The sequence below is a fragment of the Aythya fuligula genome, chromosome 2, assembly GCF_009819795.1.
Source record: "Aythya fuligula isolate bAytFul2 chromosome 2, bAytFul2.pri, whole genome shotgun sequence".
Lineage (NCBI taxonomy): Eukaryota > Metazoa > Chordata > Aves > Anseriformes > Anatidae > Aythya > Aythya fuligula.
The window spans coordinates 16066676-16355033 of NC_045560.1; the positions used below are offsets into that span (position 1 = coordinate 16066676).

The 288358-nt window shown below is 42.2% G+C and overlaps 2 protein-coding genes across 12 annotated transcripts; one reads left to right on the forward strand and one right to left on the reverse strand.

Moving 5' to 3' along the window:
- Nucleotides 1-1592: 1592 nt before the first annotated feature.
- Nucleotides 1593-48005, forward strand: ZNF438 (zinc finger protein 438). 3 transcript variants are annotated; one of them, XM_032182645.1, is made up of 6 exons: nucleotides 1593-1643; nucleotides 2640-2721; nucleotides 3238-3291; nucleotides 29670-29726; nucleotides 42897-44763; nucleotides 46503-48005. In XM_032182645.1, the coding sequence occupies exons 4-6, from the start codon at nucleotides 29699-29701 to the stop codon at nucleotides 47107-47109; spliced, it is 2502 nt and encodes an 833-aa protein (XP_032038536.1). In that variant the 5' UTR covers nucleotides 1593-1643; nucleotides 2640-2721; nucleotides 3238-3291; nucleotides 29670-29698; the 3' UTR covers nucleotides 47110-48005. The 3 variants fall into 3 exon arrangements, with proteins under 3 accessions (XP_032038536.1, XP_032038537.1, XP_032038538.1); XM_032182646.1 differs by lacking the exon at nucleotides 1593-1643 and adding an exon at nucleotides 1875-1961; XM_032182647.1 differs by lacking the exon at nucleotides 1593-1643 and adding an exon at nucleotides 1875-1956.
- A 53861-nt stretch (nucleotides 48006-101866) lies between these two features.
- SVIL (supervillin) lies at nucleotides 101867-237935 on the reverse strand. Of its 9 annotated transcripts, none has more exons than XM_032182246.1 (38): nucleotides 237889-237935; nucleotides 209753-209841; nucleotides 170489-170555; nucleotides 159509-159566; nucleotides 159231-159382; nucleotides 158151-158832; nucleotides 149816-150706; nucleotides 149315-149485; nucleotides 148635-148669; nucleotides 147436-147497; nucleotides 146901-147040; nucleotides 146054-146149; nucleotides 144586-144838; nucleotides 143102-143125; nucleotides 141559-142045; nucleotides 139886-140105; nucleotides 134125-134254; nucleotides 124817-124964; nucleotides 122151-122240; nucleotides 121982-122068; nucleotides 120780-120957; nucleotides 120328-120500; nucleotides 118915-119070; nucleotides 118032-118168; nucleotides 117358-117505; nucleotides 117089-117234; nucleotides 115913-116088; nucleotides 115670-115814; nucleotides 115049-115325; nucleotides 113030-113181; nucleotides 111699-111804; nucleotides 110681-110888; nucleotides 109892-110025; nucleotides 109028-109183; nucleotides 108481-108624; nucleotides 104257-104378; nucleotides 103273-103428; nucleotides 101867-103147 (listed from the first exon to the last, which is right to left on the reverse strand). In XM_032182246.1, exons 4-38 carry the CDS (start codon nucleotides 159514-159516, stop codon nucleotides 103061-103063), a joined length of 6477 nt encoding a protein of 2158 aa, XP_032038137.1. In that variant the 5' UTR covers nucleotides 159517-159566; nucleotides 170489-170555; nucleotides 209753-209841; nucleotides 237889-237935; the 3' UTR covers nucleotides 101867-103060. The 9 variants fall into 9 exon arrangements, with proteins under 9 accessions (XP_032038137.1, XP_032038131.1, XP_032038132.1 ...); XM_032182240.1 differs by lacking the exons at nucleotides 209753-209841; nucleotides 237889-237935 and adding exons at nucleotides 165233-165324; nucleotides 205946-206153; XM_032182241.1 differs by lacking the exons at nucleotides 209753-209841; nucleotides 237889-237935 and adding exons at nucleotides 165233-165324; nucleotides 173530-173750.
- Between the last annotated feature and the right edge of the window lie 50423 nt (nucleotides 237936-288358).

Here is a 288358-nt window from a genome sequence, read left to right on the forward strand (position 1 = left end):
CTTCCTTGTATCCTCTCCTACCCTGGCCCCTATTTTTGCCATTTCTGATGCTCTTGGACTTAAACACCACAGCAGCGGTGTAATTCTAAGCACATGATAGCAAAAGACAGCAGAATTAAATGTTTAGCCCAACCCCATATGCCCCGCTCCCACTTCCCAGGAGCTGTGCCAGTGCAAATTCCCATCCTCGTTGTCCCAGCAGTGGCTGGGGTGCCCTTGTCACCCCCCTTTTCAGCAACCACTACGGCACGACGGAGCAGCTGTGCTAGGTGTGGGCTCACAGGAGGTCAGGGCATCCTGGCAGAGCACATCCAAGAGAGCAGGCTGTGGCGATGGGGACAGCCCTGTATCACAGGATGGTACTGGGAAAGCAGGTGGCTCTATTAATCTTCAAAATCCTGCAGGTAGAAGTCATTTATTTCCCCTCACGAGCACCAGCTTTGTTCAAGAACAGAAGGTTAGAGGAATAACAACAGTAAGAAGAAAATCCCTTTTATTTTTCCTGAGGGTTTTTTGCTCATCTACATATCGAACACTTCCTCCGTTTGCACTTTGTGATCTCCCTCCTGCCTAACTCGTTCCTCCTTTCAGTGTGTGGGAAGGCAAGGTGCCACGTGAGGTGTGAGGAAGGTGAGGTGCCATGTCAGATATGTGGGAAGATGAGGCAGCATGTCAGGTATGTGGGAAGGTGAGGTGCCATGTCAGGTGTGTGGGAAGGCGAGGCACTGTTTCAGGTGTGTGGCCGTGTCAGGAGTGAAAAAGGTGAGGTGCCATGGCAGGTATGTGGAAAGGTGAGGAGCCATGTCAGGTGTGGGGATGAGGATCGCCATGTCAGGTGTGTGTCGGGGGTGAGGGGTCAGGTATGTGGGAAGACAAGGTGCCATGTCAGGTGTGTGGGAAGGTGAAGCACCATGTCAGGTATGTGGGATGGCAAGGCACCACCTCAGGCATGGAGAAGGTGAGGCACCATGTCAGGTGTGTTGGAAGGCAAGGTGCCATGTCAGGTGTGGGGATGAGGATCGCCATGTCAGGTGTGTGTGTGTGGGGCGAGGCACCGTGTCAGGCGTGTGGGGGAAGCGAGGTGGTATGTCAGGTATGTGGGACAACGAGGTGCCATGTCAGGCATGAGGAAGGTGAGGCGCCATGTCAGGTGTGTGGAAGGACAAGGTGCCATGTCAGGCGTGAGGAAGGTGAGGCGCCACGTAAGGTATGCAGGAGGACAAGGTGCCATCTCAGGTATGTGGGAAGGCGAGGTGCCATGTCATGTATGTGGGGAAGGCAAGACACCATGTCAGGTACAAGGAAGGCGAGGCACCATGTCGCCATGTCAGCTATGTATTTAGTTGAGGCACTGTGTCAGACGGATGCATGCAGCCCTCAGACTCCCCATGAGCGATGTCTGATGTGAAAAGGGAACCACGAACACCCGCCATGTCCCTCCGGGGCAAGCGGCACCCAACCCCTCCCCCCCTCCCCGCCGTCCCCTCAGCGCCTTTCCCGCCAACCCCCCCCCACCCAGCCGCGAGGCGCCATCACCGCGCCTGCGCCGCGCCGCGCCGGGACTCCCTCAGCGGGTGACGCCACCGCGCGCCGCCGCCGTGACGTGACGGGGCCGTGACGCAGCAGGCGGAGGGGGCGCGAGCGTGAGTTCCCTGCCCCCCGCGGCGGGACCGGACGGGGCGGGACGGGGGGGGGGGGGGGCAGCGCCTCAGGGGGGGAGCGGGGCCGGGAGGGGCGGCGGGGCCGGGCCGGGCCGGGCCGAGGGAGCTCGGCCCCAAAAGCCGGAGCTTGGCCCCAAAAGCCGGAGCTTGGCCCGGTTCCGCGCCTGGGTCGCGGTCTGGGGGCCGGGTCCTTCGCTGCTGTGTCGTCAGCCCGGTGCAGTCATTTGAACCCGTCCCGAGCCGTTAATAACGGCCGTGCCTGTCGTTATTCCGTGATAAACGGCCAAATAGCAGGGTGAGGTGAGGTAAAGGCGCTGCTCCATCAAGCCTCAGCAGCTCCTGTGCACACCTTTTTCTTCACAAGGCCGTTCAGCAACCAAGGAGCCGAGCTGCCACTTTTTCAGTCTTATCTTACCATACCAACATATTTCTAGTGCTAATTTTATGTATAATCAGTTTTTTAAGCTATTTTTCTGCAAAACAAAGTGTACATTTAAGGGATAAGGGCATATCTTTTTTCTTTTTTTCCCTGCCTCACTTGTTAAAAGAATCAGGCTTTTTTCAAAGTTAACGTTCCTTAAAAATCAGAAAGGAAAAGGAAGGAAAAATCTTACAGTAGTTATGGTCCAAATTTAAATTATTATTATTATTTTTTTTTTTTTGCAATGGATCCAGCATAATGTTTTCTTGAAACATAGCTGGGGCATCAGAATAAAACTAACGCTGTATGCAAATGTTTTTAACCTTTGCCCCAGCTGCTAAAGTAATAAACTTTGAGGTAACCAGATAGTCTGTAACTAAGCTGTTTTTCAAAGAGTTCAAGAAGGAAACAATAGTTTCCTATGCATCAGTTTCTCATTTCTGAGGATGTTGGAAATAGCTAAGACAGTGTATGATGAAGTATTTTTGACTTTCTCATACAAAACCTCAGATATACTTAGTAACTGACACATATATGTATGTGTTTTTAATGTACAGGTGCAATGATTACGCTGCGTTAGACCAACAGAATGTTCTTCATCGGTGACTTGGGGTGTTTTGAGGATTGTTATGTGAAGAGGTAATATTTTTTATGGAAGTAGTGTAATGTTTTTAATTTTTTAAATCTTTATATGAAAATGGTGATAGTTGCATGCGTTTGTTTTTTTTTTTTTTTTTGTACCTAATGAGTTGGATGTTGTCAGGTCAAAAAGAAACGTGTGGTCAAATGACAGAAATGCAACTTCAATCTGAAGCTTGCTGAAAACTTTGGTACAGTTACAATTACAGAGTTTTAAAAAAAATAAGTGGTCAAATCAAGAATGTTTTAACTTCATCAGTTACTTTAACAACATTGATTGAAGTATTTATTACTGTAACTTCTAATTCAAATCACTGTAAACATATGGTAAGCCTCAAAGAAGATGTCACTCTATTTGATCTATTGAGAACAAATATGTTTTAGTAGAATTCTTGTTTATTTACTGCTCTCTAAAATTTATGCCTCTGTTTTCTTATTTAATATGATTTTCTGTCCTTTGCTAAATACATTTCCTGAGATACTGGGACTTCCTGTTTTTTGTTTTCTTTAAAACAGGGATTGAGATGGATGAAATATCTTATTGGCCATAGCAGGAACAGGATGTGAAAGGTGGGTACTTTGAAAGAATACAGTTAACATCCTTGCAGAATATTCTACATTTTTTTTAAATCTGTATTTGTCTGAGCATAAAGAGATTGCATATTGTAAGGTACAGTTTGTATTCAGATACTTCATAAGAAGCACCTCTTTCTAATGGTAGATCTAGCTACCTTACCTCCTTTCAATTCTAGCAACATTTTTGTTCTGCATTCTTTGAATGGAAATTTTAGAATGTGTCCTGTTCCTATGGTTTGTATGTTCTATAATACTGTAAAACTGGGCTGAGGAAATGCCACAAAGTGTTTTGCAATCTTGTGTTGTACATTCTGTTTAAATGGGGTCAAAGAAAGATTCACTCAATTTATGCAATTTCCTCCTTACATAGACAGTTTTTGTTTCCGTGCTTGACATGTTGGGTATCTTTGAATCATTTCTATAATGTCATCAAGGTATATTGGCATACTCCAATGGAACTGTGTTCAAAATTTCCATAGAAAATATTGGTTCAGCAGCAGTAAAAGATTTTGTAATGCTTATCCTTATCTGCAGTCAATTTAAGATTTTGTCCTTACTTGCTTAGACTTAATTATAATGATAAAAAGGAAGCATTGACTTATGGAGAACCAGAACACGTTTTAAACTTTAAAAAAAATAAGATAAAATATGAGCATATGTTTTTACAAGACAAATACTGCCAAATAACAGAACAGTTATGCTTGGATAATACTTGAACACTTATGAAGTATATTTGCATATTGTTATTATCAGAGTTGAATGAAGCGTAAACTTCTGTACAATGTAAATATTAAAACTACTTATTGTGTACATCCTTAATGATTTTTTTTTTTAGTTTTGAGAATAAAAACTTACAGTCACTTTTTGCTTCCTTGCTTTCTCTTGCTGGCGTAGCAAACAGGTTCTTACTGTTAACTTAAGATGGTGTTTCAAGAATCATGTCATCTTCTCTTTTCTCTGTATGACTTCATGAAAACACACAGAACAGCTGGGTAGAAACCATCCTACTCCTCACATGATGTTTGCTGATTGTGTCTTTGACTTCCTATAGCACAATGTTTGCAGGTATTGGTTTGTCCTTAATAAGCTGATTAAACTCAGTGGGAGGGGTATTCAAGCATTTTTTATTTATTAAAGGACTGATTTCCTGGGCATTTATAAACATAATTAAATGTTTTAGGAAACGTTATCACAGTTAGTGTAGCGATACATCGTAATTTGATAATTCTTACTAATTAATATGAAAAGCGTAATCAAAACGCCATCCATCTAACAGTGGTACAACTGTGCTGTGCATTCAGCAAGGAAAGACTATCTTTGGTTTGGTACTTCACTCTTTTTACTACTTTAGGAAAGAACCATTTCCTCACAAAAGCTTGTGAAATATTCTTTCTATTCTTGGTCCTTTTTTGCCTTTTTATTGAAGGGTTTACTGTACTGAAAGTCCTGCCAGAGGGCAGGCTGGCCAGAGTCCTGATGCTGAAACAGGCTTAGCATTGAGCTGTCAATATGCTTACAGGCAGTGCACAAATGGAAAGGAAATAATATATAGCTCAGTGCATCTTTCAGAGCTGTGATGCATTGTGGTCACTTCATTTGTGGTTAAGCTTTTTTCATGGGATTATGTAAAGTGTAAAATTCTGCAGTATTGAGTACTGGGAGCAATGGTTATATGTCTATTTACTTTTTTTTTTTATTCCCCTAAGTGTAACTTTTAGCAGATGCGATAGGATGTAAATGTCTCTGTATGTGTCCTGTAGTTTCATTCTGTGGCTCAGTCCTTCAATATTTTTCAGAAAGGCAGAGAACAAGATTGATTTAGAAAACATAATCATGTTTAATGCTAGAGAGGGGTCACGTGCTGAGACGAGCTTTTGAGTACCCCAGTCTTGCTAAAATGCCCCTGTCACAGTAAGTCTCTGTGAAGGCAGGAAGGTGGAAAGAACAGGAATGTTCTTGTGTCCTGCTTGGCTTCTTGCTGAGAAAGGCAGGTGCGTTGAGGTGGAAAAGCAACACAGAAAACGTTTGATGCAAGTAGGTACAAGGGCTGTCGGGAGAATGACACTACACATGAAAAGCTTACCTGGACCTCAGTGCAATTGGTTTGGGATGTTAGGTAGCTTCTAAGTTCGTCGAGGATTTTTGCTGTTTGGTTGAATTTGGAAGATTTCCCTACTCAGTCTCCTATACAAAGTCAGATATTATCAGTAAATGAAGGTTGGAATATCTGTAGGAATTATTTAATGATTTCACTTGCCCTCTTTAAAACAGGAGAAACCAAACCAAACAAAGCCTTAAGGGTGCATCTTCTGACTACTCGGTTTGTAATTTGACCATTAGAAGTTACAAGTGAAAGGAACTCTGCTCTTCTAAGGGCTGTTGTTTAGGAAGAACACTTTAATAAATTATGTATGGTGACAGATTACAGCTTAAATTGATGTGAGTTCTGCTGTAGTCATGTTTCTTTGCCACTTTTCTTATGTGTACATTTGTGATTCTTTTGGATGAAAAATAGAAAGCAGAGTTTTTCCTGTTACTGATTTGTAACTTGTTTCAGTATTCTACGTGTCATTGATTTTAAATAGCAACAGTACAAAACTTAATCTCAGGCTTTTTTTGGCCTTCCCTGAGTGGTTTTACCTCCTTAAGTGAGGTTACAGCCTGTCAGTTTTCTGCAAGTGCCTGTAATCTCATGTTTGTATCAGGCTGCTGTTTCAGTGAATTGCCACTACATACAGGAAGACATGAGATTCTAACAGCTTTTGGTCTTTGTCGGCTCAATCAAAACAGAGCAGGTGGTGAAGAAATAAGGTAGATCCATATTTTTAGGAAGTGAGACGGTTATTTAAATATCAGTGTTCAATCCAACATCAGTCTCTGTTAATGCCATGCACTGTCTTAAAGGTAAATGTTGGTGAACCCCCCAAAATACTGTTAGAGAATCCAAAAGGATCAGTCTAAAAAGCTGCATAGCTCGTTATGCAGATGTGCTCAGTGTAGGATGAATCAAGCACTTTAAAGTTACCAATCTGTCAGTAAAATCTCCCAAATTAATAATATGGATATTTAGTGGGATTTACTGCTGTGGTCATAAGCAATTTTGGAGGCTTTACTGAAGAAGGAAAACGAATTGTAACTGGATTTGGAAAGGAAGCACTGTTTTGTATTTCAGGACTGACATTGGGACCACCCAAATGTCTTCAGCTGTCTTTTGTTATTTTCCAAAAAGGGTTTGTTCTTTCTAGAAAAGTGTTTAGGAACAGAGAGTTGGGTCAATCTCTGTTATGTTTTTCCCTAAATGGCAATATTAAACAAACTTCACAATGATGTTCCTGTTGGAGGAAAAACAATTGAGAAGTTTGATTCTCTCTCTCTTTTGCCATAGGCAGTTGTGACTTCACAGCTTCAGATGTGCCTTTTTCTTGGAAAGTTTTGAACAGTTTTAACTGGATATTTTCCCTTTAATGGTCAATATAGTATCTATGATGTTTTATTAAGTTAATTCAGGGTTGTTTTCTTGTAAGTTCTTGTAAGGTAGTGGGATGTGGAATGTTTTCTTTCATATGCACGTGCTATGTTGTCTACTGAAGTCTTTTTCAAAGGGCAAGTCTGTTGTATCGCATTATGGAGGAGTTCTTATGCAGAAGCACAGTTACTGCTTTATGGAAGTCCTGATGGTGAAGAGTCTGCAGTTCTGCCGTTACCTTTGCTTATTCTGTCTTGTCTTCTCATAAATCAGCAGTTTTCTTTCTGGGAGTGTATCCTAATAAGCAGATAACAGATTTGGAGACTGTAATAGGTGAGAAAGGAGCAAGGAATTACACTGAAGAAGAGGGGAGCAAAGCTACCTGGCCTGAAATAATGTCTTCAAATGTTCATGATAGCACATTCTCAAGGCAGGGGACTGCGAGTTAAGAATCTTGTTCCTGAGAGTTTGGTTAACTTCTGATATGTGTTTGTACTTACAGTCAGAGTAAACAAACGTTAGCTTAGGGAAAATGTGTGATGGAGAATAGTATAGAAAATGAAAAACTGTGGTAAAAATCAGTATTGTGCTGTCATATGGCATGTCATCACACTGCGTGGTGCTGGATACCTCCTGAAAAAGGGAGGTGTGGAGGAGAGGAGATTGAGAGAAAAGACTGAAGGAGTGGTGTGTATGGGGGTGGAAAATTGCTTGTATGAAGAGAAATTGAAAAAAGTTAGATTGTTTAACCTTTCAAAGGTGAAAAAAAAAGATGAAATGTAACACAAATACACAGAATGATGAATGGCTTGAAAAAAGTAATTCAGGAGCTTTTATTCTGTTGGGTCATGATACAAGAGTACGGGAACGTTTTGGGAAATCAGGTTGGCAAATGGAGAAAGGATATACTAATGTTGATGAAACAGTGAGCTCTGCGTTCCAGGGATGATTTTAATTTAGGAGTTTTCTTATAGAAATGGGATAATCTAGAGTGCAAGAACATTTAGTGACACAGGTTCAGGTTATTTTTTTTTCCCTGGGAGAATGTAAGCCTTCTTTTTTTTTTTTTATTATTTGAGACAATTTTTTTTCATTGGGATCTTTTCTGCTAAAGCTCCCCCCAGAACTATGTATTGATGGTGGGAGTCAAGGAATTCGGATTGCCCCTAGTTTGCCTACAGAAGGAAAGGTTGTAGCATCTCAGTGATTTGTTTGTTCTCTTCCCCCGTGTTAGGTCACAGGGGTGTTCTCTTGGGAGTATCTGCTGGTTTGCTTTCACCTTCTTGTCAGTGGAGACATTTGGGAAGAACTTCCAGCAGTAACACTGGGGTCCTCATCAATTTGGACAGACGTTATTTAGGGCAGTTGTTCTCGTCGCTTGCCACTAGTGAGACTAGTTAGGCATTAGAGCGGGTTGCCCAGGGAGGTGGTGGCGTCACCGTCCCTGGGGGTGTTCAAGGAGAGGTTGGATGTGGAGCTTAGGGACATGGTGTAGTGGTGACATTGGTGGTAGGGGGATGGTTGGACCAGATGATCCTGGAGGTCTTTTCCAACCGTAACAATTCTGTGAGACATTGTTCTATTCAGCATTGATTTTTCTGTCGCCTGGACTCATGCCTTGAGTAGGTGTTCCTGAAGTGCTTTAATCCAAGTGAGTTCATAAGTTTATTCTGTACCTGGAGTGATGGAGGTTTTAGGGAGGGTGAGATGAGCTAACACTGGCTTTTGGTGTCATCCAGCCAACTTCTAGCAACTATGTAAAAAATCATAAAAGATAGCAGTGGGGGTATCTTTATCAAATAAATGTCCTTGTCTCTGTGCCAGTTTTCTCTCTTGGTATGGTTCAAGTCCTAGAAACTGCATTTGCTTTCAGTCTCTATCAAGCTCAAATGCAAACCCGAGTGATAAACAAAAGCTTCAAAAGCAGTGTTCAGCAGGAAAGGACTACGGGATCAGCATTTACTCATTCCCACTGCAATGTCCTTTTCAATCCATTTAGTGGAGGCTGCAGTTCTAACTTTTTTGGGTGTATTTAGCAACAGCCTGACTTACATTTGTTGTATTTGGCTCTAGAGCAGCAAAGAGCAGATGTCAGGGAGGTGCTGTGACAGGAATAAAACGATTCAGCAAGCTTGTGGGAATCTGGGGGGGAAGGCTGTAAGGGGGAAGACTTCCTCCTATTTTTTTTCTGTGCTAGAATCCATACTATACCATCCAGAGTTGGCATTCAGTTCAAACCTTGCCATGTTGCAAGGGTTGTTGCATTGACACAGGCATTCTTTCCTACATTTCATGTTGTGGAGTTTATTTATAAAACAGCTTATGCCTGTGAAATTATAATTGATACCTTAATTATGGGGAACTCGCCTTAGAGAGGGTAGTTTAGTGACCTGTGGGATTATTTTTTCTTGTTTTGAGTAGCCAAGATTTATACTGCAACATTTTCTCTGTGTGATTCTTAAACACAGAATTCCCCTGTCAAGACAGAAAAAACTTCAGTAATTAAGAGGTACTCTGTCAGGATGATAAGCCTAAAATAATGGTCAACTTTAACTGTTACTTATGGTTGGAACATCTAAATAGTAAGTTTTACTTTTCAGGGATCATCACATTTTTCAAAAATACACATTTAAAAGCCACTGCTACGTGTTGCCAGTCTTTTCATAAGCAAGTGGGTGCCAGATGTATGTGGGATCCTGGGGAAGGTTGTTGTGTTGGTTTCTTTTTGCTTTTGTAATGAGAACGCTTCAAAAGTTCTTGCCTTTTTTATTTATTTTTGGACTGGAAGTATTTTATCTTTCTCTTGATAGAGACAATTCTGAAAACACTCTGTGCAACTTGTTAGTGGAATGGTTGCTTGTTTATCTTTCTCTTATCTTTTTTTTTGCTTATAACCTACAAGCACTTCAAGAATATCTGTTGCAGCAGTACAGTTTGTAGACTGAGAACATAAGCACAGACTAATTTGCAGTGGTTTTGATCACAGGGTGCTGTATTTGAGAGTTGTGCCAACTCTGTTGTCTTACATGGATAATGATGTACTTAATACTTTGTGGAGCCTGAGGGATATTTTTTTTCCTGTGATGAAAACACGTTGCTTATACAGTAATCTGAAGAGGAGGATAGTAATAAATCTTCTGATTTTCCTTGAGATAACGCTCCTTAATCTTGTGCTTTATAAAAACCATGCTGCCTCCTGCTTTGGATCTTTTGGTTCTAATGGGGTAATTGTAGCAACTCTTACCATTTTCAGGAGAGATGAGATTTGAAATAGAAAGAATTTTTGATATTGTGTGCTTAATCAGAATATAATGAAAAAGTCTGACTTTTTTTTTTTTTAAAGGCAAATAGTGCAATGGAATGAGTTGTCAGAAGCTTCATATCTGTAGGATATGTAGTGTACTTACTCTGTTCTCCTCAGGGCTTGTAAGGTCATGACTGGAATATGCAGTTTGCATTTAGGAAGAAGTCTTTTCTTATTTTTTGCTGATGAACAATGTAGATGTCATGCTAAAAGGAAACAGGACAACCCAGCTTGCTTTTTAGCTCCAGCATTTTGAGTTTCTTGGCTAGGTTGTCAATTTCAGTGACAAAGTGACAAGCCCTTAAATAATTGTGGTCACATCTGGTCCAAGAGGATTGAGTGAACTCTTTTTGCTTCCCTCAAAGGAAGCCAAGTTTTTGTCAACAACTGCTGTGATGTTTATTCAGGCTGCAGGTAAATCCTGTCGAGAGCACGATTTTACAGTTCTGACCAGTTGAGGGAATGCTCTTCTGCTTAAGATGAGATGCTGAAACTAAGACAATTTGATTAGCATCATTTATGTCTGTCCTGTACCTAATTTCTGCTTGGTATTTTTCACCTGGTTGTCAAATCCCTTTGTTTACTGCAAATACTGCAGTAAACAAAACATGTTAGAACAACTATAAATTACAGATTCTGTATTTAAAGGCTTTATTGTTGATCATTTAATCCAATTTTTTAAAGGCTTCTACTACCTGATGAATTTCACTGTAAAAGAAGCATGAAACCGTAAATTCCTTTTAGGCTAGATCAAGACCTGCAGGGATCACATGCGTGTTTCTTTTTAGAATGTTATGTAAGTGTTAAACTTGCCTTTATATACTAGTGTACTGTGAAGACAGCTGCCTATTGCAAGGGAAGCTGGCTTCTCTATCTTCTCTGTCAGCTGAAGCTAAGTGGAGGCTAGGTACAGCTACTGAGGGGCTTCTTATTACTCATGGAACAAGTGCTGAGCAGCTGAGGGTTTTTTCAGTAGCCAGAGATCTTACTAAGCAACTGAAATTATTTTATAAACCATAACTTTCATAGTCTCTTATGACATGCTTAGGTACCTGTGATAATGCTTTTATATACTGTTAATTATTCAGAGCAGTTGTCATGTTCTTTCTAGAACAATAATAATTATTCCATTTGGAACGCATTAATTTATAATTTCTGCTCAAACGTGGTGGTATGTTGGGAGAGCAAAATGCAACTTTTCTGAGACCTTTTGAAGAGTTGACAATTGTAGGGTAAAAATACCTTAAATTTACAGGAATAGGTAAATGTAATACATTTACACATATGTCACGATGTAAGGTCTGGGTGCTTGTGTACGGTTTTGAGGTCTGATTTTGGTCCTTGCAAATAGTGTAAGGATAAAATAGTAAGACCTCCTAGAATGTTAAGAGCAACCCCTTTATAGTTCTGTGGTCCTGCTTCAGGCAAGCAGAGAAGCACATAATGCACACTGTACCACTAGCTGTAGCCTTTGGCTTAAAATTAAGCTAGTTTTCAGGCACGCTCTACTTCTCATAAGAAAAAACTTTGGTTAGTAATATTATTCAGGTGTAATCAATCTAGTGGTAATAACTTTAAAACCCTTTTGGAGTTATTTTGTGTATAAAAATTATGTAATATTGATGCTCATTGGAATGTGACTCTTTTTTCAGATTTCAGTACAGTAAGTTTACTTGCCTCTGCAAGACAAAAACAGAACAACTACTTTTATTTTTTATTTTTTTACTTTTTATTTTTAAATCAAACTGCATTTATAGAATTTAGGAATCTTTGAGAGATCTTTTGATCAACTTTTGAGAAGCAGAAGAATTCTTTAGACTAAGAAGACTGCTAACTATGTTGATGGAAAATCTTCGCTATACAGTTGTTTGTTCTGTATACATCTATTCCAGTTTCAGGAAGCTGTTAACTTCAGAAAACAGGAGAAAGAAAAACAAAACAACAACAAAAATAAAACACACAGATTGATCTACAGAAGTTGTGGAGTAATGGGCTTTGATTGGAGCATGGAAAATGCATGAAATCAGAATAATGTCATAACGGTGACAGCTACGTACTGTTGGAACTGCCCTGCTTTGTCAAGGAAATAGAGCTGGCTAAGTGTCCTGGGTCCTTCTTAACCCTGGGACACTTCAGTAATGGCAGAAACACATGTAGTTATTCCGGGCAGTGTAAGCCTTTTTTCATGTAACTAGAGATATATTTTGGAAAATGAGTGCTGCTCATTAATGAAAACAATTTACTTGAATTGTGACCTTATAACATTCAGACATCAAACACGAGAGAGACCATTTCCAACATACTTATTAGGAATTAACTGTTAATAGATAATACTCACCTACGCAACCTTTTGAGACTTGATTGGCCCCGAATAACCATACATACTTTCTTGGAGGGTGTTTGCAAATAACAGTTTCGGGTTTTCTTCAGCGGTCTCTATCTGCTACTTATATATGGTGCAGATGTCTGAGGGAACTAATTCAGTCCTTGGTAATTATATTTAGCAAACTGTTTCATACCAAGATAGAGAAATTGTTCAGTGTTTTGACTTGCAGTATGGACCAGACTACATGGGAAGGCTTACACGTGGAGTAGACTGTCTGTAGGTGCCCCAAAAAGTGAAAGTTTTAAACACGTTGAAATCTCTAAGCAAATTTAGAAGCCTAATAAATTTCAAAACCTGTATCTTTGGAATTCACTTTTTTCATTATAAACTGGGTTCACAGGCCCAGAATAGGACATTCCTTACTGTCCTCACTTAAAATCAGCTGTATTTCTTTCTGGAAATAAAATGAATGCCAGTAACCTCTCCAATTTACAGTGGTAAATTACCGCTTTTCAGATAAATTCTAAAGAGGTCCTGTAAAGAGGTCAGGAGGAGAATTGGGTTGATTTGCAGAACAATTTCCTGTTAGCAGTGCACACTGGTGAGCCACAACGCAGCTTCAGAGTCCATCAGAAGAGCCAGTTGAAGATGTGTGTATTGAAGGGAATCCTCAGCTTCTGCTGTGTTGCCTGCACGGGGGAGGTCCAGGAAACGTTTCCTAGTGCTGTCGCCATCAGTTCATCCCACGGTAAGAGGCCTAGAAGTTGTCTCTTGGCTTCCAGCACTCCTTCAGCCTGGTCAGCTAACCTTGCTGAACTACCAAAAGGTTTTATCCACGTTGGCACTGTCATAATTCAACTGAAACAGTGATGGCAGCATCGCTGGAAATATTTGTGCGTGACGTGCACAAGTCCTTTTGGAGACAGAACATCCTGCCACAATACGGAAATGCCTTTCTGACTGATGTGCAGCGCAATCTGTTGTGGATAGATTTGGATCGAGTTTGTAGCCGTGGAAAATTTACTGTAGCTGCATCTACAGTTGCGCTTTTTTGGATAATATATTGTACAGACATTGTACTGCTGACAAATTAATCTACTGTGGAGGCAGACGTTTAGGAGCAACGACTGTAATCTCAGAAGAACGTGTATTGACTGGGGAGAGCTTGGCTTGGTTTTGCAAGTCACCAACCCTTAGAAGTGGGATTAGGTTTTGCGCAGGAGAAAGTGGAACTTTATTGTAGTATCCTTTGCCTGCAAAATGAGGCCATGGTGCTTGCTGCTTTTTCAGCCCCCATCTCAGTAAAAGAGGAAATAATTGTTTCTCATTTCAGTTTTGTCTCGTAAAAAATGGCAGTTAGTTACCTGTGCAACCCATGATGGGCAATGACTTTTTGGCCTTGATTTAGTTCTTCTTTACACCATATCTGTCCTGTTTGCATGCCCACAATTCAAAATTCTCATGTACTTGTGTATTTATTTTTAACATTTTGGTGTTTCCATAACCTGTGTTTGTTTAGTTAGTGGTTCCATGGAATGGGCAGCTGAAGGTACATGTAGGTAGCAGTCATGCAGAAGTTGGTTCTTCATGAGCTTTGTGATGACAGTCACATCTTAGACTTGAAGGCAAGGAAAATGAAACAAAATGAGAATCAAGTAGAACAGATGAGAAAAGGAAAACTTCTGTAATAAATAGCAAAACTTCTGTAATAAATAGTCTGGGTGACAAGAGGGAGGAAAAGCTAAAGAGCTGGTATGGAGATACACTGCTAATGTAATGTGTGATCACAGTGGTAGTGCTGCTCTGATTCATAACTGAAATGACAATTAAAGAAGCATGTTGTGTAAATAAGAGAAATTGATTTATTATTTTTAAATCAGAAGTGTTATTATATCCAATTTTGGGGGATATCTGTTATACTTTCATGCTATACGGGAGCCTTATTTTTGTTTAGTATAATGAGAATATATTCATAATTTTTGATCAGCAAATTCATTAAAGAAACGACTGATGCTTGGATGATTTATTGCTTGTCTCTTATCTGATCGGGGTTATTTGCTGATACTTTGTAGCATTATCTATTAATAGACCCAAAGTAGTGCAATATTCTTTAGTGGAGAACTTAAAAAAAAAAAAAAAAAAAAAAAAGTCTCTTCCCTAATAAAAATGTTTTGCAGGTCTGTTTGAAGAGCTCATATACATGATCTTGTTTGGTTTCCAAACTGGCACTTGAAGGCTTTGTAAGTGGATTGCGTTACACTCAGAATACTCAAATTCCATTTGTGTCTCCAGAGAATAGAAATCCCTCTACCATCAAATGCATAGGATAAGTTGAACATTGAGCTCTGGAGTGTATTTCAGAATTTGGGAGATGGATTTTTACGAAATAGATAACCGAGAGAGTTAGCATTCTTGCTTGGATAATGTGCTATTTGTTTTGGAAGGCAGTTTCCCATGACTAAATAAGAACAAGATGTTTGACCACCTTCTAGGGAGGAGACCGTTTGGTCAGCATCAAATTAAAAGAAAAAATTTAGAAGAGGCAACGTACCATTCTCACGTGGTGTTGGAAATGTTTTCATGTTTCTTCTGAGCTTTAATTACAGAGCATGTGCATGGCAACAGGAAAGGCCAGAGGTTTTCTTCTGTTCTTGGAAGTATAGCTTTATCACATCGTTGGGAATTTATAGCCTAGTAATATGTAGTGTTTTTTCCATTCCTGCATTTTGCAATGGGTTTGTACAGCCTTGTAGTTTGGCAGCAGAGAGCTCCGTTTTTCATGATTTTTTTTTTTTTGGCATGAAAGGGTTACTGTTCACATTTCCTGTGTAATTCCTTCTGATCTTGCTGGGCTGTAATTACTTTCTTGATGTTAAACATTCCCAGGCTCCTATAACCTCCTAGCCTGCTTGCACTGGCCAAGTCTGTCCCAGGTGATCATGTGGGCGAACCTCCTGTTTTTAAGGATAAAAATCTCTCCTTCCTGTGTAAGATAGGCTACACACTCATTCCTTTGCTGTGCAATCCCAAGAGAAATCCTTTTAAAAAATAATAATAAGGTAACACATCAGTCTTTCAGAGTCAGATTTAGCAGCCAAATAGATGACAAATGAAGTGTGTGGGTTTAGAATTTGCTGAATCTTCGTTGAATGACTTCTAGTTCACATTAAATATTCTTTTCTTAATTCATTTGGAAAATAGGTTATGATATTAAAAAGACAGATTTTGACTGTAGCGTCTCACTTCTGACCATGTAATTGGCAAATCATTTTAAGCTTGCTTGAATGTAGAACTACTTAGTAGAGCTTTCAGGATTATGTTTTGCTTTTGATTTCTTTGCTGTAGTTGCATATCTTATTTAAAAAAAAAAAAAAAAAGCAAACTAGAGGATATTACTCAGTTCTGTCTTTTGACATGTAGTTCAATTATCCCGTATTTCTTCCGATTTTCTTTCTGATTTTCAGTTAGAGGTATATAAGCAGTAAACACAAGGTTTTCTTTTTAATAAAGTAACTGCATACTGCTGAAAAATGGTGGCTTCAGAGGTATGGGGTCTGAAGTGATCTGTTCTGCAAAGGCACTGAAAGTTTGTGTGCTACATTCAAGCTTTCACCTTCAGCTTTCACCTGGAGGAGCCACCTGTCAGAATGCGAGTGAAGCTTGCTGTCCATCACCTTTATGCCATTTTCTCACAGTGTTCATCAAAATGCAAGTGGTGTTTTAGGGTGTGAGGAGTTGTATTGTGCTGATAGAGAAACTTTTTTAATAACAATGCCAGGGATGGTAGCTGGAGGTACTGTGCACCGTGGGGTTGATGATAAGCCCAAGTTCTGATACTTCATTCAAGAACACTAGCTTAATTACCCTGCTACAGGCAAATTTTTGTTATAATCCTTGTTGTATCATTTCATGCTTTTAATTGGCTGCTGTGTGAAATTCTCAGGCTGCAAGTAATTCTGCTTTATTTGGATGCAATATTATGCGTGTTACTCAGATAATCAGAAGTTTTCCCAGTAGCAGAGTGACTGACAAGTATGGTGAATGCATAACTGGGTTTGAGCTCAGTGCAGTTATACTTGGAAGAAAAAAATAAAGGTAATAAATGCTAGCAGTTCCAGCCCTTTTCTTATTTTTTCTCATACATACCAAAGCCTGTGCATTTCTACAGAAATAGAAGTTAGACCAGTTGGTGTTTGTGTTAACTGTGCTGCTAAGCCGGTGAAGTTTAAGATGAGTGTATTTTAATGGAAATGTCTCCTTAATTGTTATTGGGAAGTGTTCTTGAGCATGATGGTGTAGTTATAACTGGAATGCAGTCAGTATGCTGCCCAGTTCTTAACTGCTTTGTCATTTAATGAATTTGTCATGTAATGAATTTGCTGATCTAAAATCTGATGGCTATCAGATACTCATATTTTTGTTGTGGAGCTCAGAGGTTCTTACCCATGTATTACTTAAATACAGATTCTGGCATAAAGTATTGATACAGCAGTCACATATATGAGTGCTGTATTTTGCAGGGGTGGGGACCATGGAGCGCCAAGTGAGTATAACTAAACAGGCCAAAGATACTGCTGATACCTTGAAATTCAACCATTTCCCATTTATCACTGCCTTTATTTGATCTTCAGGTACCTGAGATTTCATAGGAAACTTCATCTGAAGAGTGCTCGCTTAACATGTGCTCTTGGGTATGTGTTAAACACATGGCAGGAGTTCTGGGCATCCTGTGCAGCAAGGTGGTGCTTTTGGTTAAAGCCTTTTTCAAAACAGCTTGCTTTTGACTTTGTTATGAAAACACAGGTGGACTCAGCTGAAAGTGAGTACAACTGCACTGAGGCAAGCTTGCTTGCTGTCTAATAGGATGTAGAGACCTTCTTTCCTTTTTCCTGTTTAATTTCACTCCTACTCAGATGAAGACAGTGAGGAATTGCATGTTGTATTGTAATTAAAGGTAACCTATTTTGAATTTACTTTGTGAAGTGCTTAGATTGTACTGGATGTGGCTCTCTATTAGAAATTTCACGTTTGCAGTAGAAAATTCCCTCAGTAGTGATGAATTTTCTTTGAAAAGAATGTGGTTTCAGAGTCCTATGCAAATTACATCCTGCTTTTTGTGCAGAAGACAAGCTAAAGGACGTACGCTCGTGATGTTGATCTTGTGTGGTCCTCTCTGTGTGTGCATGTTGATCTTCTAGTGGTTAAACTTAAAGAAAACTTTGATTTAGATGTCTCCAGTGTGCTGGAGGCCAAGTGATGCACGTGGTTGTGCTGCAGGGAGGAACTGGGCCTAATCTGAGTGTGTTTAGTGAGGAGAAAAGGTGTGTTTGGTTTTAACAAGCTATAATAAAATTAAGGAATAATTTACCACTGATGCTCAAAATGAGTGACAGACTCTGCCAGTTCCCTTGGATTTACCCTAGTTCAGCAGGTTCAGAAGATGCCATGTCCATTGATGGGAGAATCTCAGAACACGCACTGTTTGTCACTGGAAAAAAACAAAACATAACTGTCTTTCAAAGACTCATGGAATGGTTTGGGTTGGAAGGGAGGGACCTTAAAGATCACGTAATTCTAAAGCCTCTGCCCTGGCAAGGACTCTTCCCACCAGAGCAGGTTGCTCGAAGCCACATCCAGCCTGGCCTTGAACACCTCCAGGGATGACAGGGGGAAGGGTGGAATTGGATGATCTTTAAGGTCCCTTCCAACCCACCCCTTTCTATGATCTATATGATCTATATGATCTATGATCTATAAAGTATCTGTACAATACTTTAAACTCTGATGAAACTTAGAGACACTGAACATCACTATCTTAGTTTGAATTTGGCCATAACATGGAAGTTAGTCCCACTATCCAAAAATAAAAAATTACCCTAAGCAGGTAGAAGTTCATTTTCATAACTTGAAATGATTTAGGTAGTGTAGGTGTTCCACAGATAGCATGATTTTTGTGAGAAATGGTTGAAAATGTACTGGTTGTCACACCACAAAAGCCTAGTTGCTTTAAAATCTTGGTCATACTTAATTGTTTTTCTCTTGAAGTACTAATTCAGCTTGGTCTTGCTTAGTTTGAGATTAAACTGAGTGAGTTAGGAATACAAATATCCTCAGGAACAGAAGGCAGAGCTGGAGGCCCGTAGAGAAAGAAGAATGTTCCCAGGGTTAGCACAGTCTGAGCACCACAGCTGGTTGTTGGACAGTGGCCAGGAATAATTTTGACATGTTTATTTCCTTTTTTTTTTTCCTCTATGAGCATGTTTGGGGGACACTTCATTAAGGACGTCCCATAGCCTTTGAAGCTTTGTGCCTTTAATGTTTTTCAATCAACAACCAGGGCGACAGATACAGAAATGAAAATGATATTGGCGAGGACTATTTGCACAATAAAATCAACATAAGATAAGTGAATGAAGGCAGTGAAGCAGGGCAGGTTAGAATTCAATTTATTCTTTTGCGTGTTTATCTGCGTGAAGGTTTTTTGTAATGAGCAGGCATGTTTCATCAGTAAGTAACGTGCTGACAGACGGCTATAAATCCTACAAAAAAAGATATTTAAGTAATTCATAGAACATGCTTATGCTTTGTCTGCAAAGCTTGTCCTGCACGCTACATGGCAAGTGGCTCACCAGTTTGAACAACAGATGCTGTTCCGTGCTGCTCCTGGATGCTAATCAATCATGCAATATCACCAAATCTGGATAAGCCCGTGGAAAATTTTTGTCTCTCTATATTTTCCAGTTGGTATTAGGAAATGTGTTTATACCAGGTTGTCTAAAATATATACTGTTTCATGCTCTAAAAATAAATACCAATACCCTTTGGCCCAGCAGTTGCTTTGTCAGTCAGATCAGACCTTTGGGAGCTTGAAACGAGGGAATTGGGGTGTTCCAGGCAGGAGAATCCTTCAAAGTGATGCGTCCGTTCCCAGAAGAGGAGATGGATGTGACTGTTTGAGCAAAGAATGCAGGCAGAACAGCTGAACTTCGCTGCTGGGGTCTGTATGTAGCAGTTTGGGTACAGCAGCAGGGAGGGAGGATGCTGCTGCCTCTGCTGTGCTCAGCACGCAGCTGGGAGGTTGCTTCTCTTGCTGCGATCTTCACCAGGGTTCTGCAGCTGTATCCAGTTCTTCAGCTGTGGAAGTTGAACCGGCCCTTAAATTTGCACAATAACTTTGAATAAATCGATTGTGTGTTGGGAATTCTTTTTTCGACAACAACGAATTACGCAGTGCTCTTTAATGCTATACTGGACCCAGCTGGGATGGAGTTAAGTTTCTTCAGAGCAGCCTGTACGGGGCTGTGGTTAGATCTGTGACCAAAACAACGCTGCCAACACAGCCGTGCTTTCGCATCAAGGCCTTCTCTGTTTCTCACACTGCCCTCCCAGTGAGTTGAGCGGAGAGGACACAACGGGGCAGATGACCCAAACTGGGCAGAGAGATGCTCCATGCCATGTAACATCATACTGAGCAATGAAAAGGGGGAAAAAGGGGAGCTTAGGGAGGCTGCCATCTGCTCAGGAACTGGCTGGGTGTCAATCTACCCATAGGAGGTGGCGAGTGATTGCTTTTGCATCACTTGTGTTGCTCTGTATCCTTCTCATTCCACTTCTTCACTTATTAAACGTTTTTTATCCCAACCCAGAAGTTTTCTTGCTTTTATTCTTCCTTTCCTCTTACTCGGTCCTACCAGCTGAGGAGGAAGTGAGTGCCTACTGGGATTAACCCACAACAGGTGCTTATCACAGAATTTATATACAACAGAACCTTTTAATTTTGCATTAAATTTGGAACTGTGAGTTTTGAGAGGGTGTCTCACTGAGCTTGTTCTAACTTGCAAAATTAATGTTGGATTCTTCCAATGCAGAATAGCTTATTATATGCTGAGGAAACAGAAAAGGGGGAATTCACATAGCATTAAGTTGCTTGTGCCAGTCATCAAGTGTGGTCTGTTAAGTTCTTCTTTCTGGTGAATGGCTTTTGGGAAACATAGGTTATAATTCCTGTTTGGACAGCATTTTTAATGTTCTGCATCATTAAGAAAATCCAGCGATTATAGTTGCATCTCTGGTTTTGGAAGTGTGTGGTGTTAAAGTCTAGGAGGCACTCAGCTCTCCAGAAAAAAGGTCCTTAACCCCAAAGCACCGTCTAGGTTAGCAATGCTGTAGACAAAGTTTGGGGGTGGAATCAGCATAGCATGAAAGCAGATGAAGCAGTTCTTAGTACAACCCCTGATCAGTTACCTGGGTTATTTTTCAGTGCAGTGCAATCTGCAAGGACCAGCTGTGCCTCCTTCAAAATAAGAAAACAAAATTTCCAGTACATAATTTTTACTAAGAGCTTTTTTGTTGAGTAAGACTATAAGACCTAGAAGTGTGTAGAATGTAGCCTGCTTCAGTGATAAGGTGATACCTCTTTTTGTGGAATCTAAAACAACCAAACCTCTTAAAAGTGATTAGCTGCTAGGCAATTTGAATTTTACCATACTGAGGATATGTACATACCACCTTGGCTTAGGTAATCTGTTGCCTGATCAGACACAGGTTTGCCTTCTCCGTTTGTCGTCTTTTCCACATAATGGCATGCTCCTTTTATTTTTCTTTTTTTTTTCCTGGCTCTGGAATGCTTGTTTTATGCAAGTCTGCAAATGAGACACACTGAAGTTGCTCTTAAAAAATGCACTGTATTTTCTGTGTGAGGGATGTTGCATAAACGTTATAAATGATTTTGTCAGGTAGGGAAGGTAGCTCTCTGAATGAAGCTGTCTAGCTGACTTTTTTTTAAGAAACTCCATAATGAGAATTCTTACAGAAACAACTGTAAATGAGGCTCACTTTATATACACGTAACACCATGGCAGAAGTTAGTACTATTCAGTGCTATTCAGCTCCGGAGCTGTCAAGTCAGAAATAACTCCATTATTTGAGTCAGGATTGCAAAGGCATTTCACCTTGCAAAGTTAGGAGTGGTGTTTTGCTTGCTGAATTTTTGTCAGCTATAGGTTATCTGTCCTCTAAGGAGAGCACTGACAACATCTCCAGACTGTAACTAACAAACCCCCTGTACAGAATCCTTCCTGAATGGCACAACAAGTTATATTCAGGATTCAGGGCAGTGTCCAAAGGACCCAAAATACCACAGTCAAAATAGAAGTGATCAAGGATTGATCGTTTCTCATTGAGTCTTGCCTAATTTGAGGGCCAGCTGTGATTCTGCTAAGACTTTCACGACATGTTTCAAGCTCCAGTCAGTCAGATTGTGCAGGTGATCGTGCTACGCTCAGGTCTTAATCCGTGAGCTATTAATGGCATTTTATGGCTTTGCTATCCGAGACATTCAAATACGTTTTGACTGCGCGAGTCCATTCTGAGGTATCAAATATCTCCAAAACATGTCAGGACTTCCAAATTAAGGAAACACAACACTTGCTCTCCTTGCTCTGTAATGCTGAAAGTTACAGCCCTGGTTGGTTATTTCTGTAATCTAAATTGATAATTAACAACATCCTAAAACTGAAGTTTCACCAGAGAAGTGTTACTAAGCTACCAGTAATAGTTTATTCCTCCACTGTCAAAACTGAGGGGGGGGGGTGGGGGGGGATGTCAAGAAAGTAGTATGTGGTTCAGTTTTCTTTTTCTTGCCTTTAGTAATCTTTACTTATTTTTGTTAGTACTTTCGTCCCACATTAACCTCGTTCTGCTCTTGGAAATAACCTGTTTATCTTTAGTGTACCAGTAAATAAAAAAAAAAGTGTACGTGGCACTATTACGAAGTTTCTTTTCTCTTTGCCACTCGTAAAGTCAAATTCTATTTAATCCTTCAACATAGAGTGAAATGCAGGAATTTTTGAGTACCTTTACAGCTAATTCTGAAGCGTGGTGAAAGCCTTGGAGCAGGAATTGCTGGAACAATCTGCCTTACATACATAGGCTCAGTGTTAACATAATTTTCAGGTCATCCTTTTTGTGGTCAAGTGGTAAATGTCATTTAATTTCTGAAAGGCATCTGTTGAGCTGGAGGTTTGCAAGACTCATCGTGACAAAGCCCTAAGCTCGGCGCTGACCCTGCCTTGAGCAGGGAGCCGGACTGGGTGACCTGCCAGGTCCCTGCCAGCCCGGATCATCCTGTGAGTACCGCTGTGCACAATGACACCTGTTTGTCTGGCCCTACATAAGCTGTGCTCCGACTGTAACACAGTCCCTGTTTAGCAGTTGTCATATTGTTTATCTGAAAAGAAAGCACAGGTACTGCAACAAATGCATAGTGGAAAATAAATGATGTGTTCTGTGCTTATTTGGCCAAAACAGTCGTTAATTGTGAACATCAATAAAGTCAAAAAGTCTCACAGTTTAATCAGTCATTGCAAGCTTGTGTTGTGGCTGAAAAATCATAATGGTGTACTGCAGTTCCACCATGAGTGATGTTACAAATTAATAACAGAACAGTAAGATACATAGATTCTGTCTCAGGAAACTGCATTATTGAGAACTGTGGCAAAACATCTTTGAGATTTGGACCAAAACAATAAATGGATACTTAGTTAAGGGCTAGGATACCACAGGGGGAAGCAGTAGAAGAAGGAATTGCTCAGTTTGAATTTTAAAGTAAACTCTGGAGTACTCATGGCCAAGTAAGAGTGCTAGATGTTTGTCTCTCTTGATTAAAAATAATAATAATAATAATTTGAATGTAAATTGTTAGAAATACTGACAATGTAGATTTCATGTACTAGCTTGCAAAAATGAGTTTTTCCAAGACTATTGTTTCCAGCTGCCCTCAGAATCAAGAACAAAGTGTACTGGGTTTTACTGATTCATCACTTCATATTTAGTTTCATAACAGTAAGATCCGGGGCTACTTTAAAATCAGAAGCCTTAACTTTATAATACACCATTATAGCAAAGGTGTCTCTCTACATACAGACTGCAGTTCGCAGTGTCCAAAGCAATACTACTGAGAAGTTATTTACTAATGAAAATATAAAATGGCAATCTGTGGAAATTTAGAGGAAAACAAAGCGTTATTTCTTGATGTTCTATGAATTGTCTCATGCTAGGCATAATAGCAACCTTGCTGTTCTTTGCTCTTTTTAATTTTTCACAATGCTGTTTTTTCAAATGGAAAATTGGGTAATTTGCAGTCGTAAAGACTGTTCATCTACGATTTATCCTGTCCACATTTCATAAAATGATCAACCGATATTGCTCCTTCGTTCAATTGATATTGCTATCTTCTCCCATGCACACTTTTGAAAAACTTTTGTAATAATTTTTCTCAGGTCCTTGAGCTTGCTCTCTTGGAAATGGTTATCATTGTAAAATAAGAATTACTGTGACTGCTGAGCTGTGTACAACAGTAAAAAAAATAAAAAATAAGAAATTAAATAAAATCATGGAGTGTCCTTGTTGCTAGCAGTGTATGCGCTAGTCTTTATTCGTGCAACTGAATAAGAAGTTGGTTTGAAAAGATTTCTTTCCTCAAGGAAAACAGTCACCTTCCTTTGCTTTTTCTCTTAAGCCAAAAGATGTAGCTGAAAGCTGAAGATGCGCTATATTGTTTTTTAAGTAAGCTTTTATTATCAACATGATACTATTGAAAGTAGCATGGAACCTGTTGTGTAGGCACGGTTCCACCCTGACAGATGGGCATAATGCAGGCGTGCCAGAAAACCATTATATAGACCACGTAACAGGGTATGAAGGGAAGAATTTTTGTCCAGGCATTCGGTGCATGTAAGGCTTGAAGTTGCGGAAACGTGCTCAGACTGGCCCATCACACAGGATGATCACAATTTTAAAAATAGCCTGGGATTAAGTTCTGATGGGTTCGTACTGGGAAAAATGACCAGTTGCAGCGAGGCTTCTGTTTCTTTTTGGCTGTCTGCTGAAGTCACCGAATGGTCCCAGCCAAAAGAATTCTGCTACAGACACACATTTCTCCCTGATTAATTACCTAGGTATGGAAACATAAGCAGTGTGTAATTTCTCTTGTAAGAAAGCTGCTGGTTTAGTGTGCGTAGATCTCTTTGGATATATAGTCGTAGGATGAGGAGCTACTGATATAGGATGAAATCCAGTTGTGAAAACACAATTAAAATAGAAAATTTTGAATAAGAACAGGTAAGACTTCTGTGACTGAAGACTTGGATAGTGAAATGCAGAATATTTTTGCAGGTTTTCAGAAATGCAAATAACCTATTGCCTAGCTATTGTCATTTTGGCCTTTTTTCTCTTTTAAACAAATTGGCTTAATGCCTTGCATTTGATTTATAAAGTAGCCAAGCACTGTAGGCTTTTGGCAAAAACAGTTGCTTGAACAAATGCCTTTGTGTGTTACACCAGTCAAGTGTTGTGTGTGTCATTTTTATTTCCTCAGTGTTTTTGTCATATTTCATAGCTTCAATGGTTTAATCTTACTTCAGGTCTAACTCAACCTTTAAATACTTACAGATGTTGCTAGATTTCCTGGAAGCTATTACTAATTCATACTTTCTGGGGAACTTGGTTTTTAAAAAGTTTCAAAATTTTGGGAAATAATGATTGAATGGAACTGTCATTTACAAGATGGCACAGTATGGGAAAGAACAGGTGTGAAAAATGAAGTGAATGAAATTGCTTTTTAAATATAATTTGACATTTCATGGGCTTCTGTTAGGAGAACATGTTTTCTAAACTGTGTTAAATATTTAATTCTTTCTTTTTGGCTAAGTGTTTTCCTTCTGCAATGAAATTACATAATATTATTTAACTAATGCTTCTTTACAAATTTTAATTTAAAAACTAGGCATGTAATTAAGCTTAATATGAAATTATAAGATTTGAGTTAATGCTTTCTTCTGGTACCTGAACTAATGTTCAGTGCATCAGAAGGTATAGTCATCATCGAGAAGCTTTGTTCTTTTAACAAAAGGTACCAAAAATAAATTCAGTTAGGGTCACAGCGGTTTAGTTTAATACTGTTATGATAATAAGTACTGTAATTACTTTCAGATAGTTCTCCCTTCCCAGAGGATGAGATTTTTAGTTTTGATGCCTGCTTAAAGCATGAGAATGACAGTAAAATTAATGTCATAACCTTTACAGCCTATTTATCATTTTCTCTCTAGTATCCTAAAGGATTTTGTGTAACATCTAAAATAAATGTCCCAGTATGGACAAGCATCAAATTAGGTTAATTGGGTTCACCTGATATTCAGAGCCAGCGTGTCTATCAGGACACCAATTTCATATAAAAGACCTGTGGGTATCTTTCTGTGAAGATTACTTTTAAATTACTACACGCTCTGTTTCCTTTGATTGTTAAAGACCAATTTACAGGGTAGTTCTAAGATTTTTTTTTTCAGTTTATTTGATATTTTTGTTTCTTCTGGTATCTATCTTTTCTTTCTATGGTAACGTAAGGAGTAGTAAGTAGCTTGATAGCTTATTTTGTGGCATTAAATTTTTCAATTCTGTTCAACTTTAACTCCGCTTGCTTGAAAATCTTGGTAGTAGATTTTTATCTCTGACCCATCAACAGCAGATTCCAAAGGAACAATGTTGAGCTCTGGAGTGCTGCAGTTAGATTATTTTTATATTGTCCTATTGTAGGGTTACAAGCTGAACAAAACAGATTTTAAGATTATATAGAATTTTTAAGTTTTATCATGGGGTTAGGTGGGGTAAAATTGATGGTAATGCCATATAGAAATACTCAATATCATCTTCCGTATTTGAAAAGAACTGGTATTGGAATCATATGAGTGCTACAAAGTCCATTAATAAACAAGGAAGACTGTAAGAATGATTTTAATTTCATTATTCCCTAAAAGCAATGGGATATCCTGAAGCAGTGGCCAACATACAACCTGTTTGGGACGTACAAGTGTAAAATAGATACAAAATTCAGTTAATAAGTTTGTTTTTAAAGGTTAGCTCTTTTTTGAACATCAACATGTTTTGTAGGGGAGGTAGGCGTTGCAAGGTAGACTTGTAAGCAAATGAAAAAAAGTTCTGCTGAGGCCAGGTATCGGTAGCTGTACAGATGTCGTACCCTGAAATTTCTGAACTGTTCATTCAGAATTCCAGAGCATTTTGATACAGCAGGACACATGTAGGGCACCGCCAAATGTGTTTAGACATTGAGTAGCTGTTAAACATTTCGCAACCTGACTGAAAAATGTCAGAATCTGTCAATGAGAGAGGAACACTTATTGCTGTATTTATAGTACACCTCTGGTGGGATTGGTTGCCAGGCTAGCGTTAGTTGGTGATCAGAAAGACGGCATCCCTGCTGGTTCAAAAAATAAAAAATAATGTAATCATGTAAAATCCATGCTGGTCCCTGGAAGTGTTTTCCCATTCCCAGTTTCCATCGGTGCGGCCTGTCCATTCCTGCAGGTTCAGAGGAGCTTGTGCCGGTGGTAGCAGGGCACCAAACTGCCTCCAGCTGAGCCGAACCCTTCGTGTGCTGCATCTGCCCGACGAGAGGCTGGCGGCTTAAGCACCACGGACAGAGGCCCGCTGAGCCTCCTGCTCCTGCACAGCAGCAGAGCCGCTGCCAGGAGATGCTGGCCGATGGGCAGGAGCTTCTTTGCATGTGCCTCAGCACAGAGGATGTGGGCACCAAAAAGCATCGCCTGTTTGCTGTGTGAGAGGTCTCCCCGGAGCAGCCACACTCAGTTTTCTTTCATGCTTTGGTATTGGGCTTCCTAGAAACAGCCTTGGTTTCGCCTCTTCTGTACTTCACTGTTGCCTACAGAGCCATCGTCTACGGCTGGGAACCTCAACGTTTGCATGGTAGTAAGGAAACATCATCAAGTCTTATTTTTGTTTGGTAATTGCTTCAGAATTGGTATTTACTCTTGTACTTAACCCAAAACAACCTTTTTGTACTTACGCTCAGAAGGGGGCTCTTGAGTGCGCATCTGGGAAGTCCTTTGTGTAGGATCATGCTGGCTGTTAGATTGGCCAGGAAAATAAGCAAACGCCACGGCCTCACAGCTGGGTCTGCTCATGGGGAATGGTGGGGATGTGTGCTGGTAGGAAGTCCTTGATCCAAACAAACCCCAAAGCTTTTTGAGCTCCATCTGTGTCAGTGGACTTGTCTGCTAACTTTCCAAAGCCTCCGAGTGCACCAGGAGGACTGGAGTTGTGTACTCTGTGACTCCTGTCTCTAACATGCTTGTCATGTTCAGTCAAACCAAACCATGACACAGCCGTTCCAAAAGCCAGAACATTTTATGACAAAGAAAATCTTAGTAGATAATAACATAATTTTACATTGTAATTATATTACCTTACGTCTTTCATTCTTGACTGTTAAATCACACTGGAAAGAAATAGCCAACTCTTAAGTGACTGAGTGGTCGCTTGATCTAATGCTCTATTATGTTACAAACTGTGTATCAATTACCGTGATAAGAACCAATGTCAGCCTCAAGAGAGGTGGCAGCGTAATGTTTGCTTCACGAATGCAAGCTAACATTCATTGTAGCATCCATGGAAGATTCTGCTTATCAGTCTGATACAGGGAATCCTTGCAGTCAGATGTTACTCAGAGGGTGGTGAGGCCCTGGCCCAGGCTGCCCAGAGAAGCTGTGGATGCCCCATCCCTGGAGGTGTTCAGCGCCAGGCTGGATGGGGCTTTGGGCAACCTGGGCTGGTGGGAGGTGTCCCTGCCCATGGCTTGCAACTGGATGGGCTTTAATGTCCCTTCCAACCCAAGCCACTCTGATATTTGAAGAAAAATAGTTGGTTAGTCCTATGTTGTCTGTGCATCTTCAGAATGTGTTTTAATGTTAGAATTCGTGGCGTCTCCTCTTCTGCTTTAACAGGGATGTTGAGTTACAAGAAACCTCAGTTAGCTGTACCCAGGCTTAAAATATGGAGAGTGCATGTAAACAGTTCAGAGAAACACTTGGTTTAAAATTCAGGTGTGGTTTGCATGAGGTATAGGCATAATGGGATCCATACTGACACATAATTTTTGAAAACTGATTCCATTGTCCTATTTTTACAGGAACCCAGCCTTTCTCAAGGGGTACAAAATGCTGATTTCTTTTAATGGAACTTTTTGTTTTTGCTTTCCAGTTTTATGAATGAACCAGTTTAGCATCTGAAAATGTATTATTATTATTATATAGCAGTAGTTGGCTATTTCCTTTTTGAGAGTACAGGACAGAATTGTTGAAGAAAAAGGTATTAGTGGCACATAAATGCAGTCTTAGTATGTGTATTGACTTAAATATATTTTGAAAATTAAACTGAAGGCTGAATTAGTACAGAACTGCTGAACACGCGGGTTCCAAGTTTACTTTGTTCAGTTGGATAATCAAAAGATTAGTGTGGAAATGAGTCATTGCTCGTGATCCCTGCGCTTCAGCAGAAGCTGCTAATACCCAGAAATTACCACCATTTGAATAAAGTTTGATCGCTCTAAGATATTTGATCTGCAAGGTAAACATGTAGCATTATTGCTTGAAATATCATATGTGGTGACATTACATTTGCATTGTGTATTACAGGATGCTAACAGTAACTAAAAAATTGTCAATCTTCATGAAAAAAAGAGAGCAGTCAGAAAAAACTGTATACTAAATTAATCAAATTACTTTTCAGCGTTGTTATGCAATGGATTTGTGTTTTCTTCTCTGTTGTCTCTGATTATGCTGTGTAAGGCTTGGATGTCACACACCTGGTATAATGTTGAACATTTCATTGGATAAATGAACGAAATGAAAGTAAGCTAAATTATCGCCTGCAAATATTGGCGTTTCACACCAAGTTCAAAACATATTTGCTAGGGCATTCAAGGAGGTTTTTTTGTTGTTGTTTTTTATTGATCCAGAAATGTACTTTCTGTGTCAGAATTAATTTGAGTTGTTGACGCCTTCCTCAAGCACTAAATTGAGTTAAGAAAAAGTATGAAAATGCAAAAGAAAACGTTACATTAAAAGTTTTCCTTACAGTGGTAAGTTTTCTTTTTTCTGCAGTGCTTTTAAAACTAGTTTGAGACCTCAAAGTAAGAATGCAAGGTTTTCTTTATTTATCACTATAGTAAAGTTCTCTAAATAACATTTAAATAAACCCCAAAACTTATATATATGAAAATAAATAACCTCCTTGCATGTGATTTGTTCTCTCTATATTCAAACTGGAGCATGACCCCCCAAAAAAAAAGTTTTCTCCAAAATTTATTACTTTTTGCGAGTTTGTTCATACTTTAATATTAGTAATTTTCTTTAGTTTCTAAAAATGTATCAAAACTTCTAATTATCTCTGTTTCTTCTTTCCAGGAAAGCTGTCATATCTAGTAGAGGGCATAATGCAGAATCCGTTAACTTTTTCTGCAGGTATAGTATACTTCCTATTCCTTTTGAGAAATTAGACATTTGTCATTCAAAATATGGAAGAATAATATCATCATTAATAAATGCCTAAATAATAGGCATAAGTGATGCCTACTGTTCTAGCCTTATTTGGGTTTTAAGAAACCAAAGCTCTTATGACTAAGCTGTTATAAGTAATACTTACCACTTTAAACAATTTCAGTAGCTAAGATTGTTTTGTTCTTTGCTAATTGTTGTTACTACCTCTAGTTGAAACTTTAACTATATAACTCTGGTTCTTGTTTGAGCAGAATTAATTATTCAGGTTTTATTACAATTTTTTATCCTTATATGTTTGAAAGTCATTACATTTCACCGTCATACAGTGGGGGTTAGATCTGCGTGCAAATTATGCTTTAAAACTAACACATACAAGAAATGATTAACTTATTTTTAGATTCTAAATGTATTTTCTCCAGCATTCCTATCCTTATTTCTTGTTTTCAACTACGTTTCTTCTGTTTTGTCTCTTCAGAAGTCACCTTCTGTTGATGCACATTTCAGTAGAGTTAGTGTCTGGAATTTTTCCCATGTTACTAATGAGGATATTTGCACTGCAATATACAAGCCTCTAAATAAATGTTTGGCCATAACTATAATTTCCTTTCCCTGTTGTTCTTTGTTGCGGTGCTGATGTTTAAGTATGATTTTTAACTTGATGTCATTTTTATGATAATTCTTAAATGTAAGTTAATGTTTGGTGTTTACGACGTCAGCTCTAATGGACCCTTCAGAACCATTTTAGGCTGTCAGTTAGGTTTCCATTGTTAGTACTTACGTTAATGAAGACAAGCACTCTATATTACTTATCTGGAAGCTTGAGCTTTTGCTGCCATGCATGCTAATACTTTACCTGTTTCGCAAAGGCTGAGCGTTTTTCTGATAATGCAATAATTCTGAGGAAGCTACTCCAGGAGGATGCCATGTGAATTGATCTCTGATGTAGTCCTGTGCCTAATGGGACCATTCGTTCAAGAGAAGCAGTACGTACTGTCGTGTAAAGCCATCCAGCCTGCGGTGCAGGGTCTACAACCACGTGCTTGTGACTGAAATCCTTGATTCTAATACTTAAAAGCTTTATTCTTCCCATAAATAAAAGGAATTTGACCCATGTAGTCAATCTGAAAGCTATCTATATGTTGAAGTAATTTCTAAAAACAGGAGAATTATAGACTGTGAAGCTGTTGGCATACTTGAAACTGATGAATCATATGCTCCAAGGTTTTTAAAGAAAAATGTATCCTTTTTTAAAGAAAAACCCACTCCAGTTACTATCCTGTTACCCACTTTCACCCAGAGTGAATGATAAGAGCCATGTTCTAAACTTTGGAAGTGGAGGGTTGTGTTGGAAATTGTAACCAGATCCTAACCAAGAGCTATATCACTGTGAAATTATTATATTTACAAATATATTAGTATATTTCTTGTATTCTGTGACTATCACTCTTTTTGTCCTTGTATGAAGCATAACCCTTGCTTCTTTAAATGTTATGACACTGAAAATATTGAGGCTATTAACAATTTATAATGATTTATGTGCAACAATAACATCGGTACATTTCTTACAAATAAAAGGTTTGAAAATGAATGGCATTGGAAGTAGAACCTATCCATCAGCTAGTTACATTCAGGATAGCGTTTTTGTCAGCCTTTCTGTACCGTGAGTGCTTGTTATTTTTCAGTTGAGTGTGGAAGTAATGGTTAGTGCAAGTTCTTTGAGTGACAACATAAACCCTTCGCTGCTGCCATTTGTCATGTAATAGCAGGAGTTCTGTCATTTGATACGCACCCCTTCAGGACATGGATTTTCCTCCACTTAAAATAATTGTATAAGGTGATGATCATGTACACAATGATCAAGTGAAACACTGCAAAGAGATGCACTTTTCTGAGTAATGATAAATATTTAACTTCTGAGATCTCATAATTGCTAGGAAAAAATTTCAATCATCATGGAAATGTATCCTGTCATTCACACCCATGTTGATATTTGCTTTTGAGCAAGTGCTGGGGTTTTTTATCTTGCTCTGTAATGACACAAAATACTATTGAGCCTTAGAGGACTAAAATACCTTTGGATGAATGGCTCTGTCAGATTTATAAAACGCTTCTAAATGATTCTAATGTGAAATAATTGTGTATATTGTACAATTATGCAAAATGAAGGCTGTCCTGGTTTATCTAGGAACTGATTTAATACTTTTTTTTTTTTTAGTATACATTGAAAGAGTGTGCTAACAGGCTGATGGAGTTTTGCTCCTTATATATATTTATTTTAATAAAAAAATCATTATATTAAGAAGTCATTGTATAGGTTAATACACCATATATCAGTGTTAGTATGGTCTTTTGGTGCTAGAAGATCTCAAACTTCAATTAACCATGTAAATGTGTTTTCTTAGCATCAACTCTCACTTTGCTGGAACCCCTGCTGCCTTTTTATCATTAACATAAATGCAGGTGCAAATAGCATTTATGCACTTTGATAGAAAGCAGTTGGAGACATTTCACTGTGGGACACGACACTTTCAGATTGTGTACATCTGTTCAAATAATGTATCCAAGCCAGTGACATGAATGCAAGGATAAAAACATCTGCCCCTGAGACCATTTGCCATACAGCAGATGCTTACATCTTTTATGCAGATGGTTTGTGTGATGAGCTGAGTAATGATGAAAGCAAGGAAGTTTGACAAAGATTTCAGGGTATTGCTTGGGATGAGAAATATGTTGGTAACAGTGGTTTATTTTCAGATGTTTGTGGAAAAAAAAGCATCTGTTATATTTACTGGTGTGTTTAGTAACACAGACATATTTAGGGTATTAACTAGATTAAAACAATCACTAAACTATTAAAAAAAAACAATTTTGCAGAAGAATTATGCCACAGCTACAGAAGATAGTTTAATTTTAACAGGAAGCCTTAAAGCTTTGCGTTAAGATTTTCACACGTTCTCAAGGTTATACAAAACATTGGGTGAAAGGTTCGCACAGTAGAATATTTTGCCATGCTAATAGCGCTTTGGAAGGTTGTATAAAGGCTGTGTCTTAAGATTTCGTGACATTTGGGATTTTCAGTAGAAGCCATATTTAGTGTCACAAAATAATTAGATCTGTAGGCTAGCCTACAGGTTTGAAAATTACCCTAGGCTACTTGACATGAGTTGCACACCTAAATAAATAAATAAATGAAACCCCACTGGCTCAAATAAACTTCAGTGCTTACCACAGACTTGCCCAGCTCTAGGGATGGATGGAGGCAGCTTTGTGTTAAGTCCGACTCCCTCTGCTGGACTCGTGCAACCAGGGTCTCCTTTTGTTCACAAGAGCCGTCTCGTTGCTTTCAGCACAGTGAGCGCTCCAGCTAAGCATGAATTCAGTTTGGAATTTAATCTGAAATTTCTGCACACAGCAAACGAAGGATGTCGTCTTTGGCCCACCTGCCTAGTGACTACGCTCCTGTTTTAATTCCATTGCGTGGTGGCACCCATCAGAAGTGCTTGCTGATGCAGTATCACTTAGCAATGTATTCAGTCAATTCCTTTACAGCACGGCCAGTGTGGGCTGTTGAGAACCAGTGCTGCCTTACGGAACACAGGAGCTAGGATGGGCAAGCATAGTAATGTCAAAAAGCATTGCAATTTGAATTACTCACGTAGGGATTAAAAAAAAAAAAGCATTCAGGTGCTGTAATTTAAATATTTTCTGCTACATCCTACTGCCAGAAAGACCACATTCAGCTTCTGCAGCAAGTGATAATGTTGCGTCATGGAAAGTAATGTCTTAGTCAGGAGGACCATTGTCTTCCTGAAGATGTTTGTTTCATTTGCTTTACAGGGCTTGTTTGTCTTTGGGGAAAAAAAACAAAACACCAACAATCCATATCTGTTTAAAGGATCCTGGAGATCCTCTAAAGATTAAAACAAAAATAAAGATTAGTGGAATTGATGACAGGTGGCAATGTTTTTTTGCATATTTCAGCCAATGTCACAGAGTCATCTTCTGGAGAAATTTTGATTGTGGAAAAAAAAGAAGAGAGGGGACACCTAGACCAAATAAACCCTTAGAGATTTTCCATTCAAAAAGTTAAATGGCTCTGGTCATTTTCAAAAGAAATGAACTGTTTACAAAATCCCTCAGAATCTACTCTCCAACAATCATCTAAGTTTAACGTGTGCTGTATTCTGGTCATTTATTGGCGGAATAATATCTGTTCATACTCAAAGATTGAAAACAGACCGGGCCCTGTCTGATCATCTTCAGTGAGCGATCACTTTTCAAGGTTTGTAATACAGAAGTCACCATACAGATGCTTTTAGTGTCTCAAGTAATATAAGTTTGCTCTACAGGCAATCCATAAGACAAAGTGATGAATTAATCATTTGTATTGTCTTACACAGGGCTGTATTCGGAAATAAAGACTCTTGATTTTCACATAAAAATTGATATTCTAAAAAATGAGTAACAATTTCACTCTTGTGCTCTCCATTTGAACATCAGTATTTGGGAATTAAAAAAAAAAGAGTTTGTGGAATAAGAATCTTAATTCCCTTTCTGAAATCAGAAGTAGGTGTTTTCTGTCCCGTGGAGGGAAAGGAGAAGGGTTGAGCTCCCAGTAAGAAGATTGATTCTGGTCTCAGTGTATTTGAAAGGGGAGCAAGAGTCTAGTCAGAAGATGTTTCATGACTTATTCATAAAATGGTTTTACTTGACCTTTTTGTGCTGCATAGTTTCTGAAGAATTCTGTCTTCATTTTTTTTTTTTAAATCAGACCTGGTCATTAATGTTTCCTGCACTTAACGAAAAAATAAAGTCTATTAATTACCACTTACATTAGGCATATCGGGATTTTGTCCAGGTTGATGACATCTTGATAGTCATTTTAAAAAGTATTTTACATCTGACATGAACTTCACAATGAGAGTTACTGTTTAGATCTGTATCTTTCTTGACGCTCACTTAAAGAAATTTCAACTGGCAGTTCTCCCGGAAAGTAATACTTAAAAATCCAGTTAGTCTTCTGAAACTAATGTTTGTGCCCACCTCTTAGAGTACCTAATTAATATTGACAATGCGATTGAAAGTTTATGAATTACGAGCTTATGACCAGTGATTGCATCCCTCCCTTTATCTGTTTTCTGAACAATTAGTTCCCCCAGGTGGTTGCATCGCTGAAGCCTGGCTTCACAGATCTACAGGGATGCTATCCTCCACTGAATGTCAGGACTGGGCAAAAAGAGCAAAGATAGAACACTGGAACTGCATTACTACCAAAATCATTTCTTTTCTGCTTAACTGAGCCATGTCAGAGCAGCATGGTTGCTGGATAACACACTCTAGGTTTGACATGGTTGATTACTGAAACTAGTTTAGAGGCATATGGAAGCAGAAACACGCTCTCTCTGATGATGTGCGTATGAAACAGCATCTCTCAGAAAAGGTGTTCTCTTCCTGAACAGAGGAGACCCAATGTTTTAATCTTTGATGTTGGTTTTTGTTTGTTTGTGGTTGAGGAGGCTGGGTACCATTGCAGCCCGTAGATTTATCCACACAAACGTTATTCTCAAATGTTTATTGCGTTAGAGAGAAAAAGGTATGTGTGATTTTGTCAGCTGCAGATAAAGTTACTACAAATAACAGATGCTTTACGTCTAGCTCTTCATGGCAGTTTTTCTTTCTCGATACAAAAATATTGTGATCTATTTAAAATCTATTAATTATGTTAACCGTGGTATGAAATCTGTAACTTATAAATTGAAAGACTGTCTTCAAAAAAAAAAAACAACACTAAAGGAAAGCTTTTGAATTTCCCAAACACAGTATGAGAGGTGTTAAAAGAACATACGGATCTGTTAATAAACGGGTTTAAAATTAATTGCAAATGAGTGTTTAAAAATCTGTTACGCATGTTCTGACATTTAGGAAAGACTTCAAGACTTTATGCCTTTATACAGTAGCACATAAATGGCTTTTTTATAAGAGGTTGTGTTATAAGAGGTTATAACGTAAGAGTTATGTTTTTGCCCACGTTTTGCATAAGATGTTGTTTTTGAATATTGATTTACCCAGATGTGGGTTATCAATTTACATTAAAACCCAAAGTTTACCTTAAAGCTGTTGGCCGCTAGCTGTTCCCCACAGAAATAGTTTTTTTCTGCAAACTTTAAAAGTTACCTGTGTTGGAATAATACAAAGAGGTAAATGTTCAAGACTGCTACAGAACATTTAAACCCTACAGTGAGAAATCCCAATCTATGAGAAATGCAAAACAATTTTATTAGTATTGTTGCTAGTGCTGCTAATACAGCATCTAGATGCAATAATTTTTTGTTTCGTTAACTTTTGGTTAACAGATCTGCTCTGCATAGTTATTGTTTCACATTACACTTTTCCTTAAGGACAGGGGCACAGCGGCCAAGATGCTGGTGAGACTATTGGCAGAAAGAAATCGTAAATCATCAATCAACTCCTTTGTGTACATTCAAACACAAAGGAAAACAGTTCTGGGAATACAGAATGGATTACTGTTTTTTTCTCCATCTTTTTTTTTTTTTTTTTTTTTGGTATAAATTATGTCAGGTACTAATTTAGTGAAAAGTAGATCTGTATAAACACTGGCATTTATTGAGATGTGGTTGCTAGTGCAACAAGGATCTCTGTCAGGAGAAAAAAAAAAGAATTAGGAAACCAGAGAACTTCCCTAAATATGAACCCATGTTCTTGGATCACTGCGTGAACTCTCTCCAACATGACTACCAGTGTTTATGCCAAAAATCAATTTAGCTTATTCCCACATTTGAAAAATGTTGAATGTCCACGTTAATGAAGTTAATGGCAGAAAATGTTTTTATTTTGCAACTTTATTGCCGAAACACTCTCTTCTGCTCAGGAGAATCTTTTGCAGACTACGTAAGGAATCCAGGCAGCGTCCCACTACTCTTTGAATTTCTTGAAATGGACTGAAACGCATTTGGAAAATAATAAACTCTGCAGAGTTTAAGGCAAAGAAGGCCTTTCTAAATGGCAAAATGCTTAGTGCACAACTAGCAAACTGTATGGAAGCTAAAACCAAAAATAATTACATATAGCCCTAAGAGGTCTCATTTTCCCTTCCAGAATTATAACAAGCTCTTTTCATCCTGCTCCTCCTCTGGTATGCCAGGACACGTTTTCTGGATGTATTTGTACATTCTGTGTCTTAGTCTTGGTGCGAATGATGTACCGTGGTTTTCCAGCCTTGTGTTAGAACACTTAGGTTGTTTATTTTTCTAATTTATTTTAAATTGCGTAAAAGGCCTCCTATGTAGACGTAATTATATGACTCATTAAAAATCAAGCACTAAAAGATGAGAAATAGAAGATACAAGATTATCCCCGTGGTTTAAATGCTTCTCCTCTCCAAATCACATGTAACAGTAATGTTCCTCACCCATTTATGCCTGCTTAAAATTCCCTACCACAGCCTGAATCCTTGCCCTAGACGCCTTCCAAATCTTATTTCTAGGTTTCTTCTCCTTTTCCTGCTGCCCCTCTCTAGATTCTAGTTTCTTTCATGCTGTGTGAGCCCAGCAATTAAGAGCTAATGAGAGAGAGGCCATTACTTTGTTTACAGCTTGGGGTTTTGGGCCCAAAGCTATAGTTGTAGGAAAAAAAAACATCAGCCTGAAGCAGGACCGCGTTCAATAGAAGGGAGTGATCGGACAAGTTAGGTGCTAGGTGTATCTATTGAACCTATGCCAAGAGCTTACAACTTGGGCTGAAATTGGGCAGTTTTTCAGAAAGATGTGTCAAATGTAAGGTCTTTCTCTAATTCAAAATTACTAGAATTTTTAAAAAATGTTCTTGTACCTATGGATGGCTGACATTTTCTGTTAAAATGAATTTTAATGAAGGATCTGAGGCAAAAACACATAATGGAACTTTCTACCCAGATGGTCAATATTTGGCAAAGAGAAACAACTGAATGTTGGTTCTTACAGAATTTTTTGTGTTGGGCTCTCCTGACGTGTGGGCTTTCCTACCAGCCTCCCATCTTACAGGTGTGTAGGGCAATGGTTGGACCAGATGATCAAAGATGATCATTTAAGGTCTTTTCCAATCTTAATGACTCTATGAAGGCCACAAGCTGTTTTCTAGAGTGACTGCAGTTCTTCTGATTTGTTTGAGATTATGGAAAGTGTCAGTGAGCATAGGATTTAGCCCTTTATGTTTAAAAATCTCAGTAAAGTTACAGAAACTTTATTTTTCTGAGTTTTTTGTTTTGGTACTGTTGACTATTTGCCATGCCACTCAAGCTAAAGCATCTCATCTATTTACCACATCAACCAGCTTTATTCCTCTATTAAACGATTGCCTTGTTATCAGCATGCAGTATATTAGATTTTAAAACATTTTTTGAGGCTAGAAAGATGGCAAATAGCAAGAAACAGTAGCTTTCTTAATGCATTAACTGAAAGTTAATGTTTTATATTGTCTTTTTTTCTTTTTTTCCTTTCTTGCTGGAATCTATTTATAACTGACTGAAGCACTTTTGCAGGTGGTGTTTTTTTGCATGCTAATCCTGCAGAGAAACAAAGTGTCCAACAAAGTGTGCTGGGTCAGCCAAAACAAGAAACTTGTGCTGGAAAGACAGTATCCACAGGTATTTAGTGTGTATGGAGATCTGGCAAAATGAGTGATTAACTGGCATTGACAGAAATAAATCTCGGATTGCGTTATTGTGTTAGAAAGCGGTTACAAGTTTTTTCTTTCCAAAAGAACAGATATTCTTCCTTTTGAAGTTTGCAAAAGCCTCAGCAACATAAACTCAGAGTAAAATGCCACAAATCTTTTTGGTGTGTATTCTGTTTTTCCCGTCATACGCAAATGAGGCACACCCCTGAGCAAATGAGGTGGGCTGGCAAAGGTTTTTAAAAGCAATTAACATCCAGTGCACAGTGGGATTCCGTGTATTGCTGTTAATTCTAAATTCTGAAATTTTGATACTTTCTTAATGTTTGAAGTAGATCAGACTAGGGGGAAAATAGGATTTCTTCTGATGTTTTCTGCAGTGTCTGAATTCAGCAATGTTGCACGTTGTACGTATAGAGAGAACAAATGGAAAGAACTGCAAGAAGAAGCAAACTAGGCTGGACTAAAGTAGACCTGAATGACTTGCAAAGGAAAGGGAGCCATGAATGAGCAGCAGCCCCGTGGAAGGCTTTCCTTCCTCCAGAGAACCCTTCCCAGCATGGCTCTACCAGAGACTTTGCTGCATCATTGAATTTTATTGGTGTATCATTGGCCAGTCCTATACAATTTTAAGATAATTTAAAAGTGGGGAAAGCTTATGACATCCTGCAAGTATCAGAGTGATTTGATATTCACATGTATGAGTGTGGTAACCATTAATCTTTCAGCAGAGACTTTTAAAGCAAATGGATTGAATTGCATTTGATTTAACCTCGTACTTAATTATTTAAGTGTCTACCTACTGCTCCAAGTGCATGCCTGCTTGAAAGACTGAAAACACATCAGTTAAAGTGAGCTTCACATCATTCAGATAGTGAATCTAATGTGTTCATTCATTTCCTTTATTCTTAATGAAATTGTTTTGGAGAAAGTATAAAAATTGCTGCCTTCAGTGATGTGCCTGTAGAAGTAATGTGGTCTAAAAGCAAGGCTCATCCTTAAGAACGCCAATGCAGGGCCTCCCTTAGCTGCCAGATCCCCTTCTTAGTTGCAAGACATGATGTGTCCGTGTAGGAATGGAGGTTCTTGGGCCACAACTGCCAAGTCCTTGTCAAAAAAGAGCCCTTTGAACTGATGGATGTAATTTGGAAGGTGATGTGGAACAGAGGTGGGATGACACGGGAAGATGTGTGTTTAATGTCCAGGTGGTCTGCTCGAACAGTGGCAGCCAGAGCATGTCCCAGTCATTCAAGATCTTCATTGTCAAATATATGAATGACTGTAGTGATTTGTGTCTGAAGGGTATTGTCGAACCTTCTAGCTAAGTATAAATGGGAGAAAAAACAGTTTAGGTCACTGGTGACACTCGGATGCTCTGGGTGCATTCAGCAGGACCTCCAGGCTGTGAATCAGCTGGGTCCTTTTACTTGAGCCAAGGTGCTAAATAATCTTCTACCCCGTCTTCCAATTAGCTTTCTACATGCAAAGTCTTAACAGCCTGAACGATCATCAGACAGCTAGCCTGCATCTAGCCCATCTCTATATTTAGGCACTGGCTAAGCTGTTTAACTACAGCAGCTGTGTGGGATGAGAGCGAAATACAGAGCTGAGTATCCCTTGCATACCAGAGGCACTGCAGTGAATATTTCTGCACTAAACGGTCTAATGTAAACTTGGCAAAAAAAAAAAAAAAACAAGTAGTCAAGGCTGATACCAAACATGGCCTGCCTGGAAAAAGTATTTATGATAAAATTACACCAGTTGGAAAAGTTTGTATAAAAATCCCTTTTGAAATAGTTATATCAATGCTCAGCACTATATTAACTGTAAGAGATGAATGTTGATCCAAATGGACCTTGTTTAAAACAACATTTTGTGGTTGATTTTCCTGCTTTCTTGTGGACTACTGAGGAAATACGTATATCCTTAAATAAAAGGGATTTTACTGCCTGAATTTGCAGTAGGCAAGTCAACGTATATGAGGAACATATACTTATTTTCAAACCCAGTGTAATACGTTATTACTACAAATATTTCCTAACCACAAACTAAAAGTTCTTGATGCTGCAGCTCCCGTTTCTGCACCTTCATAGAGGTAGCATGTCCACAGCAATTCTCCATCATTTCCTGAGCACGTGGAGTTTGCTGTTGAAGTCCTGGCTTTGCTGAAAAGTTCGTGCAGATCAATGAAAGAAATTTTAAAATAAAAAGGGAGAGGCCCAAGCCAAATAAATGTGAAGAGGAAACTGCTCCATCTTGATCAAAGCAGCAAGGTAGATAGCTGCTGGCTTGGACAGAGTCTTTAATACCAGTAAACAGCAAGTATAATCTGGAAAATAAGAGCAGACTCTGTCCCTAAAAGAAAAATACACTTGTGTGATCATCTTCCGCATTGAGACCTGTAACTAGCTTTGAAATTCAGGGTCTAGTTTGGTTAATATTTATATTCATACATTTACATAACATTAACCAATGCAGTTTGGCTAATACTTGTATTAATATATTTTATTATACTACTTCTCAGAAGCTCTTCAAGCCATTGCCTTAAAAGCAGCAACAAGAAGATACAGAAAAACTCTCAGTGCTATCTTATCTCAGTGCTATTTCGTGATTGAAGATGAGCAAAATAGATGTTCTTAGTGAAAAACAGCACATGCTTCTAGCTTTTGGAGAATAAAAGTAGGATGTTTGTGCTTTTTCTGGGTTATACAAACTTTCTAGTCCTGGCGTTATCCCCGTATGTAGGGATCTCTTCATATTTGTGCAGGATTTCATGCGTGCAGTGGGATATCTGGAACTTTGGAACATCTCTACAGGCCTCCAGCAGAATGAAGTGCAGTTGGTGCCCGGTAGTTTCCCTTTATTGGGGGCACCGAGGTGATGTATAATAGACTTGGGTTTTGATGCTGTGGATAGCAATAAAAGGATCAAAGCGCCGTGCTCTGCACAGTTACAGTACGAACATGCTGTAGGTCAGAGACTTTGGAGAAGCATCAGACCCACTGCGGAGGGGCTGGTCCGTTTGTGGGATTGTGCAGCGATCTGGCGTGCCCCGGAGGCGGTGGGTTTACTGCCCATGTGCACGCCATGTGTGCGCACGTGGGTCTGTCCGGGACTGGTGGTCATGAAATGCAATAGCTCTGTAACCGGCAGCGTGCGCTGCGAGCTGCGTAAGGGCTGGAAAGAACATCCAGTATTAAGATAAACTCACTGAGTTTCCAGTGCTGGTGCTAATTCACAGTTACCTCTTTAAGTCTGGAGGAATGTATAAATACATGTATATACAAGGCTTTGAAACAATAAGGAATACATCTCTATGGAATTATCTCATTGCAGTTATTTTGACATATTCTATTCACATGTGGTTCTTCTCTTATGTATTTTTTAATCCTGAAATTGCCTTCCCAAATTGCATTTATGGCTGGGGTCTATGTGGATGAATTTTTAGAGAGATTGTTGGGTTATTCTTGTTTTTTTCAGAAAACCTATCCCAGTTTCTGAGAACTGGAAGCATCGGTAATTGAATTTATTTGAGAGCGGGTAATGAGGCTGTTATATGATATGGTAGCAGTTCAGTTTAACTATATATCAAGTCCTTTTTTACGGCGTGTGTGGAAGGTTAGCATTTATCTCTGCTGCTGAGTGTGGATTAAATCTTACACCTTTTTCCTTTTGTTTTTGTTTTCCTTAATTACCTTCATGTTTTTCTCCACTACAAACATTTGTGACATTTTCCAATGCAAGTAGAAACAGCAAAGAACTGTTTTATAACTTAGATGAATTGCATATTCCAAGAAAAAGAAAAAAAGAAAAGTAACTTAATACAACAATAGTTCTAGTGGGCAATAAAAACATGAACAGTGTGTGTGATTGGGTTTTTAGCAATGGTAAATCCTCAGTCCTTTTGTACACATTTGAATGCAGTAATTTTTTAACAACTTCATCAGGTAAGCTTTAGTCTGTATCTCATAAAACCCACAAATTCTAAATGTTAAGAAACTTTGCCAGAGAGCATGATGCCAGTGAAAAGGTGTGATCGAGCAGGTGCTCAGAAAACTTCTGCATCATGACAGGTTTAAATACTGCCCATTTCCAGTCAGTTCTTCCAGATGCATACTGACACCACGCTAGCTCAGATTTTCCAGGGCAGAAGCAGCTTATAAGCACATACATTCTGAAATGTCACGCAGTTTTTAATCTAGAATGGAAGATACATTTAAAATTAGATTAAGACTTTTTTTTTTTCCATGTGTATATTCACATTGCTTCAGGGAGTATTTTTGTTTTGTCCACAGGACTTCTGCAATTCTAAAGTTAATTTATCGGTCATTTAGGTGCTTAATATTTTTAATAAGCTTACATGTAATAGTATCCTTTGTAAGCCGTTTTATTTTTGCTACAGTAATTTTTCAAAACAAAACATCATGTGCTTTATTACATGTCTGTATTATTTTATTATTACAGATAAACACAAATCCACATCGGATATACTACAAAGTTTTCAGAAGAAAAGTCAGTTTAGGACCATCGCTCCCAAAATGGTACCAAAAATTTTAACATCTGGAGTGGTTTCGTGTCTCCAGTCATCTGTGCCTGAACAAAACCCACCAAAAATCTCAGCTGCTGGTTCTAAACCTCTGATGGTGCCAGCTCAAAACTACGCCGTCATGCAGCTTGCTGGTCACGAGGGGACTTTCTCCCTCCTGGCCTTGCCGTACGTTACCCCCGCCGTACCGCAGCCAATGCAGCCGTCAAACATGGCCCTTTCTGAAAACCTAAAGCTGCCTATCCCGAGGTACCAGTCTGTGAGAAATAAACTGCTGAGTGACAAGAAACCAGCTCACGTCTCTGTTTCGGGTACACAGAACAAGATTCCTACCAAAGCACAGGTCTCATCGCAGACTTCCCCCATGCCTACCCCAGCTGAAGACTGTCCTGAAACTCGTCCTAGTTCAGATTTGTCAGAGCAAGTGATGCTATCAGACCGTGAGTCATCTGAAATTACAGCTGCCCCCTTACGAAGTGAAAATAATTCTGTGGAATCTGGATCTCCTTCGGTGAACAAAACAAAAACTGATGTCAGGAATGTTTCTGGACCATCTATAGTTAAAGACTCTTCGAACAAGCCAGTGAGTTCAAGTAATCCCATGAAACTTAGTCTGCACTCTGTGAAGACGGCACTTGAAACCACGAGGGAGTCATTTGTTATGGCTGAGAAACTGAAGGAAAAACCCACAAATTCTGCAAATCCTGTTACTGTCCTTTCACCAGCAGTTTTTGGCAGTCCGATACAGATGGCTCCATCAACACCAAAAGGAAAACTTCCTATTTTGCCTTACTCAAGGATGAAAAATTCAGTGCTCTGTAAATCTAAGCAGAGTACTGCTGTTATGAATGTATCCAGCCCTTCGATAAGATCTGACTGTGAAAAGACACCAGCTTCGGTGAAAACCTTTCATGTTCCTTCTAAAGGACCTGATAAACGATTAGCTGTACCATTTACACAAGCCCCCAAACAAACCATTCGAGAAAATACGTTCTCTCCATCCAATAAAGTGGATGTTGACAGCCTTAAAAAATTGAATGGTACACCCTCGAAAAGAAGAGGCAGGAAGAGAAGAGCCCCGGATGATTTATTGGCTTTCCAGACCAAGCGAAGGAAATGCATCGTTAATAAATTTCGAGAAGGAAGAGAGAGGGTGAAAGCTGATCTGCAGCCACCTGAAGACAAAAAAACGGAGGCAGTGAAAAAATACCGTAGTATTAGACCCAAACCAGTGGTGGTTGTGCAGGCTATCGCACCGCTGACCTCTGCAGCTGTCATAGAGGCCAAGTCTCCCGACCGTTTAGGGCAAGATCTTGTTTTAAGCAGCTCACTTGCCAGTAAATATTTAAGCTACAAGCATAATGACACTCCATCGGTTAAATCTATTGATTTAGGCAGAAACACGTACTCAGCTGTGCCTAAGCCGTGGCATAAATGCCAGGTTTGTAACCATCACTTCCAGTTCAAACACCACCTCCAGGACCACATGAACACGCACACGAACAAGCGGCCTTACAGCTGCCGGATCTGCCGGAAGGCGTACATTCATTCCGGGAGCCTGAGCACGCACATGAAGCTTCACCACAACGAAGGCAAGCCCAAAAAGCTTGTGTGCTGCGAATTCTGTGCTAAAGTTTTCGGCCATGCAAAAGTCTATTTTGGTCACCTAAGGGAAGTGCACAGGGTTGTTATCAGCACCGAGCCCTCCAGTAGTGAGCAGCAGCTGCAAGATGCTCTGAGGAGCAGAGACACAAACATAAAAGAGGCAGAAGAAGCAACAGAGAGGTGAGTGCTGTCACTGATTAAGTGCTAATAAAAATGGGATTTCAGATTACCAGTGGAAATTCATAAGCATTACCACATCACCACGATGAAAAGTGTTGATTTTTCATCTCTATTTTTTGTTTTGTTTTGTTTTGTTTTGCTTTTGTTTTCTTCCCCAAGTGAGATTCCTAGTGGTTTAAATATTCTCTTGTGGAATCCAATCAAAATTCCAAATCCAAAATGTATTTCAGCTGATTTGTAAAATACAAATTATTACTGACACTGGCATGTCTGAAGCAATTTTGCATATATTCTAGTAATACCCAAACCACCAATAGAGCTATTTTAATCAGTTCTGTTTTGTTTTTGTTAATCTGCACTATCTTGAACCTCTACCCATTTTGTGATTTTTTTCCCCAGAAGATAAGTAAACCAACTGCAATAAGTGAAAAGCAATTCATATTCCAGTATTAGCTTGTAGTTTGTTTACACTATTAAATATCATTATCCCATTTCCTTCTCTGGAGTGCTGTGAGCTAATCTGTCTTGTGCCTTGATTACCTCTGCTTCTGCAATCGCTTTGCCAAGTAAAAAAAGTTAGCATATACCATATTGAGATGGATAGGGCATTATTTTATTTCTGCATTATGAATTCGAGGTGAATTTTCTTGGCACAGTATAAATGTTAGCTTTTTTGTTTGCCCCACTGTGCCTTTACTTTAATTGAAGTACACTTTATTAGAATTACTTTATTAAGCCCAGTGCTTTAACCTGATGCCTCAGTACCAGACCAGACGTGTTTTGCTTTGCATAGTTCCACTCTTTGGGACATCAGTTGGAAAATTTTTCACATATTGAACCTAAGAAATATCAGTGCTTTTCTTTCAGCCTTACGAGTTGAAATACAATGAATAATTTAGTATATCTGTTTTCTTGGGTAATCTGTCAAATGTATATAGATATATGTGTATTAACAAACGTGTATTAATAAATAGCAATATGTGGTCCTTTCCCTAGACTTCATGAGAAGGTTTTTGTGTTGTTTGGTTTTGATTGCCTTAACTTAAACAAGGAACATGTAGCTGTTACTTGTGTCTGTTTCCTTTACATTGCAGAGCTGTCCTGAATCAGTGAGAGGGGCTGTCCAGTTGTAAATGACCTATTTAAACTTTTTTTAACAGTGGTGCAAACTTTTAGGTAAAAAAAAAAAAAAAAAGAAAGAAAAAAAGGAGCTCTGAAGTTTCATTGCTTCCATCTCTGAGTGGGAGGTGGGACCCGTGGTTTTGATTTACATTGACTTCAGATCAATCAGTACAAGCAGGTTAGTTTCTGTGAGTAGTCAGCTGCTGGTAATACTCGTTTGTACTTTTCTAGCACAGAGCTAGTTGTATTTGGATTGACCTCACTAAGTCTTGAACTTTTAATAAAAGGTGAAAAACAATTTTTTAAAGGTTAGTGTCATAAAAGATTATTTTTACAGAGATTATTTTGCCATTTTAGAGGCCATTCCTGAACTCAGCAGTGTCAAATATCATTCGGCTTCAGTTGTTTCCTAATCAACCTTATTAGTATTTTATTTCTTTCTTTATCTGTTCCTAATAAATTGGATACTGTAGCAACAGTGCCTGTTTTTAATCAAAAGACTGTTTCGTGGATGTCACCTCTTCTTGGAACTTGCATGGACAGAAACTATCAGCTCTTTCGTGTATGCTTTTGGCTAATGCTGAAATAGTTTGTTTTTTGTTTTTTGTTTTTAACAGGGGAAACAAGTGCAATTTGGAAGACCTGTTCCATAATCCTGGAGAGGTTAAATTACAGATCAGATGTGGTCGGTGCCAGTTCATCGCACAGTCTTTTGCTGAAATGAAGTTTCATTTACTGTGCTCTCATGGAGAAGAGATCCAGGGAAGAGTGAAGGAAGGGGTTTTACAAGGAAGTAAAGGAGCTAGGGGGGAACTCATCAAACATGCAACACACCTCTGGAAACAGCGCAACGAGAGAAGACATACAGCAAAATGCAGTGTCCGTGAGGAGGAGTTTTATGCTTTGCCAAAACTGAAAAGACAGATACACTTTCACCATCAGAATAATGTTGATATGTTATCTAAAAGTGAAGTGACTCAGTCAGGAAGCAGTGAAGCAGCCAAGGAGATGCAAAATGTCGGTTCTGGTACACCAAGCAAAAAGATTGAAATTTGGTCTAAAGCTGGATATAACTGCATTTTGTGCAAACAGTTATTTGGAAGGAAGGAGGATCTTTGTAATCATTGGCAGAGTCATCATAACTGTGAAGACCCTTCTGTTTTATGGACAATCTTTAGTTTGGTCTCAAAACAAGGAATTATTGAACTTTCCAATAATGGTTAATACTGAAGTGCAGTTCTACTGTGCTGTATTGATAAACTGACTCGTGAGATGTACTGCTTCAGAGGTTTGTTTGATGTGGTGGGTTTTTTTTGGTTAGCAGTTGCAATCTTTGCTCACCTTTGTTTTGTTGAATAGAAAATGTATTCATCCACTGTCTTTCCAGATGGGTACATGCGGGCTGGTTATGAAATACTGCATTTAATATTAATGTATGAGGAACTTAGCAGCAGCAAATACTCATTGCTAATGGTTAAAATTAAGAAGATACTCAAATTACCTTACACTGTGTGTTATGCAGAAATAAATCAGTTTATTTGAAGTAATCCCTGTCTTGAATAAAATGGCAAACCAGACTAAAAGTGTAATTTCAGTCCCAACTGTGCTTCCAGATTTTATGCTAAATTGGTATTTCTGTACAATTTGGTAGATCATTTGAAGGTGCATATACGCAACCTGCATTCAGGAGCTTTACTATCTATAATTTAAAAGCTTTTAAATCTTGTTTTCTTGATTTCAGTCTTTTCAGCCACCAGGTCTTTAGGAGTTATATTCTGTCCTTACAACAGCAGGGATCTCTGGACTTTATAGTGAAAAATCTACATGTATTTTTTTGTCTGTAGCCCTTTGGATTGGAGACAAGAGTTAGTCACCACCTGTGAAGATGGAACCCTCAAAGCCTGACTGCTTTATGGAAAAAAAAAAAAAAAAAAAAAGAAAGAAAGAAAAGAGGTTGTTCTAAAAATAAGCTGAGTTTGTTACTTCAGGGAAGTTTGACATTCTGCAATAGGTTGCATGATTCACATTGAACTTTAAGCATTTTCCTTGCACCTCCTGTGACAGCAGCGCAAACACCTTTGGCTCTTTCCTTTAACACTCTCGGTATATCTCTTTTGTACCTATGCAGTTGGCTTTGGCTTCAAAGGAAAATTGTTCCTCAGCTTCTGATTCTGTGGTACAGCTAATGAGCTTTTTTCACTTGTGTTGCCACATTTACCGTATTGTAGGATTGGCCTGCAGCACCTTCACCTTCCAATATCAGGAGCCAGTAGCATTTACCTTACCGGGATACACATCTGTAGTGGATGTGCTGTTCCCCCTAATGGACCATCTCAGCACATCCCCAAGGGGGCAGTTTCAGTTGAGGCTGTAAGGAAATGGAGTTCTGGAGCTCCCTTTTTGTGAAAGGTTCATTGAAGCCATTAAATCTGGTTTGAAATTTGTGTTTAAACTGCTGTTACTTAAATCCGTATGTGCATCTGAATGATTTTGGAAGCGGTAATGGGGACAGTGTGGGAGGTTATCCTGAGCAGACTGGCAGATGGCACAAAACTAGGGGAGAGAGCTGTGCTACCATCCAGAGGGACCTCGACAGGCTGGAGAGATGGTCTGGCAGAAACCTCAGCGAGGAGATGTGTGAAGTCCTGCACCTGAGGAGGAACAACCCCAGGCAGCAGGACATGCTGAGGGCCTCCCAGCTGGGAAGGGGCACTGTAGAAAAGGACCTGAGGAGGGTCCTGGTGGACACCAGGTTGATCAGGAGTCAGCAGCGTGCCCCTGCCACAAAGAAGGTCAGTGGTTATTGAGGGCTGGTGGAGGGAGGGGATCTTTTCCCTCTGTTCTGCACTGGTGGGGCTGCACCTGGAGTGCTGGGTCCAGTTCATGGGCCTGCCAGCACAAAGACATGGATGAACTGGAGGAAGTCCAACAAAGGGCCACAAAAATGATGAAGTGACTGGAGAGTCTCTCGTATGAGGAAAAGGTGAGAGAGCTGGAACTGGTTAGCCAAGAGAAAAGGCTCAGGAGGGATCCTATCAACATCTATAAATACGTGGAGGGCAGGTGTGGAGAAGACAGAGCCGGGCTCTTAGTGCTGCCCAGTGACAGGCCAGGAGGCGATGGGCACAAACTGAAATGCAGGAGGGTCCCTTTGAACGTCAGGAAACAGCTTTTTACATCGAGGCTGACTGAGTCCTGGCACAGGCTGCCCAGAGAGGCGGTGGAGGCTCCTCAGACACCTTCAGGAGCCCCCTGGCCATGGCCCTGGGCTCCCTGCTCCTGGTGGCCCTGCGTGAGCAGGGGTTGGGCCTGCTGGGCCTAGAGCTTCCTGCCAGCCTCAGCCAGTTGTGGTTCTGTGAACTGAAAATCAGCAGAAATCAGGGAATATCAGGGCAAACTGAAAAGTACACCAATCCTGTTTCTAAACTACTACTCCATTTGTTTCATCTTGTGGTCAAACTGTAACTGAGGGATGAAAGAATCCTGCCTAAAATGGCCCGAGTGGCCTCGCTTTTGTAAAAATTGTGTTGGTGAGAACATAGGCAGAGATCTACAAATGTTGGGTGCTTCAAGTGGGATTCCAGAAGCTGTTGAGATATTTTGTTTATGTGCTTTGTTTTTAAACAGTAAAGGCAGCTTTGATGAGCCGAAAGCTTTGGATGTCATTTCTTGTGGCATGGTGCTTTGCCTGGTGTTGAACTACAAGATGAGCCAAGAAAAGTAAAAGACAAAAGGAAAATCCTCATGGGTTGGGCTGCTTGGGGAAGTGGGAGAGTCCCTGTTGATTTTTACAACCTCCTTCTTACTATCTGTTCTTATAAATACACAACTGTGCCGTTGGTTTTTTTTTTTTTTTTTCATTGCTTTAGGATATTGCTTTGTATACAGACCTACTTTGAAACATCGCTTGTTCTTATGCTTGCATGACACCTATCTCTCAATGCCTACAATGTATTGAAATTTATTTTTCCTCACCAGTTAGATGGAAGATACGTCATATCTGGAAAGGAATAGCTAATTTTAAAGTCAGTGTTTCGTATGAAATCGAGATGGTATTTAATGTAGCAAAGAGTATTTACATTTAGGAGTGTGTTGTGTTCATTGTTTCTCCCAACTTAATCCCTTAACTTTGCTAATCAAAGAGCTTGCTGATTTCTGTGAAACAGAAATGTGAGAACAATCCCTCCTTCCCATAGTTAACACTGAAGCAAAGGGAGATTCATTCCCAGCACACAAGGATGCATTTTTTAGAGTTGGGCAAAACCCATTAAAAAGGCTTGGTTGTGCTCATCGTTTAAAGCAGACCTTAAGTCACCTTTTCTGCAACAGTACCTGTTCCTCAGTGTAGTTTAAAATGAGCTGAAATGAATGCAGCTCTGCCACCGAGCTCCTCCTGTTCAGGAACAGCACAAACGATGGCCAAGCAGTGCTTCCAAAATATTTTCCAAAAGTATTTGTTAAAAATAGTGCATTCTGTAGAGCCAGTGAAGTGAATGAGTTGGTTTGTGGGGGTTTTCGACCAGAAGGAGTCTCACCGCTCGTATTGCACGTTGAAGAGGGGGTTGCAGTGCTGATGGGGGAGGTTTGGGATGAGGGAGCAGGTTGCTTTTTTTAAACTGGAAATTCTCATGTACTTGAAGTGCTTCCCTTTCATCAAATTCTTGAGCTTCTCTTCCTTTCTCTAGTCCAGGCCAAATGGGTAAACAGGTCTCAGCTTTCAGCAATTTAAAGCCTGAAAAACACATTTTAAAGCACGGTTCTAAGCTGTTTCTCAGTGTTCTTGTAAATGTTTAAAATTAGAAGCACTTTTTTTTTTTTTTTTTTCCTTTTTTTTTTTCTTTTTTTTTTTTTTTCTGAGCCTTAAAGCATTCTTAAGTTTCAGCCTATTATGATTATGGTAGATCATGAAAGGTTGGGATTTTTTGAAAATACATCTGTATTTAATGCAAAGCTGTCCTTTGTTTGAGAAGTGTTTGTTTTGAATTTGTGTTGGTTTTGATAGCATTTGGAGGTATGAAGTTAGCCTTATTTACAACAACATGAAATAGCACAAGTTTGCAGTTCAGCTGGATGGTTGTCATGAGTACAGTTTGCTGTTTACCTTGAAGTGGGACAAGTTAACATCTGGTTTTGCACGTAAATTATATTTTTAAATTGTTAAAACGAATGTTGTTGTTTTTTTAGCTGTAGTTTTGTTCCCCTCTGATTTTTCATTAAATCTCTGTTTCAGCTTCTCTAGTCAACTTTAAAGCTGTTCCTCACATGGAAAGTTGTTCCTTCATCATCACACCATAAATAATCAAAGCTGGATGACTTCCACTGCTTCTCTGGCTTGCCGAGCATTGCCTTTCTCCAGCTGCAGAGCTACAGTTTCCTATGGCTAACTTGACATAGTTGCTGGCAGTAAATTTTTTACTTCATTTATTTATTAGTATTTAGATCTCTGCTGTTCAGCTCCATCAGAGTTTCTGTCATACCTCATTAGATACTTATTTTATCTACTAGTCACTGAGCTCTTTAGAGTCAGTGTCATAAGAAGGATGAACAGGTATTTAGGAGAGCAGATTTCAACCCTAACTTTGTTCAGATGATGCTGACGTTTGAGAATCACCAGCTTATCTAGGCTCAGCCATGTAGTGTATTATATTTCTACAACGCACCCACCTACATGCGCATCTATTTTGGATAGAAATGTATACTTCGAATACAGCTAGTGTCAGTTATTATTATCAAACCTCTACAATGTAGGTTTTTGGTTATTATGCATAAAGATTAAAATGCTATTAACGGCAGTAGGTTGACGTGTCAAGTTCCTTGTAGCTCTGAAAAATGAAAGTCTCTCTGTGTCGAGTCTGACACTGAGAAAATCTGTCTCACGAAGAAAATTCTGACAGCTCAAAAAGAAAGGCAAAGAGTGTCCTTATTGCAGTGTGTGGTTTTAGAGCTGATCTGTCACAGGTTAGGATTTCCTCCATTTTTGATTAAATTGTCTGACTATTTCTTTGTTAGTAACACTGAAGAGGACCCAAGCCTGGAAGCAAGTTTCGTGAGAAGTTGCGTTTACTTCCTTTCTCCATGCAAAGAGACACGTCCATGGGATCGAATCGTCTGGGTGACCTTGTGCAGGCACAGAGTGGGGCAACACGCAAGGTCTGGCCTCACTGTGTGCCCTGGTGGCTGACCTTTCTGCAGTTCCAAAGCTGAAATCATGAATTTGAGCCTAAAAATATCTTAACTTTTCAGACTTGAGTGAATTTCTAATAACCTTGCTGTCAAACGTTTAAGAAATTCTTTTAAAAAAAAAAAAAAGTGCTTTGGTGATTTTATTGCTGTAGTGGTACCTAGCAATGTTCTTAAACACGATAGGACTGGGGCTGTCAAGTACAAAGGAAACTTTCTTTTTTTTCCCCACATTTTATTGACTTTTCCATGTAGGCATTAGAAATGATGGCATGCATTATGATTTATGCTGCTGACAAATCCAGGTACATTATTCTGAAGTTATTTTGCAGAAATTTACAATTTAATCTAGAATAAAGGATTAAGTCAGTGAAAGAGCATTATTTCAGAAAGAGATACGTAAGCAAACTGTCCTTCATATATGGATTTCTCTGCACGCTGCTGTAGATTAAATTCATGGATTATAGGTCTGCTGGTAGGTGCCAACAGTTTCTTCTTATCCAGAGTAGTAAAGGGAAAAGAGAAAAAATGTCCTGACTGTCTCTGACTTAAATTTTGTTCAGTATTTCTGCTGTTGTGCCAGTCCAGATCATGGTCCAGGGCATTTTCTAAGGGACTTGCAGAGTGCAGCATAATTCAGTGGAGGAGAGAAGAAAAACCCGAAGCAGGTTGTGGCAGCAGAGGTAGGCATGACCTGCTGAACGCAAGACCTTTCTCTTCCCTTTTTTTCTCCTGACCCCTTTTTCCCTTTTTTTTCCCCCTGTTTTCCCTCCCCTCTTCCCATTTTCCCCTTTTTAAAGCCACACTGCCTTTCGAGCATCCTCTCTGAGCCATTCTGGCTGAACACAGTTCAGAAACATCCAGCTCAACAGAGTCAGGGCCGTGTCCAACATCTCTGCTGCGAGCTGGGAGCTGTGGATGGAGCAGCCGTGAGTGCTTTTTGGGGCTTGGGGACACGCGGGGGCAGGAGGCAGCCCCTGCTGGGCTCCACAGCATCCTCAGCCTGCTTGTGTGGGGTGTGGCTTTTTGGAAAATGTTTTGGTTGCCCTTACCGCTGGTCCATCCCCAGTGGCAGGGCTGCCAGCGTTAGCAAGGCTTCGGTGCGGTGGCTGGTATTTTAAGCCCTGTTATAAGTGGTTTTGTGACATTTGTAAAGAAAGAACAGAACTTGGGATAAAAAGTCCACCTCAAGACCAAATAAAGTGCTGGTTTCAGCTGGTGATGCTTCAGTAGTGAGAACATGTTTTGGCACAAAACCCCGTCCTTTCTGTTGTCGTAGAGCATGGCCAAGGCCTTTGAATACCTGCACAAAGGGCTCCTGCTCCTCTCAGTGCTCCGTGCTGTCTGGGGCTTCAGGCTCTCTGCCTTTTATACACAATGAATATACTACTTTTTTTTTTTTTTTTTTTTTTCAGATTTAGGATATAAATAAAGCATTTTATTTCCTGCATGCTAAGTAATTTCGTGCAGCTTCAGGTTTAATCTGACTTCCGAAGGTACGCCCGATCAAGGAGATCGATCCACCTCCCCATCGCTGGGAGCCATAAATGACACGGCGGGGGAGGAACGTGATAAACATCCCTGTGAGCATACCTTTGAAGCAACGTGATTGCTTTCCAGTGGAAGTTTAATTTCTTCATGTTTTTAGTTAAAAGCCTTTATTAATTTTAACCGAAGTAAATATGCTATACTTTGCTTTTCAAATAAATCCTTTTACAGCTCGGAGTCCTTGGAGTTTGAATCCTCTCCAGCCATTTTCTGCTATCTGCCAATTCCTTGCTAAGTGCAAACCTGACGCTGCTGCCAATAAATCCACCTTCATGCCATTTAAAGTCATCTGCTGTATTTCTGCGCAGCTAATCAAAGTTTGTGAGAAGCCATTTTTTAAAGGGGACGGAATTCTGGCCATTTCAATTAACTAAGTCAGTTCGCTGCTATTCGTTTTAATTATAAGAGACAGAAACGGTACAGATGGAAAGCTTCCTTACTTTTATTCTGGTTTTGTGAATTGTTAGAAGGGAAGTTCTGCAGGAAGAAATGGGTTTTGTTCATGCTGCTGTATGTGGTGCTCTCCTCGCCCACTTTTTAAGACTCTCCTGAATGCAGCAAGCCAGTGCCCGTGCTCTGTACGTTGATTGCATCCCGTTAAACGCAAAGCACTGCTTTATTTTTACCTGGCGAGACAGCTCATCTGATAAATGGATGGGACGCCGGCACTCCAGGAGACAAAGACGATGTCTGCATGGGTTTGTAGCCTGAAATCTTTCAGAAGCAGAATTTCTAATCCCCCTACGCAGGCATCACCACGCACAAAACTATAAAAGGATTAGGCCTGTAGAACATTTTTTTTTAACTTGTTAGTGCCATACAGTACACAATGTACTCAAGTTATTTTTCTTTTATTAAAGTGCAATAACACTGTGATTATTATGCTGCTAATATATTTATGGCTGATCTGATTCCTGAAATACACCGTGGCCATCTGGGCTCTTCCAGGAAATTGGATTAATCGTTGAATTGTTTGAATTTCATATTAAAGAAAAAAAATAAGTAAAGAAAAAAAGTGCTGCTCGTGCTGGTTAACACCCCAGGTAGGATTTAAACAATATTTCTAGGAGTGATTTATTGGCACGGTGGAAAAGTCTGGTGCTGGGCCCTTCCGCTGAGATTTGCTCGCATTAGGAAGCAGTGCAGGTGGCAGTCCGTCTCAGCACCAAATGGGTTCTCCCCCTTTCCTTCTGATAAATGAAGTGCTTATGGAAGGTGAGAGATTGAAAAAGCGAGGTCCCCTCAGAGGCCCCGGGCAGGCGCCGTGGCTGTGCCCCTGCCCCTCGGCCGGCGGCGCTGGGGCTGCTGGAGGGGAGCTGCTGCTGGCGCCACGGAGCTCGCCTGCAGGATCCCGGGGCCTGATGCACGGCACAGGAGGATGTTTTGACACCAGACTCATTCCGTCTGTCACCTGGTAATAAATTGTTCCCGTGTCTTCATTGTAGGCAACTTCCCTGATGCGTCGAGCTTTTGTCTCGTGTTTTCATTTCGTGCATAATGGGGAGGATCGGGTTTTGAGTGAGCTCTCAACAAATTGTTCCGAACCTCTCTGCGACACGAGACCACTCCATTACTGCTAATATGGATCGCCTTCATTCGGTGTCATTTTAAGGCAAATGTTTGATGGCTTCTACTGTCAAATATTGCATGTAAATCTAGCAGTGGCATATTTTTAAATTATTTTAGAGCCTGATTAAATTAGCCCTTTTAAAAAGAATGCAGGTTCGCTAATAGTGTTTCCTGCAATGCGCATCTCTAGAGAGAACTGAGATCTGACTTTTATAGTCAGAACCAATTAGGCTCATCCTTTATTCCCCCTTCTCTCCGCAGCATTTAGATGAATCACATTTTTCAGGCACAGTTCAAGCAGCCTGTCAGGTCTCCTGGGCTATCTGCCTCCTGGGCTCTGCATTCCCACTGTCAGCTGTGAAAAATAATCCCCCCTTTGCACTTGTGTCCAAGGCAAGTAAGATGATGAATCCACAAGTTAGATTTAAGGGTGGGGGGAGAAGTGCAGTATTGTTTACTCAGCAGTGAGTAAGGTTTTGTTCTAGCGGATGAGGCTGCCGTAAGGTATGGGGAGCATGCTGATGTTTATAGCTTTCAAGCTCGTGAATTTATGAGGTTCATCCTCACTTAAAAATAGCTTTTGGTCTTGGTCAGTTTTCTAGGTGTGCCTAAAAGGTGTGCCTGAGGTGTGGCAAAGAGAAGTTTTGAAAAGAAAAATAAAAAATAAAGCTGTAAGCACAACATAAAAAAGCCTCTAGAAAAAAATCAGCAAGAATTCTCCAATATACGGAGGCTATCCCGGTGTGAATGACCTCTTTCAGGTGAAGTTGATGATAGTTTAGACTTTTTGTTCAACAGCTCTGATGAAACTGCAGTATAATTAGGAATTCCTTTGAAACCAAAGGAAAACAAACTTTTAGCCGTGGAGGACTTGGAGGAGATGTTCCCACTGAGGTAGGGGAAAGGTGCAAATACCAAGTGTATCCCTTGGAATTGTCAATTCCTGATGCAGCATTTGTGTTCAATATTCTTCTCTTTGATGTAATAGGAGAGTGTTCCTTTCATGTGGAGAAGAGATGCTAGAACCTTAATCACTGCTGAGCCTGCAAAGCAACTGAGTTTTCAGTTTACAGTGACAGAAATCTCAAAAAACAAAACAACAACAACAACAAAAGCCACTATAATGAAGTCTCTTGCCTTTCACCTTCCAAGTTTCCTGCCCCTCATTGTATCAGCGTTAGATTTAATGCACATCAGTATCAATTCATGCCAGCCAGCCAGCCAGCATTCTCGCTCCGTGCAGGCAAACTGTGCCGGTATCCTAATAAACCCCTAAATGCATCCAAATCCTTCTGAAGGCTTTCAGACAACGCAGCAAACAGTGCTTAGCCCGCTGTCAAATCGAAGCAATTGGGCTCCTTCTAAACGCCAGCTTTCTGAGAACGAAAGCAGCGTGGTCAATGCAGCCACCGTCCTCACACCTCCTGCGAGGTCGCCGAGCTTTGGGGCTGGCCAGCTCCTGCCAGCACCATGCCCTGGGCCATGCCCTGGGTTTGTCTGCAGCAGTTTGGGAGTTTTCATCACTAGGTCCCTCAGGATGAGGCCCCGATGTGTGCAACCCAGAGCACTGATGCACGTGCGGGTCACTGGCTGGGGAGCAGCCGTGCCACCAGGTGAGTGTGCAGCAGCAAGCGATGCCAAGGGGGAATCTGACTGAATTATGGAGTAAGTGCAGCTTGTCTCATCTAATTAATTACTGAGGACATTGTGTGTGTAACAGGGAAAATCCTGGCTGCAGCAACCCCACCAACAGGTCAGTACACCCCAGAACCGTGCCTGGATTCAGCGAATATTCTCCTGGTGGGTTGTCCTGCAGCCTCGGGACCAGGAGTGGGGTTCTGTCAGGCAGCCTGAACAGGATGGGGGAGAGCAGGGAGTAGTTTCACCGACACGCTTACAACTTCCGAGGCTGATTGCTGTGTGCAATAACAACGCAAACCGGCATAAATTGGTCTGGACTCGCAGAACAAATTGCAGCTTGCAGAAGTTACCAAATTAGGGCAACAAATGCTGAGAGGAGCTGCAGAAGTCAGAAGCATTTTCAGAGCTGGGGATTTGTTAAGAACAAACGCGAATAAAGGTACCTGAAAGGGGATGTAAATTGGTTTATGTCCAATAAACTCACTGCAAGGGATTGGAAGTGAAGAGTATTTGGTTCCTCACCCCGTGTTACATCCTTGGGCAGCTTTCCCTGCCCCGGCTGTGCTTTTATAAGTGCTGGCATCCCGGGGGCACAGGCAGCACTCTGCAAAGCAGCCAGGAGCAGAGCACCTGAGCCGGGTGCCTGCTTTCGTAGGCAGAAAGAAGCAAAACTCCCTTATTTTAAGTTTCTTTATTGTAGCCTCTACAATACGAAATCCTGGTGAGTCTCTGCAGACGACAGCAGTAGGTAACACACCGAGCCTGCCCCGGCCTTTTCCCCGTGTCCCAGCCCTGCCACGTTCCTGGGGACGATGTTAAAAGCAGGGCAGCCGCTTGCAGGCTCCGGCAGCGTCCCAGCGAGAAAAATGTGACCCATCACGGGGAAGGCGATACTTCTCATCCCGTGTAAAATGCTTTCCTGGAGAAATCGGATACAGCTTTTATGTTAAAATAATCAATGTGCGGTTGGGGTTGCTGCACTTTGATACCTACATCTTGAAAGGCTTCGGTTTGGCTGGTGAGAGAGCGAGGAGCCAGCCCCCCGTGGTTCACACATGGGGAAGGGGAGCAGCCCCCGGCCCTCCCTGCCCCGCCAGGGCTGTGAGCAGTGCTGACAGCCTCAGCTGTGTCAGAGACAGCACAAAGAGCTGGCCTGGCTTCATTTTGTTGTCTCCTCCTCTAATTTCTAATAAATAATATAATAAATAATAAATTATAAATAATTAGAAATTAGATGGAGGGCAAACAACTCTAGGAAGTACACACAGGCCTCCGTGTCTTCAATTATCTTTTTACTTCAGAAATGTTTCCAAACCTTTCTCAGTGCTGAGGACAGACTGCAATGGGGACAGCGGCCACGGCTGCTTTTCCCTCCGCATGGCGTGGTTTTGGCTCCCCCGTGAACACCCTCCCTTCGCTAGGTGCTCGTGGTGCAGGCTGTTCTGTGCCTTCCCAGTTTCTGTGCAACAAATCCCTCTCCAGGTGTGGTATGGGCACACCGTTTCACATCTCCGTTCCTGTTTGGTTGCTTTTGAGAAGTCCGACTGGGTTTCTCTTTTGGCAGTGTTCACATCCCGACACCTTCTCACAAGTAGGAGTTAACTTAGCTCTGCCAATCGGTTTTGGTTTCAATAACTCATCCAGGTCTTCCTAGGGTGTCTTCCTTATGAGCTTTTTGGATGCTGGCATTTAAATTGCATCTTCATTTACTGAGAGAAGCCTCATGCCTGTCCCACACCTGAGTTCCTCACTTCATTTCATTAACCTGTTTCACTAATTTCTTAAAGCCTGCCATTAGAAATTGAAAATCTGACTTGATTACTCACTTCCTTGATTACCTTTTTTCCTTTTAATTCACAAGAAATCAAATCATAAGGAAGCGGTCGATGATGCCTTACCTTGGCAGATGTCAGCGAGACAGCCGTGAGAGCCCCTGCAGAATTTATGGCCTTCGGGGGCCTGTGAGAGGTTTACGAGGCCGGAAGGTTTCTGGGGAGCTCCTTCGTGTGGGGTTTTGCAGGTGGGTCCCCGAGATCTCACGTTTCTGCTGCAGTTGCCTCCTCGCTGGGTCCTCGCTGGGTTCCTCCAAAATGCTCCTCAGCTGCTGAGCTGCTGGCCATGACTTTCGGGGGAAATGCTCAGTGTCTCTGCACAGCCCTGCTCGTGTCCGCAGATCCCCTGCGTCGCCAGGAGGAAGGGCAGGCTGCATTTTCTCTCTTCCTGGCACCAGTATCAATAATTGGTTAAGATCAATACGCTGCTTTGGAAAGCAATTATTTCTAAAATGTCTGTGCAGAACCAGAAGGAAAAAAAAAGCCTTTTATTCATGTCAAGCTTCACTGAACATATTTATTCCTCCAAGTCATTTTACCTTGTGGTTAAACTTCTTGCAGCAAGACAGAAGACTGCCAGTGTTGTGCTGCAAAAATCTGTTCATACGATATATTTATATATATGTATATTGTTTTATCTTTCATGTTTATTTATATATATTTATTCTGTTTGATTTTTTTTTCATCAGAGACCTAGATGTTTCCTGATGATCAGTTGTTACGATCCCCTCCAATAACAGCACATTTATACTATGGGGTTTATTATTGTAACATCCAGAGGTTGTAACGAGCCAGAAGCATCTCCTGAAGCAGCAGCCAGGTCGGTGCCTCCTTTCCCCAGGCTGTCTTTCTCTGCAGCCACCAGGAGCCCACTAAAGCCGATGAGCACATGCTGGAAACGAGCATCCTTTACCGACACCTCATGCTCTTGCCACGTGCTGCTCGGGGAGGCTCATCTGCCCGCCCGCTCTGACTCGCTGTCTGCCGTGGGTTTTCCCCTCCAGGCAGTGACACGCGGGTGACAGCGGCGTTTCCCCATGGGGACCTGCACAGCGTGCCGGGAAGTGCAGCCACCCGGCTGCCTGGTTGGCCTTACAAGCTCGGGACAGAGCAATGATTGCTGTGCTGAAGTGAGCCACACACCGGGCAACCTCAGGAGGTCCCGACCACCTTCTCCCCATCACCTCTGGCAGGTTTTTGGCCCCTCGCGTGGCTTTGCTGTGTGGTTTCTTGTCACAGCCAAAGCAGGGTTTCCAGTGAGGGTACAGCCGGTACAGGGCTTGAAGCCCATGAATCCCGTTTCTTATGGCTTTGGCCAGAAAGGGAAAATGACAGGCAGAATCCTTAAAGGCCCAAAAATTCCTTGTTGGGGCTGAGTCGTGAGTGCCGATGGTGTCCCGCTGAAGCCTTAATTTATACAAACGGTGCAAATATCACGGGGAGATTACTGCAGAAGGGCAGATGAGGGCTGTACAAAGTGGATTTCAGCAGGAATACGAGGGCTGGTAATTCAGTTTTACGAGCCACAAAACGGAGCAATTGAAACTCAAAGAAAGAGCTTTGTGGTAATTGGTAGCATAACCTGCCCACCAGATAAATGCGTTAGCCGTTCCTGGAGAGGTTGCTGGAGCTGTGTTGTAAAGGACATACCTGAATGCAGTTATTTCTCCTGGGTTTTCCTCTCCTATAGGGCTAGCAGCTGGAGAGCACGCTTTCTGATCGCATTTCGGTCTTATTTTTAATTCATTTTCCCCACCTTAAAGTATTCATCAGCCGCTGCAGCCTGTTGTTTCAGACAGCTGCTAGGTCCCGGCTGATGGAGTTTATTGATTTCTGGCTCCGAGCTCACAAACCTGATTCCAAACACATCTCCTGCCGGGGCTGCGTGGCCAGCAGAGCCCCTTCCTCGCTGGGCTCGGGCCCTGCCACCAGCAGCAGAGCCCCTTCCCCTGCCGCAGCCCCCAGCACACGAATTGCATCCTCTGTGCCTCAGCGAGATGCCTGGAAACCCGAGCCAGATGCTCACATCTGGTTTCACCTGCCTTTACAGACAGCCTGGAAGCAGTAACTCCGGGAGGGATAAACCGCGCCTTTCATCCTAACAAGATGTTAACGGGGGAAAGCCCTGCTGCTCTCGGCGGCCCCCTGTTAACGCCGTGGCAGCAGCTGGGGGGCTGCTGGGGGGGTTTTGGTGATGCCCACCACACACACACACAGCCCCGTGCCCATGGCAGCGAGGCCGGCTCCTGCCCGGGGGCTGCTGCTGAACAAAACATCTGTTTGCCATTGCTTTGGGTTGTTTATAACATTTTGATGCTTTTTTTTTTTTTTTTTTTTTTTTCTGCAACATTTTATTTAAAGAGCCTGGTGATCCTCTTGCGCGGAGGGCTGTAGAAGTGTAGTTTGCTCCTGGTGTATTTTGGCAAAGTTTGCCTGGATAAGCTGTGGGGTCTGCAGAGGTGGCTCCTCTCTGCTGTGTGGCCAGGTGACGGTAGCATCGCTCCCAAATGTCATGTTGCTGGTCGTGAAAGCCCAGCTGCTCTTCTCAGTGTTTGCTATGGGAAAAAACGTTTGGGCAAACCAAACCATCCCTTCTTTGCCGTGAAGTAAAATCACATTGTTATGCTGCATGGGATTAGAGGAGCAAAACCAGGCAGTGCCCTCCTCTGCATGGCTCCCCAGCTGTTTGCTTTTATGCAGTGGGAAGGCCGTGCAAAAATACGAGGCTCGGGCACCACGGAGATAACCAGGAACGGAGAGGCAATGTGTTTTCTGCTGGGCACCCTTATCTGCTCCGATGGTGCTGGGCTTTCAGCTAAGTGTGACTGTGAAGGATAATTACCATCGTGTGTTACCTGAGATTACAGGGTTGCTTTCCGACTAATGACACCAGGAGAACCAAGCAGTTGTTAATATTTAATCAGGCTCTTGGCTTAACAATTGGATAAATGAGGTGTGTAATTACACAATTATAGAAGACATTTCAGATAGGAACTGTGCTGTTATTAATAGTGAAGGTGAAAGCTGGTGAACATACACTGTTCGGTCCCATCAAGCATGTCATTAAAAGTGATCTCCTACACGAGCCTAACAGTATGTCCTGTGAGATGGTAAACAAAGGTTTCAGCTGCTTTTCAGATAAAAAACCCTGCTTGGCCACGAGATTTCCATGTAGGAGGAATACCAGGCCAGATGTTTTGTTGATGTGGCAAGCTGTAATCGGGGGTAGCTAGGGAACGTTTAAATACATATACAGAGTGTGCCACTCGTTTACAGCCCTGCTTTATGTATCATTTCTCAGCAGTCAGGTGATTATTTTCCCTAGGTTATTCACATTATATTTTATGGGAAACAGAGAGGTAGATTTTAATTCAGTGCAGTACTTACCCGTCTGGTGGGACTTTTCCTTAAAATAAACGTCCGTCACTTAGGACGTGCAAGCTGTTGGGTTTGACTGCAAAATACCAGTCAGAATGAAAACAGGGATGCTACCTGAAATAATAACATAATAATAATAACATTCTGTTCTTTTAATCCCCTGCTTCACCCCTGCTCCTTAAAAACATTTTATTTTTTTTAAAGTGATTTTGATTTGTAGAGATTGCAGCAGTTGCAGTTCTTCAATACTCTGCCACGGCGAGCATGAACTGCAATTCTCTCGAGAGTCAATTAGTGGGATACTGGAAAGTTAACATCAAATCAGAGAACTTATTGACCAGCATGATTACAGCTTAGTGAAATGAATCTGAATAATGCACCAAATTAGCCCTTAGAAGTGCTTTGCACAGTGGCATGAGGCAGCATTCGGGTCTTCGCGAGGTTTCCCAGGCGAGTGGCTGTAACACCAAGCAGAGCGTTTGTTGGCAGCTGCTGGGAGCAGCAGAGTTTTGATCCCTCCCTTTCCACCCAGCATCCCTGAGAGGTCTGAAGGGACCCAAATCTGGATGCACGGGCATTGCTGAGTTTCCCATTTCCAAGGGTGACTCGATGCCACCACTTCTGGAGTGTGCTTTGAGGTCTGGGGAAGAAGTGTTCTTGTGCAAGCGACATTGACATGTTTTGTTGTTGTTGTTTTGTTATTGTGTGATTTTGTTTGATTTTTTGTTTGTTTGTTTGCTTTTTTTTATCTATCTCAAGACTTGGTATAGCCAGCAGGCTGCCTTGCACACCAGCCCCGTGCTGGTTCCGTGCCAGCGGCCGCGCTGTCTCCTCCCCGCATGCTCACGCATGGGCTCCTCTCTAGCAATTTGTACTTGGTGCTGAGTTCATGCTGTGAAAAGAGCAGAACCTTTTAATTATAGCAGTGCCAAGCCAGCAGAGATAATTAGGAAAATAAGCTCTTAGACCCAGCGAGCTGAAGATTTACGTATATGGCACATCGACTCGGGCATAGCGAAGCAAGCAGCGTGCCAGGCTTTGGGATCACGCCCTGCACAGCCCTGCCAGCCTTCCCTTCGAGGGGTGGTGACACCTCCTCTGTCCCCTGGGGTCACAGCGAGCAGCAGGACATGGGGTTTGCGGTGGGGGTACAGGAGAGCTGCCCACAGGGGAGCAGGGGCCCAGTGCTGCAGCGCTTCCTGTAACGGGGTCCAGCCTCCTGCGGTGCTCTCGTTTTCAGAGGTGGTTTCATTATCTCTAAAGGTTTTTGTTGCATCACATCCCGTTAGCCAAGATACGATCTGTGCGATATCTGTTACGATAAAGCCTCTGCTGGCAGCTCTGGGGGGAAGTCCAGGACCACCGGAGGGACTTTTCTAGCCAAGGCAAGCGAGATCTGGCTGTTTGTTGATGTCTGGGTGGCACCTTGAAATGAGAAAACTCCGTGTGTGTGCCCACGTATTTCTCTTAATACCAAAATGGCTTGCGTTTAAACCTTTTGAAACCCTAATGCTTGGTCTGTGAATTCCTGACGTGCTTTATCTATAAAACTAAAAATACAGCAGAAGCATATTGAGTCCTGGTGTCTGTCTCCTCCCACGTGCAGGGTATCCCTTTATCGTAGAAGTTCAGAGGACTGCAGTCAGTGGCCATAGAGCATTTATGCAATAAAATATGGATTTAATTAAAACATTAAAATACGTACAATGTTTCCAGGACACTGCTTCTGCAGATTGGGCATGTCAGTGATTTATGCACTGCCTGGCTTTATATGTTGCACCAGTCTGTTTCCTCCTGTCCTCAGCAAGCACCACGGAAGCCCTTCCACGGTGTGCACCCTCCCAGTGACACCGGTCCCTTCCCAAAGGGCAAACAGTGACAAATCGGGTGTCACAAATGTTAGGAGCAGCACACACAGAGATTACACGTGCACAAGCAATTCCCAAAGAAAAACAAGGCGCTGCTATCTCGGAGATCAGGACTGAAGCTGGCTTTCTGCCCAGCCGACACCTCCATTCCTCTAGCTGTGACTTCCAAGGGCAGCTTTTGTGGGTTTCATAAAACCCATTTGTTTCCCCATCCTTTTCTTTGAAGGCAGGCAGTGTCACCCAGACCTCGCGGAGCTCTCCGCTGGATGCACGCATTGGCTGCCCCGCTGGGTTCCCGCTGAGCCGAATGTGTTTGTTTGCATTCAGCCTCCTTTGATGGTACCGAGAGGCCGCGACGCATCCTCTCCCTGTGCATCCCAGATGTGCTCCCTCGGGGGGTCCTTCCGTGGCTTTATCCCACCGGGGCACAGACCCCAGAGGTGGGGGGGGATTTTTTTTCCAGACTTGTGTGCCGGGGCTGGGATATGCTTCCTCCAAAGGTCCACGGAGCTGCTTGCCATTGCTTTGCAAAGGGCTTTCTGTCATGAGGTGCTTTCTTTAAGGAATATTTCAGCCTTTGGGTGCACTCCCAGGAGATCAGCACAGAGGCTGTTGGGGTGGAGGCTGTTATATGGGCCCTATGGGGCACGGACAGGATGGAGCAGAGCTGGCTGCACCCATGGCAGCTTTGCAGCAAACATAAACTGCATTTTTCTGCATGCTGCTTGCACTGCAGTTAGCGGTGATGCAGCCCTTTTACTGCCAGCATGCCCACGGCTACAGCACAGCGAGGTCTGGCCCTGGTCGTGGAAGCAGCATGGTGTAGGGTCATATCCATCAACATGGGCTTTGAGTGAAGGAAGCATCCATTTGGCCTCTCTCTGGACTGAAGGTGGTGTCTATTGGCCTTAATTTTCCAGCTCTTCCTCCTTGCTGTATAAGACAGGATATCCTGGCTGTCTCAGCTCTGGTGTGTGTCCAGGAACAAGTCGGTTTAAAAACTGCACATCTCAGGGCTCTTTGCAAGGACTTCGACAGCAATTCCTCGATTACACCTGAAAGAAGGAAATAAAAAGAGGTTACACGGGGTGTGGGCAAACCTCAGGGCACAGGAATCTAAAAAAAATTCAAAACTTTAAAATTAAATACGCTAATGTGGGTGATGCTGATCCATGGGCGTAATCAAAAGGCTTACTCAGCTTGCTGTGGTTTGAATAAAGATGGATTTTTGGTGTTTCAGATTGTGGTCCATAGATGTGTTGAGTCAAACGCAGTCAGTTAAGTGTGGAGAACCAGTGTGGCTGTGGATGCCCAGGGATGGCGGAGATGAGCAACAAGCTTACATTTTGGCAGATTTGGGAGTGGACTGCAAGGCTGAGCTCGCTTCAGCATAGATGAGTGAAATAAGGCAGTATTGGGTTCTGCAGGCGACTCAGGGACCCACTTATCTTTTATCTGTAGAATTTAATTTCTGTTTGTAGAAGAATGGGTGGATGTTATGCAACGCTCCTCTAAAACTCCAGCTGCAGAAAACAAACCACATCTGGCCCATAAAATAACAATGAAATTATCTGAAAGCTGTACTGTTCTTAAAAGCAGCTAGAAGTACATGTTCAAATAACTTGCTGGAAGAGAATATATCCAATTTGTCAGATGATAATGCCTAAGCTTAGGAGGAGGAAAAAATTAAGTCAAAAGAAATACGGCACGTCAGGGAGTTCAAATAAAGAAGAGGTTCCTCTCCACCAAACCTCTGCGGGCTTGCAAGGCATAAATTACACAAACAGCATTTAAAAACAGGAATGCGAAATTCAAAGAGCAGAATTAAAAGCTCTGTTCGTGTTCCAGCCGTGCAGCAAGTGTGCGGCAGATGTTGGGGGCCGGCGGGTGAGAAATGCCGTGGTCTGGCTGCACCGCGGGCAGCGCGTCCCCAGGGCACGCAGGGGAAGGCGGGTTGGGGACACGCACACAAAGCCCACGAGAAGAGGCAGTGCTGCACGTCTGGCCGGGATGCTTTGACATTTGTGCTCTGTGGTGAAGCTGATGTTGCCCTTGGGGCTGGCGGTGCCAGGAGGCTGTCACACGGCTTGGCGGTGATGTCCCACGCTCGCTCCTTGCCCTCGCTGGCGCTGAGCTGTTGGTGCCCCACGAGGCTCCTCGCCGTGCTGCACTAGGGAGCAGTCTTCCTAACTACAGCTGACATCTGGGCAGGGAGGACGAGTCCCGTGTCTGTGGCCTGTTGTGCCCTATTTGGGTGAAAAACGCCTCACTTCGTTTTCATGACGCTGTTTTCTTTGGCTCGCTGTGCGCTCCCTGCCCCCTGCGAGCCAACGACAAGAGGGAGCAACGAAGGTAGAAATAGCATGTTGGAACAGCTTGGCTGAGGGAGCTGTCAAAAGACTATTGATTCCTTTCTTTGTTTGTGTGTTTAAGGTGGTTTCTGCAGCTACACTTTGATAATGTTCTTAAAATATGTCAGCTGTGGCACGCTAAGTGGTAGAAAACCAACCCGCCGCCTCCGCTCCCCGCAGCGGGAGAAGCGCGGTGCCACGGCTGCACGGAGCCCTTCCTGCAACCAAGTTGTTCCTAATTTACATATTTCTGTCTCCCAAACAATGCAAACACATCAGTCAGTACCACACACACGGTTCCCAGCCAAATGCAAATTGAAGGCCTTACTGACAGCCCCAACAAGCGGGTATTTCAGGCAGGTCTGCAGGCTTAAAATGAAGGAGCAGAGCCTCGTAACAAGCTCCCCTTGACATCATCCCAGTCGTCCAAACTGGTCTTGCTGTGAGAGCAAATGTCAGGCTCGCCTAACCAGGGATGGGATAAGGGGTTTCTGTCATCTGGGAGCTGGAGCTAGAGCAGAGCATCCTCGTCTGCCCAGCCTGCGCCTCGCTCCTCGTGGTGGTAGAGATCCCAAGCTGAGCCCCACGGTGTGGTGTGCTGCCTGCCCCCATCCTGCTGCTGACACAGCTTTTAAAAAGTTTGCATATACATTAATTAATAGAAAAACTACAAAGTTTTGGGAGTCCCACACCATGGGAAGGCAGGCACGAAATACCCTGTGTTGTGTCAGTGGCAGCTGTGGCTTCATCTCCGTGGCTGGGTGATAAATGAGAGGAATTCACAAATCTACCCCACTCCCTTGGAAGATGTACCCTATAGAACGAGAACAGACACGCTGAATTATTGAGAGCCAACCCCTTTGCCTATGAAAATGGCACGGTGTCATGTTAAATACACTGTATTAATAGGTCAATTAGAGGCCTATTTTGAGTTAATGGAATTAGTTCTTTTTTTTTTTTTTCATTTTACATTTTAAATGCAATCTTTCAAGATGTACTGGAGATTGAAAGAACAGAAAATAGAGGAAACCAGCTAAAGGCAATTAGTGCCTGCAGAATGCCTGAGAGCAACGCCAGCGGCTGAGAAGGTGCGATGGGACCAGAGCTCAGCTGGGAGCATCCTTCTCTTCCTATCTACATCAACTCCCCCGTGTCTAAGTGGGAAATGCTATTTTTTCAGCCCATTCTCTATATCTGAAGAGGTCTTGAAACAAGGAAAAATATGCTTGGGCCCTGGCTCTTAGCCACAACCCTAATTTCACTGAATATATCACTTTCTTTAATTCCTATTTGGTTCGGTGTAAACTGAGTACATACAGAGGTACGGAGCGCAGTGTTGCCACTGGTCAGGGTGGAATTATTGCATTAGTCACCGAACAGCCGCTCAGCCACGGCTTTGTGTTGGAATAGTCTCTGAAGGGAAGGAGCTCCTCTGCTCTTCAAAGGATTTGCTGCCCTGTGATGGCCCTGGAATATTAATGCATACGAAAGCTGACCCCCTGTGTTACACAAGAGGAGAAGACTGCAGAAGGGGAACCTCTGAGCAAGCCACGCTCACCTGCCCCTACAGCTGGGGCCAAAGGACCAGCGAATAAGTGAGGCCCCAGGAGACTTTTGGGTCCTGAAGTGCCTGGGGAGAGGGCAGCTCGCACTCCCCATGCACGACACCATCACTGCAGGACCTGTGCCGCTTGCCCCATGCCACCCTCGGAGCAGCAGCACCACGGTTTGGCCCCTGACACAGAGCAGGGCCCAGCTCCTCCTGATTCACCTTGCCTGCTTTTTAGAAACCCTCCAGGTTTCTACCCTTCAGGTTTCTAAACCCTCCAGGTTTCTAAAATGCATCGGACCGAGGATTTCTTTTATTTTGGTGGCTTGCTCCCTGCAGAGCTTATTATCAGTACCTAATGAAGAAAAACACCAACCCCTAAGCAACTGCAGCACTCGTACGATGGCAATTTGGAAACTTCCTTGGGCGTAAGATTAAGCGTCGTGCCCTTCCAGCTGGATGGAGCGGGTAACTGGTTGTGCCTGCAGCTGCTGGGGCTGGAGGTGGATGTCAGCGTTAGCAGGAGATGTCACCCAGAGCTTGGCATTGCTGTGCCTGCGAGTCCTGCTGGCGTGCACTGCTCCTGCTGCGGCCAGATCCTGCACCAGAGAGACGCCGCAAGCAAACCTCCCCTCCCGGCAGGGGGATTCCTGTAAGCCGGGCCACAACACCGCTCATTTCCTGGCACTTTCTCTCTCTCGGTCTTATTCCGCTGATTTTCCTTTACGAGCAAGAGGGAAAAAAGCCGGGAAATCTGTGGAAAAATAGAAAGGAGAAATAGGTCGTGCTAGAAATTCTGAAACCTCAGCAAAGCTCTTGTTTAAAGTGATTAATTCAGTGACCTCTGACCACAAGGCAGACCTTCAATTTGCCAGCAGAGGATAAAAGAGTCAAGATGTGAATGAGTAAAGCAGGGATGAAGGGTGAGTTAATCCAGTAACTGTGAAAGAACACTGGAAATAAAAATACTCGATATGTATTCTTCCTCTCTTTAGTCCTTCTGCTATATGCTGTTTATTTCTGGATATGCCAGAATATCAGGAACATTTATATTCTTTTTGATCCATGCTGTTTGATCCAGATCCAGCCAGCAGAGCAGGCTGATTCTCTTAATGCTATTAAGTAGCACAGTCTGCATTTATTTATTTCTTAGAAAGGGAATAAAGTAAAGTACTTGCAAAATGTCAGAGGGTTAAAAGAAAATGAGGTACTCCAGCAGCTTGTAACAATTCCATACTTGCTGAGGTTTCTCACTCTAAAATATACATTTCTGGGATTGAAAGAGACAAATTTGTTAATGACATCGAACACTTTTGCCTGGATTCCCTGCAAAACCTGCTTGCAGAATATAATCTTTCATCTATAGTTATAAGCCTCTAAGCTGCTTATACTATTTTTATTCTAAATTCACCTTTCATCTGGTTGGTCTCCAACAATTCAAACCAACTTTACACTTGGAAGTTGCCTTGTAGCTTCTAGTTAGCACCATTAAAAAGTGAGAAAGTAGATAGAGATAAATCATTGTAATGTGCATATTTTTGCTGCTGGGCAATAAAACAGATACCTTAACTGCAGCACCTGATATCCTTAGTATGATAGCTTTGATTGTACCATTTTCTCCCAAGTTGAAATGAAGATGTGAGAAACCCATTTTTAAAATGCTGCCATCCAGCACAAAAGGCATAGAAACTCCTCCATACACTGGCTGCTTATTTATGCCAGTAGCTCTTTAAAATCGGAGAAAGAGACCTTGGAGAAACGTAAAACACCTGATTGGCACCTCCTATAGTCCATTACTTAGTTAAGGTTCAAGCACTAAAGGTTCACACTCGAACAATTTTCCGCATTCATGTGTGGTTTAGGTTCCATTTCACAGCGGCAAAACATCAAGCTATTACTGATTATTTGATTTTACTGTAAGGAGTAAAAGAAATGAAGATAAACTGTATAATAAACACCTTGCCTTCACAGCATCATAAATGTTTTAAGTTTCAACCAATATTAGACCAATCCTTTCCTCAAAGAGAAAAACATTTCTTTAAAGTGTTCATTAACTCTTGTTTCTTAAGTGCTGTATTTTCTTTACGGTTCTCAAAAAGAAATCCAGAGAAAACCAATAATTCTGTTTATGTCTGCACAGCAAAACTACCGTTTGAGTTGCCTTTGATTAAATCATTATCTACTTTCTGCTGCTTTATTCCCCCTGGAGACATAAGAAGACATTAGTAGCAGAGATCAAGTTGTTGAGAGGCCAAGGAACAAAACCGGGAGATTATTTATGTTCAGCAGACCGGTAAAAGATTGGAAAACTAAGTAATTATTTTAAATAGAAAGAGATTTCCATCATTACTGAGATGAGCGATGCTATTCTCACTGCTACCCTGTTTTCTTTTCCATGGCTTAGTCTCCCACTGAGAGGTTAGAAATCAGCTGAAGACGTGGCAGGAAGGTAACTAATATTGTAGTAAAGGATGAGGTAAACTTCTGGCGTCTGGCAGGTATGGCGTGATAAAAGCATAACTGCCTATAATTAATATTTAGTGTTGTTATTTACTGAGCATGCTAAAGTGTGTACTGTTATTCAGGGAAATATACGGATTAAATCCCCCAGACAGGAACTTGGTGTAACAAAACAAATTGTAACATAACAGAAGACTACAAGGAGAGTCACTATGCCTTCTTCTCGAGGAAGGGCCCTACAGCTTCTTGGAGAACAAAAATTTCTTGCCTCATGCTAATTAAGCCCTGTGGTGATTCAATGCTTCCTCTGCTAGGTATGGAGAACTGACCAAATTTTAATGCTACCGCATTGTATTTGCAAGTAATATTCAGTTCAAATCTTGAAAAGGACACCAGTATTTGGTATAATACACAACATCCTCTAAAAACGGTAGCACTGATTACACCGTTAGCTGCAAATTCAAGTGACAGAGGAACACTGACACTATCAATCACAGCAGAACCCCAGCATCAGGTAAGATTTACGATGTCAACGCTATAATATAGAGCTGTTAATGAAAACAGAAGATTGAAACAATACTGATTTATAGGGTCAGAAACATGAAGGCTTTAATGAGAGCATCTTTCCGTTTGAATGGCTACTGGGAGACGGCTCAGTATTGCAGGACTCTCAGTAGCTCAAGCTGTCACACCTTGCCACCACTGTAATGCTACATGGAATGCTGAGAAGTTTGGTTTTGGGAGGAAAAAAAAAACCCTAATCTCTGTGGTTATGAGGCTGCTGATCTTCAAATATTAGCTTCATGTGCTTAAAATTAATAGTAAAAAATACATATAAGGAGCAAAAATGGTGCAGAAGCCTTGGAGGTTGTAGGTGCTTATATTTTCAGCAGTGATGATACTCAGGTCTCTGAAGTCCCCTATTGCACAGCCAGAGACCCATACCATCTTGGCTGAGCCTTATTCAGGGAAGGGTTCATTTGATATTCAGAGCTGATTTGCACTCACTGCTAATGTTAAACTCAGTAGAGCAGTCATGTTCACCGCCTTAAAAAATTAAAAACAGAAAATTCCCCAATAGAGTTGGGCACCTCCTCCCTGCCATCCCCACAGCTTACCAGCCCTCACTGAAAGGGCCAAAACAGAGTAAGTGGCTGTGATTTCTTAACAACTTTTTAAGAAAACATCTCAAAACTAGTTTCTCAGCATAACCTGATACTCTAAGAAGCTGATTTGTGTTCAAAATACCATACTCCTACAGTCAAAATCTGGTAAATAGGGAAGATGCATCCTGGTTTTGATTGTCTAACTGTGGGTGGTGATAAATAAATACACTTGTCTACCTATTTCCCCAGGAATCATCCAGTATCTTGAGAAGAGCATGTGAGGACATGTAAAAACAGTTTCTCAAAATAAGACTCCTAATAATTTGCCTACATGATTTTGTATTCCCTCCAAGATCGTTTAGGTATATAATGTATACACCTCCATGGCTCAGCATACATGCATATGTCTATCAGTAGAGAAAACAAACGCAGAGCTCATGCCTAAAGACCAGACGAATGTGTGCTTTCCTGTGGTTTCATGCTCTGGGCTCAGGTTTATACAGCTTAGGACAACAGGTCAGCACTTTGTGACCATGGGCACCGGTGTGCCTGTTGGCAGCACCTCTCTTTGGGTGCCTTTCCTCCCTGGCTCGCCAGGGCTGCTGGGGCTCACCTCAGTGCACTCCCTCAGCCCCAAGCAAAAAGCCAAGGGGCTGGAAGGCAGCTGGACTTTCCCCAAGCAGAGGGGATTGAGGTGTCCCCATGCCTTCCTGGCCTTCAAGAGTTTCACCATTTTGTCCCTCAGGCAGCCCGGCCGCTCCCCTGTGCACCACAGCTCGAGCTTGTGTTTCACCACAGGCACGGAGGAGCGCTGCGGCAGGGAGCTGCCTCGAGAAAGGTTTTATTACCAAGAAGCAATGATTTTCAAGGATAAGATGCCCGTGCTGACAGGATTAAACTATGATTCAAAGCAGGAGTAACTGTGCTTGGCCTCTTCCTGCATGTCAGCGTGATGAGGAGGTGTCAGGCCACAGGCCTGGTGTCCAGAGAAAATGAGCAGAGCAGGGCTGCTGCAGGGGCAGGCCTTTCCCCCTCTGCTGTGCTGTCAGTGCTGTACCATTCATCCTTTGCCTCTGACAGTGTCGTGTCATTCATCCTTTGCCTCTGACAGTGTCGCTGAGGTCTGTCATCGCATGGTTGCCCCATCGCATGGGTGCCCCATTCCTTTCCTTAACCTTGCCGAAGTCACTGGAGGCCACAATCCCTGAGTGTCTGTCTTCTTCCTTAAAATCTGTCCTTACTCTCACGCCTCCAGGGTGTGACCACTGCCTGTCACACTGAGCACTCCTCCCTGCCAGTCTCCCATGCTGGCTTTTCACGTCCCCAGGTACCTTCTGGTGCAGCCAGCACATGGGCCGTGCACCACATGCCCACCTTGATGCCCCATTTTCCCTAAGAGAGATGTTCCTTGTGCCTCCACCCTCAGTCTCCACGTGTTTCGAGTGTTGGCTGTAACTGCATTGGAAATGTGATGCAAACCTTATAACCACGTGCAGCACCATTAATGACTCTCCACAACAGTGCGTGACATACAGACATTAGTACTATTATCTACATTTAACAGCTACAAAGGTCAGAGAAGGGTAAGCTGCAAATAATTGTGTAAAGGACACAGAGAAACACGTAGCTGGGATTAGACTTTAGAAATTCCTTCTTTAGTAGCATTATTATTAATTTTTGGACCAAGCCCTACTCTCCAACGTGCCTTTCACATGCTCTGTAAACACATGAATTTTCCGATTGATCAGCCAATAATTTGTCCTCTAAAATTTGTACAAGACACAATTCAAGTCAGCATGACTTGGTGATGGAGGTGGCTTGAATCCTCTTTGTCAGCAGTATTTACAAAACTGACTTCAGTTTCGAGGCACACACCTAGTAACAGCAATGTCAAAGTGTGGTCATGGCAAGGAAAAGTGTTTGACATTTCACCACCGTAAGTTCTTCTATTTTAGTTATATTATAGCTTAGTTTGTTTTTTCAAATTCTCTTTATGTTAATATATGAAGGAATTCAAGCTGAAATAGTTACCATCTGCCTGAAAGAGGACAGGAAAATGTGGTTACAAAAGAATGTCTAAAGTGTGGAGCAAAATATGGTCCTGCTAATGGTAACATTTCTGTCATTAACATTAAAGATTAAAGGCTATAATATACAGGAAAATATATTGCATGGCTTATCACATTTTTAATGAAGGGCTCAGTGTTATAGCAGGCAAGCGCTGAGAAGAAAAATGGACCTCTTGGATTTTATTTGCTCCCCTGGGGAACTACCCTATCATGATTGTAGCCTGTAGGATCAGCCAAACGAACACCAGGCAGTAAGTCAGCAGTCCCCAAAAGGTTAACAGAGCTTCTTCCTAATGTTACAGCAATGATTAAAAAAATTAGCTCGCATTAACCTTTCCCCTTTCAGTGGATGGTTCAAATCTAGTGTGGGTTGGTAGTGACTGAGAGTGGTTACTATAAGTTTAATGTTTTTTGGTGGGTTACGCAATGTGAGTGGGTGGTCTCACGCTGCCTCCCAGGGGAGGCGTGTCTGCCCGATTAAAACCCCAAAATACCTTGCCTCAATTGGTGCTAATTGGAAACTTTGCTGGCAATTTCAGCGCAGACCCCCGCGTGGGCACAAGCACCGAACAAGCTGCAGTGAAGGCTGGCCTTAGATGCTCTAGATTTCTTGCAAGGTTTTGAAGTCCTGGATTTTTAAGAAAAGGAGATTTGCCCAGCTTTGTCCTGATCCTTCCCTGGGGCCCTGCTCTAGGATTAGATCCTTCGCCGTCTCCCTGCCCTGTACCCTCTAAGGGGGACCCAGGGGTGCTCCCTAACTCCTTGTCCCCACACAAGGGACATGACCAGACCATCCAGTGTGGGTATCATTGGACACTTGGGGTTTGGACATTTTGGTGTAATTGGGGTTTGCCCTCTCTTATCTAATGTAAATTAGGGTGGAGGTGGCTTTCCCCCTGTAGCAATGGATGCAGCTGCATTTGAGTATCTCCTCCACCTCCAGCCCATGCCACTTGTCTATTCCCCCAAACCAAGAGCCACAGCCTGAGTGGAGCCTTCAGCAGGAGGCACTGGCACAGCACGGCCCCAGGAAAGTGATGTCTGGCCTGGCCCAGCCACATGGGCTCAGGAACATGAGGTGCAATGTGCTCCCTGAAGCTTTCTGTGACAGCTACAGCAGCACCAGCACAACCTCAGGATGCCCTGGTACCCTGCGTGCCTTCAAGCCTTGTACCAATTGTAAGCGTTTACTCAGTGACACATGCACAAACACATGCTCTCTGCAAATCCTGCTTGTTTTCTGTGGAAATTGCTTTGCCCAGTCGAACAAACTACTCCCTTTCATCTCATGTTGTGTTTTGCAGCTAGAAAAAAAAAATTCTGAGGCTCTGGCTGTGTGTAGTTCTTGCTTCTCGGGTGAGAAAGCAAGCAATCAGCACTCAGGGTTTTTTCTTTCTTGGGTAAATAGTTCTTGTGAAACCAACCTAAGTAAGGTGATTTGCAGTATGGATTTTTCCCATCTACATTATTAGAATAAGTTCAGTCAGCACATTCAACCCTACTCTCTAGTGGTACATAAATTTAATGCAACACTCAACTCTCCTTCAGCATTTTGGTGTATACTCGAGTTTTTCTTGGCACAGAGAGAAGTGGCAGGTGGAATGATCAGAGACTTTTTTCCTTCAAAGTGAGATTAGGGTTTTTTTTTAGGTTCCTTTGTTCTGTAAAAGCCTTGGTCTAATTCACTTACAGGCTATCTGGGACTGAGAATGCCATTTCTTTACTTATTTATATGTTTGGTTTAAAGCTGTGCACTAATCTCAGTGGAGTTTCTCTATTTTTAGGATCCTGCTAGGAATTTTTAACCAAAGTGTTTTATGCACAATAAGGGCAGGTTTTGTTAGGATTTCTTTGTTTTTTGTGTTACTCTATCAAAGGCGATATCTGCTCTTTCTTCCCTCTGATAACTTCTTATCTCAGCAAGAGAAAGTGGGACACCCAGGCTAGCTGGAGGCAATGGAAGCCTGCCAGCATCTGCTCAGGACAATGCTGACTGACTCTAGCCTGGGTGTGTTAAAGTTAAAATCCCTCGGTGCATGTGAGGAAGTCTGCTTGGGAAGGAGAAATAGGAGAAGGAGAAATAGGATCTGCAACGAGCTGTCTTCTCCAGGAATATACTAAATATACTAAATAGAATTCACCTGGCAAAGACAATTGGAGCACGCATGCAGCTTTCTTGGCAGGTGCAGAGAAGGCCTTTGACATGATTTAATGGTATTTTAAAAAGCAAGCACTAGAAACAAATGGGAGTGTGCTGGGATGAATTAGATGGATTAAGATTCAATGTGATAACCTACCCACCTCAGGAATAACTAATGACCTACCCCAACAGAAATGTCTGCTGGGTAGGGAACGAGGCAAAGCTGTTCACTTTAATGATTTTGCTGGCACCGAAGCCTCTCATTTGGGACGTTCAGCAAGAACAGCTTATAAAAAGCATTGGCTGAAGTCCTTGATCTGTGCAAATTGTCTTGGTTCCTTTGGCACCAGATGTGTGACCCTCTGCCCCACTGGAGGATCCGCCGCATTCTGGTAACGAGGCAGAAATCAATGCCAGCCTATGCGTGAGTGATACATTGATGGCTGAGGCACACTTGTTGGTAGAAATGCTTTCATCATAGCAGGAGCAGGACAGCCTCGGATTTACCATCCAGAAGCCCTGGGACTGCCCCAAATGTTCTGTGTGTGAAGAGGAGGTGGCAAGGCTTAAAATATCTGCAAGGGGCACAGCGGTGTGTGTGGGTGTGGGCCTGACACCCAGCAAGACTCACCTAGGTGGTGTGAGTGCTGCTTTGCTCCTGGGACATTTGAAACAAGAACTGAATGATGATGTCCCCAAGAACTGTCCTGGAAATTAGTAATTCGCTGCAACTTTGTTTCAGTCTGATAATTATTCACTGCACTGATTCAAAAGGAAAATTATCATGATTTTGGCTGAACAAACTGAAAAAAAAAAAAAAAAAAAAAACACACTAGCATATCAATTAACAAAATGTATAAGAGCATTGCAATTACTCTGTTTAATTGAAGTCCCTTTTTCTTAACAGTGCCAGGCTGATTCAGTGGCCTGGGGCACACAGAAACAAATAAAATGCACTGGTCAAATGAATGGAAACCCCCCTGTCTGCAGCCGCTTACAGGATGAGAACACCAGGAGAAGCATCTATAAATATCAGCCTGGCTCACCGGGAAGATGGTTGGAGGCATGGAGAATGCAGCTGAAAGAAAGGTTGTAACTAGTGGTAAGTTCATCACAGCCTCGGGGGGACCTACAGAAAAACATGGAACATCACAAAACATGGCTGAAATCTCTCCCACAGCCTTTAGCTGGTAGCAGCAGGCAGCAACACTTGCATGTATTCCAAACTCAGGTGGGATGGGGTGGGCTCGGCTGTCCTCCTTTCCTATCTTCTTTTCACGTACATGCTCCCTACCAGCATGGGCTTGTGTGACATTGTGCAACCCCAGCTTCTTTCTTTTTTTGCAGAAAATGAGCAATGAAGGGCTGCAGAGTCACTAAGCCCTTGATGGTGAAAGAACACGTGCTTGTGCAGCTGTGGGTGCATGTGGACAGCTAATTGCAACCCATGACGGTGTGGGGCACATGCAATTTAATACAGCTGAAGGCTCACGGCCTGACCTTCACAAAGGGTACATAAAAATGTCTCCCTTTATCAACCTCAGCCCCTGGTTTCAGCTGTGGCACCCCTGAGGCTCTGCCCTGGGTGTGGGAGATGTCTCTGTCCTGCAGCGGGGCCGGGGTGACACCGCACGCCATCAGCTGCTGCCAGCCCCTTTAATCTCTCCCAGGTATGTCAGAAAGCACCCACGTTGTAATCAGACCGAGATGTAGTTATAATGATATCTGATCTGGGAATTTATTCCAAAGCTTTCCTTTTCCATGATGGTTTTCATTTCCTGTAATTTAGAGCTGGAAGCACTTATGGAATATCACATGGTTTTAGTTTACACAGGAAATCAGCTGCAGTTGCGGGAAGATACTGACTTAGGGCTTTTAGGTTTTGTTGTGTTGTGTTTTTTTAAGAAACAAAGATTGCTTCACAGGAAAACACTGCAGACTTTTACCTCTGTTGTCTGAAGCCTGCATTCTGCAAAGTGATCTATGATTATATAGGAACAAGCAGTTTATTTCTGTTACACGATAATCGCTTAAAGTGAATGAAGCAATAAATGCCTTTCCTTTTTACAGCGAAGAGATAAACCGAGAGTAGGACAAGCTGTGGAGGAGGGCGAGGGGAGAGGATGCTGGGGCAGCTGCAGCCAGAAGAACTTGTGGAGCAGGAAGTATCGAATAGAGCGTGCATGAGGAGCCCGAGACGACCAGATCAGATTGAAATAGGAAAAGGTGGTTGCTCTTTTTGACTCATAGTCTGCTCTTTTAATCACTCTCTGCGTGACTCCTGGGGACAGGCAGTGCCAGGAATCAAACCCTGCAATGCTGCACAACCCAGAGCATGCTGCAAAAGGCTTCTCCTCCCTGGGGGGACGAGCATGGGGTGAAAGGCTGCTTAATCTTACGGTGCCAGCATGTTTCTCTTTTGGGTTGGGGTGCAAAGAGCTGAAATGTTTTATTATTATTATTACTATTTGTTTGTTTGTTTTTTGGGGGAGCACTTTTGAACTGCACCCCCATTGCTTTTCAACAAGTTGCTCATCTGAGCTGGGTGTACTCTGCCTGGGTGGAGGGACTGGGACTCATGCAGCGGGTGGAAGCTGGCACACTGCAGTAAGAGCTCATCTCTTCCCGAAGGCAGCTCTGCCTGCTCTGAGAGTCTCTTTGGTGCCAGAGAAGAGGGAGATGGCAGGCTGAGAGGAGAACGAGATGGACGGCTGGAGCAAATAGTGTCTAATGAACCATGCTGGAAACACTGTCAGAAGCAAAGAGCTGGATCTGCAGGTCTGCAAGAGCAGAGGAGTGCTGGCTGCTTGCTTTTTGCACACAGAGGTACATTATTATTTTAAATGAATCCAGAGCAGCTGAGGCATTTTTGGACTAAAAGCCAACATAACCATGACCATCTTAATCATCCCCTTGTAAAATGAGCAGCCATATGCGTGAAATCAGCCCATACATTTTATGGAATATCTGTTGTAGGCTGGACAAGTACTTGGACTGAGGTTTATTTTCTCAGGACTTCAACTCCTGAAATATAAACCTTGTAACCTTTCTCTTCATAAAACCAGAATTTAGAGAGGGGAGGGAGAATTCCCCCAAACTGTACACTGTGTGGCACTGCCTCTCACGTATCACCACACTTGACAAAATCTGGTGCTATAATGGACACTATAAACACTGATTTCTTTACAATTCTGCGTGAACAGCCCTGGTCTTGTTGGGGAAGGAGGTTTAAACAAAGGTGGCATGGCTTAGAGTATTTGTTAGTGAGATATCAAAATATTTATGTGCACAGTATTTCTTCACTATACCTTTCAAAAGACTGAGGTTAATCAAAAGGAGCCTGTTCCTTGTCTTAAACAAAATCTTGTCCCAAAATGCCTGCTGCCTAATCCCCAGAAAGCAATATCGGATTTCCTTACTGGTTATTTCTCAGCTAATTGATTCAATATTAGAGGCAGTGTCAGGCTATTTTAGGATTTCTCAGGGCTTGAGAGCTCTTCGTTGACCATACCTCTGCTTGCTTTATGCAAGCATTCCACCATCTGCACTGGAGCAATCCTGGGGTCTCGGCAGGACCGTTCATGTGCATCGTTACGCAAGCCCGTGAGTTTTTGCAGGACCGTGGCCTGATTGCATTTTATGTTGTACCATATCCTGTAATATATCACCTTGTCACTGGCTTATATGTCAGGAGTGTCTTCAGCTACCTGAGCAGACAGATAGAAACACAGTGCTTCGTGAAGGCCACAGAGCACTCCTTGCCCTTGTGATCTTCTCTCAAACTTTTCCACTTGCTTATATTTCATCCTGTTCCATTCCAGTCCTTCAGTGTATCTGAAGATATTCCTCTGTACGAGGAATATTTAGGTGGGACTATCTGTCTTCTGTCTGTTTTTTGACTCAAAAACAAGAGGACTCCCCACTTCTCACTTTTTTCTAGCTGTCTTCCAGAGCACATCAGACTCTCTGCTTCCAGTTGCACAGGGCATAGCCTACATTCCCACTCCTTCAAAGGATGAATTGAAGTAGGCTGGTTTTTTTTTCTGGCCACCTCCCCGATCCGCTGTGGTGCGGTGTAAGTGCGTGTGCAGGCACAGAGCTGGAAGAAGCAGGGTTCCTTTACTATGTGAGGGATAGTCAGCCCTGTGAATGTGGCCTTAAGCAGGGAAAAGGGCGATTCAAAGCATCCTGTGACACCCCATGCATGGTACCAAAAGGAAAATATGTCTGGAGGGTAAAATTATACTGCCTATGTGGAAGAAAAAGGCAGTATAGCATCGGTTATGTGGAGTAAAGGTTAGTTTTGTTAGGGAAGGTGTGAGCATCTGTCTAAAAGGGAAAGGGATTGAGGGAGCAGACTTGGATTTAGGAGAACAGGTACTGGCTTTGGAACTGGGGAGAGGAATGATTTTGTCCAGGCAGCACTTGTGGACAGTGAAGAGGGTCAGCTGGGAGGGTGAGAAGCCACTGGCTGATCCTTGTGCTCCAGAGAAGAGACCTTTCTTTGAGGGGTCAGCAAAACATCCTGCTGAAGCAAGATCTGCTTCTGAGCAGATAATTATTTGAGCAAAAGAAAGGAGATGATCCAGAAGATACTTGCATTGGGTTTATGTGGCAAGGTTTTGGTAGTGTGAGGGGCTTCAGGGGTGGCCTCTGTCAGCAGAACCCAGCAGCTGCCCCATGTCAGAGTAGAGCCAGCTCCAGATCGCTCCAAAAGGGAGCTGCTGCTGGCCAGAGCTGAGCCAGGGAGCGACACTGGGTGGGCCTCTGGGAGAGCAGGTCTAAGAAATGATAAAAAATAAAAAAAAAATGCTGCACAACAGCAGCTGGGAGAGAGGAGTGAGCACCAGCCCTGCAGCCCCCAAGGTGAGTGCAGCAGGAGGGCAGGAGGTGCTCCAGGCACTCAGCAGCAGTTCCCTTGCAGCCTGCGGAGAGGCCCCTGGTGGAGCAGGCTGTCCCCCTGCAGCCCATGGGTCCCACATGGAGCAGATCTCCACACTGCAGCCCCCCCATGGGTGGAGGTGCCCCCGGTGGAGCAGGTGGATGTGGCCTGGAGGAGGCTGCGGCCCATGGAGAGCCCCCGCAGGAGCAGGCCCCGGGCCAGAGCTGCAGCCCGTGGAGAGGAACCCATGCAGGAGCAGGGGGTCTGGGGGGAGCTGCCGCCCATGGGGGACCCGTGCTGGAGCAGTTTGCTCCTGGGGGATGGACCCCATGGGACGGAGCCGTGTGGGAGCAGTGCTTGAAGAGCTGCTGCCTGTGGGCAGCCCCCGCAGGCTCAGTTCAGGATGGAGGTGAAAGAGGGTGTATGGGGGGGGAGATGTTTCTAGTTTGCTTTTAGTTCTCACTGGTCTAGTCTGCTAGTGATAGGCAATAAATTATATTAATCCCCCTATGCTGCATCTGTTTTGCCCATGACAGTAATTGGTGAGTGATCTCCTGGTCCTTACCTCAACCCTTGAGCCCTTTCCATTGTATTTTCTCCCCCCTCTTCCTTTGAAGAGGGGGAGCGAGGGAGCAGTGTGGTGGAGTTCAGCTGCCCGTCAGGGTGAAACCACCACAACATCATGCAACATAATCGCTGGGGGATCTTTGCGAGGGTGTTGGGGCCTCCAGAGCAGCCCTCGCTGTCTTCCAGATGCAGAGGCTCCTACCCGGACACAAACAGGGTATGCTGGGGGACAGGATGTGGTCCTGGGATGCTTGACCTCAATTTCAGTTTTATTTTGTCTGAGGGAGCTCTCCTGGATGCTGCAAATGAGGACAGGCTTCCAGGAAGCTTCTCACAACTTCTTAAAACGTGGCACACCTCCCTTTCGTTCGCTCCCTCCCTCCTTGGCATCAGCCTCAAGGTTGAACCAGGCGTCCAGGCAGGATCTCTGTGCTCCTGCGTCTTCCTCCAAGTCCCATCCAAGTGCCTTATCTTTAGGTAGTCTCTGTGCAAACAGTGTATGTTGGAACACGATGGATTTGTGCAGATGTATTTACCATCCTGAATGCGATTTTAAACAAATTGACATTTTAATATGCATTTATTCCTGTTGCATTAAAAAAACCTGCCGGTATTATGGCAGAATGTGATATATAATGATGTTGTTTAGCGGCAACTCTGTCATTTGGTGTTGTTGACAGTAAAATAAATTAACATAATAAACATAATTTGTTCAAAAACAGCTAAGTAAAAACAGATGGTTAAAATATTTTGGCAGGACCCGTTAGCCCAGGTTTACATGTGTGTTTAGACATTAGTTCTGTTTGCAACATATGTTACATATTTTCTCGATCCCATTTAATATGCAAACACACACCCTTCTCTACAGTTGTATAAACAGGTCCTTTCAGGAGCAGGTGACGGGATGGGTGGAGGTAAGGGGATTTTTTTTTCTTGCTCTTCTGACTCAGGACCAGTTTTGAGCTGTGTAAATGGGCGAGGAGAGTAGCCATAGTACTGTAAGAAACAAATAGGACGGAAGGTGGAGCGTAACAACATATTTGTGTACTGACACAACGGGTCTATTACTGGCTGCTGATACCTACTTGTGTAACGCACTGGCCTGCTGCTCGCTCCTCCAGCCACACCAGAACGTGCCGTCCCCAGCCATCGGGCTCCTCATCCTTCACCTTAGGCAATGCTCACCGTGCTGCCCTGAGCCCTGGCAGGGTTAGATCCAGCCCCACACCTCCCTTCTCCTCTCTGTGCAGGCTGAAGTGAAAAGAGAGGGAGCAAGCAAGCTGTTCTTTTACAGGAGTCTATCTAGGGAATGGTGCAAGCTGGGATGAAGTCCTTCTTTTTAACCATTTCTGAGTTGTAACTGGGCTGATACGGGCACATGAATGCTATGAGATTGCTGATGCTTGAAGGTTAAATGCTTGTCGGTCATTTTCAAGGTATAGCAGGTGAAAGTAAGCTTTGTGCTGCAAGAGAAACAAAGGGCATAGGTACCTGGGCATATTTAAATGAGATTATATTTTATAGAAAACACATATACACGTGCAGAGCTACAGGCTGGGAGATGAATGGTTGGAGAGCTGCCAGGCAGAGAAGGACCTGGGAGTGATGGTGGATAGTCGGCTGAATATGAGCCAGCAGTGTGCTCAGGTGGCCAAGAAGGCCAACAGCATCCTGGCTTGTATCAGGAACAGTGTGGCCAGCAGGGCTAGGGAGGTGATCGTCCCCCTGTACTCGGCTCTGGTGAGGCCGCACCTCGAGTACTGTGTTCAGTTTTGGGCCCCTCGCTACAAGAAGGACATGGAGGTGCTTGAGCGGGTGCAGAGAAGGGCGACGAAGCTGGTGAGGGGCCTGGAGAACAAGTCCTACGAGGAGCGGCTGAGGGAGCTGGGCTTGTTCAGTCTGGAGAAGAGGAGGCTCAGGGGCGACCTTATCGCTCTTTATAGGTACCTCAAAGGAGGCTGTAGCGAGGTGGGGGTTGGCCTGTTCTCCCACGTGCCTGGTGACAGGACGAGGGGGAATGGGCTTAAGTTGAGCCAGGGGAGTTTTAGGTTAGATGTTAGGAAGAACTTCTTCACTGAAAGGGTTGTGAGGCACTGGAACAGGCTGCCCAGGGAAGTGGTGGAGTCACCATCCCTGGAAGTCTTCAAAAGACGTTTAGATGTAGAGCTTAGGGATATGGTTTAGTGGGGACTGCTAGCGTTAGGTCAGAGGTTGGACTCGATGATCTTGAGGTCTCTTCCAACCTAGAAATTCTGTGATTCTGTGCACATGTGCTTAGGGTGCAGAGAATGTGCACTTTTTAAATATCTCCAGAGCAGGAGGAGCATGCACTCATGAACCACGAGTGGCACTCGGCACACAGCTGCTACTGCAAAGGTTTGAGCCAGAAGTTAAAGGTGGTCTTCGGTGCCCTTTCAGGAGAGCCTGGGATGTGGCAATACCACATTGCACCAACAACACAAGGTGAGGTTTGTTAATATGTGGACTGGAGAAATCCAAAAGGATGTCAGGGAGGGTGGTCCAGCGGTGTCAGCTCTTTCCTGTGCATCAGCAGTAACCTGCACATTCAGGGCGTAGAGCACAAGCACTACAGCGCCAGGCAGCCTCCAGCTGTGCCTCTGCCCAGCTCTGTGCCCGTCTTTCTCAATCACCTCCCACTTGGAGCCCTGGCTGCAGGAAGGGCTCTGGATGCCCAGAGAGCGTGGGCTGCTCTCCGGGGAAGCACTCGCTCCATCGTTACAGAAACACGTGAAAAGAGGCAGCGTTTTCAGAGGCTCCTCAAAATGTCACCGTCCCTTCCTTGGCATGGCTCTGCGACCTATCTAATGTAAAATATTATTTGTGAAACTTCCTTTTAATTGCTGTTTAATGGCTCCTAATATATTTCAAATAGGCATCTGCAAGTTCATTTTGACATTTATTAGAAGCCATTAGATACCAATTTAATGGTGATTTTATGACAAATGTCTGACATCATTAAAAATGTGATGGTTGATAAATTATAATGTGATGTGCTTTTGAGTGTCAGGAAATTAGACTGTTTCCAAATGTGACTGTTTTTGATGTTGTAAATTAAATTTTATTTCCAACTGATTTATGTTTGCAGGTTCTCAAAGTGAAGTGTATCGGAGGCTGAAGAGTTAGTGAGTAAGCAGGTTCTCGTGATGGAAAATCTAGTCAGACACATCAGCGTGGGTCCTAATGGCTTGATTTGGATGAAGGAAGATATTTGGAATAACTTGATTTTTAGAGGAATTTCTTGATTTCACCTACCAGTGTCCCAGTAAGTATCTGCCCCTGCATTAGACTGAGCATTCATTTACCACTTCACTTGTCAGCTCACACAGTGTCACTCATCCTGGGCTGTCACCTCCAGGTACTGTGCAAAGGAAGGGTACAGTGTGGGTCCTGCACAAGCATTTTATAGTGCAGGCAGACCCAGGGCCCATGGAACATGGAGACATCATCAGCATTATGAATAACAAACACTGGTTTTTCAAAAGCTTTTCATAGATGGCATGGCAGGAGAGGTTTTTAGAGATAACTGGTAAATGTTTACAGGAGGGCTTATACTCCTCTTGAGCATGAAAGGGTAAATGGCAGAGGGGAGAGCTGTGCAAACTGCAGCTGGGTGAAAGAGGCTGCCCCAGGATCCTAACCTACAGGGTTCAGGCAGAACATCAGTGTGGTTACCAAAGGAGCACTCTGTCTCAAGTTGCATGGAAATCCCACATTCACACTGATACGTGCACAAAGGAAAGGAGCAGAACCATAAGTGTAGCTCAGATTTCAAAGTGATTGCAAGACCTACAGATGTGGGAAAAGATGCTGTTTTACAGAGAGACCCTGGCTTTAAGGAGAACAAATTGCTAAGACTGCTGTGTGTGCCTGGATGGAAAACGGGACTTCTCAGGGACAAGTTAGAGGCAGACAAGGTCACCTCATCCTCCAGAGATGGCAAAGGATTTGTATATGGCTGAGGAGATGATGCCTTTTCCATCTGTGGTGCTTGGGATGAGCAGCTCTGGGCTCTCAAGTGTAGAGACAGGTGCTGACTGCCCTGAGCTGCTCTGCTCATGAAGGGCTTCCATCTCTGTCCAATGGCTTTGTTCTGAAGGCACCCATCCTGCCTAACAACTCTCCCCACTGCCAGCTTCATCAGACCCTAATGGAATAGCACAGGAACACTGAAGAACTGCTTTGAAAAAGTGCCTGGAAACTGGGGGATTGTGTTCACCAGTCTATGTTTGCGAGGAATGTGCCTGAGTGAGTAAAAATGAAGGCACGGCAGCCTCTGGTTTGGCGGAAGTGTCTGCAGCCCCCTGGGGATGCTGGCTGCATGATGCTGGGGAGCCTGACCTTATCAATACACGTCTTCATCAATGCCCATATCTGTGCCAGGCTCTTTTGCCACAATGCCTTCACTCAGTCGAGTATGAACAATAATCCAACTCAGTACAAAAGAATATTTTGCTCCATGAGGCCTTGAACTTTCAGATGAAGATATCAAATTGCGTCTCAGCTCCTTTCCTCGACTGTCTGCAGCAACTGTATCTCCATTGACTACAGCAAGACCTTAGAAACCTAACTCAAATGTGAAATGAGCTTAACCCGTGAGCTGAATCTTGCTTTATTTTTCTCTTCAAGTGCAAAAGATGTGAGCAAGCAGCAAGGCCAGCAAAGGAGGGAGGCTGCAGATGGGAAGATGCCACAGGGTCCTGCCCTGTGGGGAGACTGGGGGGCAAGGGCAGGCTCCAGGAAGGGCAGCTGGAGGTTCAAGCAGCGGGCTGGAGCTGGCAGTGACGTGGGAGCTGAACTGTAGAGTTCTTGTCAGAAACACTACCACTTACTGACCTCTCCCTGCTTCTCCAGCCAACACCACTGACCTGGTAGCCGTGGCACCTTGGGCTGTCTGACAGCTCTGCAAGGAGCAAGACAGAGCCCTCAGGTGTCAGCCATGGCTTCTTCATTAAATTCCTCATGTGCTGCTGAAGTCTGTGGGCATGAAGCTTTGCGGGGCAGATAGGAAAAAGCATTGATCTGTCACCTGGCATGGGCTGCCTGCTCCTCTGCAGGCTCTCCCCTTGGCTGGATCACACTGCAGCCCACTGATGCAAGAGGCCATTTGGGGCCTTCCCTGTGCTATCGAGGCACTTCTCCTCCTCCAAGCCCAGGCTGTGAGCCTTCCCCAATTAATCTTCATCACAGCACTCAATGTACCTGCAGGTGAGTGGCTCTTACACGGGCCATGAGTCAAAAACAGCATCCTCAGTGTGGCTGTGAATGTTCCCAGCTCTGACATTGAGCCATGTGGCTTTCAGTAAACCAATACTTCTTTTTTTTTCTTGTTAAATAAGATGCCCTTTTCTGTACACTGCAAGCATAAACTGGAAGAGCTCCATGAAGTAATTGCATGGTGTCAAAAGCTCCAATAAAATTTTTTAAACCCATCTGGGAGGTGTTTCCCTAAGAAACTAAAAAGGCTATTTTGGCCCCATTAACCTATTTTCTTGTCTGTTTTTCAAGTCTTTGAAATTCTTTCTTTTTCATTTGGGCAAACCTTGTTTTACCATTGCACAGTGAAGTGCGTGGGGTACTTGAGACAGATCATGCCAGAACAATAAAGGCTTGAGAAAAGAACACTTTGCATTTCCATTGCCACTGTGAGTCAGGCCTGCAGGTTTTCTGAAGCTGAGCTTTCCTTCTCCGGACTTGCCTCTGCCGGGAGCACTGTAAGCAGCCCTGAGGTGGGACTGCACAGAGCCATGCCATGCCACGTCTGCCCTCGTGCACGCTTCTCTCTCGAAGCAGAGGCAGCGACCTCAGTCCCTCCCCAGAGCACAAGCACAGAGCAGCATGGATGCTGTACACCCACGTCTGGCACATGTTAAACATGTACCCTGCAACAGTTTCCCCTGGTAGAGAAACCCATAAATGTCAAATGTCTCACTCCAGGACACGGAAACAGACCTGAGGCTGATCCCCGACGCCCACCCTCGTACTGCTGCTGCCCCCTGTGCCTTGCAGGGAGCTCCTCTGCAGGAGATTTGTGCTGGTTGCGCTTCTCTGGCCTTTTTCTCCCTCTCACTCTCTCCCTCTGACTTTCCGGAGAGAGAGAGGTGCTGGCCAGAGCCGAATGCACCATTCCAGGAGAGGAAATACCATTATACTGGCATCATGAATGAGAGGGATCCTAGTGTTGTATTTAAAGCAAAGCACGAGCCCTTGGTGCATCTGGGTTCTGTTCTCAGTCATGCTACAGGTTTTCTCTCAAGTTTGTCCTACTTACTCAGAGTCCCTGCACTGCAGCTTCTCTCCCTGCAAAACCAGGGCTGCAGTACTTTTCCTACACCTTAAAAGTATTGGGGTTGTGAAAGACTTGGATACCTGAGCAGAGATGTAATTAAAAATGTAAGATAGGGTGGATTAATTATACCCCAGGCCTCCGGTAAGAGAAGCCAAATGTGGTTCTGTGGTTTTATAAGGAAGAAATATGCGTTGGGGCCATGCTGTGTCGTCAGTCTCTGCTCCCCGGTGCTGATGTATGGGGCTGGAGGCTGGAAGCCCGTTGTGGGGAGAGCAGGGACGTCCTCGCAGCTGGGGCAGCCAAGCAGTGAGGGCCTGAGTCGGAAAGGTGCTGATGGTGCTGGAGCTCCAGCCAGCCTGGCTCTGTAACAGCCTCTTGGCCAAACAGCCCTTTATGTGGTGTATGGTTCCGTACAGATGTGCCTCTATCACCTGAATATTCACCACAGCCCACTTGGACAGATTGGCCTTGAGATGAACATTAGACTTCTTGGCACCCACATATTCATAGAATTACAGAAGTGTAGGGGCTGGAAGGGACCTCCAGAGATCATCGGGTCCAATCCCCCTGCCAAAGCAGGTTCCCTAGAGCAGGCTGCACAGGTAGGCGTCCAGATGGGCCTTGAATATCTCCAGAGGAGACTCCACAACCACCCTGGGCAGCCTGTCCCAGTGCTCCGTCACCCTCACCATGAAGAAGTTCTTTCACATGTTGGTGCCGAACTTGCTGTGCTCCATTTTGTGGCCACTGCCCCTTGTCCTGTCCCCACAAACCACTGTAAAGAGGTTGGCCAAATCCCTCTGTGTCCCACACTTAAGATATTTGTAAACATTGATAAGATCCCCTCTCGGCCTTCTCTTCTCAAGGCTGAACAGACCCAGGTCTCTCAGCCTTTCCTCACAGGGAAAATATTACTTCAGACTGACCAGGAGTCTCCCAGGGAGAACACCAGAGCGTTCTGCAGGTGCTGTTACGGGTGTGTGTTTGGCTTTCTTGACTTCAATATGCACAGGTGTGTGGCTTGCAGGGCCTGGACCCCCACAAGAAGGGCACAGTGAGCTCTTTTTGGCCTATGGGCCTGATGGTAAAAGCTGAAACCAACTGCAGGTTCGGCGTGCCTGCATTCACCTCTGACTTGCTGGCAGCTGGTTCAGCTCCAGTCTTGTTTCTTGTTTTGAGAGGAAGAAAAAATGGATTTGTTCCTGCAAACACAGCTGATCTAGATTTGATTTTATCCAAGTCTTTATATCATTATACGGCCTGATCCCCACAGTATATACACAAAGCTATATAAAAAAAATGAAAAGAGACGTTTTAAAATACAGTTGGGCTTTTAAAAGGCTTGCTTAAATTGTGAGAAATCCTGAACTCCTGGCAGGGATTTTGGTATTCCAGCAAAAACTGAAGTCCCTTTACAAGACATTTACATTATTGAGCAATCATAAGTATCCGTAGTTAAATAATGAAAAAACAGTTTTGCTGTTCCTCTGCTAGCGAGTTGTCAGGAGAAAATAAACCAAAATGTGCAGTTTATGAGCACCAAAGCAGAGCTCCCGGGGGAGGCAGAAAGCCCGCGAGCAGATTGATGGCGGTGGCGAGCCTCTCCTGTGGAAACATGACAGCCCGGAAAGCAGAGACGAGCGGGGAGCTCGCTCGCAGGCCGAGTAAGAGCTGGCTGGGCAGCAGAGCCCTTATTTTCTCTGGATAATTTTTTCCTAAGTGAGCAAATGCCTGCGATAGAAATGTCAAACATTTTCCGAGTGAGATTCCAGGTAGAGAGCGTTGACTCGCGTATCTGAGAAATCACTTAAAGCGCAGACTTCGTGAGCAGATGTCAGTGTTTCGGGTCCGTTTGGCATTATTAAAGGTGCAGGTGGCAGGCTGGCACTACTGCCTCACTCTGGGCGGCAGTGGGCATCTCCTGGGGGCTCAGTATCCCGTCGCTCCTCCTGAAACTGCAGGCACAGTGAAGGAGGAAAGCCAGGCTGAGACAAACGATACATCTTGAAGTGCATAACTTGAGTAAAAATGAGGTGTGAAGTCCAATTTTAAAATCATATAATAATGTTGATGTTAGTGGTGTGTGTGCCATTTGTCACGTGTAACAGGAAACGCACCAGATCCTTCGTGTCAGTGTAGGCCAAACCTAGCAGACTGTGAAACCCTAGAGAAGAAAGGGATTTAAAAACTGCACTTTGCCTCCAATCTCCCGGTTTCTTGCTGCCTCACAGATTTCCCCAGGTGCTTTCTCATTCTTATCAGCTCCCAGCGGCCTAGGGCTTGCCATCTAATATATTTTTAGAGTGCACTGGGCCCAAATGACCAGTTCTTAGTGACCCAAACACATCGGGTATGGACAAGGCTGCCTTGCAGGGGCTCACCTCTGTGCCTGGCCTGATCCTGAGGCGTGCCCAGCACCTTCATCTCCCCCAAAAGTGCTACAGACTGCTCTCCTGGCTGAAAGGACAGCTCCCTCCCTGCAGGAACGGAGCAGGGAGCCCAGCAGGACTCAATGCCCAAGGGAGCATCAGTTCCCTTCTCCAGAGCAGCCCCATCAGGCTCCGCTTTTCTGCCCTTCCTGACCAGCAAAGCTCCAGGTGGAGGGGGCCGGGGATTCACATCATGATTTCCAGACCCCCAGCCCTAATGTCAATGCTACCCCTTGTGCTTAGAGCAGCATGCAGAGACCTTAAAATAAAACTTGGTGAGGGGCTGATGGATTTTATTTATTTATTTTGTTTTTTCTTTAAATTGTGAACATTTTACAGCCCAGGTACAAATGTTTGCAGGTCAGTGGAAGCCACGGTGGGACCATGTGTGTTTCTAACCAAGGGCCAGGAAGATGCGTGTGTGTGTGTGTCTGTGTGCTGGGCGAGCTTCGTGCCAGGTGGCAGCTGGGACTGAGGCATTTTCCTTAGGATTTTTTTGCCTCAGGCCCTCAGACTGCTGGGGTTGGAATAGTTGCTGGAGTAAGAACACGAGGTGAAAGCTCTGGAAAGCACAGCAAGGTCCCACAGGTTTAATTTGAACCTTCTCAAACCACGTGAATTTGGCAGGTTGAGTTTCCAAGTTCATCTGGCTGAGACACAGAGGAATCAAAGAGAAAGAAATCTCCTTTTTAGTTGTTTCCAGGTGGAGCGAGATAACTTGTCTGGCAGCCTCTCAGTGTCCCAGAAACGTGTGATGATCGGTGCCGAAGTGCTTGCCCCTACCCTCTGGGGGAGAGATCAGCATCTGCAATAAACTTGCATTGTCTAAAACATGCCCAGAACAAGAGGATGCTTTTCAAAAGAAGCTGGCGAGTTCTCACCGTTGCCTTCAGCGGCTGCAGTTGTGCCAGCTGCTTTAATAGGGACTTCAGTGTACGCTCTGCTTCCAAAAGAGCAGACCCCCCTTCCCATGCAAAAGGCAACAAGCAACCTAGGGGAAAAAAAGTGTTTGCAAACACGGTTGTTTCCTTTCGAACTGTTTGTTACACGGCTTTCCTTCTCAGCTGGCGCTGCTTTGACAAGCGCGTGTGACTATTTAACGTGGTAATTAAATGCCTTGTGCCACCAGCGCTGGCCCCTCTCAGCACTGATCTGAGCGCTCTCAATGGATCTGGTGCCTGTGCGAGGGGCTGGGAGCAGCACAGCACACCCCGAGCTGGGCACTGTCCCCCGGGGCAGCGGACCCATCCCGAATCACAGCAGCTGCCAGCTCCCTTCAGCTTCTCCAGGAAATGTCTAGCCCAGCAGAAAATGAGAGCTGAAGCAGGAGCATTAACTCTTTGCTTTTCTTTGGGGAAATCCCAGGGGGGGGGGGGGAAAAAAATAATTCCTCAGTCATATCCTGGAAGAGTGGTTTGCGTAAGGGATGTTTAGCGATACTAAGAGCCATTTACACCTCCCTACGTGATAAAATATTATGATGATTTATTGCATGAAGAACCTTTTGATTATATTTAATGAGCTCCCATTATATCCATTTATTAGAAGAGAGCCAGTCCTCATTAAAATAATTTCCAGAGTTAAACTGGAAACATTATTAGACGTACTGGGGGTTACAGAAGTCTCATATATGGGAAACGAATGAGTTCACCTGAATGTGAAAGTGTGGGCATCCCTTTAAACATGAGGAAGGCAACAGACAGCAATCGCTCAGCTTTCCAAACTTAAGTTTTAGCTCTGGTCAATGCTTATTTTCGGGTACTGCATTATTTCTGCGAGCAGCCTTGTTTTCACATTAAGAAATAATGTTTGCTGAGGCTTGGAGGTAAAAGGATCCCAGTTGCAAGTGGATAAGCAGAGTTTGTAGTAGATGTTAACTCAATTCTGCAGCCTGAAAATAAATGATGGAAGGGTTTTTGTCCCAGGGAAACAGGGTGACAGCTTTGTGCCTGTCTGAGCACCTTGGGCTTCTCTCAGAATGATTTATTTTTCACTTTACTCTGTATTTATTAAATGGTTTGTGTGATGCATTAGAGAGGCTGGAAACAGCAGAAAAATCCCTTTTCCTCATGCACTGCAGATAGCCAGCTACAGGAACACTTTGAAACCCAGCGTTACCAGGGCAGGATGAGTGTCAAACACACTTTTATTTCCTGAGCTACACAAGAAGGGAAAACTCATTGAAATGTTTGCGTGTTTATGCTGGACAGGACAGCCTGAAAACTCTGCTGAATGACACAAGAGGAGGTTAATGTAATTTAAAGACACTGATCAGTAATCACACCATAAAGAAAGTTGTGTTGTTTTTTTTTTTTTTTCCTACTTCCCCAGCTCCCACTGACTCCATTGTCCACTGCTGTCAATAGGAGTGAGTGCAGTGTCTGCAGTGCTGAGCCTGACATTTTAATGAGCTGAAGTGCAGGATTTGAGCAGCACTGAATACCCCAGCCTCTATAGATTACACAGATCTGGGGGAGTGGGAGAGGGAAAGAGAGAGAGAGAGACAGGAAAAAACACCCTTCTTTGGCTAGCTTTACACCAACTGGCGTTGAGAGAGACATCAGCAGGTGATAGGATCAGATCCAAGTCTGGAATTTTTCCTTCAAAACGCCTGCAAAAGCCACAGCTTGCAAAGGGGCTGAATAAAACATGAGGTGAAACATTGTGCCTGCCTCACTCGTACTGTGAAATGAAACCAGTGGTGGAACAGGGGTGCCACTTCCCTGCTGCCTTTAGTCCCAGAAATTACAGCTTGGCCACTCCACAACTGGCCCTCAATACACTGGAAAGCTTATTTCAAAACTTCTTTAATTGTCTCACAACTTTTTTTTTCTAACAAAAATATTGCAAACAGTGCCTGACCATTGGCTCCACTGGGCAAATAAATAATTACTGTGAATATTTGTACTCTATGTGTTAGACAGTCACGTTGCAGTACAGCTTGGAGCACCTGAAACGGAGCACTTGAGTGGTGTGTGCAGTCACAGAGCCACAAGTGACACCCAAAGGCTGACCTAAAGCATCCAAGGTAGGTGTCAAAAGGTGGGAGGTGTGACCTCACCTTGCCTGCATCAATTGGAGTGGGAGGTGAAGGGATCTGTGCTCCTCTCACAAAACAACTTCTCATCTGTAAGGTGAAGCAAATCCCTGTGATGGCCTTTTTTTTTTTTTTTTTTCTCTTTTCCCTTCCTTTCCCTTCCCTTCCCCTGACACCACAGTGCCAGGTGTGTAGGATTTTCCTCTCCACAGCCCCGTGGGATGTTCCTCCCATCAGAGCAGTGTGTTTGTATCTCACCTCTCTAAAACAGTTTCCCTCCATTGCTTCATTTCCCAGAGGGTGATCAGCTGCCGTGGGTTAGCAGAAACATTCAGCCACTATCACCTGCCTTAATTTGGGTTTCATCCCCAGGAAGACTGCAGCGTGCTGAGATCACCGTGCCGCTGCTGACGTGCTGCCAGTGGTGCAGGGATCACCGGCCGCAGCCAACTCTCCCTCCTCGTGTCCTGGCCGTGCTCGACAAAGCCCACGCAAAGCAGGCGCTGTGCCTCCAAGCTGTGCGAGCCTAACGCAGGACAAGTTTCTGGCTCTGATGCACATTATTTTTATACCTGGAGCAGTTTTGTATAGGCCAGGGGGACTTCCAGGGCTGCTAACTACCACCTTCGGATACTTGGCACCGTTCAGAGCGGTGCGTCTTCACATAAAGCACATTTTTTCCTGCCCATAAATTCATCCCATTACATCTAATCTTAGCCCCAAATGAGCCACCCTCGGTGTTTATAGCTTTCGAATGCTTGCAGAGGGTTATCATATCCTCCTCCTTTAGTCATCGCTTGGCCAAGCTGCTTGTGCTGAATTCTTTCAGCCTTTCCTCACCCCGCCGTTCCCTCCCACCGCTCACTCGTGGGGGTGTCCTCTGCTGCCTGCAGCACCCCAGGCCTGAGGAGCACAGAAACGATGCCAGGAGCCCAGGTGCGTGCCCCTTGCCTGTCCCAGCACATCCTCTAGCTTTGTTTAACAAGCTTTCCTATTTCCAGCCTGCCCGGTCACACAGGCAGGAGCAGCGGTGGCCAGCTGACCCACGTGGCCGCGCAGGGCGAGGATTTCCAGCTCCTGCAGTGACCTGCAAGGTGCCCCAGGGTCCTCAGGGGAGATGATCAGGGGTTATTTCCAGGCAGCTCATTGAGATTAGACACAAAAAGGGACGTGTCCTGATTTTTGGATGTTGAGCGCTTGTAGTTTCCGTCAGTGATTCTGGCCATCCCGCTGCCTAAAGAACGGAGCTCTTGAACTTCACCTCTGAAATTACTTTTGTGGAGGTGACCGAATTTCAGCGATTTTTGGAACTGCTTGCAGGCACGTGTGTGCATTATTGGTTGTGTGAGTGTTCTGGTTTTGGAGACAGAGACCAGGCAGAGGGACACTGGTACTCCCCGAGAGCACAGAGGGGACAAGAGGTGTCACGGGGAGCCTGTGGCCTTGCCTGGGAGCGGGGGGGCTGTGCTTCAGCCAGCAGGCTGTTGCATATTTTCCTTCTTCAGAAATAGCCCGAACTGTCTCACACCTCCCTAAGCTGCTTTCCAGGAGGTGACCTGCTTTCCCGAATCCAACCGTTTAATCAAACTGGGCTTTATTTTTTCATTATTTACGTAAAGTTACTCCTGGTTCACGAACATTTTCAGCAGCTGTTCTCAGCCTTTCATCACCGCACCTCTCGCTTCCTCGGGGCTTTTTCCCACTCGACGACGGAGGCATCGAGTCTGCCAACACGAAGTGAGCATTCTTAATTTCACTGCCCTGAGCCTTTAGAAAACTGGCTCTTCAGCAGAGAATGGTTTACGTTTCACTCGACTGCAAGCAATCCTGCAAACTAATATTTACTAAGTCAGACTTAATCCGTGGAAGGTTTCCCATACCCAGCTGTCTGGCACCTGGGCAAGCAGGGCCAGCTCCACAGAGAGGCTGACGCGATGTGACCAGCCTGCAGATGACACAAAGGAGTCACACACACAAACTCCCCCTGCCTTGTCCCCTCAGCTCTCTCCCCTCCGGCTTCCCCGGCACGCAGGGGAGGAAGGTCATCACCTCGTCAGCACCAAATGGTCGGGGAGATGACCTAGAACATCATGAGGTCTGCAACTCCTCATGCTGGACACCAAACCCAAATCTCTCCACAGCTCTATAGTGTCACAGGGTAAAGGCAGGTCAGTGCTGCCTCCACCAGTTCTGCTTCAGCACAAGAGCTTCCAGGGCTGGTGCGCCTTGTGCAGAGCTATCAGTGGAGCACCCTGTGTCTTGGCATCTGTCAGGGAGGGGAGCACAGCACAGCACAGCAGTAGATAGGAGGGTGAGGTGTCCTGCTGCAATTGCTGGGGTTCAAGGCAAATTCCCCATGTACAACCCTGGGTTACTGGGAAAACTCAAGCACCTGTAGCAACAGTGGGATTCCTCTCTCTTCACTCAGACTGCCATAGTGGAGACATACACCTTGGTCTCCTTCAAAGTCAGTGGGGAAAGGGAAAAAACATTTGGATGCAGTCCTGATTTACCTACCTCTTTACAGATGAGACAATTCAAATACCAGAATCCAGCAGCTGAGCTCAGTAGGGCTCTGCTGGCTACAGATCTCACCCATGGTGAATGCTTCTCCAAAGCATGGAGCCATGAGCTGGACTCAGATGTAATCATCTCTGCGAGCCTCAAGGCTGACAATGGACAAAAGAAGGGGTCAACAGGGCATAGCAGTGGTCACAGGGACAAAACCCTTTATAGATGGTTCCATGCCCTCTCTTATCTTACCCATTCCTGGTCACCTCCTCTGTATGCAGGAGTAAAAGATGAGGAATTATTGGGCTTTCAGCTTTAGCAAGTGCCACAAAAACTGAGGAGAGGAGCCCAAATGATGTAGCTACCCTGGCTCTCAAGTCTGTGCTTACCCCACACCAGAACCAGGGGAAACAGCCCTGAGGCATCCTTTTGGTGGGCTGGGAGCCAGTGCATGTCCCCTGATGTCAGTGCAGTGCTGCGCCCAAGCTAACAAATCCAGGGCTTATTAGCTCAGGTGCAATGCCAGCAAATGTGTCAGTACTGCCTTCAGACCCACACTGCCACGTCTGTGCAACACAAGGCTGCACCTTGTGCTGTTACCAGCTCCCCGTGCATGGGCAGCTCTGGGTTGTTAGGGTGTATATGGCTCAGGGTGTATATGGCTCATAACCACTGCTTGCTTCAGGCCAAATGTGTGAGGCTCACCTCCCTCCCACTTCCATATACACAGTAAGAAATGCCATAAATGAGTCATTGCACATGAGAGAGAAGAAAGTCCAAGCCTGGTTTTGGTCACCCATTTGGATCTATGCTTTAGGAATGAGCAGACTGCCAACAACCCACTCCTGGTGCTTCCTTCGGGACAAGTGGCTTCACCTGGGCCATAAGTATCCTGTCCCCCAGCCTGTCCACATCTCTTCCACTGCACCACGTTTGTCCCAGCACTTCTGCCCTCCCTTTATATATCCCCATTTTTTGCCTTCAGATTTCTGGAGACACCTGTGCCTGTACCACGTTACCTCCACTGGGAGGTTTTTGGGACATGTGTACCCCTGAGTGGCTGAGGGAAGGCGTTGGACTTGGTCAGCCTCGCTCAAACTGACCTCACTCTCATAGTTCTCATGTCCTAGACAAGGTACTAAAAGGCATCTTACAGGTTGAAATTGTTGTGATCCCAAGATGCTTTCAAGAGATATGATGTCTGTATGTGAAAACACAGTCACCAGTGCAACGTGGCAGGAACACTGCTGTTGGTTACTCCATTTAGCCCTTTCCAACAGCTTTCCCACTGCAAGGTGTGAAGCACCTGAGTACTGTTACTACTCTAGTATAAGTTATTTGAGTAAGCAAATGAAGTGCTTAAAAATCACTTTGTTGTGATTAAGTTGTGTGTGTGATGGGGGCCAGTTTCTCTGTGTCCTGCCGTGCTGCCATGACCTGGTTGTGGAGTAAAAGCCCCCCTCCAACAGCCCTGGCCCTGGCCCCCTGCAGGAGGAGGCATCAGCACCAGCCCTGCTCTGAACCCGAGCCCCACACGCCAGCAGAGGCTTTCCTCCTTCTCCTTTCATCACCTCAGCCGAGCTGACATTTCCTGCCCCCAAATCTCCTGTTTCCCCCGGCAGGGCACGGGCTGGAGGAGCCGCACGAAGCCCCCCGGCCTCGCCCTCACGGCCGCCGCCCTGAGGGGGAGCCGCGGCCCGGAGCTGGGCGAGGCGGAGGTGCCACCTGCCGGCCGCAGGGCCCCATGGCAGCGAGCCCCGGCTATTTGTGTGGCCCCAGAAATACTTGACCCTGTTGTTTTTTTGTGGTGTGGTGTGGTTTGGTTTGGTTTCTAACCATGTTTTTTTGGCGTGCCCGCAGTGCCGAGGAGGCGCGGTGTCAGCCCGCGCGAGGTGCGGTGACCGTGGCGCACATGGCGTGGCATGAGGGTGAAACAAGAACAATCTGCCATTAAACTCAAACAGGGCCGGCAGCCTGCTGCTGCTGCTGAATGTAAAATGGAAACACATTGTAGTCACGCAGTGCTGGCATTGCCCCAGCAGTTTTTCCTTGTCTCTCTCCCCTTCCCAGATGCCATCTACCAGGGGCATCTTCTCAGCAGCAGGCATCCTCAGCCTGCCTTCCCTGGGCTCTGCCGTCCTCCCCACACACAGCTCAGTCCCTGCTCTGGAACATGCTGCTTCAAGGAATTTAAACATTTCTTAATGAGTTTGGCTAAGCGAGGGGAAGATTTGGTGGATAACCTTTGGGAGGAACAAAGCTGGGGACAGGAGGACGCTGCATGCACTAGGGTGTTCCCAGAAGGTCCACCTCAGTCATATCCAGATATGACTGGATATGACCAGGATATTTCTCAGATATGACCTCAGTCATATCCAACATGGGACATCTTGATCTGGAGACATGACCTGGAATCAAATCTGCTGCTACAAGCTTCTCACAGACCACTGCCTGTTCTGTGTTACTGTAAATGAGGCAGCTGCAGGAGGAACCTCAGTTGAAATAATGCATGTGCTTCTAGCACTGTCTTATGGTCTCTGAACATCAGCAAGTAGCGTTTATTGGGAAAGGTGGTACCTTATCTGACCAACCTATGCAGGCTCCTCAGAAACCTCACCTTGTTATGTCTTTGCACATATTTTACAGACAAACTGTAGATCTTCTATGGTATGTACTCTGTTCAAACTAGTAGCAAAACATATCTTTAGTAACCTTACTGAGAGAAAACAAAATATATATATACACATTAAAAAAATAAATAAATAAATAAAGCAAAAGGAATTTATATCTTCTGGTCAATACTCCAGCTGTCAGAGGTCTAACACACTCTGCTCTCCTTGCCATGACACGTTCCTGCTCCCCTGCACCCCACACACACCCTGGCTTTGCCTGCTTGCTGGTATGCACCACCTGAATAAGGAAGCAGGGAGCCTCCGGAATCCATTTTCTTTGGATTTGGTTAATTATTTGTCCCCAGTGGCCCAGGCAGTGAGATTGACTTGGTGATGGTTCAGAGGTTCTCATCTTCATAGCCTGGAGGGCTCCAACTTGTCTCTCTATTGTTCAGGCTCTGGACTCCCAAAATTTGTTCCTGTGCTCTGTAATTTTGGTGTAATTTTGGCCAGTTTTTCTGTGCCTCACGGCACTCAGAGTGTTGAGTGTTGCATCTGCTTTTGCAAAGTTCGTCTTGCAAGTCTTCATTCATCCAGTAATCATATGTTGGCAGAATGTCTGGCTCTATCTAAACCAAAAAGCATTATAAAAATTAAGTCTATTTTGCTGGAAATATTGATTCTAAAGTAAACCAGAGGTTCCTGGATAAAGTCAAAACCTCAGGCTATTTCTGGTAGTTTTCTTTTTGCAAAGTGTGCTAAATTGCTTAGTTTTTATTCCTCTGGTGTGGTACGGTGTGGCACAGTTCTGCTTCTGGTCTGCAGCCAAATTTTAAAATCCTTTCTGAAATAGAGAATCATCTTTCCCAGATCACTAATAAATCATGCACAAAGAATCATGGAAAAAGAAAAAAAAAAAAATACTTCAATGAGATGAAGGTAGCAATCAGAGTTAGAAAAAGGAAAAGTATTAGAACTAGTTTAGATTTTTTCTTGGAAACTACTTGCATAAATGACTGAAGTTCAAAAAGCTCTAAAAGTAAAAGAATAAAATATTGCCTGGGCCCCCATAAATAAGCCAAGCCAAATCAATTACTTTTCTCTCTATAAGTCACGAGCAATTTATAAAGCGCAGAATGAACAATGATTTCTGTGAGAACAGAGGCACTTATAATAAAGTGTTACCACTTCAACAACATTATTATATACAGCATCCAATTTATGGAGCTGGGCAGCAGGAACCTTTCTTTGCAGCAAGTTGCCATTACCGAGAGTAGCGATCATATCAAGGCTACTATATGTTTATTGGCTGCACAAAGACAATTAACAACCACACAAGTAAACAGTTACCCGTTTGCATAGTAAATACCTAAATTAAAGGGATTAAATATGAGTGCTGCTATCACAGCTCAAGTGGCTCAGCAATTGCGGCTGGAAAACCGATGTGCTGATTACTGCAGCCTGGAACCAGGGGCTGCAGGGGGGGGGGCTGAGCAAACACAGCCCCTGTGGTAAGTGCGAAATTGAAGGCAAACAGCTTCAGCTCTAAGTTAATTCATCAGGTATGAGCCAGCATTATGGAAAATGGGGACACCACAGGTTGCTTTCTTCTCCCTCCCCTCGCTTTCCCAGCATTGCACATCCTTCAGGAGTTTTTTGGGGTGCAGGTCATGTTTGTAGCATTGGCATCAGCAGCCAGGCTAGGTAACCCCTCACGGCCTCTTCCAGCTTGGTTGGGGCTTCAGATGTGCTATTTGAAGTTTTCTTCAAATGCCCCAGTTGCTTATTGTGAAGAGAGAAGACGACAGAACTGTTCCTTATGTGTAAATATTGTGTCTTTCAGCAACAGGATGTAAGAAACTCGTCCTTGCTGTGGGAACATATCCCTGCTCTAGCCTGAGGGGTGACACTGAGCAGGAAGGATTTACAGAGCTTTGTACAGGCCGCGCTGTAGGGTCTTGCCAAGAGAAACTGGTGCTTTCTGCTCTTTGTCCGTGAGTCAGGACTGCACGTGAACCTCCAGTCTTGGGGCTGCCCTTACATTGTGACTGGCTGCAGAAGCAGGATGGGGCCATCTCTGCTCCTTGGGCTTAGGGAGAGCACAAGATTTGGGGTGGAAGAGCATGAAGCTGAATTATTTATTTATTTATTTATTTTGGCAATGCTATTATTATAGGGTCAGGACACTTTGCTTAGAGAAAAACTGATGCTGTGACTGCACTACCCCACTGCAGGCAGAACTTAGCCACAGATCCCACATAAATTAGGAAACTCGGAAGGTTGGGAATGTTCATCTGTGCATGGCAGCATCCTGGATCAAACAAGCCCCCCCCAGACTGTAAAGATTAGCTTTTAATCCCCACTACCTCCCTTCCATCTTCCTTCCCCTTCTGGCTGAAGCATATGGGCTGCAAATTTTTCAGACAATGTTTTATTTGCTGTTTTGGCATGCTAATGCGTCCAGCCCATTTCACTGCTAGCAAAGCCTTACATGTGCAGGAATGTGTGTGAAATCAAAGAGCAATATTTTTAAGTCAGGACTGATCAGTTTTAAACCACGGGAGATAAGATTCGGAATCCTGGCTCGAGACTGGAAGCTGTGGGATCGACAGAATTTGCATTTCAGGGAACCATGTTGATAAATAACAAGTACATTAAGGACAATAAAAATATTTTATGTTCTCCACAGCTTTGAGTTGCTTTCAAAGTTTTCCTTTACAAAGTTAGGAGCAAAGCACTAAGAAAGAGGTTGGATTTTGTTCCAGTTCCAGGAACTGGGACACAAGATACCAAATCGGTTAAAAATTACGGGAACTCCAAAAGCTGACAACATTTAATTATATTTCACTGCCTGCAGGCCCCTGTGCCTGCTGTCACCCTTTTTAGCTGGGTTTGCAAAAGCTTTAGAGGTGGATGTTGCCCTTCAGCAGCACTTGGAGGACTGATAGCGTTTTCAAAAAAAAAAAACCACAAAAATAAATGATGCTACACTGACAGAGGGAAAAACAAGGTCAATCATGCTATGCAAATCAGCTCTCTGTTAGAGAGAAAATCAAAACAGAGGAACGTGCTACCCCCACGGTATAGATTGAGCATGAATAAACAAAAACTTAATTCCTGCTTGATTTTATCACGAGAGGGTGAAAGAGAAAAATGCATAGGTGCAAAAGTACTTAGACAATAGCATGAAGGCAGCAGTGACTTTGGAAACCTCTCAGTGCTTGAAAAATTATCTTGTCACTAAAAAGCCCTGCATTTTCAAACTAAGAGTGTATCTCTTCCAGAAGCCATAGTTGAGGACTGCTGAGGAAATAGCAGTATAGGACACTGCATAGGAAGAATCTTGGCTCTGAATATTGTTGCTGCCCTTTTATTGTGTTATTTTCAGTTCTTGACAAAAAACAGTATGAAAAGACATACACCAGTTCTGAAAATTTACCTGTAATATCTCTCATCAGCTGAACTGTGTTTGTGTGCTTCTGTACTTTTGATTTATTTAGTTTAAGGCTAGCTTAATTTCTTGACTGATCTTTCAGAACAAGACTAATTTTAACTATGGAGTGATATTTACTACACACTTTGATTAAGTCTCCACCTTTCACACTTAGAGATCCTACTTCACTCCCTTGGGCCTAAGAGGAGAACTGCAAGACCAGCAACAGTCCCCACTCCAGGTGGTCACTCTTCAACGAGGCAGGAGGAGTTTCCAATGGCTGCACTGCAGAAGACAACTTACTCATGCTGGCAGGAAGCAAAATGTGAAATCCACTAGGCCACCAGAGGGGAACCACACAAGTTGTTATAGAAATGCCAAATGCCTGGAAAACATTTCAAGCAATAAAGATTTTTTTTTTCACTTGATTACTCTATCCAATATGCTAATTAGCTGAAAGGAAACAATTCTGACTTCAGTGCTAATTGAAAAGAATGAACACAATGCCATACTCATTTTCAGTTCAAGTTTTACTCCCAATTGCACAAAGGTTGAAAAGGTTTTCAAAGGTTGATAATCAGCATAATTTGGTTTCATGTATAAAACAGGGCAACTCAGAAGATACAGGAGTTGTGTGACTGTTCCAACATGCAGCATGAAAGTGTTGTACAACCTAGTTTTATCTCATACAATGTTTTTGTTTTTTTTTTCCAGATTATCTGCTTGCCCAATTATAACTCTGTACAACACCCGCAGACACCTAAGGTTAAAGTATTTCGATAAAATACCATTTATGGAAGATTCCAATGAATTAGTACAGTTTACAGTACAAAATAATGACAAGTCAGAGCATTGCTAAGAGTTTATTCAGAAGCTTTTACTTTCAGTTCTTATATCACAAAAGACATGTTTAATGTTTACAACAAGTATTAGAAACTGAGATGTTTTTATTTCTACTGTTATAAAAGTAACGTAGGAGACCGTTCTAAGCCATCTTCAAAATGCAGACCAATCTTTTTTTGTATATAAACTGTACACAAAAAACAAGGCACTATACATTTTTGGATATTAAAGTATAAAGGTTGATTCGCATAGTTTCTCAAGAAATCCATGCTATAAATACAAACGCTTTGTTCAGTTTAGCACCTGAAGCAGCACTGAGAACAATTCATTACCTATTGCAAAGAGAAACTTTTCAGAATGCATAAGAGATACATGTTGGTGGTATAGCTAATTCAGTACAAGCAACTGCCATCCAGCTACTTTTCTGTATTTTTGACATGAAAGTCTCGAAAGTGAATATATATTGCATTGTTAAATACATACTTGTTCTATGTGTTTATATAAATATAAATTCTTTGTAATCCACAAACTAACAAAATAACACTTTACAAAGAGAACTTCTTCAAAAACAAAATGGCAAGTATTGTCTAGAGCCAAAGGACAGCTACAGCAGTAGCTCAAGAAACTACTGGTTAAGTGCATAGGAGAGCAGAGCTGAAACACATTACCTTTAAGAGTCAAAATCAAATTCCATTTCCAAAGAGTTCTCTTGGCCTTTTATAATATTACACACCTCCAGATAGGTAGTCACTAATAACTTCAGATTATTTCTATTTATTTTGTAAATGTGGGGTACAATTCTGCTAAAGGGCATAGAAAGTGAAAACAGACATCCCTTTAGAGCTCACTCCAATAAACACAGCTTAGAAAAGTCCTTTTGCCTTCTTCAGATTAACTTGCTTCCAAGATGGCAGTGCATTGTACTCTTCTCTCGTCATCTCTAATGCAACCTGCATTTAAAACAAGAGGATACACTATTAGTAAGAACACCTACACGGAGCAAAACTGCCAAATGACTTAACGGCAAGGGTAGACGTACATGCACAGAGTAACAGTGCACCCCTTCTCTCCTTACCTCGAAGTCCTCATCTGAAAGATAAATTTCAAGCTTCAGTGGATCAACTCCCTCAGGTAAAGGCCTGGCTAAGAGATCTGCTAGTGGATACACAGTTTTACACAGCTTGGCCAGCACATCCTCTACAAGGATTATCTGATTAGAAACATCGGCATCCTGTGGGGAGAAAAGGGAAAACAGTAAGTTCAGGATCACAGTACTGAAACCATCTGATAAAAGCAACTGTCTGTAGATGGCATGGGATCAACCCATACCGCGTGGCCCATGGAGCACAAAGCTACACCTGCAGATCCACACAGCCTACCACCAGCCTTTGCCTACAACAATTTCACATGAATTTCACACAATGTCTGTGCTTTGCAGAAGGATGTTGTGTACTTTAAGAATCCCAGTTTAAGGCTGACTTCTGTGTTTAGTCATAAAGCCAGCATTTTCCTCTAAGGACAGCTGCAGAAAGAGCAAATGTCGTTTGCCTTGAGATCTCCCTTCACTGAAGGCTTTTAAAGCAGTCGTGTAATTCGGTGTGAGCGTGCTTCCCAGATGGGGAAGTCAGTGCTGGAGCTCTTCGAGCAGCTGACTCTTTGCATGGCATTTCACTCCTCAGCTCATGCAGCTTGGAGGACTGACCAGCACTGCAGGTCGGTGCCTGTTCCACAAAGCCAAAACAGCTGTTCTGCTGAACTCTAGCACATCTGTTTCTACAAAATGATTCAGGCACCACTTCTCTCTAGCCCCCATTTTTAACAAAAAACAGCATTAGAAGTTACATGGAAAACAACTGGAAATGCCTCTGATAGCCACACTCCCAGTCAGAATTCAGCTATGCTGTTTGTTGTGTTCTTGTTTTTTTTCCCCCATGTAGATTCCTAAACTGTACTTTATAGGTTTACCCTCTGAATTTTTGGGCTTGTCAGCACAAAACATCAATGCTACTAACAACACAAGACACACTTAGTAGCAATAGGCAACAATGAAAAGATTTACCATTTCTGTGATCTCTGCGATGTCTTCCCTGTGTTCCCAGCTTGGGAACATATTAGTGAAGGTCAGAGGCTCTAGGCCAGCATGAATTAGATAGGATTTGGGGGGCTTCTTAACATTTTTTCCTAAAAAACAAAACACAAAAAAGAGAAATTAAAAACTGTACCACATTTTCTGGTGTCACCCACTACACAGAACTACCTTGTAAGCATGTTTAATGGATTGTCTCCTAAAAAGCTGAAGTAATTTAAGGCATTAGGAATAAATTTCACCAGGATGATTTTTTAATGAAGTATGGCAACTTTTAACTTCTTTTTCAGTATTTTTAAATACACTTTCACAGTATCTGACCACAAAGATCAAACAATGTACATTGAAAAAAAATCCACATTTACTTCCTAACCCAATCTATGTCTTGTCTTACAAGAACAGAGCAAGAATAGAGCAAGGAGAATGTGATTGTCTGAAATTAGCCAAATTCAGGTAAATAAAACCTCCTAATATACTCGGCAGAAGTGTCCTGCAAGCAAATAAAGCTTGAGCTTGAAGGCTTAAGTAAGAATGTGTAATTGCCCTTAACTCAGGATGCTGATAGCATTTTGTTATTACCAATTCAAAGGAACAGCATCTGAAGAATACCAGAGCTATTGCAATAGCTGGTTGGTAATTACTGGTGATCTTCAAGGCAGTCCCATTTCTATGAAACAGGTATGTGTATACATTACACAGGACATGCCAACAGCCCTGCCTGAGGGAGATACCGTATCAGAGATGGAGTTGAAGGCATTACGCTAAGTACAGCAGAATAAAGGCCCTGCTGTTGACTGAATGAATTCATAACCACAGGGATACAAAAACACTGATAAACTCCAAATGTTATTGGAAAGAGGCAGACAAGGCTGGGAGGAGCTATTGTTCAAAAAACTCTTATACCTTCATCTTAGCTGGATTCAAACAACTCAGTCAAATCATATCATTCTTCCAGACAGATGGAAAAGCTGCACACATTGCTAAGTCCAGAATCAAAGCAGTATTGTTAATAGAGCAATATTACACCAACTTGCTTCTGAAGGCTGTAACTTTTTGCAAAATTCTACGATCTCAGAACATTTTTAATATGCTAAAATTTCCTCAAGAGTACACAAATCTACTCAAGACGAGCTCGCTTACTGCAGTCTCCACCTACACTTCATTTGTGTGGGCTGTGAAGCTCGAAGATCTAAAAGAACACGGCCACCACCTACCCACGGCCAGGGAGCACCCCATGAACTGATGCAACACCTGTGCTGAATGCAAAGAGAGAGCCTGGCTGGACATCATTGTTCCAGTAAGTTTGCAAAACCTGAACATGACAGGTTTGGCTTAACATCAGGTATTAGCAGCAAACTGGTCAGAGAGAATATGTTAGCATGAAACTCTGAATACTGCAGATAAAAGCCCCGTGGAGTAGTCAAACAAATGTATCAGAATGTGAATGTTTTAACTACACAATTCAGACAGATTTATCGTCTGAATACTGGATTTTAAGTCCTCTCTTCCACGTATTTATTTTCCCCTGTGGTTTATTTGTTCATTCTACCATGAACAATTCAAAAAGTACTTAAAAACTTTGTGTTCAAAAAATTCTGCTCTAATTGAACTGCTCCAGTCTCAGTAATTTAGCCAAGAGATAAAATTGAAGTAGCATTTGATAATGGCCCAGTATAGGTGTAACCCTCTGGTAAGACTGACTTCATACATAACCAGAAAAATATTTTCATTGCATGAACTCTGCCCTCATCACAAGCTGATCTCCTCAGTAAAAATCCCTGATGGTCAAACCAGATTCTTCCCTCTCCTGGCTGTCTGCGGCTCAGCTCTCCAGACTGCTGATTTAGCAGGAGAACTGATTAGGTATATTCAAGGGATATTCAGAGTTGCTAATCAACCTTTTTTATATCATCATGTAGTTAAACATGGCAAGAAAAAGAAAAAAGTGAGACAGAGGACAAAAGAAATTGAAAGAGAAAAATAAGAGAAAAGTCTTTTAATGCTTCTGATCACTCTTATACATTCTGATAGTCACAATATTTGCAACATTGGTATCTCCTGCTGTTTATTTTCTCCACCTTGATAAGGTAGTCAGCCCCGATAGTCTGATACAATGAAATTTTGAATTGGTTGACAGAACAGCCCAGTGGCAGATCATGAAAGGACCAGCAAAACAACATAGCTTGAACAGTGAAAAACTGCCAAAGATCCTGTTCTGTGACTGTGATTATGTGCATTATGTCAATTGCATCAACATTGCAATTGACATAATGCACATAATTGGTCTTTTAAGAGTAGCAAACTTGCTCTGTACCTATCCAACCACACAGCTCCAAGCTCTTGAGAACAACCCCAAGGCCAAAAGGGAAAAGCCATCACTGCTGCAAAGTTACGGCCAGGGGCTAAAAAGTTAGTAGCCAGAAAAAAAAATACGTATGCTAAACTTCAGACCCATGAGGACTCACTGAGGAGCTTTCCACTGTGCAAACTCAGATGCAGCAAAATTACCCCAGTGCAGAAGGTAGGTGTTAATCCATCTTCCCATCATCTAACTTAGTGATGTTCAAGCCGTGTGGGAAAGTATCCAACCCTCAGCAGAGAGTATCAGATTCCATCTTTGCTGGGGCCAGATGATATGATTTTCTTTACCAGAAGATGACAGCTCTACATGAGGAATACAGCCTGGGGGAATCTTCCCTCTCTCTCACCAGCCTGCTGGGCTGCTAGGCACTTCATTGTACAGGCTCTGTTCCTCTATGCTGACATTTGCTTCTGCTGTGAAGCCCACTGTATGATATGATCTCAGAGGCACATATTATTGCTCCTCTGGACTTGCAAAAAAAATTAAATTGGGGGGGATGTAGGAGGAGAAGGAAGTAGCTAGCCTCTTCTTTAGGAATTCAGCAGTCCCTGCCAAAGACTTTTCCAACTCCTGCCTTGTCTTTAGCACCCCATTCCTGAAAACATGCTGTTGCTGATCAGAAGACAAAGTACACAGGTTAGTAATAGAGTTTCATAAAGGTCACATTTCAGTGTCTCCACTACTAGCCATCTCCTGCCAGGTATTACCAACTCCCCTCAGTGACATGAGCCAGCTGAGTAGAAACAGAGCAATTGCTTCTGCTCTTATTGGACCTGCTGACTGGGAAGGAAAGAAAGGAAAGACTGGCTTTATCCTCGTGGTAGAATCCAACAAGGGTGTTGCTTTCCCTATTCAAACATACAGATGTCCATGGGAGAAGATGACAGTTGTCAACAGCTGTTTCACAAGTTGTAAAGTTTTTTTGCTACAGAAAAAAAAATCAGTATGATCATGAGGTCTCAGGGTCCCCAAGAGATACGCCTTTCCTTGCAAAAGGACATAGTTTGCACCAGTTAAGGCCTGGAAACTTATTCAGAGTGAGAAGTGCTCTGAACTAGCAGAACATGGCTGTTACTGTGCCTTCTTCCCTGGACAGTACCTCCACACCTTTCTTTTATCATCCTCCACTGGAAGTTGCAAGGTCTGTTTCCAGTCTCACGTAACCTTAGATGAAATGAAAGGAAAGCACTACAGTGCCCCAAGGAAACTATACTAGTGCAGAAGAGAATCTGGTCAGAGTACCCTTACACGATTATCAACTGCAGCTTAAATCACTGCTCACTGAGCAGCAGTAGCTCTTCCTTACAGAAACGAATCTAGGAAACTACTGAGAAAATGCTTCAGCTCTTTGCTCCAGCTTTTCCAGCAGCCACCTGTTTCTGTGTGAGACTTGTTCTGGATCTTCAAAGACTTTCCATCTGCCCCACTAAACCAAAACCCAGTTACATCAGCGAACAGTATTTTCATGCAGCCTTTTGACACACAGAAGCTTATGAAATCGAAGAAGAGCAAGACAGAAAGCATCAGGTTTAAGCAACTCTGTTCTCAGAATCCACTTTTAAAAATCTGATGTCTGAATCATGCTCCCACAATGAGGGCACGGTAGGGAAAAAAAAAGCACTTCCTTTAAGAAATGGGTCACCAGAGTAATGTGGCAACTTGGGAATAATGCCATTACTGGGCAGAAGGTTTGCTAATAAAGAATGGAGTATGTACCTTCAAATATACTTGTGTTTATCAACACCACTGGGGGAGCACCTGAGTGACTACCCTGGGACAGCAATGTGTGGAAGGGCACGACACAGTCAGAGCAGCCAGGCACAGCAATCTGTTACCTTTGCAGTACTGGAGCACTGTCTCCATCGCGCTTTTCCTGTCTGTAGCCCACCTGATTCGAGCTGATCCAGCAATTTTGTTTTCCACAGGCCACCAGCCTTGCCACAGGTACACTTCATGGTGATTGTCAACAAGGAACAGTGCTATAAAGCCAAAAAGCAACAAATCCACCATTAGGTACTTATTAGTTCTCTGAATTCTGCAAATAAATTCAGCCTTACATGTTTGTCAGCATCAGAACAGGATCATTTCAGTGCTTACCAATCCCTTTTGTTATTCATCCAGCTGAACTTCAGCTGAACCCAGATTTTCTGATATAAACAAGGTATTTTTATAGCAAGCTTTTGGAATACATGCATGTTTGATTAGTTCTCAGCATCTTTATTGTCGAAAAATTACTTTTATTGCTTAATGCTGTATAAGCATCACATACACACATTTTCCTGCTATGAATTGAGTTAGAAGTGATTACAGTAACTGAATTGCTGCCCAAGGCATGATACAGTTATCTATTTGCTCGTTACTGACATATATTAAAACATATACCTGGCTGCGGGGCAGTGTAAAGATCCTCTTGCAAGAACGGCATAGAATTGATGACAGCAGGGTCTCTTGAAGGGTAGACGAACTCGGTGGCTGCGAATTCTCCTGAAGAACTACTGAGGCTGAACAGGCGGGGGGTGAAATTAAACTTTCCAGGATCTTGAAAGAACAAAAAATTAAAAAAAGAGATTTTAAATAGAAAATGATGGAGATTAATATTAAAAAAATTAATAATAAATCAACTTTTAGAGTGACTGTAAATTCTCTGTGTTTTTTGAAAAATCGAGAAAGATAACCAGACGTCCTGGGGGACTGGCAGCAGCTGTGATAAACTTGAGCTAAAAGGCTGGCTGCCATCAGCTTGAATACAATCCTGGCTACTTGCTATCAGCCGTTTCATAACTGGCTGTTTTGCGGTTCAAGTAAAGCAAGCCCATCTCAGAGTCTACTTTTTAGCTGACAAATTTTCCACTTTGTAAATCAATCCCCCTGCTACCTTTGCTGGCAGTTCCGAGCAGAGACTGGACAAAAATGTATGCAGAGCCACTCCCTAATCCCTTCAGAAGAGAAGCAAAATGTGTTGTTAACAGCGTTAAGTGTTGCTCTGTGCTGCCTGAAAACAGAGGGGCTGCAGAAGGGGGAGAGAAGAAAATGAAACACGTTGTGTTCCAGCACTTTCCTTCTGCCTCCTTGGACAGTATTACTTAACTCAGTGGAGGGTGGTTGCTTTTGGGTGTTTTTTTTGGAAGCCTGTCTCTGAAAGGATCATCTCAACTACCGAGTTCTTCAAAAGCTTTACATTAAATCTCACAGCACTGTAGACCAGTAAAGTACACAGTAAGCCCAAGGCCAGAAACGCAGGCCTACCTTGCAACATGCAGTCATAGGCCTTTCGATCTCGCCTTCCCAACGCATCCCAGAATCCCAAAGGCTCTGACCCTTCATCACATTCATGTATTGTCACCTTGCTGCTGCTGTGCAGCCCTGCTTCCAGCGGACATCTACGAAACACAAAGAAATAGTGAGCCCAACTTTCCTGCCCCAGCCACCACTACACACACCTGCTGACTCCTTGTATTACTAGAATCCCAAACCACCCTATAGGTTTGTCATACATTCCACGTCAACATAATCTTTTGGAAAATTATGACAAAAATTATCAATAAACAAGGCAAAGAATTTCAACAACCATTCTCATAGCACTTCTGATCACATACCCAAGGAGGAAGAGATGCTTGCATTAATTCACTCCAGGGATTCCCACTGTACAAATTTGTAACTACTGCTGTCCTCACATGCTTTCTTAAATTCATTTCCTCTCCCTTATTCACAAGGTTCATCTCCCTTGGTTCTAATCCTCCTATCAAATGGGATTTATTTTGCTACTCAAACATTGAGCATCTCCCTCCAAATGGAAAGATACTGTTTTTGCAACTGTAATTACTTCAGTAGGATGGATAAGTGCATTTGACCCCAAGTGAAAGTGAAAACACGTGTTTTCCCCACTCCAATGAACAGACTACCTGCCATTCCTCCTCCTCAGCAAGCAAGTATATGCTGCAATCATACTCAGAGGACAGCTTTATTTCATTTTTTCTTTGAGGCAGACTATTTTAGTCTGTATAAACATCTCCAAAACATAGGTTAGACACTCACTGTTCTTTTATTTTATTGGCTGCTGTTCTTCCTACTTCCTTGGTGTGAGATTGTGCTTTGCAGCCATGCCACAGGTAGATAAGGGCTTTATTTATATTGAGGACAATCATGGATGTCCGGGAACGCAGGCTGCTGCAGTGACATGCTACTTCAAGTAAGTTTCCTTCATTGGGAACTTCTCCTCGCACGCAATATAGTCTCCAGTCACCTGGAGCAGACAGGAACAGTGCAGCAGTATTATACAGTCATGTGGAATTGAAAATTCAAGACCTCTGCTCTGGAATATTTGTTCTGATACTGGATGAATTTCACATATTGTATCTCTCTATCATCACAGAATAAACTAGCTAAGCAGCGGGTTTGGCTAACATCTCTTGAGAAATTCTGCTGCAGAATAAAATGCCTTATGAAGGCATTTTGCTAGTAGAGAGACTTCAAGAGTCACATCAGCTCTGTTATGAGCAGAAGAGTCAAGTTTTTGTTCTGTTGTTCCATACAGGAACAAAAAGGGAAATAAACCAAGTAGTCCTTCTATTCAGCTTCGCTTCCTCTGTGCACCTTAGGCACAGCAGGTCACATTCAGATGTGAGCTGGAACATTTCCAAGCTACATCTGCTTTGAAATTCTCCTACCTTAACTGCAGCATTCAAGGAATATGTCGCAAAGTGCAATGAATGGGTAACAAAAACTTCATTTTGTTTTAGTCACAGAAGAACTGCTCATAAAAATGATCTTTTTCCTAGGCCATGTAGAAAAGAACACACTGTAAACAAGCACTTTGCTCAATTAAAAAACATCTAGAGCAATTTATACATGTATCAGTACGACAAAGTCAGCTTGCTCTTGACTGACAAAATCCACTCTAAGCTCAGGTAAGAAACAAACTACCTTGAAAGCAAGGCAGTCTCATCGTTTTCATGGCATCCATTGCTCTTTCCTACAGAGCATGGCAGTTGAGACCCTCACAATAGGTAAAAAGGGATTTGGGGGCAGAAACTCTTAACTAACAGTAATTTACTTTGTGCATTTTCTTCCTCCTCTTCCCTTCTTCCAGCATGCACAATCATTCCTCCTTGGAAGCACTGCAGGAAGCATGGTGGTTCTTTCCCTTGAAGCACTTGTACCTGGAAATTGAAAGCACCAGTACTCATTAAAAAAATGAAGCCAGTATATAGACTTAAAAAACTGCTCCCTGTGGTTTATTAAAAATTATATAGTTGTGGCCAACCTCGAAGATGGCTTTCCTTGTACTTGAAACTGCTGACTATTGTTTAAGTTACCATATACATCAACACGCAATGAGTTTCATATGTGACCTGCATATTTAAAGAAACCTCTATCTGGAATCCAACAATCCAGAGTTTTAGAGGATAAGAAATACCAAATAAACTTTAAATTGGATTAGATTAAATTAGCTGTTATTTGAATTCTTTATAGGACTGGGCCATATTGCCTAATATTCTTTGAAACTATTATGGACATAACATAGGAACTGAAGTAGGTTTAAAATTTGCTGCAAAACTGGCTTATGTGACAACATGCATATTCTTTGCTTATTAAATTTTATATATAGCTAATCTGCTACAGCCAATCATTAGATCAGCTAGCTTGCACAGCATCCCACACACTGGGCCAAGTGTATTTGTACATCTTCCATGTGAACCACTGGCTTACTAGTCATGCTTATACTGCTGCTGAAGAATTAATTACAGCTTTATCAAGGTACTAACTTTAAATCTCCCATTTTGTGTGCTTGTAACAGCCAAGCCACAGCAACACTTAGCTCAGCCTAAAGACAAAGCAAGCAAGCCTGTGCTCTGTCTGATCTTTAAACTGCCTGTATCTGCAGTTGCTAGAATCTCTGCAAAACAACGCAATCTTCTCCATAATTACAGAGGAAACAAATTGAAAATTTGATTTCAAATGTATTTCCATGCCTTAGAGCCCAGCAGAGAGTGCTTCTGACAGAGTTCAATGAAACAGAGTGCTTCTCCTCAGTGCTGGGAAGACAGTCCTGTTACCTGAATGTGTACTGGAAGGAAAGGCACAAATTTCTTTCACTGTGCTTCACCTATCCCTAAGGGGGGAGGAGAGAAAACATTTTCAGCCATTCCCAGAAATATTATCTTTATAAGAGGGATTGGGGAATAGCCATCCATAGAGGAGGCTGATGTGTCTCTGGAAGTTGGACTAAAGCTAAGAGTAATTTTGAGGGCTGGCTATTTGTACCTGCAAGGACACCTTAACAGAAAGAGAGTAGGAAAGAAAGATCACCCACTTCTACTGCCAGTGGCCACTTGGGCAGGCAAATCTTACCAAGACTTCCACCTAGGTCTGCAGGAAACTCACCTGTGCTCCTCTCTCTTCATCAAGCTCCACTGTCATCAGTGCTGATGTCCCTTTCTCACTCACTGTGGAGTGTCTTCCTTGCCAAAAGAAATACACACATTTCTCCTTTCCAACAGCCCTTACTTGTTGCTCTCCTTTTTGCCTGCTTCCAACTGCAAAACAGAAAGCACATGCTGAAGAAAGAACACTAGCTATAAGTTTAAGTAACACGTGGTTAAATCTCATCTGCCAGCTCAGCACTATCCTGGCCAGAACAGGAAAGATAAAACGTCCAGTTGGAGGAACATCAGGTCACCAAGCCAGTGTAGTGTGCCCTTGTGCAAAGCTGGTATTGTCTCTTCAGGTGGAGGTAAGCCCGTGTGGGCCAAAAAGAGCATTAAGGAAGAACTGGTAGTATCTGGAGAAAAATAACTGACAATCACTTAAGCAAATTAGCCTGTGAAATGCTATGTCCCCTCATGTTACCAGAAGAGTGCATTATGGCTCATTTTCCACATTACACACTGTTCTTTGGCAGCAGACAAAGTAGCTGGCTGCTGAGTGATACTGGAAACAGCAACGGTCGGCAAAGCTACAGGTATAAAAGAAAAATCATTCTTGGTAGAAAACCTACAGAACAAAAGAACACCAAAGCAGTATTTTGCAGTTGTAAAAAAGTTAGGATCGGGTAAGCTTCTCCCTTGTTCCCCTCCCTCCCCTTTTAAAATTAACTCAATATTTCATGTTGGTTTGGAAACAGGGTTAGCAGCAACATTTTTTAGAGGAACATTATTTACTTGTTATAATAAGCAAACAATGTTTAGAGTAAGTGAATTTCAACAATAAAAGCAGTTACAGAATATTTTACTCTTTCCAGTGAATACTATATAAACAGATATAATTAACTGAAGATTTTTAAAACCAAGGAGCTTTCAACCAGATTCTTAAAAAAAAAAAAAAAAAAAAAAACACATTAAAACTTCAGCAGTGCTGACCAGCATCCAACTGAAATACTTAGGAGAGAGCATCCTGTTTTTTTTCAAGTTGAGAATATTCAAACTACTAGTCATTTCTAAAATATATGGTTTCACAGTCAACTGTACATCCAAGCCCGTAAAAGTACAGACTCTTACATAAAAATGTATTCTTTTTTGGAATGATGGAAGATGTTTTCATCCATTTGCAATAAAAATCTGTTTACAGTTCAGTATTAGTGTTACCCACTTCTCCTAAGGCTTACAAGCTTTGGTATTTTTCTTGGATTCACAGTATCTGAACTCAACGATCCTGCATAAGACCTACATTTTTTGGCTAAAAGCCTGAAGCTGTATAGCTGTTTTACTCCTTTGAACCAATTTTGATATTTTCCTACTTGGAGCAATCATTTTTTAGGCTATTTCTATTTTACTTACCACAAAAGCCACTTCTTATTTTACTGCCAGAAGGGAGAGTTCCAATGAGCATACCGAGCTGACTGACTCTCAACATTTACCTGCTGCTCTCAGGCATTTTGTCAGGACGCAGTCAAAATTTTCCACTTGAGACTGAAACCCATAGCAAAGGGTTTCCAGAAACAGCAGAAAGGACAGCAAGGGCAATGAGTTGGTAAGGGCTTTTCCTGTCATTGTTACTGTTCTCCATTACCCAGCAAAGGCTTTCCTTGTTGCTAAGCCTACCTCTCTTGCAAGACATTCACCCCACTGTCATTAGTCCAGCTGCCTAATTATTTTGGTGTTAAGCTGCGGGCATTATTTTGGCTTAATGAGCTTTCTTGTGAATACACATACAACACCACTGTTGGGCAAAAGCAGAGATGGACAGTGTTACATTTGATGTATGAAAAATAACTATAGTTTCTTTTTTTTTTTTCCCCTTAAAAAATAATAGTTCTACTACTTAGTGGCCTAGAAAGGCTAAATTTCTAACTTTTGAAACAGTTTCATGTACAAGAAAGCCTAGGTCTGGATCTTACCACCAACGGCAGCAGTTTTAGCTGCACTTATCCATGTTTCGGCAGGATGAAACGAATTGTTCACTAACCTGTAGTGCTCACCATGTACTTCCACTTCACAACATATGTGTCTCCCTCATGGAATTGTCCTATGCTTTGTTTAGGCAGCCTACTATAATCGAATTCGAGGATGTGCCAGACATCCACAGACGCAGTGATAATTTCAAACTGCCTTCCATCTTCTCCTTCTACAAGTCCATAGCCCCGGCCAATATTCATTCCGTCTAAGACCGTGCCTACAGTAGTCTGGGGCACAGCTACCATTAGCATGACATCGTATGGTTTAGTCTCAGATCTGGATTCTTCCTGTGGGAAAACACAGAACAGATTTCTTTGAGCATAGCTTTTTTTTCTTCTTCCCCCTTACCCCACAGTTCCACCCAAACAGTTTGACTCCTGCATATTTCAGTACTTTGATATATTGTCATCACTTGATGCCTTGTCAAAACCACCTTGGCAGTCTTAACTGTATTGCTCAGCACTAATAAAAAGCAACTCTGTGGCTTCACTATAGGTGGTGATGCTCTGACCTCAGGTCAAAGCCAGCAAGATAAAAAGAAGTGCTCTGAATCCTTAAGAACTAGCTGCCCTGGCTTCCATCCCAGCTAGGCCATCTAGTTTGAAATACCTATCATGCTTATTAAATGCACCTTCTGGTGAAGGGATTCACTAGAATTCTTCTCATTGAGTTTCTTCAGCTCTGTCCAATCAAGAAACTTTTCTTTGAACAGTATGGTCTCGTTATGTTCTGTGAGTCTGCCAAACACAGCCCAGTCTGGACGTCCTTGTCCCTTTCTGTTCAAGAGAATAAAAGAAATAGAATCAAATTAAACACTATGAAATAAGGGCAAGAAATCTATGTTTCTGCAAAGATTAAATTTGAGTTTTGGTACCTGGGTATGATGGGATTGCATTCTCCTGGGTCCAGAGGATTTATGTCACAATTTGAGTAGTCAAAGGTGCCATTCCACAAGTGTTTCGCCAGCTGGAACGCCACTTTTCTTTGCGCTAAAGTAACTTCCTTTCCATGCCACACATACACTTCACTGCCAAAATCAAACACCAGCACCTAAAAAAACAAACCAAAGCAAAACCAAACCAAAACAAAAAAAACAATTTAGTAACATTCAGTTAGGTTAGCTGATACCCTGTTCCTCCAGTTTCCTGATGCTGCAAGCTAACAGTGCGTCTAACACAAACTCCTCCAAATATTTGCATTTGTGCAGTAACACTGACTGCTAGCAGTATAACAACAGTAAGGCCATGGCAGTGGTCTGCACCATGATGGCTAGTTGTTGCAGATACTAGAATCTAAGAATATCCTGACTTTAAAGGGACCCACAAGGATCTTTGAGTCCAGCTCCCAGGCCTGAACAGGATTGATGTGCACCAGAACGGTTACTAAAGTTAAGTACTGGGGATACTATGAGGTGTGTCATTAGGTGATAGCTAAGTCACTAGCAGACTAGAAAGCTCTGACAACTCAAAAACCGATTCTGCTGCATGACTGAATGCTGTCCAACTACAGCAAGCTTCTCTGAGGTGTAGACCTGTACTCCATCCCACAACAGGAAGGCTGACAGAACATGCAGCCTGGGTAACTGGCTCAGCACACAGGCAGCAACTTGAATGTGTTCAATAAAGTGCATCATGCCTTTATTTCAGAAATCTGCCCTAATTCACTCTTAGAGGAATGAAATGGTGAAAAAGGTGAAAGAAAAAAGGCTACTAAGGATATACATGAAATGCTTGAAATGGGAAACAGTTTTTTATTTATGTATTTATTTATTTATTTTTTCTGAAGTGCTTCCTGTTTTGTACTGCATATTTTTTGAGTGTTAGAAGCCACCATTGACAAAAAGATTTACACTTCCTAAAATAGTATTTCACTTTAAATATAACACGCTTAAATTTCTTGAGACCTGCAGGACACTCTATACAGCAACATGTCCATAAACAAAAAAGAACCAATTTTCAGTGAAGCCTCTCCATGAGCATTTGCAGTTACTGAAAGTCTTATCAGCTCTATGTTCCTGCACTTACCACAGGAGCAGTAAGGGGCACGATACCTCTTTTGGTTGTAGCAGGGTACATTTTGGCATCTTTCCCCAGTAGTCATCCTCAGGAATGAGTTTATCCTCTACGAGGCGGTAAATGCAATTTGTTTCTATTATGGCAGCTTCATATATTTCATCTTCTTCAGGACTTCCAGCGGCTTAAGGAAAGGATTGTCAAACATAATCAGATGTTAATTTTGTATTACTTTTTTCTAGAGAGAACCAACTCAACTATTTTATTGTGATAAAGCAGCAGATACTGTAACCATAAGAATACTTACACTGGTAATTTGTCTGGCCACCAAGGAGTTTCCAGAAGTCTTTGGCTGCATGGGTATGGGTATTTATTCCTTCTTCAATAGTCTGTATATAAGAAGCTCTACAGCCAAGTTCCCTCTTTGTTTGAATTAAAGTTGCAAGTTCTGAAGCCTAGGAGATTAAGAGTTATCTGAACAGGATTGCATAAACCTTTGGAACACTTGTGTATATGGCATTCAACGAGAAGGCAAAAGTAGGTAATATATAATACGTGAAATAACAGTAGAAGTAGTTATTATTTGTTGCCCTAAATAAACAGACACTAGAGAAAAAGTTACAGAAATACATTAATTCTTTCATTTGCCTTAAAACAAGACTTGATCTTAACGAACATGGGAATAAAAGGACATCCTGCAATTCAGACTTTTTTGTTTGTGTGCAAATTCATTTCCTGAGGATATCCTCTTTTCTCTTGCAGCTTTGCAACCTACATGCTCCTATGTCAGCTTTCATTCAGTGCACAGGCTAAAACATGTTTATGGGAAACCTGCATATCTACCTGACTTTGTTACACACAAATTTATTGAGACAAGTGGCACCAAGGCTCAGTTACATCAAAGAGATGTATGCTGTGATAGTTCTAAAAATAAATAGTAAAAAAAAAAAAAAAAAAAAAAAAAAAAGAACTAGCACTTACCTTTGCTTTTTCTATGACATTTGCAAACTCTCCTACCCACAAGAAACAGAGGTGTGGAGTTAACAACAGGAAACAGTCTCCACTGTTCAGTGACGAGGCCCTTGGTTCAACTAATCTTGTTTGAACATGTCTTCTTCCTAAAGATAAAACAAAGCTAATTATATTCCTATGAATAATGCCATCAAATGCCAAAGTCTAATTGTTCTGAATGAAAGACAAACACTCCTGGCACATTTAGCAAACTATATGGAAAAGGACTGTTAAAAAAGAAGAATTAAAAGAACATTATGGTGGAGGAAGGGTTTTCTCACAGGAAGCAAAATTTGTTGCCTCCTATCAGCTAATATTTCTATTATTTCCTGTTCTTGCTTTAACAACTTTATGCCCTTCTGGAAAGAAATCAGTTGTAAATGGCAGAGGAGCAGCCAAATTCTAAAATCATTTACATGTGCTTCAGTGAAGGTATGAGACAGTTTCAGAAGTCAGTAAAAAGTTTTAAGGATTTTACTTTGCCAAAAAACTAGCTATTATTTTGCAAAATCAGATACATTGCTATGTCATGTAAAAGGAAGTGGAGCAAAAACATTGTCAGTTCACCTCCAAATTGCACTGAAGACTAGAAAAATTGGACAGTCCAACAATTTCTACTGGAGGTAGCTGTAATTCCTGAAACATTCTGTTTTCTCCTTAGAAAACATACACCTATTGGTAAGGTTTTGCATTGGCCACACGGCTTTCTCTTAGTGTGAAAAGAAAAGCTTTTGTGCATAAATCTTGACCTGGAGATCTCCTAGAACAAAGTAAGCATTCAATTGTGATGGCAACTCCCACGTATTGCAATCAGCCCAGAATGTGCAGAAAGTAAAAAACAGCTCTAGCATACCTTTAATTTGCAGCAGCATTAGCTTCTTGTATGGCACAGCACTGTTGTTAGAATTTTGCTCTGTGAGATTAACACTCCGCAGGCTAACATTGCTGAAGTTCTCCTTGCTTGCCAGGCCAGCAAGTGCTACTTCTGAGAAATTTGAGTTTGTGGACACTTGCACATTAAAAAAAAAAAAAAAAAGAAATGGAGAAAAAACACACACACACACAAAGACAAAATTATATTAAAAATAGCTTTGGTTGCTGCATTACAAAAAATATTTTTCTCACATATTTCCAGGTTTCCCCTCCTCAACAGCAACACTAAAAAACAAGTTGAATGTAGATTAACTGCTACCCTCAAGAATTTGTGGGTTTAGTAGTACCTAGGTCTCCAGATACCATCCAAAACTAAACTGTCAGTGTCAGAATTACGATCTTTGGCAGAAATACTACCTTCAGTAAGAAACACGACTTACCCAATGTTTTGTGAAGTACTGTGCAGAACTTCAATGCCATATACATGATTAATGATGAAAGAGACCCAAGTCGCCAAAGCTAACGAACTCAAATTCACTTCAAATTTGTCTCAGCTAGTGTGATGCAACAGCCATTTATATTTCAAAGAACTAGTCGTGTTTTACTGCAAACTTAAAGCCCTAAATTCTTGGCTGCTTTTGCTTATTTCGCAACCAAAGACAAAGCAGTTTATGAATTTATAATTCAGGGAAATGATTCTCCTCAAATGGCAATAAAGTATTAGACATATCATTAGTGTTTCATCAATACAGGCAACTTTTAAAAATGATCTCTTTTTACTCAAAGTTAATGAAGAAAAGTTACACTCCAAATGTTAAAAGTGGCTTGACAAACCTTTGATAAAATTGTACAGTATCATCTCATGCTGTCAGTCTGGTTCTCAGGAGACAGCAATGTCACAAGCAAAACACAAAGCACTGCTACACAGCACAGATCAGATCCTTTATGGAAATTAACCTTTGGGAGTCAAGAAAGCTAGTTCCAGTTTGAAAGAATACAAGGACCCAAAATTGAAGCTAATGTACTTGAACAAAAATTTACCTATTCTTCCTGGCTCCCCCTCACCCCACAGCATAATATTTTTCTAGATTTGCTTTGCTTGATCTCCTGCCCTCACCCTGCAAGTGTAACAATGCTACCTCTGCACAAGGTGACTGCTATAAATAAATAAATATGCACAAGAGGAGGCTGCAGATAGCTTCCCCTGAGGAAATCAAACATGCCCTTTTCTTCAGACCTCCTAGGCCAACCTACATTCAACCTTATACCTCAACTAACTTATGGTCTCCTGGAGAATATGTTTTATTCCTTTTTTTTTTTTTTTTTTTTCTGTGTTTTGTTTTTAATTAAATTAGCAAGACAGTGGCTTGTACAAACCATCCTGTTAGCTTACTTTTTTCTACTTTCATTCTCTTTGATTCCATGAAGGCAACATTCAGTCTTTGTTCAGTGTACTCATGAAGTATATCTTCTCTTGCTGCCAGCATTTTCAGGGGATTTCTTGAAGACTGAACTCGGCGCATTGGCCTCACTGCACGTTTGTGCTCTGCTACAGAAGATATTAACCTGAAAAACAGTGTTTAAAATCATTAGTTGAGTTTCAGTTGCTAGTCAGAAGCATCTAATGACAGGAGATTGGCTTTGATTTGGAGTGTGATGTTTGTAATAAAATCAGAATCAGTTCACTGATCCAGACTGAAGAGTAGTTTCAAATATATGTAGAAGAAATGGACATGCCCAGTACTAACATATCTACTAAGATATCTACTAAAACATCTTAAAGCTGAACTTTTTGATCACCACCCCTATAGCTGCATTCAAAACAATGAAAATAGTAAATCTTACTTTGGTGCATAGGGATCAAAGATGGCATCAAAGTCCTCATCAAGGTCCAAAGGCACTGAGGAGGAAGGGAAATCCACATGGCGATAAAATTTGGAAAATGTTTCATCATCATCCAGCTTCATCACCTCTTTCACAGATTTTCCTGTAACTGTCAGTACTGTCTCTGGCATCCCAGCAACTGCAGGAAAAGAACCCATGCATTAAATAACTGAATTAGAGTTTCTAACTGTAGAAGAAGTTAACAGGGTTGTTGTGGTTTTGCTTTGGTTTTCTTTGATTGATGGAATTCAAGGGAAATATGGTAGAAATGTCTGTAGGAAAAGAAATGATAAAGTGGGACCGTAAGTGCTACTGATATGCAAAGATCTTTATTACAAAATGGTTGAAAAAATGGCAAAATACAAAGTTAGGTGCTATGAAAAATGTGTTGTTTTGGTAGGATGTTATATGCATTTTATGGTCTTGTGTATTCCATGGTGCCTCTGCCCAAACAAATCCTTGCCTTGAAAGATCTACTAAAACTACAAGTGGAAAGTCACTACTTGACATTAGTTAGTACAGTGCAATCATTATACAATGCTAGTGCCTCTGCTACTCAAACATGAATGCATTTATTTTCAGTATTTGACACTACAATTCACAAAAGAATTTTTGTCATACAACATGGAGACTAACATATAAGATGGAAACAGCTAGATGACTCTAGACAGCTTTATATATGGCCAACAAATTATTCAAGAAAGCTGTATGAGCTGCTACAGAAAATCAATTTTCAAAAATCAGGAAGGTGGATGAATTGTGCTTGGGAGCAGCTTAGTGTCATATCTTCAATTTAGTAAGTTTAAAAAACATTTAAAGCTGTTTGATGGTATATGTTCAATGCAGTTCAGAGTGTCTTGAGTGTGTAGATTTCAGAAATACTGCTCTCAATAAGAACGTGTACATCGTATGTGGAGAAAAAAGTTGCACTTTTTTGCATTTGTGATTTATTCTGTTGTATACATGTAAGGCAATAGTTTGTTTTTGTTTTTTGATAAAATTTAGCAAAGACTGAATCAGGAAAACAAGCTGTACAATCAGAAAGTATTGTCTGAACAAAGCAATATTCAGCTTCTGTTACCAGATATTTTAACTTAGAAGTACTTCAAGTGATTTAGTGAAGTCTGAGTGAATACATTGCCTTCTTTGGTAATTGTACTGACCTTTGTTATTCAGCCTTCCCAAGAACGACTCCAGCTTGTCGAGCTTCATATCGGATTCCAATTGCATATCAGGCCTGGCTTCAATTTCTGAGCAAAACAGAAAGTAAAACTGGTTAAGTCATGGCAAGTAAAAAAGTCTGAACTTATTTCAGCCATTTTTGTTCCTTACCTTCCAAAGGCTTTGTCACTGGAGTGGTAGACTTCTGCCTGTTACTGAAAGGGGATGCTACTGGTGTTAGTGCACTTGGAGAAGCCAGGCCTGCATAACAACAGAGAACAGAAGAAACAGTCTCATGTCAGACCACATCTGAACAGTAAGAGAGCAAGCTATACAGGGGAAAGAGCTGAGCCTTGCCATTTCCTGCAGTCCATTATACTACCCCAGCCTCCACAAGTGTTGTATCAGTGATGTTGGGAGTGTGCTGCCCTGCCCATTCCTTAAATCAACAGCAATCTCAGAAACTGCCCCATTCACAAGAACACAGCTATTTTCCAAGTGTCACTTGGTTTACATTTTGGACTTGAGTTCTACTCAGGCCACACGTTAGAAACACGCAACCATTCTGTACAAAAAGATGCAAAAAAAGAGCAGGGAAATTACCCAGACCCTGGTGTTGTCTCCCCTGCCTGGACCCTTTTTTTAACCAAAACTATTTTTAATAAACATAGCAGGATGCTTCTGACCTGTGAATACAGTCCCTGGATTAAGCAGTAATTCTTGAGCACAGCTGTTTTGTGTGTGTGTTTTTGTTTTGTTGTCCTATAGCACAGGGAAGCAGAAAAGTAGAAATGGAAGAATCTCCACCATATCAAGCAAAATTGTTGAATTTGTACTCTTCTCCCTCCTCAGTAACTATCATGAAGCAATTCATTTTCGACTCAGTAGATAAAAATCAAAGGACATTTTTGTTCTTTTGATACAAATCTGTTGCTCTAGTAAAACAAATTGTGCTCTATGGATTTAGTGCTTCTGATTAGGTGGAAAAGCATACTGTAGTGAAGATTACATCTATTAACCATTGTTGCCTAGGTTTTCAGTGAGGGAGGAAAATGATATTTAAGCCTTCCTCTAATAGCTGTTCTCCACTTAGCCATAGCTTACTAATTACTGAGTCACGTAAGTTTAAGTCATTAATTGTTCTGATCAGATAAACCAATGCTGTGCTGAGAGAAACTACACTAACCATTTTTTCCACCACCTTTACTGCAAGTCCTAGCAAGTCATAATTACCAAAAACTGGCACAGATTTAAAATATAATCACGTAGTTTTTCCACAAACACACATTTCCCCTGTTACCTAAGAGACTCAATTATTCAGCAGGCTTTAAGTCAATTGGTAAAGCCTTCAACAAGATGTATTTGAGAGGACACAGCTTTTAAGCAGCTCTCCCAGGACTTAATCCACAAGACCACAACGAGATCTGCTTCAGATGTTAGTCAAGAATCACCTTCTGAGTAGGACTGAAAAATTTTAAGCTGTAAGAAGCAATTAAAATACAGCATCTGTGCACCCGTATGTAACAAGGATTTAATTTTGCATTGCTTTCTCATCATCCCTTAAATTAAAAACCTATCATGATAATTTCTTCTTCTAGGCAACAGAAATAGCACACATCTGCATAAAATCCCACTCGGGCTACTTTTATTGATGTCACTGTCACTGGATTACCTTGTTTCTCCACAAGACTGATTACAGTACCTAAAGAGATCCTTTAAGTACAGAGTTAGGTACAGAGGATATTTTTCTTTCCCTATTAAGAACAAATGCTATCACCTTCTCTTCCTTTCACAAGATCAATGTATTTGGCAAAATATCACATTTTATTGGTGACCCTCCAAAACAGGCTAGTCTTGAAACACTGATCACTAGCATCTCTCGCAGCAAAACGATGTAAGCAGCAGCTAAAGCACACTGCTAATAGATGTAATTGTCAGTATCATCTGTTTTATCTGCAAACAGAGTGTGTTCTAGACTGCAAATAGATTTACTCCCTGTTGTAATACTGCCTTCAATCCACAATATGTTTCTTGGGTGGTTGTCATAAAACTCAAGGTTCATTGTTGTGTTTAACAACCAGTTTCTTGTCACAGAGCAAACTTTATTATTCTCTAGCTACAAGAGATCAGTTTAGGTACCTTCTTCCAAAACTATCATCTTCCCAGACCCACTGCATAAACAGCTGTATTCTGCCATGGACAACCTTCACATATTTCTGTCCACTTCCAGAGAATAATTGCATCTGGAAACAGTGATGGGCTGAATTCAAGAGATCCCAAAGATGTCAGCATTGCTCCCATGTCATTTCTACTCCCTGGTTCTATGCAGAAATCTGTTCAGTGATTTCCTGAGCCAAACACAACACTTAAGTTGTCGTCCAAAACATCATCCATAAAAATAACACATGTTTGCTAAATATTCCCAGAGATCCTAGGAGTGGGGCAAGTGCCAGCAACAGCAATGGCTAGATTTCACAACTTTTTTCTAAAAACTGCACCTGGGTTTTCAAATGAGAAATAAATAAGGAAGAATAATCCAACTGTGCCCTCTGGATTGTATTTGAAGGAAAAATGAAACATTGAAGTGATTGATGATCACCAGTACAGATCCCAGTAACGACTGGATGGTAGTGCAGTAGTGCAGAAAAAAAATGGATCAATACCAACAGCCACAAGAAGCTAGAGAGAACAGCCTTATGGCGTGATATTTGGTTGAATATAAACAGCCCTCCTCTTGCTAAACATGGATACTGTTTCTGCTTAGCTTTAGCCTGACTTTATTTTGACTAGACAGATAAGCAGCGGCTTGTTTATATTGGGATCATTTCATCACTGACCTTTTTTAACCATTCGGCCAGCTACAGTGAACTGCGTGGAGTCATTGGCTGCTCCTTTACCCTTGGATTTCCAGGCTTCCTCTCGAGCTGTAATCAGGTGTTTTCTTTCTTCAATGGTCATTTGACTCTCCTGATTATCTGCTAGCCTCTGATTTTTAAGGGGGAAGAGAGAAAGAAATGTTTAAAAATAAGTAAACCGACCCGAATATAGCAAAGGACTAGGTGAATATTTCAAATGCCAGCTGTAGAGGCAAGAGAACAGGAGCAACAAGCTACTGAAGGAAAGTCACAGAGAGAGCTTAGTAACCCCGGCCCTTACAAGCCTCATTGTTTTGCTTCCTCATTAGACTGTGAAGATAAGGTTTTGGTCTATGTTCTTTGACCTTTTATTGAAACTACCGGCCAAGGCAAATGGCATCCCTCTAAGCAAAATAAACCATTTACTCTGGATGTGATATAATTTTCCAGACCTTGTTCTCTTGAAATGTGACTTGCTACACTACTGAGATCACGAATCTGACTTTCAGCAAATGTTTTCAAGTGTGCAAATTCGCAGGTGGCACAGGGAATAACAACTAAGTGGAACCTCAGTGTGTCATTTCTGAACCACGCTCTTACAGCAACTTCATTTTCCAGGCAGGATTAGCAGCCTTATCTCTCCAGAGGCTGTTCACTTTAGGTCCTAGGTCAGTTTGCTCTTCTGAATATTCTTCCAATGACTGTGATCATTGCCCCCCTCACCTTTTTTTATGGGTCACCCTCAGCTTTCCTTGCTTTCTTCACAGAGTAGCACCCAACAGCTTGAGCGATTAGAAGCAGCTAGGAGCATTAAGCATCTTAGTGCCCTCCTAACACACAGGATTGATGGAGGTACATTAAATAGGAAGGAATTTACATTGTCAGCTGTAGCTAGGTTAGGCCAAAGAAACATTGCTTCAATGCACTTTGATTAAAAAAGTAGCAATGTTTCAGGGATTATACCGCATAGACATCAAGCATTCTAGTGCATGGAGCTGTCAGCTCTAGAATGACTTTCAAGTTGTGTGCAATTTGACTTTTTTTTTTCACAACTTAACTGCTAGATTTGAAAAACCACATGAAAATGTAAACCTTTAGCAAAGCACTAGCTCATACAACCACAGAAGAATTGAAATGAAAAAGAACCCAAAAGCTTGTGAATGTGAGGTAAACACTCTTCTTGGTGTCAAGATACAAGGAAGGGATATAAACTCACATATTCTTATTTATTTATTCTCCTTCAATTAACAGCACTAAAGAAATTGGCCCAAGGTTAACCCTGTAAATAAAACTTTACAAGAACTGTTGTGGCTATAGGGGGCACAGGGAAATAGAGACTTTCTTATGCTTTTCAGCGTGTACCATGGGCAGCATCCATGGGGCAGAAGTGTAAAGACAAACCAAGAAAGTGGCTTGTAGTAGTAGTACAAGCCCTTGTATTACAAGAACTAGAACATGCAAGCCCTCCACTCCTCCCTCTAGTTCCATGTACTTCTGTAACCTTCTGCAGTAATGTTTGCACCCAATTTATCAGGAAAGGTAGTTGGGCAGCCAGACACTATGACTGCCAGTCATGATAATCAGGATAAAACACTGAGAATTTTCCCTAGAACTCCAGAATATTCAACAGAAATATAAAAATTGCAAGTCTATTAGAGTATTGCTTCCTCTTCCATAAAAGCCTCTGAATACTTTAAATGAAAACACTGAAAGCAACCCCTACTTGTTTTCCTCAATCTCCACTCATTCCAATGTTGGAAGCACAGCCACCTCTGGGATGAGCAGCTGGCAGAAAAAAAAAATCATAGCAACACATTACAGGAGATCTGGTGAGGAAATTAACAAGCACCCAACGAAACCACAAGTGAAATTTGAAACACAAACCAAATATTTTTAATTTAGCAAGGATGATGTCTTTGATTACAATATGAAAGGAAGTGAAGAGGCAAGAAGACGTAGTATTTTATATGTTGGTGAGTTCTGTTTGTTTGTTTTCTCTCTCAAGTGATGGGGGCTTAATTTCATGTTTTCCCTCCAGAGAATACATGAAGAATGTGCAGAGCTACTGGAAATTCTGAAGGCACAGATCTGGAATGTGTCTGCATTAATCGCTGCACACATAAATTTTAAGAAAGGTCATGAGTAAATCTGGAGCAGTGTCAAAGAACAAAAGACAGTAAGTAGCTCTCTAACAGCATAAACAAACTTCTTTTTTTAATGGAAGATTTAAAGCTGCTCCATTGGGCAAAACATCCTCAAGTTCCTGAAAATCAGCCTGGATGCGTATATCACAAAACCTGAAGCAATTTCATAACAGATCTCTTCCTAATGCACAAAGACTCCCACCTTCCCCTATTAATGAACAAATGAACTTCAAAAATGATGAGCTGAATGGACGGACAGCAAGCAATCCCTAACCCATATAACTCATCATAACAGTCCTGGTGAAAAACAAAAGCATATGCTGTGCTTAAAAGAAAGAACAATTTTCTATAGCTAGAGAACTAGTATGAGCCAAGGCAATTGTCAGTAAAAAAAATTCATAACAAATACCCTTGGTAATTGGGAGTAGTTTAAATAGCTTGCACGATTGCCAAAGGGCAGCATTTCTGGAGGAATGAGCTGGCTAAAACACATTCTGCTCGAGGGAAGATGTTGTGAGAAATATAAGCCTTGCCAGTCCTCAAAGTGCAAATTTTATTTCCAAATAGAAAAAAAAATGAAGAAAGATATAAAATTAATAAAAATCTCAAATTCATACCTGTGACCTTTTGATAAAGGATGCTAGAGACTCCAATTAAAAAAAAAAAAATCAAAATAAGGAATTTATTTTAGTATATCAGGAGTAAGTAAAAGCTTTGGAAGACAACAGATCTAATGCTGCTTTTCCCACTACACTTATACACAATGAAACATTTGAATGTGTAGTGGAAAATACATCTATGTTTTCACTGATATCTCTTGTTACAGATGAATGATAAAATCTTAAAATCAAGTTAAATACTGAAAGGGTCCAAAGAATTGGCATCCAGCAGCATGAAATAACTGGAATAGGAGATGCCACAAACACAAGCAGCAATTAAAAAATAAAACAGAGCAAAAAATTGCATAGGATTGATAAAAGCTAAGATAGGAACAATCTTTAGCAGCAGAAGAATTGAAGCATGTAAGTACGGGTCACATAAGTTGTGTTTCTTTCCAGACAATCATGGGAAGACTGCTGTAAGACAATCAATAAAGAATCAAAGCACAGTTGCATAATTAATGCCGTTCCACATGGCATTATGGAAAACAGGTTTAATCAAAATGGTAAGTTTGATGAGATCAAGTATGATTAAATATGTTAACACAGTTACCTCTGATTTCTTTAATATATTTGACTTAATCACAGATGACATTCGGAGCTTTTTTTGAGCAATATAAAAATATCACTGCAGCTTGCAGACTATATACTAGTTAACTGACAGAAAAAATACTTCTAAACAGGGCCTGGCCATGCAGTGATGTGCTTCATCCCATCCCTGACCAGTATGGTTTCATGCATGTGGAAAAAAAAATCAGTTCTGCTGAGAAGAACCTCAGGATGACACCACCACACAAGAGAAGGGTGCGTGATAAAGATGAATAATCACACAGATTAAAAAAAAAAAAGGTTATCGGAACAACCTGGTGAGCCAGGTTTTTAAGAGCACTATCACCTGAAAAAAGAATCAAGCAAAAAAAATAGCCAATTAAAAATATAGAAGAAGATGAGGAAAAACATGGAGCAGTAGTTCTGAATCAAATGAAAGAGGAATTACATACAATGGCAGCTAAGAACTGGTATCATCCGTCGTTACTGTATAAACAAGAATACTGAGGAGAGGAGGAAGATGGGGAGTCTCCATACTGGGATCTTTCTTGAAATATCTCATCCCATTTCCAGCATCTACACTTCTATCCAGGATCCCAAGAGATTTGTAAAGCTTCAGAAAAGGTCTAAAATATTTTTTCAATATTTCTTCTTTCAATCTACCTCATATTAATTCAGATGAATACATGTTCTTACTGAAGAGAGGGTTTAGAGTTAAGTTCTACAGAGCGGGAGTAATTTACATGAAAAATTACTTAAAATTGCAGTGCATTTTCCATGTTCAGACAGTTGAGAATAAAGACCATGTATTTTTTCTAAAAGAACTACTTCAAGTATGAGGAAGAGTTATAAACTCGATGTAAGAACAGCTAGATGAAGGGATTACTTTTCTTGCACTGCTTGCCTGGGCTGGCTGATGATGCTGGTCTCTTCTAGCTCTGCAACACATTTCTTGGGAGTATGCACAGGTGCTCCCCTGTTTCTGCAGCATGAATTCGTGCTAAGGAAGGGCCCACATCTAGGCAATGCTCCATTTTGTACCCTACAATTTTCTAGTCTAAGCAGTGCCACATCGGGTCACAAGAACACAATTCACAGTGGTCTGTGAGCCTGCCTTATATTTTTAAGCTTCTTTTCTTTCTTATTTCTATTTTATAAACACAAGAAATACAAGTATTGACAGTTTTCTATGTCAAGGTCTGTGTCGGCCCCTAGCTGGAGGAGTCCAAACCAAAAATGGACACTAAAAATGTATTTTTCAAAGTGGGAATCCATTTAAAACCACTGTTATGAATTATATAAAAGAGGTACGTATTTGCCTTGTAATACAAATAACTTCTCTGCTTTGGGGGCAATTGATCCTCATTTAAGATAAATGAGGTGAACAGCTATTGAAGGACTTTCTCTCTCCACAGACTGTTGAGGGGATATTATGTTATTAAGTTAGATGATACATTTACCTTCTTGATATATAGAGCTGATGAACTCCATCACGACAAAATGAATAGGTTATCTTAAGTCAAATAGTAATAAAGCTATATTAAACTCAGAGCTTACAGAGTAGAGGTAACAATAATGATTTTCATTTGCTAGCCCAAAATTTAATTTTTGATTAAAAAAAAAATCAGAGTAAACACCCCCAAAAACTTCTATGAAAGTGAATGTGGAAATGGTAAATATTCAGTAGTCTCTACCATAATCATCATCATCATCTCTTCTAGCAGTGAATAACTGTTCCTTGGATTCATTACCATTACCCGTACTAGCCAGAGTGCTCCTGACATGAGACACATGCTGTATTTTGGTGGGGGAGAATGGAGAACTGAGTGGATTCCTGGTAGTACTACCACCACAGATCTGAGCTGGGAGGCATGGCAATAAAGCAGGATTAGATTTGCATAGATCTATCAAGACCTTCCACTGAACTCTCCTTGTTTTCTTGTGTACAGCTTGCTTCTTTGCCCACTCCTGTTAGGTTTCTTTAAAGCAGCACTTATTAAGCTGGTTAATCAACTAAGAGGATTATTAATTCCCTATGTAAAAGGAAAAAGAAAAAGTCAGAATGTGCTTACTTGATATTGTTGAGCATTTAAACTGTGTGGATGTTTGCTCACCTGATTAATAGGAAGAAAAGGATGAAATTTATGGACAGCAGGTATAACAGGAGAGTAAGTAGAAGCATATACAGGTTCCTATGACAAGGACAGAAGCAAAGTAAAGGAATTAGAAAAGAACTGGACTGCCAGAGATGAAGATGGGGGAAAACAGACTCATTTTCCCCAGGGTCTTGAGATGAAGTAAATCTCAATCTTTTAATCTTCTAGAAGCATTTTCCCTCTTGCAAAGCCAGAGACCAAAAAATGTTCTCGTAACACAACAGCATGTTCACCAAAGCCACTCCATGCAAGAATTAAAGATGTTAGTAACAACATCACTACAGGTCAACACAGCACTAATCAGCCCAGTCAGGAGATGTACATTTTGTATGCTGGTAATCTTTATCACTCTGCTTTCATGCACCAGTAACGTGATGAACCACGTCAGCCAAGATGGGAACAATTCTGCAGCGAGTTTAATCAACCAACCTGTGTTCACCTATGTTCAGGACAAAAGGAAAGAATATTTACTAAAACTGAGATACTCAAAAACCATCTGGAGGGAAGCACTAAGCCCACAGCGCTTAGCAAAGGTGAATTTACCATTCTAAACAAAGCCTACGAATAACCCCTGCCTCAGAGCTGGGCTTACCCAAAGCTGATTAAGACATGGCTTTAACAATGATAATTCTTCTTCCTTTCTCTAGGTTAATACAGAACATTGCACAGCATGGGACAACTGCAGCTTGTTAGAGTGGCCCAAAATGAAGCCTAGCCATTAAAGCTTCAGCTTTGATTAGCACTGGGTACAAGCACTTGGTGGCTGCCATATCTGAAATGGAGAAAACTATTACCACAGGAGGAGACTAATGTTTTGCCTAAAGGTCACTTTTTAAAGGCCTACCCCCTTTAAGATTTTTATACGCTTCATCTCTGAGTAATTTGGAATTGACTGCTCCGTCCTGGCCTTTAACACCAGTACTGAGCTGCAATACAAGCTCGCCATAAGAATTAAGTGCATTTCAAATGTCATTCACTGCTTCAGTGCTACTGCGGTGCAGCTGGTAATCCCATTAATCAGGGGCATCGTTAAAGTGGCCAGCTATAAAACAGGAATCTTCATTCCAGTAAGTCCCACTGTTTTGATACTAAGACTTTAAAGTTAGTTATGTTTTCTACACAGAGAAAAAAAATGTACTGAATCCAAAATATTTTTCCAAAATAAAATGGATTCTTTTCTAAGACATTCCACAGCCTATAGTTGTTCCCCTGATGATAGAGCAATTCTTTAAGTTGTCCAAGTATGTTTTAGCGTACATGTAAGTAATTTAAGAAGTCTCACATCTTCCAACAAATTTTCCTCCTATATGCAGCAATCATTAAAACAGATGCTGGACCTCCATGTAAATCGCAACTTCCCCCCCCCCCCAAGTCTGTATCACTTTGAGTTAATTCCTTATTCTACTTTTTCCCCATTTTAAGTTGCTCTGTCAGCTTTTCCATGAAATTTATGGCTTTTCTACAGTTTAGCCTACATATAAATGATTATAATACCTTTAGAGAAATATCTCAACATGAATACAACTGTGAAGAAACATTTTGACTAGAAGAGATCAAACAGCACTATTTAATGTAGCTATTTTATTAATATTAATATTTCAACTTTTGTTGATTACAAAAAATCTAAATGTACTCTGATAACTTCTATTTTATATAGCTATGCTTCAATAAGCAAACCTCTAGAATGAGTTAAACAACCTTTCTAAAGACAAAAAAAAAAAAACTAAAAAGGTGAACTTGACCGCATTAAGAACAGTGACATACAGCAACTAGAAAAACTGTCATGCCCTGCTGGTTAACAATAATGCCTGAAGTGTACACACTCTTGCTGCCAATGCATGATTGCCGTGTGTGGAAACTGTATTTTAACTAGCTCAAAACACAGTAGTCAATTCAGATCCTGCACTTTTATTGCAAATTCAGCAACAGCAAGCAGTTAATTTCTGAAGTACATTATAAAGAAGCTCTTCTACAAGTAGGTACTTCTGTGGCATGCTGCTTCATGGTCCTCACAGGGTAATAGCCACCACACTGAAGAATTATATATAGTAATATTTCCAGATGTAAGGACATCTGACAGTGATGTGTTGGAAGCAGTGTGGTCGATGTGGACGAAGCTTTACATTATTTGTAACACACGTAATGAATCAGCATCACAAATATCAATACAGTTGTGTCTGACAAAACTACTGACATTTTTTTCTTATATATTCAAGATTCCACCCACATTTTGGCAGAAATGCAAAAAATCCTCTGGCTCAGGCTCTAAATGGCCAAGAGCTAACATGAACCAACACAGTGGGTGACCCTGTGTCACAGAAGCTCCCACTGCTAGCATTGTCACATCAAAGCTCGAACCCTTCAAGCACTTCATGCTCTCTTACTTTAAAAGCCTAACTTGTGCTGTGCTGAGTGGTGTTGCTGCACATGGTAGCACAACAGGGAGGATATGGGGGCCAGGGAGTAAAAAGAGAGAACAAAGGTTTCATCTCTGCCTAAATCTTGGCAGCTGCTTAAAGCTTTTTCTCAGCTCCATTGTCTTTAGCTACAGAACATTTGTAATCTGATCTCAACAGTTGTCATTTTGGAGACTAGCCTGTTAAAAATGTGACCACAACTTTGCTTTCCTCAGTGAAACAATTTGTGCTTTAGGACATCTTCAAACTTGCAACTGAATTTATGAGCAAGTCCACACAGCAAATAGAAACAAAATCCATAGACCAAACTGTAAAGATCAGTTTGCTTGATCTTCTGTACAGTTAACACACAACCATTGATGGGCTGCAAGTTGAGGCACAGATTTATCCTCAATAAGGACAGACTGTAACAACACCTTTTTTGTAATATACCAATGGGAGAAGGAGTCTTTTTATTGCTTGCTTACCTATACTATTCAATAGAAGCAGTATTTTCACAACTAAATGATTAGATCCCAAGATTATTGTTCCCAGGAGTAAAATTTATAATACCAATTTTATTTTTGCTTGTCCTCTGTGGAAAAATTCCTTGAAAAATTAAATGCTTTTGGAACAGCCATTTTATTTAACGCTGTCGTTTTTGAAATACTAGACTCTGCAGAGAAGTGAATCTACATTAGTTTGAACTGGGAGCCCATTCTTGAAGCAAATCTCTCAATAACCCATCCACACCTTCCTACCCATCTCCCGCTCTACTCACTAACACTAACAAGACAGATAAAATCCTTGTCCAGGAGGTTCTGGCTATCCACAAACACCAAAGATCATGCAAGATAACCAAGGGTCAAATGACTCATGGATGCTCTCACACCTGCATTTCCTTAGTGCTTCTAGGATCCAAAATTATTGCTCAGAATAAGCATATGCACAGAGACAACACGCCTTTAGGAACATTAAATTCTTCCAAGAACCCTTACTAAAGAAAACACTTCAAGTCTTAAGCCAGTTTCGCATACCTTGGTGTGTGTGTGTGTGTGTGTGTGTGTGTGTGTGTGTGTAGGAAAACCTTAATCATTATACCTGTAAACATTCCAGAAGCCTTACAGGCCCACTTACTGCTTCACAATCTGCTGATGTGAAGGCATTCTAACCAATACTGTATGCACCAAGACAGTGAAGACATTCTTGTTTGAAGAGGTCTTATGTTGGGAGAATTGTTTTTCAAACATGTCTTTAAACAAAAGGAGTAGCAAGAGCTAGTAGCTAATATTAGGCATGCCTGTCTTGCTGGATGCATCATCAAAGCTGAAGCATTTCAAGCAATATGTTTTTTCAAAAAAAAAAAAAAAAAAAGGATAGAATTACCTTCTTCAACAGCTGCTCAACTTCTTGCATTTGTGCACTACGATCAGTGGCAGACACTTTTGCATACTCTTGCTTTTTGCTGAGCCTGCTCTTCCAATCTTCTTCACCACTCTTCTTCAGCAATGCCAACCTAGAAGAAAAACATGCCAACATAGTATCTTTAAACATTATACCTCCCATTACCCTTAGAAACTACCCTTAGTACTTCGCTAATGATGCATTCAAGAAAATCTGAAATTAAGTTTTCTAGCTAACCATAGTTATTTACATTTTGTAGACATACACAAAGCTCACCAATGAACAACAAGCCTTTACTGAACATGTCAAATGGGAATCATCTGACAAAACACAGACATCTAGTCTGAGACAGGCACTCCAGTTAATTTGTACAGTCAGTGCAAATTACCAATACAGTCAAGGGAGGCCAGGGTATAATGAAGATCATCCTGAAGCAGACATATAAAGAGGTTAGATGAATCACTGCTTTCTTCCCCTCCTTGTCAATAAGGCACAGAGATTGACTAGCTCAGCCATGGATGCTTATGCCATAGATGTCCAAAGTTAATGAGATAAATCCTATCACTGGTGTTTATTGTAGTCATTAAAAAAAAATAAAATAAAGTTTATTTCCTTTAAAACCCAAGAAGGAAGAGGTTTATTAAGAGCAGGCAGCCATCAATTAGGTCTCATCAGGCACATCAGATGATAACTTTGCAGTTAATGCTTGGACTACAACCCTGATGACTGAAGTTACTATCAGACTGCTAGGGATCATTTAGTATCTCCTTGCTCATTTCAGGCATTGCTGCCATATAAATTAGTAGGACCTATGCACTAACAACTTGGTGCTACTGTACTACAGCTGTGAAGCCAATCTGCAAGATTCAACTGGTTTAAAGGAAGACTTATATTTACAATGTAGATTACCATTAATCTCAGTTAAGCATGATCTTGTGAAAGTACTATTTTGTAATCTGAAGTAAAATTCTAAATACAGCACAAATGGATGCTAACTGGCCCAGTGGGCACAGCACATAGACTTGTTTTGCTGGAATTAGAACCTATCTGTCCATACAAACTCTGAGGTGATTAGTTTTGGGGGCAGAGGAAATCAGTTTGGAATATAAGGTCCACAGAGACATGATCTTCAGCTTACCGCCCTCAGAAATTAATATTTGTGTGAATTTTCTAGCTAAGAATGATTTCTAAAAGCATTTCTTAAAAATGTGTATCTGTAGCACTTGTGCAAACATTTGCACTGGTCCACTAAGTCATTTTTATTTTAGTTGAATTGTTAAATTTTGTTACATAACCTTTTTTTTTTTTTTTTTTTTTTTCTCTTAATCTAGGGCATTTCAGTAAGGATTATACCAAGACCCCTAACCCTATTACTATTTGTACAGGTTCAGTAGGTTGTCAACTTATTTCCATCACAAAATATGGAGATGTGCTTTCAGAGATGTGATTACTGTACAAATTTTGTCCTGAAACTATGGAAAGGAAGAGACAGGACTGTTTCAGACAGTTGCTTCCTGCAAAAATCCAGGCAGCGTAGCCATGCTACTGACATCCTCAGGGAAACCCAGTTGGTCCTAAGGCAGTCAGCTGAGAAAAACTGAAGATGCAGAAGACAGTAAATCCAAAGAATACAATGGCAGTAAGAATGCTGTGTTCAAGAAAACAGTTGTTTCCTCTCTTTCTCTTCCTGCCCATGCAGACAGTGCTGGCAAGCTTCACATTGCCTGGCTGCTTCATACCTAACAGCACTGCATGGGTAGGGGTGAAGAGGACTCAGGATGACGAGTTGAGGCCATGGTCATTGCTTTCAGAACTTTCACAAGATTTCAATGCCCAGAACTTATCTGCTGGAGTACATCCATGCATGTGTGAAACTGTGGAGGAGACCAAGATTGGACCGAATTGCCACCACACAGATGAATTATCTTCAACAGTCATGTTCTCTCAGGTCAGCTTTGCTTAGAAACGATCTGCACTAATTGAAGCTGGAAGGTGTTTTGATCAGCTTCAGCCTAAAATGGGTTTGTTTTTAAAAATGTCCACAGCTGCACAGCATAGCAGGCAGAAAAGATCTGCCCTGTTTTTTGACCCTGTAGTTTGACACTACTGCAGGGTATCCTGCCACGGACCTTTGGCCCAAACAGCTTGGCAGATCAGGAAGGGGAAATCTCTAATTCTGAGACTGTTTCTTCGTCTCTGGAGGCTGTTCTCTTCTTCGTCATAAGGATGGATTCATCCTCCACTCATACATGCAACGAAAGAACTCATTCCTACAGTAAGGTCATATGCCTGCCTGCCTCAGGAGATTAAATAACACCTTTAAAGAAATAGGCATGCCCAGCATGCCCTTGAAAACTTCACTGCTGCACAAAACCTGAAGCCATGCATTTGTCTCGAACCATGGAAACAGCAATAAATACAGACCACCTTGACTCAACAGCCTTTGGAGGGCATCCTTTTGTATAAATAAAGATGCAAGAAATGCTGAACTGGATCACACAAGCAGGCCCACCAGATCAGGAGCTTAACTCTGAGAGCAGACAGCAAATGATTCTTTGAACAGTTTTGGGAAAAAAAATAAAAAAAAGAATTTGGGGGTCTAACCCTTGGATTTGTTTAAAGCCTGCTGCCTACTAGTTTCATTGCATCTCCAGTTTGATTTATTATTCACCTTCATAGTTCTATTCATACAGCTTCCTCCTTTGCATCCCAAAGTTCATTTTCCAATCTGAAAAATAGGTTTTACTCTGTTCTTGAAAGGAAAATCTTTACTATGTATCTGACCATCTTTGTCAGCTTGCCTAGTGTCTTTTTTTTACCTGCTACACAGATAAAATGATCCAGAGGTGTCAGGATTGAGTCAAAGTGAAAGGTTTCAAAAATGAAGGAAAAATGTCAGATTAGTACTGAGAGGAAATGCAAGCAAGATTCAACCAGTGGTTTTGCCTAAATAAGGAGCATTGTCTGAAAAGCCTTGGCAAAAGCCCAGGCAAAAATGAAAAAAAAAAAAAAAAAAAAGACATCTTTCTTCTGCAGCAATCTTTTAGTATCTTTGCTGCTTGTGTCATCCTTGAGATGACACAAACTGGACACAGATTTGGCTTTCACATGGACTCCATTGGCTGCACTTGACCACTTCTTTTTAGCTGCCTTTCAGCTGCCTGGAGGCCAATTTGAGTGCAGTAATACAGACAGGAAACCGATGGTCAAAGAGTTCATAAATTCACTATATACATGTCCTAGGCTACAGAATGTCTTGTTCTGGCATCCATTCATCAAAAAAGGCTGAAGCTAAAGTTTAGATTGGGTTTGTCCTGACAAGGACTGAACGAAGGCTGGAGGTCCACCTGCTACTTATCTGTAGCTTTTGAAAATCAAGTTCATGGTGTACAGCCGACTTCTGAAGAGGAGCAGGCAGGGTGGCTTTCGAGAAACTCTGGTCTCCGTAAACGTACAAATACAGGTAGCTACATATAAATGACACTCTGTTCAAAGTCCTCCAAGACATTCCTCTTCCTGAAGGCCTCTCCCAAACTCCTAATTTGTCTAGCTGAATACAAGACAATTATAAAAAGGTTTCCAGCACTCATATATAACACGTCAGTGGATTGGTCCTGTCTGTCTAACAAAACACACAGCCTACTGTAAGATATGAGCCTTTGCTCCCCCTCACCTCCAAGTGTCATGTTTGCAGAAGAGAGGATAGGCATATATTCTTTCTTTAAAAATCACGGTTTTCATTCTTCCATAAAATATAGGTAATTTTGAAAATGCTAGGTATGCACTCACCCCCAAGGATAATACTACTTCAGTGAAATAAGTCTTTGTGGAAAATCACTTTCATCCAGACCAACATGCATGCATCCTGCCCAAATATCATTACATCTGTGGAAAAGCTGTTCTTCCATAAGGTGAAAGAATGTCTGACACAGCCAGAAAAATCCACTGGATGGGAAGATGAAGTTAGTGAATGTGAAAGGGAAAAAAAACAATCCAACCCAAAAAAGCAAAGTGTAAAAGTTAATCTTTAGCAGCAATGTTCTTTGAGGTTTATAAATAGTTGGCGTCAGCTACGGTCATGCAAAAGAAAAAAAGAATACAACCAGTCTTTTTAGTCTTCTTTTTTTTTTTTTTTTAATAATTCTAGGTCAAGAAGTAGAGTAGCATAGTATTTTGGAATGCTAAAATGATTTGGTAACAGCTCTGCCATTTACAGATGTTTGCAGAATCTGAGAATACAAATCCCTGACAAGACAACAGGTATTTTCCGGTGTTGGCTTTCGTGTTGAACAGTCAGTCTTGGAGGCCCAACGAAAGCAATTCCCGATTGTGAGTGTGACTGACAGTCTGACAGGAACATCAGTTCTTCAAGAGACCAACTCAACTGAAGCATTAAATTTAGGATCGAACCAGCTGCTCATACTTGGATGTTCCCCCTCCCTCCAGTCTCTTTTTCCCCACTAGGCTCGGGGAAGGTAGATCATTTACTACCCATAAACCAGAATTTACTGGATTTAAGTCTTATCTGTCCAGACAGTTGACATATTTGCAGAAGGATTAAGGGGGAAAGGTTGCTTTAAAACAAACAAACAAAAAAAAACAGTAAACTGAAAATGCTAAGTACATCTTTCAGAAAGGGGACTAAGACTGTTACAGCTGTTTTAGTCACTCTGTTCTCCTTATATTAAACAGATAACTGGGAGTGGGGATGCTAAAAATGAGGATGACTCACACACCTCCTAGAAATACATGAAGCATGCTTTGGTATCTTGTTGAAAAAAATGGATTGGAGTACCTAATATTACATTACACCCACCTCACAAAGTGATGGAATACTTTGACACACTGAAAGTTCAGTGAAGCAGCTACTTTGATTTATCAGTTCTACCTTCACTGCACAAAAACTGAAGTATGAATAAGCCTATTTGTCAATCCGAAGCAAACAATCATAATTTTACTCACTGTACTGCTACTGGATCCTTTTATACTTTGGGATTGAGTTTATACTCCTGACGTTTTAACTAAATTAGAACAAGTTTTACAAATACTACAGCAGCTATTGGAGCTCCAGCTAGGATCTCCTAGTTTCTATACAAGGACAGAATAATTAACATTTGATTTCATTTTTGAATGATCTCGGGCTCGAAAAATTGCTTCTAATACTCCCACAAACCTGTCCAGTTTATTATCCTTTAAAATCCCAGAGGAAGTTCTCAGATATCAAAACAGGAACTATATATTTCTGAAGTAAAGTGGGAAATATCACAGAGTCCATCCCTGATTCTCTGTACTTGGCTTACTATAAAGAGACTATTTCCACAGAGCAACAATGAAATAGCTAATTAAAAAATAAAATTTAAAAAAAAAAAAACAAACACATTATAACTTGTAACTGAAAACAGAACCTGATGAAATATATTGAGTAGAGTTCTACTCAATATATATATAACTATTTTACTACTTTCGTTTTCTGAATCTCTTATTGATTTTTCAGGTGGCTGTTTCAAAATCAGATTATCATGTTCTCTTCAACAGTAATTCCCATTCATCATGAGATGACGATGCTTTATAAGCATGTCAGTCAGATTAACTGCATGTTTCTACTGTTAGTTTCTGACAGCTAATAGAGCCCAGTAAACAGTGCTTAGCTTTTCTTAGAAAAAGGCTTAAAGCTTCTTTTTATAATCATCACTCTAATAACTGTATTTATAGAGACCATTTCAATAAAGTGAAATTTAAGTACCTTTCCTTAATTGACATCGTTTTGCTGGAACTATCAAGGACATCCTCAGCTGCTTGTGTTTTGTTCTCTCCAACAGAAAACATCTCACAGGAGTTCTTATAAAATTTTCCTTCCAATTGTTCGGAGAGCTCCTGCAGTCTACAGGATGCCACAGCTGCAGTCTGTGAAACAGTCCTCATTGCTGATGTGCTGGTGAGTTCAGAAGTAGACTCAACATGGTCTGCCCGGTCAAAAGAAATGTGCTGAATTAGACTTAGTGCTATTCTCAAACTTATTTTACATTACCTACACTGAAGCAGTAAATTTGTTTTTTCACAAATTCAAATCACAAATCACATGCTATCCCAGAAGAGAAAACAATTCTGGCTGAGCTAGCATAGAAAGATTAATTGTTCAATATTATCTGTTGAACAGACTGTCCCTTTTTGACTGAAGTTCACACAAAGCCACAGAGCTTCAATGTTCAATGCACAATACTGAACTTCATATGGATGAGGCACAAATTGCTGCTCCTTTCATCATGCCAACATGAAAAAAAAAAAAAAGAGATGAAAGAGAGAGGGGAACAAAGGGTAGGGGAAGAGAAGCTGAATTTAGAGAAATTAATTTAAAGGTTAAACATTTAATGCATAAGTACCATACTAGAATAATTTAATATATTTAATAATTTAATGAAGATCTTATTTTCTAGGAGGGTGTTAAGTTCTTTTTTCTTGTTTTCTTGAGCTGCAATTAAACCATAGGAAAAAGTGCCTTGAGAAAAAAATAAATGCACCATGAGAGCTATCCTGAAGGAAACAGAAGTCACCTTCATTCTTTTTGAAATTTTACTAGCACAATACCCCCTGATACATGACTGCTCCTGTTCTACCCCAGTCTCCGTCTCCTCTGTAGTCACAGAAAGCTAATTAGATAGAATGGACACTGCTTTTGATGAATACAAGCAGAACTATACCTTCCTCCCTACATCTGTTTGGAGACCATTTAAATTCAAAATGAATTAACTTCATGGGACAAAGAAAAAAATATTTCTAGCACTATAGGATACTTTGGTCCTGTACCCCCAACTTAAAACAGAAAACTGCTCTAGAATTACTTGGTTTATATTTTGTCATAAAATTGAAGGGAAAATAATAGTAGTGTTTCAATAATCATATATCACTACTTGCTATATATGTACATATGTGGCTAATATATAACAAATATAGCTATATATGCAGAAGGTGGCAAGAATTCAGAACAAATACTTGACCCAGAGCAACAAGTTCAGCTTGTTCAGTATTTTGGAGTGCAGAGGAAGAGGCAGTAGAGGAAGAAACAAAAAAATTAACTTCAGTATATACTGCCACTTACCACAAAAGTTAAGAAAATCTCAATAAAATTGAGCCATCTGTGAGGCCTGAAGAGGTACAAGAATAACTAAGAGAAAATTGTACTTGCAAAACTTAAGTTGTCACAACTTTTTCTCTACCTTTAAGCAGTGTTAAAAAAGAAAAACTGTCTTGATAATATTTGAAAAGATGTTTAAAAACTGAGAAACTCTGCTGTTTGCTGAACTAGACTACACCAACAGCAGGCACATACTGCACTTCTTTGCAAAGTCTTGCTTTGCACGTCACATTCCAAATCCATGGTTTCTTCAAAGGACTGGCCTTCTTTGGCTTCCCACTTACCTTGCATGCTAGTATCCATTTCCTTATGCTCAAGAGGCTGAAAAAGTGCTTGTGAACTAAACAGTTCCATGCTGCCCTTCCTCAGGAAGCTGTATGTAGATTCTTTATGGTAGTCCCCTGTTTTTTCAGGAACAGGATGTGTGGTTTCTTCCTCAAAGGAGCTGTACTTTCTAATTTCGTTAGCCTCATGTGCCAGAAACCTCTTTCCCTCTTCTTCATGCTTCTTTGATGATCTTTTGCTTTCTAGCACTTCTGATGAAGGCTGCCACTGTTCTGACTTCTGCATGTGTTTTCCTGAAGACTCCGAGTTTTCGGCTGAAGTGTGGAATCTCAAATCAGCTTTTGTGGCAGCACTCACACTTCCATCTCTGGCTGGCTTCGCATGCAGGTCTCCGGCAAACAGTGCAGAAAGGGCAGAAGCCATTGTTGCAACTGATGTTGCGACTGCAGTTGGCAGGGGAGCAATTTTTCCACTTTCACTTTGCACCTATGGACAAACACATAAAAATAAAAAAGGACCTGAGAGCTCCGAAATCATCCGTTCCCAAGAAAAATCTACCACGTAAGTTCTTCAGAGCAGAAGGTATGCTTCCACATGAGTACAATGCTCTACAAATACACACTCGTAACAGTTAGGGGGAGCCAGAATGCCCCATCATTTGGCTGTAAACGGATGATTCCACCCAAGGTAAAAATGACTGCATATGCACAGCAAAATCTTTAGCAATAGAGGGCAGGTGTGTAGCATGCAATATGACTTTGTGTCTGAGCTGCATGAAAAGGTCCGTACTGACATGGTACTGCACAGCACCGGGAGCAGGAATTAGTTCGGGTTCCAGATGCCGGATGACATGCCATGTGCTCAGGCTAATCAACAGGGCTAATTAGCTTTGGCACAGCTCTGCTCTGATATGGTTATGCAGCTTGCAGCTCCAAAGCAAGCTCAGCACCAAGAGAATGCTCCGTGCTGTCTTACATGGGGCACACATTCCCGACACTTTCACCACATAAATCACCTTCACACAGGACTGTTAGTCTAAGACTTTTTCAAATATCAAACATTTGCTGTCTCATACATCTCTAAGAGAAGTATTTGTATCTAAGAATTACATAACAAAGTCCAAATTTGCTTTGCCAGCCTCTACAGAGAAACAATTAACTTTCATTACTTGAACATAATAATTTTATAAAAGTTTTCTTAGAGACAGTTAAGATGCAAAATTTCCCTGAAATGGACAGCTTGGGTTTGTCTTCTCCAAAGGGAATAAAAGCCATGAAATAGTGACAAATATGCCTTCATACAAATCAGGAGATGTTTTTTGTTTGACTTTTTTGTTGTTTTCTTTAACTGCGGGGCTAGTGAACAGCATGCAAAAGGAATAAGGCAAACTCACACCACTAGGAGTAAGTCAACTAAACACTTAAAAAGCACATGCAAATTCCATAAAGCATGGACAACACACTCATATATTAAATCAGAAAGCTGAGCAAAGACTACTACACTAGCTCAAAGATTCCAAAGAAACATTAATAACATAGTTACCGGTTTACTCTTTTTCCATTGCATCTATTAGAATTAGAAATTTAGAGGAGATCAGCAAAGGGATTTCAGCTTCAATTACAAGATATTTACATTTGCAATTATGCATTTTGATAATGAAACCTCTAGTTGTCTATTTTCTTACCTTTCCTTTGTTTCTTCCTACAACAACCATAACTACATCTCAAAACTCCAAATGTAAGGTCTCTATGTAAGGTCTTTTTGACAATACATTCCTATAGTACTGTTTAGAGGCAAGTGGTTTCTTTTGCTAGGTTCAAAAGGATATGACAAAATACGCTTCCTCTGCATTTTCTTGCTTGAAGCGTAAGTTCATCTTGTAAAAGTCTGACAAATTAATGTGACTGTCACTGGCTTCTTTCCCATCTGCTTCAGCCCATTTCTGTTGATCACCTTCCTGGCCCCCAAACAAGTTAGTGACACGATCATTAAAGAGTTCCAACTGTGACAGTGGTTGGCATATGGAAAATGAATGGAAATAGTACTCTGTAACGTCTGGAAATCTGGTTAAGATAAATATGCCAAATATTTACTACTACTTCAAGCCTAAGTAAGCATAAGGCACAGTTATGTATTCATGCAGTTTTGCACCAATATACTTAAAGAAATCCTACCTTCCCACAATTCTATTAATATATGGAAAATGTAGGAAGATTAATGAAGCATTATAGAAAGACTAGGTAGGGCAGGAACTGTCTAACACTCAGATCAATCCAAATCCTTGGAAATGCAACATGCAAAGGAGTGATCCTTCACTGTTAAAGTGCTTTCTTCTAAAGCTATAGTGCTAAGGGACTGATGTTGTTGCAAACATCAGATCTGAAAGATTACTGCTTGGCCATCCTGTTCTCAAGCTCCACTAAAAAGGCATTCCTTTCCAGTTACAATTATATGAAGGATTCCAGACTGAGAAGTCCAATTCCACTGCACAGTTTTAAATCACTTCGTTTTAATCATGAATTTCTGAATTTCAGAAGTATTCTGTTTTGGTGGAACAAAAGAAGAATTAAAATCAATGCCCCCTCCCAGTGGAAAACAACAGAACAATGTCGTAATACTGGAATAAATAGTGTCTTCAGGAACAGATTTGAAAGATGCACATGACAAAGCTCCAAAACGAGATGCATCACAGTTTTCACCCTTTTGGTCATGAATTTACTTTTAGAAGTTGAAAAAGACACCGGAAAAGACATAGACCATGAAAGGTACAGTGTGCACTCATCAGGATGATGATATACTCTTAAATTACTTATAAAAGGAAAACACATCAATGAACTTGAACATTTTGGAGGATGTTGTTTCTCAGTGTCAGAAGACTGCTTCCTGAAGCTTTTTCCTGGGAATATGTCATGACCCCACTGTGTAGCTCAGAGCAAAGAAAAGGCCAACTGTCGTGGCATTTCACACTAAAGCTCATTTTTTCAATAAAAAACTAACAAATGAAAAAGAACTAAGATTGCACTTACCTGCTCAACTTCTCCAAGAGTGACGGGCTGGGTCTGGTAACGAGCATTCATCCTCCTGTGCCTAATGTCTCCTCGACTCCTTGTGGAGATGGCCCTGGATACTGGTTGAGACAGTTTGTTAAACAAAGCCATCTTTTCTGCCAAACTTAATGTGGAAGAATCTGGTTCATCAGACTGATCTTGCCCCATCGCCTCTTTGGCTGCTCTTATCTCCTCTTTAGCTAAAATTTTTTGGTGTGCTGATGCCTGCAAGCTGAAGAAACAGAACTGGAAATGAGTTTTAAAGACGCTGTTACGAAGTTTTAGAATCTTAACCTGATAGAAGCAGAAGAACTGCGTATGAAGCACAATAGCCAATGTAATATAGCAGCCTAAGTGGTTATGCAGTGGTTCAACATTGGCATGATGGGTTCTAATTTAACAGCTGAAGATTTAAAAAAAAAGTTAAAATTTTTCATTCGCAAATTCATTTGATTATGACATAACAATTTTTTGAAAGAACTCAAGATTGAAGACAGACTTTTCAGACCAATCACTTTATACAGAATACAGAGTTAGAGACATTTACAATGCTGCTGTAGAACAAACACTTGTCCTACAATGCAACTTATGTAAAATTCAGTTTTATTAGAAATAATTTGTGGATCATATAGGATAAAACATGTAGAAGATGAATTTAAATTCCAAGTTAGGGGTTCTTTTAGCTTAGCATAAATTGTAATGCCTCTGATAATTTGAAGGAGAATAGAGGTCAGTTTTGCTTTTGTTTAGAGTTATCGGGGTGACTCAACAATAAAAAATAGTTTTGCAATATACTCCGTTAATTTTTAAGATTGTTTGACCAATGCTGAAGGCAGACACATTCATTCATAAAAGCTGTAACTGCATTTGTCTCTACAATAACATTTTATTCACCTCTAGCTAGATTCAGCCACATTTATGGAATTAGTATTTTTTTCTGTTGTGCTCTCTTTGCTAAAATTCTCTTGTTCAGAATGTAATAGTATTCTGCAACTTTACCTATAGGTGGTGCAATTTCTTATCTTTCCTTCAATTTTGCAAACTAGAAAAAAATATATGTAGAGACAGACAAAGAGGATATGTACTGCTTGTGAAATCAAGCACCCAGCTCTGGTATTTTCACGTCAAGACGACATCACTATATATAAAAGTACAAGAGCAAAGAGGGTTCTGCCAGGTTTGCTCACATGCATATTCATTTCTTTCACATATAATACACTTCTAGAATAGGTGAGTGTGGTTAGAGAGGTCCTAAAAACAGATGCTTGACCAAAAAAAGCTGCGATGTTTTATCATGCAAACGTAAACGAAGTTGACAAATGTTTTAAATATTCTTGAAACAAGTATTGACTTGACACATTGAAAAGGCATTCAAGACTTTAAAGATGCATCTGCTATTGAGGAATCTTGTGCTCCATGTAACATGCATGTTTATCCCCCCCAGTACCTGATAGGTTGTACAGTGCTCTTAACTACAGTGGGACTAGGTACTCTTGTCACTACTGTGTGGGTATTCACAGAACGTGAAGCAGGGGTAGGTTCACTTTAAAGAATTGCCAAGGAGGGAAAATTCACAGGGAGAGAGAAGAAAAAAGCATTAAGAAAAGCAATACATTAAGTGTTAACTACAGAAAAGACCAAAAACAAAACAAAACAGAAAAAAACAAATAGCAATGATTTTTAATTAACTGCTGTGAACTTTGCAAAATAACATCAAATACTTTGAAAGAACTAAAAGCCTAGAGGAGCAAACAGGTTGTCTCTCGAAGATGCTGTTACCCATAACATAAGCCATCTTTTAGCAGATCATTAGATGAACATCTATTCACCTTTTTCTCCATTTTCCCCCCAAAATATTTTTTTTTTTCAGGAAACTTTCATGATGTATGACCAAAGTGCAAGAAATGTTTTCAGGAAGTACATTTGAGATTTCAGAGTTTAAAAGCCTTTTCCCAATACAAATACATTCCATAAGAAATAGTGCAGATTTCCCTCAGTGTGAAGTATCCTTTTCATTTGAGTTACAAACCAATGCTATGATTAATCCCATTTACCTAATCTACAGCTTCGTAAACCTTCTGCCAAATTACAGTTCATGCAATTTATGTTTTACTAGTCCCTCTACTTCTAATAAGGAATTTCAATATAGCTTCCCTTGTGGTTCTCAAGGAAGTTGGCCCTTAACAATAAACATTTTGCCTTGCTACAAAGTTGTAAACACCACATATATGGTACTTATTCCCAGATTTAAAAGCAGGAACCAAAGTTAGAGCCAACACATGAACAAGACTTACGAAGCTGCAATGACCACTTCCTCACTGGTAATTGGTTGTGTGTGCGATCTATCCTGCAAGCGCCGCAGTCTTCTCTCTACTGCTGAACTCCTTGTAGGTGGTTTAGGAATATTCTTTATTTCAAATGATTTTTCCATTTCCTAAGTGGACATATATCATAATTAAAATCATGAAAAAAAAAGTTCTAAAACACTATTTTCTTTTAAGCTTTCCTGGATGCAAAGTATTAATTTTCCTGATTGTCTACCTCTGAACCAGGTAGACAATTAGAACCAGGATATAATAATACAGTAGCCATCATGGAGTTAAAATTAACTGCACATTTCTTCAAATGTTGTTCTCAAAGATGGCTTTAAAGCAACAGGTCTGCTGCATAGGTAGATGAGATGAAGTTAAAAAAAAAAAAAAAAAAAAAAGTATGTGCTTGGACTTGGTTAACTTCATTTACACTTCATTGTAATGAACCTAATCATCCTCAGCATCTTGAATATGCAATGTTTAGCTCTGTTTTCTATTAAGAAAATGTAATACTTACTCTAAAAAGCAGCCTCTTTGCAGCTACACTTAGTTTGGCTCGGTCATCTAATTTTTCTTCATCTACAGAAAGAAAAAAAAAAAAAGCTGAATGTAATGAATATAATGAATCAAGCTCATAGCTTGTAGTAAGTGAAAGTTTTTCTGACTAAATGATTTCCAAACTCCCCCAAAATAACATTTTAGTAATAAAAGAAGCATTTGCAGCAAATAAATTGGCTGTACTCCCTTTTAATGAAAGATATATCATGAACCAAATTGAATAAACTTATACTTGTATTTACATGTATTGCACCAGAGAAAAGTTCTGAACAGGATTTTGGGAGCAAAAGATTTTTCTTCAGGACAGTTCATGTGATTTCAGGGTAAGCATTATTATAAGCATTATTTATAATCATATATGTATTAGTCTATGACAACACATTGACTAAGAAAATACTTAAGACTGAGAGATCAACCACTGTCTTAAGCTCAGTATTTATCCTGCTGAATAGGACACTTATTTTCTCTCAGTTGACCAGACAAGAGTCTCTCCTGGCAGCTGGTCATTCTGATTACCATCTTCTCTGCCCATATTTTAAAGGTTCAACTGGTATGCTTAGGAGCTGAAATCAGCATCCTCCAGATCCAAGAGCCAGCATCTCAAAGCTGCAGAGTATCAGCTTTCAAATAGCATAAGGCATTAAAGTCTAAATTTAGCTCCTCATGAGATTAGCTTCTTAATTTGTGCCAGAGTTGCTGAGAGTGACATGAAGAAAAGAGAAGCAAGATGGCAGACAATTATATAATTTAATAACCAGCATCTTGCAACATCCTTAGCTAGGAAATACTTTGCTAATATCAGTTTCTCACTATAGTAAAAGCTTTTTAGTTATTAGCCCTGAACTAATGATTAAAATGTGGTTTTTTTTTTTTTTTTTCCAGCTAGCAGTCAGATAAAAGCAATTAAATTAAAAAAGGAAGCCACTCCACCCTCTACTCCCCATATATAGTTAAGAGTCCACAGATCAACTTCTGGACTTAACTTAATCTGAAATTAAGTCTGTAGCAGACATGACCAAGGAAAAGTGGTTCTTCAAACTATTATAGGAATTGATGCTTATATTCAGGTGGACTTTGTTTGCATTATCAAACACCACTTCAGTTAAAAAAAATACATTTGTTCCCATTTCTTCCTTAGAAAATTGTATAGTGACATACCATCAGCAGTTGGTATTTCTGCACTCAAAAATGACCTAGTGAAAAATAATCAAACAGGAAGAAGTTAGCTTGAAATGAGACATCAAAAATGAGATTCAAACTCCATCTGAAGCAGCAAGACATAAGAATTCTTAAGAATTTGAAACTTGTCTATTTTTCAAGTTTCAACAGTTTCCACTTGTAACATCCTTTAATAAAGCAGAAAGGCAAGCAATCACAGCCACACTTGAATACAGTAAGGGAAAATGATTTCCACTTCATCTTGCAGAAGATCTAAGATTTGATGCCAACTCTTTTAACACAAAATCTGTAGATTTTTTTTTATAGCAAATGATAAAGCAGAGTAGATGGGCTCTTTATTTTATATAACTCTTTATATAAAAACAGACAAAAGCTTTTATCATTAGACAGAACCAGACAGCTGTAATACTTTATGATTCACTGTTTACCATTTTATGGAGAGGGATTTGCAGCAAATTGGTTTTCGTTGGTTCTTATTTCATGAAAAACTGCATATTCAAGTCAATTGGAATTTATCCTATAACCAATACTCGATTATTTTTAAGGGGAAATAATAACCTTGTAAAATATTTATGCTAACAAATGAACAAAATTTTCTTCACAAGCTTGTTCATGCCTACCTGCACCAGAACGCTACACAGAACCACATACATGCCTACCTATCCGTCTCCTTTCGTTCTGCTGACGTTATAGGTTGAGTTTTAAATCTCTCAGAAGTCTTTCTATTTTCACCAGGAGTAAAATAGCGCCTCGGCCTTCGTGGCCCTCTTTCGCGATCCCCATTGGCAGACAAAGCGCTACCTGACGTTGACATCTCAAACCGAGACTCGCTTTTAAACCACATGATAGAAAGCGCATAGGAAAGAAAATAGGAGAGAGAAGTAAAGCATAGATGTAAGCATCTCTACAATCCACCAGAGATCACTCTGCATGCTCCTCCGGTACCATGCACGGACGTACACCTCCCAGCTACCCCCATCACAACTTGCACCAGCAAGCAGAAGCACAGAAGCGGCCTTCAGACCATCTCAGCCTCCAATACACACTGGTGAGAGCTAAGCTGTGTGCTTTAAGTGCCCAACACAACTGTTGTTGAGTGTGTGTAATTTTGCCAAGGACGTGCAAGTTTCACACGAAAATACGTCTGAAATGTCACCTACAGGTCTGTTTTCTTGTTGGCATTAGCAGTTTCCAGAAAGACATTACGGAGCTGGGCAACAGAGACTTTTGTGTCAACCATGCCAATCTCACCATTTGCTGCATTTGCTTCCGTGCTCTCCTTACTATGAAAAGATGCTAGCTTAGGAGCCACCGTATAGTCAGACATGGAGCGAGTCAGGACTTTATGCTTTGCTGTTGACACTTTCCAGACGGGACCTTTTGCCTTGGCAGGCTGCGACACGGACCCGCTCTGTATGTACATAACCGCTTCGCTCCTTTCTATGTTCTCCGGGGCCTTCGGGGGCTGCTCAGGACCCTGTCTCCTATTGCACTCTAGCTCCCTCTGAACTTCCGAGTTGACCTTCGGCTTGCTGGCAGAAGAGGAGCTCCCCATGGTGGTGGTGTCCAGTTCTCCTCCTCCAAAGAGGCCTTCGTGGCTCTTCCCTTGCTTGCGGATCTCAGACGGCAAGATGGGCCTTCTGCCTTTGGAAGCCTGCTCGCCCTCCAGGGCCTCCTCTTCATCAGGCTTTGCTCCATAACCAAGCGCCTCTTTCTTGTCGCTCTCTGACGCTGGGGCCGCTGCTGGTTTTGTTAGCAGGCTGACGCTGTCTGCTAGGAGACGGCTGCCAACGGGGAGATTTTCTGCTTCTTCAGTTGCCATCAGCTGAGCCGTGTGAGCAACGCCAGCAGGCTGGATATAGCCATGTATTGGTTGGCGGACCGCGCTGACGGGCTGATTTACAACCCTGTCAAAGGCAGACGTTTCTGTCTGGAGAGGCATGTAGTGGGCTGGCACGGGATGGGACTTTCTCTGAGGGACACTGTCTGTGACAGGTTCGGGGCTTCCACGCGCGCTTTCCTCTTTCACCAGTTTCTCTCTAACTTTTACTCTTTAAGAAAGAAAAAGGATCAAAGCTGTGAACAGCGATACCCAATCTGGGAAGGAACACAGATCGAGGGTACAGACAGCAATATCGTATTAAAATAAAAAGCAATCAGTATAAAAAAAGAGAGCAATATTATGATGCTACCCCTTCCTACCCCCCGGTATTAGCAGTAATATTGCTCAAAACCATTCCGGTGATTCGCAGGCCCTTGAACATGCATGGCTCCTGAGAGGTAACCCAGCAAGCCCAGAAAACGGCCAGCATCTTCCCATTAGGCCACAACTGCATTTGGCCAACAGCACATATCCATAGTCTCAGCCAAACAAACAAGATAATCAAACTCATGTTTGTTATTAAATTGTTGGGTTCAGCCTGAAGTTGCATATTGTGTTGACAATCCTGTATTTATTCGGATTTGTAAAGGTTTCTAAACATTGGGCAGTTTACTTCATACCGAAATACTGTCGCATATTGGGGGAGAGGATGAAAACACGTTGGTATCTCCACGTAAACCTTCCGATGTTTGAGATTTTGTTTAGTTTTGTGTATCATGTAACATTTTACATCTCTTACATCTAGTATAACTTAGTACAGGAAGTGAGAAAAGCATTGAAAGTGCAAGCCTTGAAGCCCCAGGTGAAACTACGGCATGGCTGTTGCTGTTTAGAGGGCTTGCAGGGGATCAGAAGTTTCAAAAGAAAACCAGAATCAGGCATTCTGTTTTAAAAAGTCTTAATTTGTCTTAAACATTCCAACATGCAAAACTTACAGGAATGTTCCCAAAGGTTACCTTACTCCAGAACATTTTCTAGAAACACTTCTAGACTTGTGGAGCACACATGCAAAACACAGAGTCATGTTCTACCTCTAGACACTTAATGCAACTCTGCTAACAAAAAACAAGCATGCGCAACTGGAGGCAGCCTTTGCTTTACAAATATACAAGATTATATACACATTATAACATGTTATTAATATATTATATTATATACAACGTTATTTTATACAAAATAACTGCAGCTCCACTCTCTAGCAGTTTTACAGCCGCGCCAGGTGGTCAGACAGCTTACAGGGTGAGTACTGGTAAATATCACATACACCATATTAAAAACGAAAGCTGTGTACTTCTTCTCCTTGCAAATGGGTATCAAGAATGATTTTTAACTCTGAGCAAGGTTAGAAACCCTAATCCAGCTCTAAGTATGTGCAAGTCCAGGTTTGCTGCTATGGGACTTTTTGAAGTTTATATTATTAAAAAAGCACCACTTATAAAAAAGGAAAATTAATGTCTGAGAGGATTAATTCCGGATATCCAAATTTACTTGAAACACTGACCTTTCTAATATTTTGGTGTCTCTTATCTCTTACTATTGGTGCACTTACCAGGGAACCTTCTCAAGTTTACTTAAGCACGGAAAGTTTATTTACTGTTAAAAAGTGATTCTTTAAACCGTTATGCATGTACCGAGCATGCTCCAGAACATCCACAGCAATGTTAGTAACTGGGTTATAAGAAATATTTTAGCCAGGAACACGGGAAAGAGTCTTTCTGCAATGCTTTTGCATGGTGGGCTAACAGTATGTGTTACCCAACTGGGAGGAAGCAGCTGCTTGTAGCTCTGATCAAGATCCTGCTTTATCTTCCAGTATTATTTTTTTACTTTTCTTGCACCATTGCCTTTGGAATTCAAGGATTTTATTGTAAGGAATGCTAATGCGGATTGGGTTGTGGTAGAAAAATCTCTTGGTTTGCAGAGTGCAAAATGAGATAAAATAAGTTATAAGTTATAAAAATTAGCAGAAGCCAGTATGATAATAGCAGTGGAAGAAGTGAGGGGCATTTGTACTTCTCCATCAAAATATCAGTTGGTTGCAAGTCACAATAAAAGCAGATGCTTCAGAAGAGTTTCAACAGCTGTTTATCCGCAAGAACTGATACTTTCTAACTCACTGCTGTTAAAGGAAAATAAAGGGCAAATGTTAAATGATGCCAGGGAAAAGGGGAAGAAAAGGGAGGTGTTCAGTCAGATTGTTAGCCACACAGCTACACTTTATGATACCTGGAGGGCCAGCTGATAAGTGAAGGTGTGTCCCCTTCCGAATCTTTCTGAAGAAACCACTCAGGTTTTGATTTCCCTGCACTACTACAGAAAACAGAACTTCAGGTAGTTTTGGAGAAAAATCTCAACATTTGCTCACTCTCATCTCCCACTCTTCCCTCCCCCCATTTGAGCTCAAAACCTTTTCATTTTTAAACGAAAATGCAATTACCTAGTTAGAGAGGACCATTCAGGAAAAAAAAAAAAGTACAGCACAGTAATCAAATCACAAGGTGACAAACTGTGAAGCAGACTATCGGATTATTTCAACAAACATCTAAATAGTGTTCTGAACATTTAATGTTTTTTGTTATTGCTGTTTTTCAAAGGTAAGTGTGCCAAGTGCACGCTGTCCAGAATTTGATAAGTGAAAGCAACTCTACAATTTCATATTTGCCATTTTCCACTGCAGGTCAGCTTGGAGGATAGATGTAAGGGCACCTCTAAAAGTTGCTCAAATCATTCCCTTGGTTTGTGATTTACAGTGGTAAAAACCTTTCTCTACCTGGTGGGTCCAAAACAAAGAATTAATATGAATTTAATGAAGTTATAAATTTAAACGGCTCTATCATACTTCCTAAGAAGTTCTCTGGAACAGCTGGAATCCCTCCCTCATTTTATGACACCATAACACGGCAGCTTCAGCAACGCAAACCCCCGTGAGCTCTGAGACCCATCAGGTAAGACGTGCTGTGTCACTGCACAACTGGGGAAACAAAAAGCTTCAGAAACAGGCAGAATAATCCCCAAACTTGATCTGGTCTTGATTTCATCCCATTTCCTCACTAGATTTAAAGGCAAAAAAGAAACAAAGGCACTGCAGACTCAACAGCCCTACAGGAAACAGCAGTTGCGGGCTCCCTACCCGTAGTGTCTCGAATGCTTTCCTCCTGCCCGTTTTAATTCCCAACCCCTATGAACAGCAGGTCCTGGTGAGTGCTTTTATGCTTCCAACCACAGCCTGCCCGGCCACACTTGTGTTTACAAACAACCCCCTGGAGGTGACAACAGCGCAGGCTGCTTCCCATTACATGTAGCTGACTCTGAAGGAACTCCTTACATTACAACAGAGCCATTTGGCATCCAAAATCCCACCAAATGTCGAATTGAGCTGCAGGTACTCTACTTCGGTTTTTATTAGACAGTCATTTAATAAGAACAGTTGGAAAAGATCAAATCAGAGTTTCTTAAGATAAATTGTTTTGCAACAAATTAACTGTTGAATTTGAGGACTCACCCACAGCTGTCACCAAATCCCAATCAAGCTCAGAATAAAGCCAACCACCGACTGTAGACACAACTTTCATTTTCTTTCCCCAAATGTTTTGAATCCTTAGAGGAGCTGACCAAGCAGGAGGTATTCACAGGAGCTTTACCAGGAGCTGGCCCAGTAGCTGAAATTGCTCAGTAGAAAGCAAACTTCCCATTTGCTTCTTACCGTGTACTTTGGCACATTTTATAGTGGGCAGGGCGCAAGCAGGAATTATTTGTATTTGATCATTCATCCTTTGAAGAGAGCAGTCAGAAGAATGCCAGCCATGTTTTGAATTTAATCAGCCGCTTTATTCAGCAGCAAACTGTACAAAATGTCAACTGCTACTTCCTCAGCACTTCGTTGTCTTTGCAATGATAGACAGTAAGATTGCTTATTGATAAGTAGAAGACTGAAGTCATAGGAAGACCGAAGGCATAAAGCTTCTATGCTTACTGAGCTGCATTCATTTTCCAGTTTCAATTCAGCAAACTGAAATTTAACAAAACCAATTTTGCCACATGTATGATGGGAAGCTGCTGTCAAACACACATGGAAATTGAGCTTTATCATGCTTGTGCAAATGGCCCTATAAGAGACATTGACTTCAAACAGACCACGTGGAAGCAGGCAATGACTGCTTTACCATTCGGAAACAGGAACAAGTGTTTCCCAGGGTTATCTGTAAATCTCTGAGGATCACAGTGGATACACACAAGCACAGGAAGTTGTCAGGGCACTAAAACAAAGAATGGACTTTTGGCAACTTGGCCTTTAAAATACCACCTCATTTCTACACATGTATCTGAACTAGAAACCAAATCCTAAATTCAAGATTTCAGCTGCTGTAAGAGCTACACCATGTCTTTCTGCAGCTGCAGATGGTTTCCTTTAATATGTATGAAAGGCAGCAGTTGAGGGAAACCTGTTTTACACAAATACTGACCCAAGCCTTATCTAGAAAGAATCTGATTTAGTGATAATGTAGTCAGAATTGTAGTGAGCTCCACTTTCCTTCTACTGCTTTTGCCCGTCTCTCATTTATTAGTACAGAACTTCTGCAGAGCAGGCTAAGTAAAACCAACCACGCTGCAAATGGGATGGAGCTGTTTGGTTTAATCTCAGGAACTGTGCTAACAGCAGGACCCACCCTAAAATGGATTTTACCACTTTATTACCTGGAAACAGAAAACAACTAAGTCCCCCCAAAAAGAAAAACCTTGCAGATGGGGCCTGTCTCCAGCTCTTGCCAAGCACAACTGATCCCGTGGTGCTTCACACAGCACTAGATCTCACAGGGACATACAACTTCCAACAAATGAATAAGTATGTCCCCATTAAACAGACTGCTTCCTTAGTTATTTCTCTTCAGCCCAACTTTTGCAGTACCTTTTATCATAGAAAGAGGTAATGCCTGAGGTGGGAGCTTTAAAAAGAAGCTGCTGGAATTAGTGAATGATGTGATAATGCTTTTGCCCTGCTCAGTCTGAATTTGTAACTGGTTTATAGAGCTGCAATAGAAAAGCACGCTGGGCTAGCTCTGATTCCTTTAAGGCATGGATTTTGGTAAATTGCTTCATGAGTACAAATCCTTGCTCTTCAAAAAGCAAAATTTAAAAGTGAAAAGAGCTTTTTAAAGATACCGGTCTTCTTTCTGTAAGTTCATCTCTGAATGAGCTCATTGAGGTGGTTCTCTACAGCCAGTACACTGTTTCGCCAGGACAGCTGCCACCCTACCAATGGTGCTTGCAGCCTAACTTCTCCTGAGCTGGAAGGGAAAATTATCTACAACGCATTTCATTGTTCTGCGTCTCACTGGTTTCCCTTTACGGAAATGGAGACTACGGTTGCTTTATGAAAGCAAAGAAAATAAAATCCCCTTTTACACTGCGGCAGACACATTCTCGGCTATAAAGTTTGATAGGCTGCTCTCTTTGATTTCCTAAGGCTAAAAACTTGGTCCCTTCCTTCACCTTATAAAACAAAGAAAACAACTTATAAAACTAAGACTGAACCAGCCAAAACACTGCCTCCCAATTTTCAAAGCCCCTTCCTATCAGTAATTGGAATAGTCAAGAGATTTATCTCAAATTGACTGTCTGAAGCTAAGGAATGGTATTTTGTAGTATTTGAGTTGAAGCTGCTTTAGAGACAAGTTTTCTGGAGTCTGGAATAACCAAGTCAGCTCAACGAGTTTCAGTACAACTCTGTTCTCAGTTCTGTGGGTGACCTTGCATATCTCATACACACATCTATCCATGCTAAAGAAGGTGAGCAGGATTATAAATCACCTGAATAATGAGAGGATATGAAAAAAATATTAGAAGACTCTCAGCAGTGTGTCCTACTCAATAAAGTGAAATTAAAAAAAAGAAAGCGAAAGTACCTTTCAGCAGTTTACAAGCACTGGTGATTAGGTGATTTGATCAATCCACCAGGTTGTTAAACTTTGACGTGGAAGCTTGCTTCCTCATTCAAACTTTAAGGGAGTTAATAAGAAAAGCTGTAACCATTTAATGACTTTTAAATAAGAATCAGCTTTTGTGATTTTGATGGAAAGGATATAGAAGACCAGTCAAGGTAGCTTGTTTCTGAACTCACTGCTTCTGTGGTTAAGATGGAAGAAAGTCTAAACTTTTCAGCTTATGCCAGTTCATCTCAGCTTAGAAACACTTCTGTTCAGAAACTGTCAGCAAGTCTCTGCATGATGGAGATGTGTTTGCAGTGGAATTCCCACCACAACTGGTATCGTTTTTGACTGCAACACTCCAACATATCTTCTTTTTACACCTGTTATTTTTTTTGTATATGCAATGATCTAGAAATTGAAGAATCAGATTTAAAGAAAATCATATGATTTAAAAATTCTTAGTGAAGCATTGTTTTTCGGTTATTGTAACACCTTAATAGTCTGCTTTTGCATTACTATGTGGAACTACAATGTGAAATTAGTGAAAGCTTTTCTTCTCTTGGAAAAATCTGGCTACCCTATTGCTGGAATAAATTAGTTTAATCTGAAATAATTTAGCATACCATGAGGGAGACTATGTTTTCCAATTTCAGCATGGAATTTTAATTCTCCCCTTTGCCCCTTCATACCTACACCCTGATACAATCTGAGAGGTGATCAACTGTCACAGTTCAAGAGGGTTTTTACATTTCACAGCAGGAAAACAAGTTGTCTAGTCTTTCAACTAACCCAAGATACTTTTCAGTTTTTAACTCTGAGACCTGTTTTATCTTGGCAGAAACTGTCATAAAGCTATTCAAATCTTCATTGACAAACAACTTGCCTTAACTTGGAAACCCTGACCAAACAATTACAGGATACACATGAAAAAAGATAAAGGCTTGCTATAATAATTAATGGAAAAAAAAAAAAAAAAAGATTTAGAACTGTACCTGCTTCGATTTCTAGTTTGTATAAATATCTTAAACATCAGTTATTCCACTCTCCCAAGAGGACCTAATTTTAGCGTACATTCTGTAAGTATAAAGGTAAGTCAAGCACATAACTGATCACAGAAATACAGATATCCGCTTCCGTGTATCAGAAATTCAATAAATCCAACCAAACCAGCCTGAGACTGTATTGCTGAGGGCTGGTGCACCTCTGCCAGGAAGAGAAGCTGAGGGAGTTGGGGTTGTTCAGCCTGGAGAAGAGAAGGCCCCAGGAGGCCTTGTACCTAAGGAGGGCCTGCAGGAAAGCTGGGGAGGGACTCTGTCAGGGAGTGTAGTGATGGAACAAGGGGGAACGGCTTTAAACTAAAAGAGGGGAGATTTAAATTAGACATTAGGAAGAAATTCTTTACTCAGAGGGTGGTGAAGCACTGGGACAGGTTGCCCAGGGAAGCTGTGGATGCCCCATCCCAGGCTGAATGCTTTGGGAAGCCTGGTCTAGTGGAAGTGGGGTTGGAATTAGATATCATTAAGGTCCTTTCCAGTTCAAACCATTCTATGATTCTATACAAAACCCAATAAATGCATTCTTCAAGGGCAATAAATATATTCTCATAAATAGTATAGACGCTGATGCAGAAGGTGAATAAGTTAAACACGCAAATTGTATAACCAACCAAAAAAAAATCATGCTTACCTTTGTCTGATGTTACTGTGCAAGGGCTGGTCATTCTGCAAATGGATTGGTGAGGCTGCCCGCTTTGGTGAAGAAAGGGACTCTCTGGGGGTTTGCTTTGGTGATATTGGCACTTCATTATAAGAGGAAGATTCTCGTCCAGAAAGGGTATGAGAGACAGAACTATCCAACGTTGCTGATGGGTCAGAAGCCTGCCTAATGGCACTATCATCATCTGCCTTTTTATCACTCTTTTCATTTGAGAGCTCTTCTTTAGCTTGAATACCATCTTTTTCATGCCTGGAGTACTCCTTGGATTCAGAAATCACACTCTTTGACTCCTTCACCTCAGTCCTGGATGAATACAAGGAACTAGAGTCCTTACTTTCATCATCTTGCCTTTCACTTTTCACTCCCTTTCTTTCCAAACTGTCGGGATCTTTCCTTGCCCGTGTATATCTAGACGAGTAGTCAGAATCCAAATCAGAATCAAGAGATAATCCATATTTTTCTGCCAGCTGGCGCCGCCTCTCTGCCTTGTACCTAGCTATTCTTTCTGCTTTAGACTCTAGTTCGTGGGTATCCATGTTTCCTGTATACAAGGACTCTGTGTTTCCTCCTGTGATTTCTGCTCGGTATCTGGATGACCTGGGTTGTTTTTCTACAGAAGAATCTGAAGTTTCCTCCTCTTCATTTGATCTTCCTGTCAAAAGTACAACAAATACGGGCAAATCCATCCCCAAACTCCACCATGTACACCATACCCACCCTTCACATGAAGTGGACTAAGCGCTTTCCATTTTCTTGCGAATCAAAATGTACTAGTGACTGCACATATACTTTTGCACTGTAGTCTCCAAAAACACATAAAAATGATTGTGTATGAGTCACAATCCTCTAAAAGTCTCACAGCAAATTATTCTCGTAAAGCAATGCGTATAATTGACCTTTTTCAAATAAGAAACCCATAGAACTAAAAGACATATTAAAAAAAGTCTGATCACAGCTGTCCTGTAAGACTCTTCTCTGTGTACTGAACATATGATAGGGGTAGAAAACGAGTAATTTAGCAACAGAAGATTGACTTATATATATACGTACCTAAGTGATGACTGTATGGATCAGTTGCACGCATATACCTTGGTGTATCCTCTTCTAGTAAACGGTGTGTGACTGACCCTGGGCAGTTTTGTAGAAGCATAGGTTGCGTATCATTTTCAATTCCTTCTAAGCGTCTAGCTATTCTCTCTTTTCTGAAAAAGATTTGAAAAATGTGAAGTCAAGTATCTTTGAAGATTTGAGGGGAGAGTTTCTAAGAGGAGGAAACAAAACAAACTGTGTGTTTTGTTTTATGGGCCAAAGACTTTTTTCTTTTTTACCTTTTCATTTCCAAAAAATCTTGGTTGTTTGGTTCAAACAGTTTTCTTAATTCTGAAACTGAGACAACAAAAGATTATACAGTTTATAAGCCACTAAGTTTCAGAAACTCAAAGAAACTTGCTAAAATACTTCAGAATAAGAAGGAACAGTCAAAAGGGTTAAGAAGTTTCTCATAGTTTTTGTCTGGTAACAAGCATTTACCTCTGTCTTTGGTAGTTTACTATGCCTGCTGTCACAAGTGCATTAAGCACATGGGCACCGAGGAGTCCTCCAAGTACTTCCAGGCTATGCTAGAATTTCCTATGCCACCTGAACTGTTTTTGAGATCTAGTGTAAAATGGATAAGTTATGTTTTGATTAGGTAACACCAAGCTTACATGCTATAGTAACTGCTTCCAAACCAGGTAGTATGGAGCTATTGCTTAACCTGTCTACACAAAGATTGGTGACCATGTTTAAAGAGAAAAACAGCACCCCTTATTCCTTACTTTCGCCCCCCTCAAGTGGCTCATGGCTGGAGAAAGCCTGTGCAAACTACCATGTCCTCTCATAATATTTCTGCATTCCTACTCTGCTGGTTTTCCCTTTCAGTTTTAGTTGGACATACTTTCCCTCTCTTGCCCTAAATTGTTAGGTGGTGTAATGTGCCAGCAGACAGCTGTCACAGTTCACCAAACAGTAGTGAACCAGCAGGAGGCATGATAGATGAGGTAATCCCTGTGTATATACATATGTTCGTGGTTATCAGTGATGTTCGCAAACCACACTGGAGCAGTGAGTGCTACGTAAACAAGTGTGGTGTGATCTCTTACCACCAGGAAGAGAAACCATCCAAGCTGTCAAGGGATGCAGCAGATTGAAGCGGGGCTGGGAATGCCAAAAGTCCCCTAAATGTCATTGCCTTAGCAAAGACGTGGTGCCAAAAGGTGTGCCTTTTTTTTTTTGCTTGTTTGCTTTTTTTGTTCGTTTGTTTTTTAAGCCAAAAGCTAAAGCTATTTTAATGCAATGCATCTCTAGATTTCTGATCCTGTTTACCCAGGGATCAAAAATGAATGCAAACTCCATAGTCTACAGCCTGATAAATCAGCCCAAGACTGCCATCAGAAACACTTGATGACTCAGGAGAGTCTAGAAGACCACACCAGTGTAGAAGTAATTCTATCAGCTCTGTTCCCTACTGGACTTCATAGCTCTAGATACTTAAGTTAAACATTATTGAAACACCACCCTTTTAAAGGTCAGGTGCAGTTTCTCTCCCTATCCTTCTGAACTGTTAGAGTTTATGGACAAATCTAAGGTTTTCAGTTGAGCTGCCACATACCCAGTTTTCTGTAGTCAATATCAGTGCTTGCACATCATAGTGCTAGATACAGTTAGTGATAGATACAGATAGATGCTGTTAACATTGGCTGTCATATAACCCTTACATGCTGAAAAGCCACTAGGACTCCAGGTAAAATGCCTTTGACCAGCAAGGCTGAATGGATTCTCATCATGACTACTCAGAGAAGCAAATGAGGTATTAATGCAGCACCTGAGGCTACAGATGGATGCCGATAGGGAATACAGGATACACAGGGGAAAAAATCATCTGGGGCACTCTGAAAAAATCCCAGTCTACAGTTTTACAGAATAGACTAAAACTATCCACTTGAAGTTTTCAAGCCAGGTTAGTCAAACTGATTGTTATCATGCAATGAAAAATCTAAGATGTACACATTTGATGTGACTAGCAGCACAGAGTAGCTAGATATTTCGGAGCTAACCCATGGGGTTACCTCTTCCATACCTAGCTTAAGCACCTGCAGCAAAGCAGATTGAAGCCTACACTATTAACCAAGCTGACCTGCAAACTGAAAGCCAGCAAGCTCCACGTAGAGATCGCTGGAGACAGATGGGAACTGGACTTGGCCAATGGAAAATTTGCATCCTGAACCACGATTAAAGCAAAGATGAGCCCTTACACTGCGTTTTCATAGACTTTTCTCTCAATAAATGGTTCGTTACCACTGCTGCCCTGCCTGCTCAGCTGTGCCAGCAGTGGAACCGCATTAAACAAAGACTTTATCCATGTGAAACCATCCATCTCACGTTCACACTGAAGGAAATGATTTCTCAAATACTTTGCTTTCACCTCTGCCAAACCTACTTCTGTTTAAGTTTGTCCTCTGGATATTAGTTTTTTTCTGTTCCATCTGTTGCTTGTACATACGTAAAATGGTTAAAACAAAACCTATAATTGTTCTGCCACTTCAGACAGGTCAAAGACCTCCATAGCTCGCAGTTAATAAAACCACATTCCATCCAAATCCCGATCATTTCTCTTCCGTAGTCACCAATTTATATGGTCCTTAAAACCACCAGAGAACAGGCCTTTTACACAGTTTTAGTCAAGCTCATAAACTGAGCTTCATGTAAATCAATCTTTTTATTTTCCTCAAAAAAAGGAAACTTGCCTATAAGTCATTCTCACACAAGATATTTGGAATTTCTGAAGAGCTCCCAGCAGCATTAGTTCAACACCCTCCCACTACGTGTCAGCTGAAGTTCCAGAGATTCTACTACAGCTCTGCAGTCCTAAAAAGAGCACTGGACTCATGAAGCATCTCTCCAACACCTTCCCAAACAAGATGGGACAAAAATAGCAAGGGACTACTCTAGACTGCCTTACACTTTTTCCACACTTGAGATTCCAGACAGTAATTTCAGCTAGATTGGCCGATATCTGTAGAGCTTTTGTTGTGAAAACAGTTTCAGTAATATTTTTCAACTATACAATGAAAAAACAAACAAACAAACAAACCAAAAAGAAAAAAACTCACAATAAAAAAAAAAAAAAAAAAAAAAAAAAAAGAAAAAAGAAAAATGCAAGAAGTCTACTACTTTAGTGATTTCTTTTTGCTAAAGAAAATGTAGGACTTTAAATCATGAAAGCTGGCTGGAAAAGTTTCTGTCCCAAGGACTTTGGTTGGCCCTTGCATGCTAAGGTGGTCAAGTTTTTCTTTTTTGGTTTGCAGTTTGAATATGCTGGTGCCAGCTTCCAATCTGTTCATGAATGGTTTTCCACATTACCATCAGAAACCCATAGCATCTCGAAGACATCCATGACAACATAAAGAATAATAGCACCTCTACCTAAAAGGTAGCACAAAGATCTGATTCAGCAAACATGATTATGATACAGCACACAAGAAAAGTCTAAAAAGCTTATAATAATTTGTTTCACAGTAAAAGCTCCTTATTGAAGATGCTTCATGCCAACACTTCACAAGAATTGTTTGTCAGTATAGTGAAGGGAAAGAGGAAGAACCACAGCAGTTTAGGAACAGCCCTGGGCTTCAAACTTTATTTCAGAATGCAGAGCAGGTTGCTGTGGTAGGATATCCTCTAATGCAGACTGTCAAGAGGCATGGTAATTGCGGTAACTGTAGATCTTCAGAGGTCTACAGTAACTGAGTAGGCCTACAATTACCTTGTCAGACCAGATATTTAGCAAAATCAGAATTGTTCCATGTCTCATCCCATCATAATAACAAAAAGTACATTTGGAGTGCACCTCATAAGGATTTTTTTTTCATAAAATTCTTAAAGTGATAGATTTCTTACAGAATTCAGAAATCTTGCAGAATATAAATATGTTTTTGCTGGAAGCCCTCTTTGATAATAGCAGAGCAGACACATGTTGATAAAGTTGCAGACATTCCAACACATGCAAATTTTATTTTTAAATACACAAGCTGTAAAAACTGAGTCAAGCTTTCCAAATGTCTCTAGCAGAGGGTGGGGATACACATTTATAAAGCTTGCTCACAGGTATAGGTTTATAAAGTCTGTGTAAAGGTAGATCAAAATGTACCTGCCACAGGCATGCTTCCTCAGAAATCATAAATAACCATTGCAACACAGGTATAAACATTTTAATTTTGAGGAAAATCTAACACACCAATCTTGTTCCTTTCTTTTCCTCTCCCCACCTGAAGAGGTGACAGTTTACAAACTAGCCAGGGGTAGCTTTTACCTTCTGTTTATGCTAGCAGAGGTATGCTAATACACTTAATGCTTAATTGCAGGCAGCGATGTGCTAGACTCTGAACTTTAGTTCAGTCCCTGTCAGCTGAAAATTAAATATACTCCTCTCATTTTCCAACACATGCAAATGTGGACCAAAGTTAACCCCTGGATGGGGCAAATAGCCTCGATTTTCACAAGTGCTTGGACTCAAGTAATGTAACCATCAGCTCCCATTACTAACTTTTGTTGGAGTCTAGCCTGATGCCTTTATTACAAGAATAATTTCTTAGGAAAAGAAGAGACATTCTGGAATAGAAACTAGTTCACTGAGAAGCGACTTACGGAGAAAATTTCTCAAGTGAAGGCTCTCACAATTAACTTACTGCTTGCTCATCTTGGCCAGCATGACTGTGAAGCAAAGCATATGGAGTAACGAGGGGCTGTTTATTCTTACTGGCTGGTGCTCTCATGTAGTCTGTACTGTATAAATGCATATAATTTTATTCTATGCCACTATGCCAATGAAATCTCCTTCTAAACATTTGTAATGATTATACTACAAGAGCAAGCACATTACTTCAATGTTATGTTGGAAGAAGTAAGCTGAAACAAACGACACAAAAGAGAAAGCTAGTTAGTTCTGTTTCACTGGGATTAGTGCATCCAGCCCTGTATTTTGTGTGAAAAGGGTAAATACCATCAGTTTTAAAAGAACACAAACAGAGTTCTAATCAATGTTCCAAGATCTACAATGTGCCTGAGCAAATGGAGTATCTTTACGCTGCTTACATGGAGCTCTTCCTAAAAATGCCATCCTTTATTGGTCAATAACTACTTCCAAACAGATTGTGATTTCCTCTAAATAATTCAAGAGAATTTCAATTCTCTCCTCTCCCTCAACTGCATCAGAAGATAAAGATGGCAGTAATGTTTTCTTCATAAGTTATTCAAGGTAATATTGAAATTTGAAAACTAACAAAATGTACCCCAAAATGCACAAAAACCAACTGCATTATTTCTTTTGTAGTTTAAAGAGAAAAATATCTAATGAGGGACAGGATACTTGAGTTATTTTTCTTGCTTGTAGACAATGTTATGTTAGAGCTTCCAGTTCTAGAATAATTGGGCTATTGTGAAATTTACTACCTACTGTAAACAAAGTTTCTTGGATGGCTCAAGTCACAAAGCTAGCTACAACCCACCTGCTGAATTGTTTAACAGAGTTAGTCATGAGTGTTGGGAATACCGCTGGTCTACGTTTCTCCAAAATGGTCTCATTAACAACAATATGTACCTTATGTAGCACATGCAAGATTAAAATTATGTGTATAGTCAATTACTCATGTAAACAGTGATTTTACCAACCACTGAGGGTGACTGGAAAGAGCTACGACTGCAAGCCAAGTTAATGCCCTTGAATTCAGTACTAATCTACTTAGATCACCTCTCTGAAGTTTTGAATTTCAACCACTTTTTAACCTATTTAAAACTAGCTAAACAAAACTGAGCCTTATGAAGCAGGGACATAACAAAGCCTTGTAAAAGAGCATTGTGATCCATCCCATTTCATCCCCTATCATACTTCACAAGGAAAACCCATTGACAAAACAGCTGTGCTCAAGTGATTTTAACTGTGCTGTGCACTTGAATAGACTAAATTTCTTATGCTGTTAAATTACCACTTGTGTTCATAACATGTCTCCCTTACCTACCTTTTGGAAGTACTGCTAAGAGATTAGCATCAATATCCTTTGTGCTGTTTGCAAGTTCTTCTTTATCTTCAAATGAGAACTCCTTCTGAAAACTGAAAGCAACATCTGGTTTACAGAACTGTGGCTGTTTCTGCTACAAATCAAATAAAGCCAAGATGTAACCAATTTACTGCAAGATATTTTAGCAGAGATACTGAAGAAAATACTTTCCATAAGAACGAAATAAGAAACAACCCCAAGAAACTCACGAAGCCAAACCTAACATAATTTGAAACTTATTTGGAACTGACTATGACACATTTTTGCATTAAATTACTGACCAGAGACTGCTTTCAAAATGCTCTACTAGTAATTACATTTGAAATAATCTACGTAGAATGATTCTCCATAAATACTAAAACATATGTCATCAGATCTAGTACTGTATGTACACTACACCTAGAAGCCTTCTGCATGACTGCCCTGTTGTTGTTACTGCTCTGATCTCTGGATATTATTTGGCTCATAATACACTGATACATGCAGGTCATTCAGTTTTATACTTTATCACTTCAGAACAGAAAAAATGCCTATTTAGATAAGATAAAAATCTCTTTAAATATGTTCATTAAACATACAAATTCCAACTCTCAAATGGAAGTGTTGTGATGGTCTACAGCAGATGCTAACCATCTACAATGACTTTTTTTTTTTGGAAAGAGTGTTTCTCCTCATGGGTAAATAAAATTAAATCTATTCTCCATTTATTAAAAATGGATGAAGACCTGCTGTATTCTGCCATTATGACTTCTAATCTATCCCGATCAGGCATAGAAAAAAAATGTACTAGTCTTAAGATCTTCAGTAAATTATGTAGACAGGTTTAACATATAAATCCCCATAGTGATTCTAGGCTCTTCATTTTACCATGGAAGTGATGCACTGTACAAGTTGCTGTCATTCTGATAAGATAAATTACACAGCCTTACTACTGGAAAATCCTTTCTTAGGACAATTTTTATTTATTTATTTATTTTTAAGCAGCTGAATACCCTTTCATCAAGGATATTTGTTAGAAAAGAAGAAATTGCCTTTTTTTTTCTTTTACTCATTCCAGACGAACATTTCTAATTGAAAACAGTTTTAAATACAACGACCGATAATATTTTACATTAACTCCAAGAAGTATTTGCTTCTTAATCATTTACAAATAATCTTCCCTTGTAAGAAGACATTGTGGTGAGAATTAAACTCTTGAAATGTCTATAAGGAAACCGGGCTGTGTCACATCCAGGCACCATGCCACCTGCTGCAAATTGTCTCCAAGAACTGCACTTAAAGAAATTATTCCAGGTGCTGCCAAGAGAAGCAATGCTAGCCCCCACAGAACAGCAACAGCAAATAGAAGATTAATAGTGGCAATAAGCTGTCCATTACAGAAGACTGTGGATGGATGCATCCAGGGTGAAAACACTTTAATGGAACTTAAAAAATATGCATCATGTAGTGGCCACAAGCAAATGGGTGCATGTGTCATCTGAGACTGGGCAGAGACTGAGACAATTAACTGCAAGTTTTCATGTGCCTAACCCCACATTGCAAGCACTCATGGCTTTTATCAGCCTCACAGTATGTTATTTTCTTACTGAGAACCCCGAGGTTGAGGGACTAGCAGTTTCCATCTGAAACCAGTTTCTACTCCTTTTGGCTGAGGATGACTTTGAAAAATGTGAATAAGACTGCACTACGGCCATAAATCAAAATCTATTTTGTCAAAACATTTGTATTACTTAAGACTTGTCTCAAAGTGTTGAGGGACCCAACTTACGACTTTTGAATACCTGGGGTTTATTTGGCAGCCTCTCTGATTGCTTCTGTAATGCTTGTGACAACAGTGCAATACCTCAAGTTTCCATTAACACAGCACTCCCAACATTCACTCATAAAGCAAAATCCCAATTTAAATTAACTGTGCACTAATATCCACCGCTGTGCCTGCGTCACATGAATTTCCAAGGATAAAACCATACAGAATCAGGACTGTTACTAGTCCATTGGTTGTATAAAAGACTGACATTATTGGATTGCTTGTGGATCTTCAACAAACTTTCAGAAATTATAAACTAATTAGGTTTCCCCTCGCCCTTCATTCAAATTGTTCCAGGGACTCTGAAGCTAGAGAGCCTTTAATCATAGCCTAAATGTCTTTCACTGGGTTTACATGCATTTGTTCTCTTGCCAGTGTACTTGGTTACCTTACTTCTTTTTAACAGAAGCTTTTCACATCTACAGAGTTTCCTCAAGGCAGGCTCTCCATTTCATTGATCATCTTTAAAAATATTCTCTACTTATTCTCAACTTTAACTAATCTTTTTTTCTGTATATGGTGACAAGAATTGGAAAGTCTTGATTCCAGAGCTGGGTCTTACTAGTGTCTTGCAAAACCAGGAATTCTAATGGAGAAAGCATTATTGTATTTTTTATCTATATCTAGATATATACATCTAATGGAGAAAACCAGATGAGTGCTGGGGTCTACAACATGCTAGCCTTTTTATAACTACACTGTATGGGTTGCTCAATCCTGCATGAGAAACTAATATGCCAAGGCTTTGCTTTCATCAGTTGCAAGTGACAGAAAAATTTATCAGCCCCCAATGTACAACTGTGCACTTAGTATTATTACATTACATCCCTTTTCTATTACTCAAGGTCATCCAGTTCTTCCTGCATGTGAGCTCCCTCCTCCTTTGTACTGAGGGTGGCTTCCAGCCTCTGCTCACTGGCAGATTTCATTCAAGTTCTTGTAATAATTACAAACTTCTTACATTTAACCCTTGCTGGGCTACATGACATCACAGGTTACTTACTTTTTGAAAGTCCCTTCACAGTTTCCCTTATGCCCTTGTTTCTCCTTCCCCTCAGGACAGACTTTCAACAGTTATTCACTTATTTTAATCAATAGCTGTTTTTATATAGTGACCATTTTATCCACGGATTTTTTGCTTTTCCTCTTCAGAGGCATTTTTGCATGCCCACTTGTTCACACTGGCACAAGTGACATTGCTTGTTTTAAAAATTTACACAACAGAAAAAAATGTCTTCATGCATCTGATGCATCAGTTACATTGCTTTCACTTGCACAGAGAATTCAGGGACAGAGCACTGTTCTGAAGATGATACAGTCAATCCAAGCAATTGCCTATTTATAGATACATATATAAAGTTAGTTCTAAAAATGAAAGTAGGTGTATTTAGGACATGTCACATATTCAAAAAGAACATTCATTAGGAATCTAAATTGAGTCAAAATGATGTTGGAGTAATTCCAAGTAGTTTTAAAAAAAATAATTTCAGGAAATTATTCAAAAGGGTTTTTTAAAAGTATCTGCTCATAAGTAATTCCTCAGCAAGACTTCCCTTCTTCCCTCAAAGAGAGCTAGCTAGAGATTTCATTGTTTTATTAGTTTATCTGATAATGGAACATTTGGATCATCAATTTTGTTGCTTGTACAAAGTCAGTCAGACTTAGATTGCCAGGTATACTGTACCTTCAAACTCATCAACAGCTCTATTTTACAAGTATCTCAACTGTATCTACTCAACTTCATTTTCCTTAATTTCTTGTGTCATGTTACAAATGTAGGTGCAGATTCTGACCAGCAACATCAGGAGCTTCTGCACTCCACAGCTAGGCTATGAGCATTCATTACAAAAATAACTTAAGGCATACTTGGGTTTCTCTAAATCATAAATAAATAAATAAATAAAAACAGGTTTTAGAAGCATGAAAGACTGTCCTCTTCTTAAAGTCCCTGATAAAACTGGTTACTAAAAGGGCTACTCCTCCTTGCCTGGACTATAGCCCATGAGTATGGTTCATGAAATACAAATCAACAAGCTTGTTTCACATGGCATTTGCATGTGGTTCGGCCTCAGGTTGCCAAGGAACTCATACTCCTCAATTTTCAAGAATTCATATGATTTCCATTAAAACACAACAACATTTTTCAAACCTCAATAGTTTTTCTTTAAAAACAAAGTATAATATGGCAGCAGTAGAGTATCTGACAGTCTCAGGTTCCCAAGTGCAAGCTCTTTCTATACATCAGGGATTCCAATCTGAAAACTCCATCTGCTGCAGTAGCAGCATCCAGTTTCCAAATAGCTGTCCCACTAACCTAGTTACATGCCCAGAAGCAAGCAGAAGTTTGATCCAAATGCCACCAGTAACACGGCTCTGCCATCTGGGTTAAAGCTATGGGATATACTGAGATTTTGTGATTGAAAGACATACATGACAATCCACTTGTGCGCCTGCCAGGTAGGTGCTTGGCATGCATTATTCTTCTCTTGCTCTACCTCCAGGAGAACTTCCTTCTCTAGATTCTTAAATAAATAACAGATCTGCTCCACAGTTGCATCCTTCTCCCCTGGTCTTATTTTAATTTTCCCCTACCTGCCTTTTGTAAGACGATGCATCTCCTACACCTATTCCCTCTCTTTCTCTCCAGTGGCTAAGAGACACAGCATGGCAGGGAATCAGAAACTCTGAGGAAGAAAAGTGTGTGCTGATGGGGAGTCCCACCGAGAGGATGCTTGCAAATGTGAGTCTGGGTGAGCCAGCAAACAGCTGGTTTCTAGGGCAAGAGACAGCTCCCAGCTCCCTGACCTCCCCTGTACTCTGCAATTTGTGAGTCCAGCAAGCATGAAGGTGGAAACCAGAGAACAGCTGGAGTAAGGATGGGAAAAGAGAGGGAACATGACCTGCCACCTTGCTTAACTGTGAACTACGTCACCTTACCCAGCCTCGTGGAACCGTGTCCTGAGACTGCAGGCATGAGGCAGCAGTGCCCTGCATGGAAGCAGACCCATCACCCCCCAATCATCCCTGTGAGGTCCCCTCCCATGGTCTGAAAAAGCTGTCTGCACAGCTGGAGAAGTAATTTTGACCACCTTAGTTGTCAGACAGATCAGTTTTCCAAGCTGGTTCACTAAATGTCTGTACTGTGTCCGTGCCTTTTAAGAAGAGAGGGGCAGTGCAGTGGCTGGAGGCTGAGTGCAGAGCAGGACTCTTCCCTTGGCAGTACCTGTTGTAAATTTTCACACGATTATTTAGGAGGCAGCTGGTGTTTTCAATAACTGTTGAGAGCATCCACCAAAGCTTGGTCTTATGAGAGGACCAAGAATCATCAAGTAAGTGTAGATTCAAGCAATGACTGCAAGTTACAGTTATGCAACTGCTCATCTTCACTAGGAAGACAAACGTGACCTTACCTTAACGCTCTCTTCCTTTGGAGCAGTCGTGAAGGTTTAAATCTAACTGTGTTTCCTTTGCCAAAATCTGTGAAAGAAAAAAAAAATAACATAGTGAAGATGCTTTAATAAATGGGGAACTTTTAGGAAACTAGCCTATATAGTTTCCAGTAATAGTCCTTTTCCCCTGGCAAAGGCTGTACAAAGGCCTTGCCTCTAGTCAAAGGAGCATAGGCTGGTACGTCCAAGGTGGGGGTAAACCAAACCTTTGCAAAAATAAGTACAGGCAGTAAAACATATGGGCAGTTCCATAAAGTGGTGAAGCTTCTACTGTTCTAATCCTAGTATTCAGTGTAGCACTGCAGCCTGAGGCTACCATTTAAACTGCTTGACTCAGTTTCCCTGCTTATAAAATGGCCAGTAGATACATTTATAAAGCACTCTGATAATGAAAAATGCAGCAAGCAGCAAGAGCCTTTTTGGCTGCAGCCTAGCAATGCTATAAAAACTGCATATTCACTGCAGAAATCAGAGATGCCCAACTGAAGGTTTGTTTCAACATTATCAGACCATCCACGACAAAAATATTTCGGAAGGTTGTCCACTGTTTGGAAACTCCCTTTTTTTTTTTTCTGAATAGCCTTAGGACTTGTTTGTTATCAGAGTGGAACACGTTACATATTTTGCTGAGAGCAAAATCACAGGAGATACAACCTTAAACTCAAGAAGGATGTAGTGGATTACAAAACCACCAGTTTCCAAACCTCTCTGCATCAAAGCAAGCAACAGGCAATCTCCCATCTCTCCCCCCAGGTTTGACTTCTTGAATTTTTCAGTCAAGAGCATCATCCTTGGGTCTGTGAATGACCAGCAGCAAGCGGGACCACTGCTCCCAGTACCAGGTGCCTCCATTCAGCAATGCTGATGCTATTAAGAGACCTTACACAACTGCTAGCCAGGAAGCAGGGCAGCCTGGTCTGTAACTGCTGTTAAAAAACACATGAAGCTACTAAAAATGTACTCCCAATGGGAAAATGGCTTCGGGTCTCCATCTGCATTAAGTCAGCTATCCCAAGACCCAAAATTAATAAACAACTGTTCACTGACATAGTGATCACCTTATTTTTCAGTCAAAAGCTTCAAAACAATTCAAAAGCAGTGGCATTCCTTTTACTGTAATGCAGAACTCAGATTTAACTATTTCAAGAGTTAACAGGCCAAAACATTTTGTAATGCAGAGTTGTTATTTAAAAAAAATAATTTACTTTGCAAGCAAAAAACATCCTAAAATCTAGGTAGGATGTTTATTATTTTTGCAAAAAAGGGTTTAATGAAACTTATTATAGCTAACAACATGAGTCTTAATTTAGAAAATGTATCTTTTCTCTATGCCTTTCAAAACTTTACTCTCTCCTTTGCTCTTCCACTTCTTTCCCCCTGCCACCTCACCAGGTACACAGATTTAAAAATAAATAAATAAAAAGATAATTTTAACAGCTTTATAAAGAGACTAAACTATGCAAAAGGACATTTTTTAGGCATTTGCTACAAGTCACTTAAAAATTTCAAGCACTTTTGCTAATAGCTTTCTTCAGCTTTAATAAGCAACTTTTTCCTGTTTTTGTTAACATTCAGTTTCTCTTTCCAAGTAAATGGAGAATAAAGCTCGCAGATTACACAGAAACATCTTGTCAGGCTAAAACAGAGTATTTTAAGAAAAACAGTACGAATGGTATATAAATCACTGTATTTTACATTAGAACATTAAAAAGCAAAGACTACTCCATAATGTAAGTATCTCTAAAAAGGCCAGCTTTGCATTACTGTAAGACCAGTATGCAATAATTTAAAAAGCCCAGCTCAATATCAGTTTAGCTAATCAGAACCAGGCATACCTTGAATTTATAGCCATTCTAACGGGATAACCACCCATCGTATAGTTTTTGGCACTGAAACAGCTGTCCACCATGAAAACCACAAGTAGACCACAGAGAAATTCTCCCTACCCTGGCCAAAAATAAAGAGGGGATGTGAGAGGGGAAGAAAGTAGCTTTCATTGCTTCAGTGGGAGAAGGGAGGGAGAAGGGCTGCGAAGACGGGGCAGACGAGCTGTTCTGACTTTTGCTACCCATTAAGCACATTTTGCAATATTCATACACACCACATTCATAATGCCTCCAAAACCTATTAAAACTCTGTCGTGTTTCACAGCGCAAGCTGCTCCCTTCCGACACACAAATAAACAGAAAACCCAACCAGAGAACTATGTTCTGCTACACAGTTTTGATATTTTATGCATTTCCTCCTGTTCTAATTAAACCCCATGTGGGAGGATTAAAGCCCAATAAAATTTACTCACTATAACATGGAAGCGTTAAAATCAAATACAAACACAGGAGAAAAAGTAAAACAATTCTACTTCAAAAGAAAATAAATAAGCCCACAAAAGAAGCATCAGTTTAACAGTCTGATTTCAACGGTTAATTTAAAAAACCCTCACAGTACCTCAGACACAGAATGAAAATGATTGCAACAGCATTTTCTCCTTCCTTTCACTGAAGAATTATAAACATACAAGTAACCCCACTAAAATCATTTTAAATACTTGTATTTAGGAGTATATTTACTAAATCAAACTTGCTCATAAGTTTAACCATTTGGTTGGTCTAACTCTCCCCCCCCCCTTAGGTACAAAATACCAGATAAAACCACTGTCCATATCCAGATTAATACGTAGGAAATTAAAAATGCTGAATCTAAATATATATATATAATATATATATATATATCAGATACAACCTTCCACTGTTATCTAGTATATTTAAAGGCCCTAAATCGGTAGCAAGCTAAGCTAATTAGAAGATCCATCTAATCGGATCTTTCAAAAGTGTCCTTTAGGAAATAATGAAATAGCCTAGGTGACTAACTGAATACTGATCAGTAAAGTAGCTAATGTAGCTGTAGGAGAGCCAGTCAAACAATATTTACACATATAAACACACGAGAGAGATTAAAAGCACGCAAATGAACTACATTTTCTCCTATCTACTTTGAACTCTTACCTTGCTCTTCAGAGTATTTAACATTTCCCAAATAGCTGGAGATCCAAGGATTTCTGAACATGGTTGCACAAACAAAGGATTCAGCAAAGAGAAACTACAATAGCAGCTAATTCTCCACCAGCCACAGCCCTTAGGCCTGTCTTAGCAATATCATGTAGAGATTTTTCATAGCACAGGACTGGAGCTGTCAGGCTATCGCGTCCCGGGGAGTACAGTAAATGCATAGCAATAGGCTGCAAGCTGGAGCAGCTCAAGCCAGTAATCAGATTACAAACAGAAATTAGGCACATGAATGCTAAAACAGATTGGGCAACGGTGATTGGAAGATTTATAATATTACCACTTCAAAGATCCAGCCAAATCACACATTATATTCCTGCAAAATGAATGCAGAACCCCTAAATCTTCATATTTAAAAGAAAAAAAAAATCCTCCAAAAAGAGGAATAATTTCTTCCTATCTCTGACCAGGATAAACTACAATGCTTGCTGAAGAAAAACAGTATCCAGGCTGCCAAAAAATGGACTCTGTTAATCATATCATTATGCTAAACGTTTGCCCAACTATTAGTTGGAACGTTTAAAATAGACAAGATTTATGGATAACATATGAGCAAAATTACTGGTGGGGGTGGGAACTTAAGAACAGACACCGCAACTCAAAATATTTTAATTTGAGACAGAAGGTGTAAAATTGCACAAATACTGTCTGTCTAGCTACCATTTTTTTATTTTTTTTTTATTAAATGGAGTCTATGGATTTTGGATCCAAGCGAGGAGTCAGATTCCTTTTGGAAAGTCTGGAAGTGTTTGCTCAAAATGGTGCAATAACCCTGGCTCCATCTTCCCCACCAAACTACCTGGTCGCCCACAAAGCACGTTAAATACCTGACTGGAATAGATCCACATGCCTAACCCCATCCAGCCAACTAAAGGCAGTGACTGCCTGCTAGCTTCCCTGCCCCAAACACACTTCTTCCCTTCAGAAGGATTTCAGCCAGCTTTGGTGGAAAACTCGATGCAAAGCTGGGGTTGTTGGGACAGGGAAGAGATGGCCTAGAAACACAGGACTGAAGTTCTTGACTTTGCTTACCCGTTTGTATGATATCTGGTATAACAGGACCCCGATCCATGCTTGGAACAGACAAAATATAAGCAATAATGCTGTTAAAGAGACTGGTGAACCACAAGTGAAAACCATACTCTCTCAAAAAACTACTGATTTTTTGTTGGCTCACCATGAAGTTGTGTTTAGTCTGTCTAGGTCATCATAACTACAGCTTTTTGCGCAAAGACAAGTTTTTGCAATGGATATAAGAATATGCACTCCATATTGTCTAATGCCACTGCTATTTTTATTTATTTTAAAATGTGAATAATCTTAGAGTGGCCTTAACAGAAGCACAAATATTGGCTGTGAGCCTTTCAACCATACAGAACTCCTTAAAGCAAGAGTAGCCCAAGACTTGGGGCCTGTCAGTGAAGCCCCTGATTTCCCAAGGAGTAATTCTGATCAAAAGTATCTGAAGTTATGCACTGTATTTTTTTCCCTTTGCCTGTAACCTTACTGGCTCTGGCATTTAATTCTAACCACTTCACCACATTAACACAGGACAGGGGCCCAAACACTTACTCCCTCTGGACCAGCTGTACTCAGGCCTAGAAAATATAAAAGCGGTAACAAAACATGTCATCTGTCGACATTTAAATTTGCCATTAACCTGAAAATCCACTTTATGGTCTAGACATTAAGTGCTGACATGCTTAAAACACACAAACGAGACAGTGAGTGCAGAGATAACAAAGAAACTGCTGGTAACACCCACTTTGGACACTGTGGACCAGTATCTGTGCAGGTGAACCAATAAAAGATAGGCCCAGGTCCAAAAAGGTCCCTTCTTTCTGAACCCACCCTGCTTATGTGAATACTTCTTGATCTGCTGAGTGGATGCGTTACTACCTGTAGCGTTTTTAAGCACCTGTAACTCATTCAGTAAACAGTAAGGGAACTGTTTTTCCATGAAGTACAGATAAATAACACTCATTTGATAGATCTCATGGCTGCGATCTTTAGAAGGGTTGGAGAAGAAGTTAGATCTGATAGCTGAGCTGATGAAACAGCTCATGGCTGCCCAGAAAGCAAGCCCTACCTGCAGGACCTCTGCTAGGCCTTCACCTGTCTGGTGAATGAGGTGCAGAAGGTAAATCACACAGAGCTGTGGAAAGACATAAAAACTCCTGATACTGTGCAATATCTGTGACCCCAGAGTTACTTCTGCTCCACCAGAGTTACTTCTGCTCCACCTCAAGACAAGGTGTATGTGCCAACGCTGCTTCCAATATTAAGTCTTAAAGTCACGAGGGTCAAAGGGGTCTGCTGTTGCAGGAGAGGTCTCAGTACTGAGCCTTAACCAGGTTTGGGAGTGGAGAAGATACCTTGGTAAGAACAGTAAGTCAGCAGCATCAAAGAATGGTATAAAGAAACAAAGTCTAGGATTCATTTTTTTGCTGCTTGTTTGGAAACAGAAGGTTTGAGAAAAAGTCTTTTCCAGAAGAGAAGAAATCCATCTCCAAGCACTTGATGGAGGAAGGAGGAAGAGTATTTTCTCCTTTAAAGCGATCCAGCCTGCAGGACCCAGAAGTATGCTGAGCCAAACAACGTTATCAAGGCTGAGTTACAAATCAGTAGTAATGTTCTTGTCCTCCCTGCCATCATTAATTCTTGAGCATTTGTGGCCTCCAACATAAGCAAACAAAAAAAGAGAACAACAGTTCAGCTGTTGGAAAGGGGGGCAAACCCAGCTGGAAGCTAAGTTTGCAGTCATCTGGGCAAAGAGCTAGAGGTTAAGCATGCATACATTTCCAATCTGAGACTGCTCATGAAAGACCAGCTGGCAGCTAAATGTTGTTCTGAAGCTTCCCACAGGAAGAGAAGGAAAATATCTTCCTTTTGTCTGGCAAAACTAATCATTGTAATCAAAGCTGGAGTTTAAACGGCTTGCAAAGCTGTTCCCAACTAACAGGGCTGCCAACCCCAAAGCATTGAAGAGTTATGAATCAGGTCTCACTAAGATCACGTCCTTTTTCTTTCTAAATTTTGATCGCTTAGGAATTTATATTTAGATATGTTCCTGTGTGATAAGGAGAACCAGATACTTTGTTGTGACTCTTAGTTATCATAAAAACAAAAATCAAAGAAGTCCATGACAGCTGTTTGAAGGAAGTCTAAAAATAAAAAAGTAAAAAAAAAAAAAAAAAATCAAGAACACTGAGGGGGAAAAAATGCTACAGTGATTGCAAAGAAACTTTACCTAAATAGCACATTTACTGAAACAGGATTCTGAGCAGCATGGAAAACTGAGATGATCTATATAAACAAGATGGTGAAATAATATTTGCATCCACACTTCATGCATAGAGGTCTAAAGGAGCTCATGAATTTTATTCCACTGCTCTGCTCCTGGACAAGGAGAGAGTGCATTTGGAATAGCAATACCCTGCGAGCTGTGTTGAGATCTGAGATGCTGTGGATGATCTCAGGAGGGTTAAAAAAGAGGGCTAGACCAGCCCACTCTTTTCCATCGCTCCACCTGACCCTTCCCAAACTCCAGGCCACACACCCACCCCAAGCACACCCTGCCACTTTTTAGCATGCAGACTTGTGCTTCCAAAGGTAAGTGAGAAGGTACTGAAAGAGCCTCTCCTATTTCCCCTTTCCCCCACCTTTCAGCAACTTTTGCCAAGGCAGAAGTGATTACAAGAAGTAATTTAGCCCCAAATTAAAATATATGTCAAAAGTCTAACAGAAGATTTCTTAAGTAGCATAATCACTTAACAGCAAGTTATTGTCTCAAAACATGTGCAAGTATCCTTGCTTACAAATACAGGATGCATCTGGGATTGGCAATGCCAGTCAATTTTTTCCTCTCTTCCCAAATCCCATGTACATGGGCAAGCAATATTCTCATTTCCTAAAGGGAGGCCATTTGTACAGATTTTTAAACCAAGATTCCTGACATGTTACCATCCCTCCAACAGGAATCAAGTTTAATCCTTTTCACTTTGCTTTTTCTCATTTCCACTCTGCAACAGGTTTCGAAAAATGATTCTGTCAAGATGATGCCTGCTGCTTGACTACTGATCATGTTTTGGACAAGTCTTCAGGTAAACTTCAGCACTGTAGCACCTGTATGACAGTTCAAAAATGGGTCACATGCACAGAGAAAAAAAGCTGATTAGAGTCATAAAGAAGACTAAAATTTTTGAGTATAAGGTGACAGATTTGTTAAAAAGAATATGGATTTTTTTTTTTGGTACTGAGTATTTACTCTTGTAATGGGAAATGGGAGAATGGGTATTTTCCCATTATAAAATAATAAATACAATAATAAATTCCAATAATAAAAACAAAAACAAAAAAATCTTTCAGTGTCTGATTACTATTTCAGATTTAACAACATCTCACTCAAACCATTACTTTTAGTAGTGACTTGCTCCTAGAAGGAGATTTTGGTACCCCTCAATCTTGTAACACATTTTCAGAATAGGAAAGGTGAAGGTAGTTTCCCCAGATAATCCCACATCTTGTATCACTGTTCACGAAACCGTATGTCAAGACTGTAGCAAATTTAAAGATCTTCAAGGTCTTCCTGTTTAACAGTAGGATAAGCCTACACCAGCTCCGTAAATGAAGTTGAAAGGCCACACACTGCTCACACTTCTGTAATCAGATAGACCAGTGAGGCACACAGCTTATCCAAATTGAGTCAGACCCATTTGTCTGTGAGACTGAAACTGTAAAAGAACACATCAGATGTGTACCCTGCCAGGGTCAGGGACAGACTTAGCGAATGGCTGGAAATGAGGGAGAAGGCAGGATCTCCTGTCCCAGCAGTATGGACAATCTATGTGACAAAGCAGCCCAAGGACTTTGAGGAAGAAGCGTTTTACCTAGCTAAATAATGACTAAGAGCATTTCACATCATGGCCCACTGTAAAGGAGCTGTGGCTCAGATTGTGGAGGCACAGGGTCTGCCTCTGTGAACACCATACAACAAAGTCTTGCCACAGGCAGCAGCTTCTTGTTTACTAACACAATGGAAGCTGTTGCAATGACCAAGGGTGCAAGCTTCTTTTGGTAGAGACTGCCTGCAGGGCTCCTGTCCTCCTGACAAGTCATTGGGGTTTCTAGGACAGGTTTTCCCATCTTCTGACACTTCCAGTCTCTTCAGTCTCCTGAAAACCTTCCAGCAGAGTGCATCCTTCCTAGCACAAGGCTGCCTCCTTCCCTGCAGTGGCAAGTGGCCCTGGGCAGCAAAGTGACACTAAAAGCACAGCTACACTACAGGGCTTCCTCCTGGCTGCTCTTGAACTGCATCTTTGCTCGCAAGTAAAAGCCCAATAAGGGAGAAGAGAGCAGTGCATACCACAAGAAAGAATTTATAACAAAGTTCTTTGGCTGTTCTCAATAGTCATCTAAGGAAAGCGTCAATTTTGTTTACCACAATGATGTGACATTTCACAGGCCACTTAACACTCCTGCATATTTACCTTGAAATATAACCATCATTTTTAAGCCTCAGGCAGACAGCAACCTTGCACACACCAAACCTATGACCCCAGCTCCCATCCTGTTTATAGCATGTCGCAATACTTTCTCAGAAAATTAAATATTCAATAAAGGGGGGAAAAAAAAAAAAAAAAAAAAAAGGCTCTGTTCTAGTACTGATGGTCAAGGTGGGCTAGCTTCGCTACCGGTTCTGTCACTGAAAATAATGTCACTATGAGTAAGCACACGTACAAGGCTTGATTTTCATCCAGCACAGCTAAGCAAAAATTCATGAGGAAAGAAAACCTGGTTAGCAGTGATGCTGCAGTTCTGGAGCAACTTGTCTAGGGAGCAGGTTTAAATTCGTAGCAGTTAGGACCTTATTTCTTTATTGTCCTCAAACGCTCCCAAGCCCCCTACAAAAACCCCAAGCGTGTGCTGTGCTCGGCAGGGCACCGATCACTAATAGCGAGGTAATCACCAGTCGGATCTGAGCAGCTTTACCAGAGCTGCACAGGAAGCCCGCGCAGCACCTGGCTGTACTGCACTTGACAAGGTCTGGGGGGATTTCACTAAAGGAATAACACACAGACTTTTTTTTTTTTTAAGCCTTCTTCCACAAAAAAGTCAGTTTTTATGAAGTGGGTATGACGAAACCTAGTCAAGTCCTGGTCTGTGTGTAGGCAACGGGTGCCAGTATTCCCCTTCTCCAGGGACCAGGACTGCTCCTTTAGCCAATAAAATACAGCTTTCCAATAAAGGGCATAAAATCGCATGAGAAGAGTGAAGAAACAGTCCTAAAGTAACACAAAAAGAAAAACTCATTCCTCTTTGTTCAGGTGTCTCTCTAAAAGCACACAGCACAATAAAGAATGAAAACAGGCTTCTAAGAAAGGGCACAGCAAAGCACTCGCTATACGGAATAACAACACAAATCTCAGGGTTACAGCCAAGCCTGTTAAAAAAAAAAAAAAAAACAACACTTCAGGAAAGGGAGCTGCAGCTATGAACATTCACACAGCAGGGCTTTTTAAGCCGCCTCTAGCACGATTCCCGGTGTCTGCCACACGCAGCTCGGCGGTACTGGGTCGCATCTCCCGGGGTCTGGGCTGGATCGGATCGGGGCTGCGCGCTCCTCACCGCCATCCAGCATGATCTGTCCCCAGACACCGCCACTGCAGCTTGCCTAATAAGGCCACACGCGAGTTGAGTGGCTGCCTTGTAGGTCACCCTGCACTCTCCTGCCTCCCCAGCCCTCCTCCGCCACCCTTGGGTGCCCAGGGCGAGGGCCGCACCTCAGCGCGGGGCGGGAGAGGAGGCCATAGCTGGCGGCAGGGGGGAGGCAGCACGGGCAGCACAATCCTGCTGGCAGCTCGCCACGCAGCCCGTTTGGGGATGGCTGGGCCGGAGAAATAACGGGGTTTCTCATTACGTGAGCTGCTCGGAAGTAGGCCAGCAGCGTGGGTATAAACAGCCACCTCCACGGCTCCTGACAGCAGGCAGGTACTTGTCGAGCAGGAGAAGCAAATGAACTAGATGAAAGGAAGGAGCAGACGTGCGTTTGAACAGTGCTATTTAATTATTTAGCACTGTTGATCAGTTACAGTGAGACTTGCTGCAATTCAGACAGATGGCTTCAAAAGTAATGATATACTCTCCCCAAAATAACTACCTGGCAAAAAATCCACTCCTGCTGCGTGCTGCCTCGCTTGTAACTCTGACAAGCTTTTCCTTCACACCTGTCCCAGGGTATTTTCATAGAATGGCTCAGGTCAGAAGGGACCTTAAAGATCATCTAGTTAATCATCACTAAGCATCATTTCAAGATGCTCGATTTGGACACCGTCCTGTCCTCAGGGTCTGCAAGGAAAGCAAAGAGCCTGCTCTGAGGCTGGAGCCAGCAGGCAGAGCGCGGTCACCTCCACGTGCTGCTGCCAGCCCCCTCCGGGGCGCCCAGCGCTGCACGTCAGAGCAGACAGTGCACTTCAGGCCAGACAGGGCACTTCAGTCCCTGTCTGGCACTGTACAGTAAAATATCAAGGCAATTCAACTGCTGCTTGTACCTTGTTATTTCTAAAATCAGCATCCAATCTTCTAAGTGCTTTGCGGCCTTGAATGAAACAGCCCCGCTGAGTGCACTGCCTGAGGGCTGCAGGGGCTGGCTGTCCCCTTTCAGCAGAGAGCACAAAGTCTCCAGAGGACATGGGAGGCGCTGGAGAACAAACGGGGGATGCTTCCCATTGCCCTGGAAACTTTTAGTCCTCAAAATTTGGAATCTCAGTACAACAGCTTTTAAGTAGTGAAGAAGCACTGCCCTGTAAGGGTTTAATACCTGCCTAGGACGACTAGAGGTAATGATGAACTTACCAAATGCTTCTCACAGCTAGAAACATCTCCAACACACAGTGATTAAATGAAGCCATGATTATCACTCCACTGAAAGAAACCAAACTGCCACAGGTATGCCCTATTCCTGCAATGAACCTCAGGTTCGTACTATTAAGAGGCAAAGTGACAGCCTATATGGCCAACTGACTGTGTAGGTACTGCACGGTGAACAATACAGCTGCAAACCACGCTGGCAGTTTGTAAGCCTAGCCATTATCATCTCAGGTTGAAGCTGTGCCCAGATGCACTCACAGATCCTGGCTCAGAACTGCTGATTTTCTGCTAAAAGTGCTTTCTCACCCAATAAGCTTCAATAATACAAAGAAATGGGACACATTCAAAAAAGGGTCAGAAATGATTACACACAAGTAGTCCTAAAATAAGCTAACTCACTCTGTGTCCAATTTGCTTAGATCAGCAGCACAGTATGTTCTCATTACTATTTAATATTTATAACGAAAGCTGTATAAAACTAAATAACACAATAGAAATGAGATGGATTGGTGCATGCACGCATTAGACAGATCTGTCAGCAAAGTTTTATGAAGAAGAATAGCACCCTGGACTATGCAAGTCAGTCACACTGCACAGACATCCAGGCTGGGCTGAGAGAAAACCTCCCAGGCTTGCACTACTTTGTAAAGGAAATGCATTTCAAAACATCAACATTTTTCTAGTCTCTCAGAATACACACTGACAAACCCAAAGTACCAGGGGGGAAACCTGTCTTTCTTTTTGGTTAAAAAGGAGAATCTCAATAAAGTCAGACGCATCCAAAAAGCCACTATAGCACTCTCACAGGTGATTATTTGGCATCTGTTAAGTTAGGGCCATTTGTGCAACTGCACACTAGATGCTTTTATATTTTTGCCGTTTTAATTTCAAATGGAGGTAAAAGTTGTCATTTTCCATTCTAACACTCCCATTTTCCCATCTTAGCTCACAGACGTTAAGAATTTATTTATCTAAACTGTCCTATTTTGGGGACAGTTTAGAAATACGGCAGTATTTTCTCCACTGTTATTAAGAAAAAAAGATGAGGAAAAAAAAAAAAAGAATTAACATTTTCGTATACATGTGCTAAATATCTTAACTGCAAAAGTAGATCTGGTTGGTACAGAAGTCGCCCTCACCAGGAAGCATGGCATGCTCACTGTTCACAGCAAAGCAGAGCTGTTTGGCAGCTATACCTGATCAGTGCAAAGCAAAAGAGTAAAGATCTCACTGAATTCTTCAAGAAGAGGGTTGGAAGGTAATTTCAGCAAAATCTATGCACATCAAAGGTGACACTTAAGGAACAGACTAATGGCTCTCACAAGTCCTCTGCTTTAAATCAAGACTGAAGAGTTTGGTTTTTTTTCACACACACCCCCAAGCAGGCCACTTCCTCCAGTGACCTTACAACAGTCGACTCCCACCTCAGACCTCAGTCATATGAGAGGAAATACATCTACCACAATCAACAGTTATGTACTGCAGGCACACATTTGGTCAGAAGACGGATGGGGTTTCAGTGAGATAATGGGGAGGTTCTTCCCCCTGGTTTAAAGACCGTCCCTTCAAGCTGGAAAGCAAAGTAGCGATGCAACTTTGTTCAGCTGAAATGTAGCAAGCAGAGAAAACAGAGATCCTACAAATCTCTGAGTGGATGCAGATGTATGGGAAACTGAGAGGTTCATTATGCTCTCTCCCAAAAGCCCCCCTGAGAACGTACAGGACAGCCACCGAGGCTGGTGCAACCTGGATGCCTGCATGCTGGCACAGAGGAGTGCTCTGCCATGCTGCAGCTTGTCCCATGTGAGAGCACTCACCCCAGATTTCACTCGTCTTGGTCTTCCCGAGACCAAAACTACCTTTCCCAGCCCCACTCCTTTTCTTCTCCTAGTTCTCATCCTTGCCCATCCCTCTCTGTTGGTTTTATTCCTGCTGCCCTCTGTATACCTCCACCTTCCTCCTGCACCCCATCCCATGGGTAATCCCACCACACTCACATTCTTCAGTGCTTCCCAATCTATTTCCACTTCTCCAGCTCCCAGTGCAGACTCTCCCATCAGACCTAGTCCCACTCTTGTGGCTCCGTTCACTCCCACTGCTCCAAACCAGGCCTCCTTCTTGAGCAGGGTTTTGTTTTCCTCCTCTGAGAGGTTTCAGCACAAGACTGGCCAGCCCAGCAGTCTTGCTGGTTCATTATCTACCCTCCCCTTCATTAGGAGAGATCTGCACCTTGTGAGAGCTGTACCAACCCAGAGCACTCAAAGCTCAACTTCAGCAGCACACCACAGAGCACACCACCAACTAGAGGGTCATGATGTGAGAGTGCTGATCTGATGGTCTTGGATACTTTTCTTCTGCAGGTGAATTCCCTTCGTCAGTCAACTTGTTTGTTCCTTCGTTGCTATTCATGGGACACTGTGCTGTTTGAAGAGAGGCATTGAGTGTGTGTAATGGAAAAAAGAGACATCCCTTAGAAGAAAGGCAAGATGGACAGCTTAAACAAATTAGATTTGGAAAGAATGAAGGACTGCCTACATGTCTTGATGGTCACCAGGTATTATAGTAATACAGCAGCACCTAGTTACAGGAAGGATTCCACATCGCTGGGTGCTGGACTAGGTCTTTGCAAGGCAGGCTGTGCAGCCCAAGTTTTGAAAATATACCTACAGCAGCATTTGTCTTGACGCTGAGGAAAAACACTGCTGAGGAATATGGCACATTGTCACCTAAATCACAGACAGGCACAGCACAGAGCTTCTCAGCCAGGAGGCAGAGTGGTACGTAGCCCTGTGCCAGGTGATGCTACAAAACCCTCCGTCATGTCTGGATGCAGTCTGCTGCTGAGTGAGATGTCCAAGGCTTGGCGAAGGCAGCAAGAGTACGCTTAGCTGCAGCAGGACAGAGCTCAGCATGGGCTGCAGAACCCAGCAGGGAGATGGGGCCCACGCTGCAGCAAGATTTCTCTTCCCACCCACACGACCTTCTCCAAATCCAAGTCCTGTCAGGCCTGCAGAGCGATGAGAGGTGGAAAATTTGGGGGTACACGGCTCCCGAGAAGCCTTGTTGTTAAAAACACCCCATCATCCCTCACAGGCATCACAGCCACCGCTAAGGCTGTACCCTCAGCTCCTGATCCAAGCACTGAAGTGAGGTTTTATACGAGCTTCAGCACTGTAACAGCACGTGTCGGGCAGTCGCCCCAGCAATTCACTGAAACACATCTGGTTTATTGTTAGCACAATGCCCTGCTCACAGCATCTGCAGGAGGCAATCCTATGGCACAAGCACAGCCCTCCTTCCTGCAGCAGGGATCCTCCAGGAGCCGTTTGGGAACTGTATTTCAGCACACCAGCAGCACTGGCACATTTGCTATTAAATTGATAATATCAGCACTCCATGCAAAGGATTTTGAAGTCCAAGCAAGATGCTTTTTTTCTTCACTGCCCTTCTACACCTGGCCTGATCTTTATATGTGCTATATGTGCTAATGAAAAAAAATGATTAAAAGAAAACAGTAAAATATCTAGGTAATCATCAGTTTCTCCAAATAAATGATTTAACAATTTGTATCACACTTCAGCATAAACATATCTTGCTTTGACTTCAAAAATCAAGCTCTCAAATAGTCAAGTAAACAGAAAAGAGCTCAGTCAAGGCTACAATTCAAGACATTTAGACTATCTTGTAAGTGTATTGCTTGCCAATGGCTTTAAGTCAAACTACAGTAGTAGTTTAAACTCCCATGGAAAGTATGCCTGCATTAAAACCCAGCACAAGAAACTTAAACATCCTGACAGCATGTGGCCATGCATGAGATCACTACGAAAAGCTGCAGCATTTTCTTCAGGTCTTTATTTTTGTTTCCTGGGAAGTCTGAAACCATAATCAGCAGCTTATACCCAAAGTCTGTATTTCAGACAGCACAGACTGGAGCTAGGCCAGGAGTTGCATTAGCTCACAATATGCAGTAAAATAACAAAACCATATCCAAGAAGATCTGGAGCAGCAGAATGCTATTTAATGAAGGCTGACCAAAACTAGACGACTGCTCCTAGAGAGGACACTATATAGGGATTTCACTTGGAAAGCAGTTTCATTTTTACAGTCAAATTCACACTTTTCTCCCTCAAGGGAGGAAAAAAGCATTCTATTAAGGACTTTGGCATATGTACGTTCTCAGCCAGTTGATTTTTTGAGCTTTTTTGATTGCCATGATTATCTTTATTTCTTGCAAGTCATTACAAGGAACAGTATGAGAGTGTCCACAGTTTCTGATATTTCAAGGGTCTGAGGGCATGTGAAAACCATCCACATAGAAACTGTTTTCTACAGAGGGCCTAGAGGAAGAAAAAAAAAAAGTTTTGTTGGTTTTGTTTGTTTGCTTCTTCTTTTCCCCTTCTTAGATCTGTTTCAGCTATAGACTAAGAAAATTTTCTGTTAGAATAAACACAAAGCCTTTGATGGAAAGCGTCTTATTTGCCCATCCGATCTTCTCATCTTGTAATCAGGAAGCAAAGAGAAACAGGAGGCAGGCAGCTTGGTAAGGAAACTTGAAAGATGACTTCCAAACATAGAAAGGCAGGGAAAAGAATCGAGGAGACTAAACGATGCCAAGGTGAATCAGCAGCAGGAATGCCAGAAATCTGCATCAGTGGACACCACTGCCTGTTTTATTTAAAAAGTCAAGCAGTTGTTTCTTCGTGTTAGTGATAAATTGGTAGTTGAGGTACTTTTCTTCCTAAAGGGTGAAAGCATGTCACTGAGGGCATTTCACATGCACTACTTTGTGGCAAGTACCTTAAAAGGCACATCCAGTAACTTGAGTTGTTAAATAATGTGACAAATTTACCAACACCACCCCCAAAATAAAGCTTGAATTTTACTTCTTTTGCCGTATTTGAAGGCTTAACTACTCCTGTTCGGAGACACACTTTTTTTTCCCCCTTAATAACTTACATTGCAAAGAAGATAAACAAGTACAGACTCCATACAGGATACTTCAGTTTCCAAATTTAGAGACCATAGCAGAGCCTTGACTTCTTTTCAGTGACCCTTACTAGGAGGCAGGGTTTAGAAAATAATATAGTGAGAAGACATTTGGGGTTCCATTATGTAAAACCAGTGCATAGTTATACCCATCACAGTCCACTGGAATTGGGAATTCAAATGTGTAGTGCTGCTACTTCTTTTTGGTAAATTATTAAAATGATGTATTACCGTAAGCTTTTAATATTAGCCTTCCTAGGAGTTTGTTACACAGAGGCCATACTCAAGCTATTTAATACCTCAAGACCAGTTGCAGGGTAGCTCGGTGGTCAGCTTAGGTTTTCAGGAAGTCTCCTGAGATCCATAAGCCAGGTTACAAAAGCAGACAGTGGTAGAAGGGATTTACAAGTAGTTACTAGTCTTGAAAATCTTGAGAGCAAAACACAAAAACACCAGCTCCAATTCTAGCCACCATGGCTGCAGTGCCACGCAAAAGGGATATTTAAGCATACCTCAATATTGGGAAGTTTCTGAAGAACTGCCTTCAAGGAAGCTGAGACACAGATATGCCTTACCCTACAACATCAAGGATCACAGAGGATGATGTATTTGATGCATCCGATACGTGTCAAGCTGCTTCCAATACATGACTCCTTTTTTTTTTTCCCACTGTTGGGTCACCAGGTTGGAGGAAGCTGGCTTCCAGCAGAGCAAGACAAATGCTCAAAAACAGCTACCCCCCTTTCCTGGCACACAATTTATCTAAATTAGATTAAGCCTTTCTGACCTCCTCCACCTCCCCGGAGCTCGGGTTAAATGCACGGGTTACCTCTGCAGCCCCTGCAGTACCGACAGGACACAGCTGAGCAAACAGCTCTGCCCTCTTAGCACGCAGCACTGGGACTCAGGAAAGAGAGCAGGCTGCTTTCCGGACCACTCATCAATCGTTTTGAACATTATAATTGATATGCATGGGCAGGTTTGCATGATGAAGCCAGATATCATAACTTTAAAAGCAACTGTTAACATATACAAGGGTTAACTTCGAGGGCATTTGTACAGACAGCCCATTAAAACGAACTAAAAAGTCAGAAGATAATGACTGCTCCTTTAACATGTTTAATCTGACACTGCTTAAACTATAACATTAATCGTATTAGGGTACAGCACTACAGAAGAAAGTGAAAACCTTCAGAAAGAGCACTGAATAGTTTTTCTCTGCTCTCCTCCACAGCATACAGTCTAATATGCATTGACAGTGCATTGTCACACATGTATTGAAACAACTGCCTTGATAAAACTTCCTAATTCAAAGCCTAAAAAACTACGTTGTCAGCTCTATTAGCAGAACAAGTCAAGAATCTGTCATTTTGCAAAGCCTTGAAACTGTTTCTTAGCATTTCAACTCTGCATTTTGTTCCTACTGAGGAAAATTATAGATTAAAAGGAACAAACAACCCACTAACATCCAGGGGTTCTGCTAGAATAGATTTGATCTGATTTTGGAAGTAAGTACTTTGGTCTTTAAAAGTAAAAAATAAACAGCAGAGTGTTTTTTTCATTTGGTTACTAACTTAACAACTATGAATTGACCACTAGGTAACCTTGTATTTTAATATTGTAGGCTAAGGATGGAAACCTGTTGACGAAGAAGGCTTGAAACTACATTTGCCTGATAAAGCTCCTTTAAATAAACCCGACCCTACTTATCTAAAACTGAATCTGATCTTGCAATCTCAATTCTCAAAAACAAAACAAAACCGATAAAATTTTCCCAAGAGATAACAAAGAACTGAAGTTTCCTCACTCCCCTATATACAAAGAAAAGCCATGTGCTCACCAGGTAATAGGTTTATAGCCTCTCCAGACCGTAAACTCCTTCTTTCTTCAGTAAATCAATCATCTTCGCCACCCCACCGAAGGAATACCATACCAGCAAGCTCCTCTTTGACAGTTCAACCCATATCTCATTAAACGGAGTAGTTTTTTGTAACTTGTTTAACCTTGAAATCTTCTGTTTCTATTTCAGACGCGACGAAGTGCTGGTGTGCCTGAAAGCTTGTCTCATTTTTTCCCCCCTATACCAGCTGGTCTAATAAATTACCTCTTCCTAACAACCTTGTATGTTAGCTATGCCCCTAGAACATACAGCAAAAACGCTATTATGCCACTTCAACTTGGAATTAAACCCTGATTACAAGCACTTCTGGCATAGAAAAAATAAAAAAAAACATGAAAGCCACCCAAACTGCTGCCTTGCATTGTAAAGGTACCTGTTCAACTTCCCACTCACCATGCAGATGAGAGTTAATATACAAGGAAAAGTTCACTTATTAAATACCTTTCAGGAACAGAAACATTTTTGATCTAAACTGTTCTATTTTATTATATATATATATATTTAATGTGTGGACATTTCACTAAGCTTGAGGTGACTTCAGAGCTGGTGCTTTAGCTATTTGCTACAGAGCATGAACATATAACCAACTTGAATTATTTAAGTTTAAAAACAACTTTTTTTTTTCTTTTTATTTAATTTGAGAAAGAGAAGGGAGCTGGGGAAGGAACGGTTTGTTGCAGATAAATCAGCTCTTTTCAGTCCGTGGGTAAAGGTCCTTTTTTTTCCCCGAGGTCCGGCAGCTGGAGCTCAGCTCCCGGTGCAGACATGCCTTTATTTGGGAACAATGCACGAGCAGGCAGGGCAGGGCTTTTTCATACAGGGTGCCCAGCCACATGCAAAAGAACAACTTGGCAAAATGAGGGGTAGCCCTGCACCATCGATGCAGCCCTGTGCTCCTCTAAACAACCCTGGATGGAAAAACAAATGCGGGATTTACAGTCTGACACAGCCAGCAAACAAAACCCCTTTGTAATTGCTTATTAATCATTAAAGGGAAGAGGAGAAATCTACTCTCCGCTTTTAGGCAGAGACAAGAGCACCACAGAAATCCTATAAAGCTTCGAGTTCACCCAGCTGTAACTCCTTAGGAGACTTGCTGCCTGCATCATGGTGCTATCTTCAGCACTGCAATGCATTTGCTTGAGAGCAGGGGCTGGATCCAGATTATGCTCGCCATGTAACGCACAAGCAGCACTGGTTATGAATGGGAGAGGGACAAACAGCTAACTGAAACGCTGCTAAATGACTGGGAATAAAGCTTCAAATTGGGCGCCATCGATGTACCAAAATGCAGGAATCACCTCAAATCTTGGCATTAGTGCTCTCGGGTTCGCCGTAATACCTGCACGATGACCGCTTGGGATCACATCCCCCTGTCTTCCCACAGACAGGGAAGAGATACTATTTTTACACACCCCCTGACCAGCCCACTTTGACAAAAATAAACAGAACTAAGACTCGAGGCCAGCCATATTCCTTACAGTGCCATCTTCCAAGGGTCTCAGAAACATAAGCAGCAGAGGAAACCAGAGGAGAGCAGATGACCCGACGAATTTTAAGTTGCTCACCTCGGATGTTCACCCTACCTCACACACGGCATGTCTGCATTTCCTTTCTTCACTCTGCTTTCTCTCACACCAAGGAATGCTCTCAGTCAGAGGAGTTACCATATCCTCAGCAATTTTTACTTTTTGGAAAAAGACACAATTAGGTCCCATCCAGGCACTCCTCACCCCCCATCTCCTTCATCTCAGATCTTGCCAAGGTCGTATAAAGCAACCTTAAAAAAAGGCATTGAAGCAAAATAGAAATCAAAGGTATCTATTTAAAGGCACTTTCATCGTCCTCAGAAAAAGAACAGTTGTTCCAGAAGCTGAAGTTCACGTTCTGTACGGTCTTTAGCTTAGATTATCCCCTGTGCTCCTCCGGGAGCCCTGGCTCAGTGCTGTTGAGGTGAGGAAAAAATGTTCACTTTCACATTTCTATCCAAGCACTGCAGATGTATCTACAGCACTTGCACTGGGGGCACCATCACCACCAAGCCAGCCGCTCACTTCCAACCTTTCCAGACCACACTATTCACAGAAACACCTGGCAGACACATAATGTCCCAATAAATATCCCACCTGCATCCATCCTTTGGTGGACAGCAGGTTTGATTATATTGTCACTCTGCCTGTGGATACTGCTCACTTGGGAGGGCACCCGAAGAACCTCTTGAGCCAAACCTGCTCTGCATCTACCTAAAAAGGCCGATTCCCCATCTGGAAAGTCCAAACAACTCAGACAAGAAAACCAAATACAAGAGCAATATAATAATAAGGCTGTGGGAGAAAGGAGGGGAAATAACTAATAAAAAACACAATTTGCTAAGGAGAAACCCAGACTTCAAACAAAGTGGATTTTCTTCCCCGGGGACAGACTCGTGATGGAGGCTCAGCATCTGTTCGGTCCTTCCTCCCTGACCAGCAGCCTTGCTGTCTCCTGCACAGATGCAATCAACACAACTTTGCCTGCCTGCGAGTTACAGTCAAAAGGCTCTTGCCCAGAACAGTGCTGAATTTTATTTTCTGTCGTCAAACACATCTTGCAATCATGCATTTTTTATTTTTCCCTGCTGATCTCCAATAGAGAGGCCACACAGCTAGTGTCTTTGGTGAGCCTAGAGCAGGAAGGGAGAGAGCAGAAGGGGAGAGGCTGAATCTGCCGTGAGTCACCTTGTAACGAGGGATCCAGCATTGAGGAATAAGCACGGAAGACTTCATACTTACTTAGTGATGCAAACTGTGACATTATATACATGGCAAACGTATTTTCCTCATCCTCTGAAGGCAATGATAAAAAGGCAGCCCAACTTCACACCCAAAAGCAGACGTTGCCTCTTTAGCCACCCTACAACAGGGGCTGCTGAAAGCTGAGGTAAGAAGCGATTTTCCTTTTCTCAAAATTGAAACAAGTCTCTACTAGTGATTTCCTGCTGCCCCCCCCCCCCCCCCAGCTTGTGAGAGCTCTTCCAAGCATTATTTCTGATGTGTCAAACTTCGGGGCTTCTTGCAACTTTATGGCTATACAGCATCTCCACTACTTACTCACAGCTGAAAGCTGCCTCTTTCAAAGTAAGATTTCAACTTCCTAACACGTCAGAGCTGTTTCTGAAGTCCTCCCAAACCTTCAGAATCCTACTCGGCATGTTTTGAGATGTGCAATTTTTCTCAGACTTTTTGCTGGTATTCACGAACCACTCCATCTATGTTTGCAGTGTTTGCTGTTCCTTGCTCTGGCAGAAGACCGGGGATAATCATTCAATTCCTTGACCCAAACAAATGACTAGTTTAGTTTGGTTTAGATTTTAGCTTTCCACCACATCCAAAATAAATAAATAAATAATCCAAGTATTATTTTTATTCCTCTTCCTCCTACCAGTTGTTCTGTTAAAAGGGTCCTATGTTACAGATCTGGATTCAGGAAACACAATAGCATGTTCTGTCCTAGCACCCTCTCTATTTAAGGAAGGAAATGTGTGTTGTAGTTTTTTGGTTGTTGCTTTGTTTTTAAAGTGGAACATTATAAGTAACACTAATTTCAGTAAGGTCCTACAATTTAGGACTTGACTACCTTGATTCCAAATAGTTCAACATTTTTGCCTGTCATACCACAATAGGATCACATATGAGGGACTTCTAAAGTTTCAATCAATAGCATGGAAAAATTCAACAGGAAAAATAAGAATAGTGACCACCAGCAAAAGCTAGATTATTTTTTTTTTTCTGCCAAATGAGACCAGAACTGTGACCTCTGGATGTCTCTCCAACCCTCAGCAATTCTAAGAGTATTATAAGCTACTGCTAGCCTACAAAACAGAAATCATATTTTTCATAGCTCTTTCAGAGGCATAGAGTAAAACAAAGCAACAATCATTAAAACTGATCACTACCAGGAGTAAGCACAGTTACCGTAGTATTGGTGTCCCCCATAACAAGTCCAGTGACTGACACAGATAAAACACCACATCTACCAACAACTGGCCATTTTTGAGAGCCATCACAAGCTCCCCAACCCAGCAGAGTACTTTGTGGTGAGCAAGCCAGGAATCAGCTACTCAACTCCTTGAAGCCGATTTATTTACACAGCAGCGGGATGTAAATACTTCCCCTCCTCTAACCACTGGGCTTTTAGCTCAGGAAATATATATCAAGAAATTCAGAGCCGACATCCAATGCTGTGGCTCCCTCTGATTGCCGCATCGTGTAAAAACTCTTGTGAGCGTACGCTCAGCCTAGTTAGCCAAGAACTTTACCATCTCTATAATTAACTCCGCAGCCTGACATCATCACCCCCTCAAGGTCCTCTTAAAGCTTTAACAGCCTGGTTTATGAATATTCATTTGCCAGCGTTACACTTCCAGGGATTTATGAAAACCCAATGGCACGTCAGTTCCCAAATAGGTTCCATTATTCCTGCTGCTTCCTCAGCATATTTATTACAAACCAATTTTATGCTGACAGAACGTGTATCGAGCCTGCAGTTGGTCCAGCCATCTAGGTCATTTTGGAGAGATTAATAGGCATGGCAGACATCTGAGTGCTACTGCTAAGGATGCCTATTAATCCCCCCGCCGCACAGGATGCTTCTTCACAGGCCTCGTTGGTTCTAGCCTATAAAACCTCTTTCTCCCTTATCTCCAGTTTCTCTCCTCCCACGTGGCACTGGAATTAGATGCCAGGCATGCAACAAGCAGCCCTTCAAAGTCTGCCACCGTGTAAGAAAGCAGTCGTGTATACCCGAAGCCCAAACCACGAGGGGTTTATGAGTTTTGCATAGTGCGTGCAGTCAGTTTGCTTCAATCGGACGACACTGGCACACTGCAACAGCTATATAAAGTTTGTGACACATTATTCCATTACCAAGAGGCATAAACACTTCTTCTGTACTGAAATACGTGATTTGCTTGACAGTTGCTTCCCCCCACATCACCCCCTGAACCGTGACAGTGCTCGAAACCATTGGTTTGGGCGTTATTGTGTTTCACAGATGTGTGACCCAACCTTCCTTAGATCTAAAGCATCTCCTTATTCTAAATAGGGAGCTCAATAAAAGTCCACAGTGCAGGTAAATCAAAAGCTCTTATGAATTGAATCATGCAACAAATGTTTAGAGCACAGTTTGTAAAGGCATGTGGAATTTAAGGCTATGTTAAATGTATTAAGCCAGGTGTATTTTTACTCAATTATTCAGAAGCTTCCTTCTAATATTCATGCAAGCTGGTAAGCAAAACTAGAAAGCCAAATAGCGTGTGCTATTTCTCTCATCTATTCTCTGACCGGGCTCCTCCTTTGTCAGCAAAGAAGCTCAAGAAGTCTCAGAACCACTTTTGTCATTTCCCAACAGAACGAATTTCAATAGACCTTTCTGAAGGCATCATCAAGCCTTACTGTAGAACAATTTATGCAATTATGTGATTTTCCCCTCACCATCACCACTACAGAACAAACACATGCAGAGTTTTGATCTGTCGTAAACAAGCATTCAAAGTTTCTGCTTTGTTTGAGTTTCTGCTCCAAATATTTAAAAAACCAAAGGGAAGATCTCAATTTCAAGGAGTCGTTTCCAGCAGTACTGTCTGGCAAATGATTGCATTTAAGACAGAACCTGCAGACTATTGAAAATAAGCAGGGAAAAAGGGGGGACAGAAAGACAGATAAAGAATAACTTAAGTAATAAAAAAAGGATTTAATCCCTGGAGGGTAAGAAAAGGGAAATTAGACACCAGCAACTCAAAGGCAGTCAGGAAGAAAGGTCAGAAGTCTTGAGGGATGTAATCATGATCCTGTTTTAAAAAGGGAAAGGCTATAATTGTGACTGATACAATGGCCTATTGGCCAGTCCTTAAAGTGTGAAGTACCATAAATAAGATGCTTTACAGAGCATCACTTAAGATTTTTCAGTCAATGCTTCCTTCAGCTCCCAGGCCGCAGCTTTGGGAATTGGGATAAACTGTAAATTCTCACCAAAACCTAGAGAAAAGCTCTGGTACTACAACAGGCAGTCCCTGGCACCGGTCAGAGTACAGCAGGCACAGCATCACTGTGGTTAAGCTACACTATTTTTGTTTTGCTTCTGTGGAGAAACCAGGCTATTTGGCCTTGTTTTTTTCTCTCCCAGACCTCTTTGGGGAGGGGAGGGAGTAATTTATGCTGTGTCTTCCGAACACAAAACCCTATTGTCGGTCACAAGCAGCCTGTTTGCCCCAACAGGGTTAGATTCTTTGTGGCAGAGGGGGAAGGGGAACTTTTCATTTCTAAGCAATCTCCTTGAGAAAGAGAATGATTTTTATTGAACAACAACAGAAGGTTAAAATAAATTACTTCAAGAATCCCTGAGCTAAAAGCTAGGTTTTTGCTTTTCTAAGAGTTCCAGTTGGAGCGGAGAAAAAAAAAAAAAAAAAAAAATCTGTGCTGCAAAACTACACCACCCATTTATTTGTTTATTTTTATGGACTTGCAAGCTAAATCCCCAGCCTGCAACAAAACTATGTTTGGGTAGCCAGCAACCTTTAAAGCTAAACAGCCACAGCGCTTGGCAGGTGGTTGTAGGAAGGACTTTTAGCTACATGGAAAAGAACAATAGGCTGGGTAAAGCTGAATGCCCAGGTTTTTTGGCATCCAATGCTCTTGTAGGATATAGAGCCACACTGGCCAGGGTCAGGGCCCTGCGTAATGTAAATATTTCCTAACTTTACAGCTTGTCTGCCTTGCTAGACCACCCACAAAGAGTGGATGCCCACGGGAACAGTCCTACCAACTCCATTGCTTTTTACTATACTCTACTTAACCCCAGGGAACTTACAGAATGGCTCCTCTGCCTTGGGAAGTTTCACGTGTCTGCCCAGTGTGAGCATCACTTGGTGGGCAGAAGGATGGAGCTCAGCGCCAGCACCATTCCTGTTATGGTTTCAGCCTACCAGTCTTGTAATGTGCAAGTGCCATTCTTAAATTCTGCTCCCCTGCTAATGGGAAGCGGTGTTCAACACAAAAACCCAGGTTTGCTGAAGCAATGCAACCACCAGAAGACTACTTTGTAATTCAAGTCATTACCACGTGCTGCAGAAGAGGAGCAATTCGGAAGCGTTAATCAATCTGGAGCCAATTTAAACTCGAGCTATCCAGTACGTCCTGCAGTCAAGCAGCAGGTTGCGTTTCACAGCCACTGAATAAAACATGAATAAGAATCAAAATATTCTGAGGTGTTGAACATTGCCAGGGCGCACGACATGTGAGTGAAGTCATGTCGAGCACCAGCCATTCACGCCTCCCGGGGTGTAATCCCATGACGCAATACCCAGATTAAATCTCAGACTATTATCCCAGCATATCAACCTGTCTGTTCCCAGCAGAGAGCCGGCCCAAAGATCTTGTTTAAACTAGTCCATTTATCCAATCAAGACAGTGAAAACAGAGGCATGGGAGAATTTATCTAAGTAATTCCCTTGGTTGTCCTTGAAACCAGCTCCAGGTTTCAGTCTCAAAGCCTGGTCTCTATCCCTTGATCTGTCTCAACCCCTGATTTCCATCCTCTCTGTCCCTCTGTCTCCCTGCAGTTTTGCACAGGGGCCAAGTGGCCTGCAGTGGCAGGCTGCTTGCTAAGCCAGGAAGACAAGCCAGGGCAACCAAGCCTAATAGTCCTCGCTTTATCTTAAATGTTTGCTGAGAGGAATGTGCATAGAGTCACTTTCTTTCCTGACAATTACTTCCACAGAATCGTGCTGTCATGATACTTCACTGTCTGCATATGGCCTCACATCATCATGGGCAATTGCAAGGCGCTCATAAAAGTCTACTCAACTACTGGCCCTAGGTTTAACTTGGAAATACTCATCCATTTCATATTTCAGTAAAAACTAGCAATTTCTATGCTGGCTTCAATCAAGTTGCGAAGCTTCTGAGATATCAAATAGAAGTCTTTGGTATCTGCACTTCAAAATTATGCCCCAGCTTTACTGTTACACCTCTTTTTAATTAAGACCAAATAAACCAGCACAGCCTCTGTAATTCAAGACAAAAGTTTATTTAAATCTCAGATGAAAGGTGCAGAACTGACTAACTTCAAGTAGCAGGCTGTTCACACCTAAGCCTCCAGGATGCTCTTTCAGAAGCACAGAGTACACAACTGGGCAACTTGAGCACTGGGCTAGGAGGAACAGCAGTAGGCTTGGCTCAGGAATCAATATGGTGTCTTAGAAGAAGAGAGAAGTTCTCTTTGGCGTAAGACATAACGTGTTGTCCTACCTTCCTTACTGTTGTCTGTTTAGGCCTCTGAATTCAGAGGAGTTAGGCTGTCGAGAGCACCATATGATAGTGCCAGAGCTGCACACGTTTAGTGTTGATGTTTCACCCGGTGTGAAAGCAGTGCAAGTCACTGAGGCATCTCATAGCTCATAGGGACCACAGTTTTTGTCCGTGCTCCTGCCTCCCAACCATAGCAGTGTTCCCTACTTGTTTGTCCTTTGCTTTCACTTCCCTGTTGAGCAGCTCTTTTCTCACCACCATGTGAATCAGCACAGGCTGTGGTGAGCAGGACTGGGAAACCCATAGGGCTAGAGAGAAGGGAACAAAAAGCCTTCAGACAGCAGTTCCCTGACCTGTGTGGCCAGGGGCAAACTGCAGCAGGTGGAGAGAAGGGGTCCCGAGCAAGCTGGGGGCTGACAATGGCCTGGAGGGATTCCTAAAGAAGTATTTTAAATCAGGGTTGTCACTTTCACTCTTCTCGTCTGCAACTCCAAACCATCAGCTGCCCAAAGCAGTCAGAAAGCAACCTTGGTAAGCCTAGCCTTCAGCATTTGCAGGGACACAACCCAGTAGGTGCGCTTGGGTATACCTAACATAGCTGGGCTTTTACTCACTGCTCTTCCTAGCGCCGCTGACAGTAGGAAAGAATGTTGCTGGCCTCACCAAACGGTGTTTGAACTGTGTAGGCATTTCTATCAGAAACTGAGAGACCTGAATTTCAATCTTTCCAGCCAGAAACCTGCACTCCTACTTCAGGTGACAGTCCTAAACCCCAGTCTACACGCATGGGAACTGCACAGCAACTCTTGAGCTCCCTTGGCTCAAGCTGGGTAGCTGTGACGAACATGGGAAGTTTTACTGATGATTTTGTTTTTCTGCAATTATCTATTGCTATAAATCCTCCTAGTTGACGTTTGACACATTGCTAGCTCAGAGAACAAATGTTGGACTGAAGCGTGCTGAGCAGCCTCATGTCATATTTTCTCCTTTGACTCAGCCATTACAAATCATTATATCCAGCATATACTTATATACATATCGGTATAAAATTCTAACATCCTGGTACATGATTAACACTGGAAAAACTTTATGACTTTGAGTAAGTGCCAGGACAGATCATTTTTTTCCTGCGCCCACCTAAATGGAACCCTTCCATGTAAAGAGTTGTGACTTCACCTGATGACTGATCAGCAAAGACTTCCAGCCTCTGGTCAGAAGAGAAATGACAACAGCTTGCATATACAGGATATTTCTAAAATTCACAACTATTCAAGTTACTAGAGCTCCTCTTAGCTGAACACTTCTCTTTCTTAGCTGGCACTCAGCACACCACACTTGAGTTTATGACCAAAGCTCTTCTGTTGAGCTCGAAGATGCTCTGGGACAAGCAATTCTTTGCTGCTACTTCAAAGAACCTAACCTAACCAAGTGCTCCACGGCTCTCATATCCTGTTCAATGTCTGTGAGATCTTCGGCTGGACAGGTCGCTTCAAATACACAGGGCAGGAGGTAGTGAGACGAAGGCTTGGCATAGATTCCTACATTTGATCCTCCTCTACCTTAGCTGGCACCAGCACTGTCAGCCTGCCTGGCTCTTCACTGCATCAACTTGCATCTGCTGAAAGCATCAGTACATTCACATCAGTCTATTTACCCCTTTACAGACATGCCTTTCCCCTACATACGTACCCTTAAGGCTGCCTGACCCACACACCCCGAAAATCTGAAGGAAACATCAGTGATAGACGTACATATCATTTCAAAAAATTAAATTGCCTACGTAAGTACATGTGGTTAGTTCAGTTAGTCATTCTTGCTCTGAAGGAAACAAGCCAAAGACCCCACCGCTTTCCTAGAAACTTCAGCAAGGAAAAAATACCAAAAGTTGTTCACGCAGCAAATTTTTGCAAATAGAATACATTTCTCCTAGGAGTGCTGTCATTCACTACTGCTTCCATTACCCAATAACTGTAACCAGCTGAAGCACTACTCTAGATGATTGCTATATAAGCAAAACTGACCCCAAAAAAATCTACTAAAAAGCTACTAATGGGTTTGCTCATTCTCAATGCAATTGGTCAAGGATTACTGAAAGTACAACGTTCCTGAAGCTCTGCAGAGGTACAGAAACATTTTCAGTAGCTGCTCAGTTCAGTTTTAAATGGCCGAGTAGCAGGACTCACCCCAGCCCAGAGACTAATGCAGTAATTGTCAAAACATCAGTAACTCCACTATTTGCACATATAAACTGGCAAATGCATTTAGACAATATTGAAATTGAAACACAACCTCCGGATATTCATGCCTGCTTGCAGAGAGGACCCTTCCTATCTCATTGTTGCAATTCAGCAATTTTCCACAGGGCACAAGTTCCCACTGAAAGCAATCTAACATTTGGATATTTCCTTATGCTTTTGACTGTCCTTATTCATTGCAGTTTCTTACCTGCACGCTTATGTGGTATGAAAACTTAAAATCTTTAAAAATAAAAAATAGCTACTTGTATTCACAAAGAATAGGAGGAAAAAAAAAAAAAGTGAAATCCAGTGAAGCTGAAACCTTGTGGCTGCAGGATTACCATTACTAATTCCTGGATACCAATGGAGTGCCAATAGAGGACTGAGAAACTGCTTCCAGCAGGCCCTCACCTTGTTTCCAGTTGGTACTTAGTGGAAGATGACATTGAAATACTGTCCTTTTGTCTCTCTCATAAAAGCAGCTGGGCCAATTACCTTTATAGAAGAGTTGTTCTAGCTGTTTCAGAGGCTCAGTTCCACTTCTTTTCAGAAACAACAAGATTGAAAAAGCCATATGTAAAGCACATAGCACCTGAGTACATCCTAGACCATTTTGTGCAGTCATTTTGATGGCACACCCCTCCCTTCTTGCCTGGCAAGCTCTCAGGAGACGGTGCTGGCTTTGTTTTATGCTGAGGAATAGACAGCAATTTTGACCGAATCTAACACCGATATGACAAAGGAAGAAAGAAATCCTGAAGGTCGTTGCTGACTGCCAACATTTTTACAGGTACAAGCCCTGAGGAACACGCTCAGCAGCCATGAACTCCACGGGAGCATTATTCCCTTTGCACGCGGCTTTGGCACGCAAGCTCAGTTCTGTGGGGAAATTACACATCTGCCTCGTGGTCTGATGTAGCCTGATGTGGTTTTTGTGTGTTTGTTGTTGTTTGTTTAGAAAAGTACAGGGCCTTGGTTATTAATAAACACGATGCTTTATGTCCAAGTTCACCATGACGTTTGTTGTTTACCCAGAGAGACACAACCCTGGAAGTTAATTTTATTTGCATATTTGAAGTCTGATTTTACAGATTTATTTTTTTAATTTTATTTTTTAACTCTGAAAACTGGCATCATTAGAGCAAAGAGGGGCCATTTCATCAACTACATCCAGAGAAATCAGCAAATACTTAATGCATAATTGTTCTACCCTCTCTGCTGCAAGGCTCCCTTGAACATAACACCATGTGAGCAAGTGACATCAGAAGCATTTTTATCACCACTTACCCAATGCATTCTTATCTGCTTAAGGCAGATTCCAACTAGGACACGCTTTGCTCATTAAAAACCAGAGACCTTCCAATGCATCAGTTAACTCTGAACTGCCTAGTAGCTGGGAAAGTAGCAAGGAAACCAGGGAATTCATAAGGGAAAAGAACTTTGCCTACTGCTTCTCTTAAGAGCATACTATTCCCTTCCATTATGCCAAATCGAGGCTTCTGAGTGGAGAAAAAGCAGCCTGTGTCTTGTGCAAGAAAACAGAGTAGGAACAGTGATGCCTCTGGAAAGTGTTCCTGCAAACTACTCCAGAGCTTTTTGCCTTTTTGAAGTTGTAAGGAGATCGCCATGCACAAGAGCCAACAACTTGGAGAGCAAAAACGCACTCCAGCAATGGCAATTCAAGCTAAATGAGCTTGTGCAATTTTTGGTTATATTCATTATATGAAAGGCTTCACAGATAAGAGCCTGTCTTGTGAATCCATTCTCAGAAAGGAAAATGACACTGTTGCATTTAAACAAAGAAGAAAACAAATAAATTCAATGTCAGTTTGTTTAAACAAGTGTACTATTAAAAGTTTTCATACCACTTCATCAACATAAATCTAAACAAGACAGAAACCTCAGCTCATAATGCATTATGACGCATGCATTATAACACACATAACCCTTTCCACACAGCAAACTGGCAAAAGACACCTCCAGCCTCTGTCTGGAAATGTCTCGGTCACAAATGGCTCAACACCACCCCCTCTGAGTCTGCCTTGACTCACTGTGAAGGAGAAATGTGTATTCTGCAATTTCATTATTCCTTACCCTCTCTGGGGCTCTACGTACAATTAAACTTATGCTGCAATCTCTCTTCTCCATATAAAAAGCAAAGATAGAATAGCCAGATTAGAACTCCTTGCCTGCTCCCCACTACCTTTATCCCATTAACACTAAGAAATATAAGAAATTTAGCAAAGAAATGCCAAAACCAAAGCTGTATTCCTTCTGAGTAAAGCTTCTAGAGATCTGAAAATCTCCCTCACACTGCAAACTTCTGCCAAGAATGTCATTTAGCAATGCAGTTAAGACAAAACTGCATTGGAAGAGGTAGAATTAATGCTTAAATTGACCAACTAATCCCCCTGAGATACCAAGGAAGAATGTCTACCTGTTCCAAAATATTTAGCACAAAGAGAAGCTGATATTAGTAGTTCTCAGCAATCAAAATGTTTCCTGCATTACCCCCCTTAGTGCATTTCAGCCTGAAACCCAAGTTAAGGACTCCTGCTCTTGTGCAGACCCAAGGGTAGCCAACTTCTGTATCTGATGTCTTTGCTGATGTCTGTTTTAAGGCACCGACCTCTTCTACCAGGCTCATAGGAGCACAACACAGACATGCTAAAGTGGTGGAGGGATTTATGTCAACTTGCTTTCAAAGAAAAAAATCTGATCATATAAAAAAGGATAGCTAGTAAAAATACTAATTTTACTAGAAGCAATATAAAATATTTTAAGTCAAGAGCAAATTGAAGTTCAGGTCTGTTATTCCAGGCAAAAATTAAAAGATAATCTGAAAGAGAATACTGATCACGCAGGCTTCCCCCACCCCCTGCGCAAAGGATCTGATCTCCTATAAAATCTACAAATAGAAATAAGTATTAAAATGGGCATCTGCCAAGGCTCACGTAATGGAGATTAAAAATATATATATCTATTTTTTTCAACAAATACTTCTTACACTGAAATGCAGAACAGAATAAAGAATATCGAATTCAGAATAAAAATTCTAGAGCCATTTGACAGGCTAATACAAATACAGATTTGCAATCCAAAGAAAATGGACGATGGCCTTACATTGCTAGCTCCTGAAAGCTCCTGAAAGGAGAACAGAGACAATGGGTAGAGCTGTTTTTAAAACAGAAAACTTATTGGCAAGGACACTTTACTTGCATTTCTGGAGATTAAAACACAACATCTGGAACACCCTTGAAGCAAGAAGCCTCTTCTCCTTCCGGCCCCCCCCAGTCCCTCACTGCGCTCCCCCCTTTTAGCAGCTGATCCTGCTGCAGAAGTGGATGGTAAAGCAGTGCCAGTGACTTTCACCTGTTGTGTCCTGGTCGTGTTTAAAAATAAGAAAATACAAAAGTTGGAGGAAGCTTTCTTCGGAACACCCCAAGAGTCAAAGTATAACAGAGCTCTCTAACGCAAGTATTCACATATGTTTATAGTACGTCTTAAACAGGAGAAAATTACTACTGAAACTTTTTGGTTTTATGTGTTCTTACAGCTGCCTGTAGTGCTGTGGCTAAGGTTAACGTATTAAAACTAAAAAAGAAAAAAGAGTCACCTTACACACAAACCAACCAGCAACAGCACCTTCCATTCATAGCAGAATGAACTCATCCTCCAAGCAAAACCACAAGAATAAAAACACAAAATGCCTTAAGGAAGGCTGAATGACTGGCATGCACAGGCTGGAATAAACCCACTCACATTTCAACCTGACAGAGCCTCAAATACTCTCAAACAACTGGCTCCAATGACTGCGTGCACGCTCTCTGAAGGACATGCTACTTACTGCTGAATCCTGCAAAAAATCCACTTGTCTGCCTTTACACAAAGGAGGAGGAATTGAAGGCACAGATGTAGCAGAAGGGCTCAAACAAAGTCTTCTCAAAATGGTTAGTAATAACTCCTGAAGCACTCTTTAGCCAAAAATTTTCATAATTCTTGTTTTAGAGAAGTTTCTTACTTCAGCTAAGGCTCCTTCCCAAAGGACTTAACACTCACCGCTAAGAAAACAGAAAAGTGACTTCACAAAGTTACCAAATATCAACACACAAGGCTGGCAAGTGCATGTGCAGTCAAGATGATTCAGATAAGTCAGATAAATTTAGAACAGCGCTTTCCTAAAAGCATGCGTTCACCAAATGCAGCAAATATGCAGGAGCTATATTCCAAGGGCTGATTCCAGACATTAGAGCAAAAAATTTATTAGGGAAAATCTCCTTTTAAGAGTTCGCTGCGATCTGAAGTCCTCAACAACGTTACTCCTCGATCTGCCTTTAGTACTTCCATCCATCCCTGGATTTATCCACAGAAAAAGCTATAGGCTCTCCAAGCTCAGAGGGACTAAGCCAAATGCAGTGTGGCAACTTCACATAGGACCAACCTTTTATGGTTGGAACAGTAGAGCTTTGATACAGCTAATCTACCATAAATAGCTCTTGAAACTCAGAAGGATCAAATCAGCTGTTTGCAACAGTCCCAGCCTGGAGCTGCTTCCAATCCAATTAGATTGTCAACTCTACCTTCCAGCTTTCCTTTTTATTTGGTCCTTTTTATTGCCCCACGACTTTTCAAGTCCTGCTCCTGCAAGAAGCTAAATGCTGCACAGACAAATGCAGCAGAATAAAGCGTGTTTAATAAAAACTGAAACAAATGAGTAAGTGCTCTTGCAATTATCTCAAGGAGCAGAAGTTTTAAAACAGCTTGAGCATTCGATGCCTTTTTTTAAATCAGCCCTGACTTGTAATGCCAACTTGCAATTCAAAATAAGTAAATGGCTCTGAGAGCAGTGAGCTCAGCTTTAAAAGGCTGGTTAAAAAAAAAAAATAAAATAATAATAATAATAAAAAAAAAAGATAAAACTTCATGGAGCACTATCGGTCTCCCAGATTAAGGCACTGAATTGCTTGCTTATTTTTTCTGTAACTTAGACACAATTGTGAAGCACTAGAACTCACTGTTAGGAATTTTTATATTACAGTGTTTCCTTTCTGGTATTTCGAACCATTTTCCCAAAAAGAAACTCTAATTCAAGAATTCTTAAATAACCGGGAGCTTCCAAAATGCACGTTTGCTACCAACACAAGCCAACAGATCTCCGAAAACCACCACAGGGACTACTAGAGCACGGTGACTGCCGAGAAATTAGTGCAGGGCCACTGCTGTGAAAGAGGATACCCGTTCGGACCCCGCGAAGCACAGATGAGCAGCATTATCTTTACGGTTCACTTCGCAGTGCAAAGGAACAGCACACAAGCATGTAAGCGTACATAAACAAAAGATGTATTTTTAACTATGTATTATTAACGTCTCCCCACTAACTCTTTCCAAAACAAAGAGTTAAATTACCCCAGTACAGTGCAGAAACTCCAGCACTCCAAAGGGAGATGTGTCTTGGCTCTACAGCCTGAATCCATACCTCCTGTGACCACTGACACCCTGAACATTGCCAGAGCACCCTCCTGTAATACCAGGCATGATATCTAGCATTTAAACATTGGCTCTTCTTGCACAAGACAAGGAGAAGAGGATTTCTCATTCCCAGTATTCAAACTGCTTCAAGAAGGGCCTGGAATTCAGCTCCTCTGGAGGCTAATCTAATCAAAAGGACAAAAAAAAAAAAAATCCATCATGGAAAATTCTGTGTCCCTTTGTCAACTACCTGCCACCCTGCTCCTCTCTGAGCTGGTGTTAAATGTTATCTCCTCAATTAAAGGACCTGGGGTTTAACTGCTGTGCAAAGCACGTAACACACACTGAACGCAGGAGGAGTCCCTGCTTTCCATCTTGCCTGCACGGATGATGGATGACGAAGTAACTTCAATTAAGCGTGGGTGGGTTAAATGAAGAGGCTTGTGTTTTGCTCTAACTGTGCATGAAGAACCCAGCTGTGTCACTTTTTAGAAGTGTCAGAAAAGTCAAGGAGTTGGAACTGGGCACAGAGGGCTGCCCTTTAGGCCCTACTAAATGCCCAACCAAATTAATTCAGATGCACAGGGGACAGCGAGCTTTTCATTAGCGTGGAACAAACTGAGCATGTGACAAGTAGATTAAACAGACCTGCAAGATCTGCCTGAATAAGTTTATCACTTTGAATGCTGCCTGGAGAACTTGTCACGTTGTGCTGGCTCTGCACAGTGGTGAAAAAAAGTAGCCAAACCCATTGCTGACAAAAATTCAATGGAGCTCGTAGAATGCAGCAAGCATGCCTGCAAGTGCTAAAGAGAAAGAGCAGTTGTGAGCACGCTGCCAGAGCACAAGTGCTGGCGCTTCGTGCCCTATCCATAACCATTTCAAATCTTAGGTCCTTTATTACTGAGGAATTTGAAGGATGTGAGTTATGACATGGGAACACACCCCCTCTCAAGGAGCAGGACTGGGATTCCTTGTTTATTTCATACAAACCACTCCATATCTTACTGCTCACGTCCACTCTCCCTATCACACAGGGCACTATCATAAAGATTTCACTTTTGCAGCTAATTTAAAAAAAACAACTACGTATGCTCTTTTCACACACACTTCCTTGGATACAAACTCACAGAATAGAACTGACTGTCATGGAAATGCAGCGTTTTCTTCCTCTTCTTCTCCAGTACTAAATTTCTCTAAGCAGAGCAGAGGAAGCCACATCCAATATATTAAATCACCTCTAGCTCTTTAGTAAGTGTGAGATCTGGCTTGTACTATACGAAGAGTATCACATCTTTTATAAAAAAAAAAAAAAAAAAGAGAAAAGAGACTCCATGCCCTTCTAGGCCACAGGTTCTGTCTCGGTGAAGACAGAAGCACACATGAACAGACACAACTTTGGTACCACGGTCTTGCTTTGCAAGATGAGTAACAGTCAAGACAAAACACACAGTGGAGTGCACACAGTTTGAAAAGTCTGAAGTGAGCAAGCATGCATTCATTTAACATTTCAGCTTCCCAGTTTACAGATATCTTCTTCTTTTCAGCAGGGGTCGGGAGGGAAGGACAGAACTTCCCAGAAAAATCAGATTTAATAATGAGTGACTTACCAGCATCCATTGTCAGAATCATGACCCCACTTCTGTGTCCCAGGAAGCAGGAAGCCTTACCCATCCAGTGCTTGCGAATGACTCAGAAGGACAGCATGGCTTTGTTTCAGCTTATATCTTCCAGCTCATTCACCCCTCCTCCCTCTTGTGGGATAAAAGTGTTGCCTGTGCCTGACCACCCCCATTGGCTCTGTTCGGGAGCCACTCATTCAGCACACTCAAGTTGCTGTGAGAGCCTAAAATCAGCCATAGAGAAATTCTTCCTGATTTTTTTTTTTTTTAAACCCAGCCCCCTTTTTGTACTTCTGGGAGAACAAACTGTTCATTGTTTCGCTATCAGATACACGCTACAGCTGGTGGTGTTGTCACAGGGCCAAGAAATTGCCCGTGCTCAGAATCGATGAGGAGGTGGCCAGCTGGGGAGGGCTAGCATCAGCCATCCCCAACGCCAGGCACTGCCTGCCCGTGGAGGTAACGCCACGTGCCTTGTGTCAAAGCCTACACCCTCCAGCTCCTCTTCAGTGCATCTATATACACCCCACAAACTGAAGATCTCGTGGTTTGCCAGGGAGGATTTACTCTTCCATTTTATTTTTAAATAGGTAGAATGGCAAAGGGCTGCTGCCGCACACCTCAACTCCACACATGAAACTGCAGTGAGGAAAGTCCTCTTTCTTTTTGTTTTCTTTCTTTTAAATCTAAAGGGTTTTCTGAACGTAATAGCTGGCATGAGCAAGGCTCTGCCCAAGGAATTTGGAAAGCTGCTACAATCTATTTGTGAACCACCACCCCAGTCAGATAATACAGTGTCAAAAAAAACCTCGCCACAATGCAAGTGAAACTCTATCTGATCAAAAGACATCTCAATCCTTTGTTAATTTCAATCAAACGGTAAGACAGCCTAAAAAGTATGCACTTGGAGGGAGAGAAGGTAGAGGGCATTTGTTCCTTTCTGTCCAATGCAATCCTCAAGAACTTCCAGTGCGACTCTGGGAGGCGAGCGCCTGCATCTCACAGTGCGAACTGCTGACAGACGCGCTATCTGTGCCTGGAGGTTCAACACACACAGTGAATGAAACGCTGGCGTTCTTCATCTTCTGATAAGAACTGCCTTTGCTAAATAAAGCATGGACATATTAGGCTGCCATCTCGCCACGTTAGTCACCACTAGATAACCTAAGATTCATAACTCCGCAATACGGCCACGGGTGTATTTTGGAAGTGTTGCTTGTGCTTGTTGAAATAAACAGAGCTTCCTCTCCTCCCATCCTCCATTTTTAGAAAAGGTATCAGTTGCAAGTCTCATACGCTAACGTTTGCAAAGGCACTAATGAAGTTAGAATCCACCATTAAAGAAAATTAGCAGAAGCAGTATATTTACAGCATCACTTCTCTTGCAGAGATGCACATTAAACTGGGAATGACGCAGGGCATAGCTTACTTCCTTACCAGTAGTCATCCATTTGAAGAGGGATGCAGCAGTATTGAAGATGCTTTTGCACTCTCTACCTACCCCATACTTTTTCACTTGGCATCATCTTTATTAAAATTTCACAACAATCTGGACAAACAAACAACAAAACAAGATAACAAAAATCAAAGCTTTGAGTATTGTACTTCGAGCTGTGCAGTCCCAAAGCCTGAGGGGATCTAGGTAGAAGATAACCAAAGACCAGTCCTTACCAACAAGGTAGAAAACAAACGGTGAGAACCCCTCACCCTGCATTAGGTACCAAGCTAACCTAACAATAACTCGTTCATCCTCAGGCAAACTGAGCGTGAATAATAATCACTGCCAGAAACTGCTCCAGTCACCAAACGCACACATTTCAAGAAAACACTAGCATATGCTGTACAGAGCGAACCACTCTCAAGAGGATGATCTTCGTTGTGTGCTTGGCTTTTGCAAAAAGTCCAATACTACTGCTCTGCAGCAGTAAATCACAAAAGTTTAAAGTATTCTCAAATCAGAAAGAAGATTAAAAAAAATTCTAGGTCAGTAAGAGATTGTGAGGTACAGCCTGGCATTAGTGCTTAAACAGACTACTTCTGCTCACTTTCGGAAAGCATACAGCTAATAGCAGATGTGAATATGCCCATTCTAAATATTTCTTGAGGACACTTTACAAAAATGCTTTTATTCGGGATTGTCAAGATTCAATACATTTTTTCATGACCATGCAAACCAATATCTTTTTTGAAATCTTGGTCAAGTTTCATTTTTCTACTTCAACTCCTTCCAACTTTTCAAGCTGCTTAGCATGTGTGAGAGGATAGTGAGCACTGTCCCTACTCCTCCAATTGTTTTTAACATCTTAAAAAAAAAAAAAAAAAAAAAAAAAAAAAAAAAAAAGACAACAAAAAAAAAAACACCACAGCTTTTATTCAACTTTCCACTCTGTACAAATGCTCCCCGAGCCTTCAGAAGCTAGGAAAGGACCTTCTATCCCTTATTTTGCAGACACAAAATAGTGAGATCCTAACCATCTCTAAGAAATCACATCTCACCACTCACAGAAACTACATAATTCTCAGAGCAAGATTAATCCCATACACTACACAAGTTGTGGGAATTGTCTTTATGGGAGTGACAGAACCTGATAGACACACATGCACAAAAAAAAAAAAAAAAAGAAAAAAAGAAAAGTTACAAAGGTCCCTTTTGTTCTTGGTTTGTGTGGGAAAATGCTTTACCACTTTCTGTGGGGAAAGCAACTGTAGTATATGTGTAAGATCTGGCTGGATTAAACAGTACTTTGAGCTTTCAAATAACAGAAGGAGTTGAAATGTTCTTGAAATGATTTGTACTAATACCTTTATACTTCGAGGGTGATGTACAAACAAAACGCATTGCATTTATATTCTGTGTTGGTTCTATTCGAGTTCCCCGAACAGCTGTCCTTTAAAAAGGAAAGAGTAGGTGCTACAGGTGAAGAAATATTTCTCTCCAGTAAGGGAGAAACAACAGCTGAAGATGGAGGAGAAGTATTCTCTGATTGTGTCACCCCACTATTTGTTTCCAAATACAATGACAGCATGGGCCTATTTATATTATTACCTTTCAAAAAGAATCAATTCCTCAGTGTTACAAAGCAGGAAGGACTCGAAAGCATAACTCTGAGCATGACAAGAATACTAAACGAGGCTGGCATCAAAGTGCTCTGCTGGTCACCTTCATAGAGCAGATCTTTGATGTCTAACACTATACACTCAGGTCACACAGCTGCAGCCTGCTCTGTAAGGCTGGACAACGTGTACTAGACAACCTCACTCAGTACAGAAGAATCTAGAAAGTTATTTGGATCGGAGTAAATGACATAGAGCCATAAGGCCACACGTGGTAGGGCGAGATTCAAGCATCAACAGGCAAGAACCAAAATAACTGAATTAAGTCTAAGTTGCAAATATATCCTCAAAAATCTGAAAAATTAAGACTGTACAGCTTAGAGGGCAGAGCATAGACCTGCAATTAATTAAAATGTTACATTTCAAAGAATTGCCATTAGAATGGCTACTTATTTTAAAATGCAACAATTGGAAGAGGGAGCGACAGAAGGGCTGGAAGAAGGGATCCACCCTAGCTGCCTGCTGGCTCTCACTGCGTGCTGAGGTGAAGTTTGGGGAACGTCTCTTGTCACTTTCACATTGAATTACATTTCTTCTACACATACACAAGGAGGTATAGATGGATTCTGCTTTAAATGTTTTGTACAAACTCCAGAAAAACAAACAAACAAACAAAAAAACAACGACAAGAAGAAATAATTCATGGTTCAGATCTACACACATTCTTCAGCACACACCCACCTTAAATCCCAGTCATCCAGGTCTGACTCTCAAGGTACACCTGCATTACCATGTCCAAGTGGTTCACAATCCAAAAGGCAGTCCTCCTCCTACAAGAAATAAACACAAAAAAGTACAGGTGAGAACCACAAATGCACATCCCAAGGTATGAAAACAACTTTAGAAATACTAGGCAGTTGGACAAAGAATTGACTACATGGAAAAGAGCAGTTTGGAGTATACAGCTACCTCATCCATTCATATGGCCAAGATCGCCACCACAAGCAACAGCACTTTTCAGAGCCTACCTATTGATGTGCTGTAGCTACATTTACATGAAAAGAGAAGTTTTGCAAGTTTAGTTTAGGAACCCCAAGGAACCTGACCCTTCAGTTACTGAAGTCAGAGCCTTTAACATGGAACACACTCTTGAGCTAACTATTTAAAAACTGAGCTTTTACTTAACAACCTCACAGAAGATAGTCTGTATTACACCTTTCAGTAAGGTCATGCAGCACTGAAGACGACAAGACCAACACACCATCTCCGAGAAGACTACTATCTTCAAAATCCAGTTTTAAACATCAATGGATCTAACTGGAAGAGCCATAATAAACCATCTTCAGGTCTGCCTGTAACACAAATCACCTTCCCACAGGGTGACCTAGCCCAGGTGTGGTGACAGATGTTGATGAAACGTTCAATTCAGGTTGTTTCAGCCTAGATTAATTATCCAGGCACTACATTGTCCTTAAAGAGGCCAACCCCTTGAACTCATAAACCCACAGCAATCAACGACTCAAGGTTGGCTGCTGTATTCTCTACCACTGATGAGGCTGTTTCTTCCCACAGGGAAGCAAACAGAGCTCCGATGCAGACAGAAAATAGTCTATGAAATATTATAATATTATATGTTATATAATATGAATAGTCCACAAAGTAGTACCTGCTGTTAAAGAGGTTATTGTCCCCCCCTTGCAACAACCAGCTGCAAAAAACATATTTTTATTTTTGCAGGGTGAAGTTCAGCTCACCTGCGTGGTATTTTTAGGTGGCAAATATACTGCTCAGGTCTTTCACTTTCACAGCTGCTTGACTAAACTTCCTTTTTTAATCTAATAGAAGGCACCAAGTGACATCATGATATCCTGAGCAACAACTGCTAAGAGCAGCCAGATCTCTGCTCTGCCTCCACTGCAGCTGCTGAACATGTCAGACACTAAGAACAGCATCTAGAGAAGAGGTCACAGCACAAATAATTCATTGAAAAGATAGAATAACAGGAATTCTGCTCGAGTTCAGAAAAAAATCTGAGTTTAGGAGGCAAACAAAACCCCAGACATAGACTACATTAGAGCCTATGGGAACATTTATGGGAACAATTCAGCCTGCTCCAAAATGTCATGCAGCTGTTCACACACGTTAACCAATTGAGTTTTTATGGCCTACCCACATTTATCTTTGTATTTCAGATAAGAAACTAATCTAAAGTTCCTCGAATACGTTAAACCACAACCTACTGTTTGCCCATCTCCAGCTTTCTGAGAAATGTTCCTCTGAGGTGAACAAATGGCAGAGGCTTGCTGACAAGCCAAGGGTTTGAAAGGGTTTGAAAAGCAGTAATAGCTTTGGTCAACTACTTCAAGGGTTTCCTGGAAGTCACCATGAGGTAGGAAGAGATGACATTTATAATGCACAGAATGTATTAAACCTAGTCTGTGCTACCGCTGTACCACTGCTCTATTTCATTATTTCTTCTGATTTGGGAAATGCTACGTTTGTGTACTGGCATAAACCCGAGAAAAGAGCACTGCATGTTTGAAGGCCTGTATCTCAGAGGCCTGATAAAGTCTGTCCTTGCAAAGGGACCTTGAATATCCGGTGTGAGCTGAACTATCTTGACAGATTTGGGGTGGGTGTTTTTATTTATTTATTATTTTTTATGTTTGCCTATGTCACTATATTTTATGAATCCCTCTTAGCGTCAGAAGTCTTGCAAGAAGTTTTGGCACGAACAGACGATGAGGCTAGCACAAGGCCCAAGAAATACAGAGCACCTATCAATGAGCATTTGAGATTGCAATCAAAATATGAGAGCTGGAAATTGAATTCCAGCCTTTTAAAGCCTGACCTTGGCTGCGATTTTCTGTGCTCTGTCCAGTTCATCTGAGAAGTGTCTGGCGAGTCACTCGAACCACACATCTGACAACTCCTGCATTGTGAGAGCTTGGAACAAAAGCAGGAAAAGGCACTCCAAATACTCATTTTCCCTTTCTGAAGAACTCTGCCTTGTTACATACTTGATGGCTCCTGGGATTAAACAGTATATTATGAAGAAAAGACAGACACCAACTCATTATCTGGATGCTGGATATTAGGATTTAGGAAGATGGGCTAGTTGGTAACTGCTTCCAGTTAGCCACAAAGACCCATCATTTTTGACCAAGAAAAAGAGCCAAGCTTCCATTTTTTCTAGACAAAAATTATCCCGGATGTAGATAACAACAATATTTGCTTGGATTTACCACCCAAAAGCCAAATCAGGAAACTGCCACTTTGTACACAGCAGACAGAGCTATACCTGCTCTGCAAGAATCTACTGTGACCCATCGGGTTATCTATAGGGTGGCTGCATGATAGATATGACAGCTTTTATGCCACCCTTTAATACCAGGTTTAAATAATGTCTCAGTGTGTCTGTACTTCATGAACTGGAACAAATTGAGCTTGGTCTGGTGGGAGATATCCCTGCCCATGGCAGGGGGTTGGAACTGGGTGGGCTTTAAGGTCCCTTCCAACCCAACCCATTCCATGATTATATATATATGAATATATAAAGCAAATTTTCTTGATAGCCCTAAATGCAGATCTATTTCATTAAAAAAGTGAGAATTTCCTAATCAACTGCTTATAATCAGGCATGTTCCATTCCTCAGAAGGACCTTGAAGGGCTTGTGGAGTTTATGCTGTTTGTTTTCACAAGATAAACTTTTTCTCTTCATCACTCCAATGGCAAAAAGGACAGGAAAAGGAAAGAATTTTGTAGGGTGTTTTATTTATCGACTTGTATCACATTGTTCTGCAAAGCCTTCCTCTTCTCAGGCTCTTCAAACACAATCCAATTAAGTTTGAGCACATAAAACTTCTTAAAGTTGTTTTGATAAGTTACCATTCTGCAAAGCCTTGGTACAGATTCGTTTCTCACAGGGAGTAGGAAAACCCAGACTGGAAATACCCAGGGAAGAGGCGGGGAGTCAGCAAGTTTCCTGTAAAGCGAGAAATCCTCAGAGGGAGCCCAGTTAAAGCAGAGCCTCACACCTCCTCCACACTGTCTGAGCTGAGGTGCCATCCTGCTTTGTGCTTCAGAGGCACACAACAAAACATACCAGGCAGCAGCCAAGTGCAAAGGAGATTTTCAGACTGATGGTTGTGCTTTTACTGCATCCCTTCTATATCCCTGCCCCACCAAAAAGAAAGATCACAAAGATGTTCATGAAAAATCTCTTAAAAACAGCAAAATTCAGCTGTCTGCACTCACCCCCTACATTGATCCTTGCCCATTTTTTCTTGTTCTCCAGTCATTCAGGAAGAACCCGATGCAAGAACAGGATATAGACGCTTCTGTTTGTACCCAGTTCTCTTAGAAAACATACTCAAGAGCTCAAATCCACCCTAGTGTTATTTCTTCCATTCCGTCCTCTCACTTAAATTATCATTTATGCACACACAGGGATCTGCTCCAACCAGGACTCTCCTTCAGCAGATTTCTCTTCCATCTGACCTTACTTGACACTCTTGTACTTGACCATCTGGCTTAGTTCCCCTGGCCTATGATGTTTTCACAAACAGTCTGCTTTTGCACATTCCAGATGTTGAAAGGAATCCCTTTTCTGCATTACTGAGGAAGACATGCTGAGGAGCCAATCTCTGCAAGTCTTGTGGTAGAAACATGCATGACTACTTCCCTCAACACCCAAAAGTGAAACCACTCACCCCAAAGTTACCCATTTATCCAGCTGAGAGCTACCCAAAGCATAATAGGTACAGATACAACTCTCTCACCACACCAGGAGTAGGTTTACACAGTGCAAGAGTGACAGATGACTCCTAAAACTAGCACAGCTTATGGAAATATATTATCCAAACCAAAAAGTCACGTTACTGCAAAGCAGCATAAATGTTTGAGGTGCATGTTGGAACAATCAAGCGTGCATATTTATCCTTACCACATTAAAGCACTATTATCGATATATGCCAAATACTTCTTGAGCAAGGAGAAATAAAAGCAGGAAGCTCAAAAAAGCCCTTTCGCCAAGAAAGTCATAAGACATGTTAATATGAAGTTTTTTCCACAGTTGTAGGCTACAGTTTCTCGTCAAATCTGGTTTCAAATTTGATGAAACAGGATTCTGCAAGAAACTCTACACCATCTCACAAGCTGCCGTCATACACTGACCTCTAGTGTAATAAAGACTCAAAACATCAGAAGTCTCTTCAGAGCCTTAGGAAACATTATCAAGTTATTTTCCCAACACTCTGAAGGACACTTCCGTGAAATAAAACACACTTCAGTCAGATGGTGCCAGCAGGATTATTCTCGATTGTTTAAGAAAACTGCAGCACTGGTAAAAGAAGCTACAAAACTTAAAATTCTTTTAAGGAATGTGAGGCTCGTGCTGTGTTTATATGAAGTACTTTATAACAAAACTGTATTTAGGTACTTTGAGTACCAGCTTAATTTAACATCTAAATATTCTGGATGTACAGAATGTTTCCTAACTAAACTTTTACAAACCTCCGTTAAAAAACATCTCAAATATAAACACTTGTCTCTGGCAAGCTCTTTACCTGAGAAGCACGATTAGGTCAGCCCAGGTTCTGTATCACACTCTCAGACGGCATGTGGAAAGAGCTGTTGGCTCAGAGGTACTCACTATAGCTAACACTCAAGACAAGAAGTCTGCTGGGAACAGAAGATACAAAAATCCACGTGGGTCCTCATTCACTAAGGACCAGCCAGAGCACCCATAGCCAACCCAGGCAGACCAAGGTGGGAGAGCGACTGGTTGGTTTTGCCCAAAAGCTTTCGAAAAAACATTGTTAGTTTCCAAATTATCAGCTTAAAACCTGAACAGAAACATTTCCCCCCCACACACACACCAGCTATAACAATTGAAACATCAGCATTTCTTTATGCGCTAACTACAGTTTTACTATAAAAAATACTTTATAGAGGTGGAGTATATTTTAAAACAGTATTCCTGAACAGGACAATTAAAATGGATGCCTACATTACTTAGGGCCTTTGAACCATTTCTGGTATAAGCCCTAAACACCTGTCCAGAAGGCTTTGCACAACAAGTCCCAGAGATATTCAATTTAATTCAAACGCCTGTAAAAGCAGGGTGTCATTCAGAAACAGCTTCTGAGAAGTGACATTTTCAAAGTGTCCAAGTGTTCCCATTTCTGTACACACGGCCTCTGAAATTCAGGCATACACGGCTAAGTTGGAACAAAATCTCTCACATGCACTCTAGAGGGCAAGCTCTTGTACGCTGAAATGTCTTTAGAACAAGACATTAAAAGCTTAGGAAATATCGAGTTCAAAAAGATTGCAGAACAGCATGAAAACAGCCGTCGCAATTTCAGTGTACGAAGGAAGTATTTGGAAATCATCTCCAAGACAGTTGTTTGAAACTACGTTCAGATCAACTAGAGGAGGTCCTTCATCTTTCTGTTTCCCTATCTGAGTCTGTGAAGGCAATCTAGAAAGTAAAGATTGATTTTTTTAAGGCTGGTTGTTAGCTGTGAGTACAATAAATCCTTATCTGTAATGACAACACCTAAAAGAACAGGTTTGCATTAAAAACAAACAAACAAAAAACAACGTAATTATTCAGTTATAGGTTTAAACCCAAACATCTTAGGTTTAAAGCTACTTCTGAAATACATGTATGGAACCAGGAAGACAACTTGGCATCTACGACACTTGCCTTCTACCCAACAGGGAGCTCCTTGCTGCCCCAGCAATGAACAGAGCACCCAAAGCAGCCCCCCTGCATCCATCCTAGATTAGTTTTGGATGTGCTGTATCCTGCAGTCTTACCTGGCAGCCTCTCGTCAGACCTAAGACCTAACACCAAGTACACAAACTGTAATGAAGCACAGCACCCTTCATGCACCCTTCATCCACTAAAGAGTCCAGAAGAAATGGGATTCCTGGCCACTGGTCCAGAACTGCAAAGGACAAACCTCACCTATAAGAACCGCTTTGCTTTTCTATGCCCCAGCCCTTTTACAGCCAAATGCTCATACCCCAGTTACAGCACGAAGTCAAAATGGTAGGACTCAGGATTTCCAAGGATATCGGCCACCAAGTAAGGTCATTTTGGGCTGAGTTACGTATAAGATGATATTTCAATATGAGAGATCCTGGTCTAAGCCACACACTTCATCTCCAATTCAACCATGCCAGCTTGGCCAGCTACTTACCTCCCATACAGCCAACGCATCACTCAGAAAAGGAGCTGTAACAAGAAGTCACTTATGCTGAACTGTCATTTCTACCCACCAAATGCTTTGCCATGGACCAGGAAAGCACAGCACCGCTCCTCCCAGTCCAAAGAGGGCAATGGCTAAATCACCGAGCACGAGGCAGATCCCTGAACAAGAACTTCATGGAGAAGTGCATAATTGAGTTCTGATGGCTTGCACAACAGATCCTTGCCATTGTATTTGACAGAATGTGTTCTTCCAACTATTTCTGCCCTAAATTCTTGTATTTAATTCAACGCATGTGGCGATGGAATGGCTTTTAGAACAGTGGTGTGCATCAGTACACAGATGTTCCACATTTGTCATGTCACATGAACCTCGTGGCCGACACCCAACCATTACAGGCTAAAAATCCTCCTACATAAAAATCCACATACGATGCATTTGTTCCTAGACAAACATCGGACAGCATGTTGGGTTGCTAAAGACATTATTGGAAAATCCAGACTTTTTTTCCTTTTTCTTTTTTTGAACTGGCACAAGCATTTTTTGGTTTCCAGAAATAGAAGTAAGTATATATTGACACACTCTCCAATATTCTAATCACAGAAACTGATGCCACAACACACTACCTAAGCTCTGCCCTCGGACCCTTACGTTCAGCACTGTGATCAAAATAAGGACCACTGCTCAAGCTGTGGTATCCCTGTAAGACACTTGTGTGCCCAGGACTAGTGAAATATTCCATGCTAAATGTTATATCAAGCAACTGATGAAGTGCCATGCTGCAGGTTGCATGAGTTATCAGGCAATTGTGTGCTGACTTTTTTTTCCTGAACTGGCAACGTAACACCACACGCTATTTCCTTGGCTATTGAGGCAATAGCCCTAAAACACAAAGGGGCTGTAGCTGGCACATCACTGTCTATCCAACCACCACATTTGCAAGGGAAAGCAACCTGAAGCTAACCCTGTATTCCTCATCAAATGCACACAGCCTACATGCAGAAATCTACATGACCAGTACATTTGGATTTTGGCACATGCTAGAAAGCCCCTATTAATTCATACCATACATCAGTACCTGCAAGCAAACAGCACATTCAAATCAATCTAAAGCCTCTTTATACCACTTACTGCATGTCACAGATCAGCAGCCAGCACCCTACGACATGAGAGAGATGGTTTCAGTTTCTTGCTGGCTGAAGCTCGTGTGACCTTGGAGAAGCCCCTGTGGCCCCGCAGCAATCTCAGCTGGCTGCCAGATCCTCCATCCTCTCCCTGGCTGCTGAGCCTGTCCCTTCCCTGCTCCACGACTTGTTCGGCCCTGCGCTGACTCATTTCAGACCAGCAACCATAAAAATAATTCAATTCCTTCCTTACATGTTGACCACACAAATGACTCAGTGCAAGGTCAGAAAAGCAGAGCTGGTGCAGAGAGGAACGCTGGCACATGTGGATGAGGGCATGGCACCACACTGCACCTTCTGGTTCATCGTCCGAGATTCAGAGACCTGTTCAATCTCAGAGAGGTGAGGATGAAAAAACGGAGGTTAAAATGTAACTGTCTGGAACAAATTTTTAGATGCTGCCCCTATGGAAGGGAATTGTTGCACAGAACACCTATCTGGGAGAAGCCTGTGGCTCCCATCACCCAGGCGTCGAGGTTCAGAGTCAGACAATTACAGAAACAAAGTTTTCAGAGGCTCCAGGCCAAGCCTCTGTTTTGCAGGAAGCTGCAGTACAAGGGAGGTAGGAAGGAACAGGCACAGAATTGGTCTTCTCCTGTTCTGGGAAGCATTTCTTCCTCAGCCTGGTGCAAGTGTCATTTATTTCCCAATTCTTCTATTGATACAACTGTCATAGGCAAAATAATAAGACAGGATGTGTGGGATTAGAACAGACACACATTAATAGTACCAAAGCAGGACAAGAAACGTCACAGCAAGTGTTCAACTTATTAGCACAATCCAGCAGAGCAAGTAGTGAAAACCTGACTCAACATTTACAGGTTATGGTAGACAGAAAATGAGAAAGGTGACCTGTTGGAAACAGCTATATCGGTAAAGAAATTCAGCACCTATCTAATAATGAGCTTCTTTATTAAGCATTCTTTCTATAACTGCAGTGCATCTCCTTATACGTGCTTCAACCAATTAAGTAGCAGCCATCAACCCATCTGCAAAACATTAAGTAGCCTCTGGAGCCTTTAGTCTCCTTGTTTGTTTTAAGGAATCCCATCACAAATCACAGAACAAACCATCATCTTATTTATGAGCTAAGCTTTGGAAATTTTACTCACTTGGTGGACTGCATAATTATGGCAAAGACCGTCTAGTCCTGCGGGATTTGCTTAGTTCCTTGCTAACAGATTCTGCTATTAAAACACTGCTTATAGTTTATTTATGGACTTTGGTTCTTATGTTTTAAGCTACTTGTCTCAAGTTAAATCTCAAGTCTAATATCAGAGAAATCTTACAGTGTACTTCATCGTAGCCAAGGGCAGCCTCGTTAGTCAGTAATACAGTTGTGAATGCTGTATGTGGAAGACAATAGCCTGAATTTCATAGAAGCAATGCCATTACCACTCAGTTTTCCAGTTCTGCATAAATCTGTTCAGTGGGTATCTTTGCTGTTAGGCAGCCTATTGAATAAACAATAAGGGAAAAAAAAAGACACCAGATATGCAGCTTTTGTTGGAAAGGAAAGTTAGGTGTGTTTATTACAACACAACAAGCTCCTGTGATAAGATTTACATTTCCAGAGCGAAGTAGTCTGTCTCTGCTGACAAATTCTGTTTTGCAAACAGAAGCAAGTACCGTAAGCCAGAGCACCAGCAGCACTGGAAGAGCCGCAGTTGGATTGCTCTGCGTGTCATTTAGCTGCTAGAGGCACGAAGCTCCCAGCCATACAAGCGACACGAGTACATCCCTGCTTGCCTCACCTAACGCCTGGGAAAGCAGGGCTGAGATTCTCCCAGCGTGTTTACCGTGATCACCACCTGGAGGCCTTATCGTTCCTGGCAAGCGCTCCTCTCCTCCCACCGCACTGCTGGGTAAGGCATCTGAAGGAGAGCAGACCTCCCTGCTTCAGGCTCTTGAGAAACTGCAGCACAGAGGTGTGCGCTCCTGCTTTTCCCCCCATCTTCGTGCAAATTCATAACCTCCACGCTTCAGGCAGACGATCAGTTTGTTGGCTAGCCAACCGTGGATAAAGCTGAAAATATTTTTCTGAAACATATACAAAGGGCTACAACGTACAGGGTAAAAATCAATTTCTGTTTTTGCTTTAGTTTTAATTAAATTTTAGATGGCTTTGTTTCACTTGAAATGATGAGAATGAGGTTATTTGTAGGTGGGTAACAACCTTCTGAGAAGCTGGCCAGGCTGCAGCAAGGCAATTCCCTCTCAAATAGGTAACCTACTAGGCTAGATGAAGAAGGGCAAGGACCTCAACGAATGCAAAAGTTAACTATTTACATTATCTTTGAATTTCACTCAAGTTCAAGGGAATTTTCCTACCTACAGGCTAAAAAAAAAAAAAAAAAAAAAAGCAGGACAAACACAATAGTGCAACTCAAACAAATGAGATTAAAATTAGGTTTACAGCAAGCCCAGGAATCATCTGCTGTATTCACTCTGAACTGCATGGATGAAATTCTGTGCTGTAAAACGCTCACCTCACGTACTGGCCAACTGGCAGGCCCAAGAGCTCTGAATTTATGCTATCTGAGCATAAATTAGTCAGTGCTATCCAACCTGCACTTGTGTAGCTCTGCTCAGCCACAGCTCGGTTATAAATCAGAGCCACGCACACTCGTGGTGTGCACTCGTACCGACAGTTACCTCTGACACGTGTGGGTCTGCAGCTAAGAGGGGTGGGAACCTCTTCTGGCAGAGTGCTGTGGGACAGACACAGCGGCCAGAAACATCCACTGGAGTTACAACTTCAGTCAGCAGGTCAGGGGGCGAATCATCGTGTTCAAACCCTCCTCAGCACGCCTACTCCTTAATCTGCAGCTCGAATTCCTTCCTTATCAATGCGTACAATACCAACACCTATCAAACAGACACACCAGAATAAAAGCCAAGTGCTAGCTGCATAAAGTAGCTCATCCCCAAAATCCAATTTTTAGCACTTTAACTGCTACGTGTTGTAGGCAGTCTGAGCGTGGGTGTCCCAGCGATGAAGAAGCCTGAAGTCTTCACAGGGCAGCCTGTGTGCAGGGTTCACTGACTGCATGTCCAAACCTCTTCAGCAGCTTTGCCCAAGGTACACCTGGCAAACAGAAGCTTTCTTTTATGTCCGTAAATGAGCTGCCAGTGATTCCAGTCACACAGCAGCCCATCTTGACCTCATATCCTAACAAAGGCAAACTCACTGCTAATGACAATTTGCATGCACAACTGTGTATTGGAACAAGAACCCGTTCAGCTTGCAGAAATTCCTCGAGGAAGACCTAGAACTAGAGCACAACTGTAATTAAATGAATGCCAGTGTTAGCCAATGCAAAATGGAACTTAATTTAAAGGCCGCTTCATTATTTAATAAGCTTCTATATAGCTGAAATGGTACATCAGAAGCGGTTCCATTACAATCTGTCTTTTAGCTCCCTTAGCAGGGACATCAGGTGTTCTGGACACCTTCTGGAAGGGCTGCAGAACTGAACGACACTGTTCCTAGACTTGTTGAATAGTGACACTTACAGATACTTTATCAGCATGTAATCCAGTGTCTTCTGTCAACCTGTGGAACAGATTTAGATACCCTGAAGTTCCAGTGTTAATACCTAGTACTAAGGTCAAGAGCATCTGTTCCCCCAAGCCAGAACGCATTCCCTTTCTCCCTCCAACACAAATAAACTTCTACCAGTGTTCATACTCCACGTCTCCCTCAGCACTTGAGTACAGGAGAAATGCTGAAAACCAGGTGCATAACTGATTTCTAACAGGGTTTACAAACAAGATCTTGAGCAAGACTTAAACAAAACCTTGAGCTGAAACTTAAGTGAGGAACGGCTCAGTTTCCATTTAATTTAGCCAGTCGAAAGCCATTTGTAGCATGATGTTTACTACCAAACACAAAGCATTTGCTGTCTTAAGTATGTTGAGCTTACCACATGCTGAGGCATGGCAGTTGTCAGCGCTGCTCACCGCGGGACTGCAGAGGGACAGACTCGCAGCATCAAGCACAGGGAGCAGCAGGTAGCAAGGCAGCCGATGGCAGTTTCAGCAGGGAAGCCCATCTTATCACAGGCAACACCTACAGCTTCAACATGCTCTCGTGAACAAGACAGGCAACAGAAACAGCTGCCCATTGCCAGACCTCAAGAATTAAGAAGAGGCCCAGGCAGTGCTAGCTGGAGTAATTGCACAGCTCTGACCATCAAGTTTTTCAAATTAGTCTGGAAGAGCCTTGTTTTTGTTTTTGGTTTTGACTCTCCTTGGGCTTTACCTAAGGAAAAGGAACCTGTGAGGCAGTATCACTCACGTAACTTCTGCCACCTTCTGAACTCGGAAATTTTGGGGCTGCTGGTTTCAAACAGGTAAAGCAAGGGCTTTTAAATGGTTAGATTCTCCTCCCCACCCACCCCCCAAAAAGCTCAGTGGAATTGGACAACTGTGTATAGGTGATCCCAACAACAAGTACTGCATGAATTTATTTATTCTTCTTCTCAGACACCAAGATCATCCCATCCTGCAAAAAGGGGAATTTTGTGTTTCAGCTGCAAAACCCCCTGGAGAGCTCCTGTGTTGCTGGACGCCAGGCAGACAGGCAGCTGCAGGAGCTCCAGGACAAAGCAGAAGGAAAGCAAGGCGGTGTTGGTTCCAGTGCTCCCAGAACATCTTGTTTAGCTGGCAGCAGGAAGGAAGATGCTATTCTGCCAGGGAACACAGCATTTCCGTGCACACCACCGCCCCGGTCTAGCACAAAGCAAACAAAACACCCGTGCTTTCTTTTGGCCAGAAATGAAGATATTGCAAACATGGCTACGGGAGAGGATTTGGTGGAAGGCAAGAAAAAGCAGAGAAGTGCTAGAGTGGCTGGCAACTCCAGGTGCCTGGCCAGCCAAAGTAGAAGTAGAAGTAGAGGATTGTCATATTTGAATAAAAAGTGGGAAATGGAGGGAAGTACAAACTGTGTTTAAAGTCTTTGCTGAATAAAAGCCTCCTCACTTGAATTGGGCAGCCAGTATCAGTCTCACAGTGTAAGAACAGTAGATTGTCAGAAGTAGATTTCCATTAAACTGGGTGATATGTGATAGATCACGTGAAGACCACTATAAAATCTGGAAGGTGGCTCTGATCTTCAGTTATATTCAGCTATGCTGTAAGACCTGCCTTGTGCAGAAGCCTTAGCACATGCTCCTTCTACATCTCTACAAAAGAAGAATCAAATCTGGGTTTGGCAGAGACGGACTGGCATTTCCTGCCCAAGCTAGATTAGCAAACGCTACAGCTCTGCACCAAAGCAGCATCATTCATCCGGCAAGCACGGCAAAGGCAAAATCACTTCGTGTATCTGGACAAAACCAGGAACAGCCAAGCAATCCAAAAAGTTTTAAATGAGAATTAAAGCTTTGCAGCTCTTGAGAGAGAGGCCCATAACACAAAAGCAGCTCTTTAGAAGTGTATCTGCTTTCAAGCAGCTCTTCTCCTGAAGCTAGCAAGAGGCCACCTAATTCAGAAAGCATTTTTCCTCCTCTTTTTCCTCCCCCTCCAGACAATCTCTCCTGATCAGGTTAGCATGAATCATCCTGAAATGCAGACACACGTTATCCAAACACCAGAGAATACAAGATGGCTTGGGAACACCTGGATCAACTGGACACGGGCTGAGTGTCTAGTGATGAGGTCTTCATTGCAAGCTAGGGAGGAACACGCTGCCAAAGAGAACTAAAAACAAACAACCAAGAGCAGACTAATGACAGAAACAGACCATAAAATCCAAAATAAAAAGTTGAACCTCTTACAAAAGACAACAGCAACAAGTGGCTACAGTCTCTAGAAAGGCCAGATTCAGAAGTGGAAAGAATATGAAACATTTAGCTCTCTCAGACAAGGCAGAAGGACACAATTAATGCCATATGGTCATTAATCAGCAGGTCATGCCCTGGCCTACTCAGATCATCTCTTGACAATGTATCCCAAGACATTTCCTTAGTGTTCAGATTGATTTCCTGGGTTTAAGCATCTTGTGATAGAATGACTAAAAACTCCACGCTAATTACTGAAATTACATGTAAGAATCATTAGTGAAATTATTGAATTTATATTTAAGAAGAAAAATACATTTAAAAAACTAACAAAATAACTTATTTAGGGACACAGTGGATCCACAACGCCTACTGCACTCCTGTTCACCCAAGCAAAGACTCTCGATCTGTCAGTGACGGTGGCATTACACCATGCTGGAGAGCAGAACCCTTATGGAGATGTGATCGTCTGCTGCTCTGCAGCTCCTCAAAGCATCCCAGCTCCCTCAGTGACACCTGAGACAGCTCTCTTCATTGAGCAATTGCAGAACAAGGCTGGAGGCTTACTTATAACTCAAGTGCCATAGCTGTAATTGAAAACCCCTCCCCGAAGTCTTGGAGATGGATAGTGCCAAACAAGAAAGAAATAGAAATAAGGCAAAGTGAAGCAAGGGCAATAGACAAGATGAAGCAAGCCTCTCAAGTGCCTAAAACAACTGGAACATCACAGTGATTCTTGGGAATCAGGTGCAACAAAAAATGCATGCTTAATCTGAACAGCAATTAGAACCTAATCTTTTTATTATTATTTTTTTTAATATACATAACCTGAAACCACAGCACTCAATAAAGAAGCTATTAAAAGGATTCAAAAAACAGAACACAGTACTAAGGTTGCCATGAAATAATATCAGATCTTGTGCTCAAAGATCAAAGAAAGCTTGCTTTCTTCCCCTTCCATCCATTAGGACGTACAATTTAAGTAGAATGAATCAAATAGATGCTGTAATTAAATCTGGAGAAAACGCCAAGTAACATTTGCAAGCATAATCCAATCCCAAGTAAATTCTAGCAGCAGATTTTTGGATAAAGGTCTTCCACGTCACATCTATTAAGTCAAATCCATCAGCACTGTGAGACGTCAGGAACTGCACCTGAACAGCTAGCACAGCTCAGCAGGGAGGGCACTCCTGTTAACAATTAACACTGCAACATCTCCGAACAACACGGACTTTGGTATGAAGATATCGCCTTTACTTTCAGCCTAAATCTCAGAGCCGAGTTACGTAATAATCCAGAATTACGCACAAATTCAGATAAGACCAACAGATAATAACGTAAAAAAGAAGTCATGAGAATCTTTTCAGGCTCGTGCTATAACCAATTCAAAATGAAAGCTGTGATCGAGGTTTGTTTATCCAAGTGATGTTCAGTGCAGTCAAGCAGTCGCGCTCCGCTCATTGCCAGATGGCTCTGAAATTGATTTTATCCACCTGTAATGCAGAACACCCTCCTGCATCTGGAGCTTAGCACAACCATCAGTCTTCCCCCTGCACAGCAGAAGTGTATCTACTACCAGAACAGGGAAAATTCAAGTATATTTATGCATATATATGCATGTGTTTTTTTTTTAAACCAAAATTCTTCAATTTGTTCTAAAAAGAGTAAAAGTTTTGCTAAAATGTGAAAGAAGATAGTGTCTTTTTTATTTTGGCCAAAAGTGCATACCTGAATTACCCTGGAGAGCGTATAGACACTACAGCACAGCCTCCTCTACAACACTTGGGCAATGCAACACCTTCAGCAGCCAGCCCAGGTGTCCTTTCCAATCGAAGCCTCACGTTAACCTGGAGATCGTGGTCTGGAAGATGATGTCCTGGGAGACAAGACCATGCACTGGTGGCACTACGGGGCGGCTGCAGAAAAGGCTGGGCACCAACCACTGCTAGGAGCGTGTCCAGCCAGGCGCTTGCATTATGTAGCTCAAACAAGACACCCAGCTCCTCTGTGCCAAAGCAAATCCCCATTTGCAAAACTAGGTGAAAAAGCGGGCCTTGGCGGATGATCACAAGCCAAAGCCAGCAGGTTAGCAGCACACATTGCTTTCTAGTAAACCTTAAAGTACTTGGCCCGAGTTTAACAAAGCTGCCCCAAACCTCTGATCTTGTAGGTAGAACAGAGCAGCAGAATGAATAAACTACAGTGAGTCTGAATCACCTCACCCAGCATTTCCCCCCCTTACTTCACTCCACCAAGTACAGAAGAGACACACTGTCACCACGACTATCCTAACTCCAAAACCCAACTCCTGCTGTCTTTAAAAAATGTTCTCATAACATCTTTACAGTCTGGTGAGCAAGTAAAGGGTCTGCCATTTCCCATCGAGAACAGTTCTGGTAGCCACGCGCAGCCACGATCCAACAGAGCCAAACCACACAACACAACTGGGAGAGCTTCTGGCCTCTCCCAGCTGCGATCTCCCCTGAATGAAGCACAAAGCTTCCTTTGAACAAAGGACTGCAAGAAGTAGTCTGTGGTGAAGGATCCACAAAAAAAAAAAAAAAAAAAAAAAAAAAAAAGCGGAAAAAAAACAAATCCAATTCCAGCATTTTAAGCATCAAATAAATACTATTTCAGAGATCAGTTAGAAAGATTTTAATTTGTCAAATCACAGCAAAGGTGTGATGGGAAAATTCACATTTGCACTACAGTTAGATGAGATAAACTGTGGAGAGCGTGCATTTTGCACATTTCCACACCCCTTGCACCACCAGCATGAAGACCAAGGCTGATGCCTGTGGCACCTGATCCCGTTCCCTGCCAGAGCTCCGGGGGCTTCCTTGGCACAGCAGAACATTGACACCAGAAAGGGAGATGTGGCAGCTTGCAAAGGCACAAAGAGCAGAGCAAAGCCAGGAGGAGCAGCAGAGGCATGCTGCTGGGAGCAGGCAGGAAGGATGGGAACGGGAGGAGCAGAGCTGTTCGGCTCGTGGAAGCTCATCCCCCAAGCAGTATTATGGCAAAGCCACACGCACACATAAAGAGCTGGCCTCAGAACTGTGATGTGGGTTTCAGAGCTCATTAAAATCGCCTCTGAAACAGAGTTTTCAGAGTAAGGTTTCAATGGGGAAGGGAAATCGCCTCTCTGGATTGCTCTGTGAAGTCTGCCCCTTCCAGAAACGAGCTCTGAGGCTCCACATTGTAACCTACCCCTCCTGTGCGGGGAATATTCAGCAATGCCAGGACTTATGATGAAAGTGTGCAAACCGAGCAGCTGCCGGGACGCAAACCACGACTGAGAGGGCAGCCAGCACTGAGGGAAGGAAGAGTCCCAAAGCCCGAGGCAGCTGGCATGCAGGCCGTGACTTCCAGAAGCAGGAGAGGGGGGCACACCAGCAGGGTGCTGCTGGGGCGCATCCCGGAGCCCCTTGTGCTTGCAGCATGAGAGAGAGCACAGCGTGAATTTATGTTGTGCACACCCTCCCAGCATAGAAAGTTATGCCTGGCCAGAAGGGAAAGTTAATTTGGTCGAGTTGTGCAAATTCTGAACGCTAAAAAACTCTGCCAAGGTATTGTCCAGGCAGCACAAGGCACAGCTACTGGCAAGTTCCTGCTCTCCGAAATCACAGCCTTTCCAAGAGCCGTGCAAGCTCTTTGTGGCTTTATTTATTTGCAGTATTTTTAGTCTGTAGAAAGAGCAACAGCTACATAGGTAGAGCATAAAGGCAAGAATTGTTCTGGCTTGGAGAAATCAGACTCTAGACACATCATGACAGATGTCCTGCCTTAAATAGCAGCAGTAGCGTTCCAGTACTTGACAGCCCAGCTAACACTCCAAAATAGTAGAAAGTATAAAACATTAATGAAGATGATGTGATAAATCAGTTTCCAACAAGTAGCCTGCTCTGCAAAGCAAGAAATCGTTTTTATCACCACTAGCTTGAGCAATTTGCGACACCCACATCCATTGTTCTTTCATTAAAAAGAAAAAAAAAGAAGAATGGGCTGTGTAATTTGAGTTATACTTTTGACAATGGAACAAAAAGGAACAAAATTAGGGTCCAGTTCTTAGGTAACAAAGAGAGGTTTAAATTAGATGAGGTCTGAAAAAATGGTCATTGGAAATCCAGAATAAGGATTAAAACAGAAAAAAAAAAGAAAAAAAATGAGGATATTGAGAAGATCAGGTCATACTTCAGGATGAGATAAACAGCACTGAACACCCAGAATTAATCAGTAGAAAGCATAAAGAAGAAGAGGGAAGCTCAGGATATTTTCAGGGAACTGACCGAGCACATAATTTTTCAAGCCACCAGAATTTGAAGCTCCCAGCCTGCAGTACACACATCACTCACTGATGCCCTGTAGATATTGCACACTCACGTTGGCCAAGTGTTGCCAAAGAGTGTGCACAAGCACATGTAAGCGTGTGTGTGTGAGCACACGCGTGCATGCATCCATGTGTGCTCCCTGCGCCGCCCTGACCCAGAAGCCACCCAACCACAACGGGCAATTTCCACGTACGCCAGTCTCAGAAACCCTAACAAAGCACCTCAAACACAATGCTCCATTTAAGACACGTTCGCTTGCCACAACCGTCGTCTTTAGAGACTTCAGGGGGTACAAATAATTGAGCAATAAAGATGGTCTCGAGCTTGTAGGTATTTGACAGGCATCCAAGCCACAGCAACGTGCCCAGTGAACACGAGACTGCAAACATCTGAGCAAGTGATCTTGTGTTTATCAAAACAGTAGAGTTTCTCACAGCAGCTCCGTACCCAGAACACCAGAACATTCTGCACAGCTTTCCTACACAGAACTAATGCCTGTTTTACAAGGGCTAGAAGTTTTCCACAATAAGAACTTGTGGTTTCCTGCACACGGAAGAATGCCAATTCATACCAGCTTGTTCATGGAAAAAGTTTTCTTGGGGGCTTCCTTGAGCAACCAGCTTCTGTAACACCAAGATTACTTGCTTTGTTTCAGCAGACCAGCACAATTATAAGTGCTCATGTCAGTTGTTGCATAAAGGAGATTTAATTTGGTAGCATTTGTTTTAGTGGAAGGATACAGTCTACTTTTACACCATGGCAGCACACATTATGTTGCTCCACAAATTCCACACGAAATCACAATTCCTGAAGACAGTATTTAAGGTGTTGCTTCTCTACATTGCATTTGGAGAGATTTTTTGGCTAGGCTGAGGTTCAGCAGGAAAGCACTCGGATGCAGAGCTCCCTTATGCCACATACACCTACTTGCCTTTTGGTTTCAGCACCTCGTTCCCAGCAGACACCTCCTGGCAGCCCAGAAAGAGCACATCCAGCTCTGCCTGAAAGATTTCTTTTAAAAGGCTACTAGGCTGAGTTTCCAGCAGTAGGACACATGAAACAAAATCCCAGCTTGTTGTTGGAACACAAATTGAGTTCCCAAACTAGCGAATGGCAATGTACAACTCACCTGTAAGGTTTCACCTGCCACCTCCCTGCCCACACAGATCCCCTCAAGTTGCCTGTGCCTGAACATCCCAGCAGGACACAATGCATTTTGCATTTCAGACATTAAGTTTAATTGCAGAAGTAATGTCCAAGCATCACCCTCAAACTGCAGGTTTTAAGAACGTGCAAGGCATACCTAGCAGCAGTTAGTTATGCTACAGTTAGCTTTTATTAGCGCCAGCCCTAGCAAGTTGTTTATCTGGGTTCAATGCCATTTAAATTCAAAGTTAATTTTATTCACAGCAATTTTATTTCAACCTGGACGAATTAGGCTTGCATTCCATACCAGGAATCCATATAAACAACTTTCCATACTCCAGGCTTTTGCTTGGAGTGGGAAGCCAGAACAACTTTACTGCCAACCCACAAAAACAATACAGAATAGGCAATTGCATGCGAGTTGCAAAGGCAAACAAGCACCAAATATTATGGAGACTGGATAAACAAGTGTAATGAAGAATAACCAAACCCCTTGTCTATCAACTCTGGGCACTCTACCACATGACAGGAAGAGGACAGATAACATATTCTGTACTTAAGCCTGTGCTGGGGTTCCCCCAGGTCTGAGGAGAGGTGCACGGGGCGAGCAGGACCTGAGCTCGAATGCAACGCCACGGCTGGGGTGTTTACAGAGTTGTGGGGAATCTTCACTCCATGAGCTTTGCAAGGATCAGGCTTCATACAAACCCCTTTGAAGTACTATTTGTCACAGTACATACTTTAAGCCACAAATGACAGAATACCCTAATGTAATTTAAGCCTAAAGCCAACAGTGTAATCTAATCAGGAATACATAAATTAAGTAGCCTTCTGGAGTGAGGTGGCAGAAGCAGCAGCAGCTACTTTTTTTGCATGTAACACCCCAATGCCAATTACAAAGGAGAGAACAGTCTCACGAGAGGCTCACAAACAATGCAAAGCATCTAGAACATGAAAAGCTGTAACAGGAAACCCTAAAAAGATGAGAGAATTACACCAGATCCTTACTGATAGCTGTTACCTCAGGAGATATATTCTCTTTTCTTTTGGCAATGTTGTTCATTAGTGCAGCTTTCGCTTTTAAAAAACTTCCAAACTCCTGAATCTTCCAGTGATGGAGATGGTTGTGTGTAACTGGATCTGTGGTGCCTTACCCAGGGCTGCTCAGCTATTATGGGGCAGGCTCAGGAACCACACGAGCTGTGAGATAACAGGCACCCAAGCTCGCCACTGCGCACATCAAACCACGGTAAGAGCTGCAATAACCTGCCTGGAGAGAAACAAATCGCTGAAGTTGGAGATGACAGCTCCCAGCAAACACCACCCTGAGGCCTGGGGAAGCAGCTCTACCTGCCACTGGTCTGTTGCTAATCTTAAATTAATACATGCTGTATTGTTTTTAGTTTCAGAGAGCAATGGAAGAAGCAGCGGAGTGAGGCAGGCGAAGCTGCGCTTACCACTAGCTGTGCAAAGGAAATTATTAACAACAGCAAAAGGAAGCAAAGGTTGAAGGGATGAACTCAAGTTACATTTTCAGAACAGCAATTTCCGGGCTGCTGGAAATGCTGCTCTCCTGTGCAGTCCACAAGGTCTCCTCCTCTGCTAAGCCTTACAGTTGCCAGCTTTCCTGGAGTTGGAAGGCACTGCATGGACAGACATGTCTTTAAACCGGCTGGGGAGCCAACTTAAATGTAGAGGAAACTTTAAAATAAATATTTTCCCCTTTAGGGGATGGAGCAAATTTAAGCCAATTTAACAACACTGGCTGAACCTTTCATTTAAAAGGAAATTAAGAGAGACAACATGCTTTCAGCAATGCTCTTTTTTTTTTTTTTTTTTTAAATGTGTCTCCAGAACTTCCACCAATTTTTATAGTTAAGAACAATTTTCAGAGGTGGGTGAGGTAGTAATGCCTTCTTTTTGCCCCATTCCCTTGAACACATCTAGCAAGTTAGTGCCATTGGAAGTCTCATCACTTGGCTTCCCACCTCCTTCCAAGAAAAATAAATAATTGTTTCTCTTAGAGCCGTTAATAATTTAATACCTCTTATCAATCAGATATTCTCTTCTTTCTCTGCTCAACTGAGGACAAACCAGCACCCTCTTACCCTTCTCAAGTTCCACTCCTCCATGTCCATTCCCTGTACTCACTCCAAAGAGGTTTATGAATTAATCAAAAGCACTTTAAAAAAAAAATAAAGATGCATTCCCTGACCCCATTCATCTGCTCTCATCCATTGCCCACTCATCCTTCCTTGCCCTCAGTATCAAACTTATTTTTTTCTGTTTTCAAAACATGAACATTTTTGGAACACTTCAAAGTCTACTTTTCTAGATGAGAACTCATTACCTGTTTTCTGAAGAGCCATTTCTATATGGTTACTGTACCCAGAACATGCATTCATTTCTACATATTTTCCTGTAGTAACTACACATTTTAAGTTAGGGTCAATGTAATGACTCTGCTCAGCTAACATAACTATGTATCTAATATGATCATTTCAAGCTATTGGTCTGTACTTCTGCTACGATTTCAGACAAATACTGGCTTAGTATTCCAACACAGAGCCTGAAAGAGTGATTTTCCAGAAGATAAGAGCAAGCATTTTGCCAAAGACAGGCAGTATTTTAACTTCTTGTAAGACACTAGCATTTGAACGGCAAAGTTCAAAATCTCAGCAATTTGGAAATACAAACCATGAGACTTCTTTTTATGTTTATTTTTGTTTGTTTGTTTTGTTTTTACATGGCAATGCTTTATTATTAAGCCAGAGTCATCCTCCTATTAAACACGAATATTACTTCAATCATGTTAACATGAACACAAAAGGTATGACCATCTAGGACAGAACAGGCCTGGAAAAAGAAAAAATGGCTAGGAAGAAAAAGAAATTTATCTACAGGCACCTCAAAACGTCCTCGCTGAATAATAGGGTGTTCAGAATAGTTAAAACAGGTAACTGAGAACCTGGGGCACAGGCAGCCTTTTCTGCTACCCACAGTAAGAGCGCATAAGTCACTCCCTTCACCATTCCACGATTCACAGCCAGGAAAAATCAAATTTATATTCTTAAACTACAAACTGCATTCAGTATGCTTTCAGTAAAATACTTGATTTATGCCTTTGCAGGGGGGTATGAAATACTAGCTAATGAAACCATCTCTAGCTTCTGAGAAGTTTGCTTTATTACACCTTAACGCTCTCTTGCAGCAACCACGGATACACGCTTTCTTAGCCAAAGTTTCAAACTGACATTGTAAAACAGGTTAAGTGGTTAGAACGACAACTTTGGGCATTAAATGTATTTTCTCCCTTCTCCAAGGGTGCCTGAACTTACTCTGTTCAAAACTTTTGCTGAGGTTCACCCCATGAGCATAGTCTGCCTTTTGGCTTCTCCGCCTCCAGGGATGTAGTCACAGACTCACAGGTGGAGAAAAGAGCACAAACAGCTTCCCTGGAGGTTTCCCATCCCTTACACCACAGGAGCAGCAGGCTGGGTGGAAAGATCCAGCAGGCAGGACACAGATGAGGGTCCCTCACCCGCAGGTACCAGGCGTTTCAGAGCCTGCTCCCTCCTGACATCTGATCCCAGCAATGCTGCCACTGAAACAAAACTCGTTTCAAGAATAGGTAAGTGAAAGCCTTGGCTGACAGCAGATCACAAGATGCCTCGGTAAACTGAACATTGTTCAGAGAAGTGGGGAAACAAAAGAGCTGTTGACATAGCTGTAAGGGGAGCCTTTTCATGCCCTGCTTCTTTTAGATTAGTTACTACCACAGACATGGGATCTACATCTCTAGGTAAATACTGCCTTATTTCGTATTGGTGCCAAATCTATAGGAAAAGACTTGTAAGCAATCAATGCAACCAGTGGCAAAGAAAACATCTCATGACAACCCTGGTGTAGCAAGAACAGTCTACTTCTGCTTTAAGTCCTTAGATGTAGTGAAGGGGCTCACGGCACCTAGCATGCAAGAAGAAGTCAATTTTATCTCCACTAATACTTAACACCAGAAAAGCAAATGCAGCTACAGTTGCCTGTGCTAAGCAGCTGGCAAGCTCAGAGATGGAAAAGTTGCGGAACAGCTGGGGAATGCGAGACCCTTTTGAACAGGCTGCTATGTGATCCAAAATAATGGTACATGTTTACACACAACACAATGGCAGCAACAGCCAAATGCAGGTCTGGCGAATGCACCACAGCTGCTCCTTCCTTCAGACGAGGCACAGCCAGCAGATACAAAAGAGTTCATATTCACAAAAATATGGCTCTCATCTTAAAAAGCAGCAGCTTGGTTTCCAAAATAGACAGCTGGCCCTCCAACTGGCCTAAACGGTATGGTATTCTGTATTAGAAGTTGCCCTTTAAAACAGGTCTGGATTAGGGTTGTAGAGCTTTCCAAACTTCTGCCGCTTTACCACCAACAGTTACCAAAAATGCTTTATTCAGACTAACAGGCTGCCATCTAACCTTTAAAAGTTTCTCCCATTACAGGATTTTCCAGCTAGTGCCAGGAAGACAGCAACATACAAACTCTTAGTACAGGCGCTGACTGCTAAAGTTAGCTATTCACTTGAGAGAAGTTTAAATAAACATGGGCTATTTCATGGCTTTTTTGCACTGGTTTTGCACATTAGTGTTGAAGTAAGTTGGTACCTGAAGACAACACATCCCCCTGCCTGCACCTTGTTTACTGCTGGCTGTGCAATGCCTGATAACGTGTTGCAAGGAGTGCTGCCTGGTTTCACAACTGCCATCCGAGTACGTGATTTTGTACGTGACCTTGCACAAAAATTGCATCACCTCAGTTCAAGTGATCTTCCCAGTTTTCAAGTCTCAGAAGCAAAGTATCAGTGGCAACATCTTTCTTGCTCAAGCCAAGCCATGATTAACTAGTGCTAACAAACTGGCTACTATTTTATACCCTAACTGTAGCACTTGTAATTATACTAGGCACCAAAACAGTTAGCAGCGGATTGAGACATTCCATTACATCTTGATTAAAAACAGTACAACTCAAAGGGAACATTTTTTTGAGTGAGCAAAGGAGACAGCATTGAAAGGTTTCCTCTTTGACTTCCTCTGCACATAACTATTAAGGTTAAAATCCCAGTTAAGAGCTATCCAGAGTATGACAGTTAAAACTGGACCAAGACAGCTGTCATAGCAACAAAAACAGATGCAAGCACAATTTTTAACCTCCTTCCCTTTTATAAAGAAAAGTGCTACTAATAGCCAACACAGAAAGGATTTGGAAATAGGGGTTGTAAGACTCTTTTAATTGCCACTCTGTCAGTGGCAAGTGTGTGTCTCTGCACACTTACCAAAAAAAAAATGCCACATCCATATATTTCAGTTTCAGAATTTCTAGTGCAATCCTTCTGTGAATTAAGCCATATTTCTAAGAATTTCCTCATATAAATAGGACCCATGTGCTCAATAAGGAAGGGAAATAGAGTAGAGCCTTGAATCACAGTTCCAGAGAAGATATTTCTGGTACCAAAATACTGTCGTGCTACAGCATGGTGCCCTTCCTGGAGGAAAAGCAGTAACAGGCGTGCTACCCTCACACCGTAACATTTGTAGGGGTAAAAAGACAGATTTGCTCTTCCAGCTGCACTTGGTGCTAGCCGCACAGCTGCTAGTACTGCCACACTGTGGAAGAGGGAGTGATGTCTCCTGTCTCCAAGGGACTGACATTGTTGTCAGTCATGGATAATGAGACCGAGTGCACCTTCAGCAAGTTTGCCGATGACACCAAGCTGTGTGGAGCAGCTGACACACTGGAGGGGAGGGATGCCATCCTGAGGGACCTGGACAAGCCTGAGAGGTGGGCCTGGGCAATCCTCATGGGGTTCAGCAAGGCCAAGAGCAAGGTGCTGCACCTGGGCCAGGGCAATCCCAAGCATAAACACAGGCTGGCTGGAGAATGGATTGAGAGCAGCCCTGAGAAGGACCTGGGGGTGTTAGTTGACAAGAAGCTCAGCATGAGTGGCAATGTGTGCCCACAGCCCAGAAAGCCACCCGTGTCCTGGGCTGCATCAAAAGCTGCGTGGCCAGCAGGGGAGGAAGGGGCTCTGCTCTTGTGAGACCCCACCTAGAGCCTTGCCTTCAGCTCCGGGGCTGTAAGAAGGCCATGAACATATTGCAGCAAGCCCAGATGAGGGTCACGAAGATGATTTAGGGGCTGGAGCACCTCTCCTATGAAGACAGGCTCAGGTAGTTGGGGATGTTCAGCCTGGAGAAGAGAAGGCCCCAGGGAGACCTTATAACAGCATAAAGAGGGCCTACAGGAAAGCTGGGGAGGGGCTCTTTGTCAGGGAAAGGTTTTAAACTGAAAGAGAGTAGATTTAGATTAGGTATTAGGAAGAAATTCTTTATTGGTGCTAAGGCACTGGCACAGGTTGCCCAGAGAAGCTGCAAATTCCCCATCCCTGGAGTTGTTCCAGGCCAGGCTGGATGGAGCTTTGAGCAACCTCGTCTAGGGGGTGGCATACCTGTCCATGGCATTGGGGTCAGAACTGGATGGGCTTTAAGGTCCCTTCCAACCCAAACTATTCCATGGTTCTAGGACCTCAGAATGAGCTCTAGAGCACCATCTTTTTCTCCAGTTTTGAGCCAGGTTTGCTATCCAGACTCGTCCAGCTTTGAGCCCACCCCACTACTCCAGTGTCTCTGAAGTCTTGTTCTGAAAATAAAAAAGTAAAAATGAAAGCAAGAACAGGATATTGGAATGAGTTAAGACATCTGTGAAGCTTAGCACAGTTTGGCAAACAGCTGATTTTTAACAGTTACAAGTAATGCACTGAGTCAACCAGCATGAGCAAGTGATACATAAATGATCCGGACCATCCATAAATTGCACTGAACCTCTCCCAACTTACTCTCCATGCTTACCATTAGGGATTACTCTTTCAACCAAGACAGATCACAATCCAGGGAAAAAACACAATACCGCTCCAGTCTCTAAGCTTTTTTGTCAGTTATTCTCCTGTAAACTACTTGCTGCTTTAAAAGAGAAGGTATTTATCTTAAAATTCCAGTGCTGTACTTACCAGGTACAGACAAAATAAGTGTACTTGGAAAGCATTCTTTGCTACCACCGCTCCCCTTCTTTGTAGTCAAGTCATATACTGCAGTTTATTTCCATTGAAAGATCTATTGGGGTGTGCTTATGTCTATCAGCAGAGGTGCGAGTTTCCATCTTTCAAAAAGTTCTCTTTAACAAGCATTTTACACATTCAGCTCTTTCACAAAGCAATTACTGTTGTTCTTTACCATGGAGGAAGTAGGCAAACAAATCATTTAATACGACTACACAAAGGCATTATTTAAAAATTATTAGGAAGTACATCCACACCAAAGTTTACTTGCCATAACAAAGATTTCCCTACCATGTAGATCTCCTGACAGCCGTGTCCCAACAGGCTCTAAATGGCTTATACACATACCAAGTATTGTTCAAAGCAGACTTGCTTTCAGCAAGATTAAATACCTGTTCAGTTTGAACTGTCCCAGTGCCAGGATAAACTACACTCGACCAGTTCAGACAGTTATCCCACCAGGCACCAGTGGCCTTTGAAACTCCCAGTACCCCAGAATCTGCTGCTTCTGGGAATTTTGCCAGGAGCTGTGGGATAGCTCTCCACTGAAGACATTACAAATTAAATATTTTAGAAGTGTGCTTGTGTTTACATGGAGCAAGGCTGAAACAGTTCAGAATATGAGTCAGCATGGTTTGCATCCACACAGAACTGAGCAGTGCGGTTACAAACTATACGTTTTCAACAGAAACAAAGAGTGAGAAACGATTCCCCCAGCGGAATACACTCCGGCTGCACCTAGCAGAAGCTAGCAATCACGTGCAGACAGGAATTTTGCTCAGAACCTCACTGCTCGAAGGCACGCGATTCCCCTGTAGTAATTTCAAAAGTTTCTGTGCAGAACAGACACTTCGGTCCTGCCTCCATCAGTGAGGTTAACAATGATATCACGGCCGGATAAACTGACAGGCACGCACATCCACACTAAGATGCAGCTTTTTAACTCTTATCTGCCTCATTTAAAGCGAAAGCTAAAACATACTTCCCATCGGGGCAGTACAGAATATAACTAAATGCATCTCAGTTCATTGATACAATAATATCCGACAAAGTCTCCGGGCAGATAAACAAAGAACTGAAACAGAGCAAACTACTCTGGTGCACCCCATGCCGTTACCTACAGCGGATGCACAGAAGGGCCAAGCCAACACCGTCTTACCGAGGCCTCAAGCGGCTCTGGAGCCCCAAGAGGGGCAGGAAAGCTGCATGCCAGACCGGCGGAGAATTCCTGGCCGCAGGAGCAGCTGTCAGGGCTGCGCTGCAGGAGCTGAGCTGAACCCACTGCCCCTTCCTCCCGGCTCCACCACGGGCCCCTCGGTCTCTCGGAGGCGTGGTGCACAGCAGGACCGCTTCTCTGCGAACAGAGGGGAAAGCGTGGACCACGCTTCCAGGCAGAGGCTGTGGGACCCCTGGGACCTCTGTTTGCACCCAGCCTGAGGACGGCAGCTCCTCAGCTGGAGGTAACCCCGAAGCTGCTGTCACCAACCCCACCGGCTGCGTGAGCCTGTCAAGGGAGGCTTCCCCTCCACAGCCGCTTTTGTTTTCATTCTGAACGCACGAGATTGAGATAACTGCAGGCTGAGAACATTTCCCAGTACGATCGAGTTTGGTTCGCCCCTAAAGAAACCTGCGATAAAAATAACCCCCGGGAACACTTTCCGTAGGCTATGGGACAGCCGTGCCCACCAGCAGCGCGCTACCCCTGGGTCATGAGATGCCACCTTAGCCCGGAGCGCTCAGCGCCACCACCAGCAGCTGCCGAAGACCTAAAACCCCCAAAACCGAGCGGCCAACTCGCGCTTCCCACTCACACCCCCCCCTTTGCGGGACCCCTTCCACCTCCCCCCCAGCAGCGCCCTGCCCCTGGGCCACGTGCGGGGGCACCTCTAGCAAGCGGGGCACCCTGCAGCACCCTGCAGGACACTACAGCACCCTACAGCACCCCACCCACCGCTGCTGCCTGCCCGTTCCCCCATGCACAGCTCCCGTACCCCAAAAAGCACCCCCGGCGGGGGTCCCGCTGCAGCTGGGGCACAGCCCCGGGGGGCTCCGGGGGGCTCCGGGGGGCTCCCCCCGCTGCTGCCCGCCCCCGCTGCCACTCACCTCGCAGCCCACGGCTCGGGGGCAGCCGCTGCCTCCGGTGTCCGCGCCTCCTCCTCCTCCTCCTCCCCTTCCTCCCCCTTCTCCTCCTCCTCCTCCTCCCCCCCCTCCCCACGCGGGACGGGGCCAGGCGGAGAGGGGGCGTGGCCAACGCTGAGTTTAGCCACGCCCCCTCTTCGCCTTGGCCACGCCCCCCTCCCCTGCGCGCCCCCCGCCCGGCTCGCTCCCGCTTCCGCGCGCCTCCTGGAGGCGCTGCCCCGCTCCTTAAAGGGGCCGCGCCCCTCAGAGCCATGCCCCCCCTCACGTTCCCCTCGTGTCTCGTTCGTGCACACGCAGCCCCTGTGGGTGTGCAAGTGGCGGTACAGGGTGCCCCTGTGGGGTGTGCAGGGGTGGAGCCCCCCAGGAGCCCCACAAAGGGGCGCCTCAGACAGCCCCGTGCCCACCCTGCTGCTGGGACCCCTGTGGGGCCGGGAGCTGGGGGTGCAGGAGGTCATCGCCCCTCCTGAGGGGAATTCAGCCCATTTTCCTGCCTGGCTGTGCTGGTTCAAAATAAGGCATGGTTAGGAAGGTGGAGGAAACATCTACAATGTTGTAGACCTCACCTAAGTAGTGCATCAAAGGTGTTCATCCATGCAGTACAGGGTGAGCAGAGCACCCGAGTTCTCTGAGGCTAAGCAGCCCAGCAGCCATCATCCCCAGTACCATTTCAGTATCATCCTTAGTTCCCTTTTAGTGTCATTCTTTTTATTTTAATCCTCCACTCTCTCTAATCTTTCAGTTTAGGCAAACAGTTCCCTAAGTGTGTTACGTGGAGGATGAGTCCTGCTTCGCTCGTTCAGGTCTTATAAAGCAACCCAACTTATAAAGGAGCCCGAAACGTGACTGCAAAACGAATTACCAAAGGGGGAATCGTTTCTAGGGTGTGTTAAACCTAGGAGCTCAGGCAGAGAGCACGTGGGACGAGGCAGAGTAGCTCCTTCTCTCCTGTCAGTTGCATACACACGAGCAGAGCTGACTTCTCCTCCTCACCCTCACGAAGCCTGTGCAGAGAAGCAGAAGGGAAAATTTCCAGGTGTGGAAACACACTGAAGTGAGGCAAACCAAAGAAAGTTCACATCAACACACCAAGTGTGTCTCACAAGGCACACTACAAAATATCTGCAGCACTCCAGCAGCTCTGCGCCCTTGGAGGAGATCTGAACTGAATACTGAGGGCTTAGCTCGAAACACTGCCGGGCTTTATAGCTCTGTGGCAGGGAGGATTTTCTTAATTGCAGGATAACGATGTGGTGCGGGCACATGCCTTTTGCCTAGTGGTTATGAATTATTTTGTGCAGCAGATACATGAAACCCACATCAAATAGAAAGCGTAGACGTGTCATTCCAGTCTGGGTGAAGGAGAGGAGAAGGAAGGCTAGCACAGAAAGGAGGGCAGACCAAAACCGTAGTAAGGCTCCAAATCCTGGACTGAAAAGTGACCTTAAAAGTATAACTTATCCTGCTGCCTTTCAACACAAGTCATGTCGTCCTATTTGAAACTATGAAAGGCCTTCGCTTTCCCTAAGGATAAAAACAGGCAGCAGCTTCTCACTAAAGTCATCAAGGTTTAGAGATGGAATTTTGATCCTGTTAAAAATGCCCTGTAAAACAGGCCTGAGAGGATTGTCTGAGTGGGAAAAAAAAAAAAAAAAAAAAAAAAAAAAAAAAAAAAAGTAATTAAATATTAAGTTTGCTTTTGTTGTGAGTGACACAACACTGTCCTTATTTATTTTCAAATATCTGAATGGTTTCTTGGTGGAGCTTTCACAACCAAAAACCTGCAATCCATTTACCAAGAGCTCCGTTTTTACCCCAGTTCAGATCTGATTTGTCTGGATTTAGCTTTAGGCACAGTCCCTGCCATCCTCTGCCAGAGGTTTTTCTCCTGCAGACTTAATCCATGATCCAGATACATGATTATTTAAAATTTACATTTAAAAAGGAGTAAAAGATTGATTGGAATTCCAGGGGAGGAGAGGGAGGCACAATGATATAGTGGAATCTTTTGTTCCCAGCAGAACCAGGAAAGAATTAAGTTTATTAAAGAAACGTAATTTGGGTCAGACCAAGCGTCTTAATCCATGTCAGTTTAAAAGATGATTTTCCCTATTTTTTAATGTTAGACACAAGCACTTTTGATTTATGATGGGAGTCAAAAACATCTGTACTTTGGGGCACAAGCAAATGCTTATTTAAACAATGGGGCTGCCTGGGGGGTTGATATAGGGAAGAAATGACATTCTTTTGCAAAGAATTCAGTGTATTTCACTCCGTGCTTTGTTTTGAAAAGTACCCTGCAGAAGACACAGTGACTCAATCTATTTTAAAGGAGTTGGGCAACTTTTACCTTTATGTGATTGGTGTGACCACGAACAAAGTTGTCACTGATGAAATACTGTTATTGTCTGCTTGCTTTTGAGTGAGCCATGTGAAAAGAATTGGTCATCTCAGTCACACTGGCAGCATAGAAGTATTCACATCTTAAAAACATTTGGAAGTGGTTGGTAGTCTGAGGTCTTGTCTGCACTCAGGATTAGCTCTGATTTCAGGAGTTATTGTAGCTCCTGGTACAGACCCACTGTAGATAAAGCAAGCTGTGATGTGCACTGACATCTGCGCGATTCAATGGCTGATACAGGGCTAGTTCTAACAGCAGATGAGGTCAATGCAAAGGGACCAGTTTCTGAACAGTTTCCTGCCCCAAATCAGCTCTCATCATGTGCTGAAGTAGTTTATTTGAAGTTTTTTGGGGCGAAAAAGTGTTGGGGTCTATCAGAAGATGACATCTGTAGCATTGTTTTAAGTTCTACCCTACAATGGGTGGAGATTCCATCTGTAACCAGATGCCGTGCTCCATATGGATCGATATGATTAGAAACAGGCTCGAAAACAACTCTTAGCTTTACTAGTCAACTTCCCAGACTTCAGTAAGCCAGATCTGTGAATGAATGTTGTGCCCGCTGCTTCTTTTAAGTCCATGAACTCAAATCCAGGCATCTCTACGCTTAAGGGTCTTTCTTGCCAAGCTGTGGGACTGACCTCTGTAGCTCAACACAGTCAATGTACTACGACAAAGATGTGCCTCAGTGTAGAGCCCAGCATAAACTATTAATGTCAGCAAAGAGGCCAGAGGGGAGAGGCAGAAATATGTCTATTCCTGCAAGGTTTCCACATGTGGAGAAAGCAGAGAAAAAAAAAAGTAACAATCTGCATTTCAACTGCTTTTCTAAATGAATGCATTCAACAATGTGGCAGGCTAGTAGCTTTCTCTTCCTGCCTAAGGCCATGCCAAACTGGAGTGAGGAAGCCTAGGGTCTTTTAAAAGAAGGTGTGAAAAACTCAAGGGCAAGTGTAGAATTTTAGAAAACAGCCAAAGCCTCTGTCCACCCTCGGAAGAGCAGAATGACAGAGCTCTGGCAGCCATTGCAGCAACCACCGATTTATTTACGAGTTCCTGGAGTCAGTCCAGTGTAATTATGGGCCTGAACTCCAGATCAGATTCACTTGACATTTGAGAAAGTCTGTGGAAAAACAGTAATAATAAACTGATAATAACCATCCGTCTCATAAGCAACAGAAAATAAAGGGAAGGGAAAGGGCAGGTGGGGAGAGGGAAGGGCAATATAATCCCGAAAAGATCTCCTGCTTGTCAGGAGATACTTTCAGTGTATAACCCCTATATATTTTCTGAAAGGAGCTACAGAGAATTTTGGATCAAGTCCTGAATCATGTCAGTGCTATTGCAATTACTGCACTGGAAAAAATGAAAACGGTGGGTGCGAAGGAAGCTGGGATAGGTTGGGGCAGCAGTTTCTTTCAGTGGAGCGGATAGTTTGTGGCCCACGTGGCATCTATCCAAGCGTGCTCATCACCTAAATTACGTTACCATGAAGCCATTGGCTTTGGAAAAAGATGTTCGAAGAAAACTATGCCGTAGCATATGATTTATTTTCAAATTCATGCACCGAATAGAAATAGACTTTTTGTTCTTTACTGCGAGTCTGATTCTGTTAGTTCATATCATTGGTATAACATGGATGAAAATCAGGGTTAAAAGTCTTAGTATTTAAAACATCTGCAGCCTTACATCAAGATTTATATCCCACTGTTCGATCCTTTCCATCTGAATCACCCCATATTATTTTCTATTGAATTGTTGTGAGACAGCTTTAAAAAGCTAACTCGCTGGGAGTTTTCCAGAAAAAAAATATTTTTCAAGTAAGATAAGTTGATTAATTCTGCTGAATGGAAAAGGCATCTTCTCTGACAAGAAGGAGGCCTGACATTTAGTTTACAGTTGTCTCGAGTATTTTATTTCAGGTGATGGAATTGAATTGCAAGTTATGAGTGAATGTTTAATGAAGCAAGAGCAGTTACGTTTGTGCTGCACCTAACCAGCATATTGTGGGATTCCCTTATGTAGGGTTTCAGGACGTATTGACTACATGTGCAGAGGTACACAGATACGTATATATAAATGGATTTTCTCAGGGGGAGCATTCTAGTGAGTTGCTCTTATCAAACAACAACCAAAAGTCGAGTGTCCTGGCAATCAATACCGAGTGCAGTAACACTAGACGGTATCTGAAGGAAAAGGAATCCTGGAGGAATGAATGGGGTTAGTGGCCCAGAACATGTCATCTTCAGGTGACCTGCTTTACCACGCTCACCCAACAGCTCGGGAACTTCTCACTCACAGCGTGGAGTGTGTGACTCCAGTTGTGAAGGAGAAAGACGAGTGAAAAAGGAAGGGCCACTGCAGAGCACATTCAGTCCTCAGGTGGCTGGGGAGTGTGCACTTCTTCCAGCTAAGTCCCCGGGAACTGCACAGATTGAAGTGGGTTAGCCCAGGCTGTCCAGCCCATTCTCCCTGATCACAATGGTATCAGGTTTTTCTGCTCAGGAACAATATGTGGAATTGGAGTTCTGTGTTATTTAAAGCTTTTTTTTTTCTTTTTTTTTTTTTTCTTCTTTTTTTTTTTTTTTAAATTTATTTAACTTTATTTAACTTTTTATTTGACATTTATTTAACACTTCGGGTTATTACTCTGCATGCTTTTATACTTTCCTCTATAAATATATGTCTCACAGGTCTTAAGGAGATGACTTAGCAGTCTGGGGCTCCGGTGTAAGGTCAATAACAAACGTGTAATACACAGGAATTGATTTTTTTTTTTTCTTCTTACCTACCATACATCTGGCTTTCACCAGATGTGTCCTTTATTTATTTATTTGTTTTATTGTTGTTGTTCTTGGTAATTTTGTCGAGGCAGGATTTGAGAGTACTGGCAATTGTCTGGTACAGCCTGACCAAAATAGCGACCCTGCCTGAGCTGCTGGGTATCTAGAAATCCTCGGCACATCACCGTGCACTGCAGCTCGGCTCCACAAAGTATTTCCACAGCACTTCCACAGAGGTGGGCCTTCCCAGCATATGCTGCCCAGATGAGCTGCGCAGCGCAGAGTAAACCCACTTACTGTGAGAAGTCAGATTAACTATATAATTTATGCTCTGGACATCTGATACTTTAACATGCTGGGCCCACGGTTATATTCTATTCTGTACATGCTCACAGCCTTCTAACGGGCATTTCTTGGGCTCGAAACGACTGACTTTTTATTTACTTGTTTCCACGTCTCTCTATGGTGAGACAGGGCTGCTTGGAAATAACCAATTTTTGTTTGGGATCCGTTCATACCATTCTGCAAGGCTTGGTTGTAGGTGGTCAGCTCTGCTGGCATCCCAACCGCTGAGCTCAGTGGAATGTTGGAGCGCAGGAATTTTGGAGGCACACTGAATAAAGCTTTCAGCTACCGACAGCATCTGAAGAACATCAAGAAAATGTTGAAAGGAGCCTAGGTAAATATCCATCAGAAACTGCCTGGCATTGCCATCTGGATTTCAGCACAGGCAATGGGCCTGTCTGCCACGCAGTTTTCTTCACTTTATTTGGTGTAATGGTCCTCACATGGAGCTCATAGTTATTAAAATAAATAGTGCTTTTAGGATAATATTTGGGATTTTCAACTCCATTCTTCTTTGGCTTCCAGTGCCATCTAACTATCTCATGGCAAATTCCATAGTGACAAGAAACATCACCTCATACTAACAATCCCATTTTGCTGTTCATAGCAATTGCATGAGTTACTGGCGTCGAATCTGGGCTGACTGTAGAGTCTAAAAGGAACTGAATGGTGATCTTCCAGTTCCAGAAGTTCCACTGACAATACTGGGCTGCACCCAAGTGACCGTGACCCATGTGGCCCCTTGGGTCAGCTGTGATCACTGCTCAGAGATCCAGTAATGCTCTCTGCATGAAGCTGTGTCTTGGTCTCTTCAGCTGGAGCTGGATTTGTTGAGTTCTGAAGCCAAGAGGTGGAAATGGATGGTCCCAAATGATCTGCTACCAATAATCATTTCTCTTCAGCATTCTTGTACAACTTAAACACAGACTTCCCATGAAGACCCACAATGACAAATACTTAAATATATGTGAGAACACAACCTTTTAAAATAATCCCAAGTCTTACAGCTGCCAATATCATGCAAACATATAGTATGAATCATGTTAGCACTCTGGAAAAGTCTGAGTTTCTTGCAGTCTTTCAGTAGGATCCTGCAATTTAATAGCTCATTCATTATGTATATTGCCTCTGTCACAGATGTGTTATCAACAGATAGAGAGGCTAGGGAAAAAAAAAAAAAAAGAAATCAATCAGTCAAGTGTAGATATTTCTTACAAACAGTCTGCATCAGAGGATATTAGAGTTTAGAAGGCAAAGCTGGAGCTTAGGGTGACTTCTGTCTGTAAGAATGAAAATATTTGCAGTCTTGCTTGCCATGTTTGTAGTCAGAAGAGCTATATGAAACCTTACATCTCATCTGTGTGAAATAAAGATCCCATTTTGGCTTGCCTAAAGCAACTTTTCAGGGAAATAGAATAAGGTTATTTGAATAGGAAAGCCCTAATTTAAACAAGTAACACTCTGTACAACTCAGAGCTTTTTCAGCAAACTGAATTCAAGAAGGAACAAAAAGACTAAACAGAGATGTTTTGTCTCCTAATGAAACACCCCAACCTCTTGGCTAAATAAAACTTTAAAGGCAGAAATTTAATGGAAAGACACATTTTATGAAGCAAATACTTGTTTACTACCAAGTGATGCAGTGAGTAGTTTGGCGACCTAGCAGTTACTTCTTGCATGATTGTATTGTGAACTTTCACGTGAAAAGCATGACCAGTCTCAGTGTGTTGTACAACAGAAATGCTGTCTTTGGTATAAACTGATTTTGTTGTGCTCTTAATTATTCACTGTTTGTCTGCAATGTGACCCAGTGACATGCAATAGAAAACACAGCATGTGGCATCACCTACAACTCCCATATGCAAAAAAATGGTGGTGAGGGTGACACTCGGTTGAAAACTCAATACACAATTTGCGTGAGATCTACTACATACATTTTTGAAGTGATCCAGAACATTGCCACTATGCTGTAAGCAGTAAAGCACAAATTAAAAAAAAATAAAAAAATAAATAAATTGAAAGGAAAAGCTTGCAAGTTCATTTGTGATGTTGACACAATTTCATACACACGTTCCCCCAAGCCCCCGTGATATTGTTATCAGGGATTCATGTCACACAAAAAGCAATGGGTAAGCATAATAATCCCATCTGTGACACTGCATCAAGGAGCAATTTCCATAACACTTTGCAAAGATCAGAAATTATTTAGTGATGAAATGCATTCTCCAAACCAATAGTGAAAGCACCTCAAATCAAGGACACATTTTTTCCTGACTTCTATCTTATTTACTTGTTTCATTAAGCCCCAGTTAAACACAGCAGTGAAGTAGCTAGGAACTCTTCACAGTATACAATAGTAATACTTGAAGATTTTAAGTTAAACATATACTGAAATGATTTGCCAAATTTAGGCTTTATATATGCTGAAAAGTGAGCTCAAAGTCCAGGACAAGCTGTGATTGAAACAGGTTTGTGGCAAAAAGTAATGTTGGTACTTTAAGCTGTATTTTTGCTTCTTTTTGCCAGATATTTGGAGGCCTAGCAAGTACAATAATAGCAGCGGAAAAAAAAAAAAAAAAAAAAAAAAAAAAGGAAAAAAAATCTGTAATCCAGCATAATCTGGCAACAGATATCTTTTCACTAACAGGTTGCAAAGACTGGTTACTGAATTTGGAGATGACCACAGGTGCACCTAATGCTTGGGAAAAGCCCTGCAGCCCAGCTGCATTAACTACGAGCACCATCATCGTGCTGGGACAGTAGGGAAGAGCTAGAACAGGACCAGTCACACTGGAGAACATTTCTCAAAGCTCTGTGGGATTAATGTCATGGAAAGGCCATGAGCAGTGGGCTGCCAAACTGCACTTTGAGACCTTTCACCTACTGTAAAGTAATGGCTACGTACAGTACAAGGCAGTGGAAAGTCAGGCTCCAAAGTTATCCTTCACTAAATGTAAAATGTTTGCATTTTAGCCAATTAAAATATCTCAGTGCGTTCAAATAATCTGTAAACCCATGACTCTGGAGCCTGTCCAAAACCAATAAAAAAAAAAAAAGCCAGTACCTGTAACAAAGGCGTCGCGAGTCAAGGAATATGAAATGTGCTGTACAGGTCTATGTAATGAAATCCTGTGCTTCTCTGGTTTTTACTACCAAGCATAATTATCAGCTATCTTTACACCCAGGTCCAATTTCCTATATTCTTCTTAACCACTCTCACTAATGCAAAAAACCCTACCAACCTGATGTGAGTATAATTATTTTGTATTAAACAAAGCCATGGAAGAACCCTAAAATATTGTATTTTACACTAGAAGCACTAAGGAAAACAATGAATAATAACGCTTCCCTTGGACAATGCTGTCATCTGTGAATGGGTGGGGTTCACAGTGCTGTGTGCGTGCAGGTCATCAATGCAAAAACACAAGCAGGGAAAGCTCAGATAACCAAGGAGAGACCTCACTACCACAACAAGGGTGCTTCTGCAGATTTACCTAGTTATTTTTTCCCAGTGGAAATAGTGCCAAAGAATAGAGAAAGTGTGTAGCTGAATGTCTTATGGGTGGGGACAAGGACTGTGTAAGCTTTTTCCTCAGACATTCCTTGTTGTCTTATCTCCTGCTCCTTTATTAACACTTGAGCCCAAGTAAAAATGAGCAGTTGTGAAAACTGGGGGAAGACTGAAGTTCTTCTATTCTTGTATGGCCTTTTTTACGCTGCCAAGGTGGCACAAAGGAGCAGGCAAACATTTTGTAAATAAATGTTTTCCATTTTGAAACTGCTCATTCATCAGTGGGAGTAAGTCAAGGTGGATATTCGTATTGGAAATATTCATGGTTATGTAAAAGGAAATTTGGTTAAGGCACATTGCAGAGCTTTTGGAGTGGAATGTTTCTCATCTATTACTCCTCTTTCAGAAAAGCTCTTATTAAAAAAAAAAAAAAAGCCTTTGTTTTTTTCATTATTATTTTAACAAAATGCCGTATTTCTATTGACATGACTTTTTTTTACTATTTTTTATGGGAATTTACAAATTATATGACTTTTTCCCCTGTAAACTTGGATATGTTTAAAAATGCCAGAACTTCCTGCGAATTACCCTTTAGATTGGGGAATGTTTGCTAATCTTAGTAACTACCCAATAAACCCAAACTTGCAAGGAGAAAAAAAAAAAAAAAAAGAAAAAAAAAAGAAAAAAAAAAAAAAGAGAGAGAGAGAGAAGAAATAATTTATGTAGATTTTTATAATGAGCATGTCATCAATAACTCAAGCATACAAGCTGTTGTCCCTCTAACAGAAATTATATATGGGAGCTTTCTAGCCATAAGCCTCTATCATCCCTCTAATGTCGTACAAAAGAGGCATCAGTGGCAAGGTACAACCCATTCTTCAAGTCTTTATTTTTTTTTTCAGAAAACTGGAACAAGAAGATAGGTTTTGTTTAAATCTGTAGCAAAAATAACTCAAAATCATGGAATCTGAATGTCACCATTTGGGGCCTTTTAAAGCTGCATTACTGTGCTCAGCTGTACTATTTCAACTGCTCATTATTGGCATACTTAAATATTCATCTACAAACTTGGAAATCTCAATTTTCCTTCTGATTTGAGTGTCTGTAATTTATTCACCCAAAGCCTTTTTTTTTTTTTTTTTTTTAAAGTAAATTTAACAAAAGGTATCTCTTTCTTTCAAATCCCTTTTCAGAAGATTAAAAGAGGGAATATCTAAAGAGGACGTAATATCTTAAGGCATTCACCTGCTTAATAAGATTGATCCTTCCTAAGAAGACTATGGATAACTCAAGCCATCTGACTGAATCACTTTTAATTTCTAAAAATGCCTGCATCAGATTGTATACGCTAACAACATGGACAAAGAGAGAAAGACGGTTAACTTCTGGTAGACTGAAGACCAGAGAAAGAATTGTTAATGATTTGGAAGAAGATTCTGTGTTACTGATACTTCTCTTGTTCTTTTTTTCCTTCTTTTTTTTTTTTTTTCCTTTCTTTTTTCTTTCTTTTATTTTTTTTTAAATGTCAAAAGGAACTAAACAAAAGTTCATGACTTTATTTATTCCAAGAATGTGTAAATCTGGATGCACAAAGAAGTAACATGCTATCTACACAAAACATTTCAACTTGAAGGCTCCTCCTACTTGCATTTACTGGATTGCAGCCAAAGAGTCGTAACTGCCAAATTTTTCTCTAACAGAAAATCCATCTGAGCAGAATTTAGTATTGGCAGAGGATATTTGGAGACATGTGTGAAAAATTAGGAACCCTTTAAGGGAAGAAGTCACCCAATTAAAAACGTGAAGAAAATAATCTATCTTTCATTCCCATCAAATCCCTTTTGATTTCAAGCACCAAAATAATGGCTGGATCAGACCCCAGCTGAGTTTTGAGCTGGCTGAACTGTTTGTTGTGGATTTAGCATTATTTTTTGGAGAGGGGAAAATTCTGAATTGAGATTTTAACGTGTTTGGTTTTGCTTTTTCAGTTCTTTGTGGAATATCTTGCAAAAATAACATTCAGTCCTTTGGCTGTTAGAAAGAGCTTCCTTTGAGCATTTCAGCATATTTATCCATGTCGTGTGTTTGTACTTTCACATACTGTTTTCCCTGACTGGATGACTCTTAAATATTAAATAGGATCATAAATCAGTGAAAAAAAATACCAAACTGTCACATATTCTGTTTCAAGAGGATAATCGCTTTCTTAAAATGTATAAAATATTTGCAATCACGGGCTTTTGAGGGAAACGCTCACTAATTTGCTAAATAAAGCAAGAAAATAATAATTTAAAAATCACATTCTGCAGCTTATTAACAACCATGTTTCTTACTTAAAAAGCTTTTTTTTTTTTTTGCATCACAAATACTGACTCCACCCTACTACAATGTATGTGGTACTGGACCTGTAGAATGGAAATCAATGAGTTATATTTTTTTCGGACCAAAAAAGAATGGAAAAAAAGTTTGAAGTTCCCTTTTTTTTTTTTTTTTTTTTTCCTGAAATAAAGCAAAATGTTTAATTTCGCAACTTTGTAATTATTAATCAAAATTACTTTCTACTTGAAAGTAACGGCCCTCATTTATTTTATTATTTTTTAACATTTTTTTCTAATTTCCAAAGGTAAATATTTAATTTTCAACATTATGAAACAGAAGCCTTGGGGTGGTATTCATCTGACCCAGGTATAAGCATCACAGTCTTAAATGCATGTCCTTGAAGGAAGCAAATTGACCTCCAGACATGCCTGTTCCTCTGCCCTGACTATAGCTATGGTAGCTATCGAGTTAGACATAATGCGTGACTTAGACTTGGCTACAGATAAATATTTTCCAAAAAAGAAACCCCTCCCAAACCTGTCTTTTTTTGGAGTAGGTTTGAAATTACTTCACATATTGAACTCTTAAATTTGTGATTACTTGTCAGTCCAAGCCTGAATTATTCCACATATTTGGTCCAGCCCCACTTCTGAAGCATGCCCCAGAGAGAGAGAAAAATGATCGTAGCGTCTTTACTTCTCCACAGAATTTGAGTCCTATTATTTCATCTCCAGTTATATCTCTTTTATCATAGCTGCAGGGTTTGTTACAGAGTTACTCTTTACTCTGCTAATCAAGAAGAATGTGGCTATTATTCTCCAGGTTTCCTTCATGGAGGCGGTCACCATTCCTGGGTGTATGCAAGCGAAATGTTCTCCTCACCAGACATATCACTGGAAGGCTGAACAAAAGCAGCACAGTGAATTGCCAGCCTTGCAGCTTCTGAGATTGATTAGATAGGGATTTAGGTATCCCACAATGAAAGACAAACCATGAAGATATCCTTTGGGAGCATCTTCTGTAACTGGTGTGAGACAGAGCTGATAAATTATTCTGATATTTGGTGGGAAGAACTTAGCAAAAGTCTTGGCTTTGCTGGAAAGCTGCTGGATTTCAGGAGCCTCAGGCATAGGCAGTCGCAGCATCCCAGAAACTCACAACCAGTGAAGACAAAATAACTTTACAATAATTATGAAATACATAGCCTATATTGGCAAAACTACTTGAAATAATGAAAATTATTATAGTATTTTTCCTCATGCAAGTTGTGGTATGCCTGTCACCTTGTGTCTGGTTTGACAATGAGTTATAAGTTTTTTTTTTATAGAAACAAAGAATAATTTAGGTTAGAAAGGATTTCTGTAGGTCATCTAACCTAATCCTCTGCTCAGAACAAGACTAGTTCAATATTAGAACGGGTTGCTCAGGGCTTTGTCTGGTTGAGTTTTGAGTCTCTGCCTCAAGAGACTTGGACAACTTATCTTTGGACATCTTTTCTGGTGTTTGGCCACCCTTGTAATGAGGATTTTATTATTATTTTTTTTTTCCTATTTGGCATTTCCTTATTGCAGTTCATCTCTGTTGCCTCTTTTGCTGTTGACCTCTAGGAAGTGTCTCCGTCTTCTCTATAACTGAATTAGAATTAGGATTGCTGCCTTAAAAAAATCCCAGGCCCTTGAAGTATATTTTTATTTGTATAATTGCTGATACATTTGCTGTAACCTGATCATCCCAAAAGAGAACTGCCTGAAAAATGTAACCAGCCTTTCTGGTCTGTGGGAGGGTGGATTGCTCCATTGAGGTAGCCAAATTTAACAAGGAAAAGAACTGGATTTAGCAACCATATCAAAAGCAGACATTGTCTCAAGAGACATAAGGCTCACATTCCAACCAGATACCAGCCAAGGCAGGTAGCACAAACAAGTTTCTAAATCCCTATTTAAGGGTGGAAAGAAAGTGTATTTCTTATCTCAGTTTTAAATCCAGAATCAGTAATCAGTATGCATGTAGGGTTACAAATTACACATACATTTCTGGAGCTGTGCCAGGGTACAACAGTGTGATCAAAATTAAGGCTGTGGACCTCTTTTTGTCGGAAAATATTCAAAGTTAACATAAAATACGGAACCTTAGAGTGGTTTGGGTTTGAAGGGACCTTTAGAGATCATCTAGTTCCAACCCTATTGTCCTGGGCATGGACATTTTCCACCAGATCAGGTTGTTTAAGGTTCCATCCAACCTGATCTTGAACACTCACAAGGATGGGACATGACCACAGGGCATGAAAATTCTGACACATGTTAGTAAAGGGCCACTAAGAAGGTTAAGAGGCTGGAAGACATGACTGGAATTAAAATACCAGGTTCTTCCTTGACTTAAGGAGAACAGCACCAATGTAGACCAGCAGGTTACTCTTCCCTTAACTTCACATTCAAATTGGAGAACATCCAAGGAACCCAGTCCTACTTCCATGTTCATGGGATCTGTTTTAAATACCATAGAGGAAACTGGTCCTGTGCTCCGGGCTTATCCATCACTTTCTCTTGCACGTGCAAGCGCCAGATTGAGCATCAAATGCAGAATGAAGTAAGTTAATGAGCTGAAGCGAGGAGCAAGCTGGAGAGTTCATCTCAGGCCTTTACCCGCTCCCTGCAGCAGGGAGAAATTTAATCCCACCTCTGGGAGAGTCCAGGGCTGGGTGCTCACTCCTGTGGGATGACTGATGGTCTTGGCTGCCTCCTGGTTGCTGTTTTTCTCCTGGGAGGGAGAGCTGAATGACTTGCCCTGACCCTGTGAGCTCCAGCCACGGTCTGAAGCTGAGCCAGTGCCAATGCGCTTCCTGCAGCAAGGCTGATGTATTTTTATCTCATCTTTGTAAGCAACACCCACCAACTGCAACACCAGCTGCAGGGGAGAAGAGTACCCCTGCCAGGTACGGGGTTGTTTTTATGCGTAGTGGGATTTGACTTGTTTGTTGAAGGAAGTGAAAGTCGATTTGTCGTGTCACGGCACTCCTGCCCATTCAGTGAACAGTGGGAAAGAGTCCTTTCCCTTCCAGTTAGGCCTAGTGTCACTGCTGGGGCAGTGGGCACAAGGAGGAAGTCACCAATCCCTTAACCAACCTGGCTTCTGACCACATTTCCTCAGCTATGTAATTCTCTCTTGCTTATCTAAGCAGACCTTGAGAATTTTACACATTTCTCTGGGACTCCCGAACCTATGCCCAGAAGGCAAAACCAATTTATAACATAAATGATTAAGATAAATAGTATTATAAGTTAATATGGTAGAGAAATTACAATAATAATTATTATTCTATTTTAGACCCCACTATATAGGCAAATGCACGTAGCTAGCTGGGCTGTCAGTGTCCAGAATATTTTCCTGTGTGCCCTGTGCAAAGGCAGATCTTTTCTCCTGCTCCGGTGTGTGTGCAGCAAACTTAGTATCTACCCTACAAGGTATGCATCGAGCTGTTGAGGTGCATGATGTCCATTATAACCCAAACATTTCAGATTTACTTGACCCACAAAGACAAAGCAGCTACTGCTCTGGTGAGTGGTTTATTTGGGAGCCTCAATTCTTGCCCTGCATGATTTTGTTAGTTCCTTGCTGTTGAGCTTGTAACATTTCTGATCTTTCTTTCTCTTGATAGTCTTGCCACTCTGCCTGTTTTGTTTTAAAAAGGAGTTAGTGCAGAAGTTTCCAAAGGATAATTATCTGGGGAAATACTTGTGTTCTCTGGAAGCCAGCATCATGAAATACCTGTGGATTTACTTCAAAGGAGAGGAAAGTTTAAATACAGAAACACTGGCAAATTAGCTCATTTCTATTTTTTTATCTGCCTATTTTAGATTTGTAGCTACAGGCAATACTTAGTGTAGGGTAAACTTTGGCTTAAGGAGGCACCATTGTTTGCTATAAGATGAGGGTCAGAAATAAGTTCTGGAAACCATTTGTCAATAAAATCCCGATAAAACTAGGAAGCTATTTGCGTGCTTTTGTGTGGTTTGACACTAAGCCTTGTAAAGCACTATTCATCGTGGTGAGAGCCACCAAGTGGATCTCAAAAAGGGACACTGCTAAACGGTTTCAAAACTCAAACTCTGAGCTGGAGCATCAGACACTCAGCTGAGCCGTATTCTGGGAAGAAGCTGGAACTGTCTCATAGCCACTTAACAAAGGGAACTGTAGCTAGGAAACCATATGGACTCATGGAAATGAACTTCACTATGTAAAAGTGATGTACAGAGCAAAACAACAAGTGATGCTTGCCACCTGTTCAGGATGAAAGGATACCTTGAAATCCTAGGAGGGTGAAAAAAGAAGCAGATGAAAAGAATACTTCTCTGAAGATGGTTTGCAGTGGATTGTTGTCCCTGGAGAAGGATAGGTATGTCTTGACTGGGCAGTGAGCCTGTACATGAACAGCAGTTGCGATGTTAGCACCATGCCCGCATTCCCCAGTACGTTTAAAGCATCAGGAAGTGGAGCAAAGTGTTGGTCATGGAAGAAAAGAGCCTGCAGCACTTGTGGCTTTGAGACAGCAGGAGCTTTGGGTCCTGGAAAACAAAGATGGGCAGTTAATGAACTGGGTAGAAAGATTTTTTATTATTATTATTATTTTATTATTATTTTGGTGCTCTGGTTCTCTTCTCTTCCTTTTGGAAAGATTTGGGCTTATTCAGGCTGGCTTGGCATTTGGGTTAGAAGAAGGCCTGGCTGCTCTGCCCAGAGGTAATCTGCAATGGTCTTCACCAAAATCACCTGTACCAGCTCTGACAGCATTCTCCAGGTTAGTCTGGCTCAGGGCTCTGTGGGAGCTGCTCAGGGGAGGCAAGCTGCACGGTTCCCTGGCCAGTCCTTTTCCCAGGTTAGTAAAAGAGCCAGAACAGGTCCCTTCTGTGTGAAGAAGGAAATCAGAAAGGCTGGTACCCAGCTTTTTTTTTTTTTTTTTTTTTTTAGGAAATGAGTTCCTAGCAGAAGAAAGAGAAGCCATCAGTTTCCTGCCCGGTTGCTGTTGAATGAGTGAGCTCAGCTTTTCGTCTTGCTCACTTTTTGCTCTTTTGTATTCCCTCTCTCCACATCTCGTTCAGAGTCCTGAGTGCACCACAGGCCATAATTGCCCCCATCTTTCCTCCTATTCCAATATTCCCTCCTGTCTCCTGTTTCAGCAATATTTTCCCCCTGACGTCCCCTGAATGCAGGTTTATGTAATATAATTAAAGTAAACGAGTCAGAAAGAAATGGAGCTAACAAGCCATGCATCTCTCATCACCCCCTCCCTCGATTTGTCCCTGCTATTATATCCCACAAACATGACCATTGTTCCTCCTTTTAACTTGCAAGCCATTAAGGCCAGGAACTGCATCTTTGTATGCATTAGGGCAGCAAACCATTCAGTGGGGACCTGATTTCTGCTTGGGGCATTGCCATAATATTAATTACAATAATTGAGAGTCTCAGGTGTGCATTGGCTGCAGCTGAACCATAACAAAAAGCAAGCCTGTAGACTACAAGCACGGCAGAAGCTTACTCAGCCCTGATACTGGAGTTTCTCCTTTTTGCCAAGGGTGGAATAACAGTTCATATTTTTCTTTCCTAAATCAGCAAGGGAGATCTCCTGTAGGAAAGCATGGGGGTCCTAGCCCAAGGTTTTCCTCACTAAGCTGGGCACAGAGCTGAGAAGTGCCACAGGGACAGCTCCATACTCCCCTCCTGGTACAGCTGGGTGAAAGCCATCCTCCAGGAACTTCCTAACACAACCTCACTCTTGATCTGCCCTTAGGCAGAGTTTTTTTTTTTTTTTAGGATTCTGCCATAGCATGCAAGAGCTGTCCTGGGATTTACTCTCCAGTACTTCAGCAAGTCCGTACTCAGTCCAGACTGCTGCTTCAGAGAGCTTTAAACCCCAAAGGGGGGTTGTGATTCCTTCGTATTTGCATTATTAATCCAGGTATGGCTTGAATTTCTGCTGATTTTTAGAGCCTTGCCTCCAAGGCAATTAAGCAGTCTGGCATCAGCTTTTAGACAAACCAATCCTTTTGTCAGGACACGCACGTCTATTTTGTCAGTAGCGGCGCCTGTATCGCTCTGCGAGGCAGCTATCTCGAGTCTGCACCTTGTAGACGAAGCCACGTTAGGTGGCATTTACCCTTGTACGCTGGCACTGGTCATTTGTACCCGTGTGCACGGCAGCGCGGCCCAAGCAGTGAGTGGCAGCTCTCTTTTTGTGTCGTGACAGGGGAGCACTGTAAGATTTGTCTAATGCTCACAACCACTGACTTCATTTGGTTTCCAGCTTCAAGACTGGGTCTGTCAAGCTGTCAAGCTGTTTTAACACAGCAGAAAAGTATCGAGATCAAGAGCTAAGACGACAGGAATGCGCAAACAGCTCGCTGGTTCATTAACTTGCAGACACTTTCTGGGAGTCTGGAAGTAAGGCTGTGGACTAACTTCGACTTCAGAAGATGAGGCTTACTCCCATCTCTCTGCCACAGCGTGTGTGCCTGGGCAAGAGGCTTCCCTTCTCTGCTTTACCTCCTGCATGTGTTTGTTGTGTAAATAACCAGGCCTTGGTTCTGAATCCCTGTAAAATTCCTGTTATGTTAACTTATTTTTTCAAATATTAAAACACGTTCACATGGAGGCTATAAACTGGTCTGAGAAGGCTGAACAGAAATGCTGTCCCACTCCTAACACCCTAATACGATGAGGATCTCTCCCTAAAGGGCTTCCCAAGATTACATGGCAAATCAAGTCAGAACCAAGAACAGGAAGCAAAAGAATTTAGTTTCTAGACTTGTTCTCAGAAATCGGCTCCTTGCTCTCATTCTGCTGGCTACCACAGCTAAGATAGACCTGAGGAACAAGGCGGACAGAGAACCACAGATGGGGGAAGAGAAGAGGGCTTCGCTGGCACGGGGAGCACACAGCTCTGGCAGGATCTGTTTGGCCTTGCCTGCATCTCTGTGGAAATAGGGAAGGAGCTTTGCAGAACTTGAGAGAGTCTTTCAGTTTTTAAAATGTAGTCACAAAACTGACCTAGCACGAGAAACATTTGCACCTTAATCACATTGTGCTTTCCACATTTGATTAATGACCCACAGTATTTCGTTTCTCCTCTGACAGTGGTTAATACCAGATGTTTCAGAAAAGTGTGCAAGCAACCGTGTAAGTATGGGCTTTAAGGTTAGCCAGCCCAAGGCATGTTTCTTCCTAAAGCCAGGTAGCTGGCTTATGGCCTGGCCCATGAAGGTTTGTTTCCCTGCAGTCATGGTTCAAAGAAAAATGCAATGATACACTGATTCCATAGATTACCTAATCACGGCGCTGAATTAATTGTTATTCCAAAGTACAGCTTATTAGAAACAGAACAGGAAGGAATGTTTTGAACTGTCTTGGTTTCTAACCTATCCAGATGCACTGGAGACTTATTTTAAGCGTTCTTCAAAGGGTGTTGTAAAAGAGTTTGAGGCTTGAAACTAGTGTCAGTTGCATACATTTGGGGGGCCATGCATCTTTTCTTTGCATGCTCCCCCCACTAAAAGAAAATGAATGCTCAGAAGAAGGTTTAGGTAGTCTTCATACTTTTCAGAGTTGGAGCTTGGTCAAGTACCTGAAGGTTAATGTTTATTTGGCATTCACATATATCCCCATAACTCAACAGATGAGGAATGAGTGAAACTTTCACTCACAAAAATTCCCAGCTCTCTGACTTGAAGCATTGGCCAAAAACCCTGCAAGACCAGCTTTTCTTGTGATATTCTGGCATTTTTGATCCTGGTCCAAGGAGGTAATGGGAAGTATAAAAAACATAATAATAACAACTTACTCATTTTCAGGTAGTTAATGTCTACCTCCAAAACAGTGTCTAGAAACATCCTCATCTGATGATACTTGTCAAATCCTAGGGTATTTCTTCTGGATGGGGTAATTTTCTTCAGTGAATTGCTTCTGGAGTCTCTCTATGTCTTTGATAAGAGAAAAATGGTCAGGTTAATTGAGGTTTTAAATGTTTTCACTGTAGCCATTAGCTCGTTTGCTCCTTCATAGTTTGCACCTGTCTTCAAACAGACATCAGCCATACTCCTGTGCTTTTCCTACTTAGCTCTTTCAGCCAGTATACACCTGGAGATAGAAGGAAAAACTTTTCCCCTTCTGATGTTCTCAGTCCTTCTCTCAAGTTCCATGCCAATAATGTTCAACCTTTTGATTGCTTTTAGAGGGTGGTGTCTGAGGACCCCACAAAGCCAGAAACACCTACTTCTTGGCAGCATCAGTGTAACGGGGGCGCTTCTGCTTATGTGGATGTGCTCTTGTGAGCATGGGCTGGCTGCAGCAGAAACAATTACTTCTTCTCAACTCTTCAAGGCATTTTCTGTGCCTTGCCACTGTGGCAAGCTCCCTTTTGCATTGTGTCTGATCACAGTAAGTGGACTGTATGTAAGTTATTTCATGGATCACACTTCAAGACACAGTGGGTAGGCTACTTTGCTTTCACAAGCTAGAACAAAGTCAAATTTAGCCAGGCTATGCTGAGTCCTGATCTGAAAGGATTAACAAAAATGGCAAAGATGGTTTGTAACCACCTTTCAGTTGCTCCCATGTACAGAAGTTGCTGTTAGCCCAGAGGCACAATATCATTTGAGGTATTTGAGGTTTGGTGCCTTCATAAAAGATTAAGAAGCTTACATGGTATGGTCAGACCAGGAACAGCTTCCAATAGTGAATTTAAATTCTTTTGGGGTGGAAGTGCATCTGGAAAAGCAGCACATTACCTAGTGGTGGCAGATCTTCCACCACTAGATCATGTCTTTGTGAGAAGGATATTTTTCATCACCTACTAATTCACCAGCCAGACTGGGAGTGGAAAAGACTGCAAATTATAAGCAAGGTGACAGGAATTTTGCTCTACCTCAGATTCTGATCAACTGCCTTCAGTTTCTCCTTCATTACATATCCTGAAGCGTCACCCGCCAGCTGGGAACTGGGCAGAGTCAGAAAGAAATCCCCTCAAAAATTAATGAGATGCTGAGCTGGGGAGGCTGATGTCCCCTGCCTAGGTGAAGCAAAGAGACCAACTCTTACCATCACCTAGGGATATTTTTTGGTGTAATACAGCCTTCAGGATTTATAATTCAGGCTGCTTGGGACAACGCTGATCTGTCTCACTCTGTAACAAACTCCCAGTGTGACAGTGACAGAGGGCAGTACATAACTTCACATGCATTTGTGTTTTCCAGGCCAGTTGAACAAGTTTTCATTTATTTTAGAAGGAATCTGTTCAAACTTTGGCAGAGCAAATCAATAATTGTGAGTTTCCTTTCCTTCCCCCACTTGGAAGCCAGTCTGGATCACACCCAGCGGTGGTGCATGGGGAGGAAAGAAAGGGACCTCCAAGAAGTGAAATGGCTCCCACCATCAAGTGAAGTAAAACAATCCCATTTAATGCACTGTTCTTCACAACACCTTTGTTAATGTTGCACTTTACCCAGTAAGAACTAAAAGATCTCTTCTCTGAGATCTTTTGTCTGCCCTACCCACATAGACCCAAGGGCTGTAGCCCTATAGCCACCTTCTCCAAGGCCTGATCCAGATTTCAGATGCTGCAGGTCTGTTCCTGCACCTGCACCAGCAGCTCACTGGTGCTCAGCCCCATTAGCAGCACACCAAGACACCAGTTTCTAGCACCGTCTAACCGTAATGAGCTGAATCCTGAAGAAATGAAGCAAGCTGCTTAAGGCAGAGTGTAAAACAGTGGCTGCATTTATACAAACTTGCCAGTAGCTTCCAGCTGGTAGGAGGTGAAAGGAGATGAGGGATACATTCGCTGGGAATACAAACTCAGGGAAATGTGGGAAGTTACCGCAGGACTCTCAAAACACAGCATCTTGCTCCCAAGACTTTAAATGGACCCTAACAATAAAACAGGTGGGCCAGAAGCTTTCTTACATGAAAACATGGGTTTTAATCAACTGCACCAATAAGGCAAGCAGATCCCATGCTCAGAGATTACCTGAGCATGATTTTAGAGGATCTTGTGAATGCAGTGGTGGGCTCTGACTAAAATCCTGATAAAATCCTCTAGGATGAAACCTAATTCATGGCCTCATTTTTTGCTTCATTTTAGAAACTGAAAGATTAACTCTGACATACTGGCAAGTTAAAAAGGGAAGTTCACTCATCTATCTTGCACAAAGGCAGAGTACACTGCTTTTACACATTTAACTCTTAAAAGTTAGCTCTTTAAAGTTGGCTTCACTGACTAAAAACCTTATTTTCAGAGCTGGGGGATTAAAAAAAAAAAAAAAAAGAGAGAGAGAGAAACAGAGAAACAAAAAGAAAGAAAGAAAAACAAAACCGCAGCAACTCAGAAGTTATACCATGCCTATTCTCTCCTAAATGTGATCTCTTGCAGGTTGGATCCTCAATCCATCTCCTTTGTCTGTTTATCCCTCAACTGTAAACCTCTTCAGCTCACATTGTTCCACTTCTAGAGCTAATTCCACGTGAGTCATGGTGCTGGAATGCCAATAAATATGGCTGTAACCATGTCCTAGTTCGTTGCTGCAGATCATTTTGGCACAAGATTAGGACTGTTCTTATCTTTGTTTGTGCAGCTCTCCTCAAAAAAGGAGCTTCAGGCCGGGCTGTGGTCTTTTGGGTGCAAAAGCAGGAGAAAGATTTCAAAACAACAGGAATTGTTCATACTCTGTTGAAAGAGTCTATGGACAAGGACAGGCTTCCTAGCTTCTGAGATGGTATATGCAACCCACAAAAGTGGGAAAGTCCATGCCTCCTTCTTCCACTTTTCTGCTAAGTCAAGGGAAGTTTTCCTACTTGTTAATTGTGCTAGGATCAGAAGAGGCCCGAGTGTGACTTATATTCGTGGTAGTGCTCCCAGAATCTGTTCCAGTAATGCTTGTGTTGTTAAATTTGTTGCTCATCAATTACATATGGTAATAAAAGGTGAATACTTATTAATCCTCTTTCCTTTCTTCCTGTCTTGCTTTCTCTCTTTCATATTCTCTCACTTTCAAATACATCTTAAAACTTTTTTTTTTTTTTTTTTTTAACAATTATTCCTCAAGAATACATTGTTAAAAAGTCCTTCAGCTCAAGTGAAATCAAGAAGAGTTCCATGGCATCCCCTTTCCTAACAAGGCTGTCCATATAGGCTTTGTAAGGCTGCCTAATGAGATCCATGCCCCTGCGGCCTGGAATGCAGAGCAGTAACTGAGGCGTCTATTTATAAGCCAGTTCAGAGAAAACTGTGTTTATCTAATATTTAATCATTTGTATGAAGTTTTACAAATAAATCAGCATCTTGGATATTGTCCTGGTATGAAGAATTTATATCCAAAAATACAAAGCAAGAAATCACAGGCAGTGCAATACACAGTCAAAATGAGTTCTGCACAGATCCCATGGAAAATAACTTTGGTTTCTGTTACTTTATAAAAGCAGAGTTGTTTAGGGTTTGTTATACCTATCTAAAAGGGGCATTGCCTCTCCCAAATGCGGTGAGGCTTAGCTGTGCCCCCAGCTCTGCCTGGTTGGAGAGGACTGAAGGCACGTAGCAGGCAGCGTGTTGCAGTGTGGAGACACCTTGTTCCCCAGCTGAACACACCCAGACCCTCGCCCCAGCACAGGGGGGGGATCCTGATTCCCACAAATCACTGCTGTGGTTGAGCAAGACTTCTTAATGAATGAGCCATTATCTCGAAATTGCTTCAGAGTGAGTCCCATTGGCCAGAAGCCAGGGTGCTTTCCTCTTTTCATTGAAGGGTGTTATTTCACTTGTGAACATCCTTTATTTTTATGGCACCAGCTTCTTGTTTCTAACTGAAGTAGCACGTATTTCCAAAGACAGATTTTAAACCCGGGTTCCTAAACTTGCATCTAGTCATCAAACAGTAAGGATGTCTAACGAGTGGTGTTCAGAAATGCTTCTCAAACAGGTCCAGGTACTCACTAGAGCTGCTTCCCGACTTTGTTTTCCAATGGCAGCTGAGTGTGGGAGGTCAGCTACAGGGCAGAAGTCCCATCAAAATAAAGGAGGGTATAGATTTTTGTTTATATGTTTTCCGGGAGAAGATAATTTCTTCATCCAAGATTTCAGCATGGAGTGGTCATAGCTTCACTGCAGATTGCAAACTATTTGGTAAGAGTTAGGTAAAGCAAATAGACGGTGTTTGTGTTTACAGCACACATTGAAGGTGTAGGTATTCATGCGAGGGCAAGATCCCATTAATTCTACTTAGACTGGGTTTACTCTTATGCAGTACAATGCTTATAGATTGTTTTTCAGGGTAGTGTGCTGGGGTTGTGATTGGAGATCTTTAACATCCTGCCCAGCACAACGACACTGACAGAATCCTATTCCCAGCAATTTGGGTGGATCATAAAAGATAAATTAAACAATCCTTCAGAAACACGCTAATTTTTAAAAAGAAAATTGTATTTTCATCTCCCTGCTGTGAAAGTTAAAGAAGATGCAATGCGGAGAACACTACCTGAGGTATCTTTTGTACTGAAACTGGTGGGATAAACCTTATATAAATAAGTGTAAATATACGTAAACATATGCATTCTCTATATATTTCATATTTATTTATATGAATGTGCATGAATGTATACATACATAGGTATATTGTTATGCTTAATGTGATGGTAATGGAATTTTTCTTCCACATAAAGAAAATCTTTCCGTTTTGAACTTTCCCTAAAAAATCTGCCCCCAGAGTGGAACATTCCTCAGAGGGCAGCCTGTTACCAATCTTGGCTCCATTAAAAGCAACCACTCTCCGTCTTGTAATTGACAGCAAGAGCCTAAAGGGATCTATAATTCTCTGACAAGAAACAATTTAATTACCGTAACTGTTGTAACTTGCAGATCAGTCAGCACAGAGCCCCAAGATAAGCTCCGTGCTGAACGTACCTGGGAGCTTCTTGACTCAGGTGCTTTGCCCAGATGAACCCTGGCAGCTTTGATCTGGAGCCAGGCTCCCTGACGCACTGACAGCACTGTATAGCCCCATAGCCCAGCACTGAGGCTGAAGTCCTGGCCCTAGTGGCCCTGCAGCAGCAGCCAGGTGAGGACCAAGAGGTTTCCTCAAAGTGGAGCTCAGGACCACTTTTGCTTGATCTGTTTTGCATGTGAAATTCCTCCTGGAGCACATCACGAGTGGCTCCAGAAACGCGATCCCTCGGTATTCCACCACCTGTCGCGTGATGCATGGAGTTACTGGCATCCCGCATTCATCACTGGAGGAATATTCTCAGGCATCCAGGCTTTGATCTGTTCTTGGATAATGCAGGTGGTCTGAAATCAGTCTAGATGTAATGCTGAACATTTAAGAATATAGCTTTTTGTTTTGTCCTGGCATGAGTTGCACTCCTCTCTTCTTCTTGGAGCCTCCTAGGGAAGGCACCTATGCCAGATCAAAGTTTCTTAGGGCACACAATGGCCCTTTGTTTTGAGAACTGCTACAAATTAGCAGCTGCAGTTAAAATAAAGCATGGAGGTATTTTTCTTAACCTCATTTAAAATTGTTTGGGGGTAATTACCTAAAAGTACATTGATAAAATAAAACAAGGTCCCTTAGGAGTTGCCGATTCTATAGTGATCCCATTTGGCTGCACATTGTTGTCAAATATCTGATCAGGACATGATGTGTTTGAGGCAGAGTGGAGCTAAACTGCTTTAACTGCTCGCCACAAGACTGCTTCTGTTGCCTCTGGCAGCTGTAATGAGCTTTAATGGTGGTACCCACGGGCTTCTCCCACAGCTAATGAGGAGAGAGGACTCACACTGTATGTTCTGACAGCATGAGGTGGGAAGCCCAAAGGAGGGTTTTGCAGCTGTGGTGCTGCTCCTCACTACAGCCCTCAGCTTTAATTCAGCACAGGCAGTGACTGTCAGCCTCCTTGGTGCTTCCATGCCCAAAAAGTCCAGGTAGAAGTTGAGTGGGGGCATTGGTGGGGGGTTATAGGCAAAAATGTAGCTGCCTTTGTCTGACAACTTAATGACGAATGCTGTTTCCAGCCTGCATGACTTGAATCCTGTCTGGGGCCTTCACTTTAATTGGTGAAGGCATGATTGGGCTCCAGATGAGGATCTGACACAGCAGTGGCAATTTGCACTGTCCCAGTGAAAGTGTTTTTGGAAGAAGAGGAATGAAGTGCTGCCCAAGGCATCAGGGTTTCCAACTGGCACTCCAGGCAAGCAGGGCACTCTCTGTCTGGGCTGGAAAATTCCCTGGGACTCTCAGTTGGGTTTGTGCACTGCCTATTGCAATGGCCCAGTAGGCCCTGTGTGTACTCTGTAAGAGGATTTGGTTCTGCTGCTGTTATGGGTAACAGGACAGACAAAGACATGCAGAGACAATAAAGATTTGTGATGGATTCTCTTTGCAGTCCTGGAGGTCTTGAGCAAGGCTACAGAGGGGATGTTACTTCACTGCAAAACGTGGGCTGTCTCTCACAGATCAACCCTCAAAACCTTGGAGTTCCTATTTTGCTGGAAATATGGGTGTTTAAAAATGATCATTCTGAACAGGAATAATAACAACTATTTTTGAAATTATCTGTAGAAGGGGGAGACAGAAGAAATCCTCATGGGAAATGCCACATAATTTTATTGAAATACATTTTAAAAACAAACCATATTTTACACTTCCTTAAATGTTGTTGTTATTGCTTCATTACTTTAGGGCAAGTCACTGGTGGAACATAACATAAAAATGTAACAACAGAAGTATTATCTTGTGGTCATCACAAAATCACAGGGAAAGAGGTTGCTTACACTGTCTCACATCCTATTATTTCAGGGCAACAGTAATAATAAACTCAGGGCAGCTGCAACTGAGCATAAATTAGGGCTGTATTTCTAGCTCGGAGTGTCTCCATTTAGGTTGTTTGCATCCAGTTTGGCTCACAGTTTCAGTCATAATTTCTGGTACACATGGGGACAGAGCACAGTGCTGATGAAAACAGAGATTCAGCTCAACACTGGAACCCTGGCGGCGACCAAGCCTGCAGTGAAAATAAACAGGGAAACCACATTGCTGGGCAAACTGGGACAAGCAGGCCCCACTCTTCAGCACATGGAAAGCCATGCTCTGAAGCCGTTTGAGGACAGTGGTGTTGTCCTTTTCATTTTGGGTAGACACAGCTATGGCCACTCCTGGCCAGCCCTTCTGGGGGTCATCAAGAGGCCTTGGGCTGCAGGGAGCGCAGAAGGCCTCACGTTACCAGGCCTCACGCTGAGTATGTTGGCAAAGATGAGGATTTTGGCCAAGAGTAGCTCAAAGATTGTGCTGTTAACACACAACCAGGACATGGACTTTGGTAACTGGTCCAGGAGAGTGAGGTTAGGGATGCCTCCTGTTCCCCTCTCTGTTTACGAGAAGTGAGTTAATGCGCGCACGGCTCCGTTGCACTCACTTAACATATTTACGAGAAAATCTCCCAGATTCAGATCTGAAGGCATCCAGAGTGCTGCCAGCCTTTATGCATGGTAACAAGCAGTTTCATTCCAATCTTTGGTGCACTTCCCCACTCCCTCATTATTTAAAGTGTGGTTTTACTCTAAAGAGTGACTGTATAAAATTGGCATCTGCTTCCTTTGCAGATATATTCCATGTGTGAAATCAGAATCAGCTCTACTGACTTCAAGGGCAAGAATTTATTTAATGTGCTCCTTTTTTGTGTTGATGGTGCAGAGGTTGAGTTGCACTGTCTCATCTCAGCCAGCAGCAGTACCACTCTTCCAGTTTGACCCTAAGCTTTTAGTGAAATGAAAGAACTGTGGCCTATTTCCTTTAAAAGGAAAAAATGGTGATGAGGAAGGTGTTTCTTTTGATACACCGCTGTTAATTCACTAAGGGTATGCACTGGTCGCAAATCACAAGAAAGAACAGACTAAGGGAGATAATCTCTTTTCTTACATCCCTCACCCAGTCAGATACCCTTTATTTCTTGCACAAGTTTTAATGGGGTGTTTTTGTTTCAAGTGCTTCTTTCCATTTTCTCTGCTAGCTCCCCTTGGCTGCTCTGCCTCTTTCTCAAACACACAAGCCTTTGTAAAAGGATAGGCAGTAAAAGCTCTCCCCCCTTCCATGCCCCATGTGTACTTTCATCTTGGGCAGTGACACATACTTGTGTTTGATGTGGAGGTTTCTGTAGGTTTAATTATATGGTTTCTTGTGGAATGTAATAGTTTCTTCAGCTATCAAGCGGTGGTCAATGTGGCTGGCCAAAGACAGTATTAAACTTCATTAATACCTGCTCGGTTGGATTCTGTGCTCATTCATCACTCTGCAATCCCACGGAAGACAAAGAAGGCCCCTGGAGCAGCGAGCTGGAGTACAGCGGCATGCATCGCGCAGGGGTAATGTGGTGTAGTCTGCTCTGCAGCTTGTTTGGGGCTGGGAAAGAGACACAAGTAGGGGAACCTCAGCTTGACTTTCATATCTAAAGTGGATTTTTTGAATCAGAAAATCAGAATTGCTTGAGAAAAATCTTTGCCAAAAATTTCAGAATCAAGTTATTAAATAACTCAGAAGATTTCCCACACTCCTCTGGAGAAATCTAGCGTGGCACAGTGCAGAATTTGGGGAATTTGAGGAAGGATGTTTTCTATGGAAAGGTTTGTTGGGGGCAGGTAAGTTTCAGGAAAAGATAGTGAGGAGCTTTTGTGGGTGCTGGCTACCTGATGTGCCTCTGTGCGATGCTCACACATCACATGGCATTGTCCAGAGTTGAAGGCTGGTCACACAAATTGCAAAATATCTACTTGCACCTTACCTGAAGCTAAACAAACAACAGAAAACGTCTGTAAAATACAAGGAATTTTGTCTGTTTGAGGACTTGAAGACCTGACCGTTACAAACCTGGGTTCAGCTCTGCATCTGCATCCCTCCATGATATAGAAGAGCATCCATGGATGGAGCCTACATATAAGTCACGTCCTCCCCACAAACTTGCCAGTAAAACAGATGCCCCCTCCCTGAGCTGCCCTCTGCACCCCTGAGCCATTAACAGCCCCCCTACTTAGTGTGGGGTTTAGAGCAGATTGGGTTCTAATGCCGTCTGCACTAAGTCCTACTCTCTCCCAGTCCCTTCTACTTTATGGCAGACTTTATTACTGCAGCTGTGTGCTGGTCTCATGGTTTCAATGATTTTTCCATAATACCCTCAATCCCTTCCCTGCTCATTGCTCTGGGTGATTGGTTCCTTGCCCTTATATTAAATTATGGTACATTTTTTTCTGCAGCAAACTGCATTATACTGCATTACAAGCTGGTATTTACCATCTGGCCCAGTCACACTAACAAGCCAAGCCCTGATGAATAAAAGACATTTTTCCTCAGAATTTGTACTGCCTCCAGTGCCAGTATTCTCTATGGACTTGAAGCACATAATTATTTCATGGGGTATCCTGCAAATAGGTCCAAGCAGATGCCAGGACATCCTACAGACTGAAAATGTGGAAATGATTTTGGAGGATTTAGCCTTTCTACAGCACACAGGTAACACAAATGGTCTTGCTTCTTTCTTGCTGCCATCTTATTTGAAATCTTCTTGTTGCTTGCTGGTAGTAATTAAAATCTCCTTTCACGGGTGCACTTTGCATCCTGATCCTGATCTGCTACTTGACATTGCTTCCAGTTTGTTCAGTTTTATAAACCAATTAGCCACAGGCTTTCCTCTGGAGGGCCATTAATTGCTGACTACCTCAGAACCACTGGACCATTATGCTGGCTATATTTATTCGGGTTTATAAAAGATGTCCAGTCCCAACAATTCGTGACATCTGAACCTGCTGGAGTCCTAAGAACCATAAATGTCCCAAACCCAGGAGCCCCCCATCTCTTCCACCACCTCCTTCTGACAGTGATCTCTTTTAGCTTCATTGTTTTTGTTGATCTGTGTTTGCATTTGAAATGTGTACTAAAAGATGAACTCCCAGCTCAGTGTTTGGAAGCTGTGGGGGGAGGGAAGGAAGGGTTGTGATGATGCTAAGAAATGACCCCGAGAGGTCAGAAAGCATCTCATTATCCCTGGCTGAAATGAGGTTGCTGCAAACTTGGGCTTTGGGAGTCATTTAAGAAAGGGTAAAGGTGGCCCCAGGCTAGCAGGATACTGAGAAGGTCAGAGTGGAGCAGGTACCTCAGGCTTTGTCATGAATTTGCGTACAAAAACCCTATGGCAAGACACCTTGTTTTAAAAGGTGACAGCTGAAACTAGCAGCCCGGGCAATATGTGTCTGGAGCTCGGTGGAGATTGCTTCTTTGTGTTAACAAACGTGCATTTTCTCCCATACATGGGAATGTGCAACCTTTGAGCCTTGCTTCGCAGCTCCTTTACCAAAAGGGATACCTCTTAATCATAACAGTACCTATGCACAGAAACATCTGTGCGAGCCCCAGACTTGGCTGCCTTCTTCTTGTCCTAATTTCTGCTCTGTTCTACACCCCTTGACTGTGCTTGCAGTGCAGATTTTTAAATTGCTTGAAGTGTTATTAAAACATGGCTTGTAAGGAAAGAAACAGCTTCCGCAGGCTTAGGAATACAGTGTCAGCAAAAGAAAACTATGTCTATCAGCAGCATAACTGTACGTGTGAAATGATTTCTTGTAAATATGTCTGTACCACAAAAGAAAGCACTTCCATTTGGTACATTTGATATATTTCAACTTTTTTTTAGGGCTTTTGGGTTCTCGTCCAGTGTTTCTACTAGCTGGCTAGAAAAGAAAAAACATACGCATTTAAATATAAAAATGTGCCATTATGTATATTAATAAAATACTCGAAGATACTATTATAGTTTTATAATAGTACATTATAAGATTGTTACACTGTGTAATGTAATTACAAAAATGTAAAAAGCATGAACATGTTTTGAATCATTCTGCCTACTTCTGTTCAAGAGCAAGGGCTCAGCCTTCCCTCTTCTGCTCTACAGAACGTGGACAAATGATAAACAATCAGCTTTTCTGCTCATGTCAGCCTCTATACCTGAGTGTGAGTGGCTTGAGGGATAAGGAAATCGGGGAGAAGAGCCTGGGCAGAACTTATGGACACGCAGGAGAGAGATTTTCTACAGGTAAGATGTTTTCTTGGGAGATACTTGGGGAAGTTTGCAGAGAAGCTGTGGTTTTGTATCAGTTCTCTCGGTCATGCACAGCTTGGGAAACTGTAGGGAGACAGAGGAAACTACCATGACAAGAAAATGTGATAACCTCCACAGAGAACAGGAAACCAACTTTATTGGCAGGAGAAATGTGCTCCAACGGGCTTAGGAAGTCAATTCCTTAGACTGGTTACTGGTGAGGGCAAGGCATGAGGTTATCAGAGCCTTATACCCTCTCACTAACTTCTTTTGGATAGTCCAGATGAGAAGAGTTTAATATTTAATATCAGATTTACTTATCTGTGAGTATTTGACATTGTGTGGGAGTATGAGATCACAGTGCACACACAATACAACAATTGCAAGGTTCAGCTGGATTGCAATACAAAGGTGATTTCCACCACTGGTTGAACCCAGTTCAATCCCACTGCTCTCTTCACAGTTCATTTGGTTTCTTGCTTGATTTTTAGACTCTATGAGCCACAAACACACATCCCCCATGCTGGCGTGGCTGGCTCAGGAAGATAACACTCCCTATTGATTGTTTTAGGGAAGACATTTACATAACTAGTTGACCCACTCAACTGATAGAGCTATTTATCTAAAACAAAGGCCACCCTCGGGTCCCCTTCATGCTGAGATAAGTTCAGCTTCCTTCGCAACAGCCGTGGTTACTTCCTACATGCATTTATGAGCTTCATGAGCACATCATCCTCACCTTCTTCCACTGGAGAGCTCCAATGCCAATCCACAGCAGTCCCCCAGGCTCCAGAGCAGGCCGTGGTTCCACACATGGAGTGTGTAAATAAATTCATGTGTAAATTGTAACTTTAGAAAAGGGACAATATCCAGACATTCATGTTTTAGTGGCTGGATCCCCCCATCTCCAGCCAGTTGTTAGTTGTTATTGACCAAATCACATAGCCCGGGCCAAGCTCTACTTCTGGTAGCAGCCACCGACGGGGACACGACCTGGGGCACGAGCCCGGGCTGGGAGCTGCTCTGCCTGCCAAGCCAGCTCCTCTTCTGTAAACCCTGCTGTATGCGGGGTCCCTGCCCTCCAAATAATGCTGTCCGGCATTTGTTTTATGGGCGGTCATCTTTCTGGGATTTTTGTAAGCTGTTTTCCCAGCTAGAGACCTTACACAGCTCAGATTTATGTGTATTTAGGCCTATTCCCTAGCTCTACAGGACTGCACATGCAGCACAGGGCACCCAGAGCTTTTTTATCCCAGGATGGGGGAAGAGCAGGGAGAGGCTGAAGATTAAATGAGTGAGACCAATACTAACAATCATTTTTTTACAGCATTCTTTTGAAAGAATACCTTTTTACAACACATTTTTCTCCTAAATGATGTGTTCAGGCAGAGGCCCAGTGTTGTAAAAGGACACGTAATTGGCACTCAGACAGGTCAGAGTTATTGCCTGCTTGGTGTAATTTTACACCTGTCACTGCCGATATATTTAAAAAGAGTGAAAAAAAATGATCTGGGGTTGTTTCCTTAGCAAACCTTTGTGAAACATGGTGCAAGGAGGGATGAGGTCTAAGAAACATCGGGTGCAGGTCAGCCAGTGGCCCCCAACTGGAAGAGCCCCAGGAGCATCTGACCGTGCTTTCACATCGCCTCTTGCCATGGGAGAGGTGCCAATGGCCAGAGGCAATGCCAACACATCCCTCCTCGTGTGGGATAGGCACCTTCTAAGGGAAATTTTATTAGACTTTTTGTTTTGTTTTGTTTTGTTTTGTTTTGTTTTGTTTTGTTTTTCTGGGATTTTCAGAAATTACCCAGCCTGTGGCCTCGGCTGCTTTCCCTGGGCTTAAAATATACAAATGTAAGAATAGAAATCCAACAGTGCTGCCAGCCAAGGCTACCCAGCCGTCAGTAGCATTTATCCAGGAGAATAACAGCATAACCCCAATCCTCCTTAACTCACTTTCTGTGCCTGGGAACAGAAGGCTGGATAGAACCAGTCAAAGACCCTGTCCCCTTCCGCATCACCAGTTTTTGGGTCAAAAGCCAGTTGCAGCTGGCTGGGTTCCTCCACTCAGAAGCAGTAGCCCCACGAGATGCTGGTTGCCCAGCCTTCAAGGCAAGAAGAATTACATCTCTGCAGCCTGTGTGAGACCAGAAGAGCCTCAGGACGGTGATCCTGGGGGCTGCTGGGGTGGGAGACGCTGGACGGCTGATGCAAACGTGGTCAGCATGAGCGTGGGGCCAGGAAGGCCGCCCTCGGGATGGGCAAGCCTGTGTGAGGGCTTGGTGTGTGGTGCTCCAGGGACTTTGTGCAGGTGTCCTGACCCAGGGGCTGGAGATGGGGGAGGCAAATCAGCTGGAAACTCGGCTCTTGAGCCCAGCTGTGCTAATCCCCTCTGTGGAAATGCTTATCCAGGTACCTCCCTGCTTCCTAATCCTCCTCCTTCATTTGACACAGGCTGGGGGATTTCTGTCTTCTTTTTTTTTTTTTTTTTTTTTTTTTTCATTCATTCAGTGAGCTACAGACAAAGCAGTTGTCTGCCTAGATCCAGCCACAGCAGAGGGGCTGCAGCACCAGGGCAATCAGCACAGCCTTGCAGCTCTTTGCTGAGAAGATTTCATGCAACAGTGGTTGGCCAGGTTATGTTATTAGGGAGAAAGTCAGGTTACCAACAGTTGTTAACTCCGTAATGCTGGCGAAATGCTGGTCTTTCTGCACATAGAAATGATGCACCTCTGAGTACAGGCTGGTCAATCAGACAGCCCTGCTCACTTTGATTTAAAGTGATGATGTTTGGCACAATAACTTACTTGGGGTACTTCTTCCTCTCAATTTCTGTGAGCCGTTAATTACATTGAATTTTTATTTCCAGATATTTCTTTTTTTTTTTCTGCAATGCTGAGAGCAAGAACACTGCCTTGCAAACTGACAGTTGCATTTCTTGCATATCCAGACAGCGAGTCTCTAATAAGGACACCCGAAATGGCAGGACACTTGTGGCAGCAGCGGGGCTGTCAGCAGGTCCCCTGTAGCAGGGAGTAGCAGCGCTCAACAAGCAGCCATCCTGCACTTCACAAACTTTGTCCCTCCTTAGCTTCAACTTTTTAATTTCCTGTGACTATAAGCAATGTAACAAAGGTCTCACTGCCCCGGGCTGGTCACCATTACCTTTGTGTTATATTATATTCACGCCTGCGATAAATGTTAAAGACATCGATCTGTTTTTTCAGTTTCTCTCCATGAACCCTAGCCTAGAAAAGTAGTGAGACCTGCAAGCCCAAACCACCCGAAATCAAGAGGGGCCCTTTGAAAGGGAAGGTTTTCCAGAACAAGCTTTCTCATTGTGAAAGGCAAAAATTATTGCTCTCGTGTGATTTATAGTGCAAAGGCATTCAGTCTTGTACAGCACCTGGAACTCTCGGCAATAATTCAGAACCAGAGCAGCGTGTTGCTGATGCAGGGTATCTCTGCAGAATACACAGCACCAGGCTGCCCGCACATGCTTTACACACCGCAAAATTACCCTGGACGTGCTCCTAATGTGTGTAAATACATTTGCTGTTGTTGGCATAATTCATAAGCACAAAGTGAATGTGGGTACTATGGAACCCTCTGGCTGCTCCAGCACTTCCCCCTCGTTTTCCAGCTGTGACTTGTATCTGCTCATATCTTCCTAGAAACAATGAACGATGAGAGATGAGAATAAGTTAATTTATGGCTTCACCGTAAATTAAACCTCGGGTTACAAGTATGTAATCTTTAGCACTGTAAAGAAGCTGCTTTATAATATAGTGAGGTTGCTTACAAGACAGAAAGAAGCAGTGTTTGCTTCTGAGCGCCTGCGGCACTGCTGGGGCTGGAGGCTCACATTCCACCCTTGCACCTGGGCAGGACAGGGGATCCCTTGCTGTCTATCACCCAGAGAAAGCTCTCTCTTCTTGAACGAGGTTTGCCATATCTCACACAGTGCACATCCAGGACAGGCACAGCAAGGCCATCAGCAACAGGGGGAACTCCAGCAGGGCTGGGTGGTGAGGGTGTCAGAGGCACCGACCCACGGCCCTTTCCCTATACACTGCGTATTAAAAAAACTCTGAAGGAGCCCAAACCACTTTCACCCTCGCTCAGATGTGCCAGAAGTTTAAGCTTGCCTCTGAGCTTGGTGGCTCCTCTGCTTTCTCCGTGGCCCCAGGTCAGCCCTCGGGACACTGCTGCCTCTGAGTGCACACCCATGGGTGCTGGGCAGCGCCTGCTGGCTGCCTTCAGAGAAGGCTGCTGCAGAACAGCCCTGAGCCCTGCACCCCCGTGTCCCATGGCAGTTTCCTTTCCTGTTCCAAATCTGCATGCTTCACCCCGCAGTCTGGGAGGGGAAGGGATGGGAACACAAAAGGAGCCGCCCCCCAGGGTGTCAGCAGGGACGAGATGTGGGACCAAGACTTGAGAGACCTGGAAGTGGTTCCTGCTCTGGTCCCGGGCTACTTCAGACATGTGGACACTCTCTGGACCTGCAGCAATCCAGAATGTCCTGCTTTTTAAAGTCTCTCTATAATGTTAAGCACATTTTCCCCACTTCTCTGGCCTCATGGAGATGCTGGATAATTTCTCCTCCATTCAGGAACACCTAAGCACCGAAGCAAGCATGTCCAAGCCTTTGCAGGACGATTTCCCGAAGTGTTACGGACCTGCAGCTACAGCTGGAAGCAGCAGGCTGCCATTCCCACCCATGACCTTGCAGCTGCTGGCCCCTCTGTGCTCGCTGTTGTGCCTGTTTCCTTACTGCCCGTGTCTGACCTCACTCCTGGTGTGCAGCCCTTCCTCCCATCACTCCTCTTCCAGGTGAACGCGGCATGTCCCATGTTCTCAGACGCCTCTGCTCATCCTCGAATTTTTGGTTCCTCCTTTTTCTTCTGGTTGCTGCTAAAGGTGGAAATCCATTTCACGCCGGGCACAGCCTCACTGTAAGTGTTGGGGTGAGGGATGATAACTATTGAGTTTTATATAGCCCTGTGAAACTGCCCTGCACGGTGGGCACCCCTTCATGCAGGAGTACTAGGAGGGCCACCAGGGAATATAACAGGAGAAAATCCCCATCATCAAATCTGCTGGGTGGACGAACCCACATGGCAGCCAGTGCAGAGTCACTGCCCCATGAGGAACCGCAGCCACGAGATGGAAAAGGTAAGAAGACGAACCTAACACAATGCTGGTAGAGACCTGGCAAGATTAGGGTTTATATGTCTCTTTTTCTAACAATGCCGTGTATTTTCCCAGCACCATTAGTAAATAGCCCGTGCTATGGCAGGAGGATTTAACACCCCAGATCCTGCCTCTGGGAAGCGTTGCGTGCCCCCAGGAGCCAGCCCGGATCTCAGGCTGCTGGTCCCCGGTGGCACCGGGGATGCCACAAGAGCAGGGTCTGCAGGGACAGCCCAGTGCAGCACGAAAGCCAAAACATGAATCTAGAGGAACGTACAGAAGGGAGAAATGGCCAAAGAGTAGTGCGTTTCAGGACAACTCCTGACTGAGGTTTACTGAAAATGCGATTGGGACCCAGGCAATTTTGCCAGCATGGGTGGCTGGGACAAGCATTCAGTCTCTTTTTTTTTTTTTCTATCACCAAAAGAAGGCACGGAGTTCTGCACGGAATAATATTAAGGGTTGATTGATTGCAGATTAAGGGCCTGAATAAAAGCTTAATGACGTCAATGGAAAGATTCTCATAGGCTTGAGCCAGCACCAAGACACTGTTAGACTGATGCAACGAGATTTTCTTTTTTTAATGCAATTGTTATAATGTAAAAGCTTCTGTTGGACAGAAATATCTCATAGAAAGAGAATTATACAAGAAGCCCTGAACAAAAGAACAGATTTAGCTGCCCAAGATTGGTGTTTAATCACGGATTAATGTTTATGCACTGTGACGTGCCACAACAACCTGCTTCATTCAGACTTTGCACTGCACAGAGAAAAAGCTCAGGTGCACTGGGGAAGGGTTGGCACTGGGAACCTGGGCACGTCCCCGTGTAAACTAGAACTGTCTCACACAATGAATAATTTTATTTATGTATTATTTTTTTAAAGGCTCTGCTGTACCTCTAAAGACCTGCCTGCTGCTGGGTAGACGTTTACCAGCCTGGAGTGACCCTTTTAGCCTCCGTGCTCCCAGCACTGTGTCATGCTTGGCACAGGCATTGCTAGCAGGAGAGACAATGGCCTGGTCCCCTCCTGCCTGTAAGGTATATTACCCACGAGAAGCACACATATAAATGCATCCAACGTTATATTACAGGTTATTGTCCTCTTTCTTCAAAGCTAAGGAATGTTCATGAAGTGTGTATACATCTGGTATCGGATCAACTCAAGATTATGATAAAAAGATTATTTATAGCTCTGCGTTGACGCTTGTTTATTGTATAGATGACATCACTGTGCAGGCTGTTGCTTTAACTCAACATTTCCCACTTTTATTGCGTTTGTGATCCTGTATATGGCCGCAGAACAAATCATTAAAGAGGATTGCGTGAAGGATAATGAGTACCATAATACTTTTAAGCCTCACATATACTCTTTAGCTGGACTCAAATTCTTTTGATCTGTTAAGCAAAGTTGCACGAAACAGAAAACAACGGATGTTGAATGGCACATTTGCTTGTAATCTCAGATTTTCCAAATCCCTCTGGTGTACCTGTGTTCTCCTTTTCCTTACTAATGAATTCTGACACTGAAACAGATGTTGCCCTGTAAATTCTCTTATATTGCTTTATTTCCCAGCAATGCTGCTGCTCCAGATTCATTCTGTACGAGGCAAATGCTCAAGTATGCTGACCCCTTTGTCATGTCTCTCCTCTTCCCCTCCCCTTGCTGCTTTCCAGGTCACAGTGGACTCCATCCTGCGTCACGCACCCGTGACATGGGGATGAAGAGTTTTTAATAGACAGCAGTTGTCCAGTTTCTATTATGGCTGCTGATCCAGCCATCGCTGTGCTTCCCTCCACACTGATCCGTCACTGCACAAGCAAAAAGCCAGTGCACCTCCCATTTCGTTGCTGTGGCTGGAGCCTTGTTTTATATGACTTTACAGTTTTGCTTGTAAAACACCTTCTTTCGCATAGCTGCAGAAAGCAGCCTCTCTACCAAGGGACTTGTTCTGGCCAATTTTTCTTTCTGTGTTCTGAATTTTATGGAAGAGGGAGGTTTTGTTTTGTGCAAAGTAGGAAATTGTTTGCACTGACTCTGAAATGTTTATATAAGGGATGTCACCGGCCCCAGTCTTGGACTAATTGGCCAAATTAAGTTGCCTCAGACTTCATTCGAGTATGGCATTAAGTATATTTGTAATTTAAGCCCAAACAGTGTGGCACAAACCATTTTTATGCCTCGGCAGAACAGATCCACCCGTGGAGTCAGAGGGACTAGCCTGTGGCTTGTGTGTGGCTACACAAACCGGGTTAGGCTGGGCCTCTCATTCCCATTGCCCATTCAAATTTCTGAGAAAAGGCCCATTTGCCATATCAGAATGCTTTAATCTTTTTTTCTTTTACTGAAAATGAATAATGCCTGATCTTCTCCCCATACTTCATTTTTCTTTTCATTTTCCTTCTGCTGCTCTCTAAATTTTCAGAACTTCCTTCTTTTTATGATGTCTTGAAAACTAAGGGTAACAAAGGGAAAAGTGAAAAAATAGAGAAAAGTGCTACCCTGTGGCCACCACTTAGTTTATTACATTTGGCAGCAAAGAAGAAACTCAAGGCTAAACTATCACAAAGTTGAAATACTAAAATATTCCATGACTTGAAAAAAAAAAAAAAAAAAAGCAAGAATGTTCACATTTGCAAATGTGAACAGATTTGCAAAATGAAAATATTTTTTAATTCCATTCTGATTACTTTTTATATAACTATGTTTTTGTTTGGGTCTGCGTTGTTTGTTTGGGTCTGCATTTGGGTCTGCACGGTGAGGACTGCAAGAGGAAGGTTCAGAGGAATCCCTCTGGGTCCAGCAGCTGGTTGTGACCTAGAAGGAGAGACATGGCTGTTTGTCTCCCTGCCATGGGATGGGCCTTGGTGGCCAAATCCTGTGGTTTCCCAGGAAAATGCATGAATTCAGAGGGAATTCCTGGAGGTGGCCTGCTCATTACCTCTTGACCAGCTCAGAGTGAATTAGTTTTTCATCACCTCAGGCCCACTGGGCACAGTTAGGCACGACCACCAAGGACCCACAGTGGTGGTGGCCTTCTCTTGATCCATCACTGTGGCATCACAGGGAAGTGATGACCAAAAACTTCCCATCACTTCGGGCTGTTGCACTCTGCCTCTCCTGCTGTCATGAGAGAGGCTGGCTTGAAATTGTTTTGCCCCATGGATGTGCAGGCAGCCAGGGCAGCATTTTCCCTGCTCCCAAGTCCCTGCGCTACGTTAGGAAGGCTTTTGTCAGTGCTGTGGTGATGTTTCCCATGATGTCAGCGATGTTGGCTGCCCTGGAGCATGGGACATGATGTGGTACTTAACATCAGCATCTCTGTAGGTACCACAGAGGGGAGCTTTCCTCACAGGAGCTTCTGCGTTCACAGTCATCTACCCCTAAGCACCAAAAATCCACGCTCCAAAGTCTTCATTTTCGTAAAACCAAGGAGAGTTTTGCCTGAGTAAAGGATTGCCATAAGAATCGAGCAAGCGCTTCAGGGTCTGCTGTTCTGGCATCTTCTCACCGTGCCTTGGCTGCAGCCTACATATGCTCAAGGGACACTTCCAGAGCTCTGCTTTTGCTGCATTTGGCTGCTAGCTGTTAACCTTCCAGCCCAAGATCATATATGTTTTGGCTTAGGGACACATCGCATGTAGCTTTACGTCACAAATGGTAGTTTGCCAGTGTAGGTATAGCTAACAGACCAGAAAAAAAAAAAAAAAAACAAAACAAAACAACAAAACCTTAACTACAATAGCTTCAATTAGCCTCAAGCTAAGATGTAGATAGAATATTAAATAGACCACATTTTTCAGAGTGTATAGAGAGAATTAAATCTGTGGCTGGGGAGTGGCTCCAGACAACCTGAGGGGAGCTTTGGAAGGCTCATTAGCTTGCGATGCTGATATCCAAACTTTGGCTTCGTTAGGCTGTTCAAGCCCCAGGAGCATTTCCTGGGCTTACACGATTCAGACTCAACCCTATCACTCCTGTACTCAGTTACTGACTTGAGGACCCTCGATGGCAGATGACACCCCGTTTTGCCCTCAGGATAAATAGGGTAGCTGTGCACACAAGATGCTCTTTGGGGACCGGGGACATTTGGGTTCATTTACAAGCTTTGCTCTGGTTTCTGTGGAGTCTGGCTTCTTTGTGTCTTGGTTTCTTGCCTGCAAAGTGGGGATAATAATAATTCCATCTCTCTGCCTTGTTTTACTGAATGTAATAACTTTAAAGAGCAAAGAAACTCCTCTGGCAAAACAGGCTGTCAGATCTCGATGCCACTTAGGACTAAGAAGCACTCACAGTATACTTCAGCAGGCACTATTGAGAGCTCCGTATCAGATGCAGAAAAGCAGTATGGAATTCAGGGCAGGGCAGGGACAGAATGGAAAATCAGGTAATAATAATCATTTATGGACATAAAAAGTCACAGAATCATAGAAAAACAAGTGGGAAGGGACCTGAACGATCCCTCAGTATTTTCCATTTCTCCAAATTTTTTCCTTCTTTATGGATTTTTATCTAGTCCGCTCTGAGCGATGTCCAGTTCCCCACATTTCCCTACCTTGCTTACAAAAACAGCAAGGCGCAGCACTCAGTGCCTGGCTGAAGTCAAGCCTCTGACCCCAACCCACAAAGCCTGCCAGCCCATCACAGGACGAATTTTACTCAATATTTCCTACAACTCCTTCTTGACAAATCCGTGCTGAGTGCTGTTTATTTCCTTGCCATTGATTCAAAAATTTCTAGAGGATTAAAATGAACCTGGCTAGCTTGTACTTCCCTGCTCTTCCTCCTTAGAGGGACACTACATTTGTTCTTTTTTATAGACTTTCGAGACCCCTCCACTTTTCCAGAACAGCTTGGAAACCCAAGCCAATGGGTCTGTAATTGTTTCAGCCTGTGCCTTAAGGACCTTGTTGCTACAACTAGTTAGACATTCCAAATTTGAAAATAGCTGAGTTCTTCTTAAGCTGTATGTTAACTACTAAATGCCACAGCCGTGCCTCTTTTCCTCTAACGTGCTGGCCACCTGGTTGTAGCAAAGGCTGGCACAAAAATGTACAAGAAGCATAAGTCTTTTTCCAACAGCAGCATCCCTGCTGAGCTGTGGACCAGAGCTTTCCTTGGCCTTGTTCTTTGTGTGATGGCATCTATCAAAGAGCTTCTTCTTCCTCTAGGCTTCTCTTGGTAGCTGCTACCTGACATGTGCCACAATCTTTGTTGTCTCCTCAGGAAGGACCTTGGTGCCCAACAAGTCTTGCATTCAGTCATCCACATGAACTTGTCTAACAGAGCTGCTGCTTCTCCTTACAAACTCAGTCTCCTCGATGCTCTAGGCCATCCCTGCTTGCAAAGCCACCAATGCCATGTCCCTTTCTGAGATGTTCCTGTTTGGCTCCAGCCTTGCCTCTTTCTTCCAGTCTTTATGCTTCTTTATTCACACAACATGGATTTCTCTTTCTTTCTGTTTCCATCTAGTGCCAAAAGCCACTGTTTTAGCCAAGTTATTCTTTACCCTCCCATCCTCTCCTAGCTGGCACATTTGTCCTTGTGGCCTCACTATCACTTTTTTGAAGAAATGCCAGCCCTCCCTGGCTTCTTTTCTTTCTCCCCTCCTCTGGAATCTGTCAAGCAGTAGTTTCCTCCTTTTATTTATCCTTAGCCATGCAGTCCTTGCTGACAGACTATCAAAGAAGTTTGGTGCATGTCCTAAGGACATACTTTTTCATTGCTATTCCCATAAATCAAAATGAAAATCCAGACCCCAGATTAAAAAATGTAAATCTTGGTTGTCTTCATTAGGGATTCCATATAGACCGAGGAAATTTTCAGTCTGAGTCTTAGGGATGAACAACAATAAAAAAAAATAATAAATAAATACAAAGCCAATAAATAATATAATGTAGCTTTCCAAACATTCTGGCAAAGTTTAATAAATCCAAGTTACTTAGACACATGTTTATTGTATAACTGTTTGTAGGAACATGGTATATATCAAAAAAGTAAAACTTCCTTGCATTCCTATAGAGACATATTGTGAGGTGTGAGAAGAATGTCCCAGTCAACAACTGTTCTTTGCTTTCAAAGGCTGAAATATTTTCTCATATAAATAAAAGGACAAGCCAGTAAATGAAGGTCATTTCAGTGGAGAAAAGTAACAGCTAATCCTGGAGTTAGATTTTTCATTGCAGACAGCATTTTACAACTTTGAAGTTTCTTTCATTCCAGAATGAATATTGCAAATGAATCCTAATTTTGAAAAAAAAAATATATAAGATGGTTAAAACATCTTGTGCTAACAAAAATGAAGAGATTGATTCAAATAAGCTTTTGGGAAGAGGTTATTGTTTATAATGCAAAGAAAAAGAATGATGATATCCAAATAAAAAAATGTTCGATGTTATTAAAATTATATTTCCATCTTTTTTTCTTCAGTTGATTATTTTTTTTATTGATGGCCAAAAGTATCCTCAAGACAGTTAACTGTAGTCAGCATTCTGCAAGAAAAATCTTTCCATTGGAAGACTTCCAGTCAGGTCTCCATTTCAGCTCTGTAGAACATATAATTGATTTTTCCATTTAGTTTGAGTCTATCAGATGTGTTTAAATCTGTAGAATGCTGCCTGTTTGATGTGGGTGACATATTTTATCCATTTGAAAGAGTAATTTCTCATTTCCAGTTTTCTAAGTGGAGTTTTGCAGCTACTATCCACCATCTTGCAGAGGAAAGTCCCAAACCCTTCTGAGAGTCTAAAAAGGAGTAAGAAAACCTCATATCCAGCTCCATTATTGTATTGTTAGCCAGGATCGGAGGTGTGGAGCCACTCTGGTGTGATGGTTTGCCATGATATTTCCCATGAAGATTCGAACGGGAACTGAGGATTATGAGCTAAAGCTGCTTCAAGGTAAGTTTCAGGGAAGTCCCAAACTTTCAACGGCTTATTAATGTTGACATTTCCATTCTTTGAAAGCTTGTGGATCATTACTCTCTCTTCATATCACTTCATCATTTTAGTTAGAAAGTATGCATGATTAAAAGCATCATCAAGCTGTTAGCAGAGGACACAGCAGCATTTGTGCTTCAGGAGCTGCAAGAGAACAGGACAGTGTATTTCTCACTTCCTCTTCTCTCAGGTTCGAATTTCTCTTCCCTTGCAGCAGTGCAATTACTTTACTATGTACCAGCAGTGGAAGGAATATGACAACATTAAAATATCAAACTTCACATATGTACAGGTTGCTCTTCTGAGTGTTTCCAGTGTGTCCTTGCAGTTTTTAAAAGGCACAGGCTGAGCACAGGTCTGATGCTTCCCTAGTCTGAAGATGGACACAAGAAAACTGCTGAGTTATCTGCTATCTTTGTTAGAAATTTAACAGGGTTACAAAACAAACAACAAATTGTGGCTATTTTATTCTACTGCAGTTGCTGAACAGTCTATCTAAGCAGCCTGAGAATTTTTCAGGAAAAATCAGTGCCAGTTGTATAACTCTTGGCTACAAAGAGTCTCACCATACATCTGTCTGGACCAGCTCCAGGCCTGATGTGGGAAGCTGTGTGATCATCCCTTCAGTATCTTCAACACACATGCTTATCCTGCTTCTGATAGCTTCAGAATAAACAAATTCTTTCATGAAAGACAGTGTGTGAATATTCCTTTGGATAATAGTTTGGTGCCAGTTAGAGGGGAATGTTTGTATATTTTTTCTAACTAATAAATACCACCATGAAGGAAATTTTAAAAGAAAATGGTTCTTTGCTTGTTTGGTTACTCAGCAACTGTAGACAAAAGGGATCCCAGGACACCCACTACAAGCTGTCTGCATGGCAGTTAACTCAGTGTTTGGTTATCTCAATAAAACTGTTCTTTGACTACCTAGATGTCATTTGCAACTGTTTCACCTGCTCATTCATCAGCTGCATTGTTGCAATTTTCATGTCACTCAGCTATAACGACGAATGGGAAATAAATTATTTTATCACTGTCAGAAAAAATGATGAGAGTAGCACACCAAAAATCTGGTGAGATAATGTGTAAATACAGAGCAGCTATTACATGGAAGAGAAAGAGAGAAGTAAGAAAGCAGACTTTCCTGTGCACACAACTTGCTGGACAATTCCCAAACACACAAGCTGGCTGAAGTAATGACTGGCAGGGAAATGTTCTTACATGGCACGACCACAGACCTTGCTCTGGGAAACTAATTTCTAAGACATCATTAGTGGCAGGAACTATGGAAATGAACCAAAACCCATAATGGTGACCAAAGACTTAGGGCATGTATAGGATGGCAAAATAAATAAATAGATAAATAAACACACACACATATATATATATATATATAAATCCTGTTATATTATGACACCTGGCCTAACTCTTTGAATCACTCACTGTCTGGCTATGAAGAGGGATAGCACTTCTTTTTAGGAAAGCTGGGGTCTGAAGATGATTGAATGTTGAAAGCTGATGCAAGCAGGGCCTATCTGAAAAAAAATACTTGCCTCACTGTAAAACACCCCTCTTTTGAGAGAAAACTCATGCCCCCAGTTAAAAGATACTGATACCTGCAAATACTTGTGCAAGGTGTGAGCTGCCTTTGATACATAGAGAAAAAGCAGGGAATGCTCAACTCACCATATACAACACACATGAGAGGAATCTTTATCATTTATGTGTGTCAGAAACACTATTCCATAGATTTTTCATTTTACTGAGATTGGTTTTAATGGACTTGTTCTGGAAGTCTATCAATTACCAGTATCTACTGAACCTTCAGTTGGAGCTTTGCTTTCTCATCTCTATCCCTGTCATCCTCTGTTGGAAATGCTCAAGTCTTATAATGATGCAGTCCCCTATATACTCTATGACATTGAGGTAGAACATGGGTCAGCCAGGATCTTCAAGCCATACATCTGAAAGGAACCTGCTTATCAGCTTCTTCTTTCTGATAATGCAAAACAAACAAACAAGCAAATGAAACAGGTAATTAGAAGACTGTACCTTCATAACTGCTGTTGCACAAAGACCATTAGAAAATTGTGCTGATGAGTCTCTTACTGAAGAAGAACCAGATGACACTTCTGATCCTGTGCATGTACCACACAGATAGCTGCAGTCATTGTCACAGAAGCAAACGGAGAGACGGATGCACTGTGATGGTGGAAACCTGATGTTCCCAAAGGTGGTGGAAGCAGCACTTGGAAGCAGCAGTGAATAGTATATTTTTTAATGCTGCTGCACTGTTACACATAAAATGAAAACATTTATTTTGCAGTAGAAGCTCTCTTCTTTTATCCTGTGCCAAGTTTTGTTCATGCTGATTTTCCAGATATGTTTGGTTTTACTTTGTTCAGCAAATCAGTGGCCTATATTATTACCCAAGGTCTGCAAAGTAACATCTTTAGGCATATTCCTGGGATTCACTTGTTTTGGAAGGAAAAACTCTTTTCTTTCAGAAGTGACCCAGCTCATATCCTCCAAAACTCTTCCACGATCCTAATCAAAGCATGGCACGTGGAGATGTTTACTCCAAGTGCCCCATTAGCACTGAGATGCTAATGGTGACACAGCCAGCATGTGCCTGAGCCCAGGGGTCTCTTTCCACCCCTTCATCCAGCATCACAGGGGCACTCAGGGAGCTGAGGGAGACTGGGATTCCCCACTTTTATAACCTGTCTGGCCACAACTTCTGACAGTCGCAACACTGATGGCCTCATTTTCCAGTTTTAACGGGAGTGATGATGGCCTCCAGATCCTTGAAGTCTGGATCTTTTTATCCCTTGAGCCCTAAAAGCAAGCTGTGACACCACAGAGTACAAATTAAGGTTATTCCTCATTCTACACCCATGTAAGGACATTTGTCACGAGGTCTCCCCTTGCAGAAACCGAGGGGATACCAGCACAAACCCTAAGATCCAGCTGCCGGCCCCCCCAGCACCTTGAGGCCCACCAGTCCCTGCCGTGCCGCTAGCGACCAGACAGAATAAGCACTTAGGCTGTGACTGATTAAACAGGGGTTACGGAGTATCTGAGGAGCTTGCCAAAATGCCTCATGATTAATCAAAATCTTAAAAAAAAAATTCAGGGAATCTGAGTGCTGCGAAATCTCACTCTGTTTTTCATCTCCCGGGAAGGTAAACAAACGGGCCTGCTCCGCAGCACAGCTCAACAGGCCCGGGAGGCCGTGGAGCCAACAAACCTCACAGCCTTTCCCAAAGCAGATCCCTGTCCCTTTCCTAAAAGCTGGTTTTTAGCTACCATGGCCTCTCCTCAAGGCCCCCCTGGAGCATCTCCCTCAGCCTGGCCCCTCTGTCCCTTCTCATCCTGCCTGCCACACACCACCTCTGCACAAGACATGGGCAGAGGGACAGGATTCCTGCAAACACAGTGTTTTTTGGGCAGGGGGCAGGCCTGTCAGGCCATAGAAGTGAGGGTAGCTGGGTCAGGTCACGTTCATACTTCAGGAAGATTTACTGGTGGTGAAACTCAGCTTTTTGGTCGATGGTTCCTCCATGCTCTTTCCATTCTCTCAAGTGATGAAACCTGAAATATTCTTCCCCAGGGCTGCCAGCATGAAATGCCCCCTGAATGCCTCCAAGCATCCCAGGAACAGGGCAGCTGCTGGTCTGCCATTTATTCCAAGAAGCTACCAGAGATCCAGCAGCCAGCACACTTCAAACACAGGAGACAGGCAGAAGATACCCTAACTATGTTAGGAACCCAAATGTGTTAATTTTGGACAGGAGATGGTGACACCAGTTTTAATTGTGATGGGATTATCTGAAAACCAGAGAGAGCACCATGCTTGTAGTGTCAAGGTGCTGGGCCTGGGGTCTTCCTGCACCCCGGTCATTCCTGATGGTGTTTCAGGGAGGCTGCCCTGTGCTGAGCTGTTTGCTGCAGGCTATCAGGTGTCTGCTTCGTTATGCATTGACTGCAGTCTGCTGATGGTGGCTGTCTGTTTCCTGCCTGCCCACTGCCCTCAGACACAGGATGCTGGAAGCAGCTGGGAAAGCAGCATAGATGCCAGCCAGGGACCCGGTGGGGTCGGTTACTGCCCCCAGCCTGGGGGGATGCCCTGCACTGAAACACAGGGAGATGCCGAAAAAGCTCCGTCACACACAGGCTGGGCTCTCTGCTTACACAGGCTGGATAAGTAAACACGCAGACAGAATAAAGCCTTTTTCTTTTAATCATTTAAATTTGCATGTCAGTGCTTTGAAGTTTAAAACAAACATAGAGGGGAGGTCATTTTTCTGCATGGCAACACACATGTTGGGAAAAATTTGGGGCTTCTGAGTAAATTGCATCCTTATCCAAAAGACCAAGGGCATTGACACGGTTCTGCATGCTGTGGCCCTGGCTGGGCCCAAAACTGCAGGTGTCAGAGGTGTCCCTGTGAGGCACTCAGCATCACAGGGACTTTTTCTCCTTGTGTCTCATGTATGCTTGGTGTCCCACAACACCTCTTCACAGCCATAGCTTCTGTAGCCACTCTGCTTGGGGAGCATCTTTTTCCCCACAGAAACAGAAAAATGAAATGTAACGAAAATATATTGTTTGCTGAAGTTTTGCTAATCTGCAGAGGGAGACAGACAGGAAATTCGTACATGGGTCCTCATTGACATTGCAAATAATATAAACTCCTTATTTCCTCCACAGCTGGCTGGAAGCTTGGCCTCCTTGACACAATGAGGGGAAATCTAATTTTCTGTTCATCGTGTTGTTGGAGGTTCTCGTTTTTACAGCTGCTATTTGAATCCCCCTACTTTTAATAAAAGGATCTTGTTTCTCCTTCCATGCTGGTTACCTCCCAGAAAAGTAAACCTTTGGAAGATCTGCCATGCCACCCCCAGCTCTCACACCCACGATGCTCAGAGCAGGCATTGAGCAATCAGCCCAGAGTGCACATCCCACTCCCTGTACAGCATCCCTCACGGCAGGGGCTCAAGACCTCGCACCCCAGCCCTCCTCCCCCTGCCACTTCCCAACACAGCGGCCACCCCCAGGGACTCCTCCACAGGATGACTGAAAGCAAAAACATTGGCAAGAGCCGGTCTGGATGTGCCTCAAATATGTGCCCCATGATAGAAATGCTTGTGGTTATCCCATGAACCATCTTCCGGACAAATGTTTTGAATTATCTGTTTCCAGGAATGAGCTCTTGGGAATGGCCTGTAGAGGCTTTCCCAAAAGTGTTACCCACCTATAGCCAAGCGGTAGCCCTGCAGCACAGGTAAAACCCCGCTGCTGTGCCCTGTTTTCCCTGCCTGCAGCCTCCAGAGCCCATGCCTGTGTTCCCCTCGGGACGTGACAAGGTCTTGTTAACAAATCGCTTCCCACACTGCAGAGCTTGATCCACCTCTCCAAATTATCACACTAAATCTCTTGTCTGCAGACTGTTAAGAGCCGCCTAAATTAATATTGAGCAAAGTCCTTAGTGTGCTATGATAATAGCATTGGTTAATAGAATTAGGGGAAATATATTCAGAATAAAGCTGCTGTGTGTACACAAAGGCAAGATTAATACACCATTGTCGAGCCAGGGCTAAGTCAATAAAGTGGAACAGATTGGGAGCCAGGACAGCAGGCAGGTAAACATTAATCTGTATGTGTGATGTGGAGCTGAGAGACCAGATGTTACTTGAAACCTGTGCAGATGCATGGGGTGCAGGGGAGGGCACCACAGCCACTGTTACCTTACACCTCCTCATGCTGAGCAGGAAAAGCTGCATTCTTTGTGATTAACCCAGCTTGAACTTTGAAATGTGACTCCCAAATATTTGCAAGAAACTTGCAACTAAGACAAAGGTTTGGGGTTTGAGAGGTCCTCTGATTCTGCAGCGTGCAGCTCACTTTCTGCAGGGCCTGGGGCCAGTCTCTGCACCTCCTGGGACCTCCTTTCCCCATGGTCAGAGCACGATTGCCCTCCAAATGTATTTCCTTCGTGTGTCTTATTTCCAGGGGGAATTAGTATGGAATTTTCAGAAGTTAAAAGCAACAAGCCAAAAGAAGAAATATTAAACCCTAAAACTAAAACTCTGTGGAAGTTTTTACCTATTTCAAAGGAAAAGAGCACAACTGGTCACAAAGGAGCAAGCAATTCCAACTTCAAAAGAAGTGTTTGCCTAAATACCTGGATAATGCTTTGTTACCCAGCTCATGCCTGCAAATGCCAGTATTTCACCACATCCTTTACACCTTTTTAATCAGCTGATCAGCGACTATTGTAATAGAAGGCACGTGTTTCCAGGAATTATATCATCACACCTGTAAATTTCTTCTGAAGAGAAAGAAGGTCTTACATTCCGAGGGCTTTAACAGAGACACATGCCCCAGCTTTGACCAGCCATTAAAAGAATCCCCATTCCTTCTCTCATCCCAGAGCAATCACCAGGGTCCCCAGACGATAAGCAGAGCGAGGAGGGCCCCAGTGATTTCATCCCCCATGGGTGCAGCATGCCCATCGTGACAGCAGACATGGGGGAGGTCCCAGCTCCTGCAGCGCACATCTCAGCCAGCGCAGCCTACTTATTTTACCCTTGTGAAAGTGCTTTAACTTAAGAATAAAATATTGTTTTACCCTCTGCCCTGCTGCTCAGTGTAACTCTAGCGTTAGCTTCCAAAACTATAACAAACCTCCTAAACAAACAGGTTTTAAGCTCTGCTTCCAAACAAGGCTGGATAAGGAGCAAGCAAGCTGAATTAGGTGCAGTTCATTGCCCTTTCCTTGGTCTCCTGCCCCCCAAAAGTGTGTGGACAGGCAGCCCTATAAATGTCCATCCAAGGTGGACACACCACGGCAGGGTGTGCTGAGAATGGCTGGCATGTGAAGGAGGTCTCCTGGAGGGACAGCCAGCTCTTTTGTGAGGAACGCAAAGAGCCAAGGGACAGGACGTAACTCCCACTTTTACAGCTCACACAGAACTGAGTAACGGGGATATTTGACTCCTCATTTGCACAGGGTGGGGAATAACGTAATCGCTTGGAGCCAGCACAAGGTCTCTGATGTTTTAACCTGCGGGGTTTGAGTGAATCATTTCCCGGAGGTGGGCAAAGCGGCCCTGCTGTGGCTGCGAACAGCTTGGGTGCTCTGGGCTGTGTCACCTCTGTGACAAAACTGGGCTGAAGAAGTTGATTTTGCAAGGTGCCAAAGGTTGTTCAGTCTCTTTCCAAGGTGAGGGTGAGCTTTCCCATCGTCTCCCCTAAGAGCACAACCCTGGAGGCCAGCAGAGCAGGAGGGCAGGGAGGAGAGTGAGGTTATGGAAACTTCCCAGGGGAGGGTTATTGCAGAGACTGAGCAGGCTCTGGTATATCCAAGCACAAGTAAACGTAGCAATGTCAGACCCAAGTGCCCTGTTTTGTCTCATGACAGCACCTTTGCAAACATCTCAAACATTTGTTTTCCTTTGTGCAGCCTCACATGCCACCACGCAGCACCAACAAATACAAGCTCCGTACTTTTTAAGCACAGCCTTATGAGGAAATATTGTTACAATGAGCCACGGCTCAAGCCTGGCATGAAGATAAAAATGAACGCAGGAATAGCAGGCAGGCAGGAGTGTGAGCGGAACAGCAGCTGCAAGGAGAAGAGAGGCCAGGAACAATTGTAATGGCTCCTGGGAGCCCTGTGGGGGGAATCCTTCCTATCAGAATTCCTTCAGATACCACGAAATTCAGGAGACCATAGGAATAACTTGCTGTGGAGTTGGTAAAAGCTGTTTTATGACTTTCTGGACGAAGACAGACATCAAAAACTAAAAAAACTAGCAAG

What these genes read in the sequence shown, in the direction of transcription:
- ZNF438 (XM_032182645.1), top strand. Translation starts at nt 29,699, where the DNA reads ATGCAGAATCCGTTAACTTTTTCTGCAG. An exon ending in TCCGTTAACTTTTTCTGCAG is followed by an intron (nt 29,727 to 42,896) that starts GTATAGTATACT and finishes TTATTATTACAG; the next exon opens with ATAAACACAAATCCACATCG. An exon ending in GCAGAAGAAGCAACAGAGAG is followed by an intron (nt 44,764 to 46,502) that starts GTGAGTGCTGTC and finishes TGTTTTTAACAG; the next exon opens with GGGAAACAAGTGCAATTTGG.
- SVIL (XM_032182240.1), bottom strand. Translation starts at nt 206,009, where the DNA reads ATGGGTAAGGCTTCCTGCTTCCTGGGACACAGAAGTGGGGTCATGATT. An exon ending in CAAAGGAAGAGAGCGTTAAG is followed by an intron (nt 165,325 to 170,488) that starts GTAAGGTCACGT and finishes TGTTGCTTTCAG; the next exon opens with TTTTCAGAAGGAGTTCTCAT. An exon ending in ACGATGTCAATTAAGGAAAG is followed by an intron (nt 134,255 to 139,885) that starts GTACTTAAATTT and finishes TTTTTCTTCTAG; the next exon opens with GTTGGCATTGCTGAAGAAGA.